At 43.6% G+C, this 214,234-nt stretch overlaps 5 protein-coding genes, 1 non-coding gene and 1 pseudogene across 9 annotated transcripts; 5 read left to right on the top strand and 2 right to left on the bottom strand.

Moving 5' to 3' along the window:
• The first annotated feature begins 5,838 nt into the window (after positions 1-5,838).
• RPL26L1 (ribosomal protein L26 like 1) lies at positions 5,839-13,478 on the top strand. 2 transcript variants are annotated; one of them, XM_057728962.1, is made up of 4 exons: positions 5,839-5,893; positions 6,286-6,462; positions 12,367-12,507; positions 13,164-13,478. In XM_057728962.1, exons 2-4 carry the CDS (start codon positions 6,295-6,297, stop codon positions 13,290-13,292), a joined length of 438 nt encoding a protein of 145 aa, XP_057584945.1. In that variant the 5' UTR covers positions 5,839-5,893; positions 6,286-6,294; the 3' UTR covers positions 13,293-13,478. The 2 variants fall into 2 exon arrangements, with proteins under 2 accessions (XP_057584945.1, XP_057584954.1); XM_057728971.1 differs by lacking the exon at positions 5,839-5,893 and adding an exon at positions 6,065-6,088.
• On the bottom strand, positions 9,412-9,518 carry LOC130842432 (U6 spliceosomal RNA). Its single transcript, XR_009050433.1, has one exon. It is a non-coding gene; the product is annotated as a U6 spliceosomal RNA (small nuclear RNA).
• A 7,901-nt stretch (positions 13,479-21,379) lies between the features above and the next one.
• ATP6V0E1 (ATPase H+ transporting V0 subunit e1) lies at positions 21,380-54,847 on the top strand. Of its 2 annotated transcripts, XR_009052794.1 has the most exons (5): positions 21,380-21,576; positions 26,299-26,346; positions 47,130-47,259; positions 52,954-53,031; positions 54,346-54,847. XR_009052794.1 is itself a non-coding variant. In XM_057728946.1 (4 exons), exons 1-3 carry the CDS (start codon positions 21,473-21,475, stop codon positions 47,221-47,223), a joined length of 246 nt encoding a protein of 81 aa, XP_057584929.1. In that variant the 5' UTR covers positions 21,382-21,472; the 3' UTR covers positions 47,224-47,259; positions 54,346-54,847. The 2 variants fall into 2 exon arrangements, 1 of the variants encoding a protein (XP_057584929.1); XM_057728946.1 differs by lacking the exon at positions 52,954-53,031 and having other exon boundaries at positions 21,382-21,576.
• A 12,650-nt stretch (positions 54,848-67,497) lies between these two features.
• CREBRF (CREB3 regulatory factor) lies at positions 67,498-127,164 on the top strand. Of its 2 annotated transcripts, none has more exons than XM_057728925.1 (9): positions 67,498-67,599; positions 93,388-93,600; positions 95,580-95,705; positions 97,103-98,189; positions 105,541-105,735; positions 107,434-107,623; positions 108,840-108,913; positions 115,519-115,641; positions 121,486-127,164. In XM_057728925.1, the coding sequence occupies exons 2-9, from the start codon at positions 93,592-93,594 to the stop codon at positions 121,599-121,601; spliced, it is 1,920 nt and encodes a 639-aa protein (XP_057584908.1). In that variant the 5' UTR covers positions 67,498-67,599; positions 93,388-93,591; the 3' UTR covers positions 121,602-127,164. The 2 variants fall into 2 exon arrangements, with proteins under 2 accessions (XP_057584908.1, XP_057584916.1); XM_057728933.1 differs by lacking the exon at positions 67,498-67,599 and adding an exon at positions 69,044-69,136.
• Positions 127,165-131,178: 4,014 nt separating this feature from the next.
• BNIP1 (BCL2 interacting protein 1) lies at positions 131,179-154,591 on the top strand. The gene is made up of 6 exons (XM_057728912.1): positions 131,179-131,308; positions 133,220-133,312; positions 137,983-138,074; positions 141,279-141,380; positions 142,971-143,089; positions 153,967-154,591. Exons 1-6 carry the CDS (start codon positions 131,225-131,227, stop codon positions 154,161-154,163), a joined length of 687 nt encoding a protein of 228 aa, XP_057584895.1. The 5' UTR covers positions 131,179-131,224; the 3' UTR covers positions 154,164-154,591.
• An 18,194-nt stretch (positions 154,592-172,785) lies between these two features.
• Positions 172,786-173,027, top strand: LOC130860046 (40S ribosomal protein S27-like; annotated as a pseudogene).
• Positions 173,028-198,235: 25,208 nt separating this feature from the next.
• NKX2-5 (NK2 homeobox 5) lies at positions 198,236-201,403 on the bottom strand. The gene is made up of 2 exons (XM_057704059.1): positions 200,939-201,403; positions 198,236-199,366 (listed from the first exon to the last, which is right to left on the bottom strand). The coding sequence occupies exons 1-2, from the start codon at positions 201,267-201,269 to the stop codon at positions 198,726-198,728; spliced, it is 972 nt and encodes a 323-aa protein (XP_057560042.1). The 5' UTR covers positions 201,270-201,403; the 3' UTR covers positions 198,236-198,725.
• Between the last annotated feature and the right edge of the window lie 12,831 nt (positions 201,404-214,234).

Raw genomic sequence — 214,234 nt, 5'->3', positions numbered from 1 at the left:
TTATGTAGCCTCACGCCAGGTCCTTAATCCCATGGGGCTATTGCAGAAATTAAATCTATAATATGTGCACGTAAGTGATGCTGGATCAGAACAAGCTCATGTATGCAGGAAAGTGGTACCCGGTAAATTTTCAAAAATGGTAGTTGTTCCATATAGGTGTTCCCAGATAGAATAAGGGAGACCATCGTCAGCTGTGAGAAGGGGACCTCCATGGACATTTGCCCTCCTGCTGCCCAGTCCTTCAAGGGCTTCACCGGAACAGCATGGACGTGGATCAGCACATCAGAGATGCATGTGAGAGCGAACCAATCTGCAGGGAGCTCTTCAGTCACCCTCCCCATTCCCTCTTTAACGTTCTGTGTGACACTTGAATTACTGTGACACTCAAAGCTAGTGATGGAGAGCATATGCCCGCCAGTACCCCATGAGGTGTGTTCCCAAACCTGTTTGTGCCAGCTGTGCTTTGTGCTGTAGTGATGTGACTTAGTTAACCAACGAAATATGATTGAAAAATGAAAGAGTCTGGTAAGACTAAGTTGAATACTTTGGAGAGAACTGATAAAGGTGAGTTGCCACCCCCTTCTCAAAACGCTACCAAATTCAGGGACTTCCCTGGTGGTCCAGCGGTTAGGACGCCGAGCTTCCACTGCAGGCTGCATCCCTGGTCCGGGAATGAAGATCCCGCGTGCTGCGTGGCGCGGCCTCCCCCCACCCCCCCCCCCAAATGCTGCTGAATTCAGTGTGAATAAGATAACCGAAAAGAGTTGGGGGCGGGGAAGTCCTTGAGGATTCTGCATTCACACTGAAAGTGTGTGTACGTTCTCACTCCATGTTAAACGAAACCTGGAAACCTGGGGTTGGTTTATGTAAGGAAAATGAAGGAGAGTTCCAGCAGAGGTTTCTCAGTAAAAAGCTTTGCTCAGGGTCAAAAGATGGGCCAATGTGTTTAAAGGTGACGTAGACCCTTTACAGTATGTGTGTGTCACTTCTGTGATTTCTCCCTTGAACCAGTGCTTTCAGTTACCTACACAAGTGCAGACTGCAGTGTTTCCACGCAAGAGGGTTTCTCAATCAGGGCGTACAGCGTAAACTCTGTAGGTGCGGTAGGTGAGGGGTTGGGGGCTATGGTGGTTCAGGCAGAAAGGGCTTCTCCTGGGGAGGTGTTGTAGCTGCAGAAGCAGTGAAGTCCTAGAAGTGCTTCGGTGAGAAGGGACCCCCCCCCCACCACCACCACGTGCTGAGCCCACACTGCTTGGGGTCGGGATGGGGCTGTGAAGCTGGGGAAGAAGTGGAGTGTAGCAGTGGGGCTCATAAGTGGCAGCTGTAGTTAGTTTTTATAACTAAATGTTACAAGTTTGTTTTCGGGTATTGCCCGAAACAGAGGTACACAGTCTCTCAATGTGGCAGATCACTGGTGGTCCTAATCCCTTCTTAAGAAGCTGGTTCCTTAGCTGCTCCTGCGGTCCAGGAATGTGAGGGGGCCTCTGGGGTGAACATTCATCCAAGACCCCCCTCCCCCACCCCCTAGCAGTTGTTTTCTGTCAGTTATGTGGTGATTAAGTCATGCACTTTATTCTGACCAAAATAACTTTTTTTTAAAGCTCTTTATTGGAATATAATTGCTTTACACTCTTGTACCAGCTTTTGAGGCACACCAAAGTGAATCAGCTGTATTTATACATATATCCCCATATCCCCTCCCTCCCGCGACTGCCCCCCACCCTCCCTGTCCTGGCCCTCTAAGTCATCACCCATCATCGAGTTGATCTCCACTAGCTATCTATTTTATAGCTATACAGCAACTTCCCACTAGCTATCTATTTTATACAGCAACTTCCCACTAGCTATCTATTTTATACAGCAACTTCCCACTAGCTATCTATTTTACATTTGGTAGTATATATATGTCTATGCTACTCTCTCACTTCATCCCAGCTTCCCCTTCACCCCCTCCCCCAACCCTGTGTCCTCAAGTCCCTTCTCTATATCTGCATCTTTCAAAATAACTTATTTTTATCTGAACTCTTGTAGTAGTAGGTACCAATGGTTGGGTGTTCTCCATGTGCCAGGCAAGGAGTAATTGTCTTTCTTAATCCTCACGGTGATCCGACAAGGTGGCTGTTAACTCCTTTTTAGGAAGGAGAAAACAGAGATTTCAGTAACTTAGTCACACAACTAGCACGTAGTGAAGCTGGAATTCAGACCCACGTCCACCTGACTCCAGGGTTATGAAGAGTTGTATGGTTCTGCCTTACTGCCCACTAGCGTCTCTGTCAAAAGGGTAAACTGACCCCTCCAAAACAGAGAGGGGTGGGAACTGAAAGTAGTGAAGGTACTTTTGTTTTCTGTTTCCTTCCTTTTAAACAGGCTGCAAAGGAAAGCTGAATTGAACATTGGGGATTTTCTTAAGCGAAAATGTTAAGCCCTTACAACATGATTTTAATTACACAGATAACACATGCTCATAGCCCTGCTGGAGGAAAAGCAGAAAAGAGCAAAAAGGAGAATTAAAGTCACCCATAATCCCACTAATCGGGGGTCACCACTGTTAATGTGTTAGTGATATTCTTCCATAAACAAAATGGAATCCTGCTATTAACAGTATTTTGTAGTTTACTTTTTTTTCTCACGTGATAGACACCTTCCAATGTTAATAACAGTGGATCTCCTCATTGTCTTATTGGCTGCAAGATAATAATCGTATTGAATATCTGATGGTGCATCACATTCAGCCTCTGCTCCCGTCTCTTTTAGAATCTGTTTTCCCACCTGTGAAAGGGACAATTTAAAGGGCTGTTTACTAGATTAAATAAAGTAATGTTTGTAAAGCTGTGAGCACAGTGTCCAACAGTGAAATGCTCAGCCTAATACAACTAGCCATTATTACTCACTCATTTAAGAAATAATAATTTCTGGGAATTCCCTGGCAGTCCAGCAGTTAAGACTCCAAGCTTTCGTTGCCAAGGGCCCGGGTTCAATCCCTAGTCAGGGAACTAAGATCCCACAAGCCATGCCAAAAACTAAATAAAATAAAAATAAATTTTTTAAAAAAGAAATGATAATTTCTACCAAGTGTCAAGTGCTTACTTTGTGTCAGACATTGTGCTAAGGGTTCACTGAATCCTGACACCAAACCGATGAGGTGGGAACTTTCATTATTCCTATTTCACAGAAGAGGAAAGTGAGTGACCAAGAGGCTAAATATCTTATCCAACGCTCCAGAGCCAGGAAGTGGTGGAGCTCCAAACCCAGGCAGTCAGAATCCAGGGCACTCACACTTTCCCACCACATCACCCTCTGCCTTGGAGACATCCAGGCACTCTGCTAGGTCCTGGGGCTTCTACACCAGTCCCTGTGCATGTTTCTAAGGTAGGCATGAGGCAGGATAGCAGCCAATTCTACTAAATCCTCATTAGAATGACAAATCTTTGGCTCTTGTCATCTTATCTGGTGATGTCCTTGTACCTGTCTTAATTCTGTTGAACAGGAGGCAGAGGGTGGAAGTAAAGAAAAGCCTCCCCGTCCTGGTTGAGTAAATACATCTTGATAATCTTGGGTTGTAATGATCCACCCTCACATGGTTGCCCCTCACCAGTGAGGCCCTGTGCTCCTTGGGAGCAGGGACTGGATTTCACCCCTCCCCAGATCTCTTTGATCTAGCCCTGTACCTGTGGCTCCATGTAGGTACCAAATAAATGGTAAAGAAATTAATGAGCGAATGGGTGAATGTGTGGGTAAATGGGTAGCTGAATGACTTAATGAACGAGTGTGATAGAGATGTAATGAATGGGCAGAGAAGGAGTCAGTGGGCGAGCGAATGAAGGACTGCATGAAGGAACGGATTCATTGGGGGCTTGGATCTGATGAACACTGTAAGGGCTGCTCTGAGAAGAGCTCTGTGACCATCTATGTGCACTCAGTCATAATGGCGTCTGCTCCTGCCACGCGCATGGGAAGTGACTTCCTTTCCCGCAGCCCCCCAGCCCCCCGCTGTATTGAGCTATAATTGACCTATAACATTCTGTAAGTTTAAGGTGTACAGCGTGTTGACTGATACACATACATGTTGTATCATGATTAGCACGGCATTGGTTAACACCTCCAGCACCTCACCTAATTACCTTTTCCTTTTTGTGTGGTGACGGCATTTAAGATCTTCCTTTCTTGTGACTCTTCCCCCACGTCCTTACTCTTGAGGGTATAATGGGTGGCCTCTCAGCTGCTCTTGCCTCAACAACTTCCACTCCGCTTCTTCTGCTGCCCCGGCTTCTGCAGACAGCCTGGGTGCAGTCGTCCTCCCTGAGTCTGAAGGCCAGAGGGCTCCAACGCTGACCTCAGGGGATCTGGAATGAAACCTAAAACAGCACCCAGCAAGTCCAGAGATCAGGCCAGATGCCCTCGTTGATCACGAGTGTGAGTAAATGCTGGTGTTTCACAATTTCATCACCATGTGTTAGGGAACAGTCGTAAACGGGGGGAGAACATCGGACCTGCCTGACTTTGGCAAGACACCCCTTCTCTGAATTTCAGGGTGCCTATCTGCTAACTGAGCACCACAAACTCTTCTATCTTTCTGTCTGGCATCTGGTACAAAGTAGGCTCTCAATAGATATGAATTGAGTGAATCAGTCCGTTCAGTGGACGAATCAAGCAGTCAATCACTGAGAGTCTCCCGCACAGCGGTGCCCGGATTGGAGACCTTTCATTCCCAGAGGCCGGGCAGAGTGAATTTCAGCCTGCCGAGCAGGCTGGTGCTACCCTGGGCTCTCTACCCCGGGTGGGAGGCGGGGCTTGGGCACGACCAGGCGGGGCGGGGCGGGGACAAGGTGGGCGGGGACAAGGTGGGCGGGGCCTGGATGAGTGGAGCGGGGCAAAAGTTAAAGCACGCTAGTCCGCAGAATCCCGACTGCACTAGCCCGCTTTTAAAGACGCCCAGGGAGTTAAAAAGGGAGAAAGAGCACAGCTTCAGGCATTGCACGTGTTTACATCAAACACGGGAAACGTACAGTTTGCGTCATTGGGAGTTAATGGCAAAAGTCTGACTCTGGTGAGTCCTGCCCTTAGGGCTGTCCTGGAGCAAGGTCCACACAGAAACCTCTGCTCTCTTTAGGAGTAATAGCTGGCTGTAATTGAGCGCCAGACCCTGTTCTAAACACATTAAACGGATTTAGTCCTCATAATAACTCTGAGTCCTCTACTTAAGATCATCCCCATTTCACAGGTAAGGAAACAGGCTTAGAAAGGCGTCTCTCCAAGATCCAGCAACTTGAAGGGTTCAGGTCATTCTACAACCCCAGCTCTTCTAAAAAGGGATTAAAAAAAAAAAACTGGGGGGAAGTTTTGCAAAGTCAAGTGGTTGGATGGCGATGACCCTCAAACACTGGTGCGCCTCAAAGTCTTTTGGTGCTTTAAATTCAGAGCCCCTGACCCCGACTGTCTGGTTTTGTAGGACTGTGGTGGAACACAAAAATCTGCATTTTGAACAGGCTTCTTGGTGATTTTGAAGAAGCAAGTCAGCCGATAGCATTTACAGCATCATGACCATATGCCTAGACGACCTCTGCGAAGCAACGAATTTGCGGTAGGAGAAAGACTATTGATAATGCACTGTTGAAAGAACACCAATAAGCCTTTATTGCAGGCTCTACAAAAGTGCCCCTTCTTCCCAGCTGCACCTAGTCACTGGGTTCCGGGCGTGACCCTCGGACCCCACTAGCGCTCCAATGGCCCTGGTGAAACGAGGCACTGCGATCCCACCCCAAGCCTCAGGGGGCGCTATTCAGTTTTGTTCCGATGGAAACGGAGCATTGCTTTCTTCCTGCGCTTGCGCAGCAAGGAAGCCTCACTTCCGGCCCTGCGCGCTCACTCTCTGAATCCTGGGATCGCCAGGCAGGTGAGCAGAGGCTTGCGCTTTCTCCGACTGTGAAACCCTCCGCTCCACTGGACCCGACCCTACCTTACCTGCCGTGGGGCTGCCCGCCTCCCCAGAGGTCTCTCTCCGTGACCCTCAACCGTGCAGTCCGAGTCCTCCACCCTTAATCAGCCTCAACGCCCCAGTGCCGCTGTCGCCCCACACCCGTGTAGTCAGGCATGTGCCCCCCACGCACGCCTCACTCTGTGTAACACCCAGACCGCTCACATCCTTCTTTCTCCCGCAGTCGCCTTCTTCCGAGGCCATCTCCCTAGAGCCTTTGCGCGGGGATGGGGAGAAGTGTCCCGGATGGAGGGGATGCCCTGGTACCCCACTGAGCATCCCTTTGCTCCCTCACTTGCCTTTCTTTGCAGACGGTCACCATGAAGTACAACCCCTTCGTGACCTCGGACCGCAGCAAAAACCGCAAACGTCACTTCAATGCCCCCTCCCACGTGCGCAGGAAGATCATGTCGTCTCCACTCTCCAAGGAGCTGCGGCAGAAGTACAACGTCCGGTCCATGCCCATCCGCAAGGACGACGAGGTCCAGGTACGTGTGCCCCAGGCCCTCGTTACCCAGCTGCGTGGCGCTCGGGCGCCGCCTTTGCCAGAAAACGTCGAGTGTGCTTGGATGTGGAGTCAGAGGCTCGCATGCTCTCAGGACCCTGGCAGGGAACGTGACCTTGCGGATGGGTTAGACCGGAGGTGGGGCCCAGAGTCACCAGAAATCGCTTGTCCAGCCTAATTTAGAGCGTTCCAACTCAATTTTTTAATAATGATAATGTGAAAAAAATATACTACGCCAGCCAAGCAAAAATCTGCTTTTTTTTTTTTTTTTTTTTTTTTTTTAGCCTGCGGGGGACGCTAGTTTGCCAGGCGTAGCCCAGGGTGGCTCCCTGAACCAGACTTTGCTGGGGAACGTGTTGCGAAAAGAGGAAAGTTTTGGTATCATTGGCTTTAGTGGAAGCTGGGCATTGGATGGTGCTGGACTTGGCAGGGAGAATGGAGAAGCAGCAGCAAGTCAGAGACCTGAAATTAGGAGAGTATGTGAGGAAGTGTAAGCCCTCTGTTCTCTGTGACTGTAGCTTAGGATTAGGAAGCAGAAGTGAGGGTGAGAAAATAGACAGGGGCTCTATTCACTCCTTGAGGGGATCTTTACTGAGCACTTACCAGACAGTGTACCCTAGAACACCAGCAGTGCGCAAGACCTACAGGCCCCTGTTCAAACCTCAGCACTGTTGACTTCTTAGGCTGGATCCTACTTTGTTGTGGGGAGCTCTCCTGTGCATGTAGGAGGTTTAGCAGCATCCCTGGCCTCTCCCTGCTAGATGCCAGTAGCACCTGCTCACAGTTCTGACAACCAGAAATAATTCCAGATACTGCCCAGTGTCTCTGGGAAGCAGAATCCACCCCTGCTACCCTCCCCCAGTGGAGAACCATTGTTTTAGAGAATGAAGGAAGGGATTTGGTGGATCATCTAAGGCACTGGTGCTTTCAAGTTTTGAGGAGGAAAAGATTGGAAGCAGGGGATAGTTAGGCTGAGGATGTGACAGGAATAGAGTGGAAAAAATAATTCGGAGATATGGTTCAACTTCTTTTCTCCCGGATCCTTGCCATCAGACATGTTCTAGAATGGGGGAATTGCAAATGCCCACAGGAGCTAGTCAGGCAAATTAAAGGAAGTGGGATCTTTTAAGGGAGATAGTCATATACCCTCAGCCCATTGCTACCATAGGGAAATGTAGACTCTTCAGTTGCATTCAATTGTTGTCAGGTTCTTCAGTTTTGCAAGAGACCTGGGAAATCTGGATTCTTTATTTTATAGAGACTGCTTTTGGCTGAGATCACCAATAACTTCTTTTTTTTTTTTTTTTTGGCACATGGGCTTAGTTGCTCCGCGGCATGTGGGATCTTCCTGGAGCAGGGATTGAACTCATGTCCTCTGCATTGGCAGGCAGATTCCCAACCACTTGCGCCACCTAGGAAGCCCCACCAATAACTTCTTTATGACTAGATTCAGTGGTCACATCTTGGTCTCACCGTCCTTGACTTTTGAGCAGCATTTGGCATAGACCCTACTTATTGAAATAGTCTCTTTGACTTCTGTGACACTTCAGGCTCACAATTTACTTCCAACTTCTCAGACTCTCTTGCTGGCTATGTCTCCTCTGTCCGATCCCTAAATGCTAAATGCTGGAGTTTGTCAGGGCCTGCACCTGGTCTTCCATTGGCTGGCCTACATTGTCTACCTAGGTGGTAATATTTATTCCTAGTTTTAAATGCCTGCTCTGTGCTAACACTTCCCTCTTTTATATTCCAGTCCAAGCCACTTTTCTGACCACAGACCTGTAGATCTAACTGCCTGCTGAACATCTTTATTTGGATATCTCACAGACATCTCAAGCTTCTTATGCATGAGATCCTGTATGAGATCTTGACATTCCCACTGCCTCTAAAATCTGACTCTGCTCCCACTGCCTCTAAAATCTGACTCTGCTCCCATCTTTCACACCTCTTGATAAGTGACTTCTGTCTCCCCATTTGTGTATACCATAAAGCTTTAAATTATTCTTAACTTTCCCTAACCCTCTCTTCTAATCTATCACTGTCTTGTTGTTTTTACCTCCAAAATAAGCTTTGAAATCTGACCACTTCTTTATATTTCCATTTTCGTTCAAAGCATCTCTAGCTTCCACTGTTGCTCTAGTCCATTCTCCACAGAATGGCATTATCTGCACATCTGATCCTACTTAAAACCTATCTGTAGTGCTTGATGTGCTTAGTATAAAGTCTAAGTCCTTGATAAGGCCCTGTGTGATCCAGTCCAGGTCTAATTCTCTGACCTCATCCCATCTTATTATCCCCCACATGCTCTCTACTTCAGACACATTGGTCTTTTCAGGTCCTGAAATGCACCTAAAGCTTTTCTCCCTCCGGTCTCTGTCCAGAATGCTCCCTCTGCCTGGGGTGCTCTTCTCCCCTTTACCTAGCTGACTCCTACTTCTGCAGATCTTATATTAAATGTCAGTTCCTCAGAAGAGCCTTCCCAGATACTTTACTCAATATTTTAGCATAGCATCCTTTATTTTTCTTTCATGGCAATAAACACAATTTGAGATGATTTAGGAAAAAAAAACAGGCATAATTTACACATAGTAAAATGTACAGATGAGTTTTAGCCATCACGCTAATAGAACATAGGCCATTTTTTAAAAATTAATTTTATTTTTTTCTTTTATTGGCTGTATTAGGCCTTTGTTGCTGCCCACGGGCTTTCTGTAGTTGTGGAGAGCGGGGGCTACTCTTCGTTGCAGTGCGCAGGCTTCTTATTGCGGCGGCTTCTCTTGTTGAGGGCTCAAAGTGCGGAGCTTCAGTAGTTGCAGCACGCGGGCTCAGTAGTTGTGGCAAATGGGCTTAGTTGCTCCACGGTATGTGGGATCTTCCTGGCCCAGGCATCAAACCCATGTCCCCTGCATTGGCAGCCGGATTCTTTTTTTTTTTAAAGATGGAACGCTTCACGAATTTGCATGTCATCCTTGCGCAGGGGCCATGCTAATCTTCTCTGTATCCTTCCAATTTTAGTATATGTGCTGCCGAAGCGAGCACTGGCAGATGGATTCTTAACCACTGTGCCACCAGGGAAGTCCCAACATAGGCCATTTTTATCATCTCACTATCTTCCCATGTGCCCTGTTCCAGTTAGGCTCATATATTTGCATGTTTACTTCTTAACTGCTTGCTACCCATCAGACTAAGCTCCACGAGGCCAGAGAACTTTTCTTTTTTGTTACCTGACCTCAGTGCAGAGCCTGGCACACATCAGGGGCACAGTCAATATTTATTGAATGGATGAAAATCATTGACTAGATGGAATCAGAAGGTCAGGTGAAGAAAAGGAGGGCGAGGGAGAAGGAGCGGTCATTTTTTTTTAGTGCCTGTGGTGGGTATGACTTGTTTCCTTTTTAGATGTGAAGAAAATGAAACTCAGGTAAAAGTAATAAAGAATAATATGGAAAATGAGCATCCAAGCTAGGAATCCAGGTCTCTAACTCCAAAGGCCATACTGGGTAAGCACTTCAACCAGGAGAATAAAATCGTCCCAGTTAGGTTTGCTAAAACTGCCTCTTCTCTCTTGGGATCTTCTAAATCTCACCTACCTTCTTCTCTGAGCAGTTGACCATTCCTCCTACTTTACAGAGAAAATGAAAACTATCATCCAGGAACTTGCGTAACTCCTGGCCCCACACCCTCTGACTTACCTGCAGTTGCACCCCTCCCGTCTTTGTTCTCTCCTGTTACAGTGAAAGAGAACTGTTTCTCTCTAAAGCTATCCCTCCGCCACTGCATGCGACATCCACCACTCTCTTCTCCCCTCCTGAGATCCTTCTTTCCATTATCCCCTTTCTCTATGGTTTCTTTTACCACTTCCTCCATGCTTGTTCCTTCTCATCAGCATTTACACACATTTATGTTTCCCCCTCTTCATTCCATTTTAAATATTTATTTATTTATTTATTTGGCTGCGCCGGGTCTTAGTTGCAGCATGTGAGATCTTTAATTGTGGCATGCGGGATCTCTAGTTGTGGCATGCGGAATCTAGTTCACTGACCATGGATTGAACCCAGACCCTCTGCATTGGGAGCATGGAGTCTTAACCACTGGACCACCAGGGAAGTCCCTCCCCCTCTTTAAAAGCAAAAAATTATCCCTTAAGTTCGTATCTCTGTTGAGCATATGTTCTCTCTCTCATCCTCTTCAGATCCAAGCTCCTTGGGTGAGTCTTTTTTCACCTTTGCTTTCTCACCTCTGGTGAACTCATTGCCTTACCGTAAACAGCTTCCATTCCACTGCTCCACTGAAAGCACTGTAGCCACAGCTACCAGTGACCAGCTTGTCATCATATCCGTTACTTTATCCTTCCAGTAGTTGACCATTCTTCTCTTGGCTGCTGTAACATCACACTCCTTGGTTTCCACTTCTTCCTGGCTATCGTGCTGTGTATGGAGGCTCCATGTTCCATGTGTCTGGGAAAGACATAGCTATCTGTCAGGTGCCCAGCCGGACTCTGGTTGCCATCCTTGCTTTTCCTCCCCTCACCTTTCCAGTGCAGTTGATCGAGTCTTACCCTGTTTCCCTCCTCGCTGGGTCTAGTGTTTGTCCACTTCTCTTTATCACGTGTGTTCCTTTGACTCCTTTTATTAACATCTTTCTTCAATTATGATGATAGTTAACAGGGGCTTTTTCAGACTTTCCGTGTGAGGGTCTCTGGTCGTGTAGAGTAGTGGGTTTTCAGTGAGCCATGCATGGCTGTTCTCTTTTCAACCTGAACATAGCCTTGGTGAGTCAACGGAACAATGTAGGTAGACATTTTAGGAGTATTGAGATTCTCTGGTTCTTTATATGTGGTATTTTCTCTATCCTTAATTGGCCACTGTTTAATAAGCTCTTGCCTTTAGGGAAACCATAATCTAGTTGGGTTTGTTTGTTTGTTTGTTGTCTGGTTGGTTTTTGAATAGAATTGGAGTATTGAGCAGTTTTCTAGCATGTGAAAATAGCCAACAAGATTTTAATTTAATATTGTAATTTTTTTCTAATTATAAAATATTGGTATTAATTGTAGAAATCTTGAAATTTGGAAGAATATAAATTAAGAAATAGTCATCTAGTTGCAGCAAGCGGGGGCTACTCTTCGTTGCAGTGTGTGGGCTTCTCTTTGCAGTCGCTTCTCTTGTTGCGGAGCACGGGCTCTAGGTGCATGGGCTTCAGTAGTTGTGGCATGTGGGCTCAGTAGTTGTAGCACATAGGCTTAGTTGCTCCACAATATGTGGGGTCTTCCTGGACCAGGGATCGAACCCTTGTCCCCTGCATTGGCAGGCAGATTCTTAACCACTGTACCACCAGGGAGGTCCCTGGGGTATATTTTCATCTCATCAGGTTATATGCCATATATATGAAGCATATACATACAAGATTCAGACTATATTCTATATATAGCTTTGTATTCTTTTTTTCTCTAAAAGTCATATCCTGAGCATTTTCCTAGGTCATAAATTGTTTTTTGAAAACTTGGGTTTTAGATGGCTACTTGAGAATCTCAGTATAACTTTCTTTTTTCTTTTTCTTTTTTCTTTTTTTTTAAACTGAAGTATAGTTGATTTACAATGTTGTGTTAGTTTTTCTCTCAGGACTAGTTTGTGTGATGACCATCCTAGTTCAAAGAGTGTTTTGTTCACATAGGAGAAGAAAAAAGTCCAAGTGAAGAATATCCACCTGACTTAGAATAACACAGAGCAGATTTATACCAAAAAAAATAGCTGATTTTGACTGCCAGGATTAACTCTGTTTTTGTACAAAAAGTTGTATTTTTAGCCTGTATGTTCCTGATAATTAGTTTCCTCGCTGTGATGTTCAAGCATTAGAAATGGGGAGAATTCTCTTTTGTATTTTCTTTCAGGTGGTTCGAGGACACTACAAAGGTCAGCAAATTGGCAAGGTAGTCCAGGTGTACAGAAAGAAATATGTCATCTACATCGAGCGGGTGCAGCGTGAGAAGGCTAACGGCACGACCGTCCACGTGGGCATTCACCCGAGCAAGGTATGGCCTAGGCCGTGTAGCACAGCATTCCTGCTGGAGTTGGGTGTCAGTACTGTCCACACAGGCGGCCATGGTATGGACTTCCAGAGCGAGGTCAGGCATGCTTGGTTGGTTCACTGGCTTAGTGATATAGTCAAGGATCCAGATTCTTTTTGTCTGTTTCATCATCCTTGGTGAAGGCCCCGTTTGCAAGCTGGTGGCAAGAGTGTCCAGAGGGAGAAAGAGAGAACACCTGTTCCTGCGGCCCTCACGCCCACCTAGTGGCCATGAGGAGTATGCTGTTCCTCTTGTAAACTCCCATATTATACATTGTATTGTAGGGTCCCTCCTCCCGAGTTTCAGATCGTTAAGGGTAGAATGATTGGGTCTCACTCATCTTTACCATCTCTGTATTGCCCAGTGGCCGGTGGGAATGCAGGTATTTTTAAAACAGTGCATAATGCCAGCCAAGGGGTGATAGACAAACCAGCCATGTTGGTAGTATAATTTTTCACAACCTAAATAATCCTCAGGAGTTAGGAGGGTAGGGGGTTGGGTAACAGAAGAAGGAACCCAAGCTGCTATTGTCATGGGAAGATCTGCTATATAAGATGATTATGATTATAAGTCCTTTCCCCGTAAAAAAAAAACCAAGATCTGTTTTCTCATCCTAACAGGTCGTCATCACCAGGCTAAAACTGGACAAAGATCGGAAAAAAATTCTTGAACGCAAAGCCAAATCTCGACAGGTTGGAAAAGAGAAAGGCAAATATAAGGAGGAGCTTATTGAGAAAATGCAGGAATGAATATATAACCTGTTGTGCAACCACGGTTCATCTGGAGATTTTTTTGCCTGGCATGTATTCCTTTGAAACTTTTCAAGATGTCTGTGGACTGTTTCGTGTCCTTCCTGTTTTATTATGAATACGTGGTTCTGTATATCTACTTTTGCTGTTTTGATTATAATTTTATGAATAAAAATTGGAAATGTTTTCTTGTTCCAAATAGTATTTATTGCTTTCTAGGTAAAATCCACCTTACTATCAGCTCCCTGTTGCCAGTCTTTCATATGTTTAATCTGCAGAGCAACACAGTAGCAGCTGTGAGGTTAAGACGGCCCCCCTCCTGCCTGGACCCTCGTGCTGATGGGACGGACAGGACAGGACTCTGGGCCCTGATGCACAGGTTCGTCCCACTCAGTGGAGGTCGGGATGTGGACTGGCAGGCACAAGGCCCCACCGAGGGCAGTGCTGCTCAGCACGCATGCTCAGGCCTGCCAGACTGCTCTCTGGCCAGCTTCCTCTCCTTCACACCCCAGCCAGACCCAAGGGCATGCAGCTCCCTGACCTGGCTGCCCTTGCCCAAGTCTTGACATTGCTAGTGCTGTTTCCATGTGACTGAAATGCCCTCTCTCCTAGATGGCCTACAGGCAAGACTTGGCTCACAGATTGTCCTTCTATTGTTTTCATTATGTTTAAAATTAATTTCCAACATTTAAAAGTTAGAGATCCACAGAGAAATCCAGATCTTGTGCTTCATCTGGCCCTGATCCTGCACAGCGTCCGTTGTGTGAGCCAGGGTACCCTATTGCCTGCCTCCACTGGTATCTGAGTCTTAGATTGCAGGTCTAACTTCTGTTCATTCTTTAAGATTAACTTGAGCGTATGGGCTTCCCTGGCAGTCCAGTGGTTAAGACTGCGCTCCCAGTACAGGGGTCACGGGTTTGATCCCTGGTCAGGAAACTAAGATCCCGCATGCCACACGGTGAGGCCTTGAACCAAACAAAAATAAAAAAAAGATTAGCTTCAGAGCTAAAATCTTCCCTTGTGCCTGTGATAAGTAATCTGTTGATTAATGCATTAAACAACCTTTTATAGCGCTCTAGTAACAGGGTTTATCTGACACTCTGGCGTTTCCTAATAAATGTTGATTGAATCAATTATTTCCCATCTTGACTGGTGAAGAAAGTTTAGATTAATTGTCCACATTCCAGAGAGCATAAAAGAGAGAGCTGGGATTTGAACCCCGGCCTTAGGGCATCAAAGGAAATTCGCCTCCCACGTTAGCCATCTGCCTCTGGTGTTCCTCCCTCTGCTCTTAAGTCAGCCCTTTACTGGAGTCCAATCAGAGCCCAGTCGTGCTGCTTAGTGGGGAAACCGTTGTCACTGGCTGCCGAGCTCCGATCCCAGCTGTGCCACTGGATAGCCAAGAGGCCTTTCAGCAAGCTGCTCATCTCTGAGCTTCTGTTTTCTCAGTAAAAAATATGGTAATACCTGCACTGCCTTCCTGTCTCCTGGAAAATGCAGAAATAAAATGCCAGGATCGAGTTTGGCTGTTTCTGAGCACACTTTGAAAGTCTGAGTGTATAAATTCTACTATTGCTGTTGTTCAGTATTTCCAGTTCTGACATTCACTTCACACTCAAAGAAGTAATGATTTTTCACAAAAGATTGGTAAGATCACAAACCACAGAACTCAATATTCATGCTCTGAATCTGCAGCACTGATTTAAGAGTAGGAGGAACAATACTGACACTGGAGCCAGATAAATCTTGATTCAAGTCCTGCTCTGGTCTTTGGACAGCCATTTTTATGAGCCTCCGTTTCCCTATTCTATGTAAGAAGCTGGAAACGCTGATCTTCAAATGTGAAAGTTAAAGTAGCAGTCCATCAGACTCCCCTGATTTTAGTAGTCACATGGGTGCTTGCTAAATAGTCTCCACCTCTTTGCCTGGAGATTCTCTGAGAAGAGATCTGTTCAGGTCTCGCATGCATGTGTATTTTTCACATGGCCCTTGTACGATGCTTATGACTAGGTAAATTTGGGAAACTGTGGATTAGGATGTATACATAACACAGCACATAAAATAGAGTTAGGTGCCCAACGTGTGGCAGCTATGTTAGCATACCGAGCTGTATGTCTAGAGAGTGTAATGAGTAGGTCAACCAGTAAGGGCTAAAGTTTATTTTTCTAAGTTGAGTTTTGTCTTCATTCCCAACCAACATGTTTCAAGGCCCCAAATCTGCATAAAAGTCAGATTTCAAACTAGATGAAATTTATAGTAGGATGACATCTTCTGATGCCTGGTCTAGGTCCTAGGCTCCAGCCATTAAACTTAAATTATATTTCCCGAGAGTCAGATTTGGTTTCTTTTCAGCAACTTGTTCAATACAAGTGATAGATAAGAGCTTTGAGAGCTGTAATCTCCCCCAAATCACACTTCTTATCCTCAGCCACGTGAATAACAGTGCATGATCAAGAGCAGGAATTCAGCATCCACTGAGAGCTCTAATCCCAGCTCGGTCCGCTCCTTGCTGTGTGACCCTGGGCAAGTGGCCTAACCTGTCTGGGCCTCAGTTTTATCATTTATAAAATAGAGATGAAAAAAGTACCTACCTCAGAGAGTTGTCAGACTTACTACTTGAAATACTGCACATAAAGCACAGAGAACTCAGCAAGTGTTAGCTATTGTCTTTCTGAGGAGATTGCCAGCGGGTTTGTCCCCAGGAGCAGAGGGAAAGATAGTTCTTAAATGGAGGGGGAGCATTTAAAGGTAGCAATATTGTGTCTGGGCTGTTGCAGGAAATACCAGCTGGGTGGGCCTGCTTATCAAGGTTCAGGCCCAGGGTGGGGGGTAGGGTAGCATGTTTCCTGCAATGAGTTTGGCAGTTTCCTCCTGACCTTTTCATCAAATTTGCAGATGTCCATTTACTTGAGTGAGTCCCCTTGTGCTATTTTGGGAGGGCTCCAAACTTTCAAACTTCACATAAATGCTTCTGAATGTCTGCTTTCATACTGTACTCGGGTTGAGATATTCAGCTACAGAGGTTTCCATGTGAGCTGGGTAGGCAAATAAGTAATCGAATCTTCTGGGAACCCGGCAGAACTGTACTAACCAAGAGTCCTCCCTGCTCTGCTGATGCTACAGACTTTGAGCAGTTCCAATCTGGTAATGGCTTGAGTCCTTCCTCATTGTTCTTTCAATTTTTTTTTAAAAGAAGTAATATATATAGTACAATATAAAAAGCTACAAAAGGTATACAGTGAAAAGTAACTTTACTGGGAATTCCCTGGCGATCCAGTGGTTAGGACTCTGTGCTTCCAATGCAGGGGGCATGGGTTCAATCCTTGGTCAGGGATGGTTGGGGAACTAAGATCCCACAAGCCATGCAGTGTGGCCGAGAAAAAAAAAAAGGTAAGTTTCCTCGTCACGTTGACTCTCAGTCACTCAGTTCTCCCCAGAAGCAGTCAGTGTTTCCAGTCTTTTGTGTCCTCCTGGAAATATTCTATGCATGTATGATTTGGTTTTTACTGAAAGTTTGATCCATAAAGAAGTCTTGATGAGAACGGCAGTTCGTCCAAGTTTAAACAGCTATATGAGGTCGATGTATTGCCCGAACACCATAATTACAATACAAACATGTACCAGTAATAAAATATTCTTTGTCCATCAGAAATAACTAAATCAACCACGTCCTAGCCTATCCCTAACAGGAGGGCAGCTAATTCTGCAGCAGGTTTTCAAAGGTCTCATCTTAGGCATTAGATGTCTATCTTGTAAAGCAGTGTATAATTTAAGGTTTTTTTTTTTAAGAACTTTGATTGAGATACAGTTAACAGACAATAAACTGCATATATTTAGAGTGTACCATTTGGTATCCCAATCTCCCAATTCATTCCCCCCAACCCTCCCCGCTTTCCCCACTTGGTGTCCATATGTTTGTTCTCTACATGTGTCTCTATGTCTGCCTTGCAAAACCAGTTGATTTGTACCATTTTTCTATATTCCGCATATATGTGTTAATATATGATATTTGTTTTTCTGACTCACGTCACTGTATGACAGTCTCTAGGTCCATCCATGTCTCTAAAAATGTCCCAGTTTTCTTGCTTTTTACAGCTGAGTAATATTCCATTGTATATATGTACAACATCTTTTTTATCCATTCATCTGTTGATGGACATTTAGGTGGCTTCCATGTCCTGGCTATTGTAAATAGTGCTGAAATGAACACTGGCATGCATGTGTCTTTTTGAATGATGGTGTTCTCTGAGTATATGCCCAGCAGTGGGATTGCTGGGTCATATGGTAGTTCTATTTTTAGTTTTGCAAGGAACCTCCATACTGTTCTCCATAGTGGCTGTATCAATTTACATTCCCACCAGCAGTGCAAGAGCGTTCCCTTTTCTCCACACTCTCTCCAGCATTTACTGTTTGTAGATTTTCTCATGATGCCCATTCTCACCGGTGTGAGGTGATACCTCATTGTAGTTTTGATTTGCATTTCTCTAATAATTAGTGATGCTGAGCAGCTTTTCATGTGCCTCTTGGCCATCTGTATGTCTTCTTTGGAGAAATGCCTATTTAGGTCTTCTGCCCATTTTTTGATTGGGTTGTTTGTTTTTGTGATATTGAGCTGGGTGAACTGTTTATATATTTTGGAGATTAATCCTTTGTCTGTTGATTCATTTGCAAATATTTTCTCCCAATTTAAGGGTTTTTTGTTTTGTTTTGTTTTGATTGACTTACCATTTGAAATAGGAGAGGGAGCATGGCTTAGTGGGAAGAACAAGAGCTACAAAGACCTACATTCAGGTCGCGGTTTTGTTGCTTAAAACAGCTCAACTTTGGGCAAGTTATGAATCTGAACCTCTCTTTCTTCATATGTAAAACGGATTTAATAACATCTATATTAGGTGTTGTGAGAACTGAATGAGACAGGCAATTCAAAGCACCTTGTTTAATGACTAGCGTGTAGCCATCCAGAAATGGTATCTGCCATAACCAGTGGTGTCTGCCCGCAGTGCATGCTCCCTACATACGTGCAGAGCAAACATGTAGTGAATTATGCTGGCGTTTCAGCTTCTCCACTAACTTCCAACCTTCTCAATCAACTCGGAAAGGAGCTTTATCACCCTGTGGCTTTGCAGCACTGCATGCGTATTTAGGGGCTCCTCGGGGTTTGCACTGTAGTGCTTTAGGCACTGTTTTAGGAAGTTTAGGCAACTTCCTAGTGAAGTTGAAGTTGCCTCTGAGAATTTTCCTCTAATTTAAAAATTACTGAGGACCCAAAGACCTTCTTTACAAGGGTTATATCTAGCGATATAATTCACCATATTAGACATTAAAATTTAAGATTTATTTTAAATTCATTTTAAAAATAATAATAAACCCAAAACATATTAACAGAAAATAACACTTTTATGGAAAATATCTTTTCCAACACAAAACAAAAAAAATGTAGCAAAAAGGGTGACACTGTTACACTTTTGTAAAATTTCTTAATGTCTGGCTTAGTAGAGGACAAATGGATTCTTATAATGCTTCTGCATTCAGTGTGTTGCGATATGATGTTTTGGGTGAAGCAAAGGAAAATTCAGCCTCACACAGATTGGTAGTTAGAAAAGAGAGGACCTGGTATACCCACCGGGAGAGTCTCAGGGACTTCCCAGCGGCCCTAGGACCACGCTGCCCAAAGTCTGATTTATTTCCTGCAGGAGACTTTAAATGCCTTGAAAGCAGAGAATATTTCTTCATTCGGAGGGTCACTGAATCCTAGTTCCTGGCCTTCACAGTTTTCACTTGGAACGTGTAATAAAATGTTTTCGACAGAATGACTGATAGAGGGAGCTATTGGCCAATACTAGCCCACAAATATGATGCCGAGATTAAAAATTTTTCTCTTTCAGAGGCTGAAACAGATTTCCACAGAACTGTGGTCTGAACAGCCACGTCCCTGTGCTCCCTGACATCTGCTTCTCAGAGCTGCTGCCAAAAAGGCAAGGCCAAAGTTAGACTTACCAAGATCAACTTAAAAGAAAATATCTGCGTTTATTTTGAAAAGGATGAAAAATTTGCAACAGCCAAAAAATTGGAAGCAACCCAACTACCCAATCACAGATGAATGGAGAAACGAAATATGGTATATACATACAATGGAATATTACTCAGCCTTACAAAGGATGGAAATTCTGATTCGTGCTACAACATGGATGAATCTCGAGGACATTATGATAAGTTAAATAAGCCAGTCACAAAAAGACAAATGCTCTATGATTCCACTTACATTAGGTATCTTGAGTAGTCAAGCTTATAGAAACAGAAAGTAGGATGGTGGTTGCCAGGGGCCGGGGGGAGGAGAGAATGGGGACTTGTTTAGTGGGTATGAAAAAGTCCTGGAGGTCAGGTGCACAACAGGGTGAACATACTCAACACTACTGGACTGTACACTTACAGGTGGTAAAGAAGGCAAGTTTTATGTTATGTATATTTATTTTGCCACAATTAGAAATTAGCTTAAAAAAATGAAATGGGAAGAAAGTCAGACCAAACTTTTTTCTCTAATTTAGTTCTGGCCAAACTCATCCTTCTTAACTATTAAGTTTAGTTGTACAAGTGTTTACTGAGCACAAGTTATGTATAAAGTGCTTCTAAGGAATAAAGATCAGTTAAACAGTGCCCATTCTCAAGGAGTTTGCCCTCTAATAGAGGGTTGGTTAATTTACACACACAAACAAGTACAAGGTCACAAGACACGCTTTAACAGAATGAGATAGGTCTTGGTGAAGGTGATGCCTGGATTGGAACTTAAGGACAACAGAATTTCTGTTGAGACTGAGTTGTTGGGGGGGGCAGGATGAGCACAAAGGAGACCAACTAGTTTCCTACCTTGTCTTTCAGGTAAAGGCTTGAAATTGTGTTTGAAGAGATGTTAGGGACTTCCCTGGTGGTCCAGTGGTTAAGACTCTGCACTCCCAGTGCAGGGGGCCCAGGTTCCATCCCTGGTCAGGGAACTAGATCCCACAAGCTGCAACTAAGAGTTCACATGCTGCAACTAAAGATCCTGCATGCTGCAACTAAAAAGATCCTGCGTGCTGCAACTAAGATCTGGTACAGCCAAATAAATAAATAGTGAAAAAAAAAGAGATGCTAAAGATTTTTGGTCCAACTTCCCATTTAATCCAGGAATCCATTCTAGTTGAATGAGGAAAGAAATCAGGAGGTAATTCCAGGTAAGGAAATGTAACTATTGCAGGGAAACCATGGTCCAGGGTAAAGCACATTGGATTGGTTTATAGATTTGCTTTCCATCTTGCTTCTGCCTGAGAGCTTTATCAACCTCTCTAAGAATTGGGTTTGTCCTCTGTTCCAAAGCTGTCACATACTACAAGGAACACATGCGAAAATTCTTGGCAAGCATTCGAAACTCCGTGTTACCTTTTCCTTACTATTCTGGCTAGTTTCTACTCCTCTTTCAAGGCTCAGCTCAGGGCAGGCTGGGGTGGAAAAGTCATGCACTATGGTCCACTCTATCTTCACACTGCATTTAGTGGCCTGCTCACAAGTCCGTCTCCTCACCAGCCTGTGAACTCCCTGAGGCGGGGGGGTGTCTGATTTCTGTAACCCCCCAAGTCATTCAGCAGGGAATTAGCACTGGCTTTGAAAATCACACCATCGAAGATTAAATCCTAGCCTCTCCCCCTTAGTAGCTATGTGACTCTAGGCAAGATCCTTAACCTCCTCCCTGGGCCTCAGTTTCTTCAACTGCAAAGTGGGGATAATAATGAAAACGACTTCATAGGCTGTAGTGAGGTGTTCAAAACAAACTCAGGCACTTAAAGCCCATGGCCCAGCGCCTGGCACACAGGAATTCTGAACAGAAACTATTAAGTTCTCCACATACGTTTGTTGCATAAAAAGATAAAGTTGTCAATAACTACGCTCGTTTCCTAAAAGGGCCACCTTCTTATCAGAAAACTCTGCTGAGCCCCTGGTGACTTACCCCTCGCTCTGGGACGGACTAAAGTCCCTCCAAAGAGCACGAGCCCCGAGCCCCGCCCGGAGAAGGGCGGAGTCCGACGTGCGGTCACGTGGGGCGCGGGGGGCGGGTCTTTGCGTGCGCCGGTCACGCGGCTGGTGTTGACACTTCCGGGTGGGACCAAAGGGAGGCGGCGGGGCAGGGGCTGGCACCTCCCGCAGCGACCATGGCGTATACCGGCCTCACCGTGCCTCTCATCGTGATGAGCGTGTTCTGGGGCTTCGTCGGCTTCCTGGTGCCCTGGTTCATCCCTAAGGGTCCCAACCGGGGGTAAGTGCGCCAGGCCCGCCTGGGGGTGGGGGGACGCGCAGTGAGGACGCGCCGGGCCGGGTGGGGGAGGGAGCGACCCCGCACCGGTCGGAGACCTTAACTTGCCCAGGTGATCCCGACCTCCAGTCAGGCCCCGACCCCTGTGCAGCTCCCCCCCCCGCCCCCCGCGCCCTCGACTTCCTTATCGCGGCGGCCTTAGTGTCTCCTGGCCTGATCGTGAGGAGGGGGACCTCCGGCGGACCCTCCTTGGGAAAGAGTTTTAGGGGAATTCTTTTTCATCACGTCCCTGTGTGGGGAGAGTGCAGTCGGAAATGGGTTTATACCGATTCAAGGAGAAGTTGGGGTTCGTCCCTAGACGGCTATCGCCCCTTTAGCCCTGCCGCCCACCTAAATGAGGCCTCGTTTGCCTAAACTTTAAAGGAACGCATCAAATAAAATAAAACAAATTGACCTCTCTGCCTCACAGGCTGTCGCCGTTGCACAGGACGAGCTTGTGCAACAGCGTTGGGCCCCGGCCTCGCATCTAGTGGGCCCCAGGAGCTAGCTGGGGCTGGATCTAGAGCGAGATTAATCACCAAAGAGTCGGAGGTATTGTTTAGAAACCCCTGCGTCATACCTTTAACAGGGCGCTCCCGCCCTTGCATATGAGTGTAACAAGCTCTTAGAATGATTGCTTAAGAAAGACTTTTTCTTCCCCCAGACTTATTTGTTACGTAGACCTTTATTTGTTTTGCAAGTAAACTTTTTTATTGTAGTATGAAACAGAGTCTTACCTTCAAAGGAGCTTTGGAGCACCCACTTTCTGGTTCCTCTTTGCCTTTTAGTCATTTTTTCTCAGTGGCAAGATCATGTGGGGTGAAACTTAGACTGAGGTCACAGATTTTGGGGAACACCATCTCTTGTTTTATTCTTTGAAACTATTTGGTGAGTTCACAGTGCTCTGCATGCATAGTAGGCCTTCAATAAAGACTTATTGAGTGGATAAGTCTATTGCCTCTATTAAAGGAAAGAAATTGCTATTACTTCCTTAACATTTTGTGACCTGAACCCCTTTTGCTCTCTGGAATAAACTTGTATTAGACCTGTTATTTCCATCTATCTTGCAAGTAAATCATAATTTGTTTAAAAAGGAAAAATGGTAGATGAATTTCTGTCATTTGGTTGCATTAGGTAACCGCCCTGCCCCCCCCCCCCCCCCCAGCATCAGTTATGTAGGGTCATTTTTCCAACCTGTAATAGATGATTTACAGTGTCAGAATTTTGGGGTTATTAAAACAATTTGTATTAACCAAATTTAATTCCTTGGACTTGTTTCTCCTACTCCTTTGTTGTGTTTCTGTCTTCAGCTGTTTCATTACCCAGTGTCTGCCTTTCCAGCCTTCTTACTCAGAAAGAATTTATTAATGTACTGGTAGTGTTGACCACTCCTTTCTTGAAGACCCCTATTTGGGGCCCCCCATGCCCAGCCTTGGGTCGTGATGCCACTGCTGTTACCCACAGTAATGAAATGCCTCCTGTAGTCCATGGGCTACTCATTTTCTAGCCCTAGTGTCACAATTCAGGTGTGAGCTGCTAGTGATATGTTATCTGGATCTCATTCATAGCCTCCACCCCAGTCCTCGTATTTCCTGCTCTTGGCAGGACTGAGCAGGTCTTCAAACACTAGATGTCTCCTAGGAGTTACTGTATTACACTTTGAGAAGCACTGCTCCCAGTTGGACGATCCCTGGTGACCTCGGATGATTTAGTTAACTTTTCCATGTTCCCATTTCCTCGTTGTAAAATGGAAATATTAGTACTGAGTTAGTATTAGTTCCCCTTTACCTCCTGAAAAGACTGCAAATAATTTTTTTTTTTTAATACATGAAGGAGCTGAATTGCTTCAAGGATTGTGGTGAATTTTTAATGCAGGAGAGCATTTTTGACTTGAAGGATTAAAAACATCTTCATTAAGGAGATAAATAAAGGTGCTGTAAGGAAAGAAAGGAGACTTTGCTGTTAAATCCCCTTCTCTGAGACCCTTGCACATCAGAATGCAGAAACTTGGGTGATTAGGAGGTTTTCAGGACCTCATGAAGCTGGGGGAAAAGGGGGGCAAAAGGGAAACTCTTCTCAATCTGTGTGTAACCTAAAGCAAGCCCTTACTCTCATCCTTTCTACACCTGAAAAAGGGCTGGATAAAATGAAGTCTGTGCCCGGAATGCTTTTTCCTGACCGTCCCTATTTTTCATGATTTCTCACTCTCCTCTTTAGGAATCCACAGATTCTCTAAAAGCTTCGGATTATTTCACAGTGGCTCCCTTAGCAGTAGATGTGGCGGGGGGGTGGAGACAGAGCGCAGGCATTTGTGCCAGGAGTTCAGTCAGGTCCAATTTTTTCAGACATAGCATTTATAAACATACAGAAAAATAGAGTAGTACAAGTATTGTATAACCCCGCCTGGACTCAGTGATGCTAACGTATTTATATTTGCTCTGCCTGTGAACCCCGGCACGCATACATACATAATTTGCTGAGCCATTTGAAGGTAGATGGCAATCATCACGACCCTTCACCCCTAAACACCTCAACAGGCAATAATCAAGAAGAAGCACATGAGGAACTGATATTTTCATTGTTATTAATTAATTTTTTTTTTTTGGCGGTGTCGCGAGATCTTAGTTCCGTGACCAGGAATCAAACCCGCACAGTGGAAACACAGAGTCCTAACCGCTGGACCACCAGGGAATTTCCATGAGGGAGCTTTTGCTATCCAGATATTAAGCAAGTAGTACAAAGGGGCCTCAGCTGTTCCCACTCTCTGAGGTGGTCTTTTGGGGAAGAGAAAGACTGAGGGAGGGATCCAGGTGGGGGCAGCAGAACGGAGGAAGATGAGCAGAAGCCTGGGATGGAGAATAATAAACGTGATGTGTTTGGGGACACCGAGGGCACCTACACTCAGGAGTGAAGGGTTGCTGTTTGAAAGTAGAACTGATTCCAAGTGAGGAGCTGGACTTGATTCTATAGATATTCAAACCTTTTTATTGTGAAACTATCCAAGTTTTTTAGCAGAACCCCCAATACCTATTTATGTATCTACTTACTGTAAGGTACATATTTTGAAGAATGTGCCTTCAGGATATATCCAGAGTCTGACCAGTCCTCACTGCCTGACCTCTTACCAGGCTGGCCCGTTAGTGCAATTCCCCGCTAACTGGTTTTTCTGCTTTTCCCTTGACTTCCTCTTCCCTAGTCTGTTTCCACCCTGCAGGGAGATCCTATTAGAATTGGGGTCTGATTTTGTCAGTCCTCTCCTCAGATCCCTCCAAGATAGTTTCCCTTTTCCTTTCAGAGGCTACAAGATACCTCTGACCTCACTTCCTACCACGCTCTCCTTGCTCTGCTCAGCCATACAGGCCTCTATCCTCTTTGAATGCCTGGTACCCTCTCACCAGGAGCCTTTGCTGTGCTAAACTTCAGGAGAGCAGGGCTTTTCATCCCTTTTGTTCACTCCTCTCTCCCCAGAGCCTGGTGCATACAAGACACTCACTCTGAATCTGTCGAATGAATGAATGGACAAGCCAATGTATTAACCACAGAAAATATATACACACATACACAGAATTTCTAAAAGATGATTTTAATATATTTAGGAGTTCTGTTATTTGCTCCCTGCCTTCTAGGAGATAGTCTTGCTTACTCTGTGGGGTGTGAAGACCCCTCTTTGCAAATCACTCCTGTGGATGATTGGGGGGGAGGGCATTGAAACTTGTTAAGCTGCAGAATGATGTAATGAATATTTTAGAAAGATCCCAGGTGATTGTGTAGGAATGAATGAACAATCGTATGGATAGAATGAAAGGGAAGGAAGAAAATTTTGAATCTGCCAGAAGTTAGTTAGCCAGGCAAACCTGATGAATTTTGGTTTTAACGGTGGAAATGGCAAGGAAGAAATCCACATGAGGAGAGATGCTTCAAAGGACTAATCCACAGCATTTGGTGACTGTGAAGGTGCAGGGGAGGCATGAGCAAGCGATGACAGATTGGAGGGCTGAGTCAGATGGGTGGAAATGGCAGGGCTTCTCGGGAGTAGGAGATGTAGAAGGGGAGCCTTTGGAAAGAGAGATGGGAGAAGAATATCGAATTCAGTTTTTTTTTTTGGTTTTTTTTTGTTTTTTTTTTGGGGGGGGGGTACACCAGGTTCCATCATCTGTTTTTATACACATATCCCCATATTCCCTCCCTTCCTTGACTCCCCCCCTCGAGTCCCCCCCACTCGAATTCAGTTTTTTAAATGCTGAAATGCAGCTGATCAGAGATCCAGGTTGAACTGTTTTTCAGACAGGAATGGGGATGGGGAGAGGTCAAGGCTAGAAAATTATATTCTTAGAAGTATAGTGTCATCTCATTGCAGAGAATACTACCAAACAGGGCAGTTGCTTGGATGTTAGAGCTAATGACCATGGCAGCCTTTTTGTTCAGTTCCAGGTGGGTTTGGATTAGACCCCTAGACTATGGCATTGGCACACATTCCCTTAAACACAGATGTTAATGGCTTCTGTGGAATTCTACTGCGTGTACCCCAGGGCGCACTGCTGTCTGCTGGTGTTTGCACAGATTCAGATCCATTTTCCTGGTGTGCAGTCCTCGCCAGTTTGATCACCTGGGAAGGGAACTTAAACCTCCTGCAATGTCTGCATCGTTTGCTAGTTATCTAATAATTCCGCTTTTTTTCTTTTGCAGAGTAATTATCACCATGTTGGTGACCTGTTCTGTTTGCTGCTATCTCTTGTAAGTAGTTTTCTCCTAAAATAAAAAGCAGTTATTCCTGGCATTTATCATATGTGTGATTAAAAGTTAAAGAAATGGAGCATGGCTGTCATGAAACTTTATACTTTTGTTTCATTGGGGCTTGTTCCTGGTGTAACATCTAGAAATAGTCTATTAAGATTTGAAAAGAACGCTTTTCCTATGTTCGGTGTATTTACCTGAGAACTGTACAGATGCTCAGTTCTTCTGGCAATACGAGTGGAATTTATTTGGCACAAATTTCAGTCATATAATTGGCCGGAAGTTATCATTGTACTTCTTTATAGTTTACTACTGTGAAATATTTGAGCTTACTCATTTCACTTAAATATCTTGCTATGAAGCCAGGAAAGCCATTATGGCTTTTGTTTATCTCATGAATAGATGTTGAGCTAGAATTGTAATTGACTAGAGTAAGGGTGATTTTTTAAAACAATTCATTGTACACTATATCAAAGTATGATAATAATCGGCATCTGTTCGAATAGATTATATAAACTGTTGGATGAAAGTTTTAGGATATGTGAGGTCATGTCTCAACATATTTTTGGAGTACTGTTAGAAATGATAAAACTGCAGTTGAACTATTCTTTCTTTTTTTTTTAGTTGAGATATATTTCACATACCATAAAATTTATCCTTTTAGGGATTGCTTGTTAGAGTTTAAAACCAGCAATTCTCTTTTCTTAAAGAGAGTTTGCTAGCTTCTTGAGACTTCATTATATGTAAAGTATTGGTGATGGCCAACTCTTGTTTAGTGCCCACATGCGGTAGGAAGCAGCATTCTAATCCTGTGATGAAAGGCCATGACTTTGAATCTATGAATTTCTTATATCCTGGGGCTTTTGCACTAAGGTTTTTCAAAGAGTTTTGTGGGTATGAGCCAATTCTGGTTGTTGGCATAGATCAAAATCTGCCCTGGCAAAGAGTTATTACCGTGAATTTTGGCTATCTGGCCATTCGGTGACTTGCTTCAGTGCAACTTGAAGTGTTTAGAGCCGAATCATAGCACTGTAGAAGCTTGGCTAAATGAAGATGTTGTTTGACTGCCTCGACACGAGGGCTTAGAATGATGAGACTTCGTGCAGTTGGCTTGTTTAGTCTTTTCTTTTTAGTTAGAAAGGTAAAGAGGCTTTTTAAGGTCATAGCTCAGCCCCCAGAATGGAAGTGTGACAGGTAATGAATAGAGGGCATTCTTATCCTAGCTGTGTTTAGCTCTAAAGCGTAAATGGGAAGAAGTACATGCATCATGAGGAATTCCTTGTTTAAGTAGGGGTAATGGAGTACCAGCCTGTCCTGCTGATTCTCCTCTAGAAATTCCAACAAGGGAGCTCTTTATCAATCCAGGAGCCAAGGCGTGGTCCTGTGATTGAAAAAGCCTCTGTTTTCATTCCTTTGATCTCTGCTGCATGAGCAGTAAGGTTAGCAGTGGGGTCTTAAAAATAGAGAGAAAATTACCACCTAGAGCAATGACTTGAGATTAAACCAGGTTGAGGCAAAAATGTTTTGTGACCTTCTGGTCCTCCATCGTCTTTGGAATCTGGTTAATTTTGCTGATATTCTCTTTAATACAGGCGGGAGACCTTTTCAGTGAGCCTCATGCTGCCTAACTTCATCTTCAAGTGTAAAATAAAATAATTGGACATGGTTGGAAATTATGTCACTTTGAGTCTTAGTGACTTAGTTGAGAACTTATCTGTGAGCCCTTACCTCTTGCTGTCTAGATGTTTCCCTTTGTCCCAATGTGTTGGTGACTGCTCCATTGACAGTAGGTCGGTATTGTCATCAATGTGTTAACCAAGGTAGTTAGTGCACAGTGTTCCAACAGCAAATGCTTCTGGAGGCCATGTTATGGGGAAATGGGGTGGGTGGCATAGACTTCATGCAATTGTTTTTTTCTTTTATTTCTTTGAAACCTGATCATATATCCTACTTAGCAAAATATCTGCCTGAAAGATATAGCTGGAATTCAGATCCCAGATTGTTTACATACCTTATGCCACAAAGGGGTGGGGGAGGATTCTATAATAAATTTAATTTGAAAATCAAAGAAAACTTTACTGTTTGGTACTAGTACACATAGTTTCTTGAAAATAACTCCTTTGCAGTAAAACACACTCGAAGAGACTAGATTTCCTAAACAAAGTCATATTTTGAGATACATTCACAGACTTTTGAATTGCCTTCTGTTTGTGGCATTTTTTTCCCCTCTTCCCGGTTTGTTCTAGTTCAAGGTTATTAGATTCCGCAGGGTGTACCTTGTTTGAGCTCGGAATAAATCAGGATCTCTGCCAGTACAACCAGCTTGTGTTACTAGTTCAGCAGAGGAAAGTCTGAATGCTCTACATCTGGTTCCCTCTCTGAGGCACAAGATCACTTTTGTTTCTTAAGCATTACAGGCCTTTTAGTTACTATTCTATACTTTCTCTTGGTCTTAGGTTAGTTGTTAATGTCAAATTATGTTGTAGCTTACCCAGAGTCATACAACTCACATCTTCAGGGTAAATTAGAAATTTAGTGTTGTATTGTGGAAGATACAGTTGCTTCTTGGAAAAAGTGCAATATCTTCAGCACTTGACTAATTGTAAATCTTGCCAGCAGAGTGATACAGAAAAAGAAATATTTGACTAGGAGATCAGGAGACCTTGGTTCTGCTAAGCTGAGTAATATTTGGCCTGATTATGTTGCAGTATGGTTTGGTGAATTTTTAAATAGCATGCTGTGTGTGAAAACTTTATAACAAAGAATAAGAAAAGTGTAGTATTGTCAGTGGTTTTTAAAAATAAACTATTTTAATTCAAAGAACTACGTTACTTGCAAGCACAATTTCCTTACAATGCTGTTGTAGCATTTATTTTATTGGGGCTTATTAGAGTTCATTCACTCAACTTATTTATTGTTAATAGTAATATATACTAATAATACTATAATGAGCCTGCTGTGTACCAGGCCCTGGATATATAGCATATATATCCTCCCTGCCCTCTTTAATGAGGGGAGACAGACAGCAAACAAAGAGCCAGTGAAGCCCCCTATTCTGTGACCCCCAAACGAGTGCCCCTCACTCACCCCTCCAGCCCCTAAAACTGCCCATCACACAGGACCTGCACAGCCTACAGGAACCTTCCCCCATGTGCCCAGGAATTTGCAGATCCACAGCTGGGCCCAGCCTTGCTTTGGTCCTGGCTCTAGAGCCAGTTTGGGGACAGGACATGATTACCTCTCAGGGCCAGGGTTCTCCACGTTGGTTTCCCACCAAGTAGCCAGAGCTAGTCTTGTTTTGTTTTTTAAACTTTCTGTTTTGGGACTTTTAAAACTTACTGTATGCTCTCTACAAAAGTGGAGAGAATGATGCAGTGAACCTTCATTTGCCTATCATCCACGTTCAAAAATTGTCAACTCATGGCCAGTCTTGTTTCATCCCCACACACTTTCCTCTTCCACCCCAGATTTTTTTGAAGCAAATCCCAGACACATCAGTTTATCTAGATATTTCAATATATGTATATCTCTAAAAGATAATCATTCCTTTTTCAAGTATAGCCCCAAACCATTATCACACAAAAAAGTTGATTCCTTTATATCATCAAATATCATTTAAATTTCTCTAGTTGTCTCATTTATTTTATTTATATACTTATTTTACAGTTTGTTTGAACGAAGAGTGCATAAAGACCATGCGTTGCGATTAGTGGATGTGTCTTTCATGTCTCTCTTTATTGGTTTCTTCTCCAAATCTCTTTTTTCCCCAGCATATATTAATAGAAAAAAACCCAGATTGTTTGTCCCAGAGTTTTCCAGAGTCTGGTCCTTATTAATTGCATACCCATGGTATCATTTAACATATTCCTCTTTCTTCTGTATTTTCTGTAAGTTGGTAGTCATATTTAGGGGCTAGATCACATTCAGGTTCAATTTCTTGTTAAGTCTATTTTATATATGGTGTTGATATTTTCATCAGGGAAACATAAAGTCTGATTTTTCTTTGTGTTGTTGGCATCACTGATGATGTTCTATTTCTATCACTTCTTATTTATTCATGAGCCAGATCTGTCCATAAAGACTTACTTCGTCAACTGTTTTGTTATTCAGATAACCGAAAACAGCTCACAGAGAAAAGCTAGGATATATGTGTGCTGTTCTCTTTGCTTACCCGTTTCAAAATAAGAAATTGGTTCCCTAGCGTCGTCCAGTGGTGAAGAATGATTTTTGTTTTGTGTTAGTATCATTATGATCTGATACAATTAAACATATTTGATGTATTTCAATCCAGTATAATTAATATCCCATTGGTGTTCAAATTGTCTCATCTTTGGCCAGTGGAAGCATCTGTATATGACCTTCTATTAGCTGGTTAGTGGGCTCTGTCTTCACCTCTAGCTTTGAAGCTCCTTCAAACAGGAAATGTGTTTTGCATAGGCGAAATGTCTGTCTCGTCTCTCCAGATTGGTAATTTTTGTGTGTCTCTCTCCTGTGTTTTGTGATGTCTGCCAATAAAAGAAAATAGCTGTGTCAGTCATGGAAACCAGTGGGTAATTCAAATTAAATTTGTTCCTGAGATATGAAGTCCTCCTTTCCTTGCTCCTTTCAGCTTGGAACTCCTAGGTGGATAGCCAGAGGAAGCCATGGCTGTTTTCGCTAATTTGCTTGTTCCCTTCGTGGGTTTTTCTATTTGTACCTCTTTTATAGTTGTGTTTGTTCTGCAGCTTTGTTACCCATCTTCCCCTAGAATTCAACCAGTAAGCATTTCGTAGAATGCCTGCTTCGCACCAGTTCCTGGATATATGGTAGAGAACCACATCTCTGCCCTCCTGGAGGTGACAGTCCAGTGAGGGGAGTCAAACATGCAGCTTAACAGCAGTAAAACTGTTCTTTTTTTAAAATTTATTTATTCATTCATTTATTTATTTATGGCTGTGTTGGGTCTTCATTGCTGAGTGCAGGCTTTCTCTAGTTGTGGCAAATGGGGGCTACTCTTCTTTGCGGTGAGAGGGCTTCTCAGTGTGGTGGCTGCTCTTGTTGTGGAACACAGGCTCTAGGCATGCGGGCTTCAGTAGTTGTGGCACCCAGGCTCAGTAGTTGTGCACCCGGGCTTAGTTGCTCCGTGGCATGTGGGATCTTCCCCGTCCAGGGACCGAACCCGTGTCCCCTATGTTGGCAGGCAGATTCCTAACCACAGTGCCACCAGGGAAGTCCCGCAGAACTGTTCTTGATCTGTAACAGACAAGTGAAAAAGTGCCTTAAGGAGCCAAACAGAATGCTGTGATAGAGAACAGTAAGGCAGTGGGAGAGACAGAGAGGTTTATTCAGAGAGGTCACAGGAAGCCTGTCGGAGGAGGAGTCAGCCATGGGGGCAGTTGGAGGCAGGGTCTTCTTCTTTTATATATATATATATATATATATATATATATATATATATATATATATATATATATGTGTGTGTGTGTGTAAATATTTATATATTTATAAGTATATTTAAATATATATTTATTTATGGGCTGTGTTGGGTCTTCGTTGCTGCATGCGGGCTTTCTCTAGTTGTGGAGAGCTGGGGCTGCGGTGCGTGGGCTTCTCATTGCAATGGCTTCTCTTGTTGTGGAGCACGGGCTCTAGGCGTGTGGGCTTCAGCAGCTGTGGCACGCAGGCTCAGTAGTTGTGGCTCACCGGCTCTTGAGTGCAGCCCCAGTAGTTGTGGCGCATGGGTTTAGTTGCTCCGCGGCGTGTGGGATCTTCCTGGAGTAGGGATCAAACCCGTGTCCCCTACGTTGACAGGCGGATGCTTAACCACTGCACCACCAGGGAAGCCCAAGGCAGGGTCTTCTGCTAACACAAAGGCACTGAGGGGTAAGGAGCTTGGAATGTTCTGGGAAGGTAGTGTGACTGGGGTTTAATAGTGAGGTGAGGAGTGGTAGGTTTGGGATTTAGGTAAGGGCCAGGTCACGTAGGATTTTATGGACTAGGGTAAGTCGTTTAGGTTTTATTTTAAGTGGTTTAGGTTTTCTTTTCAGATTTTAAGTAAAGGAGTGATTTGGTCGGATGACCAAATCTGGCTGCTCTGTGGAGAACAGACTGCTTGGAGCCCAGAGTGGAAGCAGCGCCACAAGTTAGGAGGTTACAGCACTCGTTCATGTGAGGGATCTTTGTGGTTTGGTCTGAGGTGATGATAGCGAAGATGAAGGGGGTGCATAGATTTGAGAACTCATTTGGGAGTAGAATTATTTGTCCTGCAGGTGGAGGAGGTGGGAGGAATCAGAGATGGCTCCTTGGTTTCTGGATTGGGCCATTTGCTAAGATGGTGAAGACTTGGGACACGATAAATTTCAAAACAAAACATCAGTTGAGGACATGCTAAGATTGAGATGCCTGTGAGCCTTCTAAGAGATACCAAATAGGAAACTGGATATAAGAGGAGAGATTGCAAGTCATGGCAATGTATTTAATTACCTAAGGCAGGGATTCTCTGCTGGGGCTGGTCCTTTGTAGGTAGAGACCAAGGATGCTGCTCAACAGTACAGCCCTCCTCTCTGCTGGGGGAGAACTATGCAGCCCCAGATGTCAGTAGTGCTAAGGTTGAGAAACTTGACCAAAGGGAAGGGATGCTGAGAGAGGAGAAGAGAGGTTAGGGCCAAACCTGAGGAATGCCAATATTTAGGTGTCAGAGACGAGGAAGAGCCAGCAAAGGGCAAACTCAGGCCTCCTCTGTTGAATAAGGGGGAGTGACTGGAATGAATGAGAGGTAGTAGAGTCAGTAGGCATGCACACCCAAGCAGAAGGCAGTTCTTCACAGGAGTGGGAGAGAGTTGTCTGCAGGCAGTAGAGGGGGAGCAAAGAAGCTATTGACGCCGTTGCCAAAGCCTGAGCTATCTGCTGTAAGGATAAGCAGCCTTCTCTGCTTGAGAGCGCCTCAGCCGTGCTGGAAGCGGCGGGAAGTGGGAGAATAGGAGGTGTGTATGTAAGTGGCAAATCACTGAGCAGGTTACAGAGAACCCAGTGCAAGGGTTTGGGAGAGAGGAAAGCGGGGGAAGTTGGATCACGTGTTGAGATAAGCAGAGCAGTCTGGGAATGGGATTTGGGTCATACTAGATGGTCCTGGGAGATTTGGAACATTTTTTTCTGGCAAAAATTGAGGTAAACAAAGATATGAGACCTGTTGAACTTCTTATAGTTTCTCTTAAGCAAGGACCTGGACCTGAAGGCTTTACACTATAGTCTGACCTTGGAGAGGGTTTGGCAGTTAGGCAAGACTGCTTCTGAGGGCCACAGGCACTGAAATGGTGGGGTCAAGCTTTGTTTTTGTTGCTGTTATTTTGTTTTCCTAATACAGATATCTAGTGGTTGCTGCACCATTTGTGGAAAAGACTTTTCCCTTCTCCGTTAAACTGCTTTGGCATCTTTGTTCAAAATGGCTTGATCATGTATATGTATCTGTTTACACACTATTTCTTTTGTTCATTGATCTGTTTGTCCAGCCTTAAGAGAGTACCACACTCTCTTGAGTATTATAGCTTTATATTGAAATCAGAAAGTGTAAGTCCTCTGTTCTTCAAGTTTATTTTGGCTACTCTAAAATAGCCAAAATAGAATCAACTTGTCAGTTTCAACAACAACAACAAATATCCTGTTGCGATTTTAATTGGGATTGTGTTGAGTCTATAAATCAGTTTGGAGAGAGCAAAGAGTATTGAGTCTTCCGATAATGAACATGGTATATCTCTTCGTTTATTTCGGTTCCTTTTTTTTTTTCTTTTTTCCTTCTCCTTTCTTTGGGTTTAATTTGCTGTGTTTTCTAGCCTCTTAAAGTGGAAACTTGGATCATTGATTTAAACTTTTCTTCTTTTTAAATGTAAGCATTTAATACCATAAAATTCCCTTTAAGCATCACTTTACCTAGACCCTATGAATTTTGATGATGCTGTGTTTTCATTTTCAGGATTGTGGTGTTTAATTTGCACATATTTGGTGCTTTTCTAGATATCTTATCAGAAGGTATTATGTAAGATTTCAGCCTTTTAAAACTGGGACGTATTTTACAGCCCAGCATACGGTCTTACCTTGGTGACCATTCCACATGCACTTGAAAAGAATGTATATTCTCCAGTTGTTGGGCAGAGTGTTCTGTAAACATCAGGTCAGGGTAGTTCGAACCTTCTTTGTACTGATTTTTTTTTTTGGTTTGCTTTTATTAATTACTGAGAGAGGAAAAGGGATGAGATGGAGCTATATGTAATGAGGTGGATAGAACTACAATCTGTCACACAGAGTGAAGTAAGTCAGAAAGAGAAGGACAAATATTGTATGCTAACTCACATATACGGAATCTAAAAATGGTACTGATGAACTCAGTGACAAGAACAAGGACGCAGATACAGCGAATGGACTGGAGAACTCGAGGTATGGGAGGGGGCGGGGGGTGAAGGGGAAACTGAGACGAAGCGAGAGAGTAGCACGGACATATATATACTACCAACTGTAAAATAGATAGTCAGTGGGAAGTTGTTGTATAACAAAGGGAGTCCAACTCGAGGATGAAAGATGCCTTAGAGGACTGGGGTGTGGAGGGTGGGGGGGACTCGAGGCGGGGGGAGTCAAGGAAGGGAGGGAATACGGGGATATGTGTATAAAAACAGATGATTGAACTTGGTGTACCCCCAAAAAAATAAAAAAAATAAAAAAATTACTGAGAGAGGGTGTTAAAATCACCAACTATGACTGTAGACTTTTCTATTTCTCTCTTTTTAAAAAATTGATTAGTTAATTTATACTTACAGGCTGCATTAGGTCTTCGTTGCTGTGCATGGGCCCTCTTCAGCTGTGGCGAGCGGGGGCTACTCTTCATTCTGGTGGCTTCTCCCACTGCAGAGCACGGGCTCTAGGCACGCAGGCTCAGCAGTTGTAGCTCGGGGGCTCCAGAGCACTGGCTCAGTAGTTGTGGCGCATGGGTCCAACTGCTCTGCGGCATGTGGCATGTGGGATCTTCCTGGACCAGGGATCGAACCCACGTCCCCTGCATTGGCAGGCCGACTTCCAACCACTGCGCCACTAGGGGAGCCCTCTGTTTCTCTTTTTAAAAGAAAGATTCTTTTGTTGCTTGATGTGTTTTGAAGCTCTGTTATTAGGAGCATGCATATATATGATTGTCATGTCGTCTTCGTGAATTGACATCTCTGTCATTATATTAATAAGATATCAAACTTTATCCTTGGTAATACTCCTTAACACAGTTTTTACTTTGATAACAATAATCATACTACCTTTCCTATGCTCATTGTATCAGTCTTTATTTATTTATTCATTTTTAAATTTAATCGTTGATTGATTTTTAATGGCTGTGTTGGGTCTTCACTGCTGCGTGCAGGCTTTCTCTAGTTGGGGCGAGCGGGGGCTTCTCTTTGTTGCGGTGCATGGGCTTCTCATTGCAGTGGCCTCTCTTGTTGCAGAGCACAGGCTATATGTGCGTGGGCTTCGTTAGTTATGGCACTCAGGCTCTGTCGTTGTGGCCCACTGGCTTAGTTGCTCTGCGGCATGTGGGATCTTACCAGACCAAGGATCAAACCCATGTACTCTGCGTTGGCAGGCAGTTTCTAAACCACTTCACCACCGGGGAAGTCCCTGTGTCTTTATATTTAGAATGTACCTATTTGAAGACAGTATGTGGTTTGGTTTTACTTTTTTTCCATTCTGACTGTCTTTGCCTTTTGGCAAACGAATATTCCCTATACGATTAATGTAACTATTGATACAGCTAGGTTTGGGTTCACTCTTTGGTTAATGGTTTTCTGTTTCAACTCTTTTTTTTTTTGTTCCTTTGTCCTTCCTTTTTTGCCTTACTTTAGGTTAATTGAATGTTTTGAATATTTTGTTTTAATTCCTGCAAAGGTATTTAGCTATACTTTTGTATTTTTCTTTTTTTTCCTTTTGTTTTATGTACTTTTCTTTTTTAATGTTGCTCTAGAGATCACAACATTCACCCTTAACTTTTCACAGTCTACTTAGAGTTACTGTTGAACCAGTTCAGGTAAAATGTGACACTCTTGCAACAATATGATTCCATTTACTTGCCATCTTTTTACTGTTGTTATCACATATCTTACATCTTTATATGTTGTAAAACCCTTACTATAGTGTTACAATTTTTCAAGAATCATATGTCTCATAAAGAAATTAAGAGAAAAAAGTCTTATATATTTGCCCACATATTTACCGTTTTTAGAGCTTCTCATTTGTTTTTGTAGATTGGAGTTTCTGTCTGGTGTGTCTTCAGCCTGAAAAACGTCCTTTAGTGTTGTAGGACAGGTTTGACTACAGATTCCCTCAGTTTTGTTTATCTGAAAATGTCTTTATTTCACTTTCATTTTTGAAGCATTTTTATCTGGGCTAAGGTTTTTTCTTTTTTTCCTTTGTTTCAGACAACTTTTTTTTTATATAAATTTATTTTTATTTATTGGCTGTGTTGGGTCTTAGATGCTGTACATGGGCTTTCTCTAGTTGTGGCAAGCAGGGGCTCCTCTTCCTTGCAGTGCTCAGGCTTCTCATTGTGGTGGCTTCTCTTGTTGTGAAGCACAGGCTCTAGGCATGCAGGCTTCAGTAGTTGCAGCACACAGGCTCAACAGTTGTGCTCAACAGTTGTGGCTTACGGGCTCTAGAGCACAGGCTCAATAGTTGTGGCTCACGGGCTTAGTTGCTCCTTAGCATGTGGGATCTTCCTAGAGCAGGGATTGAACCCATGTCCCCCGCATTGGCAGGAGGATTCTTAACCACTGTGCCACCAGGGAAGTCCCCAGGCAACTTTAAAGAAGCTCTTCCATTATCTTCTGGCCTCCATTGTTTGTGCTGAGGACTCGGCTGTAATTTGAATAATTGTTCTTTATGCATTCTTTGTCCTCTAGATGTTATCAAGATTCTCTCTTTATCTTTGCTTTTCAACGTAGTTTTACTGTAATGCGCATAGGTGTGGTTTTCTTTGAATTTATTCTGATTGCGTTTGCTGAGCTGTTGGATCTTTAAGTTAATGTTTTCCACCCAATTTGAGAAAACTTAAGCCTATATTCTATTTTTTCTTCTTTTTGCTCTATTCATTCTCCCTCTGAGACTACATTTTCACCTATGTTAGACTGATTTTTTTTTTCCTCTATTTTTCCCCTGTTTCTTTAGATTGGATAGGTTGTGTTGATTTTTCATCAGGTTTACTATTTTTTCTGTCATTTCCAATCTTCTGGTAAACCCATCCAAATATTTTTCAGTTCGTTTATTATACTTTTTAGTTCTAGAATTTCCATTTGGTTCCTTTTTAAGGTTGTAATTTATTTTCTGAGCTTCCCAATCTATTTAGTTCTTTATAGCCAATTTTTCTTTTAAGTTCTTAAACATATTTATAATGCTGTTTTGTTTTATGTTTGTTTCAAAACAATGAACACCTTTATTACATGAGTTAACATACGAAGGAGGAGGATTTTTTTTGCCTTTCTGGGCCTTGATTTTCCTCAGATAGAACTCCAGCTCCTTGCCCTCTAGCACATAGCCATTTTCAGGCCACACCTACTTTAGAGACATTACCTTTTAACTACAGCATTTGTGTCATTTTGGATTCAGCTTCTGTTGATTCTTTTGTCCTTGATTGTTGATTACATTTCTTGGGTTTTTTGCATGTGTATTTTTTACTAAATGCTAGATATTGTAGATGATTGGCATTCTGGATTCTACTTTGTTTCTCTGAAAGAGGTTAAATTTTGTTCTAACAAACAGTTAAATTATTAATTGATCACCGTAAACCTGCAGAGGGTTGGCTTTACACTTTGTGGGGGCAGATCTATTTCAGTTTTGCCCTTAGAGTGAGTTCTCCATTAAGATGTGGCCCTTCTTGGGTTTCAGTGGAAAGTCTGAGGTGTTTACCAAGCCCCTCTAACTTCAGACTCCAAGTTCTCTTTCTCTGTCATACCCAGCAGTGGAAATCTCTGCTCTTTTCGGCCTTCCGGGTGTTTTCCACCAGTCCTTGCATTTGCATGCATGGTTCAGGGAGGAGCCAAAGAGCTAAGGGGAATTTATACACAGGCTTTGGGGCTCCCCATTGTGACACATCTTTTTGTGAGGTTTCCCCTCCTAATTTCCAACTGCTCTGGCGGCTCTAAGCTTCATCTTTTGATACCTCAAGCCAGTAGGACTGCAGGGTTTTGCTTGAGCTTCACACAGACTGGACAGTTGTCCTCAGGGGAAATGCTATATACAAAGGTTCCTTCCTTCTTTCAAGGATTGAATCCTTTCCAGAAAAAGCATTTTCTAGTACCATCAATTAGTTGTTTTTTGTATTTTGTTCAGCGTTTATAATTACTATCTATAGAATGTCTGATGTAAGCTATTCTGCTATTACTAGAACCAGAACTTTACCTATTGACTTTTTTTATTTTCAGGTATTATATTTTTCATTTCTATAGAAGTTCTTTTTGCTGCTTTTAGTTTTGTTTTCCCTCTCTATCCCCTCCTTTCCCCCTCTCCCTCCCTTTCTTCCTTCTTTCTTTCTCCTTGCATGCATTTTAAGTGTATCTTATTTCTTTTTTTTTTTAGAACTTTTATTGAGATACAGTTAACATACAATAAACTGCATATATTTAGAGTGCACAGTTTGGTATCCCAATCTCCCAATTCATTCCCCCCAACCCTCCCCACTTTCCCCACTTGGTGTCCATATGTTTGTTCTCTACATCTGTGTCTCTATTTCTGCCTTGCAAACGGGTTGATTTGTACCATTTTTCTATATTCCGCATATATGTATTAATATACGATATTTGTTTTTCTCTTTCTGACTCACTTCACTCTGTATGACAGTCTCTAGGTCCATCCAGGTGTACCTTATTTCTTAAAATATAGTAGACAGCTTATTTATGGTCCATATCTGATAATTCCATTATCTGAAGTCCTTGCAGGTTTGTGTCTGCTCTGCTCTTTGCTGTCTCTCACTCGTGGTGCCTTGTTTCCATATACATGTAGTTATATTTGACTGCCATCTGTTTATTTTCCCTAATTTTTTTTTTTTTGACTGTGCCTCGTGGCTTGCAGGATCTTAAGCTCCCTGACCAGGGATTGAACCTGGGCGCCCAGCAGTGAAAGCTTGGAGTCCTAACCACCGGACTACCAGGGAATTCCCTGTTTTCGCTGTAGTTTTTTGTTTTTTTAGAAACTGTTTATTGTAGTTTTATACATATGACTTCTTTGAGACCTGGTGTGAAGGTGGACTTCTCCAGAAAGGATTTACATTGCTCTGCCAGGTGCCCAAGGCCATCACCAGTGTGGCATTAAATTAAGTAAAAATCTTGATATGTTCTTTTTTAAAACCATGTAGTTGGCAAACCTTCATAAAGACCAGTTCTCAGTGACAGTGTTTTCCTCCTTTCTTCTTGGTGCTTGTATTTGAGACAGTTGATTTTGCTAGCATTCCACTTCAGGAGGTTGTTTGATTTATCCTTACCTTGAGACAGAACCTTTTGGGGTCTTAGCTTTTTGGGGGGTTTGGCTGAAGCTTTTGTTAGACTCTCTGCCTTGAATGGGCCCTCGGCTTTTTCTACTGTTTTTCATGCCCTGTGAGGTCTGAAAACAAAAGCTCAAGTTAATCTGGTTTAGTGTTTGCTCTCAAAGTATGGAAAGCAACCTGTAGTCACTTTATTTTCCTCTCTGAGTACTTGCCTTCACTTAGTTTTTTGGTCTGAGACTTGTTTACATTTCTCTCATGGATACATGTAAAATATTTGGATGTCTTGACTGCTGATAGTAGAAAGGAAATCTAGGTACCTGGCCCAGCATATTATTATCTAGTATATGAAAAAGTTTCTTTTTCTTACTCTGATCATGTAATCTTTTCATTTATAATTTGGCAGATAAGAGAATTTGAACTGAAAGGCCTAGTATAGAAAATACAGAGAAACGAAAGGAAAGATAATTCAAGTTTAGAGCTGGCAAAAATAGGGCATATTTCTGTTTTTGTATTGTAGTAGTGAAAGGACCATAGCAGAGATAGAGTTGGCATCAGGTTAATGGAAAGTAAGTTTGTGTCTTCTCATCTGGAGCTTGGGGTCCTCTTCCAAACTCCCATAGCTGTGGCAAAATTAAGTTCCTTGTGGTTGTAGGACTGAGGTCCCATTTCCTTGGCTGGGTGTTAGTTGGGGGCTGCTCTCAGCTCCGAGACACCACTCATATTCCTTGCCATGTAGCCCCTCTATCTTCAAAGCTAGCAAGAGAGAATCTTCCTTTGTACCAAATCTTTCTCATCCTCTAGCAGTCTGGGTCCAATAAGGAGGTAGCAACCACACAGTAGGTTAAACACAAGAAGTTTAACATAATTATTCACTATGACAGAAGAGTAACTATAAGATAGAAGGAAACTCCATATGGTACCCTAGGGCTCAGGGAGAGTACCCAAGCAAGGACAAACTTGGAAAGGATTCAGACCTTGTTGGAGAAGGTGTAGTTCAGCCCACCAGATAGCAGAGAAGTTCATTGGTTTGGCCAGGCTGGAGTTGGTCTGGAGTTGCTGGGCAAGCAGTTGGCCACCCTCTGTAGTGCAGGCAGGAGAGCAGACAGGAGAGATGAGTGGCCTGGGTGTGTAGTGGGAATCCTTGTGCCAGTGTGAGCAAGAGGACTTCAAAGCATGTAGGCCAAGCAGGGGTCCTGGTTTTCATGTTGAGAGGGCTGCAGAAAGGTTATTTCTAGGCCAAGCCTCTAGATCGAAGAGTGACCATGTTCTGGGTCGGAGCCTGTGCCGGTTCCACCAAATGTCCTCACACTCATTCCCCCAACTTCCAGCCCGTGCCTGCTCTGTCCTTCCAGCTCCCTCTACTGAGAAAGCTTAACATCATGCTCACTTTAAAGGAGAAAATTCCGTTGTTTATTACAGAGCACGTATTAAAGGATGCATTGCAAGATGATTGGCAATGAATTAATAAGTGATGCATGTACTCCAGATGTCCTTCATCAGGAAGAGCCCTGTCCCTTTTAGGAGCTCACCTGATTAGGTCAGGCTTACTCAGGGTAATTTCTCTTTCTTTCATTTTTTTTTTATTTGAAGTACAATGGATTTATAGTGTTTCAGGTTTACAGCAAGGTGATTCAGTTATATGTATATATACATATATATGTATGTAAATTCTTTTTCAGATTCTTTTGCATCATAGGTTATTACAAGATGTTGAATATAGTTCCCTGTGCTATACAGTAGGTCCTTGCTGGTTATCTATTTTATATATAGTAGTGTGTATATGAGTGATACCACAGGGTATTTGCCTTTGTCTGACTTACTTAGTATGACAATCTCTAGGTCCATCCATATTGCTGCAGATGGCAATATTTCATTCTTTTTTATGGCTGAGTAGTATTCCATTGTGTGTGTGTGTGTGTGTGTGTGTGTATGCCACATCTTTATCATCCATCTGTTGATGGAAATTTCCCTCTCAAAGCCAGCTGTATTTGTTTTTTTCTTTGAGGTATAGTTGATGTATAATGTTATATAAATTTCAGATGTACAACATAGTGATTCACAATGTTTGAAGGTTACATTCCGTTTATTGCTATTCTAAAATATTGGCTGTATTCCCTGTGTTATACAATACATCCTTGTAGCTAATTTTATACATAATAGTTTGTGTCTCTTAATTCCCTACCCTTATATTGCCCCTCCCCCCTTCTCCCCACTGGGAACCACTGGTTTGTTCTCTGTATCTGTGAGTCTGTTTCTGTTTTGTTATATTCACTAGTTTATTTTTTAAATTCCACATGTACGTGCTATACAGTATTTGCCTTTCTCTGTCAAGCCAGCTGTATCTTATAATCTAATAATGGCAGCGACTGTCCCATCATGTCCACCATCCCCTGTTTATACAGGGTGTGTACGCACAGGGATGGGAATTTGGGGAACTCTAACATCTTAGAGTTCTGCCTACTGCAGAGCAGGTGGGGGCGGAAGAGGAGGTGGAGATGAGCGTGACTCAGTGCTGCGTGAGAAACTCCTTTGTAAAGTGAAATAGGTTGTGTTTCATTCTGTGGCTTGAGTACATTTTTAGCTGTCTCACAGAGAAAGAGAAGGAATAACTAGTATTTATTGAACACCTATTTGTCAGCTACTACATGGAGCACTTTCATATATTATGCCTTTAATTCTTTCTTTTTTTTACATATATATATATTTATTTATTTGGCTGCACCGGGTCTTAGTTGGCGGCATGCTGAATCTTGGTTGCCGCATGTGGGATCTTTAGTTGAGGCATGCGGGCTCTTAGTTGCAGCATGCAGGACCTAGTTCCCTGACCAGGGAGCAAACCCTAGCCCCCTGCAGGGAGCACAGAGTCTTAACCGCTGGACCACCAGGGACGTCCCTCCTTTAATTCTTAACATCTTGAGGCAGGGATTATTGTCTTCATTTTACAAAAGGGGAAACTGAGGCTTGGGGTTGTAAGCTCACTTGCCTGGAGTCACCCCACTAATATTTGATGTAGTTAAATCAAAATCCAACCCTAACACTGAATCCCGTATGTTCTAATAGTGTCTAATAACATTGCTGCCTGTGAAAGAATTTGCATCACTGGACTGGGATAAGGGTATTTGACAGAGGTCATCTAGGTAGAGACAGGGCAAGCCACCTCTCTGCTGTCTCTTAAGGAGCCCACTGATAGGATTACTCCTATCATGGCCTTCCTGGAGGGACAACAGATCAGAAGAGAAATCCTAGCTGGACTTCCCTATTCCAACAGGGAAGCTGAGCAGTTATCTGCTTGACCTGTGCATCACTGGGAAGTAACCATGCCTCTGTTCTCTGTTCTCATATCTGAATGTGGAACAAAAGAACAAAGCAGGATTTGAGCGAGCTCCGTATAGACTTTTCTGTGGGAAGGGCGTAATTCATGCTTGAAGAATTCTAACAACCGAGAGCTGAGCTCGTAAGTGGCCAGGAGTGTTTGTAGATGAAGTACCCTATGCCTCTCTCTTCCAGAACACGCTCAGCCACCACCCTTGGTTTCTCTCTCACAAGCTCATGAACCCCTGCGAGGTCGGCGGAGGCGAGGTTGTCCCCTCAACCCATTTTTCTTGGCATCCTTTAGGCCCTGACTTGGAGCATAAATGATTGTGGAATAAAAGAGGAACTCCTAAGTTGCCTGATCTGTTTCATCCTTAGTACCCTTTGGAAACAGCCTGGTATCATGGGACTCAGAAGTCCTGGGTTCCCTTTCCACCTCTATCACTGATTCACTGTGGGAGTATTAGGTTCTCTAGGACATAGTTTCTTTTTTATATATATATTTTGTTTTTGTGTTTTTTTTTAAATTTTATTTATGTATTTATTCGCTGCATTGGGTCTTCATTGCTGCACGTGGGCTTTCTCTGGTTGCGGCAAGCGGGGGCTACTCTTTGTTGCAGTGCACGGGCTTCTCATTGTGATGGCTTCTCTTGTTGTGGAGCACAGGCTCGAGGCGTGCAGGCTTCAGTAGTTGCAGTGCATGGGCTCAGTAGTTGTGGCTCATGGGCTCTAGAGCGCAGGCTCAGTAGTTGGGGCGCACGGACTTAGTTGGCTCTGTGGCATGTGGGATCTTCCCGGACCAGGGATTGAACGCATGTCCCCTGCATTGGCAGGCGGAATCTTAAACACTGCACCACCAGAGAAGCCCCTAGGACATGGTTTCTTCATTGTTAGCATGACGAACACGAACTTGACCTCTGGTCCATTCCAGCTCTGCAGTTTTCTGAAAGATGTTACCAGCCATAGCTGCCTTGGTAATTTGAATAAGCTCAGGAGGTTATGGACTTCAGGTCGTGGAGACATGTGGAACAGTTTGGGCAAATATGAAGAGTACATTTAGTTCTCTTTTCTTGGACACATGAAGTAATAGATTCATTGGAATACAGCCTCTTTCTCCACCCACTTCCATCAATTGAGAGTGGATTTTTTTTTTCTCCTTCCAGTTCTCCACTGTGTTTATCAGCTTTAAAGAAAAATCTGAAGTCAGACAGTAATCAGAAGGGTAGGCACAGAGCTCAGCTGGTTAGAGGGGGGAAATTCCTCCATGAAATTTCAAATGAACTGGCCTGGGCTGTTTCCCAAGGAATTTTCTTGAACTTTGGTTTGTTGTTGTTGTTTTAAGTAAGATGTTTTGCTTGATTTGACACATTAAAAATAGTATGTAAAATTAAATTCAAAAAAGTTTCTGAATACTGATCTGAGCAAGCAGAGTAGCCTTCATTCGTTCTTTGCTTCTGGATAGTTCTTCTTTACCTCAAGTACCAAAGGCTCATGATGGACTTCATCAATAGTTTGCAGATGGACTCTTTGTTTCCTTAACTCCCAGAGAGTTTAGATTTAGCTCAACTGGTTGATGCCTTCTGAACTGTTGTCAGTTACAGTATTTCAGAAGGTAACTTTTGTAGTGGGAACATTAGTCTGAGGTGATTTGGGGTCCAGGAGCTGCTACCACCTAATTAGTATTGTAACCACAGGTGAATCATTTCACCTCTCTCTCCTTCAGTTTCCTTAACCATGTTGTGGGAGAATCAAAAGAAAGATCATTTGCAAAGTATAACATCATTTTTTGTTTGTTTGTTTGTTTGTTTTTTAAAAGCTCCCTGGGTGGTTGTAACGTGTGGTCAGAATTGAGATGCGTCGCTGTCCCATGTCGTACAAAGTGCTAGGAGATGGTGCTTTTATTCAGTATTATATTTTTGTTAAAGAGAGGAGACAGAGGCGAGGCGCTAACATATTTTTTATTTAGCATTTCTAAGCACGGGCCAGTATTCCAGTCTGTCCTGAGAGGACGGACGACTGTTTGTACTGTCTGCTTCCATTGCCTGCTGGGATTGGGAAAGTCCTGGGTCTGTGGAATTTTCCATGACTCTCAGCTCCGCACCGTTACTGTTCACTGCAGTCACAGCTCTTCAGTGTGTCTGCCTGTGCTGCCTTCCTCTTTCTGTTTTTCAGGTAGATGTTAAACCTCAACTACAAGTCTGGGTATTTTGTTTGTGTCGAATACTGTAGTTCTAAGGACAGATCAGAGAATCTCATCTGAATTAGCTTTTTGTTTATAAAGTGAGTCAGCTCAAGGTAGCTATCTTGCCCGATGTCCTCAGGTGTCACGTTTCCTGCCACAGAACCACCTTCTGTTGGGGTGGGCTGGGGAGGGCAGGTGCATTGTTCCTGTAGGTGAAGCTGCTGGCGCTGGTGGTGGTAGATTCTCCAGTAGTCTGATCATCGGTGATCAGAATCAGTTTTTTGTTCCTTTGATTGGAAGAGTTCGAAAAATTACCGCAAGTGGAAGAAAAGAGATGCAACCAGACAGTGGTTGTGTTTGGCTAGTTCCCCTCTTCTAGGGGGATTTAAAGTCCTAAAATTGTACAAGGAGACTCCTGTAGCAGGATCGCTCCTTTTCCTTAGAAAGCAATTCCCTGTATCCCATGCAGGATCAGATTATGACACTAAAATCCATCCTCCAAGATCAGTAGTAGGAGGAGTCTGGGCGTGTTATCCAGACCCCCTCCCCCCAAGTGAGAACAATTGTCATTTCTAATTTAAATTCCAGTTTACATAACAACTCACGTATTTTGAACAGGAATTAAAGGCACTGTGTATTCTACTTCATTCTGGGTTCCCCTGAAGCGGTACCTTCTTGGAAAGGCCTTCCTGACCAGCCCATCAAAGGAGTACGACCTCCATCATCCTCTGTTCCTTGAGCTCACTTTATTACCTTCCTCACATTATACTCCATAAGCTTTGCGAGGGCAGTAGCATTTCCTTTTCTCCTTTGTATTGATGGGGCCTGGAGCCTAGCAGGTGCTCATTAAATATTTGTTTAATAAAGTAAAACACGGAATGGTTTGAATGGCCAGACGTTTATTTGCCATCTTTCTGTTGAGTCGTACGCGTTCTTTATGTATTTTGGATGTTAGCCCCTTATCAGATATATGATTTGCAAATCTTTTACTGTCTTTCTTTTTGTTCTTTGCTTTGGTCTTAGTTCAGTGATTCTCAGACTTCATTGGGTATATGAATTCTTATATCAGATATAAAACCATTTATTCAGAACTTTGTGAGTTGTAGAAGAAAACTTTAAAGACAGTTTTGGCTATGTGTTCTGTTTCAGTTCCAACCCGGAGGAAAATATGTAACACCATCATACTTCCTCTGTAATCGGTCTGTGATACAGAGGAGTACCTTGTTACTTAGATCTGAAGCAAGCAGGAGGAGTTAGATGCCCATTGGGTTCAGCTCCACTGGGGCCCAATAGATATGTAACTCACTTAAGTGGTGATGGTGTTGGGAGACGGTGGGCTGAATTGAACCTTGGCTATACCAGTAAAAATGGTTTGTCATGTTGGTTGTGGGTCTTAGCATTTGGAGAATGGATAAAGGAAAGTAAATCGATTTTTCCTGAGCCCAGAAGTTGTGATGATATAAACTGAGATTAGGCAAAAACACTGTGAGGTGACGATATCATATGAATTCGAGGAAATCTTGAATACTTGGAAAGGGAATTAAGAAAATGAGAGAAAAGACAAAGCCTCACTGCTTTGTCAATAATGTATCAAAATGAAGGCAGAGTGTCTTCTGTGAAGGCTTTTCTTGTAAGAGATGCTCCCGTTAGCGCAATGTGTTTTATGAACTTTAAGTGTATTGAAGGTTTGGTCTGAATAGAATAGATTTAAGTTCTACTAAAGCACTTTTCTCATCCTAATTTAAAATGGTCCCATTCCAACATGATTTCACCACTTTTTGTTGTCCTTCCTCCCCCATTATTTTTTAGTTGGCTGATTGCAATTCTGGCCCAACTCAACCCTCTCTTTGGACCACAGTTGAAAAATGAAACCATCTGGTACCTCAAGCATCATTGGCCTTGAGGAAGAAGACCTGCTCGCCAGTGCTCAGTCATTGAGGTGACTATGCCCTTGACCTTTCACATCAGTGTGGTCAGTCGGTCAGCTAGAATTCGCCTGGACTTTTCCTCATTTTAACACTTGGCAAGGACAGACAGCTGAAAGCAAACACCATCTGAAGAGCAGAAATAGATTTGGAACTTAGGCCATTCACGTTACCAAAGGATTTATCCATGAGATTCTTTTAAATTGTATTCTTACCCAGCTATTTAAATAAATTACATTTGCATGTGGTCTTTCGGACACAGATCGGGAAGAAAACTATTTGTACTTAGTATTTCGAGATTCAGCAACTTTAAGTGGCTGACAAATTTTAGATGAAGGGCATCTCTGAATGCTTTGGATAGAGACAGATGATTTTTGAAAATTGGTCTTAAAATTGCAGGTTTCATTTGTTTCTGAGGATCAGAGAAGGAGTGGCATAGTGGAAAGATTTATTCACTGGCCAGGAGTCAGAAAACCTGTCATTTCATTTGTTCCTCAGTCTCCATTATTTAGGTTAGCACTAAATGCTTGCTTGGTTAGATTCCGGTTCAGCTTTTTTGGCAAGGGTGCTTAAGTGGTTCTGTGAACTTCCTCTTGCCTTATATCAGGAGACACAGTGTCTGGCTTTCCGGTCTTAGTGATGCCAAGGTGATCGATGAGTTCTGGTCCCTCCAGGTGTAAAGGTCTCTGTCAACCTTCATCCAGTGATTTTATCCATTGATGATCTTAGCCTGAATGAAGCATTGCAGTAGAAATTGCAAAAATCGTGATTTTTCTAGTTCTTTGTTTGATTTCGATAAAAACCAACTTTTCCTTCTCAACTAGGGTTATTTAGTAACCTTGAAATATAGATCATATAAGAAAAGCGAGATACATATTTAATGTTGTTCTTTTAATTTTCAGAGTAAGATGTTGGTGCCCAGGTTACTTCCGGGCTATCCAATGAGGTTTTATTTTCTTTCCTTTTCAATTTTGATCAGTTACACAGTTTATTATCCTTTTTATGTTCGGTTGTTCTTTCTTTGGTCCTATGGACACCTGTCTAGGCTGGCTTCTATGTCCTTTTGATATTAATCTTTGATAGTTTTCTTTCTGGCAACATCAAGGTGTCCCAGACCTCTCTAGTATGGTTCTTGACTTGGAATCAACTGTTCATTCAATAAATTTCCCACTGAAAGGATCCCTGGTTCACTAGACAGTCCTCAAGCCCAGTTGGTCCTGTCTTTCTTTCAGTGGAAGTGGTATTTAAAAACCATGATCTGATTGCTAGGTGCATTCATTTCTGCTGGGATGTTGTTGCTTCTAAGCCTTTATAGTGGACATAGCCAGGAAGTATGGATTTTTAAAAAGAAAAAAAAAAATCATGAGTTAAATTCACATTTAACATTACAGAATTTTTATTTGACTTCTTTGGTTTTATACTTGAATATCATTCACATATGCTGAAAATCTTGGTTTCTAAAGGCAGTAACTTAATTACTTAATTTGATTATCCTATAATATACATAAAATAGTTTCAAAATTACACCAATATAACTACTAACTATAAGGTTATCAAATGCAGTTTAGGATTTCTTTGCTGTTTTCTGAGGTCACTTGAAATAATTATTTCCTCTGGTGGTTATCAATTTGATATAGTTAGATTAAGATGATTTATTTTGTGTTCAATTTATAGTAATTTTTTATTTCTTATTTGTTACTTTTTTTTGGAATATGTAAAACATTTCCAGAGTCAAAATTATAAATAAGATATATTCATAGAAGTCTATATCCTTCCAGTGTTTCATTGTACAAAGATAGGCGCGTGTGTGTGTGTGTGTGTATGTGTGTGTATCCATCCTTCCCCAGAACACACAGCCGTTACAGAAGAGATATCCTATTACATATGCTATTCTGTACCTTGCTCTTTTCACTGAGCAATATATCCTAGGGATTGCTCCTGTTAGTGTATAGAGATCTTCCTTGACTCTTTTTATAGCCATTGATATCCTTTTGCATTATTTGCTGTCTTCTGTTATTATTGATAAAGTCACAATACCATCCTGTGCGTATGATATTTTGTATTTTTACCAGTGATCTTTGGATTAGAGTCCTTGAAAATAGAATCTCTGGGTTAAAGGTATAAATACTTTTTCTAGATATTACTACATTCCCTTCTGTAGGGATTGTACCATTTTTGCATTCCCACCAACAATGTATGAGAATTCCTGTTTCCTCACAGCCTGGATTTTTACCAGTCTGATAGATAGGCAACTTTTTTTTTTCCTTAGAGTTGTGTCTGCCCAAAGGGGTTTTGATTCCCTTTTATATAGATTTTTAAAAAATCTGATTCATATGCATATATATTTATTTGGTTTTGCCTTCACCCGCCCCCCCTTTTTTTCCCCCCATCAAGTTCTGTTTTCTGTCCTTCCTCTTAACTATAGTGAATGTTGGGTGGGGATATTGATTAGGATTGAAAGCTGAGAACCTCAGGCCTCAGAGTGGGATCTCGTTCTAGCATTACCTTTCACTTACCTTCTCTGAGCCTCATTTTCATCTCTCATCACATGTCAATTGGGCCCACAGTGAATAACAGTGTGTGTGGGGACCTGGCTTCATTTGCCCATTCTTTTCAGTTTCACGTGTCTGTAACCTGAATGATGAATTCCTAACGTTTGCACTCTGGTCCACAACACAAACCAGGACTGCTTGAAACTCTTAGGTTAAAGGTTGTTCCTTTAAAAGCAGAATGCCAGGAAATAGAGCACAGCCGGGCAGCCCTAGTTATGAGCCTCCTGTCACGTTGATTCCCTGTTGAGGTAGTGGTTGTGGTAGGACCATGCCTCTAGGCCTTTGGAGTTATCACATCAGGAGATCTAATCTCTGCCTAACATTGGAGCAAACAGAACTCTTAAGACAGGACCTCACTTCTCTTGGTGGTAAAATTCAAAGAATGAGCCAAAGTTCCCTTTAGAGCTTTGAACTTTTACACAGCTGTGGGATGATAAAGGAGTGCCAAAACCAAATTTAGGCCTGTCCTCACCTGGTAAGGAAAAGTGTTCGCTTCTGTATGTGATTCTTTTAAGAGGCCAGATTTGGAAAGTAGGAGGTGTAAGCCAGGCATGGTATTCAGCAGAGAAAAATGAGGAACAGTCATGGAAGCTTTCAAGTCATTCTATACAGATGAAATTGAATTGATCCCAAACAACGCAGTTAAATAGCTGGCCAGTCCTTTGCTACTTTAAACACTTTAATTGCTGTGACTTTCTTTCATAAGTTGATCGGCTGAGTTATAGCACATTACGCTTATTGACTGGAAATCTCACCCAGTACTGTGAAGAACAGTGCTCCCTCCATCTCTGCCCCTGCCAACCCTGGCTGCCTCTAGAGCCTCGATTCCTGAGATGCTTGCGGAACTGTCACATCAAGGTTGCTGTTTTCCCGATGTCCCCTTTTCCTACGGCTTTGGGGGTGTGAGGCTTATACAGAATCTCCTCGGAGTGGCTTGAGACCCGAGTTCTCTAAGTTAGTTGGTTAACCACGTCGTGGTAATATGTTTAGATAAGCGTATATGGTTTACCGCAGTTCTAAAAGGGCAGGCATTCTATTTTATTACAGAGTCTGGAGAGGAATAGAGTATTGGTAATTAGGCCTCTGCCCCGAGGGAGCTGTTTTTCTACACATTCCAAAAATATTTGACTGTCACGAGGTACATAGTACTGAGTGGGGATTTCAGAGGAGGCTGTGGACTCTGAAGGGGTTCGTGATCTGTTGAGAGGTTGGCATTAAGCCATACTTGTGAAAAGTTAAAACAGTGCGAGGTGTTTTATGGTTAAAAAGCCTGTCACGGTTTTCCCTGTCACTTGGAACCCGTGCGATCGCTTCTTTCTCCTCTTCCTCGAATCCAGTTGAGCCTGTCATGTCACTTGTGTCGACCTCTCTATTCTGTCCGTCTGTCAGGGACCCTAGTTTCTGACCCAGTCACAGCGGCTCTGAATTATTGCAGTAGCTCCTCATCACATCTACCTTCCTCTACACTCAGCATATCTGCAAACCACCACCCTGTTTATCTTCCTGATGTAGAACTTCCTGAAACACATCACTGCTTGCCCCAGAAACTTTGAGTAGTTCTCCAGGGGCTACGGCTCGGCTTGTTTTTAAACCCGAGGTCCCTGATTTTAATGGGCACACGCCTCTTGGAATGCTGTATGCAACGTGTTGTAAGCACAGCTTGTCAGGGTCACCAAAGGTCCCATGAACCACAAAAGATAAGAATGACTGGTCTGCAGATTCTGTTCTGTTTTCTAAGTTGGCCGTCAAGGCCTGCCCAGCCTGCCCTCAAACCACCTTTGCTGCCTCTCTTTTCACAACTTTCCTCTGTGACCTACTGGTTCCAGCCATACTGTTTTCCTGTGCTTGACCTAATTAGCTTTACCTAGCTTTTCCTGCCTCTCACTACCTACAACATTCATTAATTTAGAAGTCACGTTAGTAAAAACATTGTTCAGCGAACATTCTTCCGGATGCTTGTCTCCACTCACCCATTCTGTCTCTCTCTCTCTTTTTTTTTTAAATTAATTAATTTATTTATTTTTTTGGCTGTGTTGGGTCTTCCTTTTTTGCTGTGCATGGGCTTCCTTTTAGTTGCGGTGAGTGGGGGCTGCTCTTCGTTGTGGTGCACGGGCTTCTCATTGCCGTGGCTTCTCTTGTTGCGGAGCCCGGGCTCTAGGCACGTGGGCTTCAGTAGTTGTGGCACATGGTCTCAGTAGTTGTGGCTTACAGGCTCGAAAGCCCAGGCTCAATAGTTGTGGCGCACGGGCTTAGCTGCTCTGCGGCATGTGGGATCTTCCTGGAGCAGGGATCGAACCTGTGACCCCTGCATTGGCAGGCAGATTCTTAACCACTATGCCACCTAGGAAGCCCCTCACCCATTCTCTCTCTCTTTTTTTTTTATTTTATTTTATTTTATTTTTATTATTTTTTGGGGGGTACACCAAGTTCAATCATCTGTTTTTATACACATATCCCCGTACACCCATTCTCTCTTAATTCTTTCTGATGTTTTCTCTCTGGGTGTCCAGCTTGCAAATCCTTGCACTTCCTTTCCTGGCCACTTGGCTTCGCAGTGATCTCTTCTCTCCTAAATATATGTAGTTCTGCTATTTTTGCCATCTATTCAGTGCATTGCCTTGAATTGTGAAACACTCATGCCTTTAGTTTGCTTAAATACCTCTTGTAGTTAATCTCCTACAATAAATACATACCTTACCATGATAGTAGAGAAGGAGTTATTTTGCGAATTTATCTGAAATGAAAAAAAAAAATAAAAATGAGACCTTTGTTTAAAAGAATATATTCACTCATGCTTCCCTGGACAGACTTCTTGATTCTAGCCTTAATATTTTTATGTTGTCTTTCTCAGTTTTATCTGAAAGTAGCCTTGTGATTCCTTTATTTTACGAAATGAGAACCTGGACCCTTTGGTTGACTTCCCCACCTCCACCCCAGAATGGCTATTTCATATCAGAGAGATGATCAGAGTATGTGCTGCTTTAATTCACTCCAAAATCAAACCACAAGTCTATGCCACACAACATAATGCTCATTCACATTTCTCTTAAACGGGTGTCACTGAGTTTGAGGCAAAATTATTCCCTCTTTCAACGTGGTTTTTTCAAAAGTGAAGATCCGTTGTCCCCTTTTGTGACTGTTCATTTGTCCACATAGGCCTAAACAATGAGGAAGTCTGACCATATGCTCGTCATAGGAATGTAACATGCAAAACATCTGAATTCACGGCTTCAGGTACTGTCAAGCAAAATTAATTATCTACCTGGAACTCAAGTCTGTGCAGAGGGCTGTTCTGCTGGCCTGAGGAAGAGAAGAGAAATGATCATTAGATTAGAGGAAAGGTTTCATAAAGCCGTGGAAGAAACTAGCAGCTCTGGTCGTTGCCCCTACCTAGCCTGCTATGGTTATTTTCCTTAGTCCACGGTAGGTAAAAACAGTCCTCTAGTTACATCTTCAGTTGACTGTTTGCAGTGCGCTGCCCTAGTGCGTCCCCAGCAGTCTGGTGCTTTCCACCACCGAGGGTGGCCAGGCTGCCCAGCTTGCTCCAAGAAGATTTAGCAGCAGTCTCGTGTCTGCTTCTGGGCACCTTGGCCCCGGAGCCTTGGGAAACCTGTCATTTAATCACCCTGCTCTGTGGATTCTCCTGGGTGTGCCCCCTGGTTTGGAAAACCTCAAGGGCCCATCTGATCTCCCTATGGGCTTTTCAACCTTCAGTCTTGTCAGACCTGCCTGCCACAGCCTCGCCTCATCCAAATTTAACTAGCCCCGCACTCCACCTGCACCTGAATCTCAGCATTCTGGCAAATGGTGGGTCATAACCAGCTTGTTTTCTTACCTACTACCTCAAGGCTTATGTGGCGATTACCTCTTAAAGACACTATTTAATGTTTATTTTCTCTCTTTTTTTAATTTCAAAAGTAGCATATGTGGCTTTGTTTATGAAGACGTTATAAAATAAGCTTTACGTGAAGGAGTTCACGCAACCACTGTTAGCAATCTGATGTGTGAAGATACCTGTTTTAAATGTTTGCTAGCTCTGCAAAGGTGGTGTTGCAGCTTTAAGTTTCTAGAAAAAGAAATTCTGGTTTGTCACCTACACTTGGGGTGACAAAAACAGTCAGCAGTCTCAAGTGCCAAGGAGGCTGCTCTTTAGGAGTCTGATGTAGGGAAAAGCTTGCCTGCCTGTGGGAACCTGGCTTCCTTGCTGTAAGAGGGGAAGTGCCAATACAGATTCTTGAAGCCCAGGTGAACATGTCAGATCCCAGTGCGATCAATCTCATGCAGCTCCACTCTTCCTGTTTTCTATGACACAGTAAAACCAGGACTTGGGATCCTCAGTTTAGCATTGTCCTTGGTAACTGGACTTCCAGTCACAGCCGTGCAAAACCTGCCCGAACTTGCACGTTAACTGAGCCTACTTTCATTCAGGCGTTTCGGGAGCACCTATGTATTTAAAATTATCGGCCTGGTTGACTTTCTCAGTGTTACCCTTTCGTCCTCCTGAGGTTGGTGGAAAGGCCCAGTTACTGGAATGGTTTTGTTTTGCAGGTCACGAAGAGAACTCCTCTAGATGCAAAATCACCTCCATACCCAGACCACCTTCCTTGACTCGCCGCCCACTTTGGCCATCAGCTGCCTTAAACGTTCATACCACCTTTGAATATCTTATCCTACAGTGCAGTATTTTTTCCTGTTGCTTTTTTTATACTTTGATGAATAATGTGCCTATTGAATCTAAACTGTGCTGCCTCTATAAAATGTTTATGTACTCTTCCGAGATAGAAAGTGCTGTTCTTCTGAGAAATAACGTAACTCTCTCCTTGGAACCTGTGGATTTGAAGAATGGCTCCTGCCTGCTCACAACAGGAGAATTCAGTGAAGTACTTAAAAACTGTCACGTGGCAGTAAGACTCCCGTGGCGCAGTCAGTAGGAGGACACATTCAGAGGGAACATCTGTCCCACCAGAATTATACCAAAGTATCTTTTCAGGATAAATTTCTTATTTCTGCCCTCTTTTGGAATAAATTATTTTTCTTCTTTCTGTGGAAATCTGGTTTTGGTGTTTGTTAAGCTCATTTTTGTAAGCTTTTCGATCTCTGGATGATGCCTTTTGGAAAAAGGGTTTTGTAGTCCAGACTTAATTTGGCTGGATTAAGCTGGCTGTGTAGTTTGAGATACCTGAGGAGTCTGGTAAGTACTGTTCTGAATCATGCAGGAAACATCTGAGTGCTTGCTACAGCCTCTGGAGGAATCAAAGATGTGGAAATTGGGTCCCTGCAGGTTCAAGAGCTGGAATGCTTTTGGGGGAGATAAGGTTGGTATACACAGAACTATAATTCAAGGCCATGTTTGACCATTGTCCGTAAACACGTGGTCACGATGCTGAGCAGGTAGAGGGGCGGTACCAGCCCCAGAGACAAGCCGGAACCAGCAGTTCCTTGCACGACTGGAAACCTGTTTCGAAAATAGGACCGAAAAATCAAGTGGTTAAAAAGCGTGGGACGGCGACAATAATTCTGTGTTACGGTAGCAGGCGTCTCAATAATTCACTGACTTGGGGACTTTATTAGTTTTAAGAAATTAAAAATGAAAATGGATCTAAATTTTCACCAGCTCATGGCTCTTTGACAGCCTGCCAAGAATGGATTTCCTGTTTTGCCGTTTGTACTTTTATTCCTCCCAAACTATCTGAACTCATTGCTTTGCTATTCTCATGACCAAAGAGAGTTTCAAGTTGACGTGATTCTCCTGTTTTCTTTTCTTTCTTTTCTGTCTTTGCTTTCATTTTGAACTTGATGTATTTCCTGAGAGGCAACTCCATACTTTACACTTCCAGCAAACAGGCCTCTTTAGCTAATTTCATGGGATCCAAAAAACACCAAAGATTTGATGTCGGGGGACCATAGTTGATCCCTAATACGAACCCCATCATTTTGTAGGTGAGGAATCCCAGCTCAGACAGGGAGAGTTAGTTGCGCAGTTTAACGTTAGCTGGTCAGAGGCAGACGGAGGAGTAGCATCCGTGTTTTCTAGTTTCCACTCCAGAGCACTTCTCCCTTGCACCCTGCCTCTCTCAGAGTTCCACTGGCCAGGAGCCAGCTCTGGGGCTCGGGTGGGAGGGAAGAATTCTGTCTTTGTGGATCACCAAGCTGTCTCTCATCAGAGCAACTTACTGGATCCTTAATCATTATTTGTCATCTGAGAAAGCAATGCTGGTGGTTACTGTGGGTACATAAAAGGATGCCACAGTCTTCGAGCCCTGACCGCGGTTGGGGGAGTGTGACTTGAGTGCAGCTGTGTACCCAGATTCTTCAGGTCCTACTGCCCATCATCACTGGTGGTCAGTCTGAAACCTTTCCAGCTCCCACCCCGACTGCTTCCCAGCGGACCACCATGGGTTTGAAGCTGAGCCTCATGTTGTCCCTAGTGTGGTGCTTCCCTTGAGCGCTGCTTTTGCCTGTTCTGAGTTCAGCACGGCGTGAGCTGATAGAGAGCCTGCATGGCTTCTGCACAGCAGACCTCGGCTGTGGCGTGCTTGTAGCAGTGATGGAGGGCAGCTTTGTGGCGGGGTGGGGCTCTTCTCACTCATGATCATGGTTTGACACATTTCTGATTTAATGGCATAATGGAAAGCAGAGGTCACGACCCTGGCTGATCCAGGTCTCTGAGTTCTGCCTTATTCTGTCACTTTGTACAGATCCGTTTTTGTACTTCTCATTCGTTGTAAGACATTAGGGGGTAAATTGGATTACATTTGTGCTCGGGCTTCCTTGCCATTTGGTGGGATCCGATTCCTACAGACGGGTGCGGAAGATTTGTGTGTTGGCTGCACAAACAGCCGTGGGAGACACAGTGACGTGAGCACTGAAGGGCCTGGTGATGTGTCAGGGAGGTTTAGAAAATCCTGCTCAGTAAGCTTTCTAGGGAGGTAAAAGGCCTTAAATAAGGCAGCAGCTCAGGCCTGAACCTAGAGGTTTTCCAAACCCTACTAGCACTCAGTGCTAATAAGGCCTCAGCATAAAGCCTATGAAGAAGAAAGGTGCTCATTTCCTGACCAGATTGGGGATTCAAGACACCTACCCCCCCCCCCCCCAAAGACTAATGGCCAGGTACTGTGACTCTGTCACCCCCCAGCTGTATCACTGTTGTTGAAATGAAGGAATGATGAGATCCACTCAGATTTTGTGGGGGATGGGGGAAACTTACTAAGTTCCCTTTGCTGGGGAAGTCACTTAACCCTCAAGCCTATTTCCTCATTTATGAAATTCTTGAAACTATTAAATGCAGTTAATATGTAAGCTCAGATATATGTTTTCCCCTCACCTCCTCCCTGATAACTGAACCATTTTGTTACAGCGTGCCAGCATCTGAGATGGATGCCTGTGAATCCCATTTCCTTTGACAGTGCCCTTGCTCTAGTGCTTGCCAGGGCCCAGATTGGAAGGAGCACCAGCCAGCCCTTTAAAAAGATACTGGAAGTGTTTCTTTCCTCCCAAGTCTGTCCCATTGAATATGGTGTGGCCTGGGAGAAGCCCTAGCTTTGCAATTATTCCATCACTTGCTAGTTATGAGACTTTGGGGGAAATCATTTAATATCTGAGCCTCAGTTTTTTCATCTATAAAATGGGGATAATACCTGCCCTTTCTGCTACATGAGGTTGTCACCAAATGAGATGTTGGGTGGTAAAGATGATTTGTAAATTATAATAATACACAAAGGGTATTTTTCAAAGAAATGATGAAATCTGTAGGACCCACTGACAGTACTTTCCTGTGAAGATAGGCCCCAGAGGGGCAGCCAACTGATTTGTTTTTTGGGGTTTGGTTTTGTTTGTTTTTTAACATATGGTTTCCCTTTTGTTCAGTCATTTGTACTTGGGTTACAGAAAAGTAAAAGGCACACACCAGGCTCCAGGCCTGATCTTTACGCAGGGAGATGGATCTCTTAGAAACAATCATAGCATAAGTGTCTAGACCACATCCTTCCTGCCCTTCCAGGCTCTACCAGCTCGTATACCAGAACGGGAGTATTTCTGGCATGCTTTTGAAGATGCAGTCCAAGGATTATTGGTTTCTTTTAACATTGTTTTTGTTGTTTTCTTTAAACATATAGTGACATCTATACCGTTATCACTGACCCAACAATTTTTTTATTATATCTTCCTTTGGTGTTGCTTTAGAAGTAGCACCTTTTTGTTTATTTCTTCTGGCCAGTGTTGTTGTTTCGTTGTTTTGTTTGTTTTTTAGCAGTGCTAGGTGTCCTGCCATGTGGAGACAAATTGAGAATTGAGAAATTATTTTAAACTTTCTTGGACTCAGGGAAGACTTGGCCTTGGATTTCATCTTCCAAAAATTTGAAGTGAATTGCTCCTTTATTAACTATACGTAATCATATCTTCAAGTTTCTGTCCGGCATTTTAGAATGGTTTTGTCACCACATCCCCCTATGCAAGGGCTCTCTTCTGTTTGGAGAGCAAATGTAGTTCAAATGGAAATGGACTCTTAAACAAAAGTTATGTATTACTTTTCCCCCGTCCCTTTCTTTCACATTTTCTCTCAAGGACTGATTGTATGAAATTAAGTGTAGAAAGTCCATAATTTTCTAAGGAAAAAAGCACAATGTAAAATGCTGTTGTGAAGGATATTTATCGTAGGAGAACTGATGGAAACCAACCTGAATGCTCAGCAAAAGGAGCTGCTTACGTAAGCCCTGCTGCACCCAAATAAAAGAATATCCTGGTGCGTTTCATAATTTTTTTCCCCAAAATATATGCCTGGAAAACGAGAGGGAAAAGACAAACAGAACTATTAACATTGCCTCTGGATGGTAATTGCAAATGATTTTAATTTTCTTTTTCCTTTTCAGCGTTTTCTCCAATGATGCTGTGATACTTGAGTAAAAAGAAGAAACAATAAGTTTCTTTAATAACAAAAGATAGTAGGATATTATGTTAAGAGGGGAAAAAAAAAACCCCCACAGCATTTCAAACTTCCAAAAAAAAACCCCCACAGCATTTCAAATTTCCGTGCATAGAAAAAAACCTGATAGGAAATAGACCAAAATGTTGATTGTGATTATTTCTTTTACAACTTTATATACTTCCACATTTTCCACAAAGAGCATGTATTTTATAATCAGGGAAAAAAATGGTGTTTTACAGGGGAACATTGTCAGAGTAGTGTTAGTACTTCCTGCAAACATTATATAACACACTTTTTTTTTTTTTTAAGAGTAATTCAGTGGGCCAAGGGAAATGAAGTCAGCTAGATTTATTAAAATACTGAAGCTGTTCTGAATCAATGAAAATCCTCGAGTTCACACAGCAGTTCTGATGAACTGTTTGCACTGTGCAGGACGGAGTGCAGAGCATTCAGCGTATAAAACGCCAGCCTCCCTTTGTATAGGTGCTCACAGTGATGGCGTGGGGAAATGAAAAGGGAGCATTGATTTTGATTCTGCCCACATAGAAAAGTAGAAGCCTGGGGTATGAATGTTCTGGGGTCCCACACGGGTTAGAAAAAGCCCCACTGTTCTTCCACTCCCAACTGCTCCAAGCAAGTCTTTCATTCAGGCTGTGTCGCTTTTTCAGTTCAAACCCCCTCCTTGTGAAATGTTTTGGCCCTTTTTCGCCAACTCCCACTACTTCTCCCCAGTCCCACTTCCCAGGCCAACTCCAAAACCGGAGTATTCTAGCTGAGGATGCTCAGCGACGACTGCTACCCACGTGAGTGCAGCCAGGCTTCTATCTAAGTTGCTATCAGGATTTTGACATGGTTTGCATAGTTTCTTTCCACTGTCCAAAGTGTGGTACTGCTGTGGGCGCCACCCCAAAACGGAACAAGAGGAGCAGGTGTTTTGTAAAAGTGAGCTCTGTGTCTGGGGATGTGTGAGTTAAGAAGCTAAGTGTGACTTTGCAAGCCACATAAGGTTTTCGACAACATTCAACAGGTAATTTCAGCTCCTGTTCTTTGTCCTGATGTTACCTGCTCGAGACATGGAAAGCGGAAGAAACTCGGCCTGTGACCTCCTAGAGCTTAGAGTTTAGCAATGGACCGCAATGTAGGTGCAGTATCTTAGCAAGTACAGGTTGCTGGGTAGGAGCACTGGAAACACTCAGTGAGTGGTGGAGGAAGGCTTTTTAAAGGAAATGACTTTTAAGGGGAAACCCAAAGGATGAGTAAGAGAGCTAGGCAAATAGGAGTAAGGTGTTCTAGGCCGGCGAGTGATGAAGAGGAGAAGTGTCCTGGATTGAGGGAATTGAGGTGAAATGAAGTCAGAGAAGTAGCTGCACTGGGGCCATATTTATTAGCACATACTGATGGATGTCAGAGGTGGGGGGGGGGGAGCCAAGGATTACACCCAGTTTTCCTGCTGGGTGGACCGTGGAAACTTTCACTGAGATACGGAGCCGTGATGAGTTGGGTCATGGACAATGAGGGTTTGCAGGTGCCTGAGGTATCCGCGTGGAGGTACCTGGTGGGCACTTTTTACATGGGCCTGGAGGTTGAGAAGGAGAACCAGGCTGGAGGTGGGGATGCTGGGCACCAGCATAGGTATTACTGAAGCTGTGGGTGTGTATATGGGGGCCGAGAAGCAGCTGCTCTTAAGGCGTAGGCAGAGGAAGAGGAGTCTATAAAGGAGACCCACAGTAAACGCCATGGCTTAGACAACAGTCTGCATCACCTTCACCTCCAGCTTACCAAATATTTTCACATAACGTTATCCAGTGAAGTAAGTGGGACACATTATTCCTATTTCACAGTTGGAAAAATTGAGCTCAACAAAGGTTATATGACTTAGCCAACTCCACCCAGAGGTCTATCTTTACAGTACATCAAAGGCCTTCTCATTCCAAAGTTGTTTTTTTTCCCCTTCAGCGGGTATGGTTACAGGGCCTCCAAACTTCCCTTCCTCATTCACCCACACCCAAGCCCCTTCGCACCTCAGATCTGGGGACCCTTTTGCAACTGCTTTTTTGCCCCCCTGTTCCTTCACTGTTATCCGTCCTATTGCTAATGAGAAAAGCTAGCACTTATGTAGCAGTTGCGTAAGCAAGACATTGTTCTAAATGCTTCACATATGTTAACGCGTTTAATCCCCACAACATCCCTGTTAGGTAAATACTATGATTATCCCTATTTTACAGATGAAAAAATTAAGGCACAAGGCCACAAGCTGCTACACAGAGGTAATGGAATTTAAACCCAGAGGAGTCTAATCGCAGGGTCCCGGGCTGCCGCTGATCCTCCGTGGCATTTTGTCCCAGGGTACATTTCCTCACGTGACCCTCTTGGGGTCTTGCAGTCGTAGCTGCTTCACCGTGGTCGGTTTCTATGGTGCCTGTGGTAAAAGGAGCAGCCCACACCTACACCTGTGTGTCCGAGGGAGGGGGCATGCTGCCTGCTCTCCGCCGGCATTTCTGAAAAGCAGGGTCAGAAGTGAAATCTTCGGGCACGACGCTGAGTGTGCACAGAGAGTGCAGGTCTGGGCAAAGCATCGTCCTCTCTGTCACCTCTCTTTGCCTGGAACACCTCGCACCCTTCTCATCTCGCCGCGCTGACCCCAGAGTCAGGCCCTGGGGGTGTTCTCCTACCTCCTCGCTTCCCACATTGTGCCCCCTCTGGGTTCCCACAGCAGCTGTGGCTGGTTCCTGTCGTCACAACTGTATAATTTACAGGTCTTTCCCCCTAGGCTGCAAAAACTTTGCTGGGCAGGATCTCTGGCTCATTCAAGGGTTTGATCTCCACAACCTTGCACTAAGTAGTTGCTCAATAAGAGCTCTATGGGTGGTCAGCTTTCAAATGCACATTTTGTAAATTCCATTCTCGGATACTGAGTTCCCTTAAAGCAAAGGTGCAGCCATCTGACCTAGAGCTCTAAGGTTTGGGTGGGCCAGCTCCTTGGGTGTGGGCCCTGTGCAGTCAAGCAGGGCCCCACGCGGAGAAGGGTCCTGCACTTGGTTTAATGTTCTGCTTTCATTGTCATGAAATTCTTAACAATTTTTGAACAAGGGGTCCCTGCATTTTCATTTTGCACTCAGACCTGAAAATTATGCTGCTGTTGTGCAGGCTGGAGTGTGTCCCTCTGACCTCAGTGGGTCTTAATCAGAGTATTACACAAATATCTGCACATCCCCTGAAATCACCTGCAAAAGTAGGTGTGTGTATACTTGTGTGTGTTTTCCTGGGAAGCAAGTCTATGGCTTTCATCAGATCCCCAGGAAAGTTCAGAGCCATTGTTACTAATAATAACAATAGCTAACCTTCACTTGGGCTTGTTGTATACCAGACCCTAAGGAGTTTGCCTGTGTTGCCTTACACCTGACCAGAGTGTAATTGGGTTGGGGCAGGGCAAGAGCAGTGTTGTACATTTCCCCCCTTTCTAATTCTCTCTACTCTGTTCCCCAACCGGAGGAGAGAAGAAAACCACTGACCTGGCCCTCCCTTCTTTTATGGAGTTGGCAGGAGCCTAAACCTTTTATTACTTCCTTTGTTAGGAGGAAAGGAGAACTGCCCCTTACTCTGTCCTGATTCACCCTTCAGTTCCCTCTGCTACTCCCAAGTTCCCCAAAGGCGACTTCCTCTTTTGCCAGACTGGGAAGAGGTGATTGGGTAAGTGGGTGAGAACTGGTTATCAGGTCACCAGGAGGATTCCTGCAGCCAGAATCCTGCCTTAAGCCTGAGTGGTGGGTGCACCGCCCAGGTTGCAGGCAGCCAGTGCCCTTAGAGTCTGTACGGAAAGGTAGGCAGCCCTGCAGGAGCCTAGGTGGGCACTGAGTTATGGGGGTGGATTAACAAGGCTTCCTCCTGGTACTGCTCTCCTAACACAGGAGAGAGTCCACAGCTGGCATTCAGGTTTGCTAACGTGTTCTATGTCTCACTGTTACTGGAGTGTGAATGCAGGTACCTTGCACCCACTTATTTTGTGCATCTCACTCTTGGGCAGGACCTTGTGAAAACAGGCTGAAAACTCAAAACTGGTGGGCTCCATCCCTGGTTTTGCCGTGTTTCCAGAAAACCTTGGATACACAGGACCCCCTAACTTCACCCTCAATTCTCTGAACTTTTTATTATTACTTATTTCTTTCCTTTAGCAACCGCTCTGGACTATTTACTTCCCGTGTTTAGAAATCCAGCTTCACAGTTTTACACCAGATTGGGCCTTTTGGAATGTGCCTCTGTTTGTGGTTCAACAAACTATTATCTGGCTACAGGTCTTGGTTCCTGCTTCTTATCAATCTGTCCCTCCGCTTTCTGTTTTTATCATCCTACTTCTGGCCTCCCCAACAAGAAGGTTTTATTGTACCTGTCCTTTGGGAGTCTTTCCTACAACAAATATGAGATTGTTCTCACTCCCTAGCTTCCTGGTTCGCTATCAGTTAGAATGGCTGATGCCAACAATGTATGTTCAGCTCAGCGCTGACAAAAAACCAAAACCAAACCAAAAAACAAAACCCCCACAGGAACGATTAGATGTCCTAGAAGTTTTCAGTCTTAGCGAAATAGACAAAACAATTTTGACAGGAATGCTGCCTTGGAAGATAGTGGCATCCCCAAAACAGTCTGAGTTCTTGCTGCCTTCTCTCACCATGCCAGTCTTCCTTCTCTGCTGCTGCTTCTCTTCCAAGAAATTTCCGGTCCCATTCCTCCCTGGAAGGTGGAGGAGGGGGAGACCAACCCTGCTGAAACCCTGTTAGGAATCAGACCCTGCATTTTATCCTCAAAATCAACCTGTGAGGCAGGTGATGACAGAAATCAAGGGATAGACAGATTAGGAACTTGCCCAAATCAGTTAGCAAGAAAGTGGCCCTGAAACACTTAGGTATCGTGTTCTTAACCAGGTCAGGGCTTCCTCTCTTATAAACTCTATTGTATCGTCAGCTTCCCACATCAGTCTCCTTCACCAGGTTCTGAGTTCCTCCAGGGCAGGGACTGTGTCTTCCTGTACACATCAGGCACGGCACTCAACAACTGTCAGTTTCTTTACTACTTTCTCTTCCCTTATCCGTCACTAAGCAGGCTTGAATCTGCTGTCTAATGATGTGCCTTGCGTTCTCCATAATTCACAGATATATTAGTGTTTACGCCCCTTGATTTACTCAAGGAAATAATATCAACACATGTTACGAATAACGTAAAGCAATAAGTACATTAAGTGCTCAGTTGGGTGTTAAAAGGAAGGAGATTAATGAGGTCAGAAATAGATATGGTGGAAACAGACTTCATAAAAGATGTGGGATCTTGAGCCATGGAGGATGAACAGGATTTGGAGGTTGATCTGTGCCTTCCGACCGCAACCATCACCAGCTTCTATCCTGTGGCAGACATGGTTCTGGGTTTGGAGAATGAAGATTCAGGGGAAATAAGTAAATGATCGACCAGAGAAGTGCCTTTGGGGCAGTGCCTTTGGGGCTGAACTTTGGTGCTTCTCGGGAGAAGTAAGAAAACGAAGCTCAGAGCTGTCACATAAAGAACACTGCATCCTATTGAGAGGTTGAGGCAATGGGATGAACTGATCTTTCCTCTTTCCCCAAAGAATATTTCTTAAGAGGGATGAATGAGGGATCGTGCCAATTGCCAAGCATCAATTAGTATCCCTTTTAGAGTCACCCTCAGCAACGCTCCAGTTTTCTCAGGAAGAAAATTGGTTTACAAAAGTGTCAGAAGGACACAGCTTTTCCTGGAGATCTTCCAGTGTTGACTTCATTAATCTCACTTCTGAAGCTGTGAAATCTTAACCTATCACACAGGTCCAGAGGGGTCTGGAAAGAAAACACAGATGCAAAAAGATAACACTCATTTAGAAGATATGTACATGACCAGCAGGCAGGGCTCAGTCTGTGCTGTAATGAAAAATTATATACAGTGCAAACTTTAGGTCAAAAGGAAAGTTAGGACCTGTGGCAGTTATTCTCATTTTTTCAGGAGGACTCAAAGTTAGAAGGACCATAGAGAACATCCAGTTCTAGTCCAGTTCCTCCTGGTGAAGAAACTGGAAGCCAGAGAGCTCAAGCCCCTCACCCTGGGTCTCATAGTTGGTAGTAGAGCTCCAGTTGGGGTCTTGGTGCCAAGAACAGTTTCAAATACATCAAGGTTTAAAGTGGGTGAAATGTCTGCCTTTACAATGTCCCTGGAAGGGTATAGAAAGTGTGGGTAACTGTGGTTGGTTCTGAGAAGGAGAAATGAGTGGCCAGAGAACAGGGGTGGGAGAGAGATTTAATATTCACTGAATACTTTTGTACCTTTGAATTTTGTACAGTGTGTATATGTTATCTAATTAAAAAATAAAAATTATTTTTAAGAATTCAGTGGCGTCCCAAGTATTACTTTTTTACCGCATTGTCTCATATTTGGGTAAAACATATTTTTCTGACTCAGGCTATCCCAATATGTAAATGTTTCTGCAGTATCAAGGTTAAGCATGTTGGAAGTGGTCATGGCAGTTGGTTACTGCTTTGTGGCTAGAACAAGAAGAGCCTTCTGAAACTCAAAGCAATGCTATTCCAGCGTCCTAACTCCCTGCCAACTTTGACTGGCACAATCTGGCAGGATGAAACCCAGAAAAACACAAATCAATTAGGAGTCAGCGATTTCATTCACTTGAGAGCAGGATATAGTCATTAATAAACCTTGATGGAAAGGTCTCTGTTAGCCAAAAGTCTGTCCTTTCCAAGACAACAGAAGATGCAAAGGCGGGAATACAGCATAATTCACTAGTAAGTGCTTTCAATGGGCAGAGTCTCATGCTGAGAGAAGAATCTGGGTGCTCCTTGAGCCCAAGGAGCTGTTGCCCAGTAGAGGCAGTGAAAATACCTATGTTCAAAGGGCAGTAAAAGTGGAAAAGCTAACCATCTGCCGGAGTTTTTCCAAATACAGTATTAGGAGAGAGGATCATCTGTGAGGTCTGGAGATTTAATGCATGAATCTCATGAATGAGAGGAAGCTGGCTCAAACTTCGCAAGCTCGTTTTTCTACTGGGGTTTCATTTTTAAACTCCAGTTGATGTGGAAAATTAGAAGGTGGTATGTTAGACTTAAGAAAATAATTATAGTCCTGCTACTTCCTGTGCAGTAGGGAAAATACTCATTCCTTCATTGAGTACTGAGACCCTAAGGCATTTTGAAGGATACAGAGGTGAGATTTACTTTTACTCTTCTCTTTGGAATTTACATATGCTTACCTATTAATATTGTGTACAAAAGTATTATTTTAGTGGCTGTGAAACTGCTGAAGTCTAGAGTTATCCTTACTTGCCATTTAGTCTGCTGTGGATCTTCTAAATGATGTCCTTGAAACAATCTAATCATACTACCGTTCATTAAGTGCTCACTGTAAAGCACTATGGTAAGTGCCTTATATGACTTTTTTCACTCAATGCTCACATCAACGCCATGAGGTACTTACAGTGGAGCCTCACAAAGGTTAAATAATTTGTGTTGGTTCACACAGGGTAGAGCAAGGTTTCAAATCCACAATCAGTATTTAATGACTATGTGGCAGGCATGAAAAGTACAGGATAAACAATACAGGCTGGTCCTTGTCCTCTTGAAGCTTATGACCTATAAAAGTGTCTGATTCAAAAGTCCATGCTTTTGACATTGACATTAATTACTTCCCTATGTGTATGGAAAGAGGAGCCACCTTTCCAAAGGCAATCTAAGAGAAAACTGGCATGCTAAAGGAATCCGGCCAAGCATTTCTGTTCCCCAATCCTCCTTTCCCTATGCTTACTAAAATTAGATTTCTGTTCTGTGCTCAGGAGATGAATTCTGTGCCCTTAAGAAGTGTAAAGAGCAGTCTGGAAGCACAGGCTGTGATGACAGAACGGGGTTCTAGTCCCAGCTGGGTCATTTACAAGCTGCCTGACCTTGAGCAAGTAACTTAACCTCTCCGAGCCTTAATTTCCCCGTCTGAAAAATTGGTATATTACCACTGCGTGTTATTATTCATAGAATTAGGGCGCGCGCGCGCGCGCGCGCACGCACACACACACACACACACACACACACACACACACACACACACACACAGGTCCATGTGTTATGAAGCCTTGTTTGCCTAGGCGCTTCTAGTGGCATTCTGTTTATATGGTTATGTACAGATCGCTGTCTTAAAGGTGCACGAAATCTGGTTGATTCCAGCGTCTGGAGCAAACGTGCGCAATAGATACTGGTTGAAAGAATGAATGAACGACTGAAGGCAAGGTCAGTTGCTCAGTGAATTAAGAGGTACAGATGGGGAGGACATTCATAGAAAGTGGATGCAATCCCCCTCCTACGTTAATGCCCTGTGTTTTCGTATCTTCCTTCAAGTTTCAGTGAACTTAAACTGTAAAATGGGCATACGGGCACTTCAGGCCTCACTGCGGAGTTCGAAGATTAGCTAGAATGCAGGGCGTGAAAACATTTGTAAACGAACATCCTCGAGGAAAGTGAACGTAGCTAGGTATCAGAGACGGCCCACGCCCACGTCGCAGCTGCAGGCGCCGAGCCCCCGCTCCGCCCCCTCTTCCTGGTTTTTCCCGGCAACCCGCCCCTCCCGCGTCATGTGATAGGGGTGCTCTGCCGGGCCGAGCTCCTGATTGGCCGGGCTGCAGAACGGCTTGCGATTGGCCCGAGGCCGGCGGGCCCCCGCCTCCCTCCTCCTCCTTGCCGCGGCCCACGTGAGGGGGGCGAGTCACGCGATTTCCGGGAACCCGTCAGGAAGGACATAAACAAAACAAACCCGAGGCAGCATGGAGAGGGGCCGCGGCCCCTGCAGCGGAACCGGACCCAGCCCCTGAGCCGCCCCCACACCCACAGGTGAGCTCCGCTGTCCGCCGCCCGGAGCCCGCAGGGGCCTGGGCTAGGGGACGAGCCGGGCGGGGGGCGGAGGAGGGCCGCTGGCCTAGGAGGCGGCAGCACCGGGGCTCTGGGCCGGGCCGGCGCGGGGCGGGGGCCGGGACCAGGGCCGAGTCTGGGGGCGCGCGGGCCGCAGGCTGCCGCCTGCCGGTCGCGGGGACTTGGGCTCCCCTCCCCCACCCCGGCCCGGGACGGTTATATAAAAGCGCGGGGCGGTGGTGGAGGGACCTACGGGCGGGCGGCAGGCTAGGCCAGGGGTGGGCAGTGCCGGGCGTCCGCCCTGCCAGGCCGCCCGGCCCTTCACCGCTGCTTCGGAGCCAGGGGCCGTGGCTGCCGGCAACCGGCCTGTCAGAGAAGCGAGCGGGTGGGAGGGGCCGCGGAAGGGAGGGGAGGCGAGGCTGGCGGGGGAGGAGGAGAGAGAGGGGCGTGTGAGGAAGGGCCGGGGCCACGAAGGTTGGAACCAGGCTGGCAGGAGACGAGGAGGCGCGGGCTGGGGGTGGGGGGGGTCCAGGCAGGGTTGTCTCGGGGATAGCCGCTCCCCCTTCCCGTCCCCGCCCCAGCGACTGGCGAGAGGGGCCTCCCTCCCGGGATTTGTTTATATGTCTTCTCAAAGCAGCTTGAAGAGGCTTGGAGGCGGAGCTTTCGGCGCTGAGTGGCAGGCCTTGCTATCCAGTGGAGTAGGCGGACGGAGGCTGCCGCGCCAATGGGTGTGGGGGAGGCGGTGCCGCAGGGGCCCCCAATTGGTTAGGCTGCGCCGGGGGTGGGCCGGGTGGGGCGGCCATGTTAGATGGGAGGGGACCCGTGGTGGTGGGTCACTGGGAGGGGAGGAGACAGGGCAAAGGGCGAGGGAGCCGGGCCGGGGGCGTTTCGGGTGTCCGAAGGCGGGTCAGATCGGACGAGGAAGTAGCTCAGGGGAGCCTGACCCCGACCCACCGCTCTCCCCACTCGAGCAGAGGAGGCAGGGAAGTACCGAGGGCAGTCTAGCCGCCCCTTGGGGGTGGTTCCTGGGACTAGATGGAGCTCAGTCTCTGGATTCTCCCTCTTTCTCGGCCTTATGTTTCCTGACAGAGCCGGCAGCCAAACCCTGTAATTGCCCTCCTTTAACCCAAGAAGGCAAACCTTTTTGCTGTTTCTGAGCGAGCTTGAGCCCTAAGACTACTTTAAGAAGGTACTTGGATAACTAGCGGTCTAAATTTCTGCACCAGGCCTTAGAGAGAAGCAGTCAGTGAGGAGGAAGTTCTGTTTTCTGGATTTTGCAGAGGAAACCAGGACTAGAAAAGCCGAGAAAGTTAAGGGCTGGGCGGGGTCTCCATTTTTTCATCAGGATACCTTCTAAAGATCAGGCCCTCGTGTTTGCCCTAGTCTTATTAGTAATTTGCCCCTCTTGCTTACATAAATTTGTAGCTCACTTAAATTAGCTTCATGAGAAAACTGAGCCTTGCGAAAATTACTTAGGTTTGAAGGTTCTTTAGGACTCTGTCTTGCGAATACCCTGCAGGTGAGAAACAGGATCAAGATCTGACTTATTTCTTTTAAAAAAGCAGAAGACTAATGTGTAAATCTTGTGATTTGTGGTAAACTGGTCGTCCCTTGGTTGTACTTTTAAATATTTTTTCCCCATTTTCTTGTAATCCAAAATAGCTAGGAGACACACCAAAGATGAAAGAGGAAATGGTATGAGTAATTAAAAGATCACTTATTTTACTTTATTTCATGATTATTTTGGCATCTGGTCGGCTGTGTTAGATGCTTAATTTAGTTTTATGTTAAGGTCACCTTACAATCTGTGACTGCCTTGGTATTGTCAAGGCTACCAGGCTGTTGATGCATCTTTGGTTAAGCACGTATAGTTAGGAACATGCGTCAGGTATATCGTGCAGGGGCTATTCAAGAGCTGACTGTGTTATTTAGGAATTTGCGTTATCTCATATCTTGTTAAATGGAGAAAAATAATAATTGGTAAATAAATGATTTATCGATTTCTGTATTAATTTGATGTGACTGACAGTTCTGTTAAGAATGATATATAAAAACATAATCCCTGATTATTTGATAGACTTCAGCGCTTAAATATAATTTGTATGACAAATAAAAATATTAGCTTATTTTTTCTTTTATTCTAAGAATGGCAAATAGAGCCAACAGGACTTATTTGGATGTAATTCTTTTATATGATTGATAAAGCATCTTTGGAATTTTTAGACTAGTATTGCATAGAAGAGGCTAAATATATCCAGAAGAAGAGATTTTGGATCCTCCACTTACTGTCGGAGAAAACAAACTTTTACAAAAACTATGTCTTACCTGGTTTACTAGTTTAACATGCGTGGGTTCTTGGATGCCAGTGAAAGGAATAAAGGAATAATTAGTATGGCTCCTGGTGGTAGTTAACTAAAGACAAGTGACAATGAAAGTACAGTGAGTTTGCATGTTGATTGTATTAATGTAGCACAATTTTAAAAGATTAAGAGAACTAAATTCACTGTTTGCTTTTAAAGTTTAGTTTTTAGTCAAGATTGACAACTATATGGCTTTCAGTGATTCAGCAGAGGTTTTTTTCCATGTGGATTTGTACTTGGATGTTTTGGGGACGAATCCTTGTTCACGGTATTCAGTAGTTCGTCTTTCAGGGTAAACTCTTAGACTGGACATAAATTTGTTAGATCATTGGCGCTAATAATTCTGAGAAGCGGTAACCTGTACAGACTTTCTGTACAGGGTCAAGTAGTAAATATTTAGGCCTTGTGGGCCATGTAGTGTCTGTCACAACTACTCACGTCTACAAATTGTAGCATGAAAACAGCCATAGACGGTATTTGGGGCTATAATCCAATACAACTTTATTTACAAGAGCAGGCTGTATTTGAAGGCCGTAGTTTATTGGTCAACCCATGTTCCAAGACATCAGCTTCTGGGTTTTTGTTTCTTTTTTTAATTTATTTTATTGGCTGTGTTGGGTCTTTTTTGCTGTGCGCGGGCTTTCTTTAATTGCGGTGAGCGGGGGCTACTCTTTGTTGTGGTGTGCGGGCTCCTCATTGCCGTGGCTTCGGAGCACGGGCTCTAGGCGTGTGGGTTTCAGTAGTTGCAGCACATGGGCTCAATAGTTGTGGCTCACGGGCTCTAAAGCACAGGCTCAGTAGTTGTGGCACACGGGCTTAGTTGCTCCACGGTATGTGGGATCTTCCTGGAGCAGGGATCGAACCTGTGACTCCTACATTGGCAGGCAGATTCTTAACCACTGCGCCACCTAGGAAGCCCAGTCTCTGGGTTTTAAGTACTTAGATGTTCAGTTATTGTAGCATATATAAAATGAACTTTGGGTAATATTTGGCACTTGCAGAACATTCATATCTCCTGCCTTGAAGAATTTTTAGAGTAAGAGCACGTGGCAATATTGTATTCTAAATTTTTATTTTGTTTGCAAATAGATGTTTTCCTGAAAAACCGTTTAAAGCAAATGTTGGACTGTTAAGTCCTTGTTTATTTTAGAGATGCATTCTGACTGAAAAAACTTTGGCTTTAAGATGTATCGAAGAACCTTAGTATATTCAAGGGTATGGTCCCTATTGAGGTTTAAAAGTTCATTTAATATATCATTTCTGATATATTAAAGCTGTATACAAAACTGTATACAGCTGTTTGAAGAGAAGTTGGTCAAGTGAATAGATATCACACTGAGCTCTTATATATGTCATACAGTTAATTTGAAAGCCATACTGATTGTGTTGTTGCCTGAAATGTTTCTAGAATTACCTAAATAGGATAAGGTGCTTTTTCAAACAAGATCCCCAAAATATAGGTTGCCGCCCCTCCCTTTCCTTGGAAAATGTCAGGTGGTGCTAAGCGCCCACTGAAGTGGAGATGCCATAACTAAAAATATTACACAGGCAAATAACTTTTTTTCATGTGTAGCTTTTTGTTTTGTTTTTATGTACTATTTCACCAGTTTTGTTGAATTGAACTGGATTTCAGGTGTGAGCTTGCGAGTTTCGGAAAGAGACTATATCAACCTCTTAAAGCGGAAAAGCATGCGGCCTTCAGTCTTGTTTCTAGTTCTGGTTAATCTGTTTGCCTGGGTCACCATGAATGATTCAGTTTATTTGTTAATGGTAGGGATTAATGATGTGTTTTATCTCACAGAGGGATGTTGGGAAATTGTTGGTTATTGTATTCTCAAACTCTTGCACTTTGAATATGCTAATACTTCGTGCTGCTTGAAACCACCTTGAAAACCTGGATTCGATTTTCTTTCTCTTAGTGATTGCCTCTCAGTTTCTCTTTATCAGGACTTCCCCTACTCTACAGTATTTCTCTACCCACTGAACAGCGAGCAACTTGAGGTTGGAGTGTACCTCTTATTTCTATATCCCCTGTGCCTCACACCTTTTACTGCTTCTGAACTACTTAAATAAATGAGTGGATTGCTAAAAACTGCTTATCTGGAAGGCAGTGAAGTCAGTCTACTATTAGTAGAGATGTTGGGCTTTTCTTAGTTGAAAGGGAGTAATTAATCATCATCTGCTCATACAAAAAGTCTTCATGTTAAAATTGACCCTTTCTTGTAAGAAAGGTTATAGAGAAGCTATTTAGATGATGTCTAAAAACCCCTTGAATTCTTTTGCCAGTTTTTTTAGGTACATTCCGTTAGAGTCGTTGAATATTCCTTCCAGGCACACACACACAAGCCCAAAAAACAACAACAAAAAAAAGCTTGTGCTTTGTCCTTGGATTTGTCATTAGCTCTTGGCACACTTGGTCTTTGGGTGTTTGGCAAGTGTGAGTGAAACCTCTTATTTCTTAGCTGTTGGGGAGAGTTATTCACCTATATAGCAGGGTCCCTTTGGGAGAGAAGCACTGTAAAATCATTCTGGCTAATAAGTCTGATTCACCCTGACGGGGAGGGCTAGACGTGGAGAGAGTTTGATGCAGGAGACTGTGATGGTACTTTGTGACTGCAATACCATCCGGTTCCATTTGCCTGCCAAGCCTTGTATGCCTTTTCACCAGTTCGTGACATTTCTTCAAAAATCTTTATTGGAGCTCTCCTCCCCCAACAGCTTTCTAAACTACTCATCTTCCCACTAATTCCCAGCAACTCTGATCGTCTTGTCATTCTGTCCTTTTAACACCAAAACCATTTTGACATCTTTTGTTACAAAGTCATGTTTTCACTTATTTATCTTTGGGTATTGTTGACGTTGACAAGTTTCCCAGGAAAGCGTCATGAGCTTGCCTGTTTTTTGTCCTCCTTCAGTTTTCTTCAAATTCTTTATTGAGCACTTATTTTCTTCCAGATAATGCTTTGTCTTGGTGAATTTAAGCTGCCCCTTTTGTTTTGTAGAGGAAGTTCCTTCTTTGACTGCTACACACCATTCCTGGTACAGTTTGCCTTTTTCTCTATGATATGTTTGCCATTCACTGAGAAATTTAAAGCATTATGAAAACAAAACTTAAAACGTCCTTGATGGTATAGGGAGAAACTAGGGTTTGGGTGGATGTACTCTTGTTTGAAAGATTCAGTGTACCCTTTTTTTTTTCCCTGACCTCACTGTATGGTTTGCAGGATCTTAGTTGCCCAACCAAGGATTGAACCCGGCTCTCAGCAGTGAAAGCACCGAGTCCTAACCACGCGACCACCAGGGAATTCCCTCACTGTACCCTTTAAACGGCAAGGCTTCAAGCATCCTACGTGTGTTGTAGAAGATGAGGTGGACTTTATATTTTTTGAACAGCGTTTTAGTAAGGGTTTTCATCCTTACTACTGAATCCTCTGCTGGAGTTGCCCATAGACTAATAGAGGAGACAGACATTGCAGTTCATCGTTATAGTATTTAGAACAACATGTCCTGAAAATATGGAAGATGGACTACTCACTCTGCCTGGGAAAGTTGGAGAAACTTTCCAGAAAAAGGTAGCGTTTGAACTGGGTTTTGAAAACTAGTGAAGAAAGTCAGGGAAGTCTAAAAGGTGTACAAGATGTGTAGGGTGGGTTTGGGTATGAAAAGGCTTCAACTAAGGCAGAGGCGGAGATGGAAGAGGAAGGGACTACTTAGGGAGTTCTAGGAGGAAAGAACTTTTTTGTTTTCCCGTGTCCTCTAGTTCTCCTGGGCCTGCTTTGCACTGTCAGGTCTCTGTTCTCTTTTCTCTGTAGCTTTGACTTTGACTGGCTAGTCTCTTTCCCTCTAGTTTTTAGTTTTTCTTTTAGCCCCTCATCAAGGTCTGACACCCCTCCCTTCTTCTGTCTTCTCATCTGTGGGCACTAGGTACCTTTGATTCTGACTGGTGTGTCCATTACCTTTACTTCATCACCTTGCCGCCATACCTTCCTTTACTCCCTTTAGGTTTCTTTTCCTTTTTTTGAGTCTTACTTTTCCTTTTCATTTTGCTTTATTTAAAAAGAAAACAATTCTTTCACGCTGTTTATTTTGCGTATGAACAGCAATATATGTCTGAGTTAACTCCCTCTTGGGAAATCTTGTGAGATCAACTTGTCTTTGATGCTTATCCAGGTACTAATTATCCATCTCTATGAATTTCTTTTTTTTAAAATTAATTAATTAATTAATTTTATTGGCTGTGTTGGGTCTTTTTTGCTGTGTGTGGGCTTTCTTTAGTTGCGGTGAGTGGGGCTGTTCTTCCTTGTGGTGCGTGGGCTTCTCATTACCGTGGCTTCTCTTGTTGCGGAACACAGGCTCTAGACGCGTGGGCTTCAGTAGTTGCAGCACATGGGCTCAATAGTTGTGGCTCACGGGCTCTAGAGCGCAGGCTCAATAGTTGTTGCGCGCAGCCTTAGTTGCTCCGCGGCATATGGAATCTTATTGGAGCAGGGATCAAACACATGTCTCCTGCATTGGCAGGCGGATTCTTAACCACTGCGCCACCTAGGAAGCCCTGAATTTACTTTTTTGAAGCATTTTTCTTTGTATTCAGAGATGTCACTTCTCATAGGTTATGGTGCAGAATATTACTAGTTATGTTTTTTATTTTTTACTTCTTATGTGCCTTAAACTTGTACTGTGACAAGACCCAATTCAAATCTCACCTGTTCCTCAAAGTTTCCCAAACTTTCCCAGGTAGAGATGGTAGTAATCTTCTCTCTAGTTTTGTAGTATTTCCTGAACACCTCTTTTTAGAACTAGTTTTATTGGGGCATAATTTACATAAGTCACCCAGTTTAGTTTTGAGAAATGTGTGCAGTTATTTAACCTCCTCTACAGTCATGATATGGAACATTTCCATCACCACAAAAAGTTCCCTCAGGCCCCCCTTCACCCCGGCCCCAATTACTGATTTACTTTCTGTCACTATAGTTTTTTTCTTTTCTGGAATGTCGTATAAATGCAGTCATGGAATGTGCCGACCGCTTTTACCTAACATGATGCTTTTGAGATTTGTTCTTGTTTCGAGTATCAGTTGGGTAACTTGCTATTATATGGATGTACCATGATTTGTCTCTCTGTTTACCAGTTGATGGGTTGCTTCCAGATTTTAGGTTCTTGTGAATAAAGCTGCTATAGACATTCATGTATGTTCTTTCAAATACCTGTTTTAACATTACCAAAATTTGGAGGTCCAGTTGCAAAATGGTGAAGAGTAAAAGTCCTGGAGTTAGCTGTATTCACAAGCAAGCAAGCTTTTTGCTAGTTCTCTGGTTTTGAGAATCTTTAAGATTCCCCACCTGTAAAATGGGACTGGGTGGAGATTGGAGCAAGCTGGAGAGCACAGGCCAGTTTCAAGCGATAACTCTCACTCCAGTTCAAGTGCTCTTCCTGGGAGTATGTACCCAATGTTGTCAGGTCTGATTTTTTTCCCCCTAAGAGAGTGGCATTTGATAACAGGATACAGAAATTTTATATGCAATTTCCAACTTAAGTGCTGGCAGTTAAAATTTAAGTTTTTAAAAACACTAATGTGTGGGCTAAACAAAACTCATATGTAGGCATTGGTTTGTGGCTGCAGTCTAGTTTGAGACCTTTGCTTTAAATCTTCGGTATTTTGGGAATTCCCTGGCGATCCAGTGGGTAGGATTCTGCACTTTCATTGCTGGGGCCGAGGTTCAGTCCCTGGTCGGGGAACTAAGCTCCTGCAAGTCCCGCACAACAGCCAAAAAAACAAAACCGTCAGTTTTTTGACTCTTGTTTTAAAATGTACATACTCTTGGTAGAGTAAACTTATTAGGACTTTGTTACCTTTGTTTTATAGCTTAGAATAATAACTTGCTAGTTTTCTAAATCCCACGTTAAAAACTAATGGATTACTGTAAATAAAGTTTATTCTTTTTTCTGATTGGAGGTATGTAAGAATTATGACCGTCTAATGGAAGGGTGGGACCAGGTTCTTGTTACTTTTTCTATTTCTCTTCTGATGGCTGCTAATTCTATTCAAAGCTATGTTTTCCCAGCAGTTGGGATAGTCTGCCTCCTTTGTTTGATTTATTCTGAACCCTGTTGAGACAAGTATAGTATAGATTAAACTGTGTGTGTGTGTGTGTGTGTGTGTGTGTGTGTGTGTGTTCTTTAGAAACTGTGTAAGGTAATATGAGTACAAAGATAACTTTTGTATAAATCCATTCCCTTGAGTTGCTCAGCCTCTTTGGTGAACCTAGTATAAATAACCATAAAAAAAGGAGATAAATTGTATGTAATTTTTTGAACAATAAGAGCAATAATCTCTCTGAAGAAGCCCTTTCCCCTTGTAATTTATCTGCCAGTTCTTTACTGTATAGAGATGACTAGTTTGCAACTTTATGAATTACTTTGTGAATCCAGAGATTCTTCTGCTGATTAAACCAGCATGTTGAACATGTCACCCGCATAAAGCTGGAGCCAGGGTGTTACATGACCTGTGTTGCCTGCATAGCCTTCATTCACCCTAGTTCCAGGCATTTGGGGTTTTGTGATAATTAAGTGTGGAATTCAGACAGTCTGGGGTCTGAGTTGAGTTTAGGCTTGTACATTCAATAGCAGCCACATCCCAGGAACATCTTAATACTAAGGAAGGAATCAGAAAACAAAAAATAGCCACCATTTATTGTCTGTTTTGTGCCAGGGTGAGATTCATTACATGTTATGAATCACAGTATCCCTGCAAAGTAAGAGGGGGAATTCTTGTATTTACAAATAAAAGAAGGCAAGTGAGAATCTGGAATGAAATTCCAAATATTCAATTTTAAAGCAGAACCTTTTATCTTGAATCTAGAGTTTGTTTCTCATAGAGCAAGTCTTTAGGAGTATTGGAGCCAAAGAGGCAGCCAGCCTTTCTCAGTTTTGAAAGAAATGACTACAAAACTGTATTCACAACCTCTTTGTAGCCCTGCGCCACAGCCTCTGCACCTCTATAGTCCTGAGCCAGTGGTCTATATAGCTCATTTCACACTAGGAAGGAAGTTGAAGGGAGTTTCAAAATTGTCTCTCGTATACATTCATGCTACTTTTGAAAAGCATCAGCTCTGAGAAAGGAGGGAGGAGAAAATAAATTTTGAGGAAGGGTCCAGATCCCTGATGACAAGCGTGCAGAAGTTGTTAGGGTATGTCCTGAGTGGCGTATGATGGGTGTTTCCCTGGAATCTTGCTGGTTGGCTCAAGTGTGTTCTCACCTGCACCGCAGTCTGTTTTTATGCTGCTGTCTTTAATTGTACTGTTCCCTTTTTACATTTTGTAGGTTTTTGCCGAACAGCTTATAAAACAAAATCATTCTTTAAAACTCCAATGTTTAACCTGGATAAAATATTTTGTGTTAGTTAAAAATGTGTGTGTGAGAGAGAGAGCTAAAGAGAGAATAGTGCAACATGTATCAGTCCAGGGACTTCCCTGGTGGTCCAGTTGTTGAGACTCCACACTCCCAATGCAGGGGACAGGTGTTCGATCTCTGGTGGGGGAATGAGGTCCTGCATGCTGTGTGGTGTGGCCAAATAAAATAAAATTTAAAAAAAAAAAAAAAGAATGTTTATTAGTCCAGTGTCTGGATTCAGTTGGTTTAAATAAGTTTTAATCCTACTCTTTCCTCTACCCTCTCCTCCCTAGACAAAAATTGTTTCAGGTCTTTAACATTGACTGAAATTTGAACAGTATTCTTCCTGGAAATTTAAAAGAAAATTCAGGAGTACAGTTTTAAATATTTTTAGTATGTGATGCTACAGTGGTTCAAGACTCAAATTAACAATCTTGTACAAGATAATTCGGAGCACATAAAAATTCTCAATAAATATATATTGAATGACTGACTTCTTTGTAATGTCCTCTTTCTATATGAAGAACATCACACCTCTGACTCGTTACCCAGCATGACCTGTGGTCTTAGGAGATTTCTTATTCGTTGTCAGTCAACTCTTGTCTGGATGCCTGTGCTGGGCAAAGCATTGCTTTTGGCAGTGTAGTGAAGTAGACGTGAGGTGTAACGGTCATTCTCAAAGATTTTACAATCTCTGGTAGACGAGGCATGGGGTTGGGGAGGAGAAAGAGGAAAAACATGAGCAAAGGCATGAAAAGCCAGAGTCTCACTGCTGGAGATCCCTAGTGGAGTAAAGCGGAATTGTAAATACTTCAAGGATTTGGGGGAAATTGTAAGATCAAACTAATATTAATGTTGTATTTATCAAAGAGTAGTGGAAGATGGGGTTGGAAAGATAGTTTCTTTGTGTCTGAGTATTTTGAACGTTATCCACTGGGAGTTGCTGAAAACTTATGAGCACAATGCTAGTACGATGTGGTAGTTTAGGGTGAATAATTTTATAATGGGGCATAAGAACTGGAGAGAGGGAGAGGGTGGAAGCAAGAAGAACTGTAGGTAAATATTGGGATGGTAAATAAAAAATGATGAGGTCCAAGCAAGGGTTGAGAAAGTGGGAAAGGCAAAGTCAGACAGGTACATGCATACTCTGTACAAGGTAAGTTGTCAGTGTATTTTTGAAAAAGAGACTGGCATGATTTAATAACAGAGCAAGTGGGGAGGAGGAAGAAAAGAGTTGAGGCTGAGATCAGTGGTACTCGCCTGGATGTCTGAGAGTGATGGTACTGTTGACAGAATAGGAACTTTTGGGTGGGGAGGTGGCATGTGGTGTCTGAGGTCATGGGATGTGAGTGATCCAGGGAAGTACCTGGATCTTGGATGGTAGGGATGGTGTACTGGTGTGTTTAGCATGAAGATGAAGATTGGGACTTCTTTAGCGATGGCCTTTGACACTGAGAGTAGAGATGGTCTCTGTGATGATAGGTTTGCACAGAAGCATCCATTTAATGAATGACCTTGGACAGCTCTCATCCTTGCTGAACTTTTTAAATTAATGCAAAACCGGTTGGACAGAGGGTGGGGAGGTGCTAATAATGCTAATACTAACCCTGATTAGGTCACCAAGTTTTATGAAATGACAAGGTATAGCACTGTGCTCTGTAATCTGTAAACTCTTACATCAGGTATAAACTGTGAATATGTGTTGCCAGGAGTAATCAAGGGTGGCTGGGGTTAGAAATGCATTCTTTGGTTCTGTCTAAAACTGTCCCAAGCTCTTATTCTTGTGCTCTGAACAACTTAATTGGCAGGTATCAAGGCTGCAGAAAGACCCTAGTATCTTATAGTCCGTAGTTTTCAGAAATAAAAACTTGCCCATTCACCTCATACTGATGTAGAAACCTGCTTTAATAGTCTTTCTTATTGGTTCCCTAAGTGGTTTAAATAAGCTCTCTTGTGTTGTCTCTGTAGCACAAAGGTTAACATTGGGCCAAAGCCTTTGGGAAAGAAATGAATAAAATTCTCTGAGAGGGTTTGTGTCTTTCTCTATCCAAGACAGCATTCCAAGGAGAGATCACTTTTGAGAGTTAGTTTATTTTCTTAGCTCCTCAGGATTCTCAGGAAATTTTGGTCTTAATTATTTAATTAAAATATGTGGCCAACCTAATTTACCCTCTTATTTTTTAAACTCTGAGTGTGAGCATAAAAGGAGACTGTTGGGTTGATCCAGAGATAAAGAGTTCACAAAGCATTATGGCAGAAGGATCACATCCCAGTTGGATTAACATCTAAGTAGGATAACCATCTACATTGAAATTTACTTGCTTGTTTTCCACATTTTGGAGTCTAGAGAACTGCTGTTGAAGGGTAGAGAGTAGCAGTTCTTCTGCAGTGGTGTTCACAGGATTCGTATTACATGATGAAGGGAGAGCGCAGCCCCTACCTTTTCACCAGTGCGTTCATTGCATAGATAGCCTCTGCTTCCTCAGTGGTTTGGAGATTTGGGGATCTCTGATTTCTGCTGTACCCTGAAACAGATAATGGCTTGATTTAGAAAGCATCTGAAGGTCTGTTTGTTCAACTCTTGCTAAGTAGCTTTCAAAAGGAAAGGAATTGTTGAGTGGGACATTTGAAGTATAGCAGTTTGGATGGAATGTGGGGGGGGTCCTTCCTTCTTCCCTCCCCCCTCCTCCCTTTCTTTCATCTTGGGGATTAAATCTCAGGAGAAATGATTTACTTAAATTAGGGGTCAGGACAGTTAGCACCTACAGATAGAGAACCCAAGAACTCTGCCACCTGAAGGAAATGATGAACATGAACTAGCAGAGTTTAGGAAAGATCAAAACAAGCCATGATATATAAATTATATAACAGTATAAGTGTGTTGGCCTTTCTTACCACAACATTTTTTAAAAAAATTTTCCTTGTGGTGAATTCCCTGGTGGTCCAGTGGTTAGGACTCCGTGCTTCCGCTGCAGGGGGCATGGGTTCAGTCCCTGGTCGGGGAACAAAGATCCTGCAAGCCTTGCTCTGCGCAGCCAGAAAATAGGATAGGATAGGACAGAAAAGAATAAAAGATTCCTTTTTTTTTCTTTTTTGTTAAAAAATATAGGGTTTTTTTGTTTGTTTGTTTCTAAAGAAAGGAGCTACAGGGCTGTATCCTGGCTTTCAGCAGCCCTTCTTGGGCAAGAGCCTTCAAAGGCCACAGTCCCTCTCCCACCTGGCCCAGCCCCAGGGCTCAGCCAGCTGCTGACAGCCTCCCTTAGGCAGTCCTCCGCCAGGGGCAGCACGGCCCAGTCATCCGTCCACAGGGCCACAGGCACTCCGTCCGCCTGGGCTGCCTCCAGCTGCAGCGGCAGCCGCGAGTCTGGGGCGGGCAGATGGCTATAAGGTAGTTGGTGGGGGGTTGGACCACCACCACAAAGGGCTCCACGTGGAGGACACCGAGGCTTCCAGCCCATGTGGCCCGAAAGGGCACCACAAGGAAAATAAACGTAAAATTTGCCACTGGAACCATATTGTGTACGATTCAGTGGCATTAAGTGCATTGACAATTTTGTGTAACCATCATCAGTATTCTGAAATATCATCACCCCAAGCAGGAGCGCTGTACTCTTCCAGCCTTTGGTAACCTCTCTTCTCTTTCTGTCTCCGTGAATTTGCCTATTGTGGTACTTCATATAAGTGGAATCGTATGATATTTGTCTTTTCTGTCTGATTTATTTCATTTAGCATAATGTTCTCAAGGTTCATCCATGTTGTAGCATGTATCAGAGTTTCATTCCTTTTTATGCCTGAATAGTTTTTCCAGTGTGTGTATATACCACATGTTGTTTATCTTTTCATCTGTCAGTGACCACCAGGGTTGTTTCCACCTTTTGGGTATTGTGGCTAATGTTGCTGTGGACATGGGTGTACATGGAGCTGTTTGAGTTCCTGCTTTCGATTCCTTTGGGTTAAATACCCAGAAGTGGAATTGCTAGATCATATAGTAATTCTGTGTTTAACTTTTTGAGGAACTACTAAACTGTTTCTCAGCTGTACTGTTTTACATTCCCACCAGCAATGCACAAGGTTTCCAGTTTTTCCATATCCTCACCAACACTTGTTATTTTCTGTTATTTGGATGATAGCCATCCTGATGGGCGTGTCAAAAATTTTTCACACCTACTCTGATGAAGGTTGGATGATTCAGAAGTGCTGCTTACCATTGTGAGGAACCAGTTCCCTCAAGAGAGTAAAAGGGAGCAGTGCCATGTAAAAGCGGAGCTGCAGGGATTCTAGCCATCATATACAGTATCTGCTTATTCATAGACATTTTTACTTATAAATGTTTTATATTTTTCTTGATGTCAACTTTTTTTTTTTTTTATTATGTGGACTCTTGGAGATCAGCTGAAACCCTCAGGTTCGGAAGGGGCACAGTTTAGGAGCTCTTGGATATGTGTGAGCTGCCTGGGCCACACCAGTCAGCTCTTGGGTTTAGCTTTGAATTAGTGCTGTGAGCATTCTTAGGGATGAACCTGTGTAAGAAGTCCTTTACCCTTTCCTGTCATCTTACTTGACCTTTTGTCTTGCCTAATGTACCTAGTAAGCCTCAACATATTTTCAAACAGAGAACTGAAAAAACCTAGGGTAGGACCTGGTGGAAAGGGCTATGAAAGAGATTGAAGCTGTGACTTTCTTCAAGTGTGGTACCATTGCTGCTCATAAATAAATCATTTGCCACATCTTATTGCTTTAGAGAGGCAGTTCTCTGTTACTGCAGTGTCTTCCTGTACCTAGGAGCTGTTGTTGAATAGTTTTGAATGAGCCCAGGAACAGAAAATCTATTAGTAAATATTATTTCTGATGGGCCACCGTCTTCTCTCTGTGAAAGACTCACAAAACTGTATTGGGCCTGGTGAGCCAGGGCTGTGAATAAGGAAGTAATAACTAGGGGAATTAATTTAGCCTTTCCCCTAGCTGTCATTGTTGGGTTTTTGGTTTTTTTTCAGGAGTAACCACCAGTCCTTGAGGTCAGCTTGAGGGCAGGAGGGAGGATTTTGTGATCAAATAAGTTTGAGAAATGAGATCTGCTCTGATCACCTATTGGTGATTTATAATGGACATTAGCACCTAGCATCTTAAAGTTTCCAAGAAATTCTGCATAAAGGAAGTATAACAGTTTTGTTTAACATGGTGTTGTCCTAACCTCACAGACCTTTTGTTGAGTAACCATTTAACAGTCCTAGGAACAAATATTCCTCAGGTCACACATTGGGAAATTAGATCATTATCTTTTTATGTATTTTAATATCAAAAACTTTGAGTAAAATATGGATATTCTTGAGCCCCCAGAAGTGTAAAGACATCCCCAGAAAGCATGTTGTCACAGCTTCCTCCTCAGTGTCACTTGGCCATCTAAGTATTAATGTGCCTTTTGTATATGGTTCCCTACAGGAGGTAGTTATGGAGCAGTGTGTCATTATGGAAGATTCTGTGTAATGGTAACTGCTGTAGAAGCCCGTATTCTTTTTTCCCCCTTCCACTTTTGGGTGGGGAATTTTGCTCTTCTTGGTTGTCTCACAGTACATGTTTGGAACAGTACGAAGCGTTTCTGGAAAACGGGTGTAAAATGTTGGGGATGAAGATAGTTGATGTTGTGACCTTGAGTCATTAGTTTTAGAGACTGAAAGAGTTTTATTTATCACTGAAAAGAGGTTCTACTGCTTGGGGTAGAATTGGCCCTCCTCTCATCCTGTTTGCTGCCACCTAAGAGATTAGGAGAAGCAACTGAGGACCTTTATCCCAAGAGAACGAGCTCAACCCTCTATATGGTGGATACCCTCTCTTTGGGAATTGGTGTCTTTAAAATATACAGCCTTGTTGCCAACACATGTTGAGTTTCTGAGCTGGACTAGCTGTGGGAGAAAAGGATGCGTTGGCAAAGTGTATCTATTGATACTAATCACCTTTCAGATTTATTTCATTGCTGTATCCTAATTTCTCATTCAGTTCTCGTAACATCTCTATTACATAGTTAAGGGAGAGTAATTGTAATTCCTCAGTCTGGGAGCTAAGGCATATATTTAACTAACTTGCTCTAATTCATAAAGCTGTTTAGTTTTTTTAAATTTATGTGTAGTTAATTTACAGTGTTGTGTTAGTTTCACGTGTACAGCAAAGTGACTCAGTTATACATGTGTATGTATATTCTTTTTCAGATTCTTTTTCCTTATAGGTTATTACAAGATATTGAGTATCATTCCCTGTGCTATACAGTAGGTCCTTGTTGGTTATCTACTTTATATATAATGGTGTATATGTTAATCCCAAATTCCTAATTCATCTCCCCCACCCCCCACTGTCCACTTTTGTGACTGTAAGTTTGTTTTTTATGTCTCAGTTTATTTCTGTTTTGTAATTAAGTTCATTTGTGTCTTTTTTATATTCCACAAATAAGTGATATCATATGGCATTTGTCTTTCTCTGTCTGACTTACTTAATATGGTAATCTCTTGGTCCATCCATGATGCTGCAAATGGCATTACTTCATTCTTTTTTATGACTGAGTAATATTCCATTGTGTGTGTGTGTGTACACACATATACACACCACATCTTTATCCATTTCTCTGTCAATGGACATTCAGCTTGCCTGCATGTCTTGGCTGTTGTAAACAGTGCTGCCGTAAACATTGGGGTGCATGTGTCTTTTCAAATTAGAGTTTTCTGCACATATATGCCCAGGAGTGGGATTGCAGGATCATATGGTAACTCTATTTTTAGTTTTTTAAGGAACTTGCATACTGTTCTCCATAGGGGTTGCACCAATTAATATTCCCACCAGCAATGTAGGAGAGTTCCTTTTTCTCCACACCCTCTCCAGCATTTATTATTTGTAGACTTTTTAATGATGGTCATTCTGACTGGTGTCGGGTGATACCTTATTGTAGTTTTGATATGCATTTCTATAATAGTGATATTGAGCATCTTTTCATGTGCCTCTTGGCCATCTGTATGTCTTCTTTGGAGAAATATCTACTTAGATCTTCTGCCTGTTTTTTTCATTGGGTTGTTTGTTTTTTGGCTGTTAAGCTGTATGAGCTGTTTATTTTGGAAATTGATCCTTTGTCAATAGCATCATTTGCAAATATTTTCTCCTAGTTCATAGGTTGTCTTTTCATTTTGTTTATGGTTTCCTTTGCTGTGCAAAAGCTTTTAGATTTAATTAGGTCCCATTTGTTTATTTTTGTTTTTATTTCCATTGCTCTAGGAGACAGATCCAAAAAAATATCACTGCAATTTATGTCTAAGAGTGTTCTGCCTATATTTTCCTCTAGGGGTTTTATAGTATCCAGTCTTACATTTAGGTCTTTAATCCATTTTGAGTTTATTTTTGTGTATGGTGTTAGAGAATGTTCTAATTTCATTCTTTTATATGTAGCTGTCTGGTTTTCCCAGCACCACTTACTGAAGAGACTTGTCTTTTCTCCATTGTATGTTCTTGCCTCCTTTGTCATAGGTTAATTGACCAGAAGTGTGTGAGTTTATTTCTGGGCTTTCTATCCTGTTCCATTGATCTATGTGTCTGTTTTTGTGCAAGTACCATACTGTTTTGATGATTGTAGCTTTGTAGTATAATCTGAAGTCAGGGAGCTTGATTTCTCCAGCTCCATTCTTCTTTCTCAGGATTGTTTTGGCTATTTGGGATCTTTTGTGTTTCCATACAAATTTTAAAAAATTTTGTTCCAGTTCTGTGAAAAATGCCATTGGTAATTTGATAGGGATTGCATTGAATTCTGTAGATTGCCTTGGGTACTATCGTCATTTTAACAATATTGATTGTTCCAGTTCAAGAACACAGTATATCTTTTCATCTGTGTTGGTGTCTTCAGTTTCTTTCATCAGCATCTTATAGTTTTTGGAGCACAGGTCTTTTGCCTCCTTAGGTAGATTTATTCCTAGATATTTTATTCTTTTTGATGTGATGGTAAATGGGATTGTTTCCTTAATTTCTCTTTCCCATATTTCTTTGTTAGTGTATAGAAATGCAACAGATTTCTATATATTAACTTTGTATCCAGCAACTTTACCAAATTCATTGATGAGTTCTAGTAGTTTTCTGGTAGCGTCTTTAGGATTTTCTACACATAGCATCGTGTCATCTGCAAACAGTGAAAGATTTACTTTTCCAATTTGGATTCCTTTTATTTCTTTTCTTTTCTTTTTTTTCCTCTGATTGTTGTGGCTAGGACTTCCAAAACTATGTTGAATAAAAGTGGCGAGAGTGGGCATTCTTGTCTCATTTCTGACCTTAAAGGAAATGATTTCAACTTTTCACCATTGAGTATGAGCTTAGATGTGGGTTTGTCATATATGGCCTTCATTATCTTGAGATATGTTCCCACTATGCCCACTTTCTGAAATGTTTTTATCATAAATGGATGTCAGAAGCTTTTTCTGCATCTACTGAAATGATCATATGTTTTTTATTCTTCAGTTTGTTAATGTGGTGTATCACATTGATTAATTTGTGGATATTGAAAAATCCTTGCATCCCTGGGATAAGTCCCACTTGATCATGGTGTATGATCCTTTTAATGCGTTGTTGGAGTTGGTTTGCTACTATTTTGTTGAGGAGTTCTGCATCTATGTTCATCAGTGATATTGGCCTGTAATTTTCTTTTTTGTGCATGATATCTTTGTCTGGTTTTGGTATCAGGGTAATAGTGGCCTCATAGAATGAGTTTGGAAATGTTCCTTCCTCTGCAGTTTTTTGGAATAGTTTCAGAGGGATAGGTATTAACTCTTCTCTTAACATTTGGTAGAATTTGCCTGTGAAGCCATCTGGTTCTGGACTTTTGCTTGTTGGGAGTTTTTAAACTAGTGATTCACTTTCAGTACTGGTAATTAGTCTGTTCATATTTTCTATTTCTTCCTGGTTCAGTTTTGGGAAATTTTATCTTTCTAAGAATTTGTATATTTCTTTTAGTTTGTCCATTTTATTGGTGTATAGTTGCTGCTAGTAGTCTCTTATGATCCTTTGTATTTCTGCGGTGTTGTTTGTAACTTTTCCTTTTTCATTTCTGATTTTATTGATATGGGCCCTCTCTCCCTGTTTTTCCTCTGTGAGTCTGGCTAAAGGTTTATCGATTTTGTTCACCTTTTCAAAGAACCAGCTTTTAGTTTATTGGTCTTTTCTAGTTTGGGGGGTTTTTTTAGTCTCTATTTCATTTAGTTCTGCTGATCTTTATGATTTCTTTCCTTCTACTAATTTTGGGTTTTGTTTGTTCTTTAGTTGCTTTAGGCATAAAGTTAGGTTGTTTATTTGAGATTTTTCTTGTTTCCTGTGGTAAGCTTTATTGATATAAATTTCCCTATTAGTACTGCTGTTGCTGCATGTCATAGGTTTGGATTGTTGTGTTTTCATTTTCATTTGTCTCTAGGTATTTTTTTATTTCCTCTGATTTCTTCAGTGATCCATTGGTTGTTTAGGAGCATATTGTTTAACCTCCACGTATTTGTGTTTTTTGCAGGTTTTTTTTCATGTAGTTGATTTCTAGCCTCATAGTGTTGTGGTCAGAAAAGATGCTTGATACAATTTCAGTCTTCTTAAACTTACTGAGGCTCGCTTTGTTGCCCAGTGTGTGATCTGTTCTGAAGAATGTTCCATGTGCACTTGAGAAAAATGTGTATTCTGCTGCTTTCGGATGGAATGCTCTATAAATATCAATTAAGTCCATCTGGTCGAATGTGCCATTTAAGGCCTTTGTTTCCTTATTGATTTTCTGTCTGGATGATCTGTCCATTGATGTAAGTGGGGTGTTAAAGTCCCCCACTATTGTGTTACTATCAATTTCTCCTTTTATGTCTGTTAACATTTGCCTTATATATTGAGGTGCTCCTATGTAGGGTGCATATGTATTTACAATTATTATAGCAGCTTCTTGGGTTGATCCTTTGGTCATTATGTGCTGTTCCTCTTTGTCTCTTATAACAGTCTTTATTTTAAAGTCTATTTTGCCTGATGTATTGCAACTTTGGCTTTCTTTTGATTTCTGTTAGCAGGGAAAGCCTTTTTCATCCCCTCACTTTCAGTCTGTATGTGTCTCTAGATCTGAAGTGAGTCTCCTGTAGGCAGAAAATATATGGGTCTTATTTTTTTATCCATTCAGCCAGTATGTGTCTTTTGGTTGGAGCATTTAGTTTGTTTACAGTTAAGGTAATTGTTGATATCTATGTTCCTATTGCCATTTTGTTAATTGTTTTGGATTTGTTTCTGCAGGTCTTCCCCCCCTCCCCCCTTGTTCTGTTGTGATTTGGTGACTATCTTTAGTGTTATGTTTGGATTTCTTTTCTGTTTTGGGTGCATATCTATTATAGATTTTTGTTTTGTGATTACCATGAAGTTTTTGTATAGGAGTCTGTATTTATACATGCTTATTTTAGGTTGCTGATCTCTTAATTTCAAATGCATTTTAGATACACTGCATTTGTGTTCTTTTCCCCTCACAGTTACTGGTTTTGATTTTATATTTTACATCTAATTGTTTTCTGTATCCCATAACTACTTATTGTTGGTTACAAATGATTTTACTACTTTTATCTTTCAACCTCCTTACTAGCTTTGTGCCTGGATGATTTCCTAACTTTTTTGTATGTTTGCCTTCCCAGTGAACTTTTTCATTTTGTAATTTTCTTGTTTCTAGTTGTGGCCTTTTCTTTTCCATCTAGAGCATTTCTTTTAGCATTTGTTGTGAAACTGGTTTGGTGGTGCTGAATTCTTTTAGCTTTTGCTTGTCTGTAAAGCTTTTGATTTCTCTATCAAATCTGAAAGAGAGCCTAGCTGAGTAGAATATTCTTAGTTGTAGGTTTTTCTCTTTCATCACTTTAAGTATATCGTGCCACTCCCTTCTGGCCTGCAGAGTTTCTGCTGAAAAATTAGCTGGTAGCAATGTGGGAGTTTTCCTGTTTGTTATTTGTTGCTTTTCCCTTGTTGCTTTTAATATCCTTTCTTTATCTTTAATTTTTGTCATTTTGATTACAGTGTGTCGTGATATATTTCTCTGTGGGTTAATTCTCTATGGGACTCTGCACTTCTTGGACTTGGGCAACTATTTCATTTCCCAGGTTAGGGAAATTTTCAGCCATTTTCTCTTCAGATATTTTCTCAGGTCCTTTCTCTCTCTCTTTTCCTTCTGGGACCCCTGTAATGCAAATATTAGCATGCTTGACGTTGTCCCAGAGGTCTCAAACTGTCCTCATTTCTTTTCCTTCTTTTTTCTTTATTTTTCTTTGGTGGCAATGATTTCCACTACTCTTCCAGCTCACAGATCTGTTCTTCTGCCTCACGTAGTCTGCTGTTGATTCCTTCCAGTGTGTTTTTCATTTCAGTTATTGCATTCTTTAATTTTGTTTGAGTGTTCTTTATATTTTCTAGTTCTTTGTTAAAAAATTCTGATTTCTCACTCTATACATCCATTCTCCTGTCAGGTTCTTTGATCATCTTTATGGTCATTACTCTGAACTCTTTCTCGGGTAGCTTGCCTGTCTCCACATCACTTAGTTCTTCCTCTGGGGTTTTATCTTGTTCCTTTGGCTAAAACACATTCCTCTGTTGCCTCATTTGTCTAAATTGCTATTTGTATTTTTATTTACAAGGTAGGTTGGTTATGTTTCTCGACCTTAGAGAAGTGGCTCTCTGTAAGAGACATTTTGTGTGTCCCAGCAGTGCACTCCTCTCGTCACCCAAGTGTCAGGGACCAGCTGGTCACAGGGTAGTGTCTGGCCTGCGTTTACAGACTCAGTCTTCATGCTGCCAGACTGTAGTTTTCTTGCTTCTGGTGTCTGCCCCCTGGTTGGTGAGGTTGGTCCAGGGGCTTGTTCAGGCTTCCTGGTGGGAGGGGCCTATGCCTGCTTCCTGATGGATGGAGCTGGGTTTCGGTTCTCTGGTGGGGAGGGCCATGTTTAGGGCTGTGTTTAGAGGTGGCTGTAGACTCAGGAAGTCTTTAGGCAATCTGTCTGCAGATGGATGGGGCTGTGTCCACACCCAGTTTTTTGTTTTTGTTTTTTTATAAATTTATTTATTTATTTAATTTATTGGCTGCATTGGGTCTTCGTTGCTGCACACAGGCTTTCTCTAGTTGCTGCGAGCATGGGCTACTCTTCATAGTAGTGCACGGGCTCCTCATTGTAGTGGCTTCTCTTGTTGCAGGGCACAGGCTCTGGGCACATGGGCTTCAGTAGTTGTGGCACACGGGCTCAATAGTTGTGGCTCACAGGCTCTAGAGCACAGGCTCAATAGTTGTGGTGCACAGGCTTAGTTACTCCACGGCATGTGGGATCTCCCCAGAACAGGGCTCGAACCCATATCGCCTGCATTGGCAGGCGGATTCTTAACCACTGAGCCACCTAGGAAGTCCCACACCCAGTTTGTTGCTTGGCCTGAGGTGTCTCAGGACTGGAGCCTACAGGCTATTGGGTGGGACCAGGTCTTAGTGCCAATATATCAGCCTCCCCCATATATCTACTATGAGTGTCTGGGTCCCCAGGGTGGGCCACAGCTTCCCCCCTACCCCCCACCCCAGCCTCCCCAGGAGACCCTACAAGACCAACAAGACCTCTGGCCCAGGCGCCTATGAAATTACTGCTTTTGTCGTTGCTCCTGGTGTGCATGAAATTTGTGTGCACCTTTTAAGAGTGAAGTCTTATTTCCCCTAATCCTGTGGAGCTTCTGCAATCAAGCCCTACTGGCGTTGAAAGCTAAATGCTCTAGGGGCTCCTCTTCCTCGTGCCAGACCCCCAGGCGGGGGGACCTGATGTGGGGCTCAGAACTCTCACTCCTGTGGGGGAGCCTCTGTAATATAATTAGTCTCTAGTTTGTGGTTCTCCTACCTGGGGGATGTGGGATTTGATATTATCACAAGTCCGCCCCTCTTACCAGTCTCATTGTGGTTCCCTCTTTATGTCTTTACCTGTAGAGGATCTTTTCTGGTAGGTTTGAGTATTTTCCAACAATGGTTGTTCTGCAGATTGTTGCAGTTTTGGTGTGCTTGTGAAAGATGGTGAGCTTAAGGTCCTTTTACTCTGCCATCTTGGCCACTCTCCTATTTATTTTTAATTATGGAATCAAAACTGGAACCCAGGTCTCTTGTCTTCCAAACAAATGCTCTTTTTGTTAACTGCATTGACAAGTTTGTTCTGATGCCAAGTGTTAAAAATAATATTTTAAATAAATATTTGTATGGAAGTTTTATGGCTTAGAAAATTTGGTAGCCAGGGGTAATATTATTTTCTTTCTATAGATAAGAAAATTGAGGCTTAGAAAGATTGACCTACCCAAGGTTGTAGCGTTTGCAAGTGAGAGCTGTGACTAGAACTTAGCCCTATTTTGGTCCAGTGTTTCCCTGATAAACCAAGCTGTTGGTACATGGTGTCTGTAGTAGATGCCAAAAAATATATGTTGAAGAGAACTCAATCTCTTCTTGGTTCTTCAACCCTGTTGCTAGAAAGGGTAAGTTTCAGGTTTTAGAGAGTATCAAACTTTTCTCCCAGGTCCAGGTTATAGACCAGGATTATAGTAGTCCACTTTGTTGAATGCCTCACTTGAATAATTTGTTTTGGGGGGGATCTAAGTAATAGGTCTGGAAAAGGCAACTGACCTTGTTTCTCACAGGAATCAGGGAAAGAGTTAGGACTGAGAGTATATGTCAGCAGTAGTCCAAGGCATGAAGCCACATAAGGAGGAATTGGGCTAGAACTGGTCTTTGGCAATCCATTTAAACTGTAGCACTGAATTGAGACACATAGTTAATTCTGTTTCTAGGCCCAGGTTGGGCACTTGAGGGTGTTTCCTAGGCTAGAACAGTGCTTTGAGAATGACAGCCCACTAGAGGGAAGAGCCCAGCAAAGATCTAGGAAATGCAGATAATAGTCTGTTAATCTAATTGAATAGAACAGTTATTGAGTGCTTGTTGACTGTCTCTTATTTGTTCAGCAAGAGGTCTCTGAAATTGATACAATATACCACTCTAAAGCTCTAGGCCAGAGAATGTGTTAACTACAGAGGGCAGCCGGGCTTAAATTGGCTCTTTACATCAGTCTAAGAAATGATACTGTATCTAGACTGAATGAGAGCAAGGAGTTCAGTTTAAAGCAGAGGTTCTCCGGGAGGGCTTGTTAAAACACCTCCTGGGCCCTACTCTCAGAGTGTCTGCTTTAGTAAAAGGTCTGGGCTGGAGCCCAGGAATCTCATTTCTAACGCAGTTCCAGGTTGATGCTGCTGCTGCTGGTCCTGGGATCACACTTTGAGGACCACTGATCCAGGAAGAGTTGATGAAGTGGGTGTAGCTGTTCAGTTCTTCTTGATTAAAGCCTTCACAGAGGAGGAAAGGGGAACTAACCTGTCAGTTTCTACCACAGTTAAGACCCTGTGCCAGGTGATTTGCAGTCATTTAAATTAACCCTTGAAACCACGCTGCAAAGTAGTCCTTATCCCTATTTCCCCTCTCAACATACACATGTTCAAAATTTACTGGAATAATTCTTACTTCAAGGACAGCTTTTACTTATAACTCAAAGAATAATGTTGCATATACCTTTATGAATGCGGTTTTATTTAATGTAGAGGATATGTTAAATTCCATTGTTGGCAGTTATGTATTCATTGCTCTTCTTTTAGATTTATAAGGGATATAAAATGTAGATTCACTTAGCAGTAATGACTATACAATAGGTGGAATTGTTGAGACATTATGTTTTCTCATATAAAATGTAAATGGCCATCATCACAAAATCTAGAAACAACAAATGCTGGAGAGGGTGTGGAGAAAAGGGAACTCTCCTGCACTGTTGGTGGGAATGTAAGTTGGTACAGCCACTGTGGAAAACAGTTTGGAGCTTCCTTAAAAAACTAAAACTAGAACTACCATATGATCTAGTAATCCCACTTCTGGGCATATACCCAGAGAAAACCATAATCGCAAAAGAAACATGTACCATAATGTTTATTGCAGCACTGTTTACAATAGCCAGGACATGGAAGCAACCTAAATGCCCATCAACAAATGAATGGATAAAGAAGATGTGGCATATTTATACAATGGAATATTACTCAGCTATAAAAAGGGATGAGATGGAGCTATATGTAATGAGGTGGATAGACCTAGAGTCTGTCATACAGAGTGAAGTAAGTCAGAAAGAGAAAGACAAATATTGTATGGTAACTCATATATACGGAATCTAAAAATGGTACTGATGAACTCAGTGACAAGACAAGAATAGGGACACAGATGCAGAGAATGGACTGGAGAACTCGAGGTTTGGGGGGGCAGGGGGTGAAGGGGAAGCTGAGACGAAGTGAGAGAGTAGCATAGACATATATATACTACCAACTGTAAAATAGATGGCCAGTGGGAAGTTGCTGTATGACAAAGGGAGTTCAACTGGATGTTGGATGATGCCTTAGAGGACTGGGGCGGGGAGGGTGGGGCGGGGGGAGTCGAGGGAGGGAGGGAATACAGGGATATGTGTATAAATATAGATGACTGACCTTGGTGTACCTCAAAAACTGGTACAAGAGTGTAAAGCAATTATATTCCAATAAAAAAAATGTAAAGTGAATTTTTAGATCACAGGAAAGATGGGCCTATTTTAATTTTTTTTTCCCCTTTTGGCCATGCCACGTGGCCATGTGGGATCTTAGTTCCCCAACCGGGGATGGAACCTGCACCCCCCCTGCATTGGAAGCTCAGAGTCTTAACCACCGGCCTGCCAGGGAAGTCCTGGGCCTATGTTAATTTTGTCAGTGTTTTTTTTTTTTTAAATGGTGCCAATTGGTTATGGACCAATCCTATTGTAGAAACAAATAAAGGGAGGGATGGTGAATTTCACAATAGTTGGTACTAAAAAACGGCCAAATTCTTGATATTACAATCACAATACTTATTCCTTTAAAGTGTTCTTTGTTAATATCATTTTTGAAAGGTCAACTTGATTTTAGTGACTTTAAGTGAAGTTACTTTGTATTGTTGTTTGACAGGTTCACACAGAATTATTAAAAAAAAAAAAAGCAAAAACAAAAACAACAGTGATCTAAGCAGCTGAATTGAAGGCATTCTGGGAAACCTGCTGTTTGTTGTGGAAATCATCTTTGATCTTAAAATTGAAGGTAAAGCTGGAAAGGAATTTACAGACGAGAAAAAAAAGAAGTTTGCGATTGGACTCACAGGATCTGGGCTTGGAGATGCCTCAGGTAAATCATACAGAGTAGGTGCAGAGTTTTATATTTTCCCACCGCGTTTGGTTCTGTAAGTGTCAGACCCTTAACACAACTTGCTATACCACCTTTTAAAGACATTTTACTTCTGGGCGCAACTGGTTTTGAATACATGTCTTTCCTTTGCTATAGCTTTGAAATTTAACGAGGTTGACACAGGGAACAATGTGAAGGAAAATTTGGTCAGAAGGTAGGCAGAAGCGCTAGCTTTTATGGGGGCTAAACCAACTCCCCTGAAAATTAATCTGCCACAGAAAGCCCATTTCCATCTCCTCTGTCTTCTTGTTTCCCACTTGTTCCTTTCCCTTCATGCCCATTGAATTCAATTAGGAGGAAATGGTGAGGGACTTCAGCCTTTCTCTCTTTCACACATACACACACCCCACTCCTCCCAATACTTATATATACCTATACTTCCCACAGAACGTGTTTAAGCATGACTGTATCTATTTATATTATAGTAACTGCTTTGAATTGATCAGTTCTGATTTGAGGCAATCACTGAAACAATCAGTGAAGTCCTGTTAGCCCCCACTCTGCATATCCACACTTCTTCCCTTCCCCCTCCAGTGGTTAGGTCTTTTCCCTCCCCTTTTTATTCTGGGGAGAAACCTAGAAATAATGAGAGGGCAGGGACTGTAAGGTGGCTTTATGTAGGACCAGGCAGAGCTATGCCTTGAGCACAGGAAATCAGCAACTTGCTGAGATGGTGCAGTGATTTGGAGGCAGGCAGCGGAGGCAAATAAAGGGGATTTGCTAGCTGATAGTAAAAAGACCAATGGCCTCCCTCCACCCCAACCACTATACCAAGTGGACTGTAGATACCCATTTTGAGTTCTTTCCCATTCAAGGTTTCATTTGCTCTTTATTGAATACTTGAATTCAGGTCTATAAAAACACTTATTTTGAGCTTGTATCCTGGCAGTCTTGCAGAAAATTAGAGAAGGAAAAGAATGGGATGGGAAGTACCCATAAAGAAAAACATGGTGAAAGAGTGTGTGTAAAGGAGTCAGTCTGTGGTAGGTAGAAGATATATGAATAGAGAAATATAAGCAAGTAGACTAATATAATTTTAAAAGTTTTGACAGACTTGCAGGAGAAGAACAAAAAGGCAAAGAGGGAATTTTTATTCTTTCCCATCTTCTTCGTTTATCCAAGTTAGATTTCAAAGTGAGGACTTTGACTTGTTTGGGCCACTTTTAGGAGTCTTAGCCCAAACTTCACTCTGAAGTGATTTGTATAGATATTGAAATGGTAAAGGGGGGATGAAGAGAAAAGAAGAAGCATTAACTCTGGGTGCCGAGTCGTTTTTTTCTCCCTTTCTTATTTATCATAGAAATTGTACCCTTCTCAGAGATCAGGCTTCAGGCTGCTGAGTTCATGCCCCAGTTGCTGGACTCACTCAGCAGATTTTTTGATATTTGGCTGATCCTATCTCCATCACCTTCGTGGAGGCATTTGTTGGACTAGAGATGCCCAAAGGGTCTTCTGCTTGTTTTGGGAGATAAGACATTGAACTCACTTAGGAGTGTGGAGTGAGACTGTCTTGCTGCCTCTGCAGACCCCAGGAAATGGCAGGGGATGCTCCACTGGATGGAGTTAGAACAGCGAGTGTTGCTAGAGATGGGTTTGAAGAAATGTTACATAGCTAATAAATAAAAGCACTCCTTAGGTACTCTGTGCTGACTCTGATGGCTAAATAAGCTTTAGTTTTTAGAAGTTAGGTATTATTAACCATTGTCCCACTCTATTCCTATTCCTGTGTTTAATGCATCTTAGTTATTTTCCTAATATAAATCCATAGTTAGTTAAATATTTTAAATGTACTAAAAAGCAGGAATAAATACAAAATTGTTCTGAAAATTATTTAATTGGTGTGGGGGTGGGCCTTATGTGTAATCAATTGGTCTCAAAGCAGTCATTAACTTTCCAAAATTAAAATCACTCTGTTGTAGCCTAGTGTAAGCGGAATGGATCCGCCTTTTGGGGATGCCTTTCGAAGCCACACCTTTTCAGAACAGACACTGATGAGCACAGATCTCTTAGCGAACAGTTCAGATCCAGACTTCATGTACGAGCTGGTAAGTAACATTTTCTTGGATTCTGCTTTAATCAATTTGGGGTAAAGGTGTTGTGGTATAGTTTTTTATTTATAAATGCCTAAAAAAAGAAAAAAAAAGATGTGATTAGGTCAAATTTTATTCTTGTCACTATCAGTCTAGTATTTTAGAAGGATGTGTGAACCCATTGAACACAGTAAGAGGAAAGGTTATCTAAATATCCTTAAGTCTAGTTTTTGACAGTGGAGATGGAAAGCAGTCTTTTTAATAGGCCTAACTGCTACAGGACTTTTCAGCTGCGGTATTTAGGAATGATAACATTGAGCAAGGCATATGACACAGAGAATGTGAGACAAAAATAGCAATTCCAAGCAATATCTGAATATACTTATCATTTATTCTTCAGGTAAATAGACTCTTAAGATTCTTAAGGAAAACACTGAGAATAATTTAAATTACTTGCAGAGGTGAATCTTCCGGTGTGTAAACTATACTTCAGTAAAGCTGTCAAAATACACAGAGACACACATGCAAGCAAAAAAAACCTCAACCTCCCTGCACGCACCCCCCCCCCCCCCCCCCCCCCGGCCCCAACAAATGGAGAAATCGAAACAGAACAAAAACAAACTGGAGAACTGAACATTTCCTCATTTTCTTCCTGAGCCTTCACCCACCAAACTTTCTCCCCAGAGATAATTACCACGAACAGAGTTTTTCTATGCATATATAAATATGTAAGTATTTTAAATTGGATAACGTATTGATACAGTATTCTGTAACTTAAGTCTTTTTAATGTAAAAAGCATGTGGTAAGCGGCCTTTCATCTTAGTACGTTAGAGCTTAACTGCATTCTTTTTAATGGCTGCATAGTCTTACTGACATGTTAAAAGTCATATCTCTACCCATGAGGAGTACCATACTCCTCACGCCCAAGACTTGTAGCAAGGTCTTACCAAGATCTTCTCTTTCCGTGGCTAAGTTTCAGCTCTCTTTGGATTTCTCTTCACCTGTATATTTAAGTTCTCCCTTAAGAAGACATATTCTGTGACGAAGGTAAGGCCTTCATTATTTGCTTTATAACTGAAGCTTGTTTCTAAGAGGGTCCCAAAATCCGTCTAAGTTAAAGATCAGGAAATGTAAGCATTTTTCAGGAAGAGTGTTTATAGTGAAGTTTAAGAGCCCTTGACCATACCTAAGCTTCTCAGGGGATATATCTTCCCTCTTTTTTTTTTTCCTTGCCCAAGGAAATGATATTAAGTGAAATGGTAGAGTGTCATGTAAGTAGTCTTTATCTTAAAACAGAACAGACCAGAGGCTGAGAACCGATTTATCAATTTGATATATGGAAGTGAGGATGGAGGTAAATAATTCTTTCCTCAAATATGGTATGTGATTTTTATTTTTAAACCTTTCTCAGGATAGAGAGATGAACTACCAACAAAATCCTAGAGACAACTTCCTTTCTTTGGAGGACTGCAAAGACATTGAAAATCTGGAGTCTTTCACAGATGTCCTGGATAATGAGGGTGCTTTAACCTCAAACTGGGAACAGTGGGATACATACTGTGAAGACTTAACGAAGTACACCAAACTAACCAGCTGTGACATCTGGGGAACAAAAGAAGTGGATTACTTGGGTCTGGATGACTTTTCTAGCCCTTACCAAGATGAAGAGGTCATAAGTAAAACTCCAACTTTGGCCCAGCTTAATAGCGAGGACTCTCAGTCTGTTTCTGATTCCCTTTATTACCCTGATTCACTTTTCAGCATCAAACAAAATCCCTTGTCCTCTTCATTCCCTGGTAAAAAGATTGCAAGCAGAGCAGCTGCCCCTGTATGTTCTTCTAAGACTCTTCAGGCTGAGGTCCCTTTGTCAGACTGTGTCCAAAAAGCAAGTAAACCCACTTCAAGCACACAAATCATGGTGAAGACCAACATGTATCATAATGAAAAAGTGAACTTTCATGTTGAATGTAAAGACTATGTGAAAAAGGCAAAGGTAAAGATCAACCCAGTGCAGCAGAGCCGGCCTCTGTTGAGCCAGGTTCATGCAGATGCAGCAAAGGAGAACACCTGCTACTGTGGTGCCGTAGCCAAAAGACCAGAGAGAAAAGGAACGGAGCCTCTGCAGGGCCATGCCACTCCAGCTTTGCCTTTTAAAGAAACCCAGGAACTATTGCTCAGTCCCCTGCCACAGGAGGGTCCTGTGTCAATTGCAGCAGGAGAGAGTAGCAGCCTTTCTGCCAGCACATCGGTCTCAGATTCATCCCAGAAAAAAGAAGAGCACAATTACTCCCTTTTTGTCTCCGACAACCTGGGTGAACAGCCAACCAAATGCAGTCCTGAAGAAGATGAGGAGGACGAGGAAGATGCTGACGACGAGGACCACGATGAAGGATTTGGCAGTGAGCACGAACTTTCTGAAAATGAGGAAGAGGAAGAAGAGGAAGAGGATTATGAAGATGACAAGGATGATGACATTAGCGACACTTTCTCTGAACCAGGTATTGTCGTACTTGGAGACTTACCAAACTGAATTTCCCCTCCTCTCTTCAAATAGAAACTTTTGCTGTGGATGCTTTCTTTGTCCTAGTTAGGGGATTAAATGACTTAGTATCTTGACTTGGGTATGTAATTGCTTTCATCTATCCAAACAGCTCTAAAATAATCACTCTTGCTCATGTGTGGTGCATGTGCTGATTCCTCGAGGGCTTCTTCTTAATTTATCTTACATTAAGTGACCTGATTTGTCACTCTCTTGAGCAGCTGTGCAAAGATGCCAGAATTGATTGGTTTAAAAAATATTCATGTTTCTGCATGTGTCCCTCTGTTACAGTTGAGGTAAGTTTGGAATCCCTACAATGGTGAACCAAGCAATGATGGTTTATATTACTCATCCCTAATAACCAGCAAAGCCTACTTAATGAATAATGGAAAAGAGAGCTTTTCTTTGTGTCTGCTGCATCTTTCATTTGCAAAGTATTTTTCCATTGAAGCAGAATACATGCTACAATTTAATGAGCGTGAAGCAGTCTCTGCTCTATTTATATATAGTGCATGTAAATAAAAGGGAGAAAGAAAATGAAACCTGTGGGGAACTGGTTCACTTCAGCATGTACGTGGTTGGGCTCTTGCGGCTGTTGGCATGTGCAGTTTATTTATGAAAATGGTATTGCCAAGTGGCACACAGTTAAAAATGCACAAAGAAGTGAAGATCTTCATATTTAAGTGAAAGTTACTTCCTTTAAAAATAATGTTGATCCTATAACTTCTACATAAAAGACCAAGTTGTTAAAAAAAAAACACCTTTGAATTGTCAGAGTGAGCCCTTTCATGGTTGGAATTTCGGGCAGTATAAATATTGATATTTAATTTTCAGAAAGGTTTTTCAGCCATAGTAGCTGTATTGTAGCCCGTGAAGCATATTATTACTGAGAGACTTTCCTCTTAGTGAAACCGTTCTCTTGCACAAATGCTTAGATTTGTGCATTTGATACAACTAAGTTGTTTGACTTGGGTGGAGTTTCAAGTAAGGGAAAGGTACTTTACTGTGGAGGAAAAGGGTTTTTCCCTTTTCTTTGGTTTACTTTAGCACTCAGTATAGTCTAGATAGAACAATTGTCTTTTCTACTTAGCAGGAAAACTTTTCTCTCAACACGTTAGTGAAATCTGCCTTGAGGTATTTCAAGGAGAGTTGTCTTTGCAGTTAGCAGTAAGTTATATAGCTCCCTCCCATAGAGAGACCAGAGTGCTGTCCGTGAGTGAGTGGTCTTTAAAGCCTGACAGCTCAGCCCTATTCTTTTGAGTCCCATATTTAGAATTAGGGTGGTGGGGTGGGGAAGGGTTGAGACAAGGAGTAATAACTAGGGTGATAATTAGGAAATAGAAACTGTGGGGAAGAAAATGCCTTTACCAGCTGGTGCGGAAAGGAATATATAAATCCAAGGGAGTTGGTAAATCACACTGTCGTCAGCCAAGGCAGACAGCGACTATACTGTTTATTCCACTTCTGGGTGTAGATTTGCTTTTCTTTAACTTTTTTTGTGTGTGTGTGATGGGATCTTAGTTCCCTGACCAGGGATTGAAGCTGGGCCCTCGACAGTGAGAGCACAGAGTCCTAACCACTGAACTGCCAGGGAATTCCTGCTTTTCTTTGACTTTTAACTCCAGTTTAACTTCATCCTTGATCTTTTGACTTGGTTTTACCTGGATAAGTGTGCTGAGAGATGAGTAGGTCCGTGAAGAGAAACCAATTGATAAACTGGCCTTCATTTCCGTTTTCTCAGCCTTTTGACTCTCATGGGGAGGGGGATCCAGTGTTACAGTTGGCGTTTTCCTGTCCTGCCACGTTCTCTTGCCCTGTCCTTGTAGGAGGACCCTGATTTGTGAGTTTGTGAGTGTTAAGCAGTCAACAGCGCTTTAAAACAGAGATGCGTTAGCTGCCGCTCGACAGGGGAAGCCCTCCTCTTGGCGCTGTTTAACAATGCTAGATGTTTGGACAGCATTCAGTTCACTTACTTCCAGTTGACTTGAAGTAAAACCTCTTTGGTTAGTGTTACTTGAACACGTCTCACAAATGTCAGCGAATGACATGCTTTAACCACAAATCAATGATATTTTGTGCTATTTTGGGGGCCTTTTCACATTTGCTAATGAAAATTTCCCTTCTTTTTGGAAGATAGAGCTAAACAAGAGACTTTAAGAATACAAATGTGAATTATTGGTGAGAAGCAAGAAAAAATTCTTCGAAGCAGAAAAGTGGGAGAGTTATAGTTTCTTCAGAGTGCTAGTTTTAGAGTGGGTTGATTGGTTTAATTTGCAGCAGACAGTTTACAAAGGCCCTTTTGTGATGACTAGCTCCCTTGATGCTGTTTCTTGGCAGTTGGCTACAACAGTGCCTGAGCCTACAAAGCTCCAGGAAAGGTGTAAAATGGAGTTTCAGTCCCTACTCTGGACATGCTCCCAAGTTTTAATAGAGCCTATTCTGTGGACAGGCTACAACTGTTTGGGGTCATGGAATTACATGGTTGTAAGGCTAAGAATTAGGCCCCCAGAATGAGAGTTTGTTTTGTAATCCCTACTAAACATTTTCATGATTGACTTTGCCAGCTTAATGGCAGTAATCTGCACTAACCAAAGATGTGTGATCAGAAGTTTTAGGTGTCAGTGTGGACTTTTTGCCTCCCTTTTGGTGATTGTGTCAGGAAGGAATGAGTTAGATCAGTATGGCGATCCATCAGATGGAATGAAAATGGAGAAGAGAAGGCTCCATGGGAGATGTTACATTAAAGAAATCAATGATTTGTTTAAAAAAATTGGGGGGTGGGGTACCTATTTTTTGTGTTACGCGCTGTGTTTACCAGATGATTGGCTATGCAGAGATGAACAGAATAGACGTGATCCCTGTCTTCATGCAACTTAGAGTTGAGTGGGTTTATTTACTGTCATGATTTCTCAGTCTTCTGATCTTAGGTGTATTGTGACTTGGCAAGAGAGGGATGCAGGATGAGAGTTTCTTAAAATTAATATGATCACAAAACTCACTTGAGATTGAAGGTGTATTTTATAGTAATAGTGTTCCTCAGAACACACTTCGAGAAATATGTAATCACCTTAAATGCAAGACCAGTGATCCGGGAATATAATTTTATTGCATTCTGCTTGATCACAGCAGTCTCTCTATTGAAAGGCAGATGACTTCTGACAAATCCATTGTGTGTGTGTGTGTTATTGTGAATTTATGGTGTATGCTATTAGAAAATGTTAAAATATTAGGTCAAAGTAAATTGATAACCCTTAAATAATTTTTTGGAAAAAAGGATGAGCATATGTAAGTAAATAAAACCTGGAACTCATTTGGGTGGGAGAGAAGAAGTCCAAACCCTAATGACTCTTTGGATTTAATGTGAAATATGTGCGGGAAAAAGATCTGTTTTGACCGTTTGACTGGATAGGTACAGGCAAAATGGGAAGCCCAACTGGAGCAGGAGTCGTGGGGCCTGAGCCAGTCCCAGCTCTGCCAAATCACTTAAACCCTCTATAAGCATGTTTCTTTGTGTAAATAGGGTTAAGAGCCTCTTCCTACCCAGTTCTGAGAAGGCTCGAGTGAAATATGTGAGTACCTTGAGTGAGAGAGACAGTGTTTTGCCAGAAATCTAGGCCACCTTAGGGAGCATATGAAACCGTCGAGGCATGGGTTGCCTGAGGAAGCTGTATGTGAAAATGCTTCTCCTGTACTTTGGGCTGGGGTAGACTTAAATGTGGGACACCAGTTCTTGACGTTGATAGGAAGATGGCAGTGTTTTGGTTGGTGCCTCTTGCCTGTGTTGCAGTGTTCGCAGCCATACTAGGGTAATCTTTGTGAGCCAGTAATTTTAGCTTGGCCTAGTGGAGCAAGGGCCTTTTTAAAAAGTCCATTTCTGGCGACACCATGTGGCCCTTGCCCCTTTTCCAGAGCTAGGTTGATAACTGGAAATCCTTTAATTTAAATAAAATCCTTTAATTTAAAGTGAAACACTAACACAAATAAGATAAAGTTATTACTTTATGTAGCTAACAAAATTTTTGAAAGTCAGATTTCTGAAAATGATTGTGTCACTTAACGTGTGCCTCCTGTTTTTTGTTTTTTTTTTTTTAGCATGTATACTTTAGGGGGTTCTTTGTTGCTGTGCGCAGGCTTTTCTCTTAGTTGTGTGAGCGAGTAGGGGCTACTCTTTGTTGTGGTGTGCAGACTTCTCAGTGCGGTGGCTTACTTGCTGTGGAGCACCGGCTCCAGGCACGCGGGCTTCAGTAGTTGCAGCATGCAGGCCGTATAGTGAGGGCTCAATAGTTGTGGCGCACAGGCTTAGCTGCTGTGCAGCCAGTGGGATCTTCTCGGACCAGGGATTGAACCCGTATTCCCTGCATTGGCAGGCGATTCTTAACCACTGTGCCACCAGGGAAGCCCCTGCCTCATTTCTTAAGAAGAACTAAGGTTCTCTGTCATGCTGCCTGCCATGTTGTTTTGTTTGTTTGGTTTTGTTTTTTTTATTTGTTTAAAATACTACATAAGCATTATAATGCTGTTAAGCCAGCAGTGCTAAAAAAGCTTGTCTTTACTGTTGCCTGGAAATCATTCTGCTCTCCAAATTGATTCTTTTTTCAAAGGTCGTGTTTATCAAAGCTTAACAGTAAAATTCACCCCTTGTTAAGTGTACGCTTCTTTGAGTTTTGACAAGTGCACATAGTCATGTGACCACCAGCACCACCGCAAGTCAAGGCATGGAATAGTGACCACCCCCCAGATTTCCCTCCTGTCCTTCATAGTCAGCCCCACCCTCCACCCCCAACTCCTGGCAACCACTTTGTTCCTGTACTTTTGCTTTCCCAGAATGTCAAATAAATGGAATCATGTTCCTAATTAATTCTTAATCTAAAGAAAACCTTGTAAAATTCTAAAATTCTGTTTTACGCCCAAAATGTGCGGATGTCATCACTTTCTTAGTGTCAGTTCCAGAGGAGTCATGTTTTTAGAAGGGAAAGCGGTCATTTTGCTTGGCCAGTGCCGTCCAGTTTTGCCTTGCTGCTACCTCAGGTTTAGGGCTGTGTACATCCTGTGCACAGCCCGTCTCCGTTGCCCCATGTACCTAGCACCTATTGGGGGAGGGCCTCTAAGATGAGCATGCTCTGAGGGTGTTTTAGGTTTATAGGTCATCCTATATTGGGTCTGACCAATAGTTCTAGCGGCTCAGAATTAAGTATTTTCTGAAACTTCCTATTAATAGGGAAAATAACTTCTTAAAAAGTGAAGTAAATGCAAATTGCTTCCAATAAAATATTAATTAGAATAGGCATATAAGTTTTTATTTGAATAGCCTCTGTGAGAACTGTCATTTGTGTACTTTTACAAAAGGGTGGGGGGAAGTAGGAAGAAAACCACTGCTACCTCACAGAATTCTTCCTGGTAGGATACCATCTCAGAAATGCACACAGCTTTCTGTCTGGGGATGTTTCAGATGCATAAATATTAGACAGAAGACACTAAGAATAATTGTATAGTGTCTTTTGACATTCCTGTGGCTGTTTTTTTTTTTTTTTAATTGAAGTATAGTTGATTTACACGATGTTGTGTTAGTTTCTGGTGTGCAGCAAAGTGATTCAGTTACACATGTGTATATTCTTTTTTATTATAGGTTATTACAAGATATTGTGTATAGTTCCCTGTGCTATGCAGTAGGAACTTATTTTATATATAGTAGTGTGTATCTGCTAATCCCAAACTCCTAATTTATCCCTCCTGCCACATTCCCCTTTGGTAACCATAGGTTTGTTTTCTATGTCTGTGAGTCTGTTTCTGTTTCGTAAATAACTTCATTTGTATCATATTTTAGATTCCACATATAAGTGATATCATATGATACTTATTTTTCTTTCTCTGATTTACTTCACTTCATATGATAATCTCTAGGTCCATCCATGTTGCTGTAAATGGAGTTATTTCATTCTTTTTTATGGCTGAGTAGTACTCCATTGTATGGAATTTATTATACATATGTCACATCTCTATCCATTCATATCTGTCATTGGACATTAAGGTTGCTTCCAAATCTTGGCTATTGTAAATAGTGCTGCTATGAACATTGGGCTGCATGTATCTTTTCAAATTAGAGTTTTCTCCACATATATGCCCAGGAGTGGGATTGCTGGGTCCTATGCCAACTCTATTTTTAGTTTTTTAAGGAACCTTCATATTGTTCTCCATAGTGGCTGTACCAAGTTACATTCCCACCAACGGTGTAGGAGGGTTCCTTTTTTTCCACACCCTCTGCAGCATTTATTGTTTATTGACTTTTTAATGATGGCCATGCTGACTGGTGCAAAGTGATACCTCATTGTGGTTTTGATTTGCATTTCTCTGATAATTAGTAATATTGAGAATCTTTTCATGTGCCTATTTGGCCATCTGTATGTCTTCTTTGGAGAAATGCCTGTGTAGGCCTTATGCCCTTTTTTTTTTTTTTTAACCAAACTCTGAATCCTGAAAACAAAGCCATATCTTTTCTTTTCTTTTCTTCTTTTTTTTTTAATCAGGGTATACTTGTTTTACAGTGTTGTGTTAGTTTCTACTATGCAGCACAGTGGAGTTGCCTGTGCTATACAGCAGTTTCTCATTAGTTATCTATTTTATACATATTAGTGCATATGTGTCAATCCCAAGTCCCAATTCATCCCCCCACCCTCACACCTCCCCCCTTGGTGTCCATACGTTTGTTCTCTACATCTGTGTTTCTGCCCATTTTTTGACTGGATTGTTTGTTTTCCTGTGGCTGTGTTTCATTATTCTCTTAATCTTATGTGAAGATACAAAAGAAAAGTGTCATATACTAACCAAAGAGAAACCTAAGGAAGATAAAGTGTAGTTATCTCTGTTTATTAATCTCTAAATATTTTGTTAGATAGCTCTATATTAAAAGTTATTTTATATAGATAGCTAGTGGGAATTTGCTGTATAACAAAGGGAGATCAACTCGATGATGGGTGATGCCTTAGAGGGCAGGGACGGGGAGGGTGGGGGGGAGTCGCGGGAGGTAGGGAATATGGGGATATGTGTATAAATATAGCTGATTCACTTTCGTGTACCTCATAAGCTGGTACAAGAGTGTAAAGTAATTACATTTCCAATAAAGAGCTTAAAAAAAAAAGAAAAAATTATTTTATAGACTTGGTTTATTATCTTTGACATGCTAATAATGTTTTTAGATGAAAGGAAATATGTTAAGTGATAAATAGAGGGGATCTTTTTCTTTATCCTAACTGGTTTATTGAAATTTATGAAACTTAAAAAATTCGGTGGGGGGGGCCTTTCTTTTTTTTAAGGCTATGAAAATGATTCTGTGGAAGACTTGAAGGAGATGACTTCAATTACCTCTCGGAAGAGAGGTAAAAGAAGGTACTTCTGGGAGTATAGTGAACAACTCACACCATCACAGCAAGAGAGGATGCTAAGGCCATCTGAATGGAACCGAGATACCTTGCCAAGTAACATGTATCAGAAAAATGGCTTACACCATGGTAAGAGGGGATTGCGATCATATACCTTGCCTCCCTCCCTCCTTCTCTCCCCTCCTTCCTTCCTTCCTTCCTCCCTCCTTCTTGTTTTTAAAATGTAGTTGACATACCTTATTATCTCATTGTCAGGTGTATTACATAGTGATCTGACATTTGCACGCGCATGATCACCATGATAAGTATTGGTAACCATCAGTCCTGGATCTTTCATGTTGCTTTTAAATAGAGATAGTAAATGATAATGCTTAATCATCGTGCATTATATGTAGGTATTCAACCCTTCTAGCAAGTTGGAGAGTAGAACAGTAGAGCTGCTGTATTTGCTGTGACTGCTCGCTCTTTATTCACAAACAGCTTTTATGAGTGTTGAGAGCCATCAGCTAAACAGGGAAGAAAGCTTGTGTAAAAATAATTTCTGGTCACTTCTTATTCTACATATCCTACCCAGGAAATGACCAAGAGCCTGCTGATTCCTGACCTGTCCCAGTTGCCGTAAGCAAGAAGGGTTGAGAAGGAAGAGAATGGGCTCTGGCATCTCTTTCTTTCATTCTTGTCCAGTCTCCAGGCCTAAATGTAAACTGGGAGATTGGAATCAGAATGGTGGTGGGGAGAAAGAGGAGGGAAAGGAAAAGAAAGGAAGAATAATTGTGGAGAAAAGGAATGGAGTGGGAAGAATTGAATGGTAGGGGTCAGGAGAAGCTTATAATCTTAGGTAGGCCAGATTTCGAACTGTGAACCCTGGAGGATGTAATTGAGTAGAATTTCTTCTGCACAAATGTTATTTTTACCTTAACCCAAGGTCTGTGCTGAGAAGGTGGAGGTCAGTAGTAGGCTTGGAGCTCAACAAACAGTTTAGTAATTGCTCATGCTATACAGATTTAAGTTGCTAAGCACTTTTGACACAGAAGTTGTATCAGAAGTATATTTGTGCCTCATTTTCCCTTTCCACTGGCACCCAGGTCTGTAGTCTGCTATCTTTCAGTGAATAAAGACCTAGTTTTTGACTTCAGATCAATTTTCTACCAGAAATGAAAAGACAGGTCCAACAAATAGGTTCATGTAGCATATGGTGGGTACTAGGAAAGTTGTTCAGGGTATTATATAGTTCAGAGGACAGAGCCATTCCTCAGAGCCATACCATTGCCTGCAGTGGTAGGGAAAGTCTTCTTGCGTCTTCTATAATGTTATTTATCAAACTAAATGAAGACATGGTTTCTGAAAAGGCAGTCTTTATTTGTTGGACTTTTGAGTCCAACACAGGAATATATATGTCTGACAAATTTTCAGTCATAGCCGCATAAACATCTTGGTTTGGGTAAAATCTCCAAATTTGTTCCTGACCGTATAATGTACCCTAGTCCTGATTTTTGTGTGCAGGTGAACTTGCACTCCAGTCCTGAGGTTTGAGATGCTTATTACTTCCATGCAGATAATTAAGAATCTGTCATACTGGGGCTAGAAGCCTTAAGGTGGAGAAGGATTGGGAAAAGGCTGGAGTTGTGCTGTATTACTCCCATTTCTTGCTGTCACAAGGTGGGAAGGAGAGGAGGCCAGCCCTTCTAGCATAGGTGGTTCATATGCTGAGACCTCTGAAAAAGAAAAGAGGGGAGGGGAGAGATGGGTTTTTAAATATGGCTATAGAAAATATATCTCTTGTTAAATAAAACGATCTCACTTAAACTTCTTTTAAACCATCTATAGGAAAATATGCAGTAAAGAAGTCACGGAGAACAGATGTGGAAGACCTGACTCCAAATCCTAAAAAACTACTCCAGATAGGCAACGAACTACGGAAACTGAATAAGGTGATTAGTGATCTGACTCCAGTCAGTGAGCTTCCCTTAACAGCCCGGCCAAGGTCAAGGAAGGAAAAAAATAAACTGGCTTCCAGGTAAATGCTAATCATGTTCACTCATGCGATTGAAGTCTAGGAGGTGAGGGTAGACTTCAGTGAGCTTTCGTAGAGGAGATGGCTCTCAGCTGTTGTTTCAGAAATATACTTTTATAAATACTACAATGAGAGTATTGTAATTTTTCCTTTGAAAGTAAAGAATGGTATTTATGCTTCATGGAAGAAATTTTTGAAGGAGAGAGGTGAATGAACTCAAGTGCCTTATATTATACTATAAAAATGAAAAATTTAATCATAGCTTTTTTTGTTTTGCAGTAAGTCAGGTTTTCTTTTTATTGAGGTACAATTTACTTATAAAATTCTTCCCTTTTAATGCATCCTTCTCTGAGTTTTGACAAACATATGCAATTATGTAACCACAACCACAATCAAGATATTGAACATTCTATCACCTTAAAAAAACCTTCTATGCCTCTTTGTAAAAGTGAATTCCTTCTCTCACCCCTAACTTGTCACAACCACTGATCTGTTTTCTGTTCCTACAGCTGTGCCTTTTCTAGAATATAAATGGAATCATATTACATGCAGCCTTTTGAGTCTGGCTTTGATTTCACACAGGATGAATTTGAGATTCATCCATGTTGTTGTATGGAGTAACAGTTTGTTCCTCTTTATTGATAGCAGTAGTCCTTTGAAGTGATATACTATAGTGTATCTGTTCACCAGTTGAAGGATAGTTGAGGGGTTTCTAATTTTTGGCAATTATGAATAAGTCACCATAAACATTCACTTACAGGTGTTTATGTGAACATAAGTTTTCATTCCTCTTGGGTAAATACCCAGGGGCGTATGTTTAACTTTATAAGAAACTGCCAAAGTAGGTATTTCCAAAGTAATGAAGTAAATTAAAACAATATTTACTATTTTCTGAAGTAGCTATGTGTACTGTTTTATATCCCCTCCAGCAACATATGAGGGCTTTGCTTACTTCACATCTTCTACAACACTTGGTACTGTCAGTTTCGGTTTATTTTGGTATACTAGCCATAGCTTTATTTTTGAATATATGCTGAAATTTTAAAAAATCAGTTTGGATAAATGATTATGTTCTTGGATGATTGAGGCCCTTCATGTAAACATCAGAAGGTAGTGATTTTTGGTTGCTATTAGAAAATGTCTGACAGCGGCAAAAAGAAGTATATTTCTGAATGTTCACTTTAAAAAAAAGTGAACTAATTGCTCCTTCCTTTCACAGGGCTTGTCGGTTAAAGAAAAAAGCGCAATATGAAGCTAATAAAGTGAAATTATGGGGCCTCAACACAGAATATGGTAAACCTACACTTTTAAGAGTTTGATTAACTTCCTTTTACCTTGCTGACCACTCTCTTTTTCCTTGGTTGTATTTGTTTTCCCTGTATTCTTCCCAGCTTTAGACCAGCCTCTTTTTTGTTCATTCACTCAGTAAGCTATATACTCACTCTTATTCATTCATGTCCTCCTCTCAGTGTGTCTATCTGTGGCTCGCCAGGCCAAGTCTCACCTCTATCCCAAAGAGCTCATCCTCTTGTGACCGTGGTAATCTCTGACTTCCGTTTTACAGTTGTGTGCTGGCTTAGCCAATTTTATTGACTAATGTATATTTTAACCTTTGAGTGGATAGTTTAGAAACGTGTTTTACAAATGTGATTGATCATTAGAATCATCTGTGTGTACGTGTTAAACTGTAGATTTCTAGGCTTCTCCCCTAGAACCCAGGAATCCATATTTTTAACATTACCCCAGATTACTCTTATGCAGCCATCCTAGTACATATTTGGGAACTGTTGGTTTAGATCAGTGCTTCCCAATCTTTCACATCATGGTACATGCGGAAAACTATCTCTGAGGCATCCTGGAGTATAACAGAGTAGGCTGCTGATGGGAGGAGGCGTACACCTGGAGCCCACCGCTCTGCTACTCTTCCTTAAGCCTGGTACGATAAGAGCTCGTATGTTCCTTTGCCTCTAAAATTGTCCTCTTCACTGTGTTGCTCTTGGGTTGAGTTGTATCTGAAAGTGGAACAGTGGCTAAGTGATGGATTATTATTTGTTTCCAGAGATTTTCTTAAGTCCAGCATGATGTCTGGCACATAAATGCTCAATAAATGTTGTTCAGTTTTTCTTAATCCTTTATCTTGATTATCTTGTTTCCATTTGTGAGGACAGAAAGAGGATTTCCAACTGTGATGTTTACAACTTGTGAAATGAACTGATGGTTTTATTTATTAATGGCCACACAGGAACTGTAATCAAGGAAAATGAATTAGGTAAACAATAGTTGGTTTGTAGGAGTGGAGCTCTACCCCTTTTCCTATTATTCATTCTTGCTATTGAAGCATTTTGACCGTGAGCTCTGTGAGTATGCATATGATTGCAGTGTCATGGGCATTCGTATTTCATTTTAGAACCCAGCTGACTCACACTGCAAGGACATGTGGTGGGCTACTGGGAGCCTCTTTTTCTCTGGACACTTTGGCATATATCTGTGTGTTGTTCGGTTAATAAATTTATCCATAATGATGTCCGTCCGTGCGGCCATATATTTTTGCATTTGTGTGTATGTACATGCATGCCCACGTACACATGCTTTCTGTCTGTGATGTAAGTATAGTCTGGAGTGGGGAGCATTTGGGGAATTGGTGTATTCCCAATTGTGAGGAAGGGCCAGGAATGTATTTCTGAATATGTTGTTCTATCTCAAACTGAGTTTTTGATGGCCTTAAATTTTTCTTGTTTCCAAAGCTGACTTAAAGCCTCTAGATATTTTCGTGTAGGAAAAGGCCTGTTTTTAAAAGGTAGCATTTTCTTCTCAATTAATCAGAATGGAGGAAAAGGATCTTCTCATTCATTTATTTCTCTTCCACTTCTGTCTGACTAGCTTCTTTTCTCCAGTCTTGGGAAAGAGCAGACTCAATGCTCCTGTGTAGTTTGCCACATGTAGTTTGAAAGTTCTTCCCAGAGTTTCTGGTATATCTCTCAACGGAATGGTGCCCTTGATTCCTCTAGGTATCTGGGAGTCACTCTGTTATTGCCTTGTGGAACGCTTTTATCCGTTACCTGTCTTTTTGACCCAATGGTTTCTAGAATTTGTGATTTACACATCAGTGACATTGGAAGAAGATTTTGGAACTTGGGAACCATAGGGTTGCCAACTTTATATTTTGCCACATGAGGACATTAAAAAGAACATCATCTACAATTACTGCCATTTCAAACAAGGAAGAATATGTTAGCATTAACAAATCGAGACGGGCAAAATCTCAGAGTAAAGTTAACTTTATGAAAAATGTACTCTGTTGTCCTTATCCTTTTTAATTTGTCATCAGCTAGCACCGTTCCAAGGACTAGCTTCAGGGCCCAGTCTGTGCTACTCATCCCGTCCTATCTTACCAAACCTCCTCCTCCTATTGATTCCTTCTGCCAGAGCTCACAAGAAGCTGCTCTGTGAGTCAGATGTAAATTTGTTGAGTCAGAATGAGAGGTAAAGCCACTAAGAGGACTGGACCTTCATTCTGATTGACATATTTTATCCCTAAGCAAGCTATATGAGAAAATTAAAACTGGAAGATTCTTGGATGAATATGGAATCAGAACAGGAGGGGTCCATTAGATTTAAGGTTTGGCCTCACTTTCTGAGCCAGATGCCTCTGTCTCCTCACCCAGAAGTTTTTGATGTTATTAGAACCCTTCACCTCTGCCCTCCCTGCCCCCAGTGTCCTGGCATGGACACTGTCCAGGTTGAGAAGAGCTGTTCTGCTCTGTTTCAATTTTGATTTTATAGTCGTTTTTTTTTCTTATTAAAAGTGACCTGGGGACTTCCCTGGTGGCGCAGTGGTTAAGAATCCATCTGCCAATGCAGGGGACACAGGTTTGATCCCTGGGCCAGGAAAATCCCACATGCCACGGAGCAGCTAAGTCCATGTGCCACAGCTACTGAGCCTGTGCTCTAGAGCCCGTGAACCACAACTATTGAGCCTGTGTGCTGCAGCTACTGAAGCCCATGCGCCTAGAGCCTGTGCTCTGCAACAAGAGAAGCCACTGCAATGAGAAGCCTGCACACCACAATGAAGAGTAGCCCCCGCTCACCACAACTAGAGAAAGCCCGTGTGCAGCAACAAAGACTCAATGCAGCCAATTAATTAATTAATTAATTTTTAAAACATGACCTGATTTACTTTATCTGTTGAGGATGGGGGAACCTCATTGCTTCTCATAAGTCCAACCTGCATGTAAATGTCCTTACTTATATTTGAGTAAATGGTGTTCTCTCTCAGTTATTCATGAAGAAGCATAAATTTCTTGTTTCATGTGATTTAGTGAATTAGCTGTGCTTTCCTTGTTTAGTGACACATTTTATATATATTGTCCCTGCATGTAGTTTTAAACTGCCTCCCCACCCCACGCCCCCAGTTATTTCTGATTTCCCTCTTCAATATTAGTCTAGGTTGGTCTCTTCTAAGTATTACAAGGCAAGGAATGACAAATGACTGATTTCAAAGCCATGTCTGAAATAGTAGAGATTTATTTCAGACCATAGGAATCCTGTGTGTTGAAATTGGAGATGTGTTCCCCCTTGCAACTTTATTGAAGTATAACTGAAGTACAATAACTCTACATACTTAAAGAGTATTATTTGGTTAGTTTGGACATATGTATATACATTTGAAACCAGTTAAGGTAATGAGCATTTTGATCACCTCCAAAAGTTTCCTAGTTCCCCTTTGTAAGCTAATCCTCCCTCCATTTCTATCCCTGAGTAGCCACGATTTGCTTTCTGTCACTGTAAATTAGTTTACATTTTCTGAAACTTTATATCAATGGAATCCTACCGTATGTTCTCTTTTTTTGCCTGGCCACTTTCACTCTGCATGATTATTTTAAAATTTCTCCATGTTGTTATCTATATCAGTAGTTAAATCCTTTTCACTGCTGAGTAGTGTTCCATTGTGTTAGATACATTGCAGTTTGTTTATCCATTCACCTATTGATGGATGTTTGAGTTGTTTGCTTTTGCTGTAACAGAGCTGCTATGAATATTTCTGTACAAGTGTTTGTGTGGACATATATTTTAATCTCTCTTGGTTAACTACCTACGAGTAACTTCATAAGAAACTTCCAAACTTTTCCAAAGTGGCTGTACCATTTTACATTCTCAAAAACAGTGTAGGAGGGTTCTAGTTGGTCCATATCCTTACCAACAGTTGGTAAGGTCAGTCTTCTTACTTTCAACCAACGTAATGGGTATGTGGTAGTATCTCATTGTGGTCTTAATTTGTATTTCATTGATTAATGATGTTGAACATCTTTACTATACATACTGGCTATTCATACATTTTGTGTATGTGTGTGAAATATCTATTAAAATACTTCGCCATTTAAAAATTTTGTCTTCTAAAAGTTCTTTATTCTAGATACAGGTTCTTTGTCTGATGTATGTATTGAAAATATTTTATACTAGTCTTTGGATTGCCTTTTTGTTTTCTCACTGAAATCTTCCAAAGAGCAAACATTTTTAATTTTGATGAAGTCCAATTTGTCAGTCTTTCCTTTTATATTTTATATTTTTTTATGTTCTAATTAGAAACTCTGCCAACTCCAAAATTGTATTTTCTTGTATATTTTCTCCTAGGATTTATATAGTTTTAGGTTTTACAGTTAAGTTTATGAGATCTTTTTCAGGTTTAATTTTTATGTATGGTGTAGGCTAAGAGATTTTTTTTCCCCATATGAATATCCAGTTGATCAAGCACCCTTCATTGAAAGGACTTTTCTTTCCCCATTGAATTGTTTTTGCACCTTTGTCAAATCAGTTGATCCTGTGTGTATGGGTCTACTTCTAGGCTCTGTATTCTGTCCCATTGATGTATTTGTCTGTCTTAATGTGAATATACAGTGTCTTACTGTAGTTTTATAGTAGATCATAAAAGTCAGGTAGTGTTAGTCCTTGTTAGTCTTCTAATTTTGTTCTTTTCTTTCAAAGTTGTTTTAGCTCTTCTAGGTCCTTTGCATGACCATATAAATTTTGACATCAGTTTATCACTTTTTACAAAAAAAATTTCTTGGAATTTTGATTGGAATTGCTTTGAATCTGTAGATCAATTTGGGGAGAATTATCATCTTAACAAAATGGAGGCTTCCAATGCAGGAACTTGCTATCTGTTTCCATCTAGTTAGGTCGTCTTTAATTTCTTTCTGACTTGTTTAATAGTTTTCAGTGTAGCGTGCTTGAACATCTTTTTTTAGATGTATTCCTGAGTATTTTATATTTTTTGGTGCTGTTGTAAATGGACTCATTTTCGAAATTTCAAATTCTTTCTTGGTAGTATATAAAATGAATTTTTGCGTATTACTCTTATACCTTATTTTCTTGCTAAATTTGTTAGTTCCAGTAGTAGATATGTAGATGCCATGAAATTTTCTATTTAAGCAGTTGTCATCTGCAAATAGAAATGGCTGTATTTATTCCCTTCTGATCATTATGCCTTTTAACTCTTTTTCTTGCCTTATTGCAATGTCTAGAACATTTGAATACAAGTGGTGACTGCCTTGTTTGCAGGGGAAACTTTGACCTTTAAGTTGATGGTGGCTGTAGGCTTTTTTAAAGATGAGATGCCCTCTAGTATTTTGAGTAAGATTCCTTCTTTTGCTAATTTTACTTATCATGAATAGATATTGAATACTGTCATTTTCTTTCCTTTTTTTGCGTTTGTTGGAACAGTCACGTTGTTCTCCTTTATTCTGGTAATATATACACATTTTCCTGTTAATATGGTGAATTATATTAACTAATTTTTTATTAATCCAACCTTGCATTCTTAGAATAAGCTCTGTTTGCTTATGATGTATTTTCCTTTTTATATTAGAGTCTATTGCAAATATTTTGTAAGATTCTGTTCTGATATTTTAAGTTGGAGTCTGTTGCTAATATTTTGTCAAGGAATTTTATGTCTGTATTCAAGAGGGGTATTAGTCTGTGATTTTCTTTTTTTGTAATGTCTTTGTCAGGTTTTGGTATTTGAGAATACTAGCCTTAGAGAATGAATTCAGCCATGATCTTTCTTCCTCTTTTTTGAAAAAGTTTGATAAGATTGGTTTTATTTTTTCATTGTATATTTGATAGAATTTTCCATTAAAACCCTCTGAGTTTTCTTTTGGGAATATTTTTTGATAAATTCAATTCCTTTATTAGAAATGGGCTGTTCAGATTTTTCATTTATTCTTGTTGTTTTGCACTTTCAGTAAATTTGTCCATTTCGTCTAAGTTTTTGAACTTGTTAGCATAGCATTTTCTTAGTATCATTTTAACAGCTCTATTCTGAAGTGATAACCCCTTTTTCATTCTAGATAGAGGTGATTGAGCAGTCTAGCTGGGATGGGAATGAGGGTTGGAATGGGTATCAATTTTGTTGATATTTTCAAAGAACCAGGTTTTGGCTTTGTTAACTTTCTCTATTGTGTGTTTGTGTTCTATTTTATTGATTTCTGCTCTTATTATTTCTCTCCTTATTTACTTTTGGTTAACTTTTTTTTAAAGCTTCTTAAGGTGGGGAAATTTTTTAAAGCGTTGTTTTTGAAGGGCTTTGTTTGATTTATTTAATAAATATTTACTAAGACCCTGTGAGTCAATATACCAGGCACCATCATAGGTCTTAAAGCCATGAAGACAAGTAGGACAAATTGCTTACAAGATAGTAGACATTGATATATGTCTACAACCTGTTATCAAAAGTGGCACATCATTTGAAATTAGTCTCTTTGGATAAGAAAGCTTACAACCATCACTGCTTAAGGTTTTCTTATATGTTCTTCATTTTTGAGTTAATCTGTTTTTCCATAATTAAAAGTAAGTTCTTCCATGTTAGTGACATGTTCCAAGTATCCTGTTCTGTTTTACAGATAATTTATTGTTTGTAATCAACTCCATCAAGCAAGAGATTGTAAACCGAGTACAGAATCCAAGAGAGGAGAGAGGACCCAACATGGGACAGAAGCTTGAGATCCTCATTAAAGATACTCTTGGTAAGAAGAATACTGTATAAACTAGTAACAATAACATGTAGTATAAGGTATATGATTCAAGAGAATATTAAAAATTCTTTTAAGGAAAAATTCAAGTGTTCTCATTATGGTTACTTTCCTTTATGAGAAGATTTGTCTTTTGAGATTTAGCATTCATAAACATGTCCTGCTTGTTACCACAATTTATTATTTAGACTTCATCACTGAACTGTTGTAACACTTAGGAAAGATAAACTTCTGGCAACTTTAACCTTCTGTGGGGAAAATAAAGACCCCTGACCTTGTCAAGCCTGCAGTACATACTTTAGTAGAGATTCTTACCTATTTGTTTTACTCTTTCACAGGGTTCTAACAGACTTGCTTATCTGGTTTTCCATCCCTGAACAGATTATACCACATGGGGAGGAACAGAGAGGTGGACATCCGGAAGTCAAGCAGAGTGATACCTCACAGGGAGGGTAGAGGTAGTTAATGTAGACATAGACACGCGAACCCTAGAGGTCCAGGAGCTTAGCTGCCATAGGAGCAAATCACCCTATGATCAGTAGCATCCCAAGGGCATTACAGCATAACCCCATCCATAAAAACCCTGAAACATCATAAAATCAGTTCAGCTATATTATGTATTCTTTGTTTAACAGTTTTTGTTCTAGGACTGTCTCTTAAAAACTGCTTCTTACATAGTCATTATGTAGAGTAGTAAATTTCAGTTACCTGAGAATTTTCCTCCAGTTCATTTTTCCCCAGGATGCTGACTGTATATTGAATCAGATCACTTAAAAGAATTAGAGCTTACTTGTCAATCATTAATTAGCTGCTTACCTGAATTTTAGGTAACACTATAATTTTGAAAAATGTTTTTGATTGTAAATATCCTAGAATTTGTTAAGACAATTTTTCTGACCTCCAGTTGTTATAAATTCATTCATTCCAAATAAGGTTTTCAATTCCTACTATGTGCCAGGTGTTTGGGGGTACAGGGATTAAGCAGAGACTTGGTTACTGCTCTTCTTATGAAACTTGTAGTGTAAAAATGGAAGACAAAGAATAAACAGAAAACCAATAATAATAACAACAACAACAACATTGTGGTAACTGCTAGGAAGAAATCAAGATGCTTATTAGATGGATTAGAGACAGCAAGAATATTTTATTTCTGTTTCTACAGAAATACTCCTGTATATTAAATCTGCTGCCAAAATGATTGCATTTTCTTTAACTGAAATAAATACACATTGACTGCTTCCATGCACTTAGTAAGTTTCTCATGGTTTTTGAAATGATTATTAGTTTCTCTTGTCAGCATTGTGTTCATTCTGAATGTAAAATACACTAATTTGGAATCATTAGGAAAATTAGCAATGCATATAGATTTTAACCCAACAATTCCATGAAATTTGACAACTTTCATGTTTGAAAACCAAAGGAGAAGATATAAACGAGAGATTAAGAGACGAGAAAAAAGAATTCCTTAGTCTAGAAAGAGAGAAACAGCTAGCGTTTATATAGTACTCACTATGATCCAGGATCTGTCTAGTAAGGTTGTTTAGTCATTCACTTCCACAGTTCTGTGAAGGAGGTATTATTATCCTGCTTTTACAGATGAGGACTTGGAAACCCAATAAGGTATTAAGTAACTTGCCACAAGTCCTACAGCCAGCAAGTGGCAGGACTAGGAGTAGAAGTAAGTTCTCCTAGTTGCAAATGCTTGCATTATACCCACGTATCATAACTTGGTCCTGTCAGCTGACACTTCATCACTAGTTTCTGAACTGTATAGTTCACAAGTGGCCCACTAATTGCCTCATGAAGTAGACTTGAGAATTTATTTTTCTTGACATTCTATGTGGCATTTGATTCTTTTGAGCATTTATCTTCATTCTAAAACATTTTCTTTATTTAAGGTACTTTAGGTTCTGCATGCCTTGTTTCCTATCTTTTTACACAAAAAAAATGCTAGTGGTTTCTCTGTGGCTCTAGCAATACCCACTGGTATTGTGCAGAAATTAAGATACGTTTTCAAAAAACAAAAGCTTGTTTAGCATAATGGTTAAAATCAGAGTATTTGAAATCAGTTCTAGGTTCAAGTTCTGGCCCTGCCACTTACTACCTGAGGACCCAAGGGAAGTAACTTCACTTCCCTCAACCTAATTCTATTCATCTATAATATAAAATGTGGACAGTTGTGTGGATTAAATGGAAAGAGTGCATGTAAAGCACTTAGCATACTGCTGAACACAAATTCTCAGTACTTAGTATTAGCTGTTGATGTTACCAATATTACATCGTAAATATTTGAATTTTTTTCCTTAAAAGAATTTTATTTGTACATTGTCTTCCTTTGTCAGGTAGAGAGAGGAATTTAATGTTATAAGAAAAAATTCTTCCTGCCTTTTATTTTTTAATTTAAAGGTCTTATATATTGATAAGCTTATGTTTTCCGTGTATACCTGATTGTCAGTTTTACCAGATACAGTCCTTGACTCACATTTTCCTGCCTTGAGTATTTTAAATATGTCTCTCCATTTTTATTCTGGCATAAGTTGTTGCTATTGAAAAGGTAATAATTGCCTAATTTTTTCCCCTTATGTCATTTGCTGTTTTTGCCTAGATGTCGACAGGATTTTTTTCTTTTTCTTAAAATCCTAGTAATCTTACTAGACCATATCTTGGAGTTGGTCATTTTAAGTTGATATTCTCATATACACCTGGCGCACGGGCTTAGTTGCTCCATGGCATGTGGGATCTTCCTGGAGCAGGGATTGAACCCATGTCCTCTGCATTGGCAGGCCGATTCTTAACCACTGCGCCACCTAGGAAGCCCCAGGTCTTTTTAGTGTTTGATCTCTTGCCTTGCTTTGGTTTTCTTCTTTGGGGACTCATTATTTATGGGTTGGATCTTCTTTGCCTATCTTCAGTATTTTCTGAAGTATATTTGCTTTTTCTCAAATTAAAAAAGAAGTCTCTTAATTTCTTATTTTAAAATTCTTTCCCTTTTCTGCTGTTTCTTGTAAATGCGTTATCTGTTGTGTTTATTTGTGGCTCTTATATTCCTTTTAGTTTTGTCTTAATTTCAGGAATTAATTTTTTCATTTTGTTTCTAATATTTTTGGAGGTGATTGACATAACATTAATTTAGTTTCAGGTGTATAACATACTGATTTGATACTGGTATGTATTGCAAAGTGGTCACCATAACAAGTCCAGTTAACATCCATCAATATACATACTTACAACATAATTTTTTCTTGTGATGAGACCTTTTAAGATCCTTTCTCCTACCTACTACCTTCAAATATGCAGTACAGTGTTGTTGACTGTAGTCACCGTGCCGTATGTTACATCCCCTGTAATTCATATGGTTACGGATTAGTCTTTATCATCAAGAAGCACACATCTTTGTCTTGTTTACAGCTTTTTCCCTGAATTCAGTCTTGTCTGATCTTACAATCATGAATACAGCTTTCTTACTTTATTTTATTTATTTTTTTTATTGGCTGTGTTGGGTCTTCGTTGCTGCACATGGGCTTTCTCTAGTTGCGGCGAGCGGGGGCTACTCTTCATTTGGTGCATGGGCTTCTCATTGCGGTGGCTTCTCTTGTTGCAGAGCACGCACTCTAGGCATGTGGGCTTCAGTAGCTGCGGCACATGGGCTCAGTAGTTGTGGTGCACAGAGTGAGTTGCTCTGCAGCATGTGGTATCTTCCTGGGACAGGGATTGAACCCGTGTCCCCTGCATTGGCGGGTGAATTCTTAACCACTGCACCATGAGGGAAGTCCGCAGCTTTCTTATTATTTATCTTTGCTTGGTAACCCTTTGCCTACCTTTTAATTTTCAGTCTTTCTGAATTACTTTATATGAGATACATCTCTTTTTTAAAAGATAGTAATTAGATTAAAATAAAAATTTAATTTTAATAAATTTACCATAAAGTTCACTCTTAGATTTTTATATATAATTTATAGTTGTATTTTCTTTGTTAGTGTAGGAGTTTTTCTTTAATGGATGAATTTAGTTCATTTTTATTTATTGATACTGTTTGCTTTTCTGTCATCAAAAGATCTGTTAGGATTTGTTCATATGGCTTTCTTGCCTTTTTATGTCATTCATTGTATGATCCATTATTATTATAGTTTCATTTTGTATGTGTCCTTCGATTATTTTCAAGCTCTACATTTTTGTCTTGCAGGTTCACTTTTTAACTATAACATAATATGTATACTTTTTTTCTCAACTTTTCATTTAAGGTATCAATCCTATAAGAAAAGTAGAAAGAAATAGTCCAGTGAACATCTGCATGTCATTCAGCTAGATTCACGAGCTGTTAATATTTTGCTGCATTTGCTTTATTTCTGCCTCTATCTACATTTTTTCCTTGAATATTTGAAGGTAACTTATAAACATATGATTCTTCATCCCTAACTACAACTTCAGCATGTACTTCTCAAGAACAAGGACACTTTCTCACATAGGCACAATACTAGTATCACTTCCTGCTTCAACATTGATATAACATCTATATGGAATCCATATTTAGATTTTCCTGGTTGTCTCAATAATGTCCTTTATAACCTTTTTGTTTGTCCTTTATAACCAACTAAAGATCATGAGTTGCATTTAGTATGTCTTTTTTTTTCTTTTGTCCTTTTTTCAATTTTTTTTTCTTGTAAAATGTCCCAACATCTGAATTCATCTGTTTCCCCATGATTAGATATAGTTAAATTTTCTTGGCTAGAACACATTATAGGTTATATATCCTTCTTATTATGTCAGTCAAGAAACACATAGTATCAGTTTGTCCCATTATTGGTCAGGCTGAATTTGATCACATGGTTAAAGTGATGTCAGTTCTCTCTTTTTTTAAAATTAATTAATTTACTTATTTATTGGCTATGTTGGGTCTTCTTTGCTGCACACAGGCTTTCTCTAGTTGTGGTGAGCAGGGGCAACTCTTCATTGTGGTGCTCGGGCTCCTCATTGCTGTGGCTTCTCTTGTTGTGAAGCACAGGCTCTAGGTGCATGGGCTTCAGTAGTTACGGCACAGCGGCTTGATAGTTGTGGCTCACGGGTTTAGTTGCTCTGCAGCATATGGGATCTTCCTAGAGCAGGGATTGAACCCGTGTCCCCTGCATTGGCATGCGGATTCTTAACCACTGTGCCACCTAGAAAGTCCCTCAGTTTTCTATTTCTCACAGTTTCTTTTGACTTCTTCTTATGAGCAGTTGCTAAATAGCATTTTTCTGCTTCTACTTCCTTTTAATTGCTTATTTTTTTATTACATTTAAAACATTTATTACCTCTATTACTTAAAATCAATAACTCAGATATCTTAGACTTCAGCTCTGGAGGATGAGGAAGAGGAAAAAAAACAACATACCTGCAGTGTCTCCCACCTTTCCTTCCTGTTTTCCAAGTTTTCTTATTTATCCACTTTTCTTTAAAATGAAGAAAAAGGAACGTAAAATTGATCCAATCATTATCAAAATGACTGAAAACATCCTTCAGATATGTATTTTCAGTCACATGGGTGAAGCCATCCATGAGATGTAGTGAGATTAGAGCAGTTGGAAGAGACTGGCTGAGAGAACAGGGAGAAACATGTTGAGTAGGCTTAGGGAACAGTGACTGTCGGCAGGTGTGGGATTTGGGTTTGGACGATTCGTGGTTCGACCCTTCTAATCTTGTAGGCTTTAGTTACAGCGGGTAGAATTATTTTCTGGGCTGCAGTAGCAAGCAGCAGAGCACTCATCTGGGACCAGTATCTAGCTGAAAGCCACCCTGACCCTCAGATTTTCCTACCCCTCACCTAAGGAGTCTAAGCGTGCCTTTTATTCTTTTCTTCAGGTCTCCCAGTTGCTGGGCAAACCTCAGAATTTGTTAACCAAGTGTTAGAGAAGACTGCAGAAGGCAATCCCACCGGAGGCCTTGTAGGACTAAGGATACCAACATCAAAAGTGTAATCAGCCTCAATGGACCACTGGTCAGAGATGTCTGTGTTTGTCATGTTATTCATTGTAAATTTTCATTCTGTTTTGCATGTCAGTTTAGCATTATGTAAACATTTACAATTAGGTTACATTGTTTTAAGAACTAAGTAGCATAAGTGAAGCATGATCCAAAATACTTGATTATTGCATTTTCAGAGCATAAACCATGGTTAAAACTGCTACTGGCATCAGAATCGAAACTCATACATTTAAGTAGATGTTTAGATACAGGTTGCAAAATCTGTTAAAGCAAAACATTTTGGAAGAGTGAAGATAAAAGTAAATGCCAAATGTGGCAGGTTTATGCTCTGAACGACACAAAAAAAATTGAGGAAGCATTTTTTTTAAACAGTCAGTTTAGATTGTTTTTAGAATTATTGCTTTTTGTTCCAATTTTCCACAACCATTAATCTCACTTGTACATGGCACAAGCCAGCACTTATGCCCGTGTGCCACGTTAGATGTTCATTTTCCGAGCTCAATGTGGTATATATAAATATATATATAAATATATATACATAATGTCTGTGCAAGTAAGAAAAAAAAGCATATTCTTTGTGCCTTGTATTTTGGGGAAACTATAAAACTGGTAATATTTTGTATGATGAAAACCCTAATGAGGAAAAACAAGATATATAGATGGAAAAATTATGGGGTTTAAATGTTTTTTTGTTCCAACTCTTTTTCAAATTTTTTGAATGTATATAGGACTATGTTGAAATGTAGATATATGCCACAGAGTCTGTGTATTGTATAAAAAACAAAACAAAAAAACAAACAAAAAAAAAGATGGCTCTAGAAAACTCATATTTCGGTACTTGACCGGAAGAAGACAAATACTTGCACATTATTGCGATTGTTTTATTTTTTTGTACCAAAGACAAATGCAACTGATATGGCAAACTGCCAGTCTAAGTAAAGTTTTGCACAGCTTACATGATACTGTATGAATGTATGAAAAAAAAAGGAGAAAAAAAAAGAAAAAAGAAAAGGTCAGGGTTAGGGATCTTACTGAACTGTGAATTTTATTTCTGTTTGGGTCCAATTATCTACAGAAGGAGCATCCACACATACAGACATTGTTTTGCTGTTCCTCTAGTTCGCTTCCATAGTAGATAAGTTGGTGGCCATTTAGGTGTCTGTAAGTCTTTTTATTTCTGCACTTATTGTAGGAAATTTTAATATATTTCATTTTAGTAAGCTATTGGTAAAATAGTTTTTGACCTTGAAAATTAAAAAGTTTATTTAGCTTATTGTAGTATACTTCCACCAAACAACCAAAATACAGATTATTTTTATTGTATTATGTATATATATATGTAAAGAAAGAAAAAAGCTAAAAATATCTAATTCTTTAGTTGCCACTTTTCCAATTGATGTATTACTGTGCATGTAATATTTTCAAAGATCAACACAAGCTTAAAACAAAAACAAAATTTATAGATTTTTATATTTTTGTACAGGTATTTTCAAACTAGCTTCTTCAGACTTAACATGTGACTTATTCTTCTATAGTTTCTAGAAGTGAGAAATATTAACACATTTAGTTTTTAGGTGCTCTTTTTTTGTTCACATAAAACAGCTTCATTAGTCAGTGTTTTAACTATGTTAAAGCTTTACCTCTTGATGAGAAATTTCTTATGTCAAGGCAGCGTTATAAACCTTCCCTACAGATCTCTCCATCCTGTCTCTCTTACTGTTTTATTTTCAGATCTTGTGTTTTGAACTCTGAAAACTGGTAGCTTAAAAATTATACCTTAAAAAAAATCCTATTTAGCCAGAAAAAAAAATACCAAAAATTTCAGACCTAGCTGCTGGGGAAGTATCTATTTCTCCAACTATTTCTTCATTACCCCTTGGAGAATTTGTTTTTAAGTATATTTTGTCTATACAGTGTGTTTGGTTTTCTTTTCTCCCTCCCCACCACCCTCTCCCATTTGTAAGTGATAGCACATGAAGTTATAGCTTATAAAGGTTTGATTCTAAAACACACAGTACCAAGTGAGCAATGTTGCTTTCATGCTTCTTTGACATTATGAAAAAGAAACTCCAACAAGGATTGTCTTAAGACCTTAGCTGAACTGTGATGCACAAGATTACCCTGTGTGCTTGGTGGAAATGTACCTGCTTAGTGCATTCGCACTAAACAGATAAGCTCAGATCTAATGGTTTAATAGAATGTAAGTTTATTGTTTAAAGTTTTTCATTTTTAGGTGGGAGGAGGCAAAGCACAGGCTTGTAACTTGGAGGTATATGACGTTTTGACAGAGTGTATCTGGGAAATTAAAACATGTTCCAAAATATGGCAGTTTTGCAATCAGGTGAAAATCACTTCATGAGGGAGATTCAGCTGATGAGGTTTATAAAATTGCCCCTTTCTAGCTGCTTTGTTAGGAATTCTGGTTTTTTATACCTTTTTCTTGTCTGCAAACCAGAATTTGATTTTTTGGTCTTGCATTTCAAAAAAAAGACTTTGAATCTGTTTAGTAGATTCCATATCCTTGCATTTCAATGTTTTATATGTACTACTTAAGTTAAATAGTTAAAAGCTTTTAAATAGTTGAGCTTTTTAATGTTGACACTTTATTTTGTACCTATTTATATATGTATGTATATCTTAGAAAAGCACTTTGTTAAAAAAAAATTGCATTTTATATGATTCCTGCCATTTGCTGCTAAATCTGGGCTGGTCAGAATGCTGCAGCGATACTTGATCTAAATAAAAACCTGGCAGTAAAATGTAGAGTGAAAGTTAAATCCTCTTGCTGTTTTAACTTTATCATAAAGATGACATAGGCAAGCTGTGCAGCTTTACATTTTAACCAGGGGACTCTGTGGCATTTAAAACCGTCTAGAAATGGTTGTACTTTAATGCCAGTAATAATCTGCTTCCTCTATTGTCATTAAAATATATACGTTTAGTGTATCACACAAACAAATCTTACAAGGGTAACGTAAAAACCCCAACAATTGTACATGTTCTGTTTTTGAAAATTGTGGCATGTATTTTTGGGTGAAGATCATTAGAGAAGAGCTCTCTAAAGGTTTTCTGTGTTCATACATGGTATACAGATAGCTCATAATGAAGTCCAGAATCTTACTTTAAGTGAAGGCATTGTGAATTCACCTCAAATAAACCCATTGTTCCCAAAGCAATTATAAACTTTGACTCTAGTACTACTATGATTTAAAAAAACAAAAAAACGTTCTTCCTCGTTTCAGATACACTGGATTCTTTATAGAGTTTGTCTCCATATGAAAGCATGCTGTCCAGTTGTTCTTGTTAAGATCTTGTCTGAGTTTTGAGTTGGGTGCCACACTTTTCCAGTCAATATGATCGCTTGTTCTACTGTACCATGTACGATTCGTGTCCTTTCCTTTACCCTTCACGACAGATTATGATGTGGCTTTATATTGTGCCTTACTTGTACGTTTAAAACAAAACGTCTTCATTCCCTTTCACTTCCTGAATCTTTCACTTTGACCTTTTTGGTAAGAGAATCAGAGCTATTATAAAAACATCATGAAGGATTTCAGATGGGTATGGTTTCAAATTCCCTCTCTTTATTGTTATTTTATATTTGTATGAAAGACCAGTTTTGAATGGTCTTTGAATATGAGGGGGAAAGATTAGCAGTAATTTCACTACATCCCTTTTTCCTAACTTTCATGAATTTGTCATACATCTTCTTTCTGATGCTTGACTTTATTTGCTCCTTAGCAATAGTCTGCATTTAAAGAAAGGTGTGTTCAGTTCATCAGCTTGAAATTGACTATTTCATTTTTCCAGAGTTTTTAGAAGAGTACTCATTTTGTTTTATAAAACAGATGACAAGTCTCTTTAAAAAGAAACAGAAGTACAGTACTTTTGAAATACAATGCTGTTAGTTTGGATTTCTTTTTTTATATATAATATTCATACAATTATCTGATGTTTGCCTTCATTAATAAAGCTGTTAGTTTATTCACCAAAATGTCAAGAATGGATGTGCTTTTCTTTATTCCATACATTTTCAAATATTTTAGCTGCTAAGATTTAGTTAACTTTCTAAGAAACGAATTCAAGTTGCCTTCAGCAGGAATTAACAAAAACTTACGTTCCCTTTCTTTATATAGTCTTCCTCAAATTCTGTTCAAGTATTTTCTAGTTAATTATGTAACAGAATGTTAGCATCTCTCCAAATCTTGAAACTTGAATTTTGAGAATGCATTGAATTGTGCTTTCAGTGTTAAAGTAAAAGGTTTCAATTATCCTTCTAGTGAAGTCTATTGTGGAATACCATTTCCCATGGAACTGAGGCCATTTCCACAACTTTGCACAGAACTGCAGTCTTGTTCTTCCCTCGGATCATGACAAATAAGTCTCACACAGTGCCGTAATACTTGTGGATTCTTTTGTAATCTTTGTAATCTTAATAAGGGCATTATGAGAAGATGACTCCATGTTTTTTTAATATTTCAAACACATTGGGATGTAACCATGAATGTCAGCTGTAGGAATGGTTGTTTCGTTTTAAGGAATAAGCATGTTGGGGGAAGATGATGAAAATGTACTACTGACAGTTTTACACTTCCATAGGCAAGTGGGATTATGTGTTGAAGCATAATCCTCGTGCTTAGTAAACTGACTGAAATTGTAGAAATTACACCTAGGAACTGAATTATGCCAAATTGCCGCTTTCCTTTAGAAAAGAGAGATTTGGGGGTAGTGGTGAGGGAACAGAACCTTAAAACTACTTCCGAATAGTGTTTTGGAATTGACGACTTGGTGACTAGTGAGGAACATCACAGTTGGGTATTTCAGTGTGCCAAGTTCGGGTGAACTAGGTTTGCCTCTTTCATAACAATGTAAACACAGTGGTGTAGTTACTTAAATTCTGGGTGGATGTGAGCGGGACTGATTACTGTGTCTTGCCCTTCACCCTTTGTTTTTTTCAGAACCAAATAACAGAAATGTATATGTGTGTACTGTATCTGCCTTTTCACCACATTTTTATGACACTGTATTCCACTGCCTGCTTTTTTTTTTTTTTTTTAAAAACCTTCTTTCCCTAGGATTTGTCCTATAACTTAGCGTTTGTGGTTAACAGTGATACTAGGGCTGACCGCACATAAGAAGTCACAAGAGAAGAGTGGAAGGGCAAGAACTCAAAGCATTTGTTCATACGATGTGGCGACCTCTTTTGCATAGTTGCGTAGGATCCTGTTTGTAATGCTATCATAAATATTCTGTAGTTTTGTTTCCTCCCCCTTCCCCTAACTGGAGCTATGAAACTTTTTATTGGATTCAGTCTTGTCTGTTGTCTAGAAAGAATTTTATCTTGTTGACGCATGAGCTGTTTAAAAATTATTCTATTAAATGTTGGTTAATAGTTGTGCAGTTTTTCTTTTCAGAAGAGAAGGCAATTCAAACGTTGCCTTTGTTTTCTGTCACCTTCCAACCCCTCAGCACTTCTAGTCAGATACAGATCCATCCGTGTATGCAACATCCTTTGTAATTTAAAATAAAAAAAAGATGAAAAGAAAAGGTTTTGAATTGTTTGCCTCATGCTTTTGTCCTTCCTTTTGCTGTTGCTTTTCTGTTGCTTTCCAAGGTAACCATCCACCCTTCAAAATAACCCACTGCAACAAAATTCCAAAGGAGAGACAGCAGTGAACTCTTGATCTCACTGCCCCTCTCTTGGTGTAATATGCAAAGAGCTAACTTTTTTTTTTTAAACACTTTGGGCTGCTTGTTCAATACTTCAGTTAAATTTAGCTATTATGTAGAATTATTCATTGACAAAAACATTTACATTCTTTATAGTTTAGAGCATAGTTTAGTTTATCCTTATTTCTCCTCCTTGATTCTTTGGCTGAGCGATTTCTCTGAGGGAAATAAGGTATTTTGAGTCTCTCCTGACTGAAGCCTTTGTATGTGTTTGTGTGTTTCATAATTCTAAGTAAGTCCCCAAGCTAGCCTGGGCATATACATAGAACTGTTAAATCAGGGGAACCGAGTAAACACGACTGTAGCAGTGTGTTCCTTCGGCCAACAAACATTTGTTTAGCACGTACTCTGCCAAGACTTGTGCTAGGTACTGGCTAGAAGGAGATTAAAGAGACCTCCACTAATACTCAGTCTGCTGAGGGAGGCCACATGTGAACAGGACCACAGAACAACACAAGAGCTGTTACACACACGAAGAATTCTAGGCACGTTACCACAGAGGCATTTGCAAGGATGCTGGTACCACATCAAGTGGGGGTATGTTAAGAGAATTGACAGGCTGTGTGCATGACATCCCCGGTCCCTTGAAGGAAGCCCTTTTTGCTTCATTTGAGTGACACTGAGGCTGTCAGGAAGCAAAGTGGACATAGCCTCTAATGGACTGGTTCTGCTTCAGGACTTGACCTTACAGGAACCTCTGTCAGAGTCTGGGAACTTTAAGGAGCTAGGTGAACCCTTCTAGTATAGGTCTTGGGAAACTAAACCTTTTGTTAGGTAGCACCCAGTGAGGTGGGTCGTTCAGTTGTCTCTCCTCACCCACGTTGATTTCAGAACCAGGAGAGCACCTTAGCCAGAGAGAAAAACATTAGTTGGGAAATACTTTAATATCCCAGCTGAAAGGTTCAGAATAGGAAGAAGGCAATAGAAAGTCCTAGAAGGCTAGGGTGGCATTCATTAAGCCTCTGCTAGGTGCTTTCCCGTCAGGGAGTTCACCTGCTGCTCTCTGTGGCCCAGTGAAGTGGGTGATGATATCCATTTTTACAAAAGAGTCAGACTAGACCCAAATGCGGGGACTCACCCCAGACCCAGCTTAGATGACACAGAACTCCAATTCAAATGGCAGTCTGCCTGCAGCTCTCAGAGACAATCCATGCTCCACTGTAAGGGACCAGGCCAAGTCACAGGCAACATTTGGATGGATGTCTGTGTAGGAGAGAGATAATGGGCCAGAAAGAACGAAAACCACAACCTAGTAGATGCAGTAACCGAAAGGTAGTCTCAGGATTAGTGGCGGAAAGATGATGGGAGCAGAACAGCCTTGGCTGTAGTCAGTGATGGAGAGTGCGGGTCACCAAATTGTATATCTATCCCTCAAAGATGGCCTCTAGCTGAAGACCTTAGAATCGAGTCTTTTTTGTTAGAAGGGAGTATGTTGGAGGGTGGAGAAAAGAGAAGCTATGTTTTCTTTTTTAATTGCCTCATGGAGATGCAATTGGCAACTATCGGTTACAGAAGAATTTCCACAAGAAGCATGACGGGAAAGGGGCCCAAGGTCACGTGGGCTGATCTACTCTGTGCAGCCTTTGGGTTGCTTCACTGTTCTGAATAGGGAGCTTCTATTTGAGGATCCAAAACATTTGAGTGACTTGAAAAACATCAACCTCAGTTTCTTTAAAAGGTTTTAATCTTAAAATGTCACCAGGAATGAACTTAACAGAAAAGGTAACGAGCTCTGAAGAAAACATTAAAGTACTGTGAAGGATACAAAGAAGACTTGAACAAATGGAAAGATAGACCAAGTTCTTGAACAGAAACAGTCAACGGCATAAAGCGGTCAGTCCTCCTAAGTTAAATTAACAATTCAGTGCTATCCCAGTAAGGCATACCAATACCATTAAAAGAACTAAAGCTGACAGGGGGGAAAAATGGGGTGTTTGAATGTAACATTAAAACACATAAAACTAATATTAAGTGTCATCTTGGTGCATGAATGAATAGGCTGACAGGATAGAATGGAAAGTATAGAAATAGATTCAAATGTAAGAATTTATATGGTACGTGTGGCATCTGAAACCAGTGAGAAAAAGATTGTTTAGAAAATAGTGTTGCTACAACTGGGTTACCCTCTGGAGAAAGTAAACTTGGCTCTGTATCTCACGCCATAAGCCAACACATTTCAAAACGGGGAAAGATCTAAACATAAAAAAAACTCAAAACTTTTTAAGGCCAAAAATACCATTAGCTAAGTGAAAATTCTATAGACTAAGAGACAGCTCATTTCTAAGGCAACTGCTTCTAATGCATAAAGAGTTCTGGGAGCTGATACAAAAAAAGACCAACAACCTAATAGAAAAGCAAGCAGATAATAAAATAAATACAAATAGTTCTCAACTTCATTCATGATGAGAGAAATGAAAATTAAAAGATGGCATTTTTCACTTAGATTGGCAAAAATCCCAGCATTTGTTGACACACCAGTGTATGAGGTGGTGAGAAAGCAGCCATTTGTACCACATTGCTGGTGGAAGTGTAAACTGATACAGCCTCTATGAAGAGCAATTCCCTAGCATGTATCAGAATTTTAAAATGCATGTATCCTTTGACCTAGCAATTCCTTTTGCACTGGGCAAGTCGTCATTCTCTCTGTGCCTGTTTCCTCATCTGTAAAAAGTGGATAATTCTACCTCACAGGGTTGTTGTGAGAGTTAAGTTAGAATGATACACATAAAGCACTTAATACAAAGTGCCTGGCACAAAGGAAGTGCTCCACAAATGTCAGTTAGTAATATAATAATAGCAGTCATGTGCACTGCATTCTTACCATGTACCACATTGCTACATTGTGCTTGGTGCTTTTTACATATTACCTCATTTAATCCTTCAGTCAGTGCTGTGATCACCACCAGTTAGCCTCTGAGGAGACTGAAGCACGGAGATGTGAAGTGGGTTGTCAAGCAGGATTCAAGGCAGGGCAGATGCCCAAGCCTGCAATACACAGCCTGTTTATTAGGTGCAGTGGGGTGATCAACACCTTAAGGGAGGGTGTTCCCTCCAAAGCTACAGACCCAAAAAGAGTTTGAAGAATCCAGGAAGGAGACAAGGCTGGCTGGGGTGGCTGATGCCCTTGAGGTCCAGCTAAGAAACTTGGACTAAATAAGAAAAACACAATGAAAGAAACTCCATCTGTTAAGGGTCTGCTCTTAATTATTTCCATCAAAACTCCATTAATCCACCAAACCTACTCCAGCGAGGTAAATTTATTAAATCCAACTGTACACAAAAGAACCGCTAGGAGCCAGAGAAGGGGTGTAAGCTGGAATGTGACTTGATTACTTGTGCGTTTTAGAAAGATCCCTCGAAACATGGGCCGGACTGACAGGAAGTACCCCAGCGAACTGCCTTGAATTCCACACATTTTAAAAAGTAATGATAACATTTGTCATTTCTTTCTTTCACTCCACAATTTATATTCACTGTAGAAAATATAAAAAATACAAGAAAGTTTAAAGAAACATTAAAAAAAAAAAGTGTCCTTCCAGAGACATCCCAATTGATACTTTTCCTCCAGTTTTTCTCCCCCTCTCTGTGCAAAAAATATGCAGTCATTAGAGTGGCTGATGGGCGGAATACGGGAGACGCCCCTGTCAAAGCGTTCCTGATAATTCCCTCCTCTATTTCTCTCCGTCTTACTAGGTCCACACCACGAGGCCGACTGATTTTTCCCACGTGTCTGGGCAAGTCCACACGACCCAGCGCCACCACCCTCGCTCGCCGCAGGCCGGTCTCTAGGGGGCGCTGCCGCAAGACCCGGCGGGGAAGAAGGAAGCCGGTGCGAAAACGCGTTGGAACTTGGGCCCCGCGGCAGTCCGTAGCCGGCTTCCCCAACATGGCGGCACCCCAAGATGTCCACGTCCGGATCTGTAACCAAGAGATTGTCAAATTCGACCTGGAGGTGAAGGCGCTTATTCAGGTACTAATGCCCGCGGCCCCCGCCGGGGGGTGCAGCAGCCCTAAACCCAAGCTCCGCTGGCCTTCGGTGAACTCGACGGTCTCCCGAGTTTTTCCCGCTTGTCGAGTCCCTGAGGCTGCTGGCCCCGCCCCCTAGCTCGCTACCCCTTAGCTGTCTCTCGCTTGGTCGCGTCCCCTTCCACTGGCCTTGAGACTCCGTCCGGCTGTCGTTGGCTCGCCCTCTTCCGGGACACCCCCTACTCCACCTCAGCTCCGAGGCTTCCCCTTTGTGGCCCTTCCCCTACACATCCCTGGCCGTCCCCTCTCTGCCCCGCCCCCGCCCGCCTCGGAGCTTACCTGTCATCCTGCTTGGCCCCGCCTTCTGACACCGTCCCCTCCCTCCTTTGGTCGCGTCCTGGAGGCCATTAGCCTCGCCCCCTGCTGGCCAGCTCCCTGGGTCCGATGCCCCGTGGCACCGAAGGCCACCTGGCAGGAGAGGCACCGGGTGAAACGAACGTATCTTGGACCGTAGTTGAGATGTGTAAATTAGGAAATTGGTCTGCCTGGATCAGAAAGCAGATACTGGCAAAACTGGGACCCGGACAGGGAAAGTCAGCGAGAGAAAAGACTTGACGTCTACTCCGTTTAACACATAGGGTCATTGAGGTCCTTTGCCTTAAGCCAGTTAAGGGTAGAAGGTAATAGTGCAATAAACCAATTGGCATAGGCAAGAGTTAGGAATGTAGAAATGGTTCCTCGAGTTTAGTAAAAAGAAGCCAAGAGTTCTAAAGCTTGCTTTTAGGCAAATCGTTTCCATTTCCAACAAATGTTACTAAACATTAGATGTAGACTCAGAGTTTGCAACTGGCTGTGGTAAAAGGTGAAAGAAAGTAGGGCTCCTCACGGAAATCAGATGCAAAATAAACCAAATTAATAGTTTATTATATGTTGAAAGGAACTGTGATTTAATGAGTAATCCAGAAAACAAGTGAGGAAACTTGATGCAAACATTTAAACTTCTTGAACTTCACATTTCCCATATATAAACTACAAAATGTCTGGGCCAATTCTAGAAAAATAAATTTAGGTTTCAGAACAAATGAAACTGCCTTTGCACATGATCTAAATTGCTTAAGGCCCCTTTTGCACTTTCTAACATTTGCGTTTTGGTGATGAGAACAATTGATTATAGCTAGATTTAGTGCACTCTTACTGTGTTCCAACTCCTTTGCTAAGCCATTTACATAGGTACCTGGTCTGTGGAGTGGGTATGTTGAGATGAAGAAACTGAGGCACAGAGGACTCAGTAATTTTTTCAAGGTTGCACAGCTGATAAATTGCTACAGCCAGAATTTGAATCCATATAATCTGGCTCTAGGGCCCGGTTTAAAACCTGGCCCTAGTAATTCTGAATGTCCAGAAACAAATTCTAAATCTACCTTTGAACATGTCTATAAACAGTGTGATTTATAATAGATGGCTTGTAAAATTAGACTGAAAAATTAATCTTGAAGAAGTTAATCTTGTTATATGATGCCAGGAATTTAGCATCCTGATTTTCAAGTTGGAAAGATCTAAAGTTATAGCATCTCTTTTGGATGTTTGTTCTTGTCAGACATACAAGCTGTTTTAAGTCTTTCATAATGGCTGGGTGGCATTTTGGTTAAACTTCAAGAACTAATATATCAAGACAACTTTGCTTCTACCTGTGCTTTTATGTTACTTGCTCATAATTAATCTAAAGAGGGATGAGAAAAATGCAAATTATAATGTTTTTGCTTGTGTTGCAGAGGTAAACAGCAAAGATCAGGATGAATTACAGTCAGTAGGCCAAACTTAGTTGTGGTCTAAGCCAACTGTCTCACTGTACAGCTGGTGTCATTTTGTTTCGTTGCTTTGAGAAAGGCCCCTTCATCTCTTCAATGTCTCCTAGGATATTCGAGATTGTTCAGGACCATTAAGTGCACTTACTGAACTGAATACTAAAGTGAAAGAGAGGTTTCAGCAGTTACGGCACAGAATACAGGTGAGTGTCTACAGAGCTGAGATGCTGAGACTGGGTAACGATGAACGGGGCTTGGATCCATGACTAACCTCTGCTCAAGAGCTATCCAGGTCCTTCAGTAAATGTTCAAACAGGGGAGTAGTAAACGTTGAGACAGTGGGGGTAACTGTACTAACCTACAGTCCAGGTAAAAATGAGGGACTTGGATGCACAGCACTGCCAGCTGTTAACAGGTGGATAGTAGGGACACCATTGTCCTGGGAATTTTTCAACTTGAAAACTCTGAGGTGACTTGAATTTCTTTTCTCTACCACTCTCTCCAACCCCTCTAACTCAGTCCATTACCAGTGACCCCTGGGTTTTTTTTTTTTTTTTCATGCTGTCACTTTGCCTAGTCTCTTACTCTCTGTTTCTGTAGTCTCCAGTCACATCATCTACATATATGAGTCCTGAATTTGACTAGGGTATATGTGCAAAAAACAATAGAGTGAGAAAAGCAACAGCCTGAATAGCATAGATGTTTTTCTGTGCTATGCCCTGCTTGAGGATAAGATGGGTGGCATCGATCTGGTCATTCCTGGCTGGGTCTTGGGGCACCTGGTCTCGCTAAATATGGTTCTGAGATTGAAAAACTGGTGCTTTTTATATGACATGGCCCTAAGAGCCAGCCAATAACCCTGTTTTTTCTTACCAGAAGACAGTCTGTTCCAAAGATGGTAGAAAAACTGGCAGTTTGGACCCTGAGAAACAGTATGTCTGTGTCCTGTGCATTGCTTCCTAAGGGATTTTCAAGGGCTATTTTGGCAATATTCAGTTTTTGTCAAAGGAGTTCGCTTTAAGATTTCAGCAATGTCACTGAACCTAGCTGATCTCTTTCTACCTCCATCTCTAGTACTGATTGAATCATTTTACTTTTTAATTTAGGAAGGCTGTTACTTTCACATATTTTTTTTGTAAGTGTTATATGTGTGTAAAGATCGGTGGGCAGGGAAAAGTGCAGTGAAAATCTCGGGTGTGCCTCCTTATTTATTCTCTGTTCCCCTTCTCCAGATAGGTAACCACTCTACTCTTGTTACTTACGTATCTTTCCATAGTTTCTCTACTCAGATGCTAAAAAAGACAAATGTATTTTCTTATTTCTTTCCCATTTCTCATCTAAAAGGTAGCAGACCACTTTTTAAAACTTAACAACATGTACTGGAAATCTTTCCATGTCACTATTAGGAAGCTTCCTCATTCTTTTTCTTTCTTTTTTTTTTTTTAAAGGTTATACACCATGCCCAAGTGGCTGGGTCTTGGGGCACCTGGTCTCGCTAAATATGGGTTTTTTTTAATCTTTTCGTTTTTAATTTTAATTTTTATTTATTTACTCATTTTTTTTTGGCTGCATTGGGTCTTCATTGCTGTGCATGAGCTTTCTCTAATTGTGGCAAGTAGGGCTACTCTTCGTTGTGGTGCACGGGCTTCTCAGTGTGGTGGCTTCTCTTGTTGCAGAGCACTGGCTCTAGAGCACAGGCTCAGTAGTTGTGGTGCATGGGCTTAGTTGCTGTGTGGCATATGGGATCTTCCAGGACCAGGGATCAAACCCGTGTCCCCTGCATTGGCAGGCACGTTCTTAACCACTGCACTACCAGGGAAGTCCCCTCATTCCTTTTTTATAGCTATAATTTATTTTTGGCCAGTTGTCTGTCAAAGGACATTTATTTGGACTGGTTTTTTTTTGCTTTTTAAAGCAAATTTATTCCATAAAAGACCTTTTTTCAACTTACATGACTTCAGCTCTCCAACCACATTCACCACCTTAAGTATAAATATTTCCTTGTTCTTTCTGTTTAAGCTTTTGTGTGCTCACCCAGTGCTTATGTCCTTCACTAAAGTAAGATAACCTCAGTACATTTACACATTTATTATGTCCTTCTCCCCCGATCATCAGCTCTTCAAGCACCACTGTATCCCTGGCACCTAGTAAGGCCCTAATTAGCTTGCACATGGTCAGTGAATATTGACTCCATCCCAGTTTTAATCTGCATCTCCAAAACATTTACATACAAGAAATATATACAAGATTTCTGTTTGTTTACTGTTCTTAGCTCTTCTATGAATGTCTTCTTTGTGTATTTGCAACAAATTTGTGTGATACTAGAAGAATTGACCTCATATCCTCAAAATATGGTGTTCTTAGTAAATGTTGGACTTTAATTATGTATAAATATTTGTGTGAATGTCTTTGTAATTGGTTTCCAAACTGGAGTTTGAGAGCTACTTTACCCCTTTCTTTTCGTCTAGAACTCTCTCTGATTCTCTGTGACAGAACTTCCAAGCACCCTTTCATGAGGAAACTGTACATTTCTCTGGCCTTACCTCCCTGCCTCCCTTCTTCCCACACATCCATTCTTCCACTCAGTGCCCAATCTGTGCCAACACAAGGGATCTGTGTAGTGAACGCCAGATGCAGTCCTGCTGTCATTGAGTTTACACTCCAGTAAGGAATTTAGATTTTAAATAAATAATTAACTTAATACATTTGCAAAACCTTTCCAGTTCACATTCGTTTCTTCTTTACTTCAGCAATATCTGGGGCCATCAATTGGAAATCACCTCTGAAATGGTGGATACAGACACTGGTTCCAGACCAGCATGTACAAATTAGTGTATAAACAAGCATGTAAATAAATAAATTAGGACATAAATGAGTTGATAGTTTATGTTTTTGAATCAATAGCTTGATTAAAACTGGAACTTGTTTTAATGTGAAAGCCAAAAGTATGACATGACCAGACAAGGAAAGACAAATATTGTGTGATATCACTTACACGTGGAATCTAAGAAATAGTACAAATGAACTTATTTACGAAAACAGAAATAGACTTACAGACATAGAGGACTTCTGGTTAACAAAGGGGAAAGGGTGGTGGAGGGATAAATTAGGAGTTTGGGATTAACAGATACCACTATGTAGAAAATAGATAAACAACAGGGATTTACTGTGTAGCACAGGGAACTATGTTCAGTATCTTTTTTTTTTAAGCTCTATTGGAGTATAATTGCTTTACACTGTTGTGCCAGTTTCTGCCGTACAACAAAGGGAATCAGCTGTATGTATGCAAAAATCCCCATATCACCTCCCTCCTGTGACTCCTTCCCAACCTCCCTATCCCACCCCTCTTAAGTCATCACCAGTCATAGAGTTGATCTCCCTGTGTTATGCAGCCGCTTCCCACTAGCTATCTATTTTACATTTGGTGGTGTATATAGGTCAGTGCTACTGTCTCACTTGGTCCCAGCTTCTCCTTTACCACTTCCCACCTCCACCCCCTGCCTCGTGTCCTCAAGTCTGTTCTCTGCATCTGCATCTATATTCCTGCCCTGCCACTGGGTTCATCAGTACCATTTTTTTAGATTCCATATATATGCGTATAGCATACGGTATTTGTTTTTCTCTTTCTGGCTAGCTTCACTCTGTGTGACACACTCTAAGTCCATCCACTTCACTACAGATAACTCAATTTCATTCCTTTGTTCAACCTATAATGGAAAAGAATTGGAATATATATATATATATATATATATATATATATATATATATAACTGAATCACTTTGCTGTACACCTGAAACTAACACAATATTGTAAATCAACTATACTTCAGTTAAAAAAAATATGACATGAGAGTCAAGGTGTATTGACATCTTTAATTATAGTCTGTCTTATCGTTCTATCATCTGAAGTTCTTGGGGGTCTCAGACTGCTGGTTAGGTCTGCTCTCCCTCTCTGTGGTGGACAGTTGGGTCCTGGTGTTTGGTTATTTTGGACTCTGAGCATTCCTCTTCAGAAGACCTTCCCTGTGGCACTTTTGTGTGGCCTGGGTTGAAGGCAAATCTCTTCAGAGGTTTTTGCATTTGCTTTTGCCAGGTCTCTTGGGATTATCACAAGTCTGGGGACGCTTTTTATGTTTGTTTCTCCTTGTCGAGGTTCTTGAACCATTCAGGGAGTATGAATTTGAATCCAAGATCAGCTCCATGGGTATTTATTCTCAGGGGAGATAGTTTGTATCCCTCTATCCAGACCCCACAGCAAAAAAGGACAAGCTTCCACATTTTCTCTCTGCTGGTTAACAGACATTTTCCTACTTCACCTTTTCACTGAGGGTATATCCCTTTGTGGTCCCTGCTTTGTGGTGTTCTCAGTTCCAATTCCCGCCCTCAAATGGCCAAGGCTTCGTTTTCTGTCCCCCCATGGACTTTAAAACACTCATTGCTGCCGGTCTAAAATGAAATATGTGCAGAGATTGAGAGTAAGCATGTAGAAATGGCAGTGTGATATTTCCATCATATCTCAGAGTGGAATCAGTAGGCTCCTATATAGTCATATTTTTTTCCTTTTCTTTGCAGGCATGTCCTAGATTACAGGAGCGCATCTCCTGCTCCAGGACAGCCTCACATCCCTCACAGGAAGACTGCTCTGGCTCTTAGTTCCCTTCTCATTTTGTGGTTTTGGAGATGGTCCTTACTCTCCTGCAGACTGAGCTATTTGTGTAAAAGGATGTTTGTTATATGTGAACTGGCATTCCTAAGTCTTCTGTTCTAGGAGGGTTTTCAAGTGCTGTTGCATAACTGGTAGAAATAGAAGTGCTCTCCAGTTTTGTATTAGCTTTTAAAGTCATTTTAATTTAAAGCTGTTTTTCCCTCACAGGAGCTTGAGCAGTTGGCTAAAGAGCAAGACAAAGAGTCAGAAAAGCAAGCTCTGCTCCAGGAAGTGGAGAATCACAAAAAGCAGATGCTCAGGTAGGTGGGGCCTGGCTTCCTACCAGTGGCGTCAGCTGGGTTGCTTGCTCCCTGTGAGGCCTGTGCCTGGGTTTGCCTAATAAACCTGGCTTAATGACTTTCTTGTGCCATTTATACACAGACCGAATGTAATTCCCAAAGCTGGGGGGCAAGCAGAGGCTGCTGGGTAGGTGAGACTGTGCATAGTTTACAAAAGCGTATTTAATGTTGTATTGTATTTTGTATCCTTTAGAAAGCCAAAAAATGGTTGCTTTTGTAATACAAGATTCTTTTTTTAAAAAAACATTTGTTTATTTATTTGGCTGCACCAGGTCTTAGTTGCAGCACACAGGATCCTCGTTGAGGCATGAGGGATCTTTAGTTGCAGCATGCAGGCTCTTAGTTGTTTCATGTGGGATCTAGTTCTCTGACCACAGATCGAGCCTGGACCCATTGCATTGGGAGCACAGACTCTTAACCACTGGACCACCAGGGAGGTCCCAGTAATACAAGGTCCTTTTTAATCTGAAGAGAATTGATGCCAGGAAAAGTCCACTGAAAGTGAACCTACTTAAGATGGATAAAAATTTAGAAAGTTTTGAATGGGACTTTATCTTAAAAAATGAAACAAGAAAATGTAAATAAGCTTATGTTACATTAAATAAAATTGAGGTTTTCATTGCAGCTATATGCTAATCCTTGATTATATAATTGAAGGTATTTGCTATTTCTTGATATTGAATTGGGGGACTTTTCTGACAAAATTGTCTGACAGCATGAAACACATTTGACCCTTCACATTTGATATTTGCACCACAATCAAAAAGAGGGTTGTTATTGCAAAAGTATTCGAGGGCCCCATCAACTTTTCCAGTCCCCTGGTAGCCAGATCCTTCTCTTTTGAAGTCCCTATCAGTGTCACCATCCTCGTAGGTTTTCTCTTCATCCTTGTTAATTGGTTTAACTCTGTCACATCTGTATTTGTCTGTGGCTTTGCTTCTGATTTGAGTAATTCTCCAGCATCATCCTTGCTGACAGCAGCTATGTTTATAATGCCCAGCTGTCAGGAGGATAGGGACTGACAAAGACATGGGCGTGGTGGAGGCTCCTGTGAGGAGGGAGGGATGTGTGAGTGGTGACCAGTGATACTTTGTGTCATGATGGCTTTCGTTTCCCCAGGCCACCATGGAGACTCAGATTATAAACACTGAGTAAAGAGGACCTTGTAAAATCTAGCAAGTTACACCAACAAAGTCACCTCAGCATGGATTTAAAGTTGAGAGTGGCCATTCAAGATGTGGCATTCCAGGGTAGAGGAGAGAAAGCAGTAAATTATTACTTTGGCGATGGTGCATTGTCACACTTTACAGTAAATATTTTTTGCTTGTCTTTCTCCCCAGTGAATGTGAGCCCCCGCGGGCGAGCAGAGTTCCTCACTCAGCTCTGCATGCAGGGCCCAGCAGAGCTCCTGTGTAAACAGTTGAAAATGTAATTGGTTCTTTTAAAGTGTCAGGTGTGAGATGGCATAGCTGATGCTAGTCAGGCATCAGAGAGCTCATTTGAACACTTTCAACATAGAGGTGCTATTTGAAACCACGCCATCAGTTCATGTACTCTCATTTGCCTTTTTAAATATTCCAGGGAAGAGCACTGTTGATTTGAGCCAGCTGCCTAAGAGTGCCAGCACATGCGTGTGATTCTCTGAGGAGCCCAGTTAGCCTTTTTATATCCATCCACAGAGACCTCGCTCCAATGTAAACTGGTACAGCCACTATGGAAAACACTTAGGAGGATCCTCAAAAACCTAAAAGTAGACTTACCATATGATCCAGCACTCCCACTCCCGGGCATATACCCAGACAAAACTATAATTTGAAAAGATACATGCACCCCTATGTTCATGTAAATGGCAGCACTATTCACAATAGCCAAGACATGGAAGCAACCTGAATGTCCACTGATAGATGAATGGGTAAAGAAGATGCGGTACATATATGCAATGGAATATTACTCGGCCATAAAAAAGAACGAAATAATGCCATTTGCAACAACGTGCATAGACCTAGAGGTTATCATACTAAGCAAAGTAAGTCAGAAAGAGCAGAAAGAGAAAGACAAATACCATATGATATCACTTCACTCATAAGTGGAATCTAAAATACGACACAGATGAACGTATCTGCAAAATGGATACAGACTCACAGACAGAGAGAACAGACTTGTGGTTGCCAAGAGGAAGGGGAAGTGGGGGAGGGAAAGACTTGGAGTTTGGGATTAGTAGATGCAAACTAGTATATATAAGATGGATAAACAGCAAGGTCCTACTGTACAACACAGGGAACTAAATTCAATATCCTGTGATAAACCATAATGTAAAAAAATATGAAAAAGAATATATGTGTGTATAACTGAGTCACTTTGCTATTCAGCAGAAATTAACACATTATATATCAATTTTACTTCAATAAAATATTTTAAAAAAACAAAAAACAAAGGCCCCACTCTAACTCCAGGGACCTGTTCACCAAATTTGAGTTGTTTCTCACAAGGGAGATCAGGTAAACAATGTAAATAAATCATGTCACACTGGGCCCTGCTAATACAGTGTATTTGTGTTGTCCGTGATTGGTCTGTGGTATGTAAAGAACAGCAAATCTTGAAGAAATATTGAAGAAGACTGTCCTATAATGATTTTTCCACTTCCTACTACACATATTGATTGAGAGCTAATGGACCAATAACTGTTGTTCTGGCTACTGGTGATACAGAGATGAGCGAGGCATGGTTTTCGGGGAACAGAACCAAGCTGCACACAGGGCAGAGCAGTAATGTGTAAGAGAGAACTTTGAATGGGGCCTGGTGTGCCCCACTGGGAAGTTTGGTTGTTACCCTGAAGTCTGGAGCCTTTGTGGGCTCTAAACAGAGGCATGCTGTGGGCAGGCTGCTCCCTCTGGCTGTCCTGGGGAGAGAGGGACAGTTATGGGCTGTAGGAGAACATCCCAGAGACAGCCTCCAGGATCCAGACGAGAGGTGTTGGGGCCTGAGCTGGAGCAGTTGCTGGGGCAACCAAAAGGAGGAAGAGGTGGGAGGTGGGGATGGACTCTGGGCCACACCCGGATGGCCTTCTCATCACTGCCTTGCTGGAGGGAAGACCTGCTATGACTTGAACTGACTGACAGCCTGGTGGCATCAACAGAAACTCACACATGACCCTTCTGATTCCAGCAATCAGACCTCATGGAGGAAGGCTAATCTCACTTGCAAAATTGCCATCGACAACCTAGAGAAAGCAGAACTTCTCCAGGGAGGAGACCTCTTCAGGCAAAGGTATCTGTCTTTTTGTCTTTCTGGTCTCTGGTGACAGAATAGACAGCATTCAGTGAGGTGCAAAACCCACTGTGGGGAACCCCCTCTTGTTTTCAGCATAAAATTGACATTTAATTTTATAAGTAATATTTTTTAAGTATGAAAGAAATACATTCTTATTTGTAGTAAATTGGGAAAGAAAAATATGAATTACAAAGTGAAAGTAAGTCATAATTGTGCTACTCACAAACATTTTGATATATTGCCTCCTCATTATTTTTTTTGCCATATTTTTAATTTTTATTTTTATTTATTTTTTAAAAATATGCCTGGGCAAGGACTTTACTATAGTCATCTTTTTTTTTTAAGATTTATTTTATTATTTATTTATTTATTTTGGCTGTGTTGGGTCTTCGTTGCTGTGCATGGGCTTTCTCTAGTTGTCACGGACGGGGGCTACTCTTCGTTGCAATGCGAGGGCTTCTCATTTGCGGTGGCTTCTCTTGTTGCGGAGCACAGGCTCTAGGCGAGTGGGCTCCAGTAGTTGCAACATGCGGGCTCAGTAGTCGTGGCTCGCAGGCTCTAAAGCAGAAGTTCAGTAGTTGTGGCACATGAGCTTAGTTGCTCTATGGCATGTGGGATCTTCCCGGACCAGGGATCGAACCTGTGTCCCCTGCATTGGCAGGCGGATTCTTAACCACTGTGCCACTAGGGAAGCCCTCTTCCATATTTTTTAGGAAGTCAGTGTCGTACCATGCATAAAACTTAGTCTCCTGCTCTTCTTCACTTAGTATTATTGCACAAAGACGTGCGTGTGTTTTTAAAGAGCTCTTTAAACAAAATTTTAATAGTACATAGTATTCTCTTACATTAACTAATCCCCTGTTTGTGTGTGTTTATATTTCTAGTCTGTCAGTATTATAAATAACACACCAGGGCACATGTCAGTACATAAGGCTTTGTCCACATTCTGGATGTTTCCCTTGGAGAGATTCCCAGGATAAGATTATTGGGTCAAAGATGAAAATTTCTAAGGTTCTTTTCTTTTTTTTATTTATCTATTTATTTTATTTGTTATTTATTGGCTGCATTGGGCCTTCGTTGCTGAGCGCAGGCTTTCTGTAATTGTGGAGAGCGGGGGTTACTCTTCATTGCAGTGAGCGGGCTTCTTATTGTGTGTCTTCTCTTGTTGTGGAGCAGAGGTCCTACTCACGTGGGCTTCAGTAGTTGCAGCACATGGGCTCAGTAGTTGTGGTGCACGGGCTTAGTTGCTCCACAGCATGTGGGAATCTTCCCAGGCCAGGGCTTGAACCCGTGTCCCCTGCATTGGTGGGAGGATTCTTAACCACTGCACCACCAGGGAAGCCCCTCTAAGGCTCTTAATATGTATCACCAAATGGCTTTCAGAAGGTAGCACCAGTTTACATTCCTACCGGCAGTCTTCAGGAGCGTGCTCTTTGTACACCTTTGACACCATTGACTATGATCATTTAAAAAATATGTACTAATTCGATAGATTTAAAAAATTAAAAAATGGGATCTCATTTGAATCTGCAGCTTTCTTGCAGCCAGGGTTTTGTTGACATTCTTCCTCCCACTCTGGACTTCCAGGAAAACGACCAAAGAGAACCTGGCCCAGACATCCAGCTCCATCACAGAGAGCCTCATGGGGGTCAGCAGGATGATGTCCCAGCAGGTGCAGCAGAGCGAGGAAGCCATGCAGACGCTGGGTAAGGCCGGGCTGCCAGTAGCAAGCTGCTCCCAGAGACGTGGGCTCCAGAGCCCTTGCCCCTGCGCTCTTCCACCTCTGCCCCCACCTGCCCCCAAGCTTACTGATCTGTGTGGCTTCTTGCTTCTTTGATAGCCTGGTCTTTCCCAGAGTAGGATATGCTGCTTTCATTTCCCTTTTTGGTTTTCATATTTGTACTGCAAGATCCACACACTCCCATCACAATGTGCAGAAGCACTCCCAGAGGCTCCTGGAGCGTGGGTGCCAGCAAGACTGGAGGAGGGGCCTGGGAGTCGTTTTTCATTTAGGGCTCTGGGGACCCCCTGGCCAGGCAGAGAGATGATCAGTTATTGGCTGCCAGCTAGTCTGCTAGGACCTGAGCTTACAATTGTACTCCCCAATGTTGTTTTCTTTTTTGAGCTCTTTATGGGAATATAATTGCTTTACACTCTTGTACCAGTTTTTGAAGTACACCAAAGTGTATCAGCTGTATTTATACATATATCCCCATATCCCCTCCCTCCTGCGACTCCCTCCCACCCTCCCTGTCCTGGTCCTCTAAAGCATCACCCATCATCGAGTTGATCTCTCTTTGTTATACAGCAACTTCCCACTAGCTATCTATTTTACATTTGGTAGTGTATCTATGTCTCTGCTACTCTCACACTTCGTCCCATCTTCCCCTTTGCCCCTCAGCCCGGTGTCCTCCAGTCCATTCTCTACATCTGCATCTTTATTCTTGCCCTGTCACTGGGTTCATCAGTACCGTTTTTTTAGATTCCATATATATGAGTTAGCATACAGTATTTGTTTTTCTCTTTCTGGCTTACTTCACTCTGTATGGACAGTCTCTAGGTCTATCCACCTCATTACATATAGCTCCATCTCATTCCTTTTTATGGCTAATATTCCATTGTGTATATATGCCACATCTTTATCCATTCATTTGTTGATGGGCATTTAGGTTGCTTCCATGTCCTGGCTATTGTAAATAGTGCTGCAGTGAACATTATGGTACATGTGTCTTTTTGAATTATGGTTTTCTCTGGGTATATGCCCAGTAGTGGGATTACTGGGTCATGTGGTAGTTCCATTTTTAGTTTTTTAAGGAACCTCCAAACTGTTTTCCATAGTGGCTGTACCAGCTTACGTTCCCACCAACAGTGCAGGAGAGGTCCCTTTCCTCCACACCCTCTCCAACATTTATAGTTTCTAGATTTTTTGATGATGGCTCTTCTGACTGGTGTGAGGTGATACCTCATTGTAGCTTTGACTTGCATTTCTCTGATGATTAGTGATGTTGAGCGTCTTTTCATGTGTTTGTTAGCTATCTGTATGTCTTCTTGGAGAAATGTCTATTTAGGTCGTCTGCCCATTTGTGGATTGGGTTATTTGGTTTTTTGGTATTAAGCTGCATGAGCTGCTTGTATATTTTGGAGATTAATCCTTTGTCTGTTGCTTCGTTGGCGAGTATTTTCTCCCATTCTGAGGGTTGTCTTGTCTTGTTTATGGTTTCTTTTGCTGTGCAAAAGCTTTTAAGTTTCATGAGGTCCCATTTGTTTATTCTTGATTTTATTTCCTTTATTCTAGGAGGTGGGTCAAAAAGGATCTTGCTTTGTTGTATGTCATAGAGTGTTCTGCCTATGTTTTCCTCTAGGAGTTTTATAGTGTCTGGCCTTACATTGAGGTCTTAAATCCATGTTGAATTTATTTTTGTATATGGTGTTAGGAAGTGTTCTAATTTCATTCTTTTACATGTTGCTGTCCAACTTTCCCAGCACCACTTATTGAAGAGGCTGTCTTTTTTCCATTTTATATTCTTGCCTCCTTTGTCAAAGATAAGCTGCCCATATGTGCTTGGGTTTACCTCTGAGTTCTCTGTTCTGTTCCATTGATCTTCCTTTCTGTTTTTGTGCCAGTACCATACTGTCTTGATCACTGTGGCCTTGTAGTATAGTTTGAAGTCAGGAAGCCTAATTCCAGCAACTCCGTCTTTCCTTCTCAAGATTGCTTTGGCTATTCGGGGTCTTTTGTGTTTCCATACAAATCGTAAGATTTCTTGTTCTAGTTCTGTGAAAAATGCCATTGGTAATTTGATCGGGATTGCATTGAATCTGTAAATTGCTTTGGGTAAGATTGTCATTTTCACAATATTGATTCTTCCAATCCAAGAACATGGTATGTCCCTCCATCTGTTTGTGTCATCTTTGACTTCTTCATCAGTGTCTTATGGTTTTTTACATACAGGTCTTTTGCCTCCTTAGGCAGATTTATTCCTAGGTATTTCATTCTTTTGGTTGCAATCGTAAATGGGAGAGTTTGCTTAATTTCTCTTTCTGCTCTTTCGTTGTTAGTGTATAGGAATGCAAGAGATTTCTGTGCATTAATTTTGTATCCTGCTACTTTACTAAATTCATCAATTAGTGCTAGCAGTTTTCTGGTAGAATCTCTAGGGTTTTTATGTATAATATCATGTCATCTGCAAAGAGTGACCATTTTACTTCTTCTTTTCCAATTTGGATTCCTTTTATTTCATTTTCTTCTCTGATTGCTGTGGCTAAAACTTCCAAAACTATGTTGAATAATAATGGTGAGAGTGGACACCCTTGTCTTGTTCCTGTTCTTAGAGGTAATGCTTTCAGTTTTTCACCATTTAGAACGATGTTGGCTGTTGGTTTGTCATATGTAGCTTTTATTATGTTGAGGTAATTTCCTTCTATGCCCATTTTCTGGAGAGCTTTTATCATAAATGGATGTTGAATTTTGTCAAAAGCTTTTTCTGCATCTGAGATTATCATATGGTTTTTATCCTTCAATTTGTTGATATGATGTATCACATTGACTGATTTGCGTATATTGAAGAATCCTTGCATCCCAGGGATAAACCCCACTTGATCATGGTGTATGATCCTTTTAATGTGCTGTTGGATTCTGTTTGCTAGTATTTTGTTGAGGATTTTTGCATCTATATTCATCAGTGATATTGGCCTGTAATTTTCTTTTTTTGTGACATCTTTGCCTGGTTTTGGTATCAGGGTGATGGTGGCCTTGTAGAATGAGTTTGGGAGTGTTCCTCCTTCTGCTATATTTTGGAAGGGTTTGAGAAGGATTGGTGTTAGCTCTTCTCTAAATGTTCGATAGAATTCGCCTGTGAATCCATCTGGCCCTGGGCTTTTGTTTGTTGGGAGATTTTTAATCACAGTCTCAATTTCTGTACTTGTGATTGGTCTGTTCATATTTTCTATTTCTTCGTGGTTCAGTCTTGGAGGATTGTACTTTTCTAAGAATGTATCCATTTCTTCCAGGTTATCCAATTTATTGGCATACAGTTGCTTGTAGTCGTCTCTCATGATCTTTTGTATTTCTGTGATGTCCGTTGTTACTTCTCCTTTTTCATTTCTAATTCTGTTGATTTGCGTTTTCTCCCTTTTTTTCCTGATGAGTCGGGCTAATGGTTTATCAATTTTGTTTATCTTCTCAAAGAACCAGCTTTTAGTTTCATTGATCGTGGCTTTTGTTTCCTTCATTTCTTTTTCATTTATTTCTGATCTGATCTTTATGATTTCTTTCCATCTTCTCACTTTGGGATTTCTTTGTTCTTCTTTCTCTAATTGTTTTAGGTGTAAGGTTAGATTGTTTATTCGATATTTTTCTTGTTTCTTGAGGTAGGACTGTATTGCTATAAACTTCCCTCTTAGAACTGCTTTTGCTGCATCCCATAGGTTTTGGGTTTTCATTGTCATTTGTTTCTAGGTATTTTTTGATTTCCTCTTTGATTTCTTTAGTGATTTCTTGGGTGTTCAGTAGCGTATTGTTTAGTCTCCATGTGTTTGTATTTTTTACAGTTTTTTTCAGGTAATTGATATCTAGTCTCATGGCGTCGTGGTCAGAGAAGATGCTTGATATGATTTCAATTTTTCTGAATTTACCAAGGCTTGATTTGTGACCCAAGATGTGATCTATCCTGGAGAATGTTCCATGTGCACTTGAGAAGAAAGGATATTCTGTAGTTTTTAGATGGAATATCCTATAAATATCAATTAAGTCGAGATGGTCTAATGTGTCATTTAAAACTTGTGTGTCCTTATTTATTTTCTGTTTGGATGATCTGTCCATTGATGTAAGTGGGGTGTTAAAGTCTCCTACTATTATTGTGTTACTGTCGATTTCCCCTTTTATGGCTTGTTAGCATGTGCCTTATGTATTGAGGTGTTCCTGTGTTGGGTGCATAGATATTTACCATTGTGATATGTTCTTCTTGGATTGATCCCTTGATCATTATGTAGTGTCCTTCCTTGTCTCTTGTAAAAGTCTTTACTTTAAAGTCTAATTTGTCTGATATGAGTATTGCTACTCCAGCTTTCTTTTGACTTCCATTTGCATGGAATTTCTTTTTCCATCCCCTTACTTTCAGTCTATATGTGTCCCTTGGTCTGAAGTGGGTTTCTTATAGGCAGCATATGTAAGAGTCTTGTTTTTGTATCCATTCAACCAGTCTGTGTCTTTTGGTTGGAGCATTTAATCCATTTACATTTAAGGTGATTATTGACATGTATGTTCCTATTACCATTTTCTTAATTGTTTTGGGTTTGTTTTTGTGGGTGTTTTCCTTCTCTTGTGTTTCCTGCTTAGAAAAGTTCCTTTAGCAATTGTTGTAAGGCTGGTTTGGTGGTGCTGAATTCTCTTAACTTTTGCTTGTCTGTAAAGCTTTTGATTTCTCCCTCAAATATGAATGAGATTCTTGCTGGGTAGAGTATTCTTGGCTGTAGGTTTTTCTCTCTCAAGACTTTCAGTATATCCTGCCATTCCCTTCTGTCCTGCAGAGTTTCTGCAGAAAGATCAACTGCTATCCTTATGGGTTTTCCTTTATATGTTACTTTTTGCTTTTCTCTTGTTGCTTTTAATATTTTTTCTTTGTGTTTAGTTGTCCTTAGTTTGATTAATATGTGCCTTGGTGTGTTTCTCCTTGGCTTTATTCTGTATGGGACTCTCTGTGCTTCTTGGACTTGATTAACTATTTCCTTTCCCATGTTGGGGAAGTTTTCCACTATAACCTCTTCAAATATTTTCTCAGACCCTTTCCTTCTTTCTTCTTCTTCTGGGATGCCTATGATTCGAATGTTGGTGTGCTTAATGTTGTCACCATTCTCTCTGAGACTGTTTTCCATTCTTTTTATTCTTTTCTCTTTTTCCTGCTCTTTGGCAGTTATTTCCCCCATTCTGTCTTCCAACTCACTTATTTGTTCTTCTGCCTGTTATTCTGCTGATTATAGCATCTAGGGTATTTTTAATTTCGGTTATTTTGTTATCTATTACTGTTTGTTTGCTCTTTAGTTCTTCTGAGTCCTTATTAACTGTTTCTTGTATTTTCTGTATTTTGTTATCGAGATTTTGGATCATCTTTACTATCATTACTTTGAATTCTTTTTCAGGCAATTTTCCTATTTCCTCTTCATTTATTTGGTCTTGTGTATTTTTACCTTGTTCCTTCATCTGTGACATATTTTTTTGTTGTCTCATTTTCCCCCCACTTTGGATGGGCGGGATTGTGTTACTGTCCCACTGGGTGTTTGACCTGAGGTTTCAAGAACTGGAGTTTGTAGGCTGTTGAGTATAGCTGGGTCTTTGGTGTTGAGATGAGAACCTCTGGGAGACCTCACTCTGATGAATATTCCCTGGGAACTGGGTTTCCCTGTTAGTCCAATGTTTTGAACTCAGAGTTCCCACCTCAGGAGCTCAGGCCTGACCCCGGGCTTGTGAATCAATGTCCCACAAGCCATGTGGAGCAGGAAAAATGAAAAAAATAAAAAAAGAAAAGGAAGAAAGAAAAGGTAGGAGAACAGCAGGACAATAGCAAGATAAAAAATACGATAAGAATAGGAAACTAACAGATGTGTTAGGAAAAATTAAAAAAAAAAATAGATGGAGCAACAACGAACTGGAAGGTAAAACAACTATTTGAAGTGAGGAGGTGGGAAGGAAAAAAGAAAAGAAAAGAAAAAAAGCCAGAAAAGGCATTGGCTGTGGGGGCGGGGCTTAGACCAGGGTTGGGGGGGTAGATAGGCAATGGGTAGGGCCTACGTTTAGAAAAGGCCCTGGGGGCGATGGGGAATGGGGCTTAGGCCCAATGAGGCAGAGGGGCCCAGGAATGCCTCTGGTCCTGGGAGCAAAGGACCAGGTCAAGGTACCCAGCGGGCTCCCTGGGCCCAAGTTGGTGGGAGAAATGCTAGGCACCTCCACTAGTCCTCGAATCTTGGAGGGTCCCTCCCCCTTGGGTTCTCTTCTTCCTCACCCCCTCTCTTCTATTCCCCTAGGACCCTCACAGCTGAAGGGGGCACTGGAAGGCAGGAGACCGGACTCTGATGCCCAACAGGCTTCCTAGGGCCAACTGGGCTAGGGAAACGCCTGTGGCACTACCCCAGATCTCCCAGTCTCATAGGGTCCCTGTCCGCCTCTCTTCCTCTCCCCCGCCCTCTACTCTCCTAGGTCCCAAGCAGCTGGAGGGGGCCCTGGAATGTGAAAGACCAGGTCTCTGAGCCTAGAAGGATTCCCAGGGCTAGCGGGCAGGGGAAATAATTTCCCCACCTCCCTTGATCCTCCAATCCCAGAAGGCCCCCTCCCCTGCCCTCCTCTCCTCTTCTCTCCTGCTTTCCTTCTACACCTGTAGGACCAGTGAGACCTAGAAGGGCCCCTGGAGGACCGAAGACCAGGCCTGGGGGCACAATAGGCCTCCCCATGCCAAGTGGGTAGGGAGATTTCCTGTGGTGTCTCCCCTGATTCTCTGGTCCTGCAAGGTTCCCCCCCCCACACACACTGTCTGCCTCTCCTCCTCTTCCCCACTCCTCCCTCCCTGCCACGCCTGTATGACGCACTCAGCCGGAGAGGGCCCCAGAGACCGAGGAACCAGACTTGGGAGCCCAGCAGGCCCGCTGGGCCCAAGTGGGCAGGGGAAAGGTCCTCGGCACCTCTCATGGTCCTCTGATCCTGGAACGTCCCACCACCGGTCTGCCTCTCTTCCTCTTCCCCTGCCACGCTCCTATGCCCCCGGGACCAATGCATCTGGGAGGGGACCCTGGAGAGTTGGAGACCAGGCCCGGGAGCATGGTGGGGAGGGGGATGGCAGGAGGGAGAGAGGCAGAGAGTGGGGGTGGGAAAGGATTTCTCCAGGTCAGAAGAATAGGGGAGGCACCGCTGGGTATTTCTTCCTGGCAGGCCCTCCACCCTCCAAGGCCCCTCCGGGCCGTTGGTCCTAGGGGTACAGGAGGGAAGCAGTGGGGGGAGAAGAAGAGAGGTGGAAGGGGGGAGGGACCCTCTGGGATCAGAAGATCGGGGGAGGAGCAGAAGGCATTTCCATTGCCCACTAGCCCGTGAAGCCCAATCCGCCTCCCTGGCCAAGAGGGCAGGTGAAACGCCCTCTCGCCTCCCCGTCCCCCTATCTCAAAGCCCCCACCCCTACCAGTCCGCCTCTCCACCTCCTCGCCACTCCTCCTTCCCTCCCACACCCCCAGGACCCAGGCAGCCCGGAGGGGGCCTTGGAGGGTGGAGGACCCCGCTGGGGAGCCCAGCAGGTCTCCTGACCTCCTGGGCGGGAGAAACCCAGTTGCGGTTTCGGATCTCCCCAGCCCCCAAGGGTCTCTCCAGGCAGGAGCCACCCCCCACGGGTGCCGGTCCCGACCGGCTTTCCCTTCCCTGCCCCCCGACTTCGCCCTGGCCCTAGCCGGTTCCTCGGGGGTTCCTCGGGTCTCCTTGGGCCTCAGGTCCCCCACCGGCCTCGGTACTGATCCATTTGTGGGGAGACGCGATCTCCGCGTCTTCCCACGCCGCCGTCTTGACTCCACCCCTCCCCAATGTTATTTTTCCTGTGAGCTCCTTTTATTATTATTTTTGGTTTGGTTTGGTTTTTTGGCCACACCGCGCAGCACGCGGGATCCCAGTTACCCGACCAGGGAACGAACCCGCACCCCCTGCAGTGAAAGCGTGGAGTCCTAACTACTGCACCGCCAGGAAAGTCCGGTGAGCTCCTTTTAAAAGAGACAGTCAGAAGGCACAGGAAGCTTCTTGAGACCATGTGGTTCTCCCCAGCAGCTTTCCCATGGTGTCTCCCTTATAACGCAGAAGAGCATCTGCCCTGCCCAGGATCCTCCTTGTAGGAAAACAGAGGAAGAGAGTTTCCTCTTTGAAACACTTTTGGAAGATTTCACGCAGAGACAAAAGTAGAGAGCCTGGTACGTGAGACCTACGAACCCATCCCCCAGCTTCAGCAGTGGTCAGCTCCTGGCCAGTCTTGTTTCACTCTGTCCTCACTGTGCCCCCGTCTGGTTTACTTTGAAGCAAATCTCAGACGTCATCCATATAAATATTTCAGTATGTTTCTCTAAAAGATAAGAGACTCTTGAAACAAAAAACAAACAAAACCAAACCACAATACCACTATCACCCCTAAAAATTATCTGTAATTTTGAACCACTTTTTTTCAGCACACTGTCTAAATAAGCAGAAGCAAAAGGAAAGCAAGCAGTTTGTCCCCAAGGTCACTCCCTGCGTTTGAAACTTTTCTGGGCATTTAGGCTTGGAACCAGCTGGTCATCCCTTCTAAGTGTGCCCCTGGGGGCACAGCCTGGGGCGGGGGAGGGGGCGGTGCTTGGAGAATGTTAGAGAGGAGCCAGCCTGGCCTTGGAATCAATGGCTTTTCCGCCTCTGGTACGAGTGACAGGACACCCACCCCCAGCACATATATCAGAAACAGACCATATTCTTAAGTGATGAGAAGGGTGGGTGTGCAGATCCTAATGGTTTGTGGGGGGTTGAGGGTTGTTCTTGGGCCACATTTTGTAGGAGGGATAGCCTTTGAAGAAAGAAGAACGCAGTTCTTTTATCTTTTTCTTTTTTTTTAATTTATTTATTTATGGCTGTATTGGGTCTTAGTTGCAGGCTTAGTTGCCACGCGGCATGTGGGATCTTGGTTCCCTGGCCAGGGATGGAACCCGCGTCCCCTGCATTGGAAGGTGGATTCTTAACCACTGCACCACCAGGGAAGTTCCAAGAATGCAGTTCTTAATCCTTTCATCATGACTCACAAAGTCAGCTTGATTGAAAAGTCTTTTACGGCCACAGTTTTTTAAAAAAGCCCATTAAAGATATGATGTCTAGAATTTGCTGCAAAATTGTAGGGGCGGCAGGATTTGGATGGGAGTTGTGAGGGGACAGGAGCCAGGGATTTGGTGGTCCTTGGGTACAGGTGATGGCACAGGGCATTTCATGATACTATTCTGTCTACTTTTGTGATGGTTAAAATTCTCTATAAAGAAAGTTTAAAAAGAAAGGCCTGGTAGGTTTTTAGTTAACAGGTTCTTACTCAGGTTTTCACAATGGCAGCAGCGTGGAGAAAGAGGGCTGAGAGGGATTTTTGGTATATGAGTGTTTGTTTTTATCCCTTATCTGTGTTTTTCAAAACAGTGCTCTGTTTCCTCTGGTAATTTCTTTTATTTGCTTATTAACTTGTAATTTTGTGAAAAGGTAATGTAAATTACATGGTTAAGGGAAAAACCCTCCAAGCTAGTGCTGTCCTATAGAAATGTAATGGGAGCCACATACATTAACGTTAAATTTTTCATTAGGCACATTAAGAAAATTAAAAACAAACATGAAATTAATTGTAAGAATATATTTAACCATTTCAATATGCAATTCATAGTGAAAATTATTGAGGTATTTTACAGTCCTTTTTTTCTCTCTCCACACTAAATCCCTGAAATCGTGTGGGTATTTTACCTGTAGAGACACGGCAGTTTGGATTGGGCACATTTTACAGCTCGGGTGTCACGTGTGTCTAGGGGCCTTCATACCGAGCTGCACAGCCCTGGACAGTACAGGAGGGAAACAGAAAGCTCTCCCTTCCACCCTTCCCCTGCCCCCGACCTCCCGGTCTGCTCCCCAGAGGCTCCCACTGTTACTAGTTTCTTTCATAGACTTCTGAGATCCGCCAGCATGCAGAGCGCAAGCAAATTAAATGTTATTTATCCCCTTCTTTCTTGCATACATGGAAACATTTCACATACTGTCCTTCACACCTCACCTTCTCACTTGATAACATGTTTCATTCTGTGGATGTTCTGGTGATGCCCTGCTGTGCTTTGTAGAGGAGTCTCGCTGGGGAACCTTCTTCCCCAAGTGTCAGGCCCAGAAACCCACACTCCAGTTAGTTTGGCACGTGGGCACAGTGAGCCCTGAGGGACACATAGCCTCCTCGCAGGTTTCACACAGGGGCTGGAGCACACGCATCACATGTTTAAAGCTACAGCCAGCGTCCCAGGACTGAAGGATCGGCACGTGTGAGGGTGTGTGGCAGGGCCCAGGACATCCTTGCCCTTTCATGATCCCGCAAAGAGCAGATCTAACTGGCAGGCCTCCTGGCGGGGTGCACCTCACAGGTGGAAAGTCCTGCCTCCCAGCCCTGCCCTGCAGAGACCTCACAGTCCCCAACCCTGGTCACCGCGTTAGTTTCATGCCGGTGGTTCTCCTCAGCAGCTCCTGGCTCCTTCAGAAAACGGAGGCTGGTGGTGAGGAGAGGAACCGTCTTCTGCCCTTCTCCTTGGTGAGGTCCACTTTGGGAGGACTCCTAGTTATGGCCCTGTGACGATGTATGTAAACAAAGCTCATCTCTCTCTGCGCTGGATGGGACCTGGGAAACTGCCTCTCCTTGCCCTGTCCCTGTTCTGTGCACCCCTGTGTTGCCTGTGTTCACGTGCTCTGTCCTGGCTCAGAGGAGCTTGTTTCCGAGCGCAGTGTTAATGACTGGGAACTCAGCCGGCGGAGCGGAGTCTTTGGATTTGGTGCTGTACAGTTTCTGAGTCAGGCCCCCTCCCTCTTTTGTTTCAGTTAATTCTTCACGGACTATCCTGGATGCAAATGAAGAATTCAAGTCCATGTCGGGGACCATCCAGCTGGGACGGAAGCTCATCACAAAGTATAATCGCCGAGAGCTGACGGATAAGCTTCTCATTTTCCTTGCGTTGGCCCTCTTTCTTGCTACGGTTCTCTATATTGTGAAAAAGCGGCTCTTTCCGTTTTTGTAAGATTGAGAGCTGCCAGCTTTTGCCCTCTGACTTCGTGTCAGGATCCAGCCACACTCCTGAGCTCTGGTCCCGGCCGCCAGACGGATCCACGCCCACCAGTCTGCTCCAGTTGCTCAGCAGTTCAGATGAAGACACAGCCCCCAAGGTTTCTTCAGGTGGCTGGCGTGTTAAGGGGTGAGCAGAGCAAGGGGAGGGAGGCCTGTCATCAGGACATCTGCAGCGACACAGGGACCCCAAGAGCTGTCGCACACCATGGGTGGCTGCCACTTGGGGCACTCAGGCTGGCCTTCAGGATTTGATGTCCCTCCTGTGTCCCCTTCCCCTGCTGCAGCCTTAATACTGGATCTGGAGGAGGAAAGAGAAAAGGGGGAGAAAGGGGATGAAAACTCACGTCCATTCCTTGAATAAAGTTACTGTATTTAATAGCATGAAGTGCATTCGGTTTTGTAAGGTATCCCTCTGGAAATTCGTGTGCCTGTTCTTGATGTCCAGATTTCCAGAACATGAACTTGGATCATTGATTTGTTCACTCAACAGAGAAGGATGAAGCAGCAGCCACAGGCAGAGTGTTATAGACACTGCCGTGGTCCCTCCCTAAAGGAGCTAGATGAACAAGAGCCCGCAGACTCTCAGGCAGGAGGGTGCACCCAGCCCCCACTGGAGGCGGCTCACACCAGCGTCTGCAGAGGCTGCGGCAGACACCCTCCTTCTACACACACTGGCCTGGCGTGGCCTGGGGGTGTGCACTGTCGCAGGGACTGGCCCACACCTTTCTCTTGAGGTCCAGCGCTAAATATAACCAGGAGAGCGAAGCTAGTGATAAGCTGGGGCCTGTCTGGGCCTGAATTCTGTTGAGGCCTGGGGGATAGCAGGGCCCAGGCGAGGCCAGGCCGGGAGATGTTAGTGTCTCCTTGTGCTAAAGGCCTGGCTGACCTCGCACGCAAAATCCCAGCCTCCCCCACTATTTATAGCCCCAGAGGCCCTGGGAGGGTAATGGGGCAGAGGGGAAAGTGGGAAGAACGTATGGATTTGAACCTTGGTTCAGAAACTTGGATTTGAGTCTTGGCTCTACCACTAAGCAACCATGTGACCATGGGCAAGTTACCTTATGTCACTCAGCCTCAACTTACCCACCTGTAAAGTGGGGGTGATAGTCCACATAGATGCTTGTAGAGTCCGTTTGAGAGTCACAAGAATGTAAAGTAGCAAGTGTAGCTTCTGTCTGACTGAGCCATGGGCTTCCCCAGTCTGGCCACCTTCAGGCCCCTGGGGCCCAAGATTTCCTGATGCAAACAGCCAGGTTCTTCAGGGGAAGCTGGCCGGGGCATCAGAAGTTCTGTTTGAGCAGAGGCATCAACAGTGAAGGCCTCAACTGTGAAGCGTCATATCATCCTGGGACCAAGTTACAAGTCTGCACACCTCAGACTGACTAGTTTAACCAGTAGGTTCCGAGTTAAAGTGTATGTATACACAGTTCATACGTACCACCCTTAAACAACTCCTTGCCCCAAAAGACACTCAGTGCAAGTTGTGCATGGGTGTGTCTTATTTATAGTCAAATTAAAGCTGAGACTGAAGCACAGATGGGAGATTCCCACTCAGATTCCAACTGTAAGTGTAGCAGATGGATGTGATCATGTTAGCATTTCCTTGTCTTAGCATTTTTCTTTACTACTTCCCACTAATTGTCAACATCCTCCTCACAATGTGGAAATGTGTGGGCTCTGTACTCCCTAACAATTCTCCCTTTGACACTTTATTCCTCTTTTCCTTGCCTCCTTCTGAAAATAGGGTTGAATTTGACCCATTTTGAAATGTCGTCAATAGCATATCTTGCAGCCCCAATCAGCCACCAGGGTCGGAAGTCGTCCCCAGTGAGGCTGGCGGTGCAGAAAGCGGCATCTCCATGTTCAACCAGGAGGGGGCAGTGCTCACACTTGCTCTATGGTCTTGCTGTGTGTAGCCTGTTTCCATCTGTCCATATGAAAGGCTGTTATGAATTTTTTTTTAACAGATACCAGATTCTTTTTTAAAACATGCAAATATACAAAGTTTACCCGTAGAGTTTTTGAAAGACATTTCATGAATGACCTTTATTTTCATTGTTAAACAGTAAGGCAAGCTTATATTCTCCATTTTGCTTAGCTGACGGTCAGGGAATTAAAAGCATTAGAACAGCCTTCACGGGATCATTCATTCAGTTATTTACTGAGCACCTACTCTGTGCCAGGCGCCGTGTTAGGGATACTCAGCAAACAAAACAGAGATTCCCTGCCATCTTGGAACTTGTAGTGTGTGGGGGAGGGTGGGCATATGATAACAGACTAGAAAACAAACTCGTGGTTACCAAAGGGGAGACGGAAGGGAGGAGGGGCAAATTAGGGGTATGGGATTAACAGATACAAACTGCTATGTGTGAAACAGATAAACAAAAGGACATATTGTATAGCACAGAGAATTATAGCCATTATAATAACTTAAAATGGAGTATAATCTGCAAAAATACAGAATCACTGCGGTGCACCTGAAACTAATGTTATTAATAATTCTCGAATATACTTCAATAAAAAATTAACATACTCAATCAGTCATTCACTATGCCAGAAAATAAGTGTTTGGGAAACGTGGGGTCAGCTAGTGAAGATTTGGAATGGGGGAGGGCAAGTTTGCAATGTCAAGTAGGCGGGTCACAGTTGGCCTCATTGAGAGGCAACATCTGAGCAGAGCAGACAGCCAAGGGAAGAGGGTTCCACCCAGGGCCCAGCTAGAGCAAAGCAATAAGCAGGAGCATCTATAATATGTGATTTATAGTAAGAAATATATATTTGGTCTTTGTCATGTTCCTGGCACAGAGGTCCTAAAACCATTGGAATTTCCTACCATAAAGGAGTGATAAATTTGTCCTTTGTTATGTTCAGGAGGAGACTTTTGGAAAGCACAAAGGATGGGGGTTGGTTGCCAGGGGAACCAACCACACATGATTAGTGGATTGGAACTTACAGTCCTACTTCCCAACCTCCAGGGAGGGGAAGGGGGCTGGAGATTCAGCCCATTGATCTTGAGCTCAGTCATCGATGGCCAGTGATCTAATCCATTGTGCCTATGTAATGAAGCCCCCATAAACCCCAAAAAGATGGGGTTCGGAGAGCTTCCAGGTTGGTGAACACCTGGAGACTGGGGAGACCAGTGCACTTTGGGAGACCATGGAAGCTCCACTCCCTTTCCCCATACATTGCCCTCTGCATCTCTTCCATCTGGATGTTCCTGAGTTATCCTTTTATAGTAAACGGATGCTCTAGTACAGGGGTCCCCAACCCCCAGGCCGGGCCGTGGACTGGTACCTATCCGTGGCCTGTTCGGAATCGGGCCACCCAGCAGGAGGTGAGCAGCTGGTGAGCCAGCAAAGCTTCATCTGTCACTCCCCATCACTCCCCATTGCTCACATTACCACCTGAACCATCCACCCACCCCCACCACCCACCCCCCAATCCACGGAAATATTGTCTTCCAAGAAACCGGTCCCTGGTGCCAAAAAGGTAAGGGACTGCTTCTCTAGTAAATGAAACATTTCTCTTGAGTTCTCTGAGCCACTCTAGCAAATTAACTGAACCCAAGGAGGAGGAGTTCGTGGGAACCTCCCATCTGGAGTCTGTTGGTCCGAAGCACAGGTGACATCCGGGACTTGTGATTGGAGTCTGAAGTGGGGAGTGGGAGGACGGTCTTATGGGACTGCGCCCTTACCTGTGGAATCGATGCTATCTCCAGGTAGATGGTGTCAGAACTGAGTTGAATTGTAGGACACCCAGCTGGTGTTGGAGAATTGCTTGGTTGTGGGGGGAAAAGCCTCCGAATCAGAGCATGACTGGCATATGTGTGGACTAGCAAGGAAGCCCGTGTGGCTAGAACAGAGTGTGAGTGAGAGGAGTAACAGGTGGTCAGAGAGACAGTGGAAGACGAAATCATGAATGGCTTCGTAGGTCACTGGAAGGATTGGCCTTGTACTCTGAGGGACACGGGGAGCCATGGGAGGGTTTTGAGCAGAGGAGTGACTTCATAGGACTTATATGTTGCTAGCAAAGTGAGGGGGACACGGGCAGAGCAGGGAGACCAGTTAAGAGGCCAATGGCAGCCGCCCAGGCGGCAGGTGATGGTGGCTTGCACCTGGCTGATAGCGGTAGAGGTGGCGAGAGGTGGTCATATTCTGGATGTATTTGGAAGAGAGAACCGACCCAACCAGACAGGGTTTCCTGAAGGAATGGATATCATTCTTGAAGGAAGGAGGGCAAAGAACTATGAGATTTTTGGCCTAAGTAACAGAAGGAGGAAGGTGAGCAGGACTTGGGTTTTGGACACGTTGAGTCTAAGATGTCTTCTAGACACCCAAGTCAAGGTGACAGGTGGGCGGGTGGCTCCCGAAGTCTGGAATTTGGGAGCGTGTTCGGAGCTAGAGGTGTACCTTTGGAAGTCTCTGGCACACAGCTAGAATGTAAAGCCATGAGGTTGGATGAGATCACCCAGAGACCTGAGTGTATATAGAGAAGAAATAAAAGGAATGAGCGAACAGGACTGAGAGGGATGACCTCAGGCAGAGGAGGTGGTCTGACTAGTTAGACTTCTTGGGGAGTCTGTTCTTTTCATCCCCCAAACAGGAGATTTTCTGATCTTCAAGGGTCCGTATTTTCACCATCATCTCCATCGTTGCCGTCATTGCTGTCGTCAGCATCATCCAAAGCATCTAATATTAGTCAAGCTTCCCCTGCGTGTTAGGCTCCTGAGGAATACACAGAAACAGAGGCCCCACTGTTCAGGACAATATGGAATGACAGTGGTGCCTGTGCCCTGGGTATGGGGGGTGGGGTGCTGTGCAGGGAGAGGGCATCCCTCTGGACAGGACACAGAAGAGATTGTTTCCCTGTTGAGCCGTTGCTCCGTCTTTTATCCTCTTTGCTGCCTAACTTCTGTGCCCCGTCTCCCTCTCCTCCCATCCCATGCCCTGGGCCCCTTCAATCTGACTTCTACTACCATCATTCTCTCCAAACGAGCTTCGCTGCAGTCATCGGTTACCTCCAGGCTGCTGATCTGCAGGACGTTGCCCCACCCTACCTCCCAGCGTTGATCAGCTGCTCCTGGCTTCTTCCCAGAAACCCCCCGCCTCTGTGACAACCTCCTCTCTCGGTTTTCCTCTTGCTTCTCTGGCAAATCCTGTGCCGCCGTCTTGCTTCGTCTTCTATCCAGCCTTTAATGCGGCCTCAGGTCTTCCCCTTCCCTCTCCTGCTGTACCTGTCCTCAAAGGCAAGGTCATCCATTCATGTCCCCAGAGCTGTCACCACCATTGAGAGGATCGTCAAGAATTCCAAAGTTACAATATGAAAAAGAATATATATGTGTGTAACTGAGTCACTCTGCGGTACAGCAGAAGTTAACACAACACTGTAAATCAACTCTACTTCAATAAGATAAGTTTAAAAATGTTTTTTAAAAATCAAAACAAGAGTCAAAAATAGAAAAAATAATTCCAAAGTTTTGTCTCCACTCAGGTGAGCTCTGGACTCCCCTGTCATCTCCATTCAGATGTCCCCGAGGTCCCTCCACCTCAGCACGTCCCTGACCTCTCCCTCCCACGCACAGCCTGGCATTCTCCAGGCTTCCCTGTCTTCCCTGACACCCTCGCATTTCCCCTCCTGGGTGCCTTTTCCCATCACCAAGCCCCTCTCCTAGACACCTCTTCCCACCAACCCAGGAGATGGGACTTCATTCAACAGGTACAAGTCCTACCTCCATCCACTGGGTGATCTTAGGGGTCCAAAAAGGCCCTGCTGGAGGCAATCTGGCAGGGTGACTCAATTTGGAGATGCTTCTAAAGAAGAAAAGGAGGCACTTCCCTGGCGGTCCAGTGGCTAAGACTCTGCGCTCCCTGTGCAGGAGGCCCGGGTTTGATCCCTGCTCAGGGAACCAGATCCCGCATGCTGCAACTAAGAGCCCACAAGCTGCAACTAAAGATCCTGCCCGCAGCAACGAAGAGCCCGCTGCCGCAACTAAGACCCAGGGCAGGACTTCCTAGGCGGCGCAGTGGTTAAGAATCCGCCTGCCAATGCAGGGGACACGGGTTCGATCCCTGCCCCAGGAAGATACCACATGCCTCGGAGCAACTAAGCCCGTGCGCCACAACTATTGAGCCTGTGCTCTAGAGCCCGTGCGCCACAACTATTGAGCCCATGTGCCGCAACCACTGAAGCCCATGCGCCTGGAGCCCATGCTCTGCAACAAGACAGGCCACCACAATGAGAAGCCCCCGCACCACAAGGAAAAGTAGCCCCCACTTGCCGCAGCTAGAGAAAGCCCACGTGCAGCAACGAAGACCCAACACAGCCAATAAAATAAATAAATAAATAAATAAATAAAGATATCAGGGTCAATGTATTACAACAAATCTGAAAAACGTGCTCATGAAAGAAATTAGTCACAAGACCCAGGGCAGCCAAATAAATCGATTAATTAAAAAAGAAAAAGAAAACGAATAAAAAGGGTTTTGTTTGTTTTTTAATGATAGTAAACATGTAAAATAAGCTCTATTTCCTTCCTCGGTGAACGGTGGTCTCCCCTGGGGCCCTGCCTGAGGGTTTGCCCAAACTGTGATTCTTCCCTACGCAAGGGCAGAATAAAAATAGCTGGGGGCTAATCTAAGAGATACCAGGCGGGAGTCTCAGCCGTGTTGTCAGGAATGAAGGGCTACAGGCCGGGGTGAGGGGAGGTGAGTGTTAACAACTCCTTCTCCTCAGTCCCCAGCAGCAAAGCCCCAGGCCCACGGTATTGCTCAGCAGACCACAGTCAAAAGCGCAGCCTTTGGGTGTATTGCACTCTTCCCGGCCCTATGTCCTGGGCAGGGATTGCCCCTCTGTCGTTCCCGTCTCTGGCACACAGGGACAGCCAACACCACTGACCTCTTAGGGGTACTGGGAAGATTAAAGGACAAAACTCCGGCCAAGAGCTCACACCATGACCCCCGTGGCCGCTGCATCCACTCCCCTTTCTCATTGGGACTTTATTTTGGGGGAAAAGGTGCTTAGGCCAAGAAGAGGATGCTGAGGTTGGCAAGGAATCAGGACCAAGGATGGAGTAGAGTCCGTCAAACGGCAAAGGGCTGAGAGTGGGACAGAGCAGGCCAAGGCAAATCGGGCATCCTTTCCAACCCATCCAAAAAACAAAAGTCGACGGGTAGAATTAGCTCAGTGTAAGATGTTCTCTTTTTTATTATTCTGAAAGCTTTGCTCTTCCCCTCCTCCCCTGACAGTTTTGTTTGCTGGCTGAGTGCTCCTGGATGAGATGAATTCATTAAGGAGCAAATGAATATGGGCTGAGAAATGAGGAAATGGTCCATCAGTTTTAATCGGACAGCTTAACTGGTATGAAAAAATAAGCTTGCTTCTGACAGAAATGTCACAGTTTCTCGGAAGGACATTCCTGCTTTGCACAAGACAGCTCTTCCATGCATTCTCTTCCTCCACCTAAATAAGTTTGTAAACCCTGGGATGAGAGGACAAGGGGGTGTGAGTTGTTAGATTCTGCAAGCTCCTGGCTGCCTTCCTAAATGACCTCATCCTCCTAGATCCATTCCCGAATCTTACTGAGTGTGAGTGCTGGCTACACTCAGTGCTGGGCACCGAGGACAGAAGGGTAAGATTCCACCTGCCTTGCGGAGCCTGCAGCCTGTTGGAGACACACCCAGAGCCAGACAGACTAGAGGGTGGTGAGTGTCCTAGAAGGGACCCTAGAAACCCTGGGAGCCCAAAGTGACACCTCCTTTAGACTGCTTAGAAACAGCAAATGGTAGTCTAAATAAAATCGATGGTACACAATTAATAATGAGATCCAAAAACAATATTTGGTGAGATATTTATGTTCAGCAGGTGATGATAACATTAAGAAATTTACCGAGTGCTTATTTATTATTTCATTTAACCCAGGAATTCTCAGAGGTAGGCAGTGTTATCACAGCTGAGGCAATTAAGACCCAGAAAGGACCAGAGAGATACCCCAGGCCACACAGCTAGGAAGCGGGGGATCTAGGGTTCAAATTGGGCTCCAGAGCCTCTGGAATTCTCTCAACAGCAGGAATAAGGGAGGCCAAGTAAGTTCTAGCGGCAGAGGGACTAGCTGCCCCCCACTGATGCAGACCCCACCCAATAACCAAAGTCACCTAAAGGGGAGGGCGGAGAGGGAGGGGTTGATGGGTGTGAGGATGCCTGCTGACCTGGGGTTGGCAAGGGGAGTTCAGGAACGAGGCAGTCACCTCAGCGTTTGCTTAGGAGGGAATTCTCTGGCTGATACACCATGGAAAGTGACTTTAATCACAGCGAGATCCAGGTGCTCTAATAACCATGTTAGGAACTGCTTTCCCTTCATCTCTCCTCCCCGTTTCTCTTCTTTACTCTCAGGCGGACTTGCCCGATGTGGCAGGTCTCTCCCTTCCTCCACAAGCAGCTTCCGACTTACATCCACTAAGCTTGAGACCCCAGAAGAAACAGCCTTTTCCCTAAGAGGTCCTGAAAATCCCTGGGTGGGTCCCCGCGCTACTTCTTGCCGCCATGGGCGCAGGATGTCCTGATTGGTCAGGCTCAGGTCACATGTCCAGCAAGGGGGTGGAGTCAGCCCTGCTTCCACCAACCACAGAGTGGAAGGCGGAAGCAGGTGGTTCCCACAAGGAAATCTGGGCGCTGTGATCAGAAGCGGTAGACAGTGCCGGCGGACCCTAAAGCTCAAGGGTATTGATGGGGGTGCATGTGAGTTTCCAGTCACTCTAGGGTCCGCCCTTCACAGACCTCAGCTTAACTTGGGGGTTTCACCCCAGTTTATGAAGGCGGGGGGATGTTTCCTTTACAGGATGGAGCATACTTTTATCAGAGTGGATTTTTGTATTATGAAAGCAATGCAGTATATGCCAATTTCAGGACATATTTCTCCCCTCAAAGATATGAAGAAGGCATAATTCCATCTAGAGAGAATTGCCATTAACATTTGGGAGTGGATTATGTATCTTTTTTTCTTTTTATCTTCTTCAAATAAATATGGGATCATATTGTGCAAAGGGTTTTTTTTTACTTTAAAAATAGTTTTACTGAGATAAAATTGATATATAACAGACTGCACATAGTTGAACTGTACAATTCGATGAGTTCTGACATATGTATACAACCACGATCAAGATAATAAGCATATCCATTACCCCCCAAAGTGACCCTGAGTGATCTATTTGCCCTCACTTGCACCTCCACTGCTCCTGAAATTTCTCTAGGGGACCACTGATCTGCTTTCTATCACTATTGAATAGTTTGCATTTTTCATCATTTTATATAAATGGATCATACAATATATACTATTTTGAGGGTGTGGCTCCTTTCACTCAGTGTGATTATTTTGAGATTCGTTTGTGTTGTCAAATGTATCAGTAGGTCATTCCTTTTTGTTGCTGAGTAGTATTTCATCATAGGAACATATCACAGTTTGTTTATCCCAACTGAATAATGGGCATTAGAGTTATTTCCACTTTTTGCTATAACAAGTAAAGTTGGTATAAACATGTGTGTAGAAGTCTCTGTATGAACTTCTGCTTTCATTTGTATTAAGTAAAATACCTAGGAATGTATTGCTTGGATCATATAAGTGTATGCTTACATTTTAAGACATTGCTGAACTGTTTTCCAAAGCGTTTTCCCCATTTTACATTCCTGCCAGCAGTGTGAGTGAGCTCTAGTTATTTTATGTTATCACCCACACTTGGTATGGTCAACCTTTTAAATCTGAGCCATTCTGGTGGGTGTGTGACAGTGTTTATTGTGGTTTTAGTTTGTATTTCCCTAATGACTAATGATGTTATGTGCTTCTTTGCCATCCATATGTCTTCTTTGGGGAAGTGTTTATTCAAGTATTTTGCCCATTTTTAATTGGGTTGTTTGTCTTGTTGAGTTGTAAGAGTTGAGCATTTGTTGGATATGTTCTTTTTTTAATATAAATTTATTTATTTATTTTTACTTATTTTTTGGCTGTGTTGGGTTTTTGTTGCTGCATGCAGGCTTTCTCTAGTTGCAGCAAATGGGGGCTATTCTTCATTGCAGTGTGCGGGCTTCTCATTGTGGTGGCTTCTCTTGTTGAAAAGGATCGGCTCTAGGAGCACAGGCTTCAGTAGTTGTGGCACATGGGCTCAGTAGTTGTGGCTCATGGGCTTAGTTGCTCCGCATGTGGGACCTTCCTGGCCCAGGGATTGAACCCGTGTCCCCTACATTGGCAGGTGGATTCTTACCACTGTGCCACCAGGGAAGTCCCTGTTGGGTATGGTCTTACGTTCAGTCAAAAGCTCCCTAGTTAATACACAGCCACTGCTGTTAGCTTACATCTCCTTCCAGAAATGTTCTAATATATCCATTCACAAAATCGGGCTTAGCCTTCAGCTGGGATGCAGCAACAGGGCATATCTGCCAGCGTGCATGCTAACTGGATGGTGCCCTGCCCTACCAGTTGCTAAATACTTTGAATTTTGTCCATCTATTCAAGTATATGTGTGTGTTTATATGCACATATATAATAGGCACGTGTGTATATAAAATTATACAAGTGGAAGAATCCTGTGTACACCATTTTGCACCTATATCAGTACATCTCGGGATCCTTCTATTTCAGTTTTCACAGAGCTGTCACATTCTTTCAAATGGCTCTGTGCACTCCACTGTGGGGACACACTATAAATGATATACTTTGTTCTCTGTTGATGGACTTTGAGACTATCTCTAGCACATCATTTTTTCATGATTGTATCGTACCCCATGATATGTTTAACCAATCCCATAGTTTAAAGGATATGTCAGTTACTAACTTTTCCCCTGCTATTTGAATAATGCTTGGTTAATGTCTTTATGCGTATATCTCTTTGCCCAGCCTAGGTTATTTAATCAGGCTGTTTGCTAAGGCGCTTGTGAACATTAGCCATCCAGTCAAATACCTGTGGGGCTCACAGTCAGGCACCCCATGCATTGTGCTAATTGTCTGGAGATGCAGCACGACCTGTGGAAGAAGGAGATGAAGTTAGGGAAATCTCATATGGTAAGTCTTGGCTTTGACAGTTTTTTTAACAGCTTTGTTTAGATATAACTCACAAGCTGTACAATCCATCATTCAAAGTGTGCAATCCAATGGTTTTTAGTATATTCGCAGATATGTGCAGCCATCCGCACAGTCAATTTCAGAACATTTCATCACCTCGACAAGAAACTCAGTACCCATTGGCAATCACTCTTCTAGCCCCCATCCCACCCCCAGCCCTAAACAACCACCGATCTATTTCTCTTCCTATATTTCCCTAGTCTAACCTTTCCTATGATTGGAATCATATAAAATGTAGTCTTTTAGGACTGGTTTCTTTCACTTAGCATAATACTTTCAAGGTTCATCCATGTTGATGTAGCATGCATTATCAGAACTTCATTCCTTTCATGGCTGAGCAATTTTCCAGTGTATAGGTCAACCACATTTTGTTTATTCCTTTATCTGTTGATGGACATTTGGGTTGTTTCCACTTTTTGGCTATTATGAATATGTTATGAACATTCATGTAACAGTTTTTTTTCTTCTTATTTTTAAAATTTATTGAGCAAACATTATTATGGTTCATACTTTTTTAAATTAATTTTTAAATACATCTTGAGATTAAAAAAAAATTTTTTTGTGTAACAGTTTTTGTGTGGACACGTTTTCATTTTTCTTGGGTATATACCTAGGAGTGGAATAGCTGGATCATGAGGTAACTCTAGATTTAACTCTTTGAAGGACTGCCACACTGTTTTCCAAAGACTGTTTTCACATTCCCCAGCTCTGACATTTCTGATGCTGAGCAAGTCCTTAGACTTACTGAGGCTTTGCTTCTGTCAGCCATAAAAAGAGACTAAAAACTCAGGGTTTGCGGGTGGATACATGAAAAAATGGATATGAAGACACTTTGCCAATTAGAATTGGTTTAGTAAATCTAAGGGAAAGTTGTTTTTGTTTTTTAAAAATTTTTGCTCAGTTGTTAAAAGTGTCTGTGTGTTATTGGTTCAGTGGTTTTGGGGACTCACTCTTATGCCAAAATAATTAACAAGCAAGAGACCCTGAGGTGTCATTATCTTCTCTGACCTGTTCCTGATCAAGACAGAAGGCCAGCACTGTCTGGAACTCGGGGCCTCTACTCCCAGCCCTCTGCTCAGAGCCAAGCCACAGGTGCCCTGAGTTTACAGATGCTATTGATTACTGCCCTTCAGTGATGAAGGTGACTCTAGAGGTCAGGGAGCCTATGGCCCCACGCAGCCATGTGGTCTTATTGGCACATCAAGGACAGTCGGACCATCTGGCTAACGTGCCTCTTGGCTCCTTTCGGCATTTCCAAATGACAAGTGGCATCCGTAGTGTGGACAACACTCCCATAGGCCCCAGGGAATAGCATGTGCGGTGGGGCATGTGCCTCACACTGTGTCCTCTCAGTGTGGCCATGCCGGCTGGTGTTCTATAGGGCACTTCCCTGAGCAAGCCCAGCAGGGCCCCAAGCTCACCTGCTGGGAGGGAGGCAGTGGAGCCCAGAAAGGGAGCTGGGTGCCTGGGCCGGACTTCTTCCCAGAGAACAGCCCTGCTTCTTGGAATATGCGTGTTTGCCCTGTTCTGGAAGCTGTGGGAGAACCTGTTGGGGTCTCTGGGAAGCCCTGAAGTTTAGCCTGGTGAGCAGGGCCTGGCTGGGAGTGTGGGGTACAGACCTGAGACGGGTCTCTCTGTGCAAGGCAGGATGGTCTGGGTGACTGAAAAGCTTCGAAGGTGCCCGGGCAGTTGATGGGAGTTAGGAGATACAAATAGCCAAGGAAAGATGAAAAGACACTTGGCCTCAACTGGAAATCCATGATCCAAAACTTAAATGAGATACATGTGATGTCTTTTTTTTTTTTTAAGGTTTATGGGGTATTTTTAAAAATATTTATTTATTTATTTATTTATTTGATTGTACTAGGTGTTAGTTGCAGCAAGTGGGTTCCTTAGTTGCAGCTCGCTGGCTCCTTAGTTGAGGCACATGGGCTCCTGAGTTGCGGCACACAGGCTCCTTAGTTGTGGCATGTGAACTCATAGTTGAGGCATGCATGGGATCTAGTTCCCTAACCAGGGATTGAACCCTGGCCCCCTGCATTGGGAGCGTGGAGTCTTATCCTCTGCGCCACCAGGGAAGTCCCAATACATACAACGTCTTGCCCACCAGAGTGGCAACAGTGAAGAAGACCCGTGATTGCCGGGTGCTGGCACGCGTGTGGGTAAGTGGGAACAAGTGCTACTCGTTACCCCAATCGTGAAATCCCAGTTCTAAGTCATGGACTTCAGAGAGCAACGGGCTATGCCCTCCATGATTTGAATGGGAAAGGCCGTCCTGCATCTCCAGTCCATCTAGAAATCCCATCTGATTTCCCCAAACATCACTGCAAATGTGCACTCTTAGACACCCATCCTCACAACTCATCAGACACTTCAGCATAATATCCAGCATTTAAACAACTGTTTCACAGGTACTGAGTATGTTTATGTTCAACACAAAATATTGCCACACAGTATCCAGTGCAGATGAAACTTCCTGGTTTGTTTTGGTATTCATTTGTTACTCTTTGTCACTTACAACTTTTCTTCTAGGTCTCTTAGGCCATACAGTTTCTTCAAAAGCTATTCTGCTTTTTTAAGAGGTTGTGTCCGCTCGGTTGGTTGGGGTGTTGGCTATGCTAATGAGCGTGAACTGTGACCCTGAAGCAAAGCGTTAAGACATCTGCCTGGCTCTCCATCCTTTTCCTGGGTCCCCGCACAGCTTTGATGTCATTGCTGGTACTGCGTGCAGGTTCATCAGAGCCAGTTTTGCCTCAACTAGTGAGCTTGGGTAAACATTTCTGCCGGCCACCACAGCGGATCTTCAGTGAGTGACAGCTGCCATCCTCCTCCTCTAGGCGAGGAGAAGCCAACAGCCTCTGAGAAGGGCACTCTCAGCCCCTGGACCCTGCTCCTATCGCCTCCTTTCTCTTTGCTTCTCTGGAAAGGCTTCATCTTTCAGCCTCTTCACCGCAGGATACGTACCCACTCGCTGCTCTGGGATTTAAGAGGATGGAGGGAACTCTGTCTTAGCCTGTTTTTCTTTAGTAAGAAAGATACCAGGCTATGTGGGACGCAAAGCTGGAAAACTCAAAGTCACGTTCAAAAACTCCCTGTACCATATATACAATGGAATATTACTCAGCTATAAAAAGCAATGAAACTGAGACATTTGTAGAGACATGGATGGACCTAGAGACTGTCATACAGAGTGAAGTGAGTCAGAAAAAGAAAAACAAATATCATATATTAACACATATATGCGGACTATAGAAAAGTGGTACAGATCAACCAGTTTGCAAGGCAGAAATAGAGACACAGATGAAGAGAACAAACATATGGACACCAAGTGGGGAAAGCGGGGAGGGTTGGGGGCGGGAATGAATTGGGAGATTGAGATACCAAATAGTACACTCTAAATATATGCAGTTTATTGTAAAAAAAAAAAATTTAAAGAAAGAATTACTTACAGCTTCACCACCCAGAGATGACTTTACCTTTGTTAAATTGTGTAGGTTTCCTAGCCTTCTTTTTTAAAGTAAATATATATTCCTATAAAAACAAAAAAACAAAACAAAAAAACCCCCACAACAACTCCCTGTACCATCACCTCTAAGGGGATGGCCATTCTATTTCCAAAGGGGACTTTCCTTTGGCCAGCACTTTCCTGCCTTTTCCCACTGCCCTGATCTGACCTTGGCCAGCTTATTACCGTAACTTTCTGAATGCTTCCCTCCCCTAGGCTCTGAGGGACTGGCTTATATAAGGTAAAGAAACTGAGCACATTCCAAGAATATGAAGGAAAAGGGAGAGAAAGGATGGACCAATAGGTTGGGTGAGGTCATGGAAGAGGTGAGGGGAGAGGGGTCACCTTGGGAAGGGGATTCAGATTCAGCCCTGAGAGTATGTGTGTGTGGAGACATCTGCTGTCTCTGATGTCCCTTTCATGAGGGGACCAGGTCTTCTGCTGAGAGCAGAGAGTCCAAGGTGGGGTTTAGGGATGCTGAGAAGACAGATAAGACAGGGACTCATGGGCTGGTGGGTAGGATGACTGGTAGTGTCTGAGGACAGCAGAGGTTCTTGGGAACTTTGGTTCAGGAAAACACTGCAATCCCTTTTAAAGATGTTTGCAAATTTCCTGATATTCCTCCCATCATAATGCGGAGTCTAAGTCCTCTCCCCTTGAATATAGGCTGTCTTTTGTGTCTTTTGCTTCCAATAATAGACTGCAGTGGAAGTGTCACTGTGTGACATCTGAGACCAGGTCATAAGGCAATATAGCATCCATCTGGCTCTCTCTTTCAGGGCACTCACCCTTAGAACCCAGCCAGCATGCTGTGGGGAAGCCCAGGCCATACAGAGAGAGCCCAGTGTTCTAGCCCAGCCGAGGTCCCAGCAACAGCCAGCCTCAAATGCCAGACATGAGGAAGCCTTCAAAATGACTCCAGCACCAGCCACCATCTGACTGCAGATGCATGAGAGACCCTGAGGAAGAAATGCCTGGCTGAGCCCCAACAAGCTCCAGAACCACAAGAGAAAATAACAATGAACGTATGTTGTTTGTTTTTGCCACTATGTTTGGGGTGATTTGTTACACAGCAATAGGTAACTGGTGCATGCTGCCGGACCATTCTCAGAGCATAAGTTCCTTTTGTTGATTTTCTTTTTGTTGAGTGATCATTAATTTCTTTTATGATGATAAAAGTGATACAGGCTCATTTTGAGAAAATTTGGAAAACACTAGCAAATTCTACAGAAGAAAAAATAAATCACCAGCAAAACTTCTACCCAGAGATAATTGCTGGCACATAAAAGACATTCAATAAATATTTACTGAGTAAGTGAATGAACCTGATGCTTTGACTCACCTGCTTTCCTTTTGGGGCATTTAGGTGGTTTGCAGGGTTTAGAGCAGTAGGGTCTTGGCTGCTAAAGCTCTCTGTACTGAGCAAGGTAGAAGCAGGGCAAACCATTCTAAGGTTTGCTCCCTGCACATGTGTCTTTCCCAGGTAGGAAAACATTTTATGGAACCTTCAGCTCTCTCCCATCTGCGGCGCTGACTCACCCCAGGTCAGAAAAGAGATCACAGACATCCTCCTTCTGGAAAGTGGATTTACACAGGAGGTGAGCTTTCAGGGCTAATACATATTTACATCCATCTTTCAGTCCCGCTGCTCATGTTACTCTGCATCACTCTGACTTCAAACACTTCTATCCAGCAAGTTATAGGCGTTGCTATCAGCTATTCTCAGGAACAAAGGTGGTTGTGTAATCCCAGGACCCACGCGGAATGTGGCAGCAGCTGAAACCAAATTATTAACCATTTTCTAAACCAAAATCCTGGAAAGCAAATAGCAGAGGTACTTTTGAGCAGATAACATTAGCAATCCAGAATTTTCCCAGTCCTCTGACCAAAATACATCCAGTCCCTTCTGACTTGAAAACCTCCGCTCGTAAGGTTAATGCTTTTCCTTATGCACCGTAACACACTCAAAATTACTTTTTTTCATAGTTTTTTTTTTTTTTTTTGCAGTGATGTAAAACAGGAGTGAGCAGAGACAAGGGAGCCTCCCTGGGTACCCAGAGGTACTTCTCCCCTTTCTTTAGAAGTAGGGACAGTGGATCTAGCTGAGCACAGAGGAGGTTATTTGGCTGTGGTAGGAAGTGGTCTGGGAGAAATTCCCACACTCCTTGTTCTTGGGCAGAGAAGAGAGGTCCCCCTCCCTTTGGCCTCAAGGTTGAGAGGCAAATGCCCTGTGGTGGTATCTGCTGTGTCTGCCTACCCTGCATCCAGTCCCTTTCATCTGGGGATTTTCCCTTGTGGAGCCACTCCTGTCCACTCTCAGTCTACCTGGTCTGGGTGGAGTTCACCCAACCCCCGATGCCAGGGTTGGAGATATGACCTGGACAGTTAGTGTCAGAGTCATTGGCTCACATACCCAAAGCTAGGGCACTGAACGTCAGTTCTGGGATGTTTGCTGCAATTCTCCAGATAGAAGCATTCCCTTCATCTGGGATCATAAGTTTATAGGAAGGGATCCTGAAGCCATAGGGTGACCATCTTTGGGGGGAGCCTGTTCAAGAGGAGAGCTGAAAGACAGAGGGACAGCATCCTATTGATATCCTTTGAGCCCCTGGATCCAACCAGTCCTGAAACCAGAGGTATCTCTAGTCTTCCTGTTTAGGTCAGCCAAAAATTAACTTCTGCTTTGGGTTTCTGTCCCTTGCAATTCCAAGTGTCCTTAATGATATAGCCCCTGTGTATTGAAGGTGGGTGAGATTAAGAGGGTGAGACTGGCACACCAGTCCCCTCCCCAACAAGGCTTTCAGAGAAAAGCCCTCCACATCAGTGTGGTCCCAAAGCAAAAAGCCTCTCCCTGCACAGACCCCGGGCCCCAGTGCAGGCCGTTGGCCCCTGCAGCTTACTTTTCCTTTTACCACCAGTTGTTTAGCTGACTGTGACCTGGTCTTATGCAGAGCTGGGATTAACACTGCTCCAAAACCTGGGATTTGGCTCTTCTTGACGTTAAGCCTGATCCTTGGCCTCATCACAGGGTTGTGGCCCAAGACCAGACCCCACCTGACCACAGAAGGTGGAGGACGGAGGCCTGCTTAAATGGGACCAGACTGAGGATAAAAAAGCTGGGGGTTAAAACCTTTACCAACCCTAGTGTTTCCCATTTTGGTTGCAACTTAATCCCCACCTGGAAGCCTCCCCTACCCTCCCTGGCCCTCAGTATGTAGGCCACAAACTCAACCTGTTTCCTGTCTCTTTCATCTTCTCTTCTTCCTGGTCAGTCACGGGGGCCCCCACTTCTTCATTCAGCCTCTGCTTGGCTCAGGGCTCCCCATCTCCTGCCTGAATCACCCTGGCAGCTTCTGACTGGTCCCAATCAGTCTTTCCCCATTAAATCAGTGCCCACACATCAACCTCTCTCTTTCAGAAGCTCATGCCATACCCTCCTCAAAACCCTCTGTGGTCCCACTGCCTGTGGCAGGGTTCATAACACAAACATCTTCAGGCCAAGCAGGGACCTGGGCCCAGTGATGTCACATTTTCAGGTTTTTCTAGAAAAGCCAGATACTTGAATTTTTTGTAACTTTCTTGATTTTTTATTTTTATTTTTTAATTAATTAATTTTATTTGGTTGCACTGGATCTTAGTTATGACATGTGAACTCTTAGTTGTGGCATGCATGTGGGATGTAGCTCCCTGACCAGGGATCAAACCTGGGCCCCCTGCATTGGGAGCATAGAGTCTTAACAACTGTGCCACCAGGAAAGTCCCTTGATTTTTAAATGTTAGCTGCTAATTAGGAAAAAACAAACAAGCAAGCCAAAACCCAAAAGACAAACAAGCAAAAACACCCTGCATGGATCCCGGAAGTTGATGCCACTCACGCCAAGGTCACATTCTGCTTGCTGCTGGCTGCTCACTAGGGGTGGCGCCTTAGGGATCTGGAGGGGCTGGGCTTGCAAAAGGATCAACATGCTGTTGGTCAGAGATTTACTGCATCCTTCCTTGGAAGAGGAAAAGAAAAAACATAAAAAGAAATGGCTGCTTCAAAGTCCAAATTCTTACCTTATGGATGTAAAATGTCTAGATTCCTACAAGATTCCCATGGGTTTCAGCCATGTTCAGACAGGTGCTTTGTGTAGGTGTTGTGCCAGCCAACAGGAGGAAAGGCCAGACTCACAGTTGGGTGTTCATTTAGAAGAAAGCAACACTAATGATCTACACAACTTCCTGAATTTGTGTTTGATCACAGAAAGCCTTATCAGTTCAATAATTCTAGTTAATCTACCAAGATAATATAATTACATTTAATTTTGTAAGGTATACAACAGTGCTCTCCTATTTGTGGTATCAGGTTTTCAAAAAAGTTTTGATTAGGGGCAAAACAGAAACAAAACTCTGCTTAGGCCAAACAAAATACATCTCTGCACCAGGCTGACACGCAGTCCATCATTTTGCAACTTTTGTGCTCCCAGAATAGAGTCCAAATATTCTGGGGCATCTTCCCTGGGGAGGAGACATCTGAACTGAGCTCTGAGAGTAAATGGAAGTCACCCAGGTGAGCATGGGGTGCTCCATGCAGAGGAAGGAGCTGTTAACGTTCCAGGAAATGCTTCTTCTTGTATCCGGAATTCCATCGATTCCGAGATGCACGTGCTTTTACTGTGAGCATCTCTGAACTCAGGATGTCTTACCATCAACTGTGTGTTGTAGTTTAAATAGCAGCACCTTTTCTTTCTCTGTGGTACATGAAACAATGGTGGTCTTACAATCGTGGGCATCTTAGATTTGATGAATATGGTGAGTTGTTTTCTTTTTTTAACAAAACGAGGTCCTACTATACATTCTGCTCTGGGGCAGGCAGCTTCTGGGAATACGAATGGAATACAGCAAAAGGGATGGGTTGCAAAAGACCATGGCTTCTGTCTTGCTAGTTCTTTTTCTCTGGCTGGCGTTCTTCCTGGGCCACAGGAGCGCTGGTCTGTGAGTCCACTTTAGGGAGCCCAGATGAGTGTGCGGGCCTGATGGTGGCCCTGTGGTGCCCCAGAGGCCACCATGAGCCTCCCTGGTGTGCCATGGTCTGGGCTGCGTGCTGGGCGCAGCCAAGGTGGTGCTGCCAGCTGGATGCGGGCTCATAGCAGAGCCTGCCGTGTGGGATGGGCAAGGCCTATGAGGCTGGAGGGGCTTGTGTTCAAGGTGCTCAGAAGCAGCGGGTATGGACACAGTGGGGCCCAAAGGACGGAGGTGGGGGCCTGGGCAGGGTCAGCCCAGGCTGCTGGCTTGAGTCCGTGTTTTTACACAGACAGTTCTGCCAGTGTGGCTGATGTGTCCCCTTTAGGGGCAACCGTGCTATTAAGCCCATGGATGGTCCATTAGGACAGTTCAGGCTTGGCAGGATGAAAAATAAAACCACATCAACCACTGTTTGCAATGTCATCATAAGTGAAACGGCAGTACAATGCCTGTCTCTTCTACTTTTCAGACTAGAACAATTATCTCTCAGATAAAAAGAACACATTAACATTCTCTCATATGTGAGTTCTATATAGAAGAAGCCCCATTTACAAAACCTGTGTGAGAACAAGATGATTTCCCTTTAGAAAAATGACTAATACCTGGTGCTTTAAAACACAAAATATAGAGATTTCCCTGGTGGCACAGTGGTTGAGAATTCGCCTGCCAATGTAGGGGACAGGGGTTCTATCCCTGGTCCAGGAAGATCCCACATGCTTCGGAGCAACTAAGCCCATGCGCCACAACTCCTGAGCCTGTGCTCTAGAACCTGAGAGCCATAACTACTGAAGCCTCTGTGCCTAGAGCCCGTGTTCTGCAAAAAGAGAAGCCACTGCACTGAGAAGCCTGTGCACCACAACAAAGAATAGCCCCCACTTGCCACAACTAGAGAAAGCCCGAACACAGCAACGAAGATCCAACGCGACCAAAAATAAATAAATAAATAAATAATTGAATAAATAAATAAATAAGATGAAAGAAAGAAAGAAGAAAGAAACAAAGAAAGGAAGAAAGAAAGGAAGAAAGAGGGGAAACAATTACGAGGGTTAAAAGAAAAAAGCGAAAACAAAATACAAAATCTAAAGTCTTTGCAAGTCTTAGCAGATGTGTGCCAGGTAAAAAAGCAGCTTAAAACTAAAATTCGCTTGGGTATTTATCTCAGAGAAATGAAAACTTCGGTCCACAGAAACCTGTGGACGAATGTTCAAAGCAGCTTTAATAGCCCCAAACGAGAAACCACCCAAACATCCTTCAACCGGCGAACAGCTAAACAAAATCTGGGACATCCCGGCAATAGGATACTACTCAGCAATATAAAGGATCAAGCTATTGATACGTGCAGCCACCTGGGTGGATCTCAGCGGAAGGATGCTCAGTGGGGATAACCAGTCTCAAAATGCTTGCATACTCTGTGAGTCCACTTATCAAACACTCTCAAAATGATGAAACTAGCAAGATCGAGAACAGAATAGATGTTGCCAGGGGAAGGGGTGTGGGGACCAGCGATTGGGAAGGGTAGCACGAGGAAGTTCCTGTGTGGGGATGGATCTGGTCTGTGTCTTGATTTCCATGCGGTTGACACCAAAAACGGGCAAGAACGGTAAAACGTGAGTGGTCTAGTTGACAGCTTTATACCCAGGTTGTTCTCCTTTTGATGCTGGACTACTGCTCTATAAGATGTCATCATTGGGGGAGGCTGGGTGAAGGGTCCATGGAATCCTCTGTACTCTTTTTGCTACTTCCTGTGAGTCTATAATGATCTCCAAATAAAAAGTTTAAAAAAACCTCTAAACATCAGAAGTTACTGCAGATGATATAAATCAAGAAAGAAGGCTCCACACTGGCTGCTGGGGTTCATTTTACTCACTCTTGACTCACTAAGTGCTCTTCAGGGGTGGAAGTCCAAGTGCTGAATGTCATTTAGCTTATACCCTTCTGAATTTCACATGTCTGATACCCCTAGAATTCATTCTTGTCCAGGAGCCCAGGGACCTTCAAACAACACACCACAGAGTGCAATTCAGGGTGGCAGGTAGCATGAACGGCCCCTCTTAAAACATCTAAATGGTATCAGAATCCAGTCTTGCATCTTTATTTTCCAGGGTCCCACTCAGAAATGCACTGGAGACCGAGAATCCCTTCATAGCTGGTCTGAGAGGTGGGGGGCATAGAACAATTGAAAAACAGCCAACATTTCCTGAACCCCTACCATGTGCCCTTTTCCCAAGTAAGGTCACATTCACAGATTCTAGGGATGTGATGTGGACGTATCTTTGAGGGGCCACCATTCCGCCCACCACACCCAGGGAGACTTGGGTAGCAAGTGGCAGGGCTGGGATGTGAACTAAGGCTGGTCTGATGATCTGGAGGCTGGGAGTGGGGAGGTGGGGTGGTCCCTGCCACTTGGTAACCTCCTGCGCTGAGCCCAGCAGGGCCATGTCCGGGGTGGGCTCTCAGTGACTGCGTGTTCCATGACGGAAAGAACAAATGAACGAGTGAATGAATGAAGAGGGGAGGATAGGAAGGACTCCCGCTTCCAAAGAGCGAGGGTTCTTTTCCTTCTAGTATCACTGTCCACCGGGAAAAGGTCAGGCTGCAGCTTGTCAACTGAAATAAGAAGTGGCTTTGTCCCTGGACTCTCAGTCCCCTTTGATCCCACGATCACCATTTTGTTGGAGACCAGAGGTCACTGACAGCAGAAGTGCATTCCTTCTGTCTCCCTTCCTGCCTCCTGGGTCCTTTTAACAGAGTGGGTCTTCCAGATGTGGCCCCGGTGGCCCCGTCTCCCCCTCTCTGGGTGCAGTGGTCACTCAGAGCCCGCTCAGGGCTCCACCACTGGCTTCAAAGGCAGCCCTTTCAGGGACGCAGACAGGGCTCAGCTGTCCTGTGAGTAGTTAAGAATTTGGGCAGGAACTCTAGAGAATCGCAAGCAGCTCCAATTCCCGTGCTTAGGGCCACCCAATCCCCCCCGGCTTTGAAGCCCCAGCTGGGGATCTGTGCTTCCAGTGGGGCAGAATTCAGAGAGGGAAGACAGATGGCTGAGTCGTTAGCAGAGGGTGAGGGGCACCACCCTCAGGCTAAGGAGCCAGAGCTCCAGGTGGGTTTCTGTGTCCCCGGGAGCTTGGAGCCTCTGGAAGAATAATCCTAGGAGCTTTGGCCTCAATGGCATCCTCTGAGGGTCACGGGTCCTCAGGTCCATGCTGGCCAGTGGGTGGCAGCCTTATGTGAGAGCATCTGGCCAGTTCAGGGAGAGTTCAGAGATGCAGGCTGGGACGGGCTATGAAGGACTTTGATTTTCATGCCAAGGGTTTGGACCTCATCCTGTGCTTGAGGGGAGGGCCAGGAGCTGTCAGTCAAGTGAGATGTCCCTTGATCTGAAGGAAGTCTGGTTTCCAACTTAGTGGATGTAATTGACTGTGGTGGTTTTGAAACATGGCGGCAGGTTGCCTGACACTTGTCCTCTGCAGGAGGGGTCTGTGTCTGTGTCCACAGGATCCACGTCCTTTCTTTTGAATCTCTGAGGGACCGCTCTGACCAATGGAGTGCAGTGGAGGTGATTCTATATGACTTCCGAGGTTAGGGGATAAAAGGCCATGCAGCTTCTGCCACGTTCCTTGGATCTGTTGCCCTTGGAGAATGGGCTGCCGTGGAAGAAGTTCAACTACCCTGAGGCCGCCATGATGCGAGGAAGCCCAAACCACATGGAGAAGCCCGTGTAGACGCTTGGGCTGTCAGTTCCAGCTGAGCCCAGCCTTTGAGTCATCCCAGCCCAGGCACCAGGTGATTCCAGCCTCAGCCATTCCAGTCTCCCGGCTGGAGCCCACACATCACGGAGCAGAGACAAGGCATCCACACTGTGCCTTGTCTGACTTCTTGACCCACAGAAGAGTTAAATGGTGCTTGTCTGATGTCCCTAAGTGCAGGGTGGTTTCTTCCACAGCAGTAGGTAACTGCAGTATTATCAATAATCTGAGGAAGCCAGGGATCTTAACCTCAGATGCTTTCCCTTGGGCAAGGCATGCAGTAAAAATGGGAGAATAGAGTCTACTGATGAAGTGGGACTGGGGCAAACACACTGCACCTTGCAAACAGAATGCCCACGTGATGGCCTTGAGTGAGTGCTGTGTGACAATTGGGTTAAACTAGTAACACGCTGGTAAATGTGAATGGGGAGTTTTGGGGATGTCCCAAACTCCAACCAATGTTGTCCAGGGACAGTCTCAGGGAGGCCTATCTATTGGATGGGACTGTAGTTCTTTTTTTTTTTTTTTTAACTTTTTATTTTTTACAATAAACTGCATATATTTAGAGTGTACAATTTGGTATCCCAATCTCCCAATTCGTTCCCCCCCCCCAAACCCTCCCCACTTTCCCCACGTGGGGGACTGTAGTTCTTAAAGCAGAAGCCTCATCTACTGTGTTAGGTCCATCAAGAGAAACAACCTGATCACCGCAGCCCAGAAGATAGGAAGAGGCTGCCCCAGAAGTCTCATCTCAGAGTCCCCCCAGCTCTGTCCACCAGGGAGGATGAGTCCTCACCTCCCCTGCCTCTAGTTCCACTCTCACCCACAAACACCTCTCTGTGATGGTGCCCTGGTCCTGGTACCTCTGCCCCATGCCTTTCACCAGCTTACCCACCACCTGGGGCCCCACGTCTCCAGATGTGTCCCTATGATCTAGCACAGTGTCTGCACATAGTTACTGCTCAATAAGGACTTGGTGCAAATGTAGGTGGCTTAAAACAACAGAGAATTATTATCTCAAAGTTCTGGAGGCTGGAAGTCTGAAATCAAGGTGTTGGCAGGACCACCTCCCTCTAACGGCTCTAGGGGAGAATACTTCCTTGCCTCCTCCAGCCTCTGGTAGTTGCCAACAATCTTTGACATTCCTTGGCTTGTAGATGCATCACTCCAGTCTCGCCTACGTCACCACACAGCTGTCCTCTCCCTCTGTATCTTCCCATCATCTTCCCTGGTGCACGTCCATCTCTGTGTCCAATTTCCCCTTCTTATAAGGACACCAGCCATACTAGATTGGAGGCCACCCTAATGACCCCATCTTAACTAATTACATCAGAAAGGACCGTATTTTCAAATAAGGTCAAAATCTGAGGTACTGGGGGTTAGGACTTTGACATATCTTTAAGGGAACACAATTCGACCCATAACAGCTTAGACAACCTCTGGGATAAGGATCTGCCCCCGGGATGCTGATAAGCCAGAATGGCCATCATTAAAAACTCTACGAGTAACACATGCTGGAGGGGGTGTGGGGAAAAGAGAACCCTCCTACACTGCGGGTGGGAATGTACGTTGGTGCAGCCCCTATGGAAAACAGTATGGAGGTTCCTCCGAAAACTAAAAATAGAGTCATCATATGAGCCAGCAATCCCACAGCTGGGCATATATCTGGACAAAACTCTAATTCAAAAAGATACACGCACCTCTATGTTCATAGCAACACTAGTCACAATAGCCAAGACATGGAAGCAACCTAAATGTCCTTCAACAGATGAATGGATAAAGATGTGATACATACATACAATGGAATACTACTCAGCCATAAAAAAAGGATGAAATAATGCCATTTGCAGCAACGTGGATGCAACTATAGATTATCATACTAAGTGAATGAAGTAAGTCAGAAAAAGAAAGACAAATACCATGTGATACCACTTATATGTGGCATCTAAAATAATATAGCACAAATGAACCTATCTACAAAACAGAAACAGACTCACAGACATAGAGAACATACTTGTGGTTACCAAGGAGGAGGGGTGGGGGAAGGAAGGACTGGGAGTTTGGGGTTAGCAGATGCAAATTATTATACATAGAATGGATAAACAACAAAGTCCTACTGTATAGCACAGGGAACTATATTCAATATCCTATGATAAACCATAATGGAAAAGAATATAAAAAATAATGTATATATGTGTTAACTGAGTCACTTTACTGTACAGCAGAAATTAACACAACACTGTGGATCAACTATACGTCAATAAAAAAAATAAATTAAAAAAAGAACTTCTGAGCCAGCAGGATGGGCTCGGGGAGAACCAAGACTGGAGGGATTCACCAAGTTACCAGGGGAGCACCCACTCTACTCCCCCGGGGGGACCTCTGAGGGACCCCAATGCATCAGCGAATTGTGAGGTTACCACCCCATCCAAAGGCGATCCCCTTTTATTATCTTTCTGCTGTCTCGTCATAGGACAGCACTCACTACCCTGTCATTATTTTATTCACTGCAAGCTCCAGGAGGGGCGGCATCCTTACATACGACTTATTAGCGCTTATCTCCCCAGCCCCAGCACAATGTTTCAATAAACATTGACTGAGTGCAAGAATGAGTGAATGAATGAAAGAACGATGACTTGTTGGAGGGGTAAAAGGTTCCCAAAAGCTTCTTTGAACCACACTGGAGGGGCAGAGAACAAAGTCGAGGGGACCAGGGAGGTGGCCGCAGCCACAGGCTCACGTAAAAAGCATCCAATATTGATTTGAGGAGGTTTCAACCTGAGAGCAAATTGCCTCCTGAGCCTTCCAGGAGATAAGGCGTCTGTGTCCAGTGATAACAGTGCCCCTGGGAGCCAGGGAGGCGCTGGGCAGGGATTAACACACGCCCGGTCCCACGGGCAGGCCAATGGGGGGTATATATAGACCAGCACGTAAGCAGCCCCGCCAGCGCCTACGTTTCCAACTGTGTGATGGTCAAATACGACCAAGTGAGGGTTGCTAACTCACCCCTTTCCAGGCCTATCGTGCCTACTCTGAATGGGGCCAAGGTGACCAGGGACAGTGACAGCAGAGTGGATGTGTGCCCTTGGCAATCCCTCTTGCAAGAAACAGTCAGACCGGTTGGTTCCTGGCCAGCCAGCAGACACAGCAAACACTGTAATATCTTTCTGTTCAAACCACATTATACAAACCCACTTCAGGGCTCCCCAAATCCTTTAACAACCACCATGCAGTGAGTGCTTCCGCATCCCAGTGTCCACTCACAGCGGCTCCATGAGGCAGGACAGCATCATCCCAGCGATGCATAGGAACCCAAGGTGCAGCAGGGGGAAGTGTCTCGGCCAAGGGCACGCAGCTGGCAGGCAGTGCTCAGGGCTGTCTGTGGCCAAAGCCTGTGCTCTAACCGTGCTACACCTCACCTCCACTCTCACTGGCCTGGGATTGTCTGTGCGGGATCTCAGCTTGGGGAATCTTAGACTGACACTGCCTTAGGCCCAGCCTCCTGCTTGAGACAGAGACTCGGGGAAAGTGGGGAAGCGAAGTAACAGTTGTTGAGGACCATTTTATACTCCCCACGATAAGGCCTGGGGGGGCTTTATTAGTCACATTTCACAATCAAGGAAATCAAGGTTCAGCGAGGTGGAACAAGCTGTCCAAGGTCTCATGATAGCAGGACTGGGATAATAACATAGGTCAGTGGGTGCTAAACCAGTGCTTTTGCTACTACTCTTTGGCCCCTTCCAGAAGAAGACCTGCCTGCACCCCCATCTATGCCTCTCCCAGACAAGTCCTTCTCTGTCCTACAGGACTTCTTGTTTCAGGACTGGTCAGCTACACGCTCTGCTTGCCTGTGGCTATAGGACGTGGCCATCCTTCCACCCAGGTCTGGGCTCTGTGGAGATAAGAGGACAGGGACTGCTGGGCTGGGCTGACTGGGTGGCTTTTAGGGATGAGAACAGCTCTCATGCTGGCCAAGGCCAGGTAGAGAGGGACCCCAGGTGACCACGGCCCCTGGAACCTTTCCTATAGACTCAGGGTGAAGCTGCTCTGCAGATAACCAATAAAGATTGATAGGCCCTGGGGTGAGACCACCCCGCTCACCACCCTCACCATCTCCACAATCACCACCACCACCACCACCATCACCACCACCACCAGCACCACCACCAGCATCACCACCACCCTCACCACTACCACCATCACCACCACCACCACCACCACCACCAGCATCACCACTCCACTACATTTGCCACAACCACCATTCCTATAGGAATGAGCAAACAGCAAAATCACCTAAAATATGGAAAGAACTCAGTAGATTAAAAGAAAGGGCCGGCCTAGAGGAATTAAAGCAATTATCTCCTGGGCTGGTCCAGTGGTTAGGACTCGGAGCTTTCACTGCTGTGGCAGGGGTTCAATCCTTGGTTGGGAAACAAAGGTCCCTCAAGCTTCTTGATGTAGGGAGAAGAAGAAGGAGAAGGAGAAGAGGGGGAGGAGGAGGAGGAGAAGAAGGAGAAGGAGAAGAAGGAGAAGAAGAAGAAGAAGAAGAAGAGGAAGAAGAGGAAGAAGAGGAAGAAGAGGAAGAAGAAGAAGAAGAAGAAGAAAGAAAGAAAGAAAGAAAATAGCTCCCTTCAAACATAATACTAGAAAAAACAGAAAGAAACAAAGGAGCGGGGCAGGGGAAACAAGCTCTCATTTATCTTCATCTTCTTAGTAAGATTTGAGATGACACAGCCTCTGGAAAACAGAGCTAGGCAGTTATGAAAAAGAAATAATCTGAGAATCAGAAAAACATTCCTGGGAGTGAAAATTATGTTGATCAGATTTTTTAAATGTCATGGAGGAAGTGACAGGAATTTGGATACTACAAAATCATGAGAAAAATTGAGGAATTAAAGATAAGTTCTCCCAAAACTCAGTGAAAAAGACTGAAGGAAGGACATGAATGGGAGAGAGGAGAAGGAAATATGCTGAAGATCCCCAGAGACCCATCATCCCCACAGTTTACATGCACTGGAAGGAGAAGCAAGCATAAAAGAAAAGTTGGAACAGAAGCAGGAATCAAAGAAATGACAGAAAGCTATTTCTCACCTGAAAAATACTTCACTTATCAAAGGTCGAAACTGTAAAAAAAAAAGAGAGAGAAAGAAAGAAAGAAAAAGAAAGAAAAGGAAGGAAGGAAGGGAGAGAGAGAGAAAGAAGAAAGAAAGAAAGAAAAAAGAAGGAAAGAAAGAAAGAAAAAGAAAGAAAGAAAGAAAGAAAGAAAGAAAGAGAAAAAGAAAGAAAGAAAGAAAGGAAGAAAGAAAAAGAAAAAGAAATAGGGCAAATTAATCAGTGTCTGAATATATCCTAGTGAAGTTTTTAAATTTATTTATTTATTTATTGACATACAATAAACTGCATGTATTTAAAGTATACAATTTGATACATATTTTTTCTTATTGGTATTGTATGTATGGCAATCCCAATCTCCCAGTTCTTCCAAAGTCTTTAAATTTAAAGGATCCTGCCCATTAGCCACTGAAAAAATGTGATTCTCAGAAAGGAGGGAAAACTAAGGTTGGTGTCAGACTGCTTCCTCAGAGTAGAAGATAGTGTGCAATGTTTACACAATATTGGAAGGAAAAGATTATAGCCCAAGAAGTCCATATTCAGTCAAGCAATTTTTCAGATTCAAGGGCAACATAAAATCACTTTCAGACCTGCAGGAACTTAGAAAGTATCATCTTTGTCTTTCTGATTTGTATATTTATATTCTGTTTGACTTTTTGCAAGCTTGCCAAGCTTTTGTAATTAAAAACCAATTTAAGTATACTATCTACATACTCTTCCTGCAAAAAATTGTATGAGATATTCCATTTTTTAATTCTGTCATTTAATGAGTGTATAAAATAGAGGACAGAAGAATTGGGGAAGGGACTTCCCTGGTGGCACAGTGGTTAAAAATCCTCCTGCCAATGCAGGAAGCACGGGTTCGATCTGGTCCATGCCTCGGAACAACTAAGCCCGTGTGCCACAACTACTGAGGCTGCGAGCCACAACCATTGAAGCCCATGCACCTAGAGCCCATGCTCTACAACAAGAGAAGCCACCGCAATAAGAAGCCCGTGCATAGCACTGAAGAGTAACCCCCACTCGCCACAGCTAGAGAAACCCTGCATGCAACAACGAAGACCCAATGCAGCCAAAATTAATTAATTAATTAAGAAAAAAAAAGAATTAGGGAACTATGGTGTAAAGCAAATGGCAGTTAGCAATAAAACTGAAATTAAATCTAAATACCAGTTGATAACATAATCTTGATGCTTAATGCAAATGTCAAGTGTAATTCTTGAATAATAATAAGAAAGAACTAAGTAAGAGTACACTCAATTTCTTACCCTCCATAGATAGGAATCAATAAATCTGTTTCATTCTGGGCATTAATAGAGAAAAATAACTTCAAGTGTGTCATGTTTGTGAATTTGATATAATGTACCTACTTAGCAAAGTGTGGATATAATGTGTAACTTCCAGATCACCAGAGAGACTGATCAGACTATTAAAAGAAAGGAAAACAATTTAAATAAGTTAGATTCTCTAAAAAAAATACAGAGATTCAGATTAGGTTAAAAATATTTGTGTCATTCTATTTATTTTAGATCAACCCATTATAAATAATAAACAGTATGACAGATCTAAAATCAAATGACAATGGAAAGTTGGAAATAGAGATTGCTGACGTACAGGTGTATAAGACATCTAATATGCCTCATCTGTCTTCAGGTCACCCTAGTCACACCTCTGTGAGCTCCATCCAAATTCCTGTGGGCATAACCCAATGCTGGCCTCATGCCCATACTGTGTGACTCTCACCTTGGGTCCTGCGGTTTCCCCATTGTTGCTGAGATGTGAGATGCTTGAGCACCACTTGGTCTCCACACAGGGAAAGCTGGAAAAGCAGGGAGCTGACACTCTATGGGGCAACCCTCCACCAATGAGAGACCAGAGCTGGCAAATCATTCTCCATCCTCCTTCCCCATGTGCTGTCCTGAGATGCAGTTGAGTTTACAATCTCCGGAACACCATCCCATGAGGTCATCGATCAACCGTGCTGGGTACCTCGTGGTAACCAGCTTGGAAACTACCTTCCCGTGGTCTCACCCTCCTTCCCGACCTCACCTCCTTTTTCCTACTCCTGCTGGTCTCCTATTGCATTGCAAAATAGTAAGTTTGACCTCAGCTCTGCTTTCTGAGGAACCAGGATGAAACCTGAGGGGAATGCAAGGAAAAACAACATCAATATCAGACAAACTAGATTCAGGCAATGAGGAGTAAATGGTACAAATTCATTCATATTGGTAAATAGTACCCATCACAATGAGGAGCAGTATAGTGTAGTTAAGTGGTGATCTCTGGAGCCAGAACTGCTTGGGTTCAAATTCCAGTGTTGCTACTTCTCTCCTGTGTGACCATGGTCAGTTACTTAACCTTTCTGTGCAACTTCATTTGTAAATGGGACATTAATTAAATGCTATATTAGAATATTGCCTGGCACATAGTAAGTAAAGATATATAAGTATGTAACATTTATGAATCTTTGTATGCCAAAGAACAAGCCATTAAGCATACAACACAAGACTTCTCAAAAATACAAGAATTTGCCAAAATCACAAATTTCATGAAACACTTTAACAAAACTTTCTTGGGGTTGTCTAACAAAGTAGACAAAAAATATAGAGGATTTAAGTCACACAATTAACATGCTAAAAATTGATATTCCATGCTTCCAATTCAAGGAGAAGAAAAAACTTAAAGCACATAAGAAGCAGAAATGAATAACAAAAAATATATAACTTAAAGTCCAAGGGAGGTTATTGGCAGCAACAAAGACAAAGAGGGAAGGGTTGGAAAACATACAGGCACACCTTATTTTGTTGCACATGCTTTATTGTGCTTTGTAGATATTGTGTTTTATCACAAATTGAATGTTTGTGGCAACCCTGAATTGTCAGAGGATGGTTAGTATTTTTTGGCAATAAAATATTTTTAAATTAAAGTATGTACACTGTTTTTTAGACATAATGCTATTGCACACTTATCAGACTACAGTATAGTAGAAAATAACTTCTATGTGTACTGGGAAACCAAAACATTCCTATGACTCACTTCATTGCCATATTCACTTTATTGCAATAGTCTGGAACTAAACCTACAATATCTCTGAGGTCTGCCTGTATTGTATCAGTTAGCTGTTGCTGCATAACAACCATACCTCCAACCCCATGAATGGGTAGAAGCAATAAATGTGTGTTATTGCTCTTGAGTTTACTGGTCAACTGGGCAGTTTTTCTGGTCTGGGCAGGGCCTCTGCATGCATATGCAGTCAGCTGCATGTCATTTAGATGAGCTCTACTGATCTTAGCTAGTCTTGCTCATGTTTTTGGGGCCCCTGCTGGCTGTGGGATGGTTTGGGATGGCCTCAGCTGGGATAACTGGCCTCTCCTCACAGAGTCTCTGATCTCCCAGTTGGCTACGTCTGGCTTGTTCTAATGACAGTGACAGGATTCTGACAGGGAAAGCAGAAGCAACCAAGATCTCCTGAGGACAAGGTCAAAACTGGCACACTGCCACTTCTACAAGATGCTGTCGGGGTAAACAAGCTGCAAAGCCAGCCCAGATTCTAGGAGTAAAGAAATAGATTCTACTGCTTGATGGGAGGAGCAGAAAAGTCACACTGTAATGGACATGGATGCAGGGAGAGGTGGATAATTGGGGCTATTTTACCATCAATCTGCTATAGACATTAAGGATGTAAATCCACAGAACTTTGTAATGCTCTATGTGTTCACTGCTGGGGCTGAGAAGGAGGACAATATCAAGAGCGATCCTGTGGTTCAGCTGCTGGGAGGACAATTCTTTCTTTTTGTTTTATTGTGGTGGGATACACATAACATAAAATTTACCATTTTCAAAGTGGACAGTTCAGAGGCATTAAGTACATCCATATTGTTATGCTACCATCAGCACCATCTTTCTCCAGAATTTTTTCATCTTCTCCAGCTAAAACTCTGTATCCATCAAATACCAACTCCCCACTGACTACTCCCCCAAGTCGCTGGAAATCATCATTCTACTTTCTGTCTCCATTCATTTGACTACTCTACGGTGCCTCATGTGAGTGGAATCATACGATATTTGTCCTTTGGTGATTGGCTTACTTGACTTAGCATGAAGTCTTCAAGGTTCATTCATGTTGTAGTACATGTCAGAATTCCCTTTCTTTTTAAGGCTGAATTCTATTTCACTGTGTGTATACTCCACGTTTCATTTATTCATTCATCCACCCATTGATGGACATTTGGGTTGTTTCTACCTTTAGGCTGTTGTGAATAACACTGCTATGAACATTGCTGCACAAATATCTATTTGAGTTCCTACCTTCTCTTCTCTTGGATGTGTACCCAGATGTGGAATTGCTGGATCATATGGTCATTCTAGGTTTCATTTTTCTGAGGGATTGCCATACCATTTTCCACAAAGGCTGCATCATTTCACATCCCCACCAGCCGCATACAAGTGTTCCAGTTTCTCTGCATCCTCATCAACCCTTATTTCCTGTTTTTTTTTTTTGTAGGTGGTAGCCATCCTAATAGGTGTGTGGTTTTGATTTGCATTTGCTAATGATTAGTGATAGTGAGTATCTTTTCATGGATTTATTGGCTTATTTGTATATCTTCTTTGGAGAAATGTCTGTTCAAGTCCTTTGCCCATTTTAAAATCCAGTTATTTGTTTTTTGTTGTTGAGTTGTAGGAGTTCTTTGTATATTCTGCACATCGATTCCTTATTAAATATATGATTTGCAAATATATTCTCCCATTCTATTGTCTTTTTACACTGTCGACAGTTCCCTTTGATGCACAAATGTTTTTAATTTGGATAAAGTCCAATCTACCTACTTTTTCTCTTGTTGTGACAATTCTCTCTTAACCTGTTGTCTAGGAGTCCTCTGTTAATGCTGCCCATTCTCTCTAGTGGTGGTGTTTCTGGAACTTGTTAATTCAGAGTGGGGACCATTCTCCAAGGGGACCATGGTGTTGAAAACACCTGACTTCCCAATGCCCTCTGAAAAGGGTGATGCTCCCAGCACAGCTCAGAACAAAATCCGCAGTGTTTCTGGTAAAAAGATTAGAAACATAAAAAGGAGCAAGTGTCTGGGCATGGCAGCTAATTGCTGGCGCGGCCTCACCTGCCACAGCCTCTGCGGCTCACCCCACACTTGACTCCAGACCACAGGCCCCAGAGGCTGCGGATGAAAGAGCAGAGAGGAAAAATTCCAGCATCTTCATGTCAGCTCCCAGCTTGGACAGCTGTGTGGAGCAGGCCCTTTATTCCACCAGGGAAAGACGGCCAAGCCATCTGGTTGGCGGGAGTCAGGGACATGATTAGTTTCTTCTAAAGGCCGTGCTTAAACCAGGTTCTCTGGCTTTGAAGATGATTCCTGCAGGACTAAACAGTGCATTTCCTTGAGGGAAAATGCTGTCAGGTTTGAAAGCCATCATTCTCCAGTGAGGCCGGGTGGCTCTCTCCTTGTCTGTAAACACTTTTAAGGAGGAGCTTGGTTTCAGTTCTAACAAGATGAAACTCCTTGAGCTTTACACTTAAAGAAAATTTTTTTTATTGAACTGTAGTTGATTTACAATGTGTTAATTTCTACTGTACAGCAAAGTGATTCAGTTTTATATATGTATATACATATATATATATATACATATACATGGATAAATTCTTTTTTATATTCTTTTCCATTATGATTTATCTCAGGAATACACTTCTTTTAAAAAAAACCAAAATATAGTTGACATACAATATTATGTTAGTTTCAGGTATACTACATAGTGATTTGACATTTGCGAACTTTACACTTATGGAGACAAGGTGGCAGAGGGGACAGATGGGCAGTTGGGCGATAGATGCCTCCAAATAGTTTGGTGTTGTCATCTTTTGCTTTCCATCTGTGTTTTATTTTAACCAGTGCAGCTGTGTCCTGTCCAGCATTCCTACTCTTTTAATAAGGGCACACACATTCTCAGCCCTGGGATGCACCTCTAGATAACAGCCATTCATTTGCCACGTATTTATTGGATACCTACTGTGTGCCAGGCAATGATGAATCAGCCAGAAGCAGTAGAGTCCAGTGAATAAAAGAATGGGCTCTGGACCGGCCTGTCTGGGTCTCAAGTTCAGTCCTGGCTCTGCCCCTTCCTCCCAGTGTCCTGTGCACTGAGCCTCTGGGCCTTATGTATAAAACAAAGATTAGGATGGTGTCTAGCTACAGAATTATTGTGAGGATTCAATATGATGTTGCATGTGCATTCTGACACTTTGTAATCACTCAGTAGGTATTGGCTGTGATTGCAAAGTCCCTGTCCTTGTGGTGCTTACAGAGTAGAAGGGAAGGCAATGCATCAATACACCTTCAAAACTGCGACAACAGACTGTAATAAGACCGCTAACACGGGGGACTCGAGAGCACCCAGGTTAGACTGGGACTCAGAAAGTTCTTCTCAGGGGAAGCTGCATTCGAGCCAAGTCCTGAGGGAAGAGGAGGAGATATGGGCTACAAGTGAAGGGAGGAACATTGTGGGCAGAAGGAAGAGATCTGTAGGAAGGGGCTGAGGAAAAGCTAACATGGCAGGAGCTGGTGACCAGGAGGGGTCGACGGGACTGGAGAGGTGGACAGGGACAGCTGCCCAGGCAAGGAGTTCAGAATCCCCTACAAGCAAGGGGAACCCCTGGGGGGCTTTGTGCAAGGAAGTGACAGCATCTGATTTCCAGGTTTTCATAGCTCACTCTGGCTGCCGAGTGGAAAATAGACGGTAGGGAAGTATATTCGTTTTCTATCACCATAAACTTAGCAGCTTAAAATGGTACAAATTTATTATCTTGCAGTAACGAAGTCAGAAGTTCTAAAATCGAGGGGTTGGCAGGGCTGCATTCCTTCTGGGGACTCCAGGGAGAATCTGTTCCTTACTTTTTCTAGCTTCTGGAGGTTGCCTGCAATCGTTGGCTCCTGGCTGCATCACTGAGCAACCTCTGCTACTATCGTCATATCTCCTCTGACACTCAAGGACCCTCGTGATTACATGGGGCCCACCCAGAGAATCCAGGATAATCTCCCCATCTCAAGACCTTGAACTTAATCACATCTGCAAGGGTTTTGCTTTTTGTTGTTTTTTTGTCTGTCTGTTTCTTTTTTGTTTTTGCACATTCACAGGTCGTGGGGATTAGGACATGGACATCATTGGGGGCCATTATTCTTTTTAACACAAGGAACAAGAGTGAAAAGAAGGAGACCAGCTGGAGGCCGTTGTGGTCACCCAGGCGAGAGATACGGCAGCCTGGAACAAGCTGGGAGTAGTGGAAGTGGAGCGAAGTCTGTGGAATTAGACGAGATTTACTGGTTGCCCTGACAGAGGAAGAATGACAGGTGGTACAGGGTTCTGGCTCCTAAAGCTTTTCATCTGGAAGTGACATGTTAATATTGCTTCTGCTCACAAGTCACATGGCCATGCTAACTTTAAGGTGGTGGGGAAATGCAGTTATGTTCTGTGCCGCATAGAAGGACAAGGAGAGTGTGAGTGAACTGCCCTCATGACCGCCCACCTGCTGCCATCTAAGGGCCATGGAAGGAAGCATCCCCAGCTGGCTTCTCATTACCCTTGAACTACACCCCCACCTTCCTGCAGTGGCCTTCTATTAGTTAACTGTATCCACAATAATACTGTGAAACTACCCTCCCCACTAATCCAATGGCTTGAAAACATCAGCTTTTCTCATTCACACATCTTTGGGTTGGCTGGAGTTTGGCAGAGGTTGGGGGCTTAGCCCACAGGTCAGGTCCAGGTGTCTCTCGTCCTCCTTGGACCAGTGGGCTGGCAGAACATTTCTTTCCATGACGATGGCAGAAATACAAGAGTACAAGTACCACCGTAAAAGCACGTCAAGCCTCTGCCTGTGTCACATCTGCTAACATCTGTTCATCAAAGAAAGTCCCATGGGCAAGTCCAAAGTGAAGAGTCAGAGAAATTTGGGTATGGGTGGAAATCCTACACAGGGGAGTGGAGACTATATCCAATAAATCAATCTGCCCCATGCCTACGAGGCTGACCTCTCCAACCCCATGTCATACTCCTCCACCCACCCGCCTAACTACCCAAATGCTCACTAAGCTCTGACCACACTTGTTGTTTCTTGAACAGGCCAAGGTCATTCCTACCTCAGGGCCTTTGCACAAGCTGCTCCCTCTGCCTTGAACTCTCTTACCCAGATCTTCCCGTGGCTGCTACACCTAAATATTCAGGACTTAAATGTTGCCTTCAATGTGTGGCTTTGCCAGACCACAAAGTCTAAAACACCTCTCCCCCCTCCCTCACCTACCTCCCCCAGCACCCACTGTCGTGTTACCCAGCTGAATTTCCTTCTTAGCACTGATAACTATCTCAAATGGTCTTATATATGTATTTGTTTATCTGTTTATTGTCTGTCCCCCCACGAGAACCGAAGATTTATGACGGCAGGGATCTTACTTGCTAGTGGGTTCCCCAGTGTCTTGCACGATGTTTAGTAAATATGTATGAAACGAACTTCAGGGCTGCCAGGTTGGAGCAGAGGAGGGGAGTTTGAAACGGTGAGGAGTAAATTGCAAGCAGATGTATTGAAAATTCTTTTTCCAGAATTGTACTTCTTTATCTTGAAAATCAGAATAATAAATCTGTTCCTTCATTCAGGCATTTATTACCTGGCTGCTACGAGCAGGCTCTGCGCAGGGTGAGCACACAGACACTGTGTTTCCCACATGGAGTCCACAGCTTAGCAGCAGAGAGAGAGTTACAACAGGACTTACAAATGCCATGAGTGTTCCAGAAAAGCAGCACAGGACATTAAGGACCTGCAAATGTACTGCTTCCCACATGCAGGCTTTATTCATTCACCTGTGAATCACTCACTCGTCAGATGAGAGCACCTACCATGTAGCATGTTCTTTGTTAAGTACTGTGGGCATAGAGATGAATCAAACACAACAGTGATCACCAAGTTACAAAGTCAGTTCTCTAGCAGTGGGGGATGCTCTCAGAAAGAGGGAGGGGGGCATATGCCATGGACCTTGATGGATGTGTAGGAGTTCATCAGGTAGAAAGGAGGAACTGCAAATACAAGACCATAAGAGTGGGCTTCCTAGGTGGCACAGTGATTGAGAATCCGCCTGCCAATGCAGGGGACACGGGTTCGATCCCTGCTCCAGGAAGATCTCATATGCTGCGGAGCACTAAGCTCGCGTGCCACAACTACTGAGGCTGCACTCTAGAGCCCGTGAGCCACAACTATTGAGCCCAAGTGCTGCAACTACTGAAGCCCACGCGCCTAGAGCCCGTGCTCTGCAACAAGAGAAGCCACGGCAATGAGGAGCCCGTGCACCACAATGAAGAGTAGTCCCCACTCACTGCAACTAAAGAAAGTCTGCACACAGCAAAAAAGACACAATACAGCCAAAAAAAAAAAGACCATAAGAGAAAGTTCTGTCCTAAGACAAAACAGGGGATCATTGTTTTCTCAAGAAAACTCATGCAGGAAAAAAAAACTATTTAAAATAGAGTCCAAAATGTGAAAACACATTATAGAGGGAAAAAAAAAGATTAGTTTGGGACTTTGTCTTGAAGAAAATGAAATGAAAAATGTAGGAAAGTAAATTCATCTTGTAGTCAAGAAATATTGTTGTATTTGCAGTTTTAATTCTTTTTAAAAAATTATAGTTGATTTATAATGTGTTAGTTTCAGGCATACAGCAAAGTTATTCAGTTATTTATATATATACTCTTTCTCAAATTCTTTTCCATTATAGTTTATTACAAGGTATTGAATGTAGTTCCCTGTGTGATACAGTAGGTCCTTGCTGATTATCTATTTTATACACAGTAGTGTGTATATGAGAGATATCACAGGGTATTTGTCTTTGTCTAACTTAGTATGATATTTCTAGGTCCATCCATGTTGCTGCAAATGGCATCACTTCATTCTTTTTTATGGCTGAATAATATTCCCTTGTATATATACACCACATCTTCTTTATCCATTCATCTGTTGATGGGCCTTTAAGTCGCCTCCAAGTCTTGGCTGTTGTGAATAGTGCTGCTATGAACATTGGGGTGCATGTATCTTTTCGACTTAGAGTTTTCATCTTTTCTGGATATATGCCCAGAAGTGGGATTGTAGGATCAAATAGCAACTTTATTTTTAGTTTTTTGAGGAACCGCCATACTGTTCTCCATAGCAGTTGCACCAGTTTACATTCCCACCAATAGTGTAAGAGGGTTCTCTTTTCTCTACATGGGGTGCAATTTTAAATAGGGGCCTCATGATAAGGGGACATTTGAGTAAAGACTTGAAACAGATGAAGCATCAGCCAGGCAGATATCTGGGGAAGGTCATTCAAAGCAAAGGGAACAACAGCCTGTGCAAAGGCTCTGAGGCAAGAATGTGACAGGCTTTGTGACAAACCTCCCCGAAGAAGCTGAGGACAAAGGCAACTAGTTTGGGGTGAGTGGCAGAGTTAATGTGAGCCAGAGCAGGAATGCAGATTTCTGTAGGTTGGAGTTTGGGTGGGGCGGGCTTAGTTGGGGTGTGCTGGAAAGGAGAGGGTTTGGTGTTAGAATTCAGCTTGGCTGCTTCTTAAGTGTGGAACAGGGCAAGTGACCAAAACCTTTTCAAGCCTCCTGTGGACAGAGGGCCAGATGAAAACTTGCCACCCTGTAAACCCCTGGTTCACCCCTCCTCAACCTGAGGAGGCTGGTTCGCCCCTACTCACCTTCCTGTGGCGCTCCAGGGGGGAGTTTAGGAACACATGGACTGTCTCTGTAGAGTCCTCCCAAATTTGTCTTCTCTCCTATGCAGTGCTGGCAGGTACTGGGCTGCATAAGCCACAGGGGTGGTTTTGTGGTCTGGGCCAGGACAGCTGTGTCCCCAGTACCTCTCTCAACCTCTCCCCCTCCTCTTTCCCTCCCTCTGCCCCCGCCCAGGGTCCCCAGGCTGCTGGGTTTGTGCAGTAGCTACTGCATCCAAGCAAACACACAGGGACCCTGAGATGGGCAAGTGGGGCTTGGAGAGGGGAAATCTGACTCCAGTTTCTCCCAGGACATCAGGAGAGGAGCCTGAAGGATCTGGGGCCTCTGTGAAAGATGCAGTTCTCCAACCTGCCAGGTGATGCAGATCACCTGGTTGCAAATGTGGTTTTGCCGGCGGGCGACATCCCTGGGGAGTCCAATTCCAAGGAGCTGGGGCAGGCAGGGGCTGGGTTTGTCCCAGTTGCCTGCAGTTTGTGTCTTCAGGCAAGTTTGGGATCTGATGAGAGTGGTTCAAAGAGCCAGCGCTCTCGCGGAACCATCTGGATTCCCGCTTAGGATTCCCCCAGCCACACTACCAGAGTGGCCTCAGGTAGTCAATGTCCTTAACTTCTTTGGGTTTCAATTTCCTCCTTGGGAAATGACAGAATGAGATTTGCAGGTTCCGCACTTAGCCTTGTGCCTGGCACAAAGGAAGCAAGAACAGATGTTAGGCCGTAATCCCCACTGTTATCCTTGGCAGCTGTGGGTTGGAGCAGGGTGGCTCTCACGTGGTGGCTCTGGGTGACTAGCCTGCTAGACCTTCTCACTTCCCACCCGCCTCTGCAGGAAGCTCTCCTGAGAAGCAGCAGGGTGGTGCAAGGGGGACAGACAGGACCCCTGGAATCCCAGCTGCCCTGCCTCCCCCATGGTGAGATCTTGGATGGGCCACTTCTATGTGCCTCAGTCTCCTCTTCTGCCCTAAGTGAGAAATAATTGTGCTTACCTCATACGCTTGATATGTCTGGCTCGTAGAAATCTTTGAAGAATTGTTAGCTAATATTATTACTGTACCCTTTTATCAATGGACAGACATTTTCGTGCCTACTCTTTGAACTGGGGATGAGATGTTACCTTGTTTTGGGGTTCCAGAGTCAAACTGCCTGGGTTTGAAACCAAGCTCTGGCATTAATCAGCTGTGTGACCTTGGGCAAGGTACGTCTCCTCTCTGGGCCTAACATTGATTCTTCATCTATTTCCTCAGTAGAACTCAGAGGTGTAAAAGAGGATTCGATGGGTTTATTGTAAAGAGCGAGGACAGTGCTTGTACCTCAGTAAGCTCCATGAGTGATAAATGAAATCCAAGCCACGGGCCCCTTTTTCCAGGAGCCCTGTCTAGAGGGGAAGTCCGCAAGACCTGGAGTTTCTGGGCGGGGCGTTGCCTCCCGCAAGGGCGCTTGCGGACTGAGCCGGGAATACCTCCCAGAGGCAGCCAGGGGCCGGCCCAGGAAGGGCGTGCCTGCCAAGGAGCAGCCCAGGTTCCCGGTCGCTGTCAAGTCGTCGAGTTCCAGGGCCTGCAGCGAGCCCTGCGTGTTCTGCGCGTTCTTTTAAATACAGGTATTGAAATACGCCGCGTGGCATCGATTTAAGGGGAAATCTATACAAAGTAAGATGGGAGCTATTCTGATTTGGCAAAACCTGTGTCTGCTGGCTGGGAATAACGCTAGGAAGCGAGAGGACGTCTGGACCAGAGCGCCCCGGAAAGGGGAGAGGCGTGGTGGCCCAGCCTCTGGTTCTGGGGACCCCCCACCCTGGGCTCTCCTGCGCCGGCTTGTGCGGGGCAGCGCTGGGCTGAGGGAACCACTCCCCTCCAGCCTGCGGAGCCAGCTTCTTTCTTTTTAATGTCACGGTTTCTCTCTCATTAATTTTTAACCGCGGCTGGAGCCTGATTTTTTGTTTTTAATGATTAAGTATAACTATTTCCCTGTGTGCGCCCCTGGCTCTCCTGGCATGCAGAGCCCGCCTGCACCACCCTAATCTCCGCGCGCTTTGCCATCTCGGAGGCGCCCAGCATTTCCCACTTTTCTGTCCTGGTTGAATTTTCTCCCTCTGCAAGCGTTGCTAATAGAATACTTGGAAATAGAATACTTGGAAAACAAAACAAATACTGACGATTTGCTTTGGGAAGGCATCGCTATGGGAAGGCGGGCGTCATTAGTTTAAGATAATAATGACCCGTCGACTCTCGGCCCCGTGGCTTCCGGACCCAGCACCCTCCGCTGGCGAGAGCCGTGTGCCGCCTCCCAGGGCTCTGCGCACTACAGTTTACTCCATAACGAACCTGGATACCGAGCCTGAGATCTTCACCCCACTGATGAGAGCCTGGGCTCACTTGGGGGCAGGGAGTAGGGTCCCGCTACATCTTTAGGAGAGACGCGATGGGCTCTTGGTTGTTAAACACATCCCCTTCCGCCCTCAGTATCTGTCCGATGTGTTTCCCAGCTCTGCGCTTAGGGAATGTATGACCTTGACCATTGCCTTAACCTCTGGTCCTCAGCTTCCTGGCTTGTAAATTAAGATGGATTAGATTAGAGAACCTCTGTAAGCAGTTAGCCCTGAGTCCTGGCTTTTGGTGAGCGCAAAGCCAGCCAGCTATTGTTATCCGTTTGTGAGACACCTTGGGGCCACTCAGCTGATTCCTGAAGGGTGACAAAAGAGGGAGAGGAGGCATCACAGAAAAACCCTCCCGGTATCACATTGTGAAAAAAATTTCTTTTGGTCTCTCTAATGTTACTGTAGACGCGTGTAAGATGAGAAAGGCCCACGAATGTGCAGCACCCCAGAGGGTTTCTGGACACTGATTAAGGGCAAAAAATGTGGGTGAGCTCCAGGTAGAAGGATTTCCCTGGTTGTGTGAGTTAGGCCTCCTGCTGGGGCTGCCTGGTAGGAAAGGGCTCTCTGAATGAAGAGCTGGTCTGGTAGCCAGGCACAGGCTCTGGGTGCCCTTCCATGAGATGGGACCACAGCGGCGTGTGTGCATCTCGTGGAAGGGCAGAGAGCACTGAAGGCTCGAAGTAGGGTTGTAGGCTCAGGAAGTGGAGTGTGAGCGCTGAGCGGAACACACCCCCCTCCCCGCAGACCCCGGTTTGGACCTTACAGCAGAGAGAGTCAAGTCCAAGGGCCCAGAGCCAAGCTCTGAGGCAGCCATCCCCCTGCCTTGCGGAGCACAGCCCATGACCCTGCAATGGTCGATTGCATACACCCCAGCATCCCTGTATCACAAGCTGTGTCCAGCTCGGCTCTTAGCTCTTAGAGTCTCCTGGCATCTTCCCCTCTCCCCAAAGGCAGTGGGGCGAGCCTGAGGGACAAAGGACAGTACAGGCATTGGCAGAGCTGCTTAGTCCCTGGCTCGATGGCAGGATGGCCCTAGGCCTGGCTTGGGGATTCTTCCCCAGCCTAAGAGGCACACTGAATGAGGACATGCCAGGAGCAATGTTTTGTCTTCCACGAGGCGCTCTGGGGCCAGTCGGCCAGGCCAGTACTTTCCAGGCAAAATTCAGAAAAACCATATTCCACGGGAATGAAAAGCCCCCGATGCCCTCCCTTTTTCCTCCTTTTTAAAGAATCAAGTTAGTTCCTCTCGACTTTGGAGGCTGGCGGTGGATGAGTCGGAGGTAGAGGAGCTTGGAAGTCAGGTCTAACCGAGCCCCTGTGGAATGGCGGGACCTGGGCTCGGAGCAGGTATTTTTGTTATTCTTATTTTACTGATGAAAAAACAGGGGCATATGCAGCAAGAAACTCCCACAGTGAGCAGGTGTTTAGCTTGATTTCCCTAAGTCTCAATTTTCTCATCTGTAAAATCTGTACAATAGCATTTTTTGGTCAGGACTAGGGCAAAATTCGTTAAACGCTGAGAAGTGGTCAAATGGGGCAGAAGGGTTCCCTGACCACGTGAATTCATGGAGCCCGGCCACAGAAAGAGGTGAGCACGGTCCGCCGGACACCTCTTTGTGGTCCAGGCTCTGCACTCTGACCAGCCGAGCAGCTGGTGAGGCCTGGGCCACGGGACCCCAGCTGCACTTCCATTTGGAGTATTTGAGTATCGCTGGGCTAGGGAGCTCTGAGGAGCTTAACAAGGGCTTTGGTCTGGGCTTTTTCATCTATAAAATGGGCTGCAGCATTCTTCTAAGCAGGATGAGTTCCCGTGCCTTCCAATCTCATAGGGCCCAGGTGTCTTTGCCCTTCATTTAATGCCCAGTACCTGGAACAATGCCTGGCACATAATAGGATTTAAGAAGGTGAGGTTGGGACCTCTGGGCTGGTGTCCTCAGTCTCGGAAGTGAAGCCCAGAGTGGAACCTCAGTTCTACCAGTACTGGCTATTTGCTTCCAGGTAAGTCCTTAAACCTCTCCAGGCTTCAGCCTGCTAAACTTTAAAATAGGATGTTGGGCTTCCCTGGTGGCACAGTGGTTAAGAATCTGCCTGCCAATGCAGGGGACACAGGTTCGAGCCCTGGTCCAGGAAGATCCCACATGCCATGGAGCAACTAAGCCCATGTGCCACAACTACTGAGGCTGTGCTCTAGAGCTCACGAGCTAAAATAGGATGTCCCTTCCTCGGGTTATTGAAGATTACATGAGCAATCCCAGAGAGCACCTAACATGGGATCTAGCCCAGGTTAGCCTTTATTTATCATTACTATAGATTTTCTCAGTGAATACCCATCCCTACAACTCAAGGCCGGCTGCCTCCGCCCTCCCAAATTCAGTTTCTGAAGCGCCGCAAGCTGAAAGAAGCACACAGGCCGATCAGCGCACTCTCTTTAATGGGAAGGGGATTCTCATTTCTTACAGAAACAGGTAAAAACATAAATACGGGTGGGGGCGGGGAGGGGGGAGGGGGCGGCGGCAAGACAGCAAGGGCTCGGCGCCCGGCCCAGGCTCGGGGAAAGGCGGCCGGATCTTAGGCGGCCGGATCTTAGGCGGCCTCGCCCGGGCTCCCAGTCCCCATTGGCCGGTGTTCGGCCGATTGGGGATGCCCGCGGGCTCTCGGAGGGCACTCCCGGGGCGGCGGCTTAAGGCACCAGGCTGCGGGATCACTCACCACAAGCTCCGTAATGCCCACCACAAACTCTCCCCCGCGTGGGGACAAAGGCGCGCGGGGCGGGAAAAGCTCCGTGGGAGTGAATGTGACGTCCGAGGGACGCGGGATCTTGTCGGGAGCCCTCCCTCTCCCCGAGAGTCAGCGCCCCTGTTCAGAGGTGGGATCGATCGGGGGCGTCCCAGACCGGTCCCTTCCCTACCAGGCTCGGATACCGTGCAGCGTGGACACTCCTGAGTTGCCTTGCGGAATCCCGGGGCCCTGCACCGCGTTCAAGTCCCCGACGCCGAAGTTCACGAAGCCGTTGTTGGCGGCCGCCGTGGCCGACTGCGCGGGGGGCGGCCCGGCGGGGTAAGCCGCGGTGCAGCTGTAGCCGGGGCTGCAGGTCGCGCCGCCGTAGCCCGGGTAGGCGGGGTAGGCGTTATAGCCATAGGCGTTGAGGCCCACGCCGTAGGCCGGCGCGTAGGGCGCCGAGTCCCCCAGGCAAGGCTTGCCGTCGCGCACCAGCACGGGCACCGCGATCCTGCGCGCTGGCGGCGGCGCGGGCGGGGGCAGCCCCACCAGCTCCAGAGTTTGGTCCTGCCTTTGCCGCTTGCACTTGTAGCGCCGGTTCTGGAACCAGATCTTGACCTGCGTGGACGTGAGCTTCAGCACGCTGGCCAGCTGGTCGCGCTCGGGGGCCGACAGGTACCTCTGCTGCTTGAAGCGCCGCTCCAGCTCGTAGACCTGCGCCTGCGAGAAGAGCACGCGCGGCTTCCTCCGTCGTCGCGCTCGGGGCCGCTCGGCGCTGTCCGCCTCCGGCTTCTCCAGCTCCACCGCCTTCTGCAGCGCGCACAGCTCTGAGGGGGAACAGAGAGGCAGAGGGACGCCGGGTCACAGCCGCTCGAGCCCCGGAGCGCCCGCGGGGTGACGCGCCGCAGTGGCTGCCGCCCTGTCCCGCCTGGAGCCCCCAGCTTGACTGCGGCTCACTCTGCCGGCTGCACTGGGCACCGCGACTGCTTGGTTTCCGCTCGACAGTCAACACGTGTTGATGGCCTACTATGTGCCAGGCACGGCTCTAGGCACTGGAGGACAGGACACGACAGGTCCCTGACCTCGGGTTGGTTCACATTATGGAGAGAGAGATGGGCAGTGACTTACAACTTCAGGCTGCAAAGGAAATAAAGCCGAATGATGCGCTGGGGTGAATTAGATTAGGGCAACTTGGGTTTGAGACGTTAAATGAAGGAGTCCTAGGCCTCACCCCAGGGTCGGTCACACTACCTCAAAAGTACCGCAGGCGAAGACACAAAGCCGAGAGGTGTTGGTTTGATCTACCAAAGGTTCCTGTGCAACCGCTGCGGGGTTTCTGCAGGACCCCAAAAGCAGTGGGTGGGCAGAAGGCCTTGGAACCTGCCTTGGCTTCCAGTTGAATTCGAATTGGTAGCGACCAATTCAAGCTGCCGTGCCTGCCGGCAGCTGTTCCCGGGGCCTTCCCTCTGCATCTAGACAAACCTTTGTAGGATCACAGAAAGACCCTCTGGGTTCACGGCGGCCCTTCACGCAGCGTCCCCGGCCTCCCTCGCTTCTCGAGGGCCCAGCGTTAGGCCATCGTCTCCCCGGGGCGCCCTTCCCACCGCTGGGCAAGCCTCCCCTCACCCCGGACCTCGGGATGTGCGCGGCGATCCGGCCAACTTCCCCAGTCGTCTCCTCCATTGCCCCACGCCTTTCATCGCGTGGCATTTTCTAACTTTTTCCGAGAGAGAACCTCTGGGCCCTGGCCGCCTGGGGAAATTGTCATGGGAAAATAAAGCTGCTATGTCAGATTCTTGAGAATTCGCAGTATCCCAATTTTAATTCAAGATCCTTGTTCTCAAACATTCCATTCTAGGGGCACAAAGGAGGAAAGGCCCCAGAAACCCCGGGGTAACCGGTGGGCCACAGAAGGTCCCGGACCTCCTCCAATTGTGCGCAAAAGTATGTCTGGTGTGCAGCATTTAAATTTCTGTTTAGCGGTTTTCTTCAGATCCTCAAAAAGACCTTTAAGAGGTTAAAAAAAAACGGTATAGAGAATCTCTCTCCCTCTGTTCTGTCCACCACAAGCAGATCTCTCAACTTCAACTTCAAAACAAATCCAGGAGCAGGGCTGTTGCCGCCTGGGGCTTTGTTAGGCCGAAAAGGAGTATATATATTTTTCTCTTTTGTCTTTTGTTTTTGATCATCACAGCCCAGCATTTCCTCTAAACCTCCGACTGGACGCGGGGGCCCGGGGGCCCGGACTACAAATTGGCTCCTCACATTCGGAGCCCCCTTTGCTCGACCATCCGCCCAGGCACTCACCTCTCTTCTACCCAGGTTAGAGTTTCTTGGCCGCGCGGTTTGGGGACGAAAGCAACCTCAGAGGGGACAAGGAGCTTGTGTTTTTTCCTCACCTTTCTTATCGGCCCGAGGGTCCTTGGCAGGGTCGGGGTCGCCATAGGCACGCGGGTAGAAGGCTGGGGCGGCTGAGAAGGCAGGCGCGCACTTGGCGGGCGAGGGCGCGGGGCCCAGCTCGGTGCGCAGCTCCGGGAGGCCGGCCGCTGCGGCCTCCGGCCCCGCGTAGGCCTCGGGCTTGAAGGCGGCCAGCATGCAGGAGGCGGGCGCCAGGGTGGCCTCCAGGCGCGCCGAGAGCTCCCCGGCGGCCAGGCTGCGCTGCTGCTGCTCCAGGTTCAGGATGTCTTTGACCGAGAACGGCGTGGGCGTGAGCGCGGGGCTGGGGAACATGGTGGCAGCGCGCGTCTCACAGCGCCAGGTGGGCGGCAGAGAGCGGCGCTGCCCACGGCCCCTGGCAGCCTCCCTGCATGGCGCCCGCCGCGCGCCAGCGCACCCGCCTTCCAGCTCGGGATGTGGCCGAGCGGCAGGTAGTGCGGGGCGCAAGGGGCAGGAGAGGCGGGACCAGGCCGGAGGAGGGGGACTCAGCCTGCCATTGGGCCGGGGGCCTCGTTGACAGGAGCGATGAGCACTTTCGGGTCACCTAATATAGTCAAACGGCTCAAAAAAAAAAAAAAAAAAAAAAATCCCGCTCAGCTTTTTAAAGGGGCCGCGACGCGTTTGGAAGACTCCTTTCGCTCCTGCAGCCTGAGATTTGTCTAAAGCATTAGCCTGAAAATCCTACCAGGATGCACGCACAGGAAAGGCCCCGATTATTCTCGGAATCCGGCCTTTAGGGCGGGTTGGATGGATCTGGGATTTGAAGAAATGTTCCTCAGCACCTGAAACAGAATAAGAAAGTTGAAGGATTGGGTGGGGGCTGGAGGGACGGAGTTATTTTCAGGAGTCGGAAAGGCTTTATTTATTACTGAGGGCATGGTGTGTCCGACTTGGAAGAGTGTGAATAAGAAGAGAAGCATTGAGGAAAAGGCTTGCTCTGGGGTGACGGCAGGAGGGGGCCATTCCGGACAATTTTGGGAGTCTGTGTAGCTTGATTTACAGGGCCAGTCATGCCCTAGTGGTACACCCTTCACCAGGAGGCCAGGCCCTGGGGGCTCGTGGGTGAGTCAAGCTGAAAAGCAAGGTGGGTGGCTGTGTGCACTACCTCCTACAGTAGTGCAAGTGATACAAACACAACTCCAGGGGGCACCAGTCACTGCTGGTCTCTTTTCAGAGAGATGACCCTCCCCTTAAGAATGAAACAAATCCAGAATCCCAGCAGGTAAACTCAGCTCCCCAGAAGAGAGCTGTTTTCTAGGACGTCCCAGCTCCCAGTGGTCTTTTCTCCTGTTCTGAGGGCCCATCATTCGGGCCTCCCTCTTTCCCCTGCCCTCCCTGCCTAGCAGCAAGGCCCCCAGGCCTTTGTCAGCACCAGGGCCTCAGGTCCCAGCTCAGGTTTAGGTCAGAGGCAGGCGGGGCTCCTCTGAACCCAACGCGGCCAAGATTTCTCTGGGCCGGCTCCGAGTGGGGCGCCGCGGCGGCGGCCGGGCCAGGCGCACGGGGGGAGGGCCGGGGTGTTAATTTTTAGCCCAGGGTCAGTAAAGTAGGGATCTTCTGTCAGACAAACCTGTCAGTGTTTCCCGAGCAAGCTACTGGTCAGATCACGCGCAAGTCCGCTTCCTCCCTCTGGGTCCCTTGGGAGATCTGATGAAAGCTTGGGGGGCCTTCCCCTCACCCCCAGAAAACTGTGGAGAGGTACTCTATTTTGTGTACCGTGTCAGGCAGGGTCCGGACAGACAGAATGGCCCCAGATTATGGTCTGCGTCTTACCCTGTCTCTAGCGATTGCGAGGCTCGTCAGGGCAAAAGCGTCCGTTTCCCACGACCCAAGCTTCTGCGGGAAAGCCGGGGCGGAGCGCGCGCACTCTCTGAGAATGGAGACTTGTAGGGCTCGGCTCCTTGCGGAGGGCCAGTTGGGGACGGGGGGAGAAGCGTTTGGACCAGAAGAAAGGTTCACAGGGCCAAAGACAACCTAAGGACAGAGGTCAGGGCCTTAGATTCCAGAATACGCACTCAAGGCGCCCAGGAAATGCACAAAGCAGGTCCAGACCGTGAACCTTAGGGTGCTCAAGCCTGATGGCGAACCGTCTGGCAGGGCCACTGGGAAGGGCGCGAGTGGCGTAAAGCATAGACCTATCGTTGGAACTTTGCCAGCCCCTCATCATATCCACACTCCCAGGATCTGTGGCCTCCAGGCTTGGGCGAAGGAGAGCGGAGCCCCGCGCGGCGATCGCGGAGGCTCGGAGCACTCGGACCCGGCTTCCAGGCGCCAAACCGCCACTACCAGGCCCCCACCACTGCGGCGGAATCTCGCTTCAAGTCTTCGAGCCGGGGACCGCGGCCGATTCTGGGGTTGTTTGCTTGGTCTGCGTAGAGATGCCTTTTTCATTTGTGGGGAGCTCGCAAGCCCCAGGAACCCTCCGCACCCGCCCACCTCCCAACCTCCCAACCCGGTTCTCCCTCGACGGATCTGCAGATCAGTGGCCTCTCCTCGGCCCTACCTCGCCACGGCTTTTAGCCAATGTTACAGTAATTGCCTTCAACTAACCTAGCTTGGGGGCCCGCCTCGCCTTTCAAGAATGTTTTAGGGGAGTAGGAGAGGATGCCCTATCGCCGAGGCGGTGACGTCTGGCAAACGAGCCACATCCGATTCAATTAAACATCTCGCTGAAAAGAGCTCGGAGCGAGGGTCCTGGGAGCGCTGTTAAGTGAATGGGCTGGCCGGGCAGCTCGCGATGACAGTTTGAAAGATTAGTGTGAGCCGACGCCTGAAATATTACCATTTAATGGGGGACATCGAGGCTGCATCCGGGATCTGTGTGCGTGTGTGTGTGTGTGTGTGTGTGTGTGTGTGTGTGTGTGTGTGTGTATGTTAAGAGGGAGTTCTGGAGGAAGAGAAAAATTCAGCATTTCCTCTGCAAATCAAGGCGGTGAAGATTTATCACCTATTTTCGGGTATGGGGGTTCCTAGGGCTGACAGATAGATTTGTGGGTCAGGTATCACGAAAAGGGGAGGAAAGAAGACCCTCCATATTTGGACAAAATCAATAACTTTTCAACCCCCTACAGCCTCTGTGAATCCAGTAATAATTTCTCTTGGGTGTAAAACAGGCCTTAGCGTTGCCAGAGAGGAAAAATGGGGGCAAAACCGGGTAAATACGTGCAAGATCAAAATTAGGGTGACCCATGCTGGTCTCTGCAGGGAAATGTCCAAGAGCAATTTCTAACTTTTCTTTGCAGCCCTCACAATTTCTGAGGCAGTAAAAACATTTTTGTTTTCTTTAAATAACGTTGCAATGGTTGGGGGTAGGAAGGGAGGAAACTTGATTCTCCGGCCCCACCAGGGATGCATCTTCCTTCCCAAGGGCGACTGACCCAACCTGGCCGCCTCTCTAAGCCGCACTTTGGCCAAACTAGCAGGACAAACAAACAACCTTCAGTCCAGAGAAAGGCAGAGAGAGGGAGAAAGACAAAAGGAGGCAGAGAGGAGAGATCGAAAATCTCTCTCTTTATTCCCTTGCCTTTTAAAGAGTGCTTTAAGACGAGCCAAATTCCAGGATGACTCGAGCGCATTCTGCGCACATAAAATATTATTAATTGAAAGCGATCGGAGCGGCCCGAGCCGGCCCCCACTTTCCTGCAATCAGCAGGGTCGGCCGCAAAAGGTATATATGATTAATTGAAAGATAAGCTGGAACTATCACCGGGAATGTCATTAATGCGCCGGGGAGACGTCCATTGGAGACAGGCGGCGTTATCCTCGGCTTTATCTTCAACAACGCCTCGCTCTCGGCCCGCGCCGGGGAAACAGATGGGGGTTTCTGTCTGGGACGCTCGCCCCGTGTTTATATTTTGGGAAGAATCGCAACTCGTGGGAGTCCCCGGCAGGCCCCCTGATAAATGAACATTAGCACTTTTTCGGACTACTGTATCAACAAAGGGGCTACGGCGCGGCAATAATTGGCGAGAAAGCAAACAGAGGGCGGAGAGCGCGCCTCTGCTCTTCGTCCGGCTGATGGATGAGCAGCAGCGGCTGCGGCCCGGCTCCCGGCCCTCTCGCCGGCTTCCCGGCCGGGCCGCGGGGCCCCTCAGCTGTCCTGGCTTCCTTCCGGGCCCGGGCTTGAGAGTGGGGGGCGACTCTGGGGGCTACCGCCCTCGCCCTGAGCTCCGGAAGAGTCCGGGCGGCCTCCGCGGAACCGGATTTTTCCTGCTCGGGACTCGCCTTATTCGGGCGGCTCAGCAGGTACCAATTTCTTGCGCTCCCTCGGGATGAGCTACACGCCCTCGAACGTCATCGCAGATCGGCTTATCTCGATTGCTCCGCAGAGGAGAAAGGCTCAGAGAGGCGAAGTGACTTGCTAAAGGTCACACAGACGGAAAGTGACAGTTCCAGTATTCGAACACAGGGCTGACTACAGAGCTGTGATTTTCTTTTATTGCACGTCGCTGCCTCCTAGAGCCATACCAACTGGAGAGGAAGCAAGACACTACCTCCTCCGTCAACACACACTCCGCGCAGCTAGAGAGGAGGACCAGGCTGTTGGACTGGGAATGCTGGGTTCTCCAAAACCTTCATCGACAAGGGGGCTTCTGACATAGTTTCATCTGAGTGAGAGAGAGAGCAAGAGGGAGAAATTTAAGATTCCACCTCCCCCTCTTCCTCCACTTCCTCCATAATCTCCTCCAAAGCCTCCCCTTCCCCCTCCTCCCCCTCGTCCTCCTCCTCTTCCACCTCCTCCTCCTCCACCCCCCTCCTCTTCTGCCACCTCCTCTTCCTCCTCCTCTTTCTCCTCCTCCACCTTCTTCTCCACCTCCTTCATCTCCTCCTCTCTCTCCTCCTTTTCTTCTTCTTTGGTAACACCTTTATTAAGATATAATAGATATAATTCACATACTATATAATTCATCCATTTAAAGCATATAATTCAATGACCTTTAGTATATTCACAGAGTTGCAATCATGACGCTATTAATTCTAGGACATTTCATCAGCTCCAAAGGAAATCTGTAGGCTTTAGCCCTCAACCCCAACACCCTCCCCTATCTCCCACCTCCCTAGCTCAAGATAAGTACTAATTACTCTACTTTCTGTCACTATAAATTTACCTATTTTGGACATTTCATACAACTGGAATCATGCAATAGGTGGCCTTTTGTGACTGGCTGTTTTCACTTAGCATGTTTTCAAGGTTCATCCATTTTGTAGCAAGTATCAGTACTTTCTTCCTTTTATGTATTGTACTGTATTGTATTGTATTGTATATATTCTATTCTATTGTATGGGTATTTCCATATTTTACTTCTACATTCATCAGCTGATGGGCATTTGGGTTGTTTCCACCTTTTGGCTGTTATGAATAATCCCCTTGTCCACTTCTACCCTCAAATCTGAGCCTTTAGAGATCTGGGGAGGACGCTTCTCCCACCTCCTTCCGTAATGAACCCTATCCTTCCCTGAAAGCTGGCTTCATGGGTATGCCAACCATTTAGTCACACAGGGCCTGAGCTTAGAAGGGCCCTGTGTTCTGTTGTTGCTGTCTGGAAATTCTTGATAAGTTTTGAACAAGCGGCTCCACCTTTCATTCATTTTGCACTGGGCCCCACAAATTATAAAGCTGGTCCTGCTTTCTGGGCAGTTTGAGCAGAGCCCTGGAAATACTATCTTCATGTCCCCAAGGCCCCTGTAATCTGTCAGGCTTCTGGCTTCTTTTGCCCCAGGGTCTAGCCTCCTCTAGCCAGCTGGGACAGGCAGGAAGTCCCCTGAGCTCCTTTAAAGGCTGTCTATCCAAAGTTGCTCAGCCATAAGAAGGGCCTGGAACCCATAGAAGTGGAAAGCAGTGGGCAGATCCACCTGGCTGGTGGATATTGTGTGTATATAGATGTATGAGTGTGTATGTTCGGGGAGTGAGTGGGGGTGAGGGGAAAGGCTTCGAAGAGGGGGCCAGGACTTCCACCCAGCCTCCAGGTGACTCATAGCCTAGTCACTACTGGATACTTGGCCTAATTTCTGCATCTTTTTACCCACATTGACTAGGTGCTCACCTTGCACCAAGTCCTGGGGTTGCACAGCCCAAGACACACAGACCCTGAAGGAGGCAGAGTTGTACCAGACTGGGTACCAGACTGTGAGCCAGTACTGGGTTTTTGTCTTGCTTCTCTCACTGATTGGCTGATCTGAAGCACATCCTTTTTCCTGTCTGGCCACTGGTTTCATGTTTGTCTCCTTGGTGGTTTTAGGTGTACCTAAGGTGCCTTCCCAGCTATGCTATTCTGGGAAACATCCCATGTTGTCACCTGGACTCACCTGGGCAGTGGGGAGGGGTGGAGAGGCATGTTGGTGGTTGTCTAACCTACAAAATGAAACTGGGTAAGATGGGAAATGAGGCCCTTGCTGATTGTAACATTATGCAACACATATTCCAAATAAAGTGAAAGTGATGTTAGGGGAAGGGAAATGGATTAGTTTTACACCACATACACTTAATTCCAGATAGACTGAAAATTTAAACTTAAGAAACGAAACAGTACAGTGCTATAGATGATTAAGACAGTCACTTTGGAGTGCTTATATATTTGGAAGGGTGGATAAGGAGATCTAAAGACCTAAAAACCATAAACGATGAATTGTATTACCTGACAGCATAAAAATAATTTGTGTACAGCAATACAAAAACAAAACAAAACCAGAATGGAATCAAAGAGAAAATGACACAATTTATGTGCTAGAAATAGTGACCAAAAAAACCCTCTAATTTCCACAATATGGAAACAGCTTCTGTGAATCAATAAGAAAATGACTCAACAGAACAACTGAAAAATTGGCCAAGAGTAGCAGAACTTTGCTGGTAAAAGAAAGGAAGGGAGGGAGGGAGGGAGGAAGGGAGGGAGGAAGGAAGGGAGGAAGGGAGGGAGGGAGGGAGGGAGGGAGGAAGGAAGAGAAGGGAAAAAAAGAAGGAAAAAAGAAAGGAAGAAAGAAATTTAAAAACCAGGAGACAAATGTTTTCACTCATCAGATTGACAAAGATCACAAAATTTGATAATTAGTCTGCCTAGTCACTCTTTTATGTTGTTGATTGGAAGTGTAAACTGGTAAACCTCTTCAGAGCAATTTAGTACTATCAAAATAAAAAATGCATAAGCCCTTTGAACAAATATTTCCACTTCTATGACAATTCTACATACACACATATGTTTAGAAAAGTATTTTCATTGCAGTTAAAAAAATTTTTTAAAGGATCAAAACATTAAAAAAAACACCCAATATATCTATCTTGGAGGACTGGTGTAAAAAAATTATGTAGCCAATGCAACAGAAATACTAGCAGCCATGAGAAAGAATTTGTTACATTTATATGTATTCTTAGAGATACATTTTGAGACACATTAAATATCAAATCAAGATGCAGAATTTGTATTTTAAATATGGGCATATGTACATATATATGTTTCTAAGGAATTTTCTGAAGGATAAACAAAATGTAATGAAAACTTCTAGGGAAGAGTACTGGGTGGGGGGGGTCAGGAATAAAATATGATATTTTAGTACATTTTTTAGGACAATTTCCTCCTTTTGTGGTTGGAGTTGTTGTTGTTGCTTACCATATGCCTATATTGCCTTAAAGAGATTTCTAAAAAACACAATTCAAATATAGTGAATCAAGTTATGCCTTTATAGAAGGGGAAGAGACTCCTGGGCTGTGGAAGCATCTAGACCAGAATCCCCTGGAGTACAAGTTAAAAATGCACCCCTCATCTAGGAATCTGCAAATCAATGGTGTGTGTGGCTTGATACTTCCACGCACCCAGCCATCCAATGAAATCTCCAGTCTCCGAGAGGAACCTGGAGCTAAGCTATCAGTGTAGGAAGACTGAGGAGGGTGGTCACTGGAGTTTCAGAGAGAGGGGAAGTGGGGTGGCCTTTGCCCGCACTATCCAGGGACAGGACCTCAATGGTCCCGATTACCACTCAGCAGATTTGCCCTCATGATTCTTCTCTGACTTGTGCTTTGGTCTAAGGCTAGACCCCGGTTTTGGGGGTCACTGGGAATGCCATCCCCACATTAATCAGTGCCTTGGCTTGCTACTTGAAGGTACTGTGGGTCTGGTGGCTGTGAGTGGAGCAGTAGATGAGGCTGGCGGGAAGGCCTGGTAGCCCCACCCAGGCCCTGTCCCCAGGCCAGCAGAGGAGTCTGGCAGGTCCTAGTTTTCCTGGCCCCAGGCCTTGGACCCACTGTCCATCTGTCTCTTGAGGGCCAGCCTCCAAAACTCTCTCTGAAATAGCTCCGAGTCGGAACCAGGTCTGGAATCTGTCCTAACAAGGCCAAAGTGACTCTTCCCTATCTTGCAGGGTGAGAAACGGAGTTATGTCATATCTGGTTCCCCCTCAAAGCGGTGGGACCCTTGCAGTCACGGGTCTCCATAGAGAGGTGGGCTGGGCTTTGGGTCCACAGAGGCTGCGCGGCCTGGGGCCTCCCTGGGCTCCAGGGATCCTGCCGACCTGCTTAGCTATCTTCTGGGAGGCCCTGCTTCCACTTCTGGGAGGACTCTCGGGGTGCTGAGCACTCCAGGGTCTGGCCTTTTCTGGGCAGCGCAAGGGGCCACCTCGTCTTTGCTCCAAGCGGGATAGCGCACTGCTCAAAGGAGCGCCCAGGCACAGTGGCCAGGAAAGCCTCCTGGGGCCTCGCTCAGAGCACTCCTGTGGTTGGCCTTCCCTGGAAGTCCTCCAGTCCTCAAGGAGATGACAGCCACCCACACCACTCGTAAGCACCAGAAAAGTCTTGGTCCTCATTTTTCGTTGGAGTCCGAAACACAGGAGCAAAAACCAAACGAAACAAATCTGAACAATAAAGATACTTCCCCTCCCCCAATATTTTCTGGGCTTGGACAGCGCACACTTTTTCTTATCCCTGTAAGGGGATGTATAAGCATCTTCTGTGCTTGCTTTTGTTGGTTTCCTTAACAATTGTTTTATATTTGCATCATTGAATATCCTAATTATATATTTTGAATAAATAATAACCGTAAAAACAAAACAACAACGAAAACCCAAAATAAACACGTAGAAAGGGAAATACAGGGTAAAGTATCCCAGGCCTCTCCCCAGTCACCCAGTTCCCCTTCCTAAACGCAAAGTTGTTTGCAGGTTTATTTTTTTTAAATCAACTTTATTGAGGCATAATGTACCTAGAACAAAATGAACACAGTTTAAGTGTACCGTTCGATGAATCTTGACACACGGATAAACCCATGCAAGGACCACCACAATCCAGCTACAAAAAAACATTAAAAAAAAAAAAAGAATATTTGCATAACCTTAAAAGGTTTCCTTCCACCCCTTCTCAATTCCCACCCCCCAGCCAGGCTGTCATCAGCTTTAAAACAGTATATCCCTCCAGGGAAATTATCTGTAAATTTGTCCTATTACACATTTAAAATTCTTTCTGTTTTTGTTTTTCCGAGAACTACCTTCGGCCAACTCCTTTGCATTTCCCCCCCTCCCTCCTTTGCAATTTTGACTTAGTATTTGTTAATAGTATCTTTGTGTAAGTCACTTTCCCATACTTTGGGGGGTATGTTTCTTATAACCGAATTTATCCTGGGTCCGTAGATGTGACCCGCTTTAAAACTCGCGTTCAGGTTTGCAGGATCGCTTTGAAACTTCTGCGGTCGTTTGGTGTTAATTTCGCGCTTTCTCCTCTGTCCCGCGGGCTCCCGCCTCCCCCGCCCCCCGCTGCAAACCGCACCAGCAAAAACAGCGCCGAGAGGCGGAGAGAACCGAGACGCGGCAACTAGTCCCTCAGGATCCCGTCGCTGAAGGTCACAGCCGGAAAAGTCAGGTGACATTCGAGTCGGACAGACGAGTCGGAAAGCGGCGAAGAGGAAACTGGATTTTCTAGGGCCGATGCACACCTGCCCGGTGGGTGTACAGCTCGGGAGCCGCGACTTTGGAAGAGCCCTTGGCGTGAACAGGAAGCTCTGGGAGAAGCCGAGCTGGGCAAACGGACGCCTGTTTTTGCCCAAAGCCCCGGGGGCTCGCGGGGTCAGCGGTGCCGCGGTTAGGGCTGGGGTCGCTGGCCGCGGCTTTCCGGGAGAGCTTCAAGAGTCGCGCCCAGATCTGTGCGCCTCGCTGGGCTCGAGCTGACACCGCGGCCCCAGGAGCTTCCACCTGGGATTGCTGCGGCCTGGTCAGGGCCGAACTGAAGCTGGAAATGGGCGATCGAACCTTCCTAGGCCCTCCACCTCTCTTTTTCCGCATCTTCCTTCCTTGTCTTAGCTTCCAGCCTGCTCTGCGAAATGCAGCGAAGTTTCCACAGACTGGCGGAGCGCATCGCGAATGCCTAGCTCGCAAACTGCTGCATAGAGGGAAAAAAAAAAATTCGATTCTGTGCAATTCGGCTCAGTCGATATTTCTTAAGAGCCTCCCCGGGGCATGGCGCAGGACACGGAGGCCAACAAGCTTTGGGGTTCCGGAGCAAATTCAATGTCAGTAGCGGAACATCGCTGATGGCTCGCGACAGATTGGCGAAATGCAGGAATTCAGACACGAAATGGGCGCACTCTAAAGGGGCGAGTTGACCCGTCCCCATACTTTGTGTACACATGACAGTTGTAGACGTTCAAGCACGTAAAAGGAGCACAATGGAGCGTTCACTTTTGAGACAGACGTGTGTCTGTGGAATACGTTCACAGCGACCAGTAACGCGCTTTGAATGTGTTTACTGGTGCGCTTGAAATTTGCGGAAAAGACACGGGTACACATCCACGTACTTTAAGTGCATAGTCACTTTCTTTGTGAGTATGTGTGCTTTAAGCGCACACGGTCAAAAAAAAAATTTCCAAGCGTACGGGAGATCATCCTGTGAAATTCCCCCTTTCCCCCTGCTCCCCTCTCCGCTCCTGCCCTCCAGAGCCGTTCTTGGCACACACGCGGGTGTGCAGCGTGCTGTGTGCGTGTGTCCCTGCGCCCTAATTGGGCGTCGCCTGTGCAGACCCGCCGTTGTGTGTGGAGGGCTGTGGCCTTGTATCTCTAGGTAGGGGACATCTTTTGTCTCTCGGCAAGAAGCTTTCCTCCGGGAAAGATAAAGTAATCGATAGGGTCTTTTAAATAGCTCCGCGTTTCCTGTCGGGAAAGGAGTATCAGCGCGCGCACCAAATCTGCTCTGGTATGTCACCTTATCTCCCGTCCCCGCTGTTGTCCCCAAACGCCGCCTGTCAAGGGAGACGCCACCCGCATTAGGACCCAGACTGGGGCCCTTCCGCTCGGGGTCACGCGCAGAGCCCTCGGCTAGGCCCCACCGCCCCTGCAGGGGTCCGGGAGGGTGGGCCAAAGAGGCGGGGGCCAGGATGAAGGGGCCGGGGGCCTAGAACTCCCACTCGGGGCCAGGAGGAAATTAACAGGCTGAAATCGACCCGCCTGGGGGAAGCCTTGGGGTGCATGTTACTCGCGGGGGACGGGGCGGTTTCTTTTCTTTTCGTTCTTTCTTTCTCTCGCTCTCTTTTTTTTTCTAACCACGAAAACAGTTGCTGAGAGCAGTGCTTTTGGCTACTCTGTGGGCAACCTTGCCCGCGTCCGGAGGAAAATCGGCCATGTCATTCGGAGAGGGCCGCCTGGACTTAAGAAAGCGCCTGCCCGGCGCCAGGTTACCTTTCGCAGAGGCAAGAGTGAGGTTTCGCCAGGGTCAGGGCGACCTGTGAGGGGAGACGAGCGAAATCCCAAGCCCTGAGGGTCCGTGGGACCTCCAAATCCGGCCACCATTCTAGCCTCTGGCGGCGTCACCTCTCCAGCTTGCAGCAAGTTGGAGTCTGAGCTGACAGCGGCCGGGCCTGAGAACAGGGCGCAGAGAAAAGATGCAACCCAGGCTGGTCTCCCAGCCGTCGCAAAGGCCCTGTGGCCTCGGCTTTCCCTTCCTTTGGCGAACCCTCTGCAGAGATCTGCAATCCGGGCCCTGCGCGGAAGTGTTTTTGGATGTGGCGACCTGCCGGTAGGGCCCTAGGCCTCCCTGGATGTCTAAGCACTGTTACCCTGCTCTCCTCATTTTTCTTTCTGTATCAAAGTCAGTTGTATCCAGCTATTTTTGTTGTTGTTTTCTTTAAAGAAAAATGATCCAATAACAAATACTTTTCAGTCCCCTTAAGGATGCATACTACCACCAAACATCTGGGAAGGTGGGATTCAGCCTCCCTTTATTTCCAGCCTCAAAATTCCTTACAGGGTTCCTTTTTTTCTGGGAAGCTGGGGGAGGGGAGGGGGGTGGGGGGGCAGGGAGGGGGGAGAGTACTTCTTGGCTTCAATACAGACTTGCTCCCTTCCAACTTGCCCAGGATCATCAGGATTATTCCAACTGCTGACAGAGGACCACCCACCAAACATATCCAGAGGAAAATGCAGGCCTTGGGAAAATGTGGGTTCTCATTTATCAGCATTTATTTATCCAAATACAAATTATTATGGGGAAATTAAGTAGAGGAAGACATCATCTTTCTCCCTCATGGAGAGGAGCATGCATTTCTGAATCTTCCCATTCTTCACTGCCTAGGTCTGGGTCTTCTTACTCTTTGTGGGCCCTTTCATTTTATTTTATGTGTAGTTAAAAAAATACCGAATTTGATTATTATGAAATTGGTTGTGGCAGTAGAGGGGAAAGTCTAGCTGTGCATTCTTGCAGGGTGGGCCATGCCTACCACGTGCTATGTTGAAACCAGAAGAATGTGAACTGGACACCACCATGCCATCTTTGAACCAGTGGCCTAATGTCCTCCATCTCCTGGCTGTTCGAGTTACACTGGTGACCTAGTTATTCAGTCCTGGGTAGATCTGGACATGGCCCTCCTGGATGGGAGGGCTGCTTCCACCACTCTTCCAGGCAGTGGCCCTCACAAAAAGGTGCTGTGCATGAACACTTCTGTAGAAGGAATCCAGGGTGCTTTGTTTCTTTTCTTCTAACAGAGTGTGTGGGGTGAGAGTTGGGGAGTTGGGACATTTAGAATTGGGAGTGGTGAGAACAGCCAAGGGTAAATCAGGTGTGGACCTCAGTACTCTGCCCTCTCCCTAGAAGCTCTAGGCACTTTTCTTAAAGGGAAGCTGTACCATGAGAAGTGGTGAGAGGGGAAGTGGGACCAGGCAGCCCTGGGAACAGCTCTTGGCCAGATCCTGGGTTCTGAGCAGTGACTCAGTGCAGTGATCCTGGGCAGTGACTTTGGGAGATGCTCCTTGGGGTAAGAAAGTGAGCTTTGTTCCTGTGACAAACCCTGGGGTGTCCT

The sequence above is a fragment of the Hippopotamus amphibius genome, chromosome 1 (genome assembly GCF_030028045.1).
Source record: "Hippopotamus amphibius kiboko isolate mHipAmp2 chromosome 1, mHipAmp2.hap2, whole genome shotgun sequence".
Classification (NCBI taxonomy): domain Eukaryota; kingdom Metazoa; phylum Chordata; class Mammalia; order Artiodactyla; family Hippopotamidae; genus Hippopotamus; species Hippopotamus amphibius.
This window is presented reverse-complemented; position numbering and strand designations above follow the sequence as displayed.

Bases quoted from the DNA above. Each gene is read 5' to 3' on its own strand.
- RPL26L1 (XM_057728962.1), top strand. From the start codon at position 6,295: ATGAAGTACAACCCCTTCGTGACCTCGGACCGCAGCAAAAACCGCAAA. The intron at 6,463-12,366 runs GTACGTGTGCCC...ATTTTCTTTCAG, and splicing joins GCAAGGACGACGAGGTCCAG to GTGGTTCGAGGACACTACAA. The intron at 12,508-13,163 runs GTATGGCCTAGG...TCATCCTAACAG, and splicing joins TGGGCATTCACCCGAGCAAG to GTCGTCATCACCAGGCTAAA.
- ATP6V0E1 (XM_057728946.1), top strand. From the start codon at position 21,473: ATGGCGTATACCGGCCTCACCGTGCCTCTCATCGTGATGAGCGTGTTC. The intron at 21,577-26,298 runs GTAAGTGCGCCA...TTTCTTTTGCAG, and splicing joins CCTAAGGGTCCCAACCGGGG to AGTAATTATCACCATGTTGG. The intron at 26,347-47,129 runs GTAAGTAGTTTT...ATTATTTTTTAG, and splicing joins TCTGTTTGCTGCTATCTCTT to TTGGCTGATTGCAATTCTGG.
- BNIP1 (XM_057728912.1), top strand. From the start codon at position 131,225: ATGGCGGCACCCCAAGATGTCCACGTCCGGATCTGTAACCAAGAGATT. The intron at 131,309-133,219 runs GTACTAATGCCC...AATGTCTCCTAG, and splicing joins AGGTGAAGGCGCTTATTCAG to GATATTCGAGATTGTTCAGG. The intron at 133,313-137,982 runs GTGAGTGTCTAC...TTTCCCTCACAG, and splicing joins AGTTACGGCACAGAATACAG to GAGCTTGAGCAGTTGGCTAA.
- CREBRF (XM_057728925.1), top strand. The intron at 95,706-97,102 runs GTAAGTAACATT...AACCTTTCTCAG, and splicing joins CAGACTTCATGTACGAGCTG to GATAGAGAGATGAACTACCA. The intron at 107,624-108,839 runs GTAAATGCTAAT...TTCCTTTCACAG, and splicing joins AAAAATAAACTGGCTTCCAG to GGCTTGTCGGTTAAAGAAAA.
- NKX2-5 (XM_057704059.1), bottom strand. From the start codon at position 201,269: ATGTTCCCCAGCCCCGCGCTCACGCCCACGCCGTTCTCGGTCAAAGAC. The intron at 199,367-200,938 runs GTGAGGAAAAAA...GTTCCCCCTCAG, and splicing joins CCCTCGGGCCGATAAGAAAG to AGCTGTGCGCGCTGCAGAAG.